This window comes from Homo sapiens, chromosome 8, assembly GCF_000001405.40.
Source record: "Homo sapiens chromosome 8, GRCh38.p14 Primary Assembly".
Taxonomy (NCBI): domain Eukaryota; kingdom Metazoa; phylum Chordata; class Mammalia; order Primates; family Hominidae; genus Homo; species Homo sapiens.
Window position 1 is genome coordinate 142,173,009 of NC_000008.11, and position 271,279 is coordinate 142,444,287.

General features: G+C 56.2%; 1 protein-coding gene, 2 long non-coding RNA genes, 1 other non-coding gene and 1 pseudogene across 51 annotated transcripts, besides 32 other annotated features; 2 read left to right on the forward strand and 3 right to left on the reverse strand.

The window, feature by feature from the left end:
- Window positions 913-1,456: an enhancer, noted in NCBI's record as "H3K27ac-H3K4me1 hESC enhancer chr8:143255282-143255825 (GRCh37/hg19 assembly coordinates)". NCBI's record gives its function as "activates a minimal SCP1, AML or CMV promoter by ChIP-STARR-seq in naive H9 embryonic stem cells {active_cell/tissue: H9 hESC(naive)}" and the evidence as "EXISTENCE:reporter gene assay evidence [ECO:0000049][PMID:30033119]".
- Window positions 1,457-1,999: an enhancer, noted in NCBI's record as "H3K27ac-H3K4me1 hESC enhancer chr8:143255826-143256368 (GRCh37/hg19 assembly coordinates)". NCBI's record gives its function as "activates a minimal SCP1, AML or CMV promoter by ChIP-STARR-seq in naive H9 embryonic stem cells {active_cell/tissue: H9 hESC(naive)}" and the evidence as "EXISTENCE:reporter gene assay evidence [ECO:0000049][PMID:30033119]".
- MIR4472-1 (microRNA 4472-1) lies at window positions 3,331-3,410 on the forward strand. Its single transcript, NR_039682.1, has one exon. It is a non-coding gene; the product is annotated as a microRNA 4472-1 (primary transcript).
- Window positions 3,411-12,136: 8,726 nt separating this feature from the next.
- LOC105375792 (uncharacterized) lies at window positions 12,137-24,521 on the reverse strand. Its single transcript, XR_007061194.1, has 4 exons — window positions 21,803-24,521; window positions 21,513-21,678; window positions 16,496-16,552; window positions 12,137-12,532 (listed from the first exon to the last, which is right to left on the reverse strand). It is a non-coding gene; the product is annotated as an uncharacterized LOC105375792 (long non-coding RNA).
- Window positions 25,100-25,394: an enhancer, noted in NCBI's record as "tiled region #1162; HepG2 Activating DNase unmatched - State 10:DNaseD, and K562 Activating DNase unmatched - State 8:EnhW". NCBI's record gives its function as "activates a minimal TATA promoter and a strong SV40 promoter by Sharpr-MPRA in HepG2 and K562 cells {active_cell/tissue: HepG2 | K562}" and the evidence as "EXISTENCE:reporter gene assay evidence [ECO:0000049][PMID:27701403]".
- On the forward strand, window positions 25,348-35,995 carry LINC00051 (long intergenic non-protein coding RNA 51). The gene is made up of 3 exons (NR_024378.1): window positions 25,348-25,448; window positions 33,677-33,867; window positions 35,242-35,995. It is a non-coding gene; the product is annotated as a long intergenic non-protein coding RNA 51 (long non-coding RNA).
- Window positions 28,793-29,513: an enhancer, noted in NCBI's record as "H3K4me1 hESC enhancer chr8:143283162-143283882 (GRCh37/hg19 assembly coordinates)". NCBI's record gives its function as "activates a minimal SCP1, AML or CMV promoter by ChIP-STARR-seq in primed H9 embryonic stem cells {active_cell/tissue: H9 hESC(primed)}" and the evidence as "EXISTENCE:reporter gene assay evidence [ECO:0000049][PMID:30033119]".
- Window positions 30,234-30,953: an enhancer, noted in NCBI's record as "H3K4me1 hESC enhancer chr8:143284603-143285322 (GRCh37/hg19 assembly coordinates)". NCBI's record gives its function as "activates a minimal SCP1, AML or CMV promoter by ChIP-STARR-seq in primed H9 embryonic stem cells {active_cell/tissue: H9 hESC(primed)}" and the evidence as "EXISTENCE:reporter gene assay evidence [ECO:0000049][PMID:30033119]".
- A 3,076-nt stretch (window positions 35,996-39,071) lies between the features above and the next one.
- On the reverse strand, window positions 39,072-234,021 carry TSNARE1 (t-SNARE domain containing 1). Of its 48 annotated transcripts, XR_007060718.1 has the most exons (15): window positions 230,096-230,174; window positions 181,629-181,755; window positions 172,735-172,884; window positions 170,958-171,464; window positions 158,746-158,823; window positions 157,893-157,962; window positions 145,536-145,626; window positions 141,995-142,081; window positions 141,376-141,432; window positions 127,478-127,636; window positions 111,405-111,477; window positions 106,852-107,316; window positions 101,773-101,855; window positions 100,049-100,579; window positions 96,447-98,683 (listed from the first exon to the last, which is right to left on the reverse strand). XR_007060718.1 is itself a non-coding variant. In NM_001366901.1 (14 exons), exons 2-13 carry the CDS (start codon window positions 181,714-181,716, stop codon window positions 56,476-56,478), a joined length of 1,539 nt encoding a protein of 512 aa, NP_001353830.1. In that variant the 5' UTR covers window positions 181,717-181,755; window positions 230,096-230,174; the 3' UTR covers window positions 39,072-39,305; window positions 56,465-56,475. The 48 variants fall into 48 exon arrangements, 46 of the variants coding, with proteins under 46 accessions (NP_001353830.1, NP_659440.2, NP_001350669.1 ...); NM_001366901.1 differs by lacking the exons at window positions 96,447-98,683; window positions 100,049-100,579; window positions 106,852-107,316 and adding exons at window positions 39,072-39,305; window positions 56,465-56,571; NM_145003.5 differs by lacking the exons at window positions 96,447-98,683; window positions 100,049-100,579; window positions 106,852-107,316 and adding exons at window positions 39,072-39,305; window positions 56,465-56,571 and having other exon boundaries at window positions 141,995-142,084.
- Window positions 46,315-47,203: an enhancer, noted in NCBI's record as "H3K4me1 hESC enhancer chr8:143300684-143301572 (GRCh37/hg19 assembly coordinates)". NCBI's record gives its function as "activates a minimal SCP1, AML or CMV promoter by ChIP-STARR-seq in primed H9 embryonic stem cells {active_cell/tissue: H9 hESC(primed)}" and the evidence as "EXISTENCE:reporter gene assay evidence [ECO:0000049][PMID:30033119]".
- Window positions 74,577-74,858, reverse strand: RN7SL260P (RNA, 7SL, cytoplasmic 260, pseudogene; annotated as a pseudogene).
- Window positions 87,039-87,539: an enhancer, noted in NCBI's record as "H3K4me1 hESC enhancer chr8:143341408-143341908 (GRCh37/hg19 assembly coordinates)". NCBI's record gives its function as "activates a minimal SCP1, AML or CMV promoter by ChIP-STARR-seq in naive H9 embryonic stem cells {active_cell/tissue: H9 hESC(naive)}" and the evidence as "EXISTENCE:reporter gene assay evidence [ECO:0000049][PMID:30033119]".
- Window positions 121,030-121,531: an enhancer, noted in NCBI's record as "H3K4me1 hESC enhancer chr8:143375399-143375900 (GRCh37/hg19 assembly coordinates)". NCBI's record gives its function as "activates a minimal SCP1, AML or CMV promoter by ChIP-STARR-seq in naive H9 embryonic stem cells {active_cell/tissue: H9 hESC(naive)}" and the evidence as "EXISTENCE:reporter gene assay evidence [ECO:0000049][PMID:30033119]".
- Window positions 131,444-131,533: an enhancer, noted in NCBI's record as "active region_28057". NCBI's record gives its function as "activates an Ori minimal core promoter by ATAC-STARR-seq in GM12878 lymphoblastoid cells {active_cell/tissue: GM12878}" and the evidence as "EXISTENCE:reporter gene assay evidence [ECO:0000049][PMID:35858748]".
- Window positions 152,961-153,160: an enhancer, noted in NCBI's record as "active region_28058". NCBI's record gives its function as "activates an Ori minimal core promoter by ATAC-STARR-seq in GM12878 lymphoblastoid cells {active_cell/tissue: GM12878}" and the evidence as "EXISTENCE:reporter gene assay evidence [ECO:0000049][PMID:35858748]".
- Window positions 153,471-153,610: an enhancer, noted in NCBI's record as "active region_28059". NCBI's record gives its function as "activates an Ori minimal core promoter by ATAC-STARR-seq in GM12878 lymphoblastoid cells {active_cell/tissue: GM12878}" and the evidence as "EXISTENCE:reporter gene assay evidence [ECO:0000049][PMID:35858748]".
- Window positions 165,001-165,703: an enhancer, noted in NCBI's record as "H3K4me1 hESC enhancer chr8:143419370-143420072 (GRCh37/hg19 assembly coordinates)". NCBI's record gives its function as "activates a minimal SCP1, AML or CMV promoter by ChIP-STARR-seq in naive H9 embryonic stem cells {active_cell/tissue: H9 hESC(naive)}" and the evidence as "EXISTENCE:reporter gene assay evidence [ECO:0000049][PMID:30033119]".
- Window positions 170,564-171,080: an enhancer, noted in NCBI's record as "H3K27ac-H3K4me1 hESC enhancer chr8:143424933-143425449 (GRCh37/hg19 assembly coordinates)". NCBI's record gives its function as "activates a minimal SCP1, AML or CMV promoter by ChIP-STARR-seq in primed H9 embryonic stem cells {active_cell/tissue: H9 hESC(primed)}" and the evidence as "EXISTENCE:reporter gene assay evidence [ECO:0000049][PMID:30033119]".
- Window positions 171,081-171,596: an enhancer, noted in NCBI's record as "H3K27ac-H3K4me1 hESC enhancer chr8:143425450-143425965 (GRCh37/hg19 assembly coordinates)". NCBI's record gives its function as "activates a minimal SCP1, AML or CMV promoter by ChIP-STARR-seq in primed H9 embryonic stem cells {active_cell/tissue: H9 hESC(primed)}" and the evidence as "EXISTENCE:reporter gene assay evidence [ECO:0000049][PMID:30033119]".
- Window positions 182,270-183,037: an enhancer, noted in NCBI's record as "H3K27ac-H3K4me1 hESC enhancer chr8:143436639-143437406 (GRCh37/hg19 assembly coordinates)". NCBI's record gives its function as "activates a minimal SCP1, AML or CMV promoter by ChIP-STARR-seq in naive and primed H9 embryonic stem cells {active_cell/tissue: H9 hESC(naive and primed)}" and the evidence as "EXISTENCE:reporter gene assay evidence [ECO:0000049][PMID:30033119]".
- Window positions 186,789-187,289: an enhancer, noted in NCBI's record as "H3K4me1 hESC enhancer chr8:143441158-143441658 (GRCh37/hg19 assembly coordinates)". NCBI's record gives its function as "activates a minimal SCP1, AML or CMV promoter by ChIP-STARR-seq in primed H9 embryonic stem cells {active_cell/tissue: H9 hESC(primed)}" and the evidence as "EXISTENCE:reporter gene assay evidence [ECO:0000049][PMID:30033119]".
- Window positions 195,443-195,562: an enhancer, noted in NCBI's record as "active region_28060". NCBI's record gives its function as "activates an Ori minimal core promoter by ATAC-STARR-seq in GM12878 lymphoblastoid cells {active_cell/tissue: GM12878}" and the evidence as "EXISTENCE:reporter gene assay evidence [ECO:0000049][PMID:35858748]".
- Window positions 195,593-195,702: an enhancer, noted in NCBI's record as "active region_28061". NCBI's record gives its function as "activates an Ori minimal core promoter by ATAC-STARR-seq in GM12878 lymphoblastoid cells {active_cell/tissue: GM12878}" and the evidence as "EXISTENCE:reporter gene assay evidence [ECO:0000049][PMID:35858748]".
- Window positions 203,181-203,230: an enhancer, noted in NCBI's record as "active region_28062". NCBI's record gives its function as "activates an Ori minimal core promoter by ATAC-STARR-seq in GM12878 lymphoblastoid cells {active_cell/tissue: GM12878}" and the evidence as "EXISTENCE:reporter gene assay evidence [ECO:0000049][PMID:35858748]".
- Window positions 203,293-203,868: an enhancer, noted in NCBI's record as "H3K27ac-H3K4me1 hESC enhancer chr8:143457662-143458237 (GRCh37/hg19 assembly coordinates)". NCBI's record gives its function as "activates a minimal SCP1, AML or CMV promoter by ChIP-STARR-seq in naive H9 embryonic stem cells {active_cell/tissue: H9 hESC(naive)}" and the evidence as "EXISTENCE:reporter gene assay evidence [ECO:0000049][PMID:30033119]".
- Window positions 203,869-204,443: an enhancer, noted in NCBI's record as "H3K27ac-H3K4me1 hESC enhancer chr8:143458238-143458812 (GRCh37/hg19 assembly coordinates)". NCBI's record gives its function as "activates a minimal SCP1, AML or CMV promoter by ChIP-STARR-seq in naive H9 embryonic stem cells {active_cell/tissue: H9 hESC(naive)}" and the evidence as "EXISTENCE:reporter gene assay evidence [ECO:0000049][PMID:30033119]".
- Window positions 223,604-224,105: an enhancer, noted in NCBI's record as "H3K4me1 hESC enhancer chr8:143477973-143478474 (GRCh37/hg19 assembly coordinates)". NCBI's record gives its function as "activates a minimal SCP1, AML or CMV promoter by ChIP-STARR-seq in primed H9 embryonic stem cells {active_cell/tissue: H9 hESC(primed)}" and the evidence as "EXISTENCE:reporter gene assay evidence [ECO:0000049][PMID:30033119]".
- Window positions 229,733-229,872: a silencer, noted in NCBI's record as "silent region_19594". NCBI's record gives its function as "represses an Ori minimal core promoter by ATAC-STARR-seq in GM12878 lymphoblastoid cells {active_cell/tissue: GM12878}" and the evidence as "EXISTENCE:reporter gene assay evidence [ECO:0000049][PMID:35858748]".
- Window positions 230,013-230,582: a silencer, noted in NCBI's record as "silent region_19595". NCBI's record gives its function as "represses an Ori minimal core promoter by ATAC-STARR-seq in GM12878 lymphoblastoid cells {active_cell/tissue: GM12878}" and the evidence as "EXISTENCE:reporter gene assay evidence [ECO:0000049][PMID:35858748]".
- Window positions 230,013-231,079: a biological region, named in NCBI's record as "H3K27ac-H3K4me1 hESC enhancer GRCh37_chr8:143484673-143485448".
- Window positions 230,304-231,079: an enhancer, noted in NCBI's record as "H3K27ac-H3K4me1 hESC enhancer chr8:143484673-143485448 (GRCh37/hg19 assembly coordinates)". NCBI's record gives its function as "activates a minimal SCP1, AML or CMV promoter by ChIP-STARR-seq in naive H9 embryonic stem cells {active_cell/tissue: H9 hESC(naive)}" and the evidence as "EXISTENCE:reporter gene assay evidence [ECO:0000049][PMID:30033119]".
- Window positions 231,023-231,072: a silencer, noted in NCBI's record as "silent region_19596". NCBI's record gives its function as "represses an Ori minimal core promoter by ATAC-STARR-seq in GM12878 lymphoblastoid cells {active_cell/tissue: GM12878}" and the evidence as "EXISTENCE:reporter gene assay evidence [ECO:0000049][PMID:35858748]".
- Window positions 236,828-237,506: an enhancer, noted in NCBI's record as "H3K4me1 hESC enhancer chr8:143491197-143491875 (GRCh37/hg19 assembly coordinates)". NCBI's record gives its function as "activates a minimal SCP1, AML or CMV promoter by ChIP-STARR-seq in naive H9 embryonic stem cells {active_cell/tissue: H9 hESC(naive)}" and the evidence as "EXISTENCE:reporter gene assay evidence [ECO:0000049][PMID:30033119]".
- Window positions 242,838-243,829: an enhancer, noted in NCBI's record as "H3K27ac-H3K4me1 hESC enhancer chr8:143497207-143498198 (GRCh37/hg19 assembly coordinates)". NCBI's record gives its function as "activates a minimal SCP1, AML or CMV promoter by ChIP-STARR-seq in naive H9 embryonic stem cells {active_cell/tissue: H9 hESC(naive)}" and the evidence as "EXISTENCE:reporter gene assay evidence [ECO:0000049][PMID:30033119]".
- Window positions 243,830-244,819: an enhancer, noted in NCBI's record as "H3K27ac-H3K4me1 hESC enhancer chr8:143498199-143499188 (GRCh37/hg19 assembly coordinates)". NCBI's record gives its function as "activates a minimal SCP1, AML or CMV promoter by ChIP-STARR-seq in naive and primed H9 embryonic stem cells {active_cell/tissue: H9 hESC(naive and primed)}" and the evidence as "EXISTENCE:reporter gene assay evidence [ECO:0000049][PMID:30033119]".
- Window positions 254,157-254,931: an enhancer, noted in NCBI's record as "H3K4me1 hESC enhancer chr8:143508526-143509300 (GRCh37/hg19 assembly coordinates)". NCBI's record gives its function as "activates a minimal SCP1, AML or CMV promoter by ChIP-STARR-seq in naive H9 embryonic stem cells {active_cell/tissue: H9 hESC(naive)}" and the evidence as "EXISTENCE:reporter gene assay evidence [ECO:0000049][PMID:30033119]".
- Window positions 260,800-261,300: an enhancer, noted in NCBI's record as "H3K4me1 hESC enhancer chr8:143515169-143515669 (GRCh37/hg19 assembly coordinates)". NCBI's record gives its function as "activates a minimal SCP1, AML or CMV promoter by ChIP-STARR-seq in primed H9 embryonic stem cells {active_cell/tissue: H9 hESC(primed)}" and the evidence as "EXISTENCE:reporter gene assay evidence [ECO:0000049][PMID:30033119]".

The window sequence follows — 271,279 nt, forward strand, 5'->3', positions numbered from 1 at the left end:
AGGGCCCTGAGAAGCATGTTGCTGCTGTGTAAGCCGCCCGGGCGGTGTTACTGTGTACACAGCCCAATAGCGGCGACTCACACAAGGCCTCACCTCACGGGGCCGCAGCTGGTATTGAAGGAAATGACAAAAGACAAGGCCCCGGGCCGGAGCAGGCTCACGAGGAGAAGGATGGCACCAGGGTACAAACCCAGCTTCCCAGCCATCTCTTCTGTTACTGAATTTAAAATGAATTAATTTCCATGTCAACTGAAGTGTTCACGTGTGCTAGTGGCCGGCTCCCTGGACGGTGAGGTCTTACCGGGTCCCCGGTAGCTCTTTGGAGGATGGCTCAGGGGGAAGGAGATGGTGCTAGGCGACCAGCTGGGACCCGCTTGTGATGGTGATGGGCGAGGCTCCACCCAACAAGGCTGTAAAGGAGACTCACACACCAACCTGGAGGCTGGGCCTCCGTGGACACAGACAGCTGTCCTCACAACAAGAGCTCGGTCCAGCCTCACCCACCTGAGTCTGCCATCTTGCATCCCAGGAATTTCAGGGTTGTGAGCCCCGGGCCAGCCCCGGACAGCAGAGAAAGACCCTCCTGACGCCATCAGTTAGGAAGACCCTCTTATTTGCTGCACAATGTCAGCTGGCTGTCTGCTGCTTGGGAACCCCCAAAACTGGGCGACGAGAGCAGAAACTATGGGAAGGACAGAGGAGAAAGGACTTCAGGGGCTGGAATCACCTTGATCCCAGACAGAAGAGGCCACCTCTCTCTGCAGCTGACAACCCTGCCAGCAGCTGTAATTAATATGGAGCCGATGACATCTAAATAATATAACAGTTATCATAAATAATATGCGGCCATGATGAAGATCGAGTTATTTATAAAAGAATTAATAATCGCGACGCTGGTGAGTGTTCAGCATTGGGACACTGTCCAAATCCCTGCTCTGAATTTCGATGGGGAATAATGAGTGTCCTTAAGAAGACAAAGACCTTGAAGTTTCCTCCGCTGTTTACAAACTAATTCCTGGTAATGAGGAAATTAACGTGGAAAGTCAGACTTGGAGCTCCGGCGAGGAAGGCAGGAGAGGCGTCTGGCCCTGGCATCCCGGCTAGGACCACAAAGAACTTGTCAGGTCTTCTGCAGCGGTGATTAACTAAATGAGCTGTTAAACCGAAAGGTCAAACTCCATCTTGAGAATACAAATGCACAAATAACTCGGAGACAAGGGATCGATGGGCCCTTTGCTGCAGGGGCCTGGGCACTCCCAAACTAGAGAGGCGGAGCTGACCAGGCTGTGAGAAGTGCGCTGCTGCTGTGCAACCCCCGGCCCGTGTTACTCTGCAGGCAGCCCAGTGGCTGCGACTCCCACAATGACTCATCAGGATCCTTTGTTGGGGGTCGTGTGTGCCCTAAGGGAGGAGCCCGAGTGCCCGGAAGCCTGGACTCTGTGGGTGCTGCCCCCTCCCTCGACCCTGCAGCCAACAGTGCAGCCTGGCTTGGCCCCTCTGCTGCCTGCTTCTCAGGGCTGGCCCTAGGCCAGGGGTGCCCAGACCAAAAACCTTCCTGCTGGAAGTGCCTGCTTTCCCACTCCCCTGCTGGGAAGCTGTCCCTCGGTCCCTGCCCACCCGGACCCCCGGGCTTGCACACCTGGCTGCCTTCGTCTCCTGGGGCCGTTGTAATAAAGTGGCCCACAATGGGAAGCTCAGGCAACAAAGCTGATTGTCTCCCAACCTGGGGGCTGGAAGTCCAAGAACGAGGCATAAGCAGGGGTTAGCCGCTTCCTTTGGGGCCATGAGGGACACTGTCCCAGGCCCCCCACTCCGGCTTCTGGGCCTTGCAGGCCATCTTTGTCACTCGGTAGCTCGTGGAAGCCTCACCCCTACCTCTGCCTCCATCTTCCCATGGCATCTCTCTACATACATGCCTGTCCCCAAATTGCCCTTTTTTATAAGAACACAGTCACACTAGGTTAGAGCCCACCCTAGTGACCTCATCCGAACTCATTACATCTGTAATGACCCTATTTCCAAATAACATCCCATTCTGAGTTAGGGGGAGCTATGACTTCAACATGTGAACTTGGGGAACACAATTCAGTCCATGACATCCCCCATGGCCATCGTCCCCTGAACTCACAGGCCCAGCTACCCGACCACTGGAAAAGAACAGAAACAGCCCCAGCCTGGTGCTGGGGCCCTGTGGTATCAGACAGACCACCTGGCTAGGGGGAGCTGGGGTGGCTACGGGTGGAGAAACCATCCGCAGGGGTCAGGGTGGAGGGTGCATCTTATTTGTTTGTCCTTTTGCATCATGCCTGGAGAAGCTGAGTCTCAGGACAGAGAGGGATTCTTGACATGACCTGGCCCAGAGTGCCACCTGGGCAGTGCTTCTGTCCCCTCCAACAGCAGAGTGCCACCCAAGCAGTGCTTCTGTCCTCTCGGGCAGCAGAGTGCCACCCAGCACCTGCAGGGATGCCTGGACACAGGGAGCTCGCTCTGCAGGGCGAGGCTATGGGTGATCCCTGCACCTGCTCTGGCTCTGGTGCTTCCAGGGGCCCCTAGCTACTCCCATGTTACAGGCCCAGGCCCAGAGAGGCCAGGGGAGGTCCCCAGGATCTCACAGCCAGCTGGATAGAGTGGAACGTGTGTGGCCCCCGATTCCCGGCAGGCACTTGTCCTCCAGCCAGACCCACTGCCTGGCACTCACCGGATGCTCTTTCTCACCGAGGATCAACTCTCCCTCCCTGAAGGGCGCCGGACCCTGAGCCTGCCATCTGTGAAATGGGATAGCAGTGCCTGCGTCTCTGGTACTCACGGGACCCTCCATCCTTGGAGATTTAAGAGATGTGGTCAATATCACCCCACACAGTTCCTGGCACGTGGTTGACAGCCAGGGACCACCAGCTCCCGCACCCTCAGAACAGCCTTTCCGAAATCCCAAACCTTCCCTGAGAGCCGCCAAGAATACCCTACCCATCTCCCTGTGGGGAGCATTCAGCACTCCAGGAGCGTTTATGGAGCACCGACTGAATCCCAGAGTCTTCCCAGGCTGCAGGCCCAGCCCTTCCTGCACTGCGGCTCAGGAATTTGCAGAGTGTCAGGCGAGACGCCCCCGTTCCCAATCACTTCTCTCATTGTGGGGCTTCATTTCTGTTCCCTTTGGTTGGGGCTGCCTGCTCAGCTCCCAGCGTTCTATTTCGGCTCACAACATTTATAAAAATGCATCCGAAAACCCTGGCGCTGCAATCTGGAACTAACCTGCTTCAAGTCCTCAGACAAAAGCTCCTGAATACTAATTGAAAAGTGATTAATTACATTCACGGAGCCCCATCTCCTCACTGGCAGACCCTTGCTCTCTCACTCTCCCTAATGGGGCTGAAGACAGCTCAGGGGCAGGGTGGGGGGTGTTGTTTTTGTTTTTTTAAGGCTGAGTTGGTTTAAATCTCATTTAATTTTCACAAGGGAGAGCCTTGAGCCTCAACTCAGATCTTAACTCGGGTCAGATCTGTCCCTGATCTGGACAAATCCCGGCCCTTCTCGGATTCTCATTTCCTTCTTTGGAAGGTGGGGCTGCGGCACCTGGGGGATTTTGGAAGGCGACCGTCCAGAATTCCAATCCCGGCTGCTCATAATTGCTGCGGTGGAGCCCTGGTCAGGCCCCAACACGGGCTCCCTGCCCCCGTCCTTTTCCCCACTCCCTGCACACCCATAAACATTCTACCCACAGTCCCTGTGGTCTTCCAGGACTCTGCTCAGAGCTCACCTCCTCCAGGCAGCCTGCCGGGCCCTCTTCTCTGCTCCACGAACACCCTAGAACCCTGGGCTCCTCCCTGACTTCTATCCCCACAGGGTGTTATGGCAGCCGGTCATCCACTCTAGACCATGAGCCCCTCGAGATTGAGGCTAGCATCCAGCCACCCCCAAACCACAAAACTCACCACAGCCCCTGAACGAGCTGGAGGAAGACCGCAAGCTCCACACCTGAGCCCCGGGACAGAGCCAGACTCCAACGATGAACCAGAGCAGAAGAACCTTGCACACAGTAGGCATTCAGTCAGTGACCTTCCACCCTGCCCAGCCTCTGAGTGTCCTTGGACCAGTACCTGAAGCCCCTCTGGGCCTCCATTTTCTCCCCTGTAAGATGGGTTGACTAGGAGCCACGCCCAAGACTGAGGGATTAATGAGACGATGCGTGCCAAACACAGGGCAGCATGCAGTAAGCGCTAAATAGATGTCCACATCCCTTTCCCGGCCTGCCCCTTCCCATTCCCGGCCCCCAGGGTTTCCGGAGCTGGGTCTCCATGCCCCTCCAAGGCTGCCCCTGGGCCTGGGGAGAACAGGCTGCTGCAGGTAGGGGGCCCGACCCTCTGACCCTGAAGAGACAGCCGCTGTCACTGGAGGGACAGGGGCCCGGGGCGCTGGCGACCGCTCCGGAGCAGGGTGGGAGGGGCTCCAGAATTCAGGTCCGCCAAGCAGAGGCCATGGCCAAAGGCTGCGCACAGGTGGGCCCCTCTAGCAGGGCTGCCTAGAGAGACCCCAAGGGGGGTCTGGAGGGGTCAGGGAGGGGCAAGTGATGGGCAGGGTCTGAGGGGACTGCGTGGCCAGCCCCCTCCATCAGACCCCCACTTCCGCTCCAGAGCTCAGAGGGGCAGCTCAGCCGCAGACCGGAGGCTGGGGTCACGGTGGCACCGAGAGGAAGCAGAGGCAGCTGAGGGCCCCGCCTGCCGGCGCCAGCCCTCCCTTCGCTGTGGGGTCGGTCCCTCCTCGCTGCACCCTTAATTACAAGTGTCCTGAAATCCTGCCAGAACACACTCTCTGAGACGGTTTCCCTCATTTAAATTCTTCCCTGACATTTGTACCACAGTGAACAAGAACGAAACTCCTGGGAGGAGGCACGGCCTGGCGCTGCGGAGTCTCCCTGTTGGAGGAGGAAGGAGGAGGAGGAAGGCAGGACCCTGGGCCTGGCCTCCAGAGAGGAGGTGCACGCAGAGAAGACAGCGTGGGCAGCCACCACGACCACCGCTCCGGGCCCAGGTCTCCCTCGTCCTTCCAACAGCCCCGTTTTACAGGGAGGGAAACTGAGGCTGAAATGGGAGAAGTGACTGGAAAGGCACGTGGTGGGGAGCCTCTCAATTTGTTCTGGATAAAAACATTCTCTCACAGGGTCCGCAATTCTACAGGAGCACTCACGGCTGATTCAATAGGAGAATTCCCCTTGGCCAAGGAACAGCCACTCCCAAAGTGTGAAGGCCTGGGCGGCCGCTCACCTGAGGGCCCTGAGCTGGCCGGGCCAGTGCATCCCTTCATCTGAGTACCCCCCAGCACCAGCCAGTTCATCCCCTCACCTGAGTCCCACTGTGGCCAGTGCATCTCCTCACCTGGGCACCCCACCACCAGCCAGTGCATCCCCTCACCTGGGCACCCCCCCACCAGCCAGTGTATCCCCTCACCTGAGTCCCCCCCAGCCCCGCGGCCATTGCATCCAGACTCTACTTCCATGCAGACAGCAGTTGACACTGCACCCCTTTACAGAGGAAAGAACCAGACTTCATGTCCAAGGGTGGGATGATCCCACCCCAGCTCTGCCACTTGCCAGCCGTGAGGCCTTGGGGCAATTCTCACTCCCAAGCCTCAGTTTCCCCACTTGTTAAAGCAGGATGAGCAGCTCTGAGGTGCTGAGTTGCTCTGGAAGCAACTCCACTGGGCCAGGTAGAGAAAACCCTGCACAGGCCTCCTGCAGACGGGCGGCCACCTGTTCTATGTGGGACCCGCATGCCATGGGGGCCTTCAGGAGCTGTCCTCACCAAGAGGTGTGTCTGAGGGTGAAGCTTCGGGTACTGAAGCAGATCCCGGTGAGGCCTCAGCCAGCAGCACACAGCTGGTGCCAGCGACGCCTCCTGCCTCAACCCACCACAACCCACCATGGCAATGAGCTTGTGTCTCTCATGGGCGTCTTTGGGTTTGGGGTTCTGTGTAAGACAAGGCAACAAGTGTCGCCAGAAGCAGGAGCATTCCCCGGGATCAGCAACCCGGGGAAGGTACGAGACCTTGCCAGACACCAGGGGAGGGAGGGGTCTCTGCCTTTGCCTCCTGCTAGGGGCCAGGCCTGGGTCTTGAGGAGGAGACAGAAGCCTGGGGAGGCTCCTCTGTGGGTCCACACTCCACTTGGGGCAGGCCTGGGGGTTGGCCGCAGCTCACCAGCCAGGCCACAGGCCCACGGCCCCGAGCCCAAGCTGCGATGGAAAAGCACGAGGTGACCCCCGAGCCTCCGGCCCCGGACTTGCTCCCAGAGGGGCTGCCTCTGTGGCTTGGGGGTGAGGCCTGGCCCTGGGGTTTGTCAAAGCTGCAGGAACCAGAACCTTCCCCCGGAATCAGGAGCACCCACCACCTCAGCTCTCAAGAATCCCAGGATCCTTCATTGTGAGCTGGGCCCCCGTGCTTTGTCCTGGGCATGGAAGGCCTGGAGTGGGGCCGGGGGACGGGCATTCAACACATGTCCCTGGGTCCCTGGGAACACTGGCACTGGCTACCTGAGGGCCTCACTGGGAGATACAGACCCGGCCCTGGTCCATGTTCAGTGCGGCCATTTCCCTGCTGTCGCCCCTGAGGCCCCCATGCTCAGCCTGGATTCATTGGTGCTTTGAGTAGTAACAGAAGGTTCCGGACCCTCTCTGAAGCCAGCAGGCCCCTGGTGACACATCCTCAGAACCCAGTCAGGGACTGCTGAATGAGTGCCAGGGCCATGGCGCTCAGGCGAGAGGCTGGGAAAGGGGCGTCTCAGTGCCAAATGTGGGCAGCCTGGATGGGGCTTCACCGAGAAAGGAGGCAGTGCCTCCACCCCAGCGCCCCCTTGGCCCTGCTCCTGTGAGAAGGTGTGGGCCTCCCCAGAGCAGGCCCCCCACTCAGACGCCAGGACTTCCTGGACCTCAGCCTCCCAGAGTGCACCTGACTCCAAGAGCAAGTCTCTCCCAGCCTGGGCCACAGGTGGCCCCAGGGGCAGCTTGCAGGATTTCAGCGGGGAAGGGGACAGAGGGTCTGAGATGGGCACGTGGGAGACCTGGGGCTGCTGTGGGCCAGAAGGAGCCGGGGAGCTGGTGGAGATGAGAGCCGGGAATGGGCCTGGGACTCGGGCAGCAGGAGGTCAGCAGTGCTCTTAGGATGTCCCCATGGATCAAACACCTGGCCAGGTGGGTTCAGGGGTGAGAGGGAGGAGGGGCAGGGCAGACGGGAGGGGACAGCTCGGTGAGGAGCAGGACCCGGGCGGTGACAGGGGAGCCCAGGCCTCCTGTCACGGGTGGTCCAGAGCAGGCCAAGTGATGCTCCTGCTGGGGCTGGGGACTGCGGAGCCTCTGGAGCTCAGAGCTAACTCCAAGCCCCGTACTCTCTGGGGGCCCTGGGCGGGCGGTGGGCAGGGCGAGGGCCAGCAAGTCTGAGAGAGCAGTGGCCGCGGCTCTCCTAAAACTTCCTCTGCAAAGCTTATTCCCCGACCCGTATAGCGCACTGAGCATCTACTTGTTTTTCTCCCCTTCCTTCAATACAATTATAGATTAATTAATTCTCACCGAGCAATATTTGACCTACATCAGCGCCTCTGTAAGACGGCAGAGCCAGAAGAAAGAATCATTGGGCTATATAAAGACAAGCAATCTATTTTAAAAGAAGGGCTGTGTGCGGGCGCCAGCTGCTCCAGCATCCCTGTTACATAAGGCTCACTTACAGGCAGCACACACCGGCTCATCGAGATTCACGGCTCGGTAGTGCTGAACACGGGTTAATCATCCCATTGCGTCTGGGCTCACCGGAGGGGCTCTGACAGGAGGATGCCCACCTGGGGGCCCCCGGGCACATGCGATGCTGCTCCCTGCTGCGGGACGCCTCCCCTTTGCCTCCCCCACATCAAAGCACCTGCCACGCCCCACTTTAATTGTGGGATTCTCCAGGTCAGGGGCCACATCTCATTCATCTGAGTGTCCCTCAACACCAGAGAGAGAGCCTGGGATATGGGAGGCATCGACATTGAGGAATTAAGCTGTGATTCAGCAGGAGGAGGCACACACAGGAGGAGCTGGTTCTCACACTCGCTGAGCCGCGAGCGCTGGGAGGCTGGGCACTGAGCCGCAGATTCTCATTTCTCAAGGCCACTCTGCGTAGTAGGGCGCTGCTGCCGCCACAGTGGGTACCTTAGGGGTGGCCCCCAGTGCTCATAGCCAGCGCAGTCCCCTGTCCCTGATGTGGGCTGGACTGCGTGACTCAGGACTGGATTCTAGGGATGGAAGGAGCAGAGAAGATGCGATGTGGCTCCTGAGATCCGGTTGCAAAGCCTGTGGCTCCAACGTGGTCATGCTGTCTGGTTCTCTCTGGAATCCTGGGTGGTGCCAGCTGCTGCACTGGGGGGAAGCCCTGTGGACAAGCCCAGGTGTCGAGGAGCTAAGTCGACAGCCCTGCGAGTGAGTTTGGGAGCAAATCCCCCAAGCTGAGCCTTCGGATAAGCCCAAGGCTCCAGTCCCACGGCTCTGCCCAGCCCACGAGAGACAGTGATCCACAGCCACCTCAGAGCTGGACTCCTGCTCCACACTCGCTGCCTGTTTCGAACCATGAGCTTTGGGATAACTTGCGACGCCGTGATAGAGAACGGATGTTCTGCCTCATTGTAGAGGTGGGAAAACTGAGGCTCTGAGGAGCTGAGTGACTTGGCTCTGGTCACCCAGCACAGATGCAAGCCCAGGCCCACCTGACTGCACATGGCACACGGATCTAGAAGGGACAGGCCAAGCCCTGGCCGAGCTGGCTGCAGCCTCCACAGACCACAGCAGATGAGAGGCCTGTCCCTCCCGTCCCAGAGCTCTCGGAGGGCCCGTGGCCGCCCCTCCACCGTGGTCCCCACGCTCCTCTCCCTGGCTCTGCCATCCTGCCTCTATCCAGGACTGCCCAGCTCTCAGGGGCAGGATCTGCCACCAGGAGCCCTCACACACTTCGTCGAGGAGGTGGGCCTGGAATACAGGGCACCCAGGGTGAGGGGCCTGCCACTGCCCCAGGGACCTGGAATCTTCCTGCAGAAGCCACGTCTGACCTTGACATTGAGATATGCAGCCAGGCAGTTGGGGGCCACCATCAGCCCTGATCTCTGCCTCCCATCTTCCATGGACCCCTGTTCTCAGGACCCCAGCTTTGCCCTCAGCCCACCCCGCTCCAGTGTGGGACATGAGCTAAGCCATTTCTTCACCTCCCCTGGCCTCAGTCTCCCCATCTGGAAAGTGGGAAGAGAGTGCAGCTGGGCCTGGCGTCTGCTTCAGCAAACTCATAAGGCCCCAGACCACAGCCTGAAAGGTCAGGGCCTGGGCCTGGGGGTGGCAGGGGTGTGGACGCCCTGCAGGTAGAAGGCAGGGGAACGCACACTGGCTGGGCTCACTAGCTGCCACCTGGGGCCCGGTGGCCATGCTGTGGCTGTGGACGGTGAGAGGGAGGAACCCGAGAGCCGCATGCCTCCCCTCCCCACCGCCGGCCGTGGCTCGGGGGCTGGCCCTGGGTCCGCTGTGGGGCAGGCAGGGGCAGGTGCCTTCCTGTTTCTCCCCCACCTGCCCTGCAGTCTGGGCCTGAACTCACCTCTGTAGCCCCAGAGTTCACCGTGGGCCCCTGTCTCCTGCTTTAGAGGCCACCGTGGGGAGGGCACCGGGAAAGGCCTGGTGTGAGTCATAGCAGGGGAGTGTGGGGCAAGGGTGGGGGTACAGAGGCACTCTTGGCTGGCAGGGCTGGGCCTTTTCTGAACCTGGCAGGAGTGGACGCAGGCTTTCCACCAGGTGGGCGGGACCCTGCCAGGTCCCTGAGTAACCTGAATGACTGCTCAGCCTCATCCAAGAGGGAGTCCCTTTCTGGGCTTCTCCCCTCCAGCTGGGAGGCTTCAGAGGCCAAAGCCCCAGGCCAGAATGAAGTAAGCTGGTTTGTTTTCACCGGGTTTCGTTTTACTGTTTCCTTCTATTTATGGGAAAAATAAATAAATAAGAAATAGGAGCCTTTTCATTTGCAGTCAGGATACAGGCACTCAAAGTAGAATCAAACCCTGTTAGGGACAATGTGACATTGTCATGTCTGCAATGACAGTGGGGTGCTGGTGAGGGGAAGGGGCTTGCGGGGAGGTCAGAGGGGGCTTTCATTGGAGCTGCTGGAACCCTAGAGTGGACTTGCAGATGGGCCCCCTTCTCTGGGTTCCCTCCTGAGCCCACGTCAGGCAGCTCCTGGCTGGAAGCCCCCCAGTGACCCTGACTGCCATGACACGAGGGGGCTGGTGACTGAGCGGGGCGGCCTGCCACCCTCCCAGACCCTGTCCAGGCACCAAGGCAGATCCTGCCAGACTCTCGGGGCAGAGGCCCTCTCCCCTGGGAGCCCCCCTAAGGCAGCCCCGAGAACCAGCTCTCATCTCCCTGCCTCGCGGTTACATCCCCAGGGACTCCTTATTCTCCTCCCACCACCTGTGGCTCAGGCATCACTGTGACTCGGCTTAGCTGTTACTGTTCTATAGTATTAGGTAATATTATACGTCAGTATCACATACGCCACGCAGATGAGAAAAAGACGGTTCAGGCAGGTTAATTACCTTGCCCTGGGACACACAGCAAGAAAAAGACAACCAAAATACGAACCCAGAGCTCTACTGCCCCGGCCCCCACTCTCCTTTCACGCCCCCTCCAAGACAAATCTGTTCTCCGGCTCCCAGAACCTTCAGACTGCACATCTTAGCAGCTTGACACCAATGGCTTTAGAAACTACAAGCTCTCCTGTCTAAAGTGGCAAAGAATCCAGAAAAACTGTGTTAGTTGGTGGGTCCTTCATCGGACTCACCACTCAGTGTGGTCTGAGGACCGGCAGAGCCAGCACCACCTGGGCGGGCATTAGATTGCAGCATCCCAGGCCCGCCTGCCCTGCTGAGTGAGAAGCTGCCCATTTACAAGACCCTCAGACGCTTCTGAACGCCGAGGTTAGGAGGCAGCTGCGCAGGGCCATGCTGAATCCCCTACTGTCCACAGCCCTGCCCCCAAATCCAGGAATGGTGAAGAGTCGGGCCCTGGCAGGAAAGAGGTTTGAGCATTCAGTGGGGGCTGCCGGTGTCAGCTGGTGTCACGCCCCACCGCTGGCTGCCTGCCTCTACTCACCTGTAATGCTGGCCTCTGGGAGCCCAGAGCCTCAGGCCAGATGTGCTCTGCCCGGACCTGGATTCTCTGGAAACCTGGCCCCAAGACCAAGCCAAGCTGTTTATAGATTCTGGGCTCCTGGCCAGATATCATTTCTGGCTTTGATGCCATTTAATGTTCCTTTAATGTATTATTCATTTCCGTGAATTGCAGTGCTAACTCCTCAAAGCTCCTGAGCACACGTGCCCTCCTCCTCATCCTGCACTCAGCCCAGGCTGGTCTCCAGCCTCTCCCGCTCCCCAGCATGCCTGACCCCCGCCCACCTGCCACACTTCTCCCCAGCTCCTCTTCCCTGTACTCAGCCAGAATGAGCCAGGACTGGACTTGCCAAGGCCTGGACCCCATGCTGATGTTGCTGTGTTGGCCACGGAGAAGCCACTTTGTTTCTCTGGAACAGACCCTAAAACTCCAAAACCCTAAAAGCTCAAAGCTAGAAAGCACCTTGGGCATCTCCCAGGTCACCAACCACAGCACCTCGTCCAGGAGACCACCCGTGGGACTCCGGAATACCTCCAGGGATAAGGGGCCTACTGCCTGCACAAAACCAGAGCCCAGGCACCAATAACCAAGCTCCAATAACCAGGCTCCAGTAATCAGGCTCCAGTAACGAGGCTCCAATAACCAGGCTCTAGTAACCAGGCTCCAATAACCAGGCTCTAGTAACCAGGCTCCAATAACCAGGCTCTAGTAACCAGGCTCCAGTAACCAGGCTCCAACAACCAGGCTCTAGTAACCAGGCTCCCAGCTACATCACTTGTGCTTCTGAGGTTCTCTCCCTCCTCCCCTCACCCTCTGCCCACAGCAATATTCCAGCATTGGTGCAGTGCCAAAATACCAAATAAAATCAGGATGATAGGTAAGGGATAAGAGAATTGTTGATTGGATTTCTTATCCTTTTTTTTCTTTCTGACACTTCAATTATTTCAGTTATGACTTTTTCATATAACAGTTCATAGATTGCAGGGGAACAACTAACCTTTAAATCTCCCATTTAGCACATTACAATAATTTCCTTGGAAATCACAGGTGCTCACGCTATATGACCTACTGCAGGCGCTTCATCAGCAAATTAATGTCGACGTTAATTCAAACTTTGGTGAAAGTGCAAACTTGACAAAGATGAATCCAGCCATTTGCAGTAATGATCAGGGCAGCAGCACAGGCAGGATAGCAGAAGGGGCATCTCTGGGAGAACACCCCGGAAGGCATGGCAGTCCTCTGTATTTTGTCAGAAGTTTCTGTTGACAGCAGGTGTTCCAAGATCAGCCTCCCTGGCTTCAAATTCTGACTCCAACACTAACAGCCACATGGCCTTGGGCAAGCGACTGCCCCTCTTTGGGACTCAGTCTCCTAATCTGTAAAATGAGTAAATATTAGCATCTATCTCATTGTGGGGATTAAATGAGTTGATACATAACAAAGTATTTGGCACAGAGCTGCCATTTATTTAAGGTCAATAAATAGCTTCTACCACTGCAATGATTACCACTGCATTTGCCATTATACCCACTACCACCACCACTATCATCATCATCATCACCCACATAATCTTCACCATCATCACCACCCTCACCACCAGCATCACTATCAACACCACCATTCCCACCAGCACTATCATCACTATTATCATCACCATTAATGTCATCACCACCACCATAACATCACCATCAATACTACCTCATCACCATCATTACCATCACCATCACTATCATCATCTTCATCCATTATTACCACCACTATCGTTACCATCAACACCTCCACTATCACCAGCACCATGATCATGACCCCCACAGGTGTTCCCAGAGCCTCCATCTCATTGCAACTTTCCAGCCCACCAGATCCTAACGTGCCTGGACTCAGGACTCAGCTTAAATGTCTCCTCCTCCGAGAGGCTTCCCCTGACCTCCAATGACACCAGCCAGCCTCTAACCCTTCCAGCATATTCACAGGACGCTGATGGCCTATGCATTGCCCATCTTCTTTCTTTTCTCTCCCAGTTGAGGGAGAATCCTCAAGATCTAGAACACTGTGCCACATATAGAAAATTCTCAATAAACCTTAATGAATGATTGAAAGATCAAAGGAAGATACAAACAAGAAATCCCATTGCCACTACCAGGCTGAAGTTCTGTTCTTTCCTACCTGAATGGGGGACTGGCCATGCCCCCAGCAGGAGCATGGGGGCCCCAGACACAGGCACCTTCAGCTGCCCATGCAGGCCCTCCCTGCTTTGCCCTGGCTGCAAAGCAGTCCGCAGAGCTGTTGTCAACATTAGCCCACGTTAGAGATGAGGAGAGTGGGGCTACTGAGGGGGCTGGGGCTCAGGTCCCATCAGGGCCAGGCCCCTGCTCCTGTCCGCCCAACCCAGACCTTCCCTGGCCTCTCTGAACGTTCCCCTGGGCTCTCAGGAGCCCAGCCCCTCCTCCATGGCCTCTGCCGAAAGGAAGGGCTCCTCTGTGGCCCCACCTCCTCCCCAGGCCAGCCCTACTTAGGCTGTTCCCAGGAGGGGCGGGAAGGGGTGAGAGTGTGATTCTGCCCACCTGGGTTAGGCATTGGTCCACCTCCTGCCACCTGGCTCCCTACCCACCTCCTGCGCCTCCAGCCCTGCGACCTTCCACCTGTGTAGGCTCTGGGAGGAAGAGCTGCACCGTGGGTTGTCACCCAGCATAGGGTCTGCACCCAGTAGGTACACACAATTGAAGCTCAGAGGGGCTCTCTGAATCCCCCTCAGGGCAGGCAAGGTGAAGGATGGACATCAGGTGGAACCCCAGGGCGAGGGCTGCACGGAGGCACAGCCAGGGCGAGGGCTGCACGGAGGCACAGGTGGAGGCACAGATCGTGGTCTGCTTCTGTTCTTGCACTTGCCCTGGGCCAGGGTGTGGCCGGGCTGTCAGGGAGTGGGCCAGGGTGCCAATACCCAGGATCCTGGCAGAGGGAGGGAACCCGACCAGGAGAAGTATCAGGAAGACCTGGGAGAGACCCACAGGAGGGGAGCCCACTCCAGCCAGGCCTACAGAGTTCAAGAGCCCACCTGGGCTCCCCACTGACAAGGGACTCAGCCCTAGCAGCGTTCACCTCCCATCCGGCCATGGGGAGCCCATTGCCACGACATTCCCCAGAGGCAAGAGTGGGAAGTCTCCACTGGGGACACAGGGCAAGGGGCTTCTGGGGCTCCCTGCACCCTGAGATTATGACCATCTGTTTCTCTGACAGTTGCCAACTGGGCTGTAAGGGGCAAGAGCCCCCCAAACTTTAAGGTGCCCTTGGGTCCTGTACACCCCATCGCAGACAGTGCAGGCTGGGATGCGGTGGGTCTGGGCAGGCCCAGGTTCCCAGGGGTGCCGCTGCTGCTGGGCCCTGGACTGCACAGGGTGGCACAGCCTGCTCCTCTGGGGGCCGGGGCACCTGGGCCCTAGCACACTGCGGCACTCGGCAGAGCAAACTGCATAGGATTAGGATTCAGCTTAGGGGCCACCTGGGGAACAGAGCTGGGCTCCCCTTAAGGACTGCTTGTCTGAAGGGGCTCCTGGGACTCTGCAGAAGTCCCAGGGCATCCCCACGAGGGCATCATCCTCATGGGCCAGGATTAGCAGCACAGGCTGCCTGACTGGGCAGTTCTGAGAGTTAGTCCCATCATGAGGAGGTTTTAACAACATCCTGCCGTGATTTGCGGGGAATGGAACGTGGATAGGAGGTTGGGCTGGCACCCGTGCACACGCCCTCCCACACCTGGGCTCCTACCACAACTGGCTATGGAGGCCAGGTGAGCCTGCCTAAGTCCCAGAGTGTTGGGGCCTCCTCACAGCCCTGCCTGACTGACCTCCCAGCTGTGCTTTCCACCAAGGCCACTGCCTCTCCCCACGGTGGCTGCAGGTTCGAGCTCTGCTGGGAGGTGAAGGCAGCTTGTTCACCAGAGCCTCCTCAGGGGCCTGCAGGAGGAAGAGCTCTTAGCAGGTAAATAATGTAATTTATGGGAAACAATACGAAGCTTGTGATGGAGACCCCGGGAACCAGAAGTATCCAGGCTTAGTGCCCAGAAAGGCAGCCAGACCCTCAGGGCAGCTGCGTCCGGCTTCTCCAAGGAAGCATCTCCAAACAGGTGGTGAGGCCTGGAGCTCAGCTACAAGCCCAGGACAGGGCCTTGCTGGGTGGGAACAAGGTAGCCAGGAGCATCCCGTAGCACACACCTGCACATGGCACATGCCTGCATGGCACACTCCTATATGGACTTGTCTGCACACAGCACACACCGGCACAACACATGCCTGTACATGGCACACACCTATGTGTGACACTCACCTACACAGCACACGCCTACAGGGCACACGCCTATAAGGCACATGCCTGCACATGGCACACACCTGTACATGGCACACTCCTATATGGCACACGCCTGCACATGGGACACACCTGCACAGCACGTGCCTGCACAGCACATGCCTATATGGCACACACCTGCACAGCACACGCCTATATGCCACACGCCTGCACATGGCACACACCTGTACACGGCACACTCCTATATGCCACACGCCTGCACATGGGACACACCTGCACAGCACGTGCCTATATGGCACATACCTGCACATGGCACACACCTGTACATGGCACACACCTGTACATGGCACACGCCTGCACAGCACATGCCTATATGGCACACGTCTGCAGGGCACATGCCTATATGACACACGCCTGCACATGGATTCCCACAGTCACCTGCTCATTCATTCACCAAAGTCATCCTGCAGTGGATTAATTCAGTGAAACAATCATTTCCTCAATCATTCATTCAACAACTATTTGATGCCTATTTACTATTGGGAAACATGGTAGGACAGACCGCTCTTAGCCAGGGGGCAGCAAAGGACCCAGGAATGCTCAGACCCCGGGCCTCCCCCATGAAGGCCCATAAGGGAGACACACGCCTTGAGAGCGAATGTCCATGCATCCTCGGCTGGGCTTAAGCCTGGGCCTCCAGTTCAGGTTGTGCAGCTGCTCACTGGGTCCCAGCTGGAGATCTAGAGGCCGTCCCTAAGTCCCAACCAAAAATATGGAGTCTTGACAAACGCCACCTGCCTCAAGAGAGGTCAGGCACCCGACAGACTCCGAGAAGAGCAGTCCCTCCCCAGGCAGTGACTCTACCCACTAGCAAATGAGGCTCCTCGTGGTCCTGGAACCAGAACAAGTCAAGCTCGAATTCCTCTTTGGATTGGAGGCTGCGGGAGGGGTGAGATGGGGACACCTAAGAGCTTGCCCCTCCACCAGAGACCTGCAGTGACCTTGAGTTCTAAGCCCCTGTGAGAAGCCGCAGCACCCACCTGCAGGATCCGGCCCTTCCATTTGAAAGGGATGCTCCAAGTTCTTGTGAAGTTCAGCTGTGCGAGAGCAGAGGAAGGAAAAGATTTGTCAGGAGCCATGAGCAGGGAGTGGCTATCTCAGATGAGGGCGTTAGGGCCAGCTGCCTGGAATGAGAGTGCTTCAGCTGGGCTTTAAGGATGACCAGGGTTTGTGCAGATTTGTGTGAGCTGAAACCTGCTCCAGGAAGAGGGCCTGCTGCATGTGGAAGACCGGGCCGGGAGGCACCAGGCAGACCAGCCGCTGGAGACTCACAGGCTCCGCAGGGAGGCAGCAATGCCAGCAGGAGCTAGATTGTCAAGTCCTGCGTGGGGGGTGGCAGAATGGCTGGTTGTCCCCTTGATTTCCGTTCTCTCCTCTTTCTATAGAAACACAGTTTCCTCTGAGCAATGTCTGCCCAGCCAAAGACCACATTTCCCAGCCTCCTTTACAGCCACATGTGACCGTGGGGGCTGTCCAGGCAGGGTAAAGACAGCCTTGTCCTAGACACGGCTCCTGGGTGCAAGGGATGGAAACTCCAACCAACCTATGCGAGGCCCAAAGGGGAACTGACGGGCTCATCAGGCAGCTTCAGGCACCGGCTGGGCCCTGCAGGCCCCGCTGCTGTCTCTCTCTATCCTGTCTCCTCACCTGAGGCCGCTGAGTGCCGACTTCCTGCTCCTGATGGGGCCTGTCCACAAGGTGGGTACACACACACATTCACACACGTGCAGGTGCCCCACACGTACACACATGCACACGCAAACACCTGTATGGCCCCATGCTCCCCCACACATATGTGCACATGCATGCACACCCACACACTCATTCATGCACACACACACGTATGTATATGCGCACTCACACATGTGCACAAAGGCATGACAAACATGCACACACACATCAATGAACCTAGGCAGACATATACAGGCCCACATATGTGTACACCTGTGCACACGGGCAGTTCGTGCATGCAGAGATACGTGTGCACACACATGCATTATCAGGGGGAACAGCAATGAGTTCAAAGCACAGGCTCCGAGGCCATGCAGACCCCATGCACGCAATTCCTGAGCTGCGGCCAGTCGCCGGACCTCCACCCTCACACCTAGAGAATGGTGACTACGGCATCCACCTCCTGGGGTTCCAATAACAGTCGAAGAAACAATGCATGGAAACCACTCCCAAAACCTGGTGCCTAAATGGCTAACAAGGCCACTCTGCTCTCTCCCCATGCGCTGTGCTCTGCTCTTCCCGGCTCCGGCTCTCTCTGTCTCTGTCATTCTGTCTCTGTCTCTCCCTGTCTCTATCTCTCCCTGTCTCTGTCTCTCCCTGTCTCTGTATCTCCCTGGCTCTGGCTCTCTGTGGCTCTCCCTGTCTCTGTCTCTCCCTAACTCTGACTCTGTCTGTCTCTGGCTCTCCCTGTCTCTGTCTTTCTCTGTCTCTGGCTCTCTCTGTCTCTGTTTCTCCCTGTCTCTGTCTCTCTCTGTTCTCTCTGTCTCTGGCTCTCCCTGTCTCTGGCTCTCTCTGTCTCTGGCTCTCCCTATCTCTGTCTCTGGCTCTCCCTGTATCTGTCTCTCTCTGGTTATGTCTCTCCCTCTCTCTGGCTCTCTCTGGCTCTGTCTCTTTCTGGCTCTGTCTCTCCCTGTCTCTGGCTCTCCCTGTCTCTGTCTCTCTCTGGCTCTGGCTCTGTCTGTCTCTGTCTCTGGCTCTCCCTGTATCTGTCTCTGGCTCTCCCTGTATCTGTCTCTCTCTGGCTCTGTCTCTCTCTGTCTCTGGCTCTGTCTGTCTCTGACTCTCCCTAGCTGTCTCTCTCTCTATATCTCTCCCTGTCTCTGTCTCTCTCTGGCTCTGTCTCTCCCTCTCTCTGGCTCTCCCTGCCACTGTCTCTCCCTGTCTCTGTCTCTCTCATCCCTGGGCTGTCCAGGGCCCTGTGATGACAGCCATTGGGACAAACACTCAGTCTCATTCATCTCAGGTCTTTGTTGGTCCAGGCTCCCGCTTTCTTCCCTTTTGCATCTTTCAGGAGAGTCACACCTGTCACAAGACGCCCAACAAATCCTCGATGATTAAGTGGAAGATCAGCTAGGGATGGGATTGAAAGAGAGTGTCTTTCTTGAGCAGCTACTGAGTATCCAGGCCTGTGATGGACTCTGTCATGTAGAGACAGGGAAGGGGGGCCCTGGAGGGCCTGGGTGTGTCCTGGAAAGGGCAGTGCACAGCGCTGGCCAGTCGGGGGTGATCCACACATGGGATGATCCGGTGAGGTCTGTGGCTCGGCTGCGCTCAGCACATGTGTTAAACGTGAGCTCTGGACCCGGGTCTGCACCGGAGGTGGTGAATGTAGGGATGAGTAGGTCACAGCCCCTCACTTCAGGATGAAGCTTGGTGGGAGAGAAAGAAGGCCAAAGAGTGATAATAGCAGCCAGGTGCAAGGTAACAAGGGGCAGAGGCGGGGAGCCCAGTCCTCTAACCAGGTTCCTGAATGAGGCGGCCTGGCAACAGGGTTTTGAAGGGTAAGTAGGAGTCCTTGAAAAGAGTGTCTTGTGGGATAAAGCCTCTGTGTACACAGACAGGCTGATGATTCACTTCTCACAGAGGCTGAGTCGTCGCCCAAGCTTACACCACTCTTAAATGGCAGAGCCAGGACTCAAACCCAGGTCTTTCCAGTTGAAACATCCATACTCTGAACATGCCACTAGCTAGGACATCCCTTTGTAACTTCCACAAACCTGTCCTTGTATAAGGGATCCCAGTGATCCCCTCCCCCGCACTCTAGAGCCACTTTCCTTGGGTGAAGGGGGCTGCAGTCTGTGGGGAACCTCCAGGTTTAACGTGAGGGGCTGTGGCCACTGCTGTCTCTTCCCACCAGCCCCCTTTCCTGGGTGGACCTAGCTCCCAACCTGGGTCCCAACAGTCCTCTGCTCTCCAGCTCCCAGGTCAGGAGAGAACCCTTCCTCACACCTGGCTCGTGCTGGGCCCTGTCCCTGAGCGGGGTCTACAGGGGACACACTCGGGGGCAAACCACCAGGGGTCCCCATGAAGGCAGCCTCAGCACTGGCACCATCTGTTTCACAGTGAGGACTCAGCCCAGGGATGGAACTACAGCCAAAGCCATGAAAGGAAGATGAAGAGCAGGAAGGAGGGAAGGAGGAGGGAGAGGGAGGGAGGAGCAGGAGGGAGGGAAGGAAGAGGGAGAGAGAAGAGTGAGAGGGAGGGAGGAGCAGGGAGGGGGAGGAGCAGGGAGGAGGGAGGAGCATAGAACAGGGAGGAGCAGAAGGGAGGGAGGAGCAGGGAGGAGAAACGAGCAGGAGGGAGGGGAGAGCAGGGATGAAGAGGGAGTGGGAGGGAGGAGCAGGGACGGGGAGGAGCAGGGAGGGGGAGGAGCAGGGAGGAGGGAGGAGCAGAAAGGAGGGAGGAGCATAGAACAGGGAGGAGCAGGAGGAAGGGAGGAGTAGGTAGGAGAAACGAGCAGGAGCGAGGGGAGGGCAGGGATGAAGGAGAGTGGGAGGGAGGAGCAGGGAGGGGGGAGGAGCAGAAGGGAGGAGAGAGCAGGGAGGAAAAAGGAGCAGGAGGGAGGGGAGAGCAGGGAGGAGGAAGGAACAGGAGAGAGGAGAGAGCAGGGAGAAGGGAGGAGCGGGAGGGAGGAGAGAGCAGGGAGGGAGGAGTGGGGGACTGGGCTCACTGGTGCAAAACGGAGCCACTCTGTGGGAGCCAGTAAACTAAGCCCAAGCAGAGAGCTGGGCACCCCGCCTTTCCCTCCCACCCTCAGCCACCCCCCACTGCCATGCACCCTGACCCAGTTGGAAGCGCGCTGGGAGGTGCCTTTGTCATCAGGAGCCCAGCCCAGCCCACAGCAGCAGACAACAGAGGCCTCCTGACCCACAGTTAACCCCACCCGGGCCTCGGGGACCCAATCTGCTCTGTGCCAGCTTCAGGCCCACCTGGCCTCCGGCTCCAGACTCTGCCGGCTGTCAAAATGCCCACCATTAGCAAGAGTGTCTCCCCCACTCAGAGGTCAAAGAGACGACGGATGCCCCAGACTCATGCATCGCATGGGCCACACCGGCTCACGTCTTCATTTTACAGAAACCAAGAAACGCACATCCAGATGGTGGCCCGCCTCCCGCCAGCCTGGATCCTGGATCACAGCCTACACACGGGACCAGCCGCCCCGCCACCCTGCAAGGCAACACCACACTCCCAGAAACTCGATGACCTCAGGCTCTGAGAGGCCCGTCTCCTGCCCTAGGTCACACAGCTGGCCAGGGCAGCCAGGATCTGAACAGGAACCACAAGCTCTCCCCAGGGGGCAGCCAGATAAGGAGGGTATTGGCCATGGTCATGCCCCAGCCTCCTGGTATCGGTCCCCGTCCCTTCCTCACCAATGTCCTCAGCCCAGGACCCAAGGAGGGCCTTCAGGGGGAGGGCAGCAGGTCAGCATTGGGGCCCGTGAGGGTCTCCAGGACACAGCCACTTTGGGACCACGGACAGGACCTGCTAAGTGTAACGGAATGCAGGGCCCTTGGGCCCTCTGTGGTCTGGTCTCTACTGACTGCGCCCCAAAGCAGGGCACCTCCCACATGCAGGCGCAGCCCCTCCCTCTGCATCCGCTCACCCTGACCCACGGACGGAATCCCACCATTCCTCCCCACACCTTGGCCCCTCCTCCCAGCTCTGAGCTCCTGCCTGTCTGGCAGTACAAGGTGCCCTTTTGGCTTTGAGAGAGGACACACATAAAGTGTGCTCAGTAATAGCACTTGTCAGCTCCCTGATGGGAGATTTCACAGAGGAGGGGGGCTTCAAGTCGGGTTTTGAAGAATGTGTAGGAGTTCACCAGGGGGTTCAGAGAGCAGGTGAGGGGCATTTTGAGTAGAAACAAAGAGGCAGGAAATATTCAAGGAAGGGAGAGGAATGAGACAGGCTTGTGCAGAGGGCCTGGCATGGGGGTGTGGAAGGTGACAGCCTCTTCGGCCTCCGAGTGTCAGGCCAAGGACTCACCAGTGTGAGCGTCAGAGGGGCCTCGGAAGGTCAGAGGAGGTTGGCGGTGGAGGGTCAGGCTCGCCATTCCAAGGGGGACCGGGCCACTGCTGTGTGACGGGGCTTGGGCTGGATCCATCCGGAGGTGCAGCCAGGGCCATGACGGGGAGGATGATGGACAGGAGGGCTGTTCAGGGGGCAAAAATAAATGGAATGCCTTTTTCTCGTGCCTTTGATGGATCCAAAGTCACTTTGTTAACATAAGAACATAAAAACGTATAATGCGTGGCTTGATTTGTACATAAAATTACCATGTTTGGTCTATTTGGAGAAAGAAGGCCTGCCAGGGGCAGGAGCCGCACGGGAGGGGCACTGCTTCTCCCCGAGGGTTTCTTTTGCTTCTTTTTCAGGTCTCTGCTGCACAGGTGCCTTGTTCATGTGGGGTGCTCCAGCCCGTCAGGGGTCAGAGGTTGGAGGTCAGCCCAGCCGCCGGGCAAGAGGCCCCCTCTTCCCTGTGGGGTGCCCCTCCTTGCTCATGGCCTGACCAGTGTGGGGAAGGAGAGGGGGCCCCTCAGAAGCAGGACTGGGGTAGATGGATGACAGCTTTATCCACACTCGACGCCGGGGTCGCTCCACCCTCTCCCCAGCTGTCCCCAAGGGCAGGGGCCTTGGTGCCTGGTCAGGTGTTCCCTTGGCCTCCCACCCTCCAGGGCTCCCTGACCCCCACCCCACCCCCTGCTTTGAGGTCCATCCCGGCACCAGCCCCCTAAGGTTTTCGTCTGATCCCAACTCAGAAGCCTGGGGTCACCGCATTCCCGTTGCCCCGCGCCCTGCCTGGAGCAAAGATGCCTGCTGCACACACGCCAGGCCCTGCCAGCGCCCGCACGAAACAGCTCGGCTCCTCCTCCTCAGCAGAGCTCAGGAGGCAGATGAGACTCTTATGCCCCCTCAAAAGACAAGGCACCCAGAGGCAAGGCCACTCCCATGAGGGCACCCCGCTAACGAGGGCAGGGCTGGAGCTCCATCCAGGGCCACCTGCCCTGCAGAGCTACGCTGACCCTGTCCCACCTGCGAGGGCGTCCAGGGCTTGGGGCCGGGCCCTGCTCTGCCCCTGCTTCTCTAGTTCGTCCTCACCCTGCCCAGCTGGCACAGCATCTGCAGGGTGGAAACTCACACTCCTGGGCACCACGGGATGCAGCCCAAGCCCAGCCTGGTGGTGACACCCTTGAGGTGTTTGGGGTCGGCGATGTGACATTGCTGGCTCTGTAGGTCAAAACTGTGAAATGCTGGCGGGTTCACGTGATTCGTCCTGAAGTCCGGTAGGGGACCTGAGAGCCTCTGCCTCGCCCCGCACTGTCCCCATCATCTTCTGACCCCCCGCAGGGCTGGCCACCCTCCAGGAGTCACACCTCTGTGCTCTGGAACCAGCAGTGAACCTCCAGGAGTGCCATCCCTCAGTGCAAAGACACTGCCCTGATATCCAGAGATCCCCCAGGTCCCCTCCCATGGCCGTGCTGCCCTCAGCTCCCATACCTGGGCCCAACCCCCCACTGCATGCCCTCGGCTCCCCAGCGCCCTCAGAGCCCCAGCACATGGCGGGTGCCCCAGGAGTCCCTGGAGGGCAATGGAAGGCCTCCTAACCCAGGCTGCTGACCCAGTCAGGGTCCAAAGCCAAACCCAAGGATGAAGGTGTCGGAGAGCTGGCAGCCAGGAGCAGGTGGAAAGGCCAGGGTGGCAGAGCCTGAGAGACAGAGGGAGACAGGGCTGCCGGGCTCATGGAACAGGCCCAGCCCCTGAGTAGCAGCCTCGAGCAGCTGAGCCCAGAGAAAGATGTTGAAAGTCAGCCCGTAGCAGGCAGGGCAAGGGCCTGGGAGGAGAGGGGCCAGACCCCTGCCTGGGTGGGACCTCTTCCCAGAGCCAACGGCACTGCTGCCCCTCGGTGTGGCCTCTGAGCCCCGCTGTAAAGCAAGTGACACCCACCTGGTAAGGACTGGTCAGCGCCGAGCAGGGTGGCCCGGAAGCTCATGGTGCACATCCACGCAGCCACCACATCCCATCCTGTCCCAGGAAGTCACAGGTATTTCCCATTCTGTGGACGGCAGCCGAGGCTGGAGGAGGAGAGACCCGGCAGGCTCCAGGCCCCGCCTGCCAAGCACCATGCTGTACTGCCCACAGTGGCCAGCGTCCCTCAGTGTCCAGCAGCTGCAGGAGACCTGTGGAAGCCCCAGGAAGAGGCCTCAGGGCGTGCCTGGCTGGGCCCTCTCTATCTGAGTCCACTGCATCTTGCATGAAGGTTCCTTGGGAATCCTGGGGAGACCTGGGAAGTTCATTGGGAGCTCTGGATGCTGAAGGCCAGGAGCTTGGGCCGGGTGGGGAGGGCGGTGCAGGGGCTGGGGGGCTTGCCAGGGTCTCCTAGCACAAGCCACCCAGCTCCCGGCAGGTGGAGTCAAATAGACGTGTCTCCTCCACCGCCTCCACCCTCCCAGCCGAGGGCCCAGACCCCATATTGGCTCTCTCAGGGCCTCGGCCTCCTCTTGCCCTCCTAGAAAAGGCCCTGAAGAGGGAATTCTCATGGCTCCCTGGCTCTCCTCAGCGACTCCCTCCCACAGCAAGCAGGCCTGGAGCACCAGCACCTGACCCTCTGGGAAGCAAGCAGGTGGGAGCAGGGAGGGCGAGGCTCCCAGCCACCCCGCTGCTGGTGGAAAGCCTGGGTCTGAACCCACATCTTCCACAGTATGAAGGAGGCTCGATCAATTCCGGAAGATGCTAGACTTCTTCCAGAAATTCCAGCCCCAGATCCTGCCTCTTGCCTCCTCCCCAGAGCCTTGTTTCACAACATGATTGAACCGCCCCATTATTTAATAAAACTGTCAGAACAACTGATTTGTGCGATGTACATGGTTCCCTTTTTTTGCTCTTCTTTCTTTCCAGATTCAATAAACCCTGAAGTTGTTCCAAGAAGACAGGCGAGTGATGGGAAGCATCAATTTCCTGAGGACCAGCCCGGCTGCACAGGACAAGCCGCACTGAACCCAGTGGGGAGCCACCCCTAGAAAGGCCAGGGCAGCTGCTTATAGGGAGGCAACAACCACCCCTGCATGTGGAGGGTAGGAGAGGAGGTGGCAGGGAGTGAGTGCAACCAGGGAAAGCTTCCTGGAGGAGGAGACATCAGGATTCTGTCTTGACGCACTAACAGGAGTTTGCCGATGGAATAGAGGTGCAAGAGAATTGCATACAGAAGGAAAATTGAGTTTGCAAGGACATCTGCAGGACAGCAGGGGCTGGGGGAGAACGCTTAGGGTGACAGAGTGCGTGGCCCCGGGGGGGTAGAGCGCTCAGACTTTGAAGTCAGAGCTCATACCAGGCCTGGGTGCCAAGGTAAGGTCCTTGATCTCCAGGCTGGGGTCACTCAAGGGCTGCAGGATTCTCAGGGAGGACTGTAGGTCCCACAGGCACTGGGCTCGGGAAGGGGCAGTGTCCCCAACCCACAACAGAGCTGGTGTAGCCGGGAGCCTCGCCCCTTCCCAGTGCAGGGAGAAGGCAGCCCACAGCCTCCATCACCCAAAGGAGTCGACTTTCGCACGCGCAGGGCTGTCAGGCTGACTGTGCACCCAGAACAATGCAGCCTCATCGCTACCGGGTCCTGTTGACTGTCAGGCCCTGGGACTCAGCTGCTTCAGCTCCTAAACTGGGCACCTCTTTCTGACTCGCTTGTTGGGAGAAAGGCTCCGCCCCTCTCCAGACCCCGCCCCCAGGGAGGAGGGGCAAGACCTCTCATTGGAGGGCTCTGTGGGAAGGCGGGCTCTGAGCACCAGCTCTGCCCCTAGCAGCTGCTGGGCTGGGGCAGGAAGGGGGAGAGTCCCCATGGCCCCAGCAGCAAGCCCCTGCCTCTCTCCTGTCCGGCTGCTGCCCCACTCTGAGGCCCAGGTTCTCTTCTCCCAAGAGCGAGTGCGTTGGGTAAGTCAGCGCCAGGGACCAGCCCCCAGGTTCCCCAGCTCCCAGGTGAGTGCAGAGAGAGGGGCGGCAGCTACAGCCCACTTAGCTCAGGCCACCTGGTCCCAGCGCCACGAGGCCGGAAGCTGCCTTCTCCCGAGGGCCCTCAGACCCCTCCACCCCTGCCCAGCCCAGCCTCCAGCTGCCCACTGCCCTCAGCCCTCACGCCCTCACTCACTTCACAGGCAGCAGAAGTGGGCTGGAGTTCCAGCCGTGTGGCTGGGGTGAGCAGAGGGAGGGTTTTCGCTGAGACGTGGGTGAGGCTGCTCCCTCCATAGACTGTGAGAATCGGAGGGTGTCCCTCCCGTACACCTGGAAACTCCCAGACACCCCAGGACACTCCCTGAAGGGTCCTTGGAAAGGCCTGACAAGGAAGGGGGGGCACTCTGCCAGACACTCTGTCAGAGAACATTCTAGACTCACCTCCCACCTGCCCCCTCACTAACAGCCTGCCCTCTCGGCCCGTCCTGGACGCCTCCCTCACTAACAACAGCTAAGTGTAGCAGAGCCTGCGATTTTTTCCCCCAGTTTTGGAGGGCTTCTGGCTGTCTGGCTAAAGACTCTGTTTTCCAGCCACCCTTCAGCAGGGGTAGTCCTGGGACCAACATATGGCCAGTAGGATGGAGGGATGGGACGAGGGAAGCCTCTGGGCTAAGTTGCTAACAGGAAGGAGCCGGCCACCCTGGTCCATTCTCCCCTCCCTGCTGGCCAGAGGATAGATGTGATGGCCGGAGCAAGAGCAGCCACCTTGGCCACAGATGGAAGCTGTGTGTCGAGGACAGCAGAGAAACAGGAGGAAAGGAGCCTGGGCTTCACTGTGGTGCTGCCACAACCCCCCTGGGCTGCCTGACCCCCCTGGGTTGCCACAAACCCCCTGGGCTGCCCACACTTCCATGGGGTCACCTGCCCTCTGTCCACTGCTCTTATTTCTGGCAGTGGCCTGAGCCCACAGCCCAACTCACCCCCACAGCATTTCTCATCCTGCTGGGCCTGTGGCTCTGGGCAGGTCCCTGCCTGGGGATTCCTGGCATCTGCCCTCTCATGGGTCTTTCAGTCTAATTGGCAAAACATTTGAAGAGCTCCTGCACTCACAGAGTGAAACCCCAGGAAACGGAGCCCGCGAGGGATGCCAAGCTCTCCTAATAACAACACCTTTGTTTATTGTGGGATGTGGGCTGCTGTTGTGATGCAGGATCCAGACCTCGAGTAACCCTGTGCGATGGCAGGCCTTCACCCTGGGACTGGCCAAGGGCCCTAGCCCCTTCATCAGAGGTAAAAGGGTATCCCCATTCCCACCCGCCTCCCACAGGGCTCCAGCCTGACACCACTCGAAACATCTCATCAGGCCTATTCTCCCGACTCCAGGTCACCCATGACTCTCCCGCCCTCATCCGTTTCTGCACATTCCTCGCCATGCCCATCTCCCTCCTGCCCATCCCGGAGCCCACCGGACTGCACAGCCAGCATCAGCACAGCCTGTCCTGCTGAGTGGGGCTGCCTGCAGTCCATGGCACGAGATAGAGGCAGAACCTGGAGGCAGGCCGAGGTCGCCGCTACTCCTGGCCACTTCCAGACCACCCTGCCACCATCCTCCCTTCAGTCCACGGTCCAGACTTCCTGGAAGGCACCTTGCAGCCTTCGTTTGCCGAATTGTGAGATGCGTTTGCTCACCGGCCTCCTCCCGCTGAGCGTCCCTGGTGTCTGACCCACCTCTGTTTCCTTCTGTATGCACAGGTGTTTGTTGCATGACTGAACGACATTGAGGAGGGGACACGGCTCAGTAGAAACTTCCTTTAAGATGCATACAAGCTGCGGCAAAGCAAAGTGTGTTTACAAGGAGTTCCTGTGTGGGCTGGGCAGGGGCATCAGCTGCTCTTACTGGGGGAGGATGGTAGTGATGCAAACACAAGAGGTAGGGTTGGCAGCCGCACCCCTTGCAACTATCAGGGCAGCCTTGGGGCTTTCACAGGCGTGGTGAGGACCTGTCCTTGCGTGTTTCCCTCTTACCATGTTACCATGGAAACACACCATGCATGGACCTTACCCTGCGGATATGCCCCCTACGTGGCAAAAGGGATGTGCGGATGTGAAGGACCAGGAGATGTGTGACAATCCTGGGGGACCCAGGTGGGTCCTAAATGTCACTTCAAGGGTCCTTTTAAGAGGAAGGCAGGTGGCCAGGCTTATGCCTATAATCCCAGCACTTTGGGAGACCGAGGTGAGAGGGTCACTTGAGGCCAAGGCCAGCCTGGGCAAAATAGCAAGACCTCGTCTCTACAGAAAAAAATTAAAAATTAGCCGGGCATAGTGGCGTGCCCCTGTAGTCTCAGCTACCCGGGAGGCTGAAGCAGGAGGATCACCTGAGCCCAGGAGATGGGGGCTGCAGTGAAGCATGATGGCACCACTGCACTCCAGCCCTGCATTCAAGCGCGGGTGACAAAGCGAGACCCAATCTCAAAAAAGAAAAAGAGAGGGAGGCAGGAGACAGGTGTGAGGAGGGGAAGGGCTGCGAGACAGAGGCTTCGAGGAAAGCAGAAGGTCTCCAGAAGCCTGCAGAGGCCAGGAGGGAGCCTCCCATGGGGCCTCTGGGAGGAGCCTGCTCTGCCGACGCCTAGATGGAGCCCCTAACTCTCCTTCTGGATTTCTGACTCTGGAGCTGTGAGAAACGAACTTCTGTTGGTTGAAGTCACGGGTTGGTGGTTAGTTATTACAACAGAAACAGGAAACCGGTATGTCGGGTCGCTCCCAGCCTCAAGCCCCAGCTCTATTTTCCCATAAAAGCTAAGTTCTCACCATGAGGTGCTCTAGCTGCCAGGGTGGAGGAGGGGGTGTCACCCCACACTGATTTGTGGGCCCAGGGGTGAGGACACCTCACCTGCCACCCAGAACCGGGCCCACATCTCCCGGCGAGGCCTCCGTGGCTGCATTGCCGGCAATGACTAGGTGTTTTATGCTGAACGTTGAAGATATTTTCCACTGGAGATTTAACACGGAACATCAAGAACCATTGAAATCACTCATATCAATTGAAGATACAATAATTGAACCCCATAAAGATTACTGAGAAGCTGGTGGAGCTATAAGGAGAGGCATAAATAGAGATAAATTGGGCCCCCTCCACCCCCCCAGCCTCCCCCTGGAAGGAGCTCATTAGAGATGCTCACGGGGCCACTCAGTGACAGAGACCCACAGCAGGGAGAGGGGGGCCGGGGGGTTCCCACCACAGAGGGGCCTGAGCAGATCCAGAAGCTTCTGTGCATCCGTTAATGGTCTTGATCGGGTCCTTGGTGAAAGCGTGGAGCGAAGGGACCCAGGGGATGACAGCTCTGTTCTCCAGCGGCCTAGGCATCTCCTTTCCTCTAAGGGCCGCACCCCGAGCCCTGATCTGGGCCGCACACGGAGCCCCGATCATAGCCATACACTGAGTCCTAACCCAGGTCATAATCCAAGCCTCATCCTAGGCAAAGTCTAAGCCATGATTCTGGCCCCAAACTGAGCCCTGCTCTGGTCACAGTCTGAGCTCTGACCAAGGTCACATACTGAAGGCGGACTGTGACTGGAGGCTGAGTCCTGAGCCCTGGTGTCTCATCTCAGGCGGGTCCAAGCTCCAGGACTGTGGGTGCTCCCAGATGTCCACCACATCCGCTCACGCTGCCCTCTCTCTGAGCTTCTCACAGGCCGGGCCCTGGCTGGGCTCTGCATATGGAAAGAAAGGCCCCCTGTCCTCAGGGCATTTGACTCCCCGCAGGGAGGCAACACCTGAACAGTGATATCAGCCAAGTACTGTGGATGACGGGAGTCCCCAGCCCGGCTCTCCCTGCCCTCCCATGCCCAGGCCTCCAGCTCTGACCCTGAGAGCCCTCCAGCCGCCGTCTCCGCCCTCTGCCAGGCAGATCAGAGCACTGCTCCCACCTCTGAGCGGGGCCCCTGTCCTGGTCTGCTGTGTGTAGAGGCTGAGGTCGAACAGGCTGAGCACCGGGGGCCTGGGGTGCACTCCCTGAGTGGCAGGGCAGGGCCCCCTCCATGGGGCCTCACTCCTGCTTGTCATGGTTCAGAAGAGCTGAACGGGGAAGCAAAAGGCACAAAGTCAGCCTGTCTGGCTTTGCAATCTTGGCCTCCCCTCGGCTGCATGGCACAGAGAGGTTTCTTGCCATCTCAGAGCTTGGCCTGCCTAGCTGCAAGGGGATGATGACGGCATCTGACTCCTGGGCTGTGAGTGTCATCGGAGGGGACCCAGGCAATCACTGACAAGTTCCCGGGGCATGAAGCCCTCATGAAAGGGAACACAACCATGATCAGGTCCTAGGAGCGCCACACTGCCCTGGACTCCAGACCCGTGATCCTCCCATGCTGCCCCCAGGGTCTCTCAAGGGCCCACAGCCTCCCTGCCCTGCTCTGTGCCCCCTTCCTGGGCCCTCCCGCCTGTGGACCCTTCTCCGTGCTGTTCCCTCCTCCTCTCCCAGATCAACTCTCTATTTCCCGGCTCCCTGGGCACAGGTGTGAGGCTAGCAGCTGTGACTGTGCAGGGTGAACGGCTGATGCCCCAGCCACCCTCCCAGGCTCGTAAATCTGCCCTATTTCCCTCAAGCCGATACTCAGCCAGGCCGCCTGCACAATCCAATATATTTCAGTTACAAGCTGGTCTATTACCTGATTCATAACCGATCTGTCAACCTGAGAAATCAATGCATCCGTGGGATGCCACATACATAACACCTGGTGCATAATTGAATTCAGGCTCCCTGGCATCTCAGTGCATGGCAGGTGCTGCTGGGAACCTCAGCCCCCTCCCCTGGGACAGGGGTAGGGGCAGGGAGAACGTGCCTCCTGGCTGCGGCACCGGGGTGCAGCTCCGGAAGGACGTCTGCAGTTCTAGGCGTGGCTGGGTGATTCGGATCCTGGGCATCCTTGCCATTCTGTCTCAACTCTATTTGAAGAGACCTCAGAGCCTTTTCACCCAGCCTCCCACACCTGAGCAGTGGGCCCCCTCTCTGCCTGCACACTCACTGCCTCTGAGCGGCCCAGCCCCCACTCTCTGCCTGCACACTCACTGCCTCTGAGCGGCCCAGCCCCCACTCTCTGCCTGCACACTCACTGCCTCTGAGCGGCCCAGCCCATTGCAGACAGTACAGACCCACAGAGCCAAAAGTGCTGCATTTACCAGGCCCCTCCCTAAGATATCAAAATGCCAGCTACTCAGAACCTTCGGGGGAAGGTATTATTGGCTCATTGTATAAATGAGGAGTCTGAAGTCAAGGAAACGACCTTCCTAAGTTTGAACCACCAAGCTTGATTTGAAACCAGAGTCAGAACCCAGACCCACGACCTCTCGTGCATCTGAGATGAAGCCCAAGGGGCTGCTCCAGGGTGGTCAGCAGGGGCGGGGCCAGGGTGGTCAGCAGGGGCGGGGCCAGGGGCGGGGACTCCACAAACAGGAGCTTTCGGGGTCTACAGGGTCTGCATGTGCAGGGGGCGCTGTCTCCCTCTGGTTGGTGTATTTGTGGGGCAGAAACTCAAGTGATTGGGCAAGACCCTGCCCGTGTCCAGCTGCCACGTGGCCTTGGGAGGTCTCCTGTCCCCTCCAGTCCACAAGGTCATCTGAGCTCCTGGTTCCTGTGGCTGGACATCCTCGCTGACCTCACCTCTGGCGGATTCAGAGAGGCCAGGAGGTGCAGGCTGGGTGCCCTTGGCAGCCAAACCTTTCTGGAAGCCCAGGGCTGACTTCAGCTGGGTGCCCTTGGCACCTGGACCTTCTAGAAGCCTGGGGGCTGACTCCAGCTGGGTGCCCTCGGCACCTGGACCTTTCTGGAAGCCTGGGGGCTGACTCCGGCACCAGACACAGCTGGGGCTCCCCTCCCTCATCCCGCCTCGCACCCTGTCATTGATTCTCCTTTTCATGATCGTGGCACCCACGATGGAAATGGCATCTCAGCTCCTGCAAGGATCTATACCCCAAAATAGCAAAATAATTCCCATGGTGCGAGAATGCTTCAGACAGAGGCATGCGGGCTGGGGTTATTGGGGCCATGTTTCCACATGCACCTAATGTATGGACACATCTATTCCTGGGGCCGCCAAATCAATCCATGTGGAAGCCTGGGGAGCTGTGCGTCTCCCATGTGTCAGAGCGTGGAGGGAGCGCCGGGGGTGGGGGGCAGGGGCAGAGGCCCAGATGCTGGGTCCACCATGGAGGCTGCCAGGTGCTGAGGGGGGTCATTAAATACACCCCCCACACCCCTCACTTGTGTGAAGGTCAGAGGACAAAGGACGGACAAAGGCATCTGGTCACCTCTAAAGGGCCACACAGATGCCTCTCACCCTCACCCCACATCACAAATGAGAAACTGAGGCCCGGTCAGGAAGGCATCAGGTGGACAGGGGCCAGGACCCCATTGCTTCAGGCTCTGTGAGTGGCTCCCTCGTGCCAACACATGCACACATATGCACACACAGAGACACACATGGACACACACACGTGCACAGACATATGCACACACACACAAACACGCATATACACAGACATATGGAGACACATGGACACACACACGTGAACACACATGCACACACACAAACACGCATATACACAGACACACACGGAGACACATGGACACACACACAGGCACATATGTGCACAGAGACACACATGGACACACAGGTACACACAGACACCACAATGCAGATATATGCACATGCGCAAGGAACACGTGCATGCACACATACACATGCTCACACACATATGCACACACATGCACACACATGCTCACACATGCTCACATACATATGCACACACACATGCTCACATACATATACACACACACATGCTCACACCGAAGCAAGACACACACAAACACACACAGGCACTTACACACCGGGAAGCACTTCTCAGGGGGTTGTGGCATCTCTGCCTCTGGTGGCCTCTCCTGCAGGGGTCTCCACTTGGTGGTGTTGGGGGCCCCACCTGAGCCCTGGCGAGACCTCGCCTCCCCTCTCCCGGCTACAGGACATGCCAGGGCAGGGTGTGGCTTGTTCACCGAAGCAAGCCCCAGGGTGGATGCAGGGCTCAGGGAAGCCTCTCCCAAGGGAGCACAGGCAAGCGCCCTCAGTGGGGCACAGCTGGAGCAGCGCCTCCATGGCCACATGGCTCTGGGGTGAAGCCCGGCTCTTGGGCTGAAGGCCCCTGGTACCTGAGGGCCTCCCATATTCCCATCTGGAAAGTGGGGTTGGCAATGATGCCCATCTGCACAGCCAAGCCAGTCCAACACCTGGTGCCAAGCTGGCACCAGGCACACGGGCACACAGACCCCAGAGTGGACGGTGGGATGTGAGGGGAAGGGGGAAGGACAGGTGACAGCAGAGGCAGGCTCTGAGCCAGAGTCATGCAGGACGCACTGCCCAGCACTCCTTTCCCCGAGCCCTAAACAGACTCACAGAAGGTCTCAGCCAAAGGGGCTCTAGAGACCGGGGGGCCCATCTCACAGATGGGGAAACCAAGGCCCAGGGAGAAGAGGTTCATTCAGGAATACGCAGCAGATCACAGACCCTCAGAACTCGACGGGCCTCCAGGCTGCTCCCTGCCAGATGGGAACTCGCAGAGCAGCCACGAGACAGCGGAAGGGGCAGGGGCAGGGGCAGGGGCAGGGTCTGCCGTCTTCCTCTGGGACTCGCCCCATCTTGAGCCGAACAGATGAAACCGTTGACAGTGAAGCCTCGCCTGGGAGGACTTCAGCTCACAGCACGTGGGCCGGCCTGAAAGGGAGGACCCAGGGAAGGGGTGCTGGGAGGGCTGGGGACCCGGCAGCTCCTGGCCGGCATCCTCTATGAACTGCAGCAATTCATTATCCTTCCTCCAGCTGATGAGGATGATCAGGAGGACAATTAGTCTTGGAATTACCGCGGAGGAGACCGTTAAGAGAAAAATAAATTAAAAAGAAATCCATTCGAGGTGTAATTGTAATACAGTGTATCATAGTCAATTGAATCACAAATACAAGCTGGTCCCTTGTCGATTGATTTCAGCAAGTAAACAATTTGGGTATCTAAATTGGAAACTCGCCGGGAAAAGGAGCAATGATTTGGTTAAAGGGAGAACTGAAAACGTCAGGCCAAAAATTGGTTCTAGGTGTCTGGCTGCTACAGGACTGTGCAGGTGACCCTAGATGGGAGGGAGGTCACCAGCTCCTCCCTGCCTGCAGGTCAAGGTCACCCCATCTGGAAGCTACCTAGACCCCAGCAATGTTACCTGACCTGTGACACCTTTGTTCCTGTGTCCTCCTCTGTGCCGCCCATGGTGAATGTGGCTTCTCTGTCTACATGGATGCACTCCCACCACACTGGGAGCTTCTGGGGCACAGGAGTCCTGCTTTACTTCCTATGTTGAGCCCAGGTAGGTGGGGTGGGGGTGCTTAGAAGGCAGCTGTCCAGAGAGCAAATGAATGAATGGGTGGATATGTGGGGGACAGGTGGCGAAATGAATGAATGAATGCATAGATAGGGGATGGATGGATGGATGAGTGGGTTGGTGGATGGGTGGATAGATGGGTGGGTGGATGGATGGGAGCTGGATAGGGAATGGATGGGTGGATGGTAGATGAATGGGGGAATTGGATGAATAGATGGATGGGTGAATGGGGGAAAGATGGGCAAATGTCTGGGGAATGGATGGGTGAATGGATGGATGGGTGGGTAGGGGATGGATAGATGGATGCATAGATGGGGGATGGATGGGGATGGATGAGTGGATGGATAGATGGGGCTTGGAGAGATAGATGGACAGGTAGGTGGGTGGGTGAGTGGATGGATGGGGAATGGATGGATAAATGGGAGATGGAGGGATAGATGGATAAATGGCTAGATGGGGAGGAATGGATGGATACGTGGATGGATAGGCATTGGAGGGATAGATGGGTGGGTGGATGGGTGGGTGGGTGGGTGGATGGATGGGGAATGGGTGAATAGATAGGGGATGGAAGAATAGATGGCTGAATGGATGGATAGGTGGATGGATGGGGGTTAGAGGGATAGATGGGTGGGTGGGTGGATTGATGGGGAATGGATGAATGGATGGAAGGATAGATGGATAAATTGATGATGGGGAAGAATGGATGGACAGGTGGATGGATGGATGGATGGAGGTTAGAGGGATAGATGGGTGGGTGGATGGATGGGGGTATGGGTAGATGGATGGGTAGATGGATGGGGAATGGATGAATAGATGGGGGATGGAAGGATAGATGGATAAATGGATGGATGGGGAGGAATGGATAGATAGGTGGATGGATGGATGGGGGTTAGAGGGATAAATGGATGCATGGATGGATGGGGAATGGGAGGATGGATGGGGGATGGAGAGATGCTTAAACAGACTTAAAAGACTAAGGTATTGACAGCAGGTAGCCATTTCTCCCCCTCTGCAAGAACTTTGGACCTGAGATTCCAGAGCCCTTTTTAAATCTTCCAACAAGGAAACTATTTTGTAGCAAAAAAAAAAAAAAAAAAAAAGCAGAGTCACACCTGAGGCCTCCAGAATTCCCTGGCTTCCTCCATCACCCTGAAGCAGGTGGCCTCCTGTGCAATGAAGAGGGTGCCTGAAGACCCCAGTTAGAAACAATGCCCCATGCGGAGGGGGTGCTGTCCTACAGGATGGGGTGTGTGCTGAGAACGAGGGACTTATATCTGGAGCTCCTTCTCCCCCAGGCAGAACCTATGGGGTGGTGTCTCTCATGGTTACATTCTCCACCAGTTCACATTCCCCTTCTAGGGACTGCCCAAGATAATGCCCAGTGCAGGAATGTTTCCACCAGGGGTCACAGGAATGGCTCTGCTGCCCTGGGGGCTGAGTTGGCCACCTGTCTGGTGCCACCAAGTTAACAAGCAAAGCAGCATGAAGGCAGTGGCTGGGGAATCAACCCTGATTATCAAGGATAGGAGGCCTGAAGAACCACATGAAGAGAGTGCCCACAACCCAGAGGATCTCCTGGATACAGCTGTGTTACCATGATGTCCAGTGGAAGACACCACAACCCCATTCAGGAGGGACCTCCAAGCCTGAAAGCCTCAGAGTGATGGTTTGACTCACACCACCAGTAAAATAACTTCCAACAAGCTGAGCAAGAAGAAAAGGGGAATTGTGGCAAATTGCATTTTCCGAAAATGGTCACCTTACCACTATTCCATCAAGAGGTGGTGCTATGGTTTGAATGTGTCCCCCAAAGTTCATGCGCTGAAAACTTTACGTAAACACAAATGCAATAGTGTTGAATGGTGGGACCTTTCAACACTATCGCAAGGGTGATTAGGTGCTGATGGCTCTGCCCTCATGAATGGATTGTCATTGTTGAGGGAGTGGGTTCCTGATGAGAGAATGGGTACAGCCTTTCCCTCTTTCTCACATGTGCTCTTGTCCTTCTGCCATAAGATCATGGAGCAAGAAGGCTCTTGAAAGATGCCGGTCCCTGGACCTTGGACTTCCCAGCCTCCAGAACTGTAAGAAATAAATCTCTGTTCGATATGAAGTATTCAGTCTTGGGTATTTGGTTATAGTAGCACAAGCAGACTAAGACAAGCAGAGTCTCCTTCCCCTCCTCTGGAACCTAGGGAGCTTGTGACTGCTCCAACCAAGAGAATGTGATGGAGGTGATGCCATGTGACTTCTGAGGAGAAGTCATAAAAAGGATGCAGTTTCTGCCTGGCTCACTCTCTTGAAATGCTCCCCCAGGAGCCAGCTGCCATCTTGTAAGGAAGCCCAATCCACATGGAGAGGAAAAGTGTGGGTGTTGGATCCTCAGCCCCAGCTTAGGTCCCAGCAGACAGCCAGCATCAACCAGGAAGCATGTGACTGAGTGAGGCTTCAGGTGATTCCAGCCCCAAGCCTTTGAGCCAAACCTGGGGGGCAGGAGGCTGGCAGGGTGAGTAAGACTAGGGATATGTAGGGCCAAAGGGAAGAGAGGACCCATGTTCCTGCCCTGGTCCAGGCCCTGCATTTTCATTTTGCACTGGGACCCCCAAATCCTGTGGCTGCTGCTGAGCGGAAGGGACTTCTCCAGTGAGCTCCCTCGGCAGATCCATGGCTCAGAGCTCAAGGGGCCCAGCAGTGTCCTGGGGCCCTAAGGCCAGCAGCCGGGAAGTTCCTGGGCAGTGGGTTCCCCAAGGCACGGTCCCCACAGCTCCCACATGAGGAGGGTGCCAGGTCCAACCCTCCCACAGCAGCCTGAGCCTCCACGCCCTGCAAGCTTGTCCATGTCACCCTCCCGGGCAGGATTTGAGGCAGAGGTGTGTGATCCATGCTGTCTCCATCGTACCAGAGACAGCCAGCAAGGAGGGCAGGAGAGAGAGGGCCACAGACTCCTGAGCCCTGGCCTGGCACATGATACCCACTGGACAGACACCTCTGGTCCACTGACTATGCACCAACGTCATGTTCTTTCCATCACCTATCAGGGGAACTTTCCCCAGAAGTTCAACAATTCTGACCTTTGGGTTCCCATAAATTGTGTCCAGCCTGGGAACCAGAAGACCCATTTTCATTCGAGCTCTGCCATGGAGGTGCTGTACGACTTTGGGGAAGCCCAGTCTCTCTCTGGGCCTTGGCCTCTCAAGAAGGAGGGGGCTAGTGAAGGTGCACAGACGCCCTCCCTCAGTGGCCTGCTGCCTCCCGAGGTGCTACCGTGGCACTGCCCTCCCGTCCACCCCTTCTCCTATCCTGTCCTGTCCTGGCACCAGATGGACACCTGCCAGGTGGGCCTGTCTGGCTGCGGCTGCTTGGCTGGGACAGCGGGCAGGGCTCTCAGCCTCCTGCTGCTCCAGACAGGGGACCTGAAGGTGACTGTGACCCTTCAGTCCTGAGTGGGGAGGCCGCGTCTGGCCAGGTGGTAGCAGCTGCTGCCAAGGCAGCACTGTCCTGGCTTCCCCTCCTGCTGGCTCTCAGACTGAACTCCTCACCCCAGAACACCTGCTCCCACCCAGGGCCCACCCCGGGGAAGTGCTGACGGGGCAGGGGCTCAGGGCAGCCAGTCACAGGGCTGCATTCCACAGTGGGCTGACCTCCCACATAGCCTCCAAGGTCACGCAGCTCACAGAGAGCGAAGGCAGAGCCCCCAGCCTGGTCCTCCCTCCCTGGCAGCCTGGCTCAGGCATCTCCCTGCAGGCAAGCCCCTCCTCTCCCGGCTCCATTTCCTCATCTGTAAACTGTGCACGTGACCCCGGCCCACGGGCTGTCTCCCAGCTGCGTAGGAGACAATTGGGTGGTGAGCACCTGGCCCCTCCACCATCAATTCTCGGCCTGCCCTGCCCCCAGAGCCTCCTCCCTCAGCCTCATCATGAGCCTCCCAGCAAATGCGGCCTGCCTGGACTGAGTCTGGGCTCCTCAGCCTCTGGAGCCCTCACACCTGCAGCCAGGAGGTGCCAAATCCAATTTGCTCCCTGACACCTCCTCGGACATCCTGGGGCCCGCCTGCTGCAGCAGCAAATCTGAGAAGGTGGCAGCAGCTCGGGGGCGGACCGTCTGCCCAGCTCCCCTACCTATCACTGAGCCCAGCAGTGCTGCCTCAGTGGTGTGTTTCTCAGGCCCCTGGGAAGAAAATTGTTGAGAAATAGCTTCACAGAATCTCTAAAACCCTGAAGCACCATGTGTGGTGCTGGCTTTGTGGGGGTTTCAGGCCTTGGCGGAGGGCGTGGGGCAGGGAGAGGCTGGGGCCATCTCCTCCCTCTGCCTGAGCAGGAACCAGCATCTGCAGACCTAGCTGGATGCGCGTGGAAGGGGGCGCACTGTCTCCTGGGGGGGTCACAGACTCTGCCTGCCCTGCAGGGTCTGTTGTGGGCCCCCACCCTCAGTCCTTGGCTGAGGAGGGTGCTAGGGACGCCTCAGTGCTGGCCGCTGTGCTGACGCAGCCTGGGGCAGCTGGTGAGACGCTTTGCCCTCAGTGCACTGCCCACCTGGTGCCCTCTGTGCCACGGTGGGCGGAGCAGCCACTCTGCATGGACCCTCCTGTTCTTGGGGGTCCTACTCCCTACTCCTGGGGGAACAGGTGCAGAGAAGAGGAGCCTGGGATTGCCATAGAGCAGGCTGTACCCTGCCAGGGACCCCCTTCATGCCCCCAACGTGGAGCTGGGTGGCAAGCAGCAGAGAGGCCACAGCCTGGGAGCAGCCAGGGCCAAAGCCAGCCCTTTGCTTTCGGAGTGGGAAGCTGAGGTCTCAGGAGGGGCAAGGGCTTGTCCTAGGCCCTCAGGGAGGAAGACAAACGACCTCCGCCCATCAAGGGCTCAGTGTGGCATTCCAGGCCACTCAGGCAGCCTCCTCCTCGGGGAAGCCCCTCTTGGTGGGGGCTGGGACAGCCCCAGGCAAGGAGCAGTGCCCTGGCTCCACGCAGCACCAAGCCAGCTTCCCACCCCTCCACCACAGCAAAGCCCCCAGCATGCCCCTCCCCAGCTGTGAGCACAGGTTCATGTTCATACACAAGCTCACACACAGCCACACTCACTCCCCAGCAAGCCCCAGCCTGCCGCCTGCAGTCCTGTTGGCCTCCATTCCCATCCACATCCCACCCAGGCTTCATCTCAGGGGTCCCTGACAGGTGAAGACAGGCACGTGGCTGGATAAGCCACAGCGGTTTATTCGGGTGCTCAGCTGGGGCCGACACAGGGGCGAGTGGGGTCAGTGCAGGGGAGGACAGCAGGCAGCTGTGAAGCTCTCGGGTCCATTGCAGGCCAAGTGACGGCATCAGCTGACAACGCAGCGGACTCCATCAGCTCCCAGCTCCGGGCCAGGAGGGGTGCTCGGGGCTGGAGAGCCCACACCACAGCCAGCTGACGGTTCAGCGGCCGATGCTGCAGATGAGAAAGTGGAGGCTCAGTCAGGGCCCTGACCAGGTGACAGGGAGAGCTCAGAGTGCCAGAGGGTGGGGTGGGAAGCACCTGGGCCTGGTCTGGGGGCTGACAGTGTCCATGGAGGTAGGGCCCTGAGAGGGGAGTGGCCACCTGCAGCTGCAGGGGCCAGACCAGACTCTCCTGGCCCTGGTCAGGCTCCACGCAGGCCTCGGTCACCCATCCCCACGCTCAGCACCATCCCCTGCCCTGCACTCCATCCCTGCCCAGTCCATCCTTCCTGGCCGCATCCATGTGCCCAGGCTGCGGACTCCTGCAGCTAGAGCCTTCCCGAGTCCACCGGAGCTCCCCAGGCCCAGTACAGCAGGCCCTGCCTGGCGCACCCACCGGCCCTCCCTCTCCTGGGCACGCTTCCACCTGACTTCCAAGCCCACGAGACGACCCTACCTCTTCCCTGGCCCCTCCCTCTCCCCTCCTCCTCCTTCTCTCCAATCCTTCCCCCCCCTGTCCCTCCCTCTCCTGTCCCCTCTCCTTCTCTTCCCTCCCTCCCCGCCTTTCTCCAATCCTTCCTCCCCTTCCCTCTCTCCTGCCCGGTCCCTCTCTTCCCTCCCTCCCCCTCCCTCTCTCCCATCCTTTCTCCTCCCTCTCTCCTCTCCCTCCCCCTCTGCTCCTTCTCTCCAATCCTTCCTCCTCCCCCTCCCTCCTCCTCCCTCTCTCTAATCCTTCCTCCTCCCCCTCCCTTCCCCCTCCACCTTCCTGTCTCCCCTCCCTCACTCTCCCTCTCTTTTCCCTCCCTCCCCCTCCCCACCTTCTCTCCAATCCTTCCTTTTCCCCCTCCCTTCCTCTCCCCTCCCTCTCTCCCCTCCCTCCCCTCTTCCTCTCCCCCTTCCCTACCCCCTCCGCCTCCCTCTCTCCCCTCCGACTCTGCCCTCCCTCCCCTCCTCTCTAATCCTTCCCTGCCAGGGAAATCCTGTGCGGACTCCGGGGCTGGGGAGAATGCCCCTCCTCCAGCCCCTCTCCTGGGGAGCAGGCCACTTGCTCCTGAGGCCCCATCACGTGCCCCTCTAGCCTTGGGCAGATGGCAAGGGGGCAGTTGCTGCTTCTCTGTACTTTTCCATGATGACTTTTTTGCAGCAAGCATGTATCATTTTTGCACAACCAATAAATCTACTTTCAAAACAAAAAACTGAAAACCCCTATAAAAGTCCAATAAGGACAAACGCCAGTTGCCTGGCCGTGGGCAGAGGCAGCTGGAGACAGGGCTGTGGGCGGCAAACTCCCTGCGGCCAGGAGCAAAAGGCCAGGGCCTTCTGGAGGAGCAGAGGAAGGAGGCAGCTGGGGAGGGGGCCCCTCAGGACTTGGTGGCACACTCACTGCTGGCTCCCCGAAATCCAATTACCACAGGAAGCAGGGAGGCGAGGGGAGGGTGAGGCTGTGGGCCTGGGCCAGTGAGGGGCCTCTTGGGTGCTGAGCCAGGTGCCCAGCAGGTGGCCCACGTGATGTGCAGGCGGCTCCTGCAGGGCGGAGCTGAGCCAAGGCACCTGGTGCTGTGGGGCTCCCCATCAGAGCCCAGCCCCCCAGGAAGCCCTGGCCTTTCCAGGATTCTCCCCAAAAGGCACCCGGTGCTGTGGGGCTCCCCATCAGAGCCAGCCCCCCCGGGAAGCCCTGGCCTTTCCAGGATTGTCCCCAAAATGCCAGTCCCTGGAGACACCTGTCCTGCCCCCAAGGCTTTCCATAGCTGGTATGAGGGGGTCCTCAGGGCTGGCAAGAGGCATGGCCAGGGTCTGAGGGCCTCAGGGCTCAGGGACTGGCCGACTCTGACATAGCCAAGGTCCAGGGAGCAGGCGATGACGCTGGGTGCGGCCCGCCTGGCCCTGGGAACCCAGAAAGGAGGATGGGCGGCCACTGCAGGGCTGCAGCTGGAGTCAGGGCAGACCCCGCTCCCCACCCACAGCTCCAGCCTGGCCCCATCCACACCACAGGGCCTCCCTGGACCCTTCATTCCGCCATGGGGCTCGGCCTTGGCACATCCAGAATCCCCTTGGGGCTGCCCCACCCCTGCCACCTCCTCTCCCCGCCACCCCGGATTTGGGATGGTGCCCGTCTGTGCCCCACTGCACCCAGTCCCTGGATCCCTCGGGATAGTTCTCCAGTCATCCCCAAAACTTGGCCCCTCACTTCCTGCCCAGAACTCTGGGCTCTGCCAGGCCCAAGGTCTACCTTGCGCTGGGCCTGGGCTGTTCCCTCTGCTGGAATGATTTTCCCTGCACCCCACTCTCGGTGAGGCCTGTTTAAAATCACAACCAGCCTCATTCCAGCCCCTGCTACGGTCTGAGTGCTTGTGTTCCTCCAAAACTCAAAGGCGAAAATAACCCCCAGGGTGATGCTGTGAAGGGTGGGGCCTCTGGGAAGTGCCGTGGTCCTGAGGGTGCAGCCTCCTGGTGGGATCCAGGCCCCAAGAGCTCCCGCCCTCCCTCCGCCACGTGAGGATGTAGGAGAGGTCACCCTCAGCAGCCCAGAAGGGCCCTATCAGAACCCAGCCCTGGCGGCACCCTGATCTGGGACTTCCAGCCTCCAGGGCAAAGAGCAGTTTCTTCTGTGGTAGAAGCCGCCTGTGGTGCTTGGTTACAGCAGCTGAGCTGATAAGGACCCCTCACCGACAAGGGCTCCCTCCCCCAGCGCTTCCCACCTCAGGGGCTTCACCTCTGGCCTCATCACACTCTGTCCATGCTCCTAGCCAGACAGTTGCACCTGCAGGCAGAGACCTGTCCTGTCCATGGAGGTGTCCACAGAGGTGTCCCCGGGCCCAGGCCAGGGCCCGCACGGACACCATGAATGCGTATTGATCGAGTGAACAAATCTGTGATGTGCACGGCTGTTTCCAACTCCCAGGCACTGCACTGCTCTGGCAGAGTGACTGCCAGACCAGGATCCAGCTGTGTTCGGAGGCACCCCCCACTTCCTAGCTGCCTGGGGATGAGGGTGGGGGCGCCCCAAGGATGGTGGTGCTCAGCGTGCCCCTCAACACAACGCAGTGTCCTGGTGTCAGTGGACAGGGTCTAATGCGAGGTGGCAGCAATGGTGGTCAGGGAGCAGCCTTGCAGTGCCTGATGCCCCCATCTTCTGGCCAGAACTGCCCCTCCCATCCCCACATGTGTCCCCCAAGATTGGGAACTGGGTCTCATCCATTGCCCTTGTCCACCACCACCCCTCAGCCTCCCCACACACACTCTGTCCAAGCCAGGGCAGCAGGGCCCAGCCTCGAACCTGAGAACCCCCAGGAGAGCTGTCCCCCGTGACCTACCAGGGAGTCCTCCCTGCCCTCACACCTGGAGGGCAGACTGAGCCGAGAGAGGGGAAGGGCAGGCCAAGGGGGCAGCAGCCTGGGAGGGAAGTCCCTGCCCCACCCAGTACACACCTGTGAGAGGCCAGCTGGCAGTGGCAGCCCCATGTGGGCACCTTTGCTGAGGCTGCCAGCTCAGCCCCACCCAGCTGGGCCTGGACACGCCCTTCAGCATCTAGTGCAGGCCACATTCCCCTGAGCTCTGGAGGCTTGAAGGTCAATGGGCCAACCCTCCGCCTGCACCCCAGGCTGGCTTTGTGGTGCCATGGAATTCGGGGTGAGGCCTGGCTGGGGATACAGGGATGGATGGCCCTCGGGCCCTGTGCAAATTCAGCCCAGCCTCTGCCTGCCTCAGCAGATGGCATGTGGCATCTGCCGGCTGAGTGGCCCTGTGATGGGGCAGATCTGAGGGGGAAAGGTTCCCATGGCATCCTCTAGGCCCAAGCCATGAGCCTTCCCCACTCCCTGCCGCCCCTCAGCCCCAGCTCCTCCAGACCCCTAGCTGGGTCTCTTCACCCCCAGGGCCCGGTGTAGAAGAAGCTCCCACCTCTGCCATGGTGCCCCCGCCCCTCCTCTGAGGGCTGAGCCTCAGCCATATGGCACTGAAATGAATGCTGCTGGGGAGATCTTTGGATTGGAACAGATGGGCGGACGCTGGTGCAGTGCAGAGAGGCAGGGGCTGGGGGTGTGGGGCTGGGAAGGATGAGGCCTGGGCTCTCCCTGATCAGCTGAGTAGCACAGGTATAATCACTGGGACTTGAGGAGCTGCCTGGGCTCTGGCGTCCTCTGGCCACACGCTCGGGGGCCCAAGAGGGGTCTCCAGGAAGATGCTACTGCAGGGTTATGGAAATTGGCTCTCAGGGAGATGAGGCTGGAGGGTGTCGGCCTCCCGGCCTGGCACAGCAGCATAGCACCCCCTGTCCCACCCCACCCCTCCCCGCACTGGTCAGCAGCCTGGGCACGGGGCACAGGGCTCTGCCTCACTCCATCCTCTCCCTCCTGCCTGAGAGGAGCAAAGCCTGGGGTGGGGGACGAGCAGAGGCACAGACTCAGGCCGGCCCAAAGTCCTTGGCAAGGATCAACCCCTCTGAGCTGTCCTCATATCTGTAAAATGGGCAGATACTTGGCACCGACCCTGCCTGGTTGTTTATCCTCCTCTCAGTCGACAAATCTGCCTCGGACATCCCTGGGCCCCACACTGGGCTGGACACCAGACAGCAGGGGAACCGGGGTTTCAGCCCCCATCAGAGGGGAGATGAAACAGGGAGAGGAGACGGTAGGTGAACAGTCGTGGAGAAACTGCCTAAGGACCGGGCGCGGTGGCTCACACCTGTAATCCCAGCACTTTGGGAGGCCGAGGCAGGCAGATCACGAGGTCAGGAGATCAAGACTATCCTGGCTAACACAGTGAAACCTTGACTCTACTAAAAATACAAAAAATTAGCAAGGCATGGTGGCACATGCCTGTAATCCCAGCTACTCAGGAGGCTGAGGCAAGAGAATCACTTGAACCCTGGGAGGTGGAGGTTGCAGTGAGCCGAGATAGGGCCACTGCACTCCAACCTGGGCAACAGAGCAAGACTCTGTCTCAAAAATAAAATAATAAAATAAAATAAAATAATAAAATAAAAAGAAGAAAGAAAGAAAGAAAAAGAAAGAAAGAAAGAAAGAAAGAAAGAAAGAAAGAAAGAAAGAAAGAAAGAAAGAAAGAAAGAAAGAAAAAAGGGAAAGAAAGAAAAAGCAAGCAAGCAACGGCGTAAGGAATGGCTGACCCCACAAGAGGCTTGGGCCCCTCTGCTGCTGTCCATGGTGCTGAGATCTTGAATGCTGGCCAGAGGCGAGAGCCAGCAGGCAGGCAGGGGCAGGTGGTCATGGGCAGGGGTGAGCCCTTGAACTGGGTTTATCACCTAAAAGGTGACTCTGACCTACTCACTTCAGCTACGTCAGCATCAACTTTTTGCTCCAGGGAAACAGTGTGCATGCACCATGCTTTCTGGCCTCATCAATGAAGGGTCAGGGCTAGTCCATAGCCAGGTTTAGGTTCAGCCTGTGACCAAGGTCAGGGCTCAAAATGTAACTAGAATTAGGGTCAGTGTGTGACCAGGATCAGAGCTTAGTTTGTGACCAGGATCAGCGTTCAGGGTGTGGCCAGGATCAGCGTTCAGGGTGTGAGCAGGATCAGGGCTCAGTGTGTGAGCAGGATCAGGGCTCAGTGTGTGGCCAGGATCAGGGCTCAGTGTGTGACCAGGATCAGGGCTCAGAGTGTGAACAGGATCAGGGCTCAGAGTATGAGCAGGATCAGGGCTCAGTGTGTGACCAGGATCAGGGCTCAGAGTATGAGCAGGATCAGGGCTCAGTGTGTGGCCAGGATCAGGGCCCAGTATGTGACCAGGATCAGGGCTCAGAGTGTGAGCAGGATCAGGGTTCAGAGAGTGGCCAGGTCAGGGCTCAGTGTGTGACCAGGATCAGGGCTCCGTGTGACCAGGATCAGGCTCAGTGTGTGGCCAGGGTCAGGCCTCAGTGTGACCAGGATCAGGACTCAGAGTGTGACCAGAGTCAGGGCTTAACGTGTGACCAAGATCTGGGTTCAGTGTGACCGGGATCAGGCTCAGGGTGTGGCCAGGGTCAGGGCTCAGGGTGTGGCCAGGGTCAGGGCTCAGCGTGTGACCAGGTCATATCCAGTGTCCACCCTGGAGAGCTGCCTGTTGAGGCACCACGAGGGCCAGACCACTTTGTGGGCTCCCTGGAGCTTCACTGTGTGGGTTTCTAGGCCTTCTTGGAGCACAGACCACTCAGAGCCTGGTCTGGTTGGGAACAGTGCCCATCCCTCAGCTCACTGCCAATGTCCCTCAGACATGTCCCCCTCTCATCCCACTCACCACTCTGCCAAATAGCATGGGCCACCCCTCGATGAAGAGCCTCAGCTGCCAGGGAGCTGTGAGCCCAGCCCAAGCAGGCATCTGCCCCTGTTGACTGCCTGAGGCCAGACCCACAGGCCGACACCCGACACACTCAGGGTCCAAATGCCTGGCTGCCAGCCCCCTGTGAGAAGCTGGGCATGTGTGGCCCTGAGCCCTCCCCGCCCCACCCTGGGTGGCCCTGGAGCCTTGAGGCCCTTCTCTGCTTGGGCAACTGGAGCACCCAGCACATTCACATTCCACTGCTGACACTTTCCAAATAGCTTATTAGAAATTAATATTTAACTCTCTTCTGTGGATTTAACTTAATTATTCAATTTATTATTGCAATTACTGAAAAGCACCCGGAAGCAAAATTGCTTGCTTTGAGCAGAGGAGACAGTCAAGGAGGCAGGAGTCTTGCCAAGCCCATCTCAATTTCAGAACGAGCTTTGCAGCCTTCACCCCTGGGGATTCCTCCTTGTGTCCCACTGAAGTCTCTCTTGCTGCGGTTAGAAAACAAAACTTCTTTTCCCTGTCAGGGCTGGCTGAAGATGCTTTCTGTTCCCTGAGTGTCACCTCCTGGGTGGTGCTTCCCTGGGGTGGGGCCAGAATCCCTGTTTCTGCTAAGAGGGGAACCCTGAAGGCAGCACCCCCATTTCTTCCTTCCATATCATGCTGGGGTCCACTGCCCAGACAGGCAGGAGGAAGGAGGGAGAGACGAGGAAGGAGAAGGAAAGCTTAGGGAGAGAAGGATGGCAGGAGATGACGAGGAGGGAGGGGAGGAGGAAGGGAGAGGAGTGGGGGCCTTGTTTTCACTACCACCCCCAGGCACAGCTTCTAATCCGGCCCTGCAGGTCGGGTCCCGGTATCTGCAGCCTTGCCCTCAGGGAGAGGCTGTCGCCCTTTACAGATTCTGGTACCAAAGCTCCAGGAAATGTGGTGATCTGTCCCTGGGCACCCAGGTGGACCCGGCCAGGTGGGGACTCAAACCCAGGGCCATGGGCCACAGGGATGAGGTCTCCTGACCGACACGTGGCCCTGCTACTGGAAAGGTCGCAGCTGCCCACAGTTAAGCCCCAGGGCCCCCTCCCCTCACCTGCCTTCCTGCCTGTCCATTTCCTGGGGGAAGAGCAGAGGTCCTGGGGGAATGGGGAGGCAGGACTGGATGCCCGGGATGACCCTGAGCCCTGCCTATGAGGATGGCTCTGCCCTTCCCCCCTGCCCCTCCAGGCCTCAGCCGTCCTTCTGGCTCCCGGCCTCCCAGCCTCCTTCACCCCGAAGGCCCGCTGCCCAGGACAACCCATGGGCTGCTGTGTGTTTGCTCCAGCCCACTGTGGATGGGTGCCAGCCCAGAGCTGAGAGTCACATGCCAGCTGGGAACAGCAGGAGGTGAGGAAGAGACGGAGGGGAAAGGTGGGGTCAGGGGTCCACTGGGGCCAGCCACTCTGCCCCAGTGTCCTGCTGGCCCGAGGGCCATGTGGGAGCCCCAGAAAGAAACCGCCGCTGTGTCCCGCCTTGGGTCTCAGGTCCGCAAAGCAGAGTGCCTGCAGGGTAACAGTAACGCAGCCCGCAAGAGTAGTAGAGACGGGCAGTGAGCTCCACGGCCATGACTGAGTGAGGCTAGACACCGGGTGGGCTGCAGGCCTTCATCCCTAATGCTCAGTGGCCCTGCAAGGTAGCACGCATGTCCCATTTCACAGATGAGGAAACTGAGGCTCAGAGAGGGGAAGCCCCATGCAGAGGCCCCACGGTGAGGAGGCCTCTGCTGCACAGCACCCTCTGCTGCCCAGCTCTGCCTCCAGCCCACTTGCCAGATTCTGCCCTCAGCGGTGGTCCTCAGGGCAAACTCCATCTGCCTGGAGCTCAGGGAGGCTGGGTCTGGGTCCCAGGGGAGAGATCTTGATGGAGAAGCCTCTAGAGAGCCACAGGAGACCTCGGGGAGCCTCTCACACCCTGAGGGCAGGGTCAGGCCCGGGTGGCCTCCAGGTTAGGCCAGGGAGGGAGGGCCTCCAGATTCCGACCTGGAACCAGGGAACCAGGCCCTCTCGGGCTTCTGATCCGCTCAGCACAGAGGGGCATCTACGTTATCTCTCAGGCTTCTGAGTGAAAGGCGCCACTATGGTCACGCCCCAAAGGCAGCAGGCACTGAACTGTCCTGGGCCACCAAAAGGCAAACAGACCCTCGCACAGCGCCCCAGCCGGCAGGCAGTGCAGCCCACCAGGTCTCAGGGTCACCAGACCCAAGCTAAAAACCTGGCCTGGCACCCGCTAGCTGTGCAACCTCGGGCTGAATACTGTACCTCCTGGCCAGCAGTTTCCCTGGCAGTACCACAGAAGATTCTGTGAAATGAAGGACTGAGGACAGAATCCGTGTAAAGTACTCACTCCCTGCTGGCATACAGCAAGCACTCAATAAATGGCAGCTATGAATGTGGTGCATTGTCACGTCCCGTAAATGCCTGGTGTGTGAACGCTGCACTCCTGTGCCTCAGCCCCAGATGGAGTGGTCAGTGAGAGAGAGATCCTGCCTCACTCCACCGTGCCTGGCTTCTGAGCAAATCCTCTCATCTCTGCACCTCGGTTTTCTCATCTGAGAAATGGGGACCTCACAGCACCTTCTTTGTGGCGCTGTGGCGAGGAGTCAGTGAGAGAATGCCCATTAAAGCACCTACTAAGTGCTTGGCAGACAGAAGATAACATGGAGGAACCACAGTTGTCCCCACCCTTCTGGGATAGCCAGCGCAAGTCTGCCACATGCAAGTATGTGCACACACACGCAGGCACATAACACAAAGGCCATGCCAGGAAGCACGCAAAGGTCCCGCCACACACTTCCCAAATGGAAATCAATGGCTTTGAGGCTGATATCTCACAGCTTTCAGAAAACATTAAAACCCTGACCTGCTATGCTCCTCCACTTAGCCCCTTAAATGTTTTGTGCTTATGAAAAATACTTGATTGATCGTTGCCTGGATACTGTAATTTTCTATTTACTGAGGCCCAGCCTTGTGGCTCCAGGAGCCAGGAGCCCTCAGACAGGGATTTGCTCCCTGGGGCCCTCACTCACTCATTCACAAACTCATTGACTCGTTCATTCATCCACTCACTCACTCACTCATCCACTCATCCACTCACTCACTCATCCACTCACTCATCCACTCACTCACTCATTCACTCACTCATTCACTCACTCACTCACTCATTCACTCACTCACTCACTCATTCACTCACTCATCCACTCATTCACTCACTCATCCACTCACTCATTCACTCACTCACTCATCCACTCATTCACTCACTCATCCACTCACTCATTCACTCACTCACTCATCCACTCATTCACTCACTCATCCACTCACTCATTCACTCACTCATCCACTCATTCACTCACTCACTCATCCACTCACTCATCCACTCATCCACTCACTCACTCATTCACTCACTCACTGATTCACTCACTCACTCACTCATCCACTCACTCATCCACTCATCCACTCACTCACTCACTGATTCACTCACTCACTCACTCCTTCACTCACTCATCCACTCCACTCACTCATCCACTCATTCACTCACTCATCCACTCATTCACTCACTCACTCATCCACTCATCCACTCACTCACTCATCCACTCACTCATTCACTCACTCACTCATCCGCTCATTCACTCACTCATCCACTCATTCACTCACTCACTCATCCACTCATCCACTCACTCACTCATCCACTCATTCACTCTCACTCATTCACTCACTCACTCATCCACTAATTCACTCACTCGCTCACTCATCCACTCACTCACTCACTCATCCACTAATTCACTCACTCACTCAGTCATCCACTCACTCATTCACTCACTCACTCATTCACTCACTCACTCATCCACTAATTCACTCACTCACTCACTCATCCACTCATCCACTCACTCACTCACTCATCCACTCACTCATCCACTCACTCACTCACTCATCCACTCACTCACTCACTCATTCACTCACTCACTCACTCATTCACTCACTCAGCCACTCATTCACTCACTCATTCATCCACTCACTCATTCATCCACTCACTCATCCACTCACTCATTCACTTACTCATCCACTCATTCACTCACTCACTCATCCACTCATCCACTCACTCACTCATCCACTCACTCACTCATCCACTCACTCACTCATCCACTCACTCACTCACTCATCCACTCACTCACTCATTCACTCATCCACTCACTCACTCACTCATCCACTCACTCACTCATTCACTCACTCACTCACTCATTCACTCACTCATTCATCCACTCACTCATCCACTCACTCATTCACTTACTCATCCACTCACTCATTCACTTACTCATCCACTCATTCACTCATTCACTCATCCACTCATTCACTCACTCATCCACTCACTCACTCATTCACTCACTCACTCATTCACTCACTCTCTCATTCACTCATTTACTCACTCACTCAGCCACTCACTCATTCACTCACTCACTCATTCACTCATTCACTTACTCGCTCATACTCATTCACTCATTCATCCACTCATTCACTCACTCGTTCACTCATTCACTCATTCACTCATTCACTCATCCACTCACTCATTCACTCACTCACTCAAGTATTCACTCATTCACTCGTTCACTCACTCATACTCATTCACTCATTCATCCACTCACTCATTCATCCACTCACTCACTCATTCACTCACTCACTCATTCAGTCACTCACTCATACTCACTCAACCACTCACTCATTCACTCACTCATTCACTCACTCGTTCACTCATTCACTCATTCACTCACTCACTCATCCACTCATTCACTCACTCAAGTATTCACTCATTCACTCGTTCACTCACTCACTCATACTCATTCACTCACTCACTAATTCACTCATTCGCTCATTCACTCATTCACTAACTCATCCACTCACTCATTCACTCACTCACTCATTTATCCACTCACTCACTCACTCATTCACTCATTCACTCACTCATTCACTCACTCACTCATTCACTAACTCATCCACTCACTCATTCACTCACTCACTCATTTATCCACTCACTCACTCACTCATTCACTCATTCTCTCACTCATTCACTCTCACTCACTCATTCACTCACTCATTCCATCCTTTCCTGCAGAGAGATCACATCCCCAGGAGTTCACAGACAAGTCAACAGCTACCAAAGACCAATGTGGAAGGTGCTTCTGCAGGTGCAGGGGCTTGGGTCCTGGGATCCAGAGTGGGGAGATCATGGATAAGGAGAGAGGAGGTGCCCAAAACCCAGATCCCAAGGGCTCACCTCGCTTCTACAAGGTCCCACCAGCTCATTTCTGCAACAGCCACATCTGAGAAACCTGGACAATGCCACGTCCTGGCCACCCAGGGGAGGGCTTTCTGCCAAGGGAGCCCAGGCAGGGCTTTCTGAAGAGACTGCTCGGGGCCATTTCATCCTCTGAGAGCTATCGGTGCAGTCCTGGGGGATGCACCACCACCAAAGCATCCTCCTCATCCTGGTGTGCAGGGTCTCTGTCCCCATTACGCTGAGCCCGGCCCAGATCCTTCATCTACAGCAAGAGGCCTCCTCACCAAGCAATGGGGCCTGGAGAGGCTTCTGGAAACACTGGCACAGGCCTGGGCGGGGTGGCTGGTGGGAAAAGGGGAGGCTCCAATACAGAGACCAGAGCTGGGACCCGGAATGGCTCCATCGAGTGCGGCAGGCGGGCTTTGCCCTAATGCCTGTCATGACTGAGGATGCCCCAAGCCTGACTATGGACCCTGGCCACACACTGACCTCTGACCCTGATCACATATGGAGCCCTGACCCTCACCATATGCTGACCTCTGACCCTAGCCACATGCTGACTTCTGACCCTCACCACAGGCTGGGCCCTGCCCCTGATGCCAGACAAGCCTTCACATTAGTTGTGAATTGGGTCCTGGGACCTGCAGATGAGTGAGGCTGGCTGGGTGCGGTCCCTCCTCACCGTGGAGACTCACAGCACTTGCCAGGGCCTACTTGGTGCAGCCACTGCTCCCTTGTCAAAGGAGGTCCCTGTCTTGATTGCTTCCAGGCTCCTGTGAGGGCCAGGCAGGAGGTGGACTTCCAAGATCCTGGCAGAGCTGAGCCCAAGCTGGGTTGTGGCTGTCAGAGCCAGGGAGGGGTGCTCTGGGGGCTGGCCTCTTGGAGCTCCCAGGCTGGCATGGCCTCACCCGCCACTCTGAATGGGATGTGTCCAGACCAGGTGCCTGTGGTTTCATTCACCACAGTCTTGGTGGGTCTGGGCAGAGCAGTCAGGATGCTGATGAGGCTGAGCCCGCGGGGAGTGGGGCAGAGGGCGGGGCTGGGTAGCCCTGATTGATCCCTAGCAGAGGAGTGAAGGCGGGGCCAGCAAATCCCTTCCCCACCTGAGCCTGCAGGCTGGGAGCTGCTCCCACTCCAGCAACAGAGCCAAGGGAGGCGTGGCTGCAGGCCTGTTCGCCTCCCTTCAGCCTACATCCAAACTGCCAGGAGTTCCCCTGCTTGGCCCCAAGGCCCACTGTGCCCCTCCAACCTCTCCCTGCTGTCAGCCCCCGATGGTTGCCCTGCCTCCCCCCTCCCCCCAGACCCTCCTCACCCATGCAGATGTGGACACGGCTTGCCCTCACTCCCACCCTCCACGGCTTCGCCTGCCCTTGGAATACTCCACACTCTGAATCTCCAGCGAGACCCCAGGGCTCTCCTGGTCTGGCTTCTGCTGCTGCCTAACCACCTTCTCTGCTCCTTGGCCCTGGCCCTGCTGGGACCTCTCCACTCACACAGCATCAGGGCTGCAGTGCTCCCTGCCCCTGGCTCAGCCACCTCCCCTGCCTCTCCTAACCCTCCCCTCCCTCCCCTAACCCTCCCCTGCCAGGTGCTCACATGCGGGCTGTACCTTAACTGTCCATTTCCATCTATCTCTCCTGCTGGGAGGTCGGGCACTCCTGGGCCCTCTGCAGTCCCGCTGCTGGCTCCTCCCCTCTGCCTTCTGACCACAGGGCATGGGTGCAGCTGGGCCGCCACACCTCAGAGCAGCTCCATACCTCCTTGCAAGTGACTACAGGCAAACCATGTGCTGCCTAGGCCCATCTCCTCTGCAGTCTGGGACAGTGGTACCAGTGATGCCTGCCCCATGGCCCGTGATGAGGCCAACACAGGTAACGTATGCAAACCACAACCTGTCACTCAGATGTACTGGCTTCCTATGGCTGCTACAACCAAGTACCGTATGCGGGCGGTGCTCTAAACAACAGCCATGTGTTCTCTCATAGCCCGGGAGGTGAAGTCTGGGATGGAGGAGTTGGCAGGGCCGTGCATGCCAGGGTGGGTCCTTCCTTGCCCTGTCCAGCTTCTGGTGGTGCCAGGTGTTTCTAGGCTGGTGGCTGCATCACCTCATTCCTGCTCCCTCTCCACTTGGCCTTCTCCTCTGGGTGCTTCTGTGTCCTCTCTTCCTCTCAGGACACCAGCTGTCTGATTTAGGGCCCACCATAACCCGTTAAGACCTTATCTTAACTCATTACATCTGCAAAGACCCTGTTCCCAAATAAGGCCATGTTCACAGGTGCTGGGGTGGAGACCCTGATTTAGAGGGACTAAGTCAGCTCTGTACAGGGGTCATCACCATCGCCACAGTAACTATTACTATTACCAGGGCTGGTTTCCGGCTGGCTTGGGGCTGCACCAGTGTGGGCGAGAGGGGTGGGCACTGCTCAGAGTGTGGCCGGGCACACGCATGGGCTTGCGCATACATGCAGCCTGCGTCACAGAGGCGACACTGGCAGCAGGCGGGGGTCCTCTCTGCAGCCCGGCTCCTGCAATCGAGCTACGGTTGGCGCCTCCCGCCCACCTCTCAGCCCACGCTGTCCTGCTTGCGTCTGCCCCTATTGCTTGTTCTTCCGTGGATCCTCTCCCAGAGAACCTTTGCTACGAGGACTCAGAGCTGGGAGGGGGACCCTGGTGGCCCCCAGAGACAGGATTCTGTCCAGACTCCACACTCAGAGCCCCCTCAGGCAACCCACTCTGCTCAGCCCCACTCCTCTGGCTAAAGAGCACTGGCTCTGGAGTCCTGGGGGGCTGGAGGAATGGGGTCACTGCCCCAAGCCCAGGCTTAATAGAGGCAGAAGACTGGGCTCCCCAGGGCAGGACCTCCAGACAGAGCCTGGCAAGACCACAGCAGTTCCCGGCATAAGGAAGCAGCAGGGGTCAAGAAGGGCTCCCCATGGCAGGGCCCTTCCTAGGGCTCAAAGGCCCCTTCCCTTCCTGTGGGCCCTGCCCCACCTCACCTGCTCCCTGGGCAAGCTGCTGAGCCTCATCTGGAAAATGGACACAATAACAAGTCCCCCACTGCACCCACAACCCCAGTGACAGCCAGGACCACCACTGCACCCACACGGCAGTGACAGCAAGGCCCCCCACTGCACCCACACAGCAGTGACAGCCAAGCCCCCCACTGCACCCACACAGCAGTGACAGCCAGGCCCCCCACTGCACCCACACAGCAGTGACAGCCAGGAACCCCACTGCACCCACACAATAGTGACAGCCAGAACCCCCACTGCACCCACACCCCAGTGACAGCCAGGACCTCCACTGTGCCCACACCCCAGTGACAGTGAGGACCTCCACTGCATCCACAACCCTAGTGACAGCCAGGCCCTACATCCTGCCCACAATCACAGTGACAGCCAGGACCTCCACTGCACCCACACAACAGTGACAGCCAGGACCCCCTTCCTGCCCACAACTCCAGTGATAGCCAGGACCCCCATCCTGCCCATAGCCCCAGTGACAGCCAGGACCCCCATCCTGCCAATAGCCCCAGTGACAGCCAGGAGCCCCAACCTGCCCACAACCCCAGTGGCAGCCAGGACCTCCACTGCACCCACAACCACAATGGCAGCCAGGCCCCCATTCCTGCCCATAACCCCAGTGACAGCCAGGCCCCCCATTCTGCCCACAACCCCAACACCAGCAGCTCTGGATACCAGGAGTTCTCTTTGCCATCCAGGATTTTAGTAGCAAGACCTCGGCTGACCCAAATGAGGTAAGGCCACCTGGGGTCTTCACATGCCCTGCCTAATGTGAACACACAGAAGCCCTGCTGTTGCGGGACGAGCTGACTGGGGAGACCCCAGGGATGCGAAACAACATCTGGAAGGTTCACAGTGTGTCTTCACACAAATCCAAGACCTGTTCAGTCCATGCTGTCCTGGCCATGCTGGCCCTGAAGGCTGGGCTCTGCCTCCGCATTCCTCAGGAGGCTACAGGATAAATTTAGATAATGGATGTACAACACATGGCCTGGCACACAGTAGACCAACCATGGGAGTCTCCAGTGCTCAGTAAGACTCAAGTAGGGCAGCCTTGAGTGAGCAGCCGAGTACTGCAGAACTGAGCAAGGGTGGCATCCACCCTGTTCCCTTGCCAGCCTTCCCGGAGTTTACATGGAGAGGCACTGAGCCTCCATTCCACCAGCAACCAGCACCAGTGTCAGCCACACGCAGATCCAGCTTTGAATGGATCCTTCAGCCGCAGTTGAGTCTTCAGATGATGCAGCAATGGCCAACATCTACCTACAGTCTCACAAGAGACCCAGAGCCAGAGCCACCCAGCTAAGCCGCTTCCAAATCTTGACTCACAGAAACTGTGAGATAACAAACATTGATTTGGTTTCAGCCACTAAGCTTTAAGCTAACTTGGCATGCAGTACCAGTAATGGATATACCTGCTTAACATGTTTCAGAGGCTCCACGGACACTAAGGGCCTTCCCATGTTCTGTCCCAGCCCTGCCCGGCTGCAGCCCAGGGCCCTGTGCCCTGGGGACAGCCATGCTCCAGTGCCAGCCATGTGTCTCAGTACCCATTCCTCCCTGCCTACAGGAGCTGGTGAAGCTTCCTGATGAGCTCTCCTCACTGACGCCTCATTCCTCTCCTCTCCGGTCCGAATGCACACTCACCACATGGCCCAACATGTTCTGTGCACTGACTGCTAGCCCCAGAGAAATTGCCAGTCATAAACTTCTGGAGGTCAGTGCCTAGGAAAAGAGAGGCTTCAGGGTGGCCTTGCCCCAGTGGCTCTGAGTTGCAAGAACACAGGGCACCCCTCTGCCATGTGCACCACTGGGTCCCTAGAGCCCATCCCATGCCTAACACAAAGGAGATGCTCAACAAACACATAGAGGATGATGAAGGAAGGAAGAATGAATGGATGCAAGGAAGGAAGGATGGAAAGATGGATGATGGGTGGATAGGTGATAGATGAATGGATGGGTGGAAGGATGAATGGTGGATGGGTGGATAATGGACGAACAGATGGTGTACAGGTGCATGGGTGGATGGTAGCTAGGTGGATGTGTGAACAGATTGTGGATGGATGGATAGATGGGTGATGAATGGAAGGTAGATGGATGGACAGATGGTGGATAGATGGGTGGATGAGTTGATGGATGGATGGATGGATGGGTGGATGAGTGGATAGATGGATAAATGGTGGGTGGGTGGATGGATGGATGAATGGATGGATGGATGGAAGGATGGATGGATAAATGGATGGTGGGTGGATAGATGGGTGGAAGGTGGATGGATGAATGGAGGGTGGATGGATGGACAGATGGTGAATGGGTGGATAGAAGGGTGGATGGTGGGTGGATGGATGGATGATGGATGGATGAATGGATGGATGGTGGATGGGTGGATGGATGGATGGCAGATGGATAGATGGATGGATGGATGGTGGATGGGTAGATGGATGGACAGATGGACGGTAGACAGGTGGATAAATGGGTGGATGGATAGATGGATGGATGGTGGATGGTTAGATGGATGGTGGATAGGTGAATGAATGGATGGTGGATGTGCAGATGAATGGATGGTGTACGGGTAGGTGGGGTACTCACCACGGGTAGCATCACTTTCGGACAGAGGTGGCGATGATGATGATGATGACAAGCAGGGCAGTGACTCCAGCTGATAGGAAGCAGCACTTGATCTTGTGTCTCTGGAGCTGGGAGAGAGAGAGAGGTTGTTTCCATATCCTGGTCCTCCAACCTCCCATCCTCAGGGGCATTTGGCTTGTGCATACTTTGGGCTGTGGCATGCAGGGGCTGAGTCCACCCTGGGGCAGGGTCCAGAGAGAACCTGTGTCTTTCAAGGGGCTCTGTCCTGAGCTAGCATGACTGTTTATTGAATAACTGCTCTGGGCTGGCTCTGGAGCCAGGTTCAAAGGGAGAGAGGCAGGAGACTCAACTTAAGCTCCAGAGTCAGCCAGGCATGGGTGTGATTCATGCTTTGTCCATCTTGAGCTGAGGGATCTCGGCTGTTTCTCTTCTTGGTACCTTAAATTATTTTGTAAGGATAAGATGATGCCATGGACTCCATGGAGATATTTGAAAGCCTTAAAATTAAGGTGATGCCTGGAAACTACATAGCCTGGGGCCTGGCGAATGCCAGACATATAGTCTTCACCAGATAGTCTTACTTGTATATTCTTGTGGCTATTACTAATTTAAAAAATTCTGGACCCACCATCAAAGGTCTCATGGAAGAGAAAGACATTGATCTGTGCTAAGGGACTGATTAGATAGGGATTTGAAGGCTTCATGTAGAAGGCTATACCTCATTCAGGTCCTGAATGTGGGGTGGGAAACCCCTCGGCAGACCAGGGGGTGAGAGGCAAGGGATTAAGGGAGAACCCAGAGAAAAACGGGAGCTTAAATGAAATGGTAAGTACCAAGTATCCAAAGGAGGGAGCAGGGAGCAAGGGACAGGGAATGGGAAGGGAGACAGATTGGGATGAGACAGTCCTGCAAATTATGAAGGAGTTTAGACACCACCCCTAGACAGCAGGGAAGACAGGAGTTTAGAGCAGGAGAGTGACATGTTTAGCAGTGTGTTGTTGGAGAGAGCACTCAGGAAGCCAGACAAGAGGATGGGTAGAAAAGAGATCTGAGACAAGGATGCCAGACAGGCGGAAGACTAACGTGTCCATGAAAGATGGGCAGGGGCCTAGGGGAGGGTAGAGAAGGGAGGGTAAGATGGAACAGAGTCAAAACCAGAAGGTGGAATCCTCAGAACCTAGGAGTAACTGGATAGGGGAGAGGAGGGAAGTATAAAGGACAAGCCAAGGATGAGTCCCCTCGGTTACCCCTCTGGGTCATCAGTTAAATGTTGGGATGAAAATCCATTAATGCAACCATCCATCCATCCATCCATCCATCCATCCATCCATCCACCCACTCATCCATCCATCCACCCACCTATCCATCCACCCATCTACCCATCAATTCATCTATCCATCCATCCATCCATGAGCCCACTCATCCATCCATCCATCCACCTATCCATCTGTCCATCCATCCATCCGTCCACCTATCCACCCATCATCCAACCATCCATCCATCCATCCATCCATTCAACCATCCATCCATCTACCCACCTCTCCATCCATCCATCTACCCACCTATCCATCCATCCATCCAAACATACACCCATTCATCTACCCACCCATCTATCCACCCATCCTTCTACCCAGCTGTCCATCAAGATGACCAGCCCCCAGCTCAGCTCCCTCAACTGTCTCAATGTCATTGCACCTTAAGAGGGACCCACATACTGGCCTGAAAATGACCAATTGCTGAAACAGCACCACTTCCCAGCCTTGGGAAACACATTGCTACCTGTGTTCTTGGCCAGGACACTGAAGCTCAAAAAGGTAAAGAGACCTTCCCAGGCTTCACAGTGTGTGGCAGATCTGAGGTCCAGGTCTCTCTCCCTCTAGGTGTTGTCACAAAGTCATGTTGCTGCCTGGACATCCTAGGATGTGGGCAGGGTAATAAGGGGTTGGGGGGTGGCCAGAAGGGGACAGAAGGCCAAGAGTGAATCAGACAAAGCCCTCAGCTTACTGGTTGGCGGGGGGGCAGTCAACCCTCCTGGCAGGGACAGGGCTCTGCATCAGTGCACAGGACAAGGCGCACTGAATTAAGGACAACTTCAGGACACATGACAGCGCCCATGGCTTAGGATACTGGGGTTTGTGGGTGGCCAGTGTCTCTCAGGTCCATGGTCCCCTCACCAGCATCGTCCCAGTCAGTAGTACAGCTGCCCTTTCCCAAGCATCATCCCCCACCACGGCACAGAGGTGGGTCCCACCAACACCCCCAGTCTACAGAAGAGGAGATGGCTCAGAAAGGTGATGTGGCCTGCCCAAAGCCACCAGCCTGAGATCTGCAAAGCCAGGATTGGAGCTGGGCACCCAGCCACAGAGCCTGCTGCTGACTCCACACCCTGCCCCATAAGCCCCGTGCACTTGGAGTTACCTGTGCCCTGTATGTGCCATAAGAGTGCAAGGTGGATTTTCCTGTGCCAGCCCTACTCCCACACTCCTGAGACGGAGCCTGAGGAACCATGCGTGGGGGTCTCCCAGGTACCTGAGGGGAGCAAAGGGCATGGAAAAGAAACAGGAGCTGAGGTCAGGCAGTTCCACTTCCAGGCCTGTGCTCCACATCACTGCCAGACCGTGGCCTTGAGCACAGTGCTGGGCCTCTCGGCAGCAGCAGTTCCCGGCCTTTGACTTGGGGTGCCATGCCCTGGTCTGCAGGCCGAGGTGCATGCTGGAGGAGCTGGTGCATGGGAAGAACTTGGTAGCCATTGCTGGAAGCACTCCCCTGGGCCTCTATCCACACACCCAGCTCCAGACCCCAGGCAGCTGACAGGCCCGGCCTGGCCTCATACTCCTCTTCAGTTGGGTGTTGTGCCCATGCCCTGCCCAGACTGGGCCCTCGGCCACTTCCTGTGGCCCTGAAGTTGGCCAACCGAGGGCCTCCTTACGTGGTCCCAGGTCAGGCCTGTCTCCCTGCGCTACGTCTCTACCCTCCATCCCCCAACCCGCTGGGTTCAACAAATGAGGGGAGGGCGGCCGCAGGGAGGCAAGGAAGCTGGAACCACAGAAACGGACAGGCCAAAGGGGCGGACCCGGATGTAGCAAAGGATGTGCCCCAGAGGAGCCCGAGGGAGCACCTGCGGAAGAAAGGCAGGGAAAGGACGCCCAGGGACACTCTGCAGCTCCAGCCAGCTGCTGCCAAGCCCGGCCCTTCCACAGCCTCCTCTCTACCCATCACCAAGCCACCGCTCCGTATCTGGACACCGACTTCAAGGGAAGAGGCGGGCGCAGGCGATGACAGGCAGGGCCCAGGGATGCCAGATGCTGGGGCTGAGACAGTTGGCAGAGGCAGAGGCAGAGGCAGGCCTTTGAAGAGGGCTCTGCAGCCCCAGACTTGTCCAGCTCCCCTCCCCGACCCCAACTTCCGCATCAGCTGCTGCGGCCCAGCAACATCCCTGGAAGGGAGGAGCTGCCTGGCCGGAGGGGCTGAGCTCCTGCTGTGGCCAACCTTGACCTGGGGCTCACTGCAGCCCCCTGGGCCTTTCCTCACTCCAGCAGGCACCCAGACAGCCACCCTGCAGATGAGAAGCCACCCTCCCCAAGCTGAGGGAGGGGACAGCCGGCCAGGCACACAGCCCCCACTCATAGGGCTGACCTTTCTGGCTCCCCAGTGAAAATGTTTTGACCACATCCATGACCTGAGTAGACTGCAGAGGGACCTTCCTTAACGAGGCGAGATGAATTTTCCTGTTAAATATCACTGTGTCTGGAGGATGGGCAGGACAGGCCCGTGAGGCACGAAGAGCTGGCACAGCTTTCCTGGGGCTCAGGCCCCTTTTACAGATGGGAGGGCCTAGGACCCAAGCGGGGTTTTTGGACGGGTGATGGTCAAGGCCGAGAAGCCCACCTAGAGCCCCCACTCTTCGTGCTGGGGAAGCCTGGCCTCATCCACATCAAGCCTTGAGAACTGCCTGGGGCACGGTTCTACCCTGCCTCAGTGTCAGAGGGAAAGGAGGCTGGGGGATGCCAGGATGCCAACCCGGGAGACCTCCCTGCATCATGGGATCACAGCTGACAACATCTCAGCAACGGGGCCAGGAGGGGCCGGTGTGCTTGTGTTTAATTAACTCATTGTGTGGGCAGGGCTGGTGACCAGGCCCAGACCAGGCCCACAGACACAAGCTCACCTCCTCAGGAGGCTGAGCCCCTCCCCTGTCTGCTCTGCCTCTTGCCCCCAGCGGGAACCAGTGCCTAGGTTATGGTTTTGGAAGGCGGCTTGCTCCCTGCAGGGCGTACGCAAGGGCTCTTCCCTCTGCCTGCTGGCTCTTCATCACCATCTTCAGCCCCACCACCTCCAGGATGCCTTCCCAGATGTCCCAAGTCATGCTGAGTCGCTAGGGTCCAGAGCCTTGGCTTCCGCCTGTACAGAACCAGCCACTGCACCCTCCCAGCTTCCCCCTGCACAGAATCGACCACTGCACCCTCCCAGCTCAAATCTCACCTCCTTCCCCAGTGGAGCTGTGGGGGGCGGATGAGGTGTGGCCACCCTAGCCATCCTGAATGTGGCAGGTGCTCAGTGGAAACATGGTAACCAAGAAGAGAGAGGAGAAAACAAGTGACCCCAATCATGGAGGCCGGGGAAGGCTCCAAGATGGCTCCATGACCCCAACCATGCATTCAGGGAAGGTTCCAAGATGGTGCCATGACCACCACCATGGGTTCAGGGAAGGTTCCAAGATGGCGCCATGACCACCACCATGGGTTCAGGGAAAGTTCCAGGATGGCGCCATGACCCCAACCACGGGTTCAGGGAAAGCTCCAAGATGGCTCCATGACCCCAACCACAGGTTCAGGGAAAGCTCCAAGATGGCGCCATGACCCCAACCATGGGTTCAGGGAAGGTTCCAAGATGGCGCCATGACCACCACCATGGGTTCAGGGAAGGTTCCAAGATGGCACCATGACCACAACCACGGGTTCAGGGAAGGTTCCAGGATGGCGCCATGACCCCAACCATGGGTTCAGGGAAAGCTCCAAGATAGCTCCATGACCCCAACCATGGGTTCAGGGAAAGCTCAAGATGGCGCCATGACCCCAACCACAAGTTCAGGGAAGGCTCCATTAGTTCTCTGTAGATGTTGCCCAGAGGGCAGCCCAGCCCTGCTGTGTGACCAGGGCAGTCCCTCCAGCCTCTGCAGCTCCCTGTCCAGGTGAGGAAGGAGGAATGCTGGGCTGTCAGTCAGGTGGGGCACACAGATAGGCACCCCATCCACCTGCTCCCTCATCCCATTAACATGAGGGTCCACAGTGCACCCCAGACATGGAGAGGGGGAGACGCCCAAGCCTAGAGAGGGCTACACATCTGGGGAGGCTCACCCTGGCTCCACCTCCTGAAGTCCCCTCGTCCCCCCACAACATCCTCACCCCAACTCCACCTCCTAAAGTCCCCTTGTCCCCCGCAACACCTTCCCACCAGTGTGTGAGTGCCCCAGTCTAAATACAAGCAGAAAACTAGGGACCCCAGATGGCTGAGGAGTGCCCCCAGCAAAAGAATGGAAGCAGAACAAACGGAAAGAAATTCACAGAAACGGAGCAGGAGAAAACAGCCGCCAGCACAGCCCACAGGGAGGGCAGGCATTCGGGCACAGACTTGGGGCTGGAGGGACCAAGGGGAACCTGCCTGCACTGAGCGCCCTGGGTGCTGGTGCCCGTGGTCCAGAGAAGGACGTGACTCACCCAGGATACCCGCAGGCCCCAGAGAAGGACGTGACTCACCCAGGATACCCGCAGGCCCCAGAGAAGGACGTGACTCACCCAGGATACCCACAGGCAGGGTCCGGCAGGTGGCTGGATGCTGGATGTCTAACGCGGGCCCCAGCGCCCTCGTCGGGCCATGAGGCCTCCTCGTCCCCACCTGGTTTGCTCCTCCCTCTGCCCCTCCACCCCCACCCCTACCCCCGGCCCCTTCCTCCTGACCCCCCTGCACCCTGGCCCCCCATTCCTCAGGAACCGCTTCCCATGCAAATGCATTCAGAACACATGACGTTTCAGAAACATCTATTTGTATATATTTAGACTCCATTTCAAAAGAATTATTCAAAATCGGAGCCATTTGGATAGATGGGTGTGGAACGGATTGTTTCTTAAATGTTCACATCAAAAATACCATGTTTTCTAAGTGGATTACAAATGCTGTAATTATTGAAATGGGCGCATTCTGCTGGGGAAAATTACAGAATTATGACTTGGATCTCAGGAATGCTGTGTCCTTGGGCACTCACTTTAGGCCAAAGGCGGCAGCGGGTGAGAGCACATGGCGTTGGGTCCACTGTCCTGAAAGGGAAGCGGCCCTGAGCGTTTCCTCTGTGCCAGGGCCTGCCAGGGGCACGGGAGTCCTGTCTTTTAGGGAGGGCTTCATGCAGGGTGGGGGATGGACAAGTTGAGGAGCATGGCGGGGCAGGAGGAGGTGGGCACGCAGGAGGGGCTTCACCTGGCGAGGTGGGGGCACAGAAGGCTGCAAGTCCCCCAGGGGAGACGGGCTCACCTCTCCCAATTAGCCCCAGGCTGTGCAGGATGCTGGAGCTTCAGGGCAAGGACTCCGCAGCCAGGCTCCAGCCACAGCCTCACCGCGTGGCCATGAGGCTCTGCCCATTCGAGGCTTCAGTTTCCCCGGTCAGTTTCCTCTGGAGGTGGGATCCTGGGGTGCTTTCTTTTGCTTTGACTTCTGTTACAACGAGCCTCCCTCATGAAGACAAAAATGCAAAGAGGGAAGCCTTTTAAAGAGGCTTCTGCTCCTCAGACCCACCCCCGAGATACATGCCACGGGTTCAGGGCAGGGCAGGTTCAGAGGCGGGCAGACAGAGGCAGGAGGTGGGGAGCCTGGCAGGGGCAGGTGGGGCAGGAAGAGCCTGGCCAGGGCTGAGCCCAGGACTGGGACTCTCACCCGAGGTGGCGTGACCGTCCCCACCCTCCTTCCTGCACCAAGTATCCGCTGGGCACCCTCCCTATGCTAAGCAACCTCCCGGGCTCCTCAGGCATGAGAAATCCCCCAAGTTGGCCCCCCTCCCCTGTTTCTGTGACTGAAGTCCCAGGCTGATCCCCATGTCCCCAGGCCTCCTTACACTGGAGGCTGAATAAATGAATGAATTAATTAATTAAAAAAATTCAGAAATCCCCAAAGACACCAGGCTCCCCTAGACCCCACCTCCACACAGATGAGCTCATCCCTGACCCTCCAGACCACCACCTCTTCCCACCCTCCCTGAGCAGAGCTGACAACCACACCTGTCTGCCCCAGTCCCTCTCCTCATGTTGCGTATCAATTAGTTAATCGGTGCATATTCATTGCCTATGTGCAGGGGCTGTCCTAGGTGCTGGGGATGTCAGGGAAGGAAACAAAGACCCCGCCCTGGCGCAGACACAGGAAGCAGGCGCAGAGGAAATGCACCCTGCGGCGGTCATGATGAGGAAAATGGGCAGGGGCTGGTCAGCAAAGGCGTCACTGCCAAGGTGACTTCTGAGTCCAGACCTGAAGGCAGGAAGGGAAGAGCCCATGGTTATGAGGGGGGAGCTTTTTAGGCAATCAAAAGCCCGGAGCCAGGGGCCTGAGGTTCCAGAACGGCGGGGTGGGCGGGTAGCCTGGGCTCGCTGTTCCCTCTGCCCAGTTCTTCCCCAGAGCCCACCTCCTGCTCAGCCTCCCCTCCTGCGGCCCGACTCACCTGCCGCCTGCAGTCACACGCCTGCCACCCCTCCTGCTTCTCCCTGCGTGGACCACTCTCTCCCTGGAGGGGCTGAGGCTTCCTCTGCCTGCTGTTCCTTGACTGCTCCGCCCACCAGTGTGTGGCTCCATGAGGGCAGGAGTCTTGGCCTGTTCAGGCCTGTGTCCCCAGCCCTAAGCTGGGGTCAATGACTGGCACACGGGCGGCTCGTGGTTTTGTGGACCTCCCTGCTGAATATCCCCACCAAGTGAAGCCACAGGGCCTTTCATGGCCTCTCCACCCAAAGGGCCTGGCACAAAGGGGCCCCCGTGAGTGCACAGGCCCTGGCTCTCTCCACCGTGTGCCAGCGGAACCACCCGGGCCCTCCCCTGAGCCTCCGTTTCCTTATCAATCGAACATTTTGACAAGGAAGTCCTCCTGAGGATGGCAGAGATGACTGCACGTTTGGTCCGTGGCCGCATGCTGTGAGTGCACAGGCATACTCTCCTTCCTGCAGACAGCCCCTTCCCAGAGCTCGGACGGGCCATGCTTGGACACTGTCACTCCAAGGATGGAGTCATGCGGTCCCACCAGCAGGCCCCGGGTGGATGCGGAGGGAGGGCCCATGAGCTGGATCTCTCCTGGACCTCTCTCTCCCGAACCATGCTTGCAGTGGCTGCTCGTGAGTCCTGTCCACCAGCCCCGCAGGGTGGCTTACAGCTTTTTAATGCGTCTGACTTAGAGAAGCGTCGGGTTGGGGGAAGGCAAGTCTACCAGAGACAAGGATCTCCTGTACCTCCCGTTTCCCTGCTGGCCCACGCCACCCGCCTGCCCACGCCACCCGCCCAGGTCTCCATGCATCTGACTTAGGGAGGCAGCGGCTCCCTCACCCGACCCAGGAAGCACATCCGCTTCACCTAATGCTGTGACTGTCAGGCATCCTGGTGACTGCGTTACCCGCCCCCCCTCCACCCTGCACCCCTGTTGGCCTCTTTCTGGGGAGAAGGAGTGCCGTCTGTCTCCCTGGGTCTCCAGGACCCCGGCCTACATTCCCCACCCTCCCAGGTTGCTCAGAATGTGCAGGGCCTCGACTGGGCCTGGCCCCTCTGCAGGCAGCAACCCAGGGCTCCTAGCGGCTCACATCCTCCTGGCTCCTGGGCCACCACCTGTCACCTCCATATCTGGCAATCCTGTTCCCCCTCCTTTCCTGCCTCCTTTCCACACCATTAACTGAACTCTTGCCACAAGTCAGGAGCTAGGGACACGGAAGGAATAAAACCCTGCCGCTGAGCCCAGTCAGCAGGGAGACACATTCGACAGACAGATGCTGGTAGCCAGAAGCAAATGCCGGAATCTGAGGAGATGGAGCCCCACACCTGCTCCACCCCACACCGTGGTACCTCTCCTGCCACCATCTGCCAGCTGCTCCCCAGAGCCCCATTTCTCCCCTCCACGCCATTCTCCAGCCAGAACCATGCTCAAGGCTCCAAGCCACACTCCTCCTGCCTCACCTCCCCAGCCCCTCCCCTGCACACTCCTGCTGCTCACTTGCACATGCACACCTGCCCCTGCACACCCGCCCCTGCACGCCCGCCCCTGCACGCCCACCCCTGCACGCCCGCCCCTGCACACCTGCCCCTGTACACCCACCCCTGCACACCTGCCTCTGCCAAACACCTGTCTCCCCTTCCTCACCTGGCTCCTGCCTACTCAGTCTCCCAACCTCAGCTCAGGTGGCATCTCCTCCAGGAAGCCTCTCAGACTTCTGCTCACCAGCCAGGGGAGGTGTTGCTAGCACGGCTTCCACAGAATCCCACCGGGGCAGGGGTGGTGTCTGGCTCGTCCCTGGCACTGCAGACTCCATGACACTTGGTAAACAAATGTGCAGATGCACCAGCTGGGCCTAGGGGTGGGATGTGGGAGCCAGAGGGCAGGCAGGAAAGGCCCCCAGGAAGGGGGACTGGTTTGGGTGAAGGCCTACAGGAGAGAAAGTTCTAGGGCTCAGGGGAAGCTTGGCACAGCCAGAAAACTGAGTTCAAGGTCCCACTGAGCCTCCGCTGCCATCAGCAGCCAAACCTTAGCCAGGTGGGCTTCCCAGAGCAGACACCCCTCCTTTCTGCAGAAGAAGGTGGCCGGGGGCAGCCACGCCCTTTCCACAAGGAGCCTTAAAGCCCCTTGGGTAAGAGCCAAGACAGGCCTGGAGAGTGTGAACTAAAAATAACCGGTAACAATAGCATGGAAGTTGGAAGGGAGTAATCAGAGCTCAAGCGTTTAAAGGTCCATGCATTATTCAGGAAGGGGCTAGGACGATGTCTAACCTGAGACTTCATTTCAGTAGAATGACCTGGCAACATTTCAAGGGAAACAAATACAAGATTGAAATAAAGTGTAGAAGAAGTTTTAAAAATAGAGTAAGGAAAAAGTGAACTAACTTTTTAAAACTCCATTGATTCAGGAGGCGTGGAAAGTGAATGCACCAGGTGCATCTGAATTCCATCCTGGACTTAACAGGAAGCGTTAATGGAGTAATCAGGAAAACCCGAGTGGGGCCTGTGATTAGCGAGTCACGTTAAATACGTGGTTAGCGCCAACTCACCACTTCTGAGGGTGTGTGGGAGAGAATGTCGGCTCCTCCTGATGCTACTCAAGGGCTGGGGATTGGAGCATCCTGATAAGGAAGCATTAACAATGGTGGATGGGACCCAAAGAGGCTGGGCTTGGTGTCCTATTTCTGCGACTGTTATGTACATTTGAAATATTTTCAAAGTAAAAAGTTTAAAACTCTAGCAATAAAAAATAAAGAAGCTTTCAGACATCAAGATAAATACAGATCAAAAAGTAAGAAGGGAGAAACAAGTCCCCATATATCAATAATGGATTAAACTCGCCAATGAAAAGACAGGGATTGACACATGGGATTTTTTTAAATCCAGCTATCTGCTATTTACAAGAGGCATATCAAAAGCACAGAGGCATAGAAGTACTGAAAATGAAAAATAACAGGAAAATATATGATGAAAACATTAATCAAAAGAAAGCTGGGATAGTCCTGTTAAGAGCAGACAACATGGATTTAAGATAAAAAGCATTATGTGGCATCAGAAAGGTCACTTTATAATGCTGAAAGGTTCACTTCACCAAGATGATACATTCCAAACTTGTATACAATCTTAACGAAATAGCCACGGAATACATAAAGCAAACAGTTATAAAGCTACTGGGAGAAATTTCCAAATCCACCAGTGGGGTAGGAGATTTCAACATATTCCTCTCAATTTATGATAGGTCACACAGACCAAAAAGAGGTAAAAATACCGAGATCTGAACTACAAAGTTAACAAGCTTGATTTGAGGGACACTAATATAACTTTCCATGCACTAATTAAAGAATGCACATTCTTCTCAGGCACAAATGGAACATTTACAGAGATGGAAAGTTCTAGGCTATAAAGCAAGTCTTGGCAAATTTCAAAGAAGCAGTGTTGGACATAAAAGAAATTCTCTGAGCAAAATGCAATTGTTAGAAGGTAATTAAAAAAACAGTAAATTAAAAATCCCCATGCATTTAGAAATTTTATAATCTCCTTAAGTAATGGGTCAAAGAAAAATGATAATAGACATATACAGTTTCTAAACTGAACAATAATGGAAATATTATGTATCAAAACACAGGATGCAGTATAAACAGACCTTTACAGGAAGATTTATAGGCTCTAGATGCTTATGTTAGAAAATAAGAAAGGCTGAAAACTCGTGGGCCAAGCGTCCAACTTTAGAGGAAAGAACTTTTCTTCCAAGATCAGGAACAAGACAAGGGTGCCGGCTATCATCACTTCTACTCAACACAGCACTGAAAGTCCTCGCCAGTGTAATTAGGCAAGACGAAGAAGTAAAAGGCATCCAAATTGGAAAGGAAGAAGTTAAATTGTCTCTCTGTTTGCAGACGACATGGTCTTACTGATAGAAAACCCCAAGGACTCCACACAAAACCTGTCAGAAGTAACAAACGAATTCAGGAAAGTTGCAGGATACAAAATCCACATTCAAAAATCAGTCACGTTTCTATACACTAACAATGAACTATCCACAAAAGAAGTCAAGAAAACAACCCCATTTACAATAGTATAAAAAATTACTTAGGAGTACATTTAAGGAAGGGGTGAAAGATATATACAATGAAAATTACAAAACCTTAATGAAGAAATTGAAGAAGACACAAATAAATGGAAAGATATACTGTGTTCATGGATTGGAAGAATTTATACTGTTATAATGCCTATACTATGCAAGGCAATATACAGATCGAACAGAATCCTATCAAAATTCCAACATTTTTTCACAGAAATAGAAAAAAAATCTAAAATTTGTATGGAACCACAAAAGACCTCAAATAACCAAAGCAATCCTAAGCAAACAGATGAAAGCTGGAGAGGTCACATTAAATAATCTCAAAATCCACAAAGCTATGGTAACCAAAACAGCAGGGTACTGGCACAAAAACAGACGTACAGACCAATGAAACAGAAGAGAAGGCCCAGAAACAAATCCATGCATTTGCAGTTAACTAATCTTTGGCAAAGTTGTCACCAATACGTCATGGGGATATGACAGTCTCTGCAACAAATGGTGCTGGGAAAACCGGGTATCTACACACAGAAGAGTAAAAACGGATCTCCATCTCACGCCGTATACAACAATCAACTCAAAATGGATGGAAGACCGACATGTGAGACCTAAAACTCTAAACCTACGATCTCCATCTCACGCCATATACAACAATCAACTCAAAATGGCTGGAAGACCAACATGTGAGATCTAAAACTCTAAAACTACAGTCTCCATCTCATGCCGTATACAACAATCAACTCAAAATGGATGGAAGACCGACATGTGAGACCTAAAACTCTAAAACTACAATCTCCATCTCATGCCGTATACAACAATCAACTCAAAATGGATGGAAGACCGACATGTGAGACCTAAAACTCTAAACCTACGATCTCCATCTCATGCCATATACAACAATCAACTCAAAATGGATGGAAGACCGACATGTGAGACCTAAAACTCTAAAACTACAATCTCCATCTCATGCCGTATACAACAATCAACTCAAAATGGATGGAAGACTTACATGTGAGACCTAAAACTGTAAAACTACTAGAAGAAAACATAGGGAGAACTTTTCTTAACACTGGTCTTGGTAAAGATTTGTTAGATATGACCCCAACAGCATGAGCTACAAAAGCAAAAATAAACAAAACAGATTGCATCAAACTAAAAAGCTTCTGTCCAGCAAGGGGAGCAGTCAGCAGAGTGAAGAGATGACCTGCAGAATGGGAGGAAATATGTCCAAACCATACACCTGATAAGTGGTTAAAATTTAAAATCTATCAGGAACCCAAACAACTCAATAGCAAGAAGACAAATAACCTGATTTTTAAAATAGGCAGAGGACCTGATGATTTTTAAAATGGGCAGAGGACCTGAATAGACATTTCTTGAAAGAGACATACAAAAAGCTAACAGGGCCGGGCACGGTGGTTCATGCCTGTAATCCCAGCACTTCGGGAGGCCAAGGCGGGTGGATCACCTGAGGTCAGGAGTTCAAGACCAGCCTGGCCAACATGGTGAAACCCTGTCTCTACTAAAAATACTAAAATTAACTGGGCGTGGTGGTGGGCACCTGTAATCCCAGCTACTCAGGAGGCTGAAGCAGGAGAATTGCTTGAACCCGGGAGGTGGAGGTTGCAGTGAGCTGAGATCAGCCTGGGCAACAAGAGTGAAACTCTGTCTCAAAAAAAAAAAAAAAAAAAAAAAGCTAACAGATATATGACAAGGTGCTCAACAGCACTATTCATCAGGAAAGTGCAAATTAAAACCAAAATGAAGTATCGCCTCACACCTGTTAGAATGGCTTTTCTGTACACATGCACATATACATATAAGATCAATGTTGGTGAGGGCGTGGGGAAAAGGGAACCCTTGCGCACTGTTGGTGGGAATGTAAATTAGCGCAGCCATCATGGAAAACAGTACAGAGGTTCCTCAAAATATTAAAACTAGAACTATCATATGTTCCAGCAATCCCACTACTCGGTATACATCCGAAGGAAATGAAACCGGTATGTCAAAGGGGACACTGGCACGCCCATGTTTATCGCTGCCCTATTCACAATAGCCAGGACGTGGAATCGGCCTAAGTGTCCCCCCAAAGTCGGATAAAGAAAGTGTGGTACATATACACCAGGAAATACGATTCAGCTTCTTAAAGAAGGAAATCCTCTCATTCGTGACAACGTGGAGGCACCTGGAAGACATCATGCTTAAGTGAAGTAAGCCAGGCACACAGAGACAAATGCTGCGTTATCTCACTTATACGTAAAATCTAAAAAAAACCTGAACTCACAGAAGCAGAGAGGGGGATGGTGGTTAGCAGGGGCCGGGGGAGCAGGGGAGGAGGTGGGGAGATCTGGGTTAAACGGTACAAGGTTTCAATCAGACAAGAGCAATACGTTCTGGTGCTCTAACGTACAGCATGGTAACTCTAGTGAATAATAATGTATAGTAGACTTAAACATTGCTAAGAGAATGTATTTAAAATGTTCTCATCACAAAATAAGTATGTGGAGGGATGGGTATGTGAATTCGCTTGATTTAATTTTTCCACAATAATACATATGTCAAAACATTATATTGTATACCATAAATATATGCAATTTGGCATTTGTCAATTTAAAAATATACAAAAAAGAAGCCGGGCATGGTGGCTCATGCCTGTAATCCCAGCAATTTGGGAGGCCGAGGCAGGCGGATCACGAGGTCAGGAGATCGAGACCATCTGGCTAACACGGTGAAACCCCATCTCTACTAAAAGTACAAAAAATTAGCCGGGCGTGGTGGCAGGCGCCTGTGGTCCCAGCTACTCAGGAAGCTGAGGCAGGAGAATGGTGTGAACCCGGGAGGCGGAGCTTGCAGTGAGCCGAGATCGCGCCACTGCACTCTAGCCTGGGCGACAGAGCGAGACTCCGACATTAAACTGTCATGATTGGTAATAACAGAATTATCATCACAGGAAACCTAAAAAATTCTTAGGCAAATTATTAGAGATAATGAGAAATGAACACTTGGCTGACTATACACTCAATTTACAAAGATCACACACATTTCTATATATCAGCCACATCCAATTAGAAAATGTGGTTTTAAAATGAGACATCATTTATAGAAACAAACAAAATATATGTTTAGGAATAAGTCAAAAAAGAAAGATATATAAAGAAAATCATCACTTACATGTATTTTAAAACATTAAAGAGGGCGTCAGTAAACAGAGTGATATACTATGTTCACAGACAAGAAGACTCACCATCGTGAGGATAAGACTGACCACATTGATCCACAGATTCCATGCAATGCCAATAAGAATGCTAACAGGGTTATCTATGGAACTTGACAAGGTGATTCTAAAATACGTATGGAAGAGCGAGGGCCAACGTCCCCAAGACACTCCTAGAACGAATCCGGGAGGTGGAGGCCAGCCCAACCAGGTCTCATCGTTCCATACGGAAGAGTAGCAACTAAGACAGTGAGCGGGGACGCAGGGAGAGAGACGCTTACCGCAGCCCACAGAGCGGAAAGGGAGGCTGGCACAGAACCTGCCACTCGCAGGGGAGCAGAGGGAGCAGGGCAGACCGGCAAGGGGCCTTCCTGCACCTGCAGCGGAAGGCATCGGCCAGAGAGGACATTTGCAACACGTGTAGACTCAGAGAGTGTTGGCTTTGAGGTCGGAGCCCACGCACCTGTGTGCAGACGCTGCACCATCATTACGACGGAAAAAAACCAACAATCCAATTTTGAAAATGGGCAAGAGGCATGAACAGACTTTTCGCAGTGAACAAAACACAAATACAAACACATGAAAAATTCCAGCCTCGTTAGTAATCAGGGAAATGCAAATGGAGACCACACTTAGTTACTATTTTACACCCAGCAGACTGGCAAAAATCGAGGAGTCTGACAATATCGAATACAAGATAGCCAGTGAGCGGATTGAGAGGAGCTCGTCTACTGCTGGTGAAAATGCAATAACCACATGGCTGGAAAGCAATTCAGTCTCAGCTGACAGAGGGGAAGCAACTGCGTCCCTGAGACCCAGGGATCACACTTTAGTAGAGAGCTGGAGACATGCTCGTCAGAGCAGCAGCCGACACAAGTGTGCTCAGAGCAGTGCTGGTTTTTCACCAAAAACTGCAAACACTCTACGCATCCATTGAGAGGAGAATGGATATAAATCATGCTAGGGTCACACAATGTCATCTTCTGCATCAGCGAAAATTATGAACTGTAGCTATGCATAAGCACATGGATGAGTCTTCAAAACAAAGCTGGATGACAAAAGGCCAGTCTCAGAAGAATACTAATAGTATGGCTCAATTTTTAGGAGCTAAAAAATAAGCAAAACCAAACAATACATTGTTTAGTAGTGAATACATCTTACCAACATTTCCTGCATAAAATAAGACAAAACCATTTAAAACTACATAAGAGCAATGGAATAACAGACACGCAATTTGGGGACAAGATTAGGTTGGGGTGAGGGCAGAGGGTGCGATGAGGCAGGGCTGCTCCCAGGAGCAAGCAGTGGTCCTGTTGGTTCTGGGTTAGGAGGTGGTTCATAGACACTATCCTTTATATCCTAAATACACGCTACACACAACCTGGTGTGGCTGTTGAATAACAGATCAGGAAAAGCTCATGCAACAACAATACTGAGACAAGCTAGGGGTTTGTACAGACTTTACCTCTAACCCTTACAGGTAACCTTCTCCACAATTCCAAAATTCCACTGCTGTAAGATCCAAACATGCTAATTCCGCAATTCCAATTATCCAAAGACACGGCACAGCAGAGCTTGGAGCTAAGGACTTCCCAGCAGGAGAGTTCCCCACTCTTCGGTTCCACAGCCCCCGTCCCATAAGGGTCCCAAAGAGGGTGTCCACTTGCCAAGGGCACCCAGGGCCTGTCCTCAGTGGCCAGCCCTGGGAGGGCAGAGCAGCACCTTGTAGCCACCCCTACCCCCATGAAGGCAGGGCTGGGGGACCCCCAGGAGATGGCAGGGCTGGGCTGAGGGTCCTCTTGAGGGCTCCACACTGTGCTGGTGGGCCAGGTCCCCTCTTCCAAGTTACACAAGGGCCCATTTCTTGGGCAGAGCCACAGGTCCTCCTGCTGCTGGCTGTCCCTGCCCCCCACCATCCAGCCTGCCCCCATCTGAGGAGTCAGGAGCCAGCCTCCACACCTCTGCCCACCCCCTCCCTGGCATGCCCCCTCCTCCCCTGGACACAACCCCAGCTTCATTCATTCATTCATCCCTGGAGGAGGAGGCAGCCTGGACTGCTTAAAAGGTTGGGTCTTGGACTTAGGGTCAAGCAGACGGGGTGCAAACCTGGCTCTGCCCCTCGAGTGTAGCTTTGGGGAAGCCTCTTGGCTTCCCTGAGCCCTGGGCCCCTCGTCTTCCCCGTGGAGGCTGGCAGAACGGAGGGATGACCGAGGACCTGGGAAGTGAGATGCGCAGACACGGGAGAACCGTTCAAGGCCGCAGAGGCTGGCCTGAGCCCAAACGCCTGCTGTGCCTCTGCCTTCTGAGTGGCCAGACACACTCCTCCTTCCAGTCATCCCCACCAACCTGTGTTAGCACCTGCTACACATCAGCACCACCCTGAGAATGTGCGAGGCAGCGATGAGCAAAGACCATCATGAAGGCTGCCATCTGAAAGTGACCACAGCACGCCCTCAGTCATTCCTTAGTCTCTCCAATCCTTCCCCTTCTCAATGAACACACATCTGTGCCTGCCAGGTGCTGCGACCAGCTATGGCCAGACGATGTCCTGTACATGCAGCTCTCTCCTCCTGGAGAAACCCCGATGCCAGTCCTGAGCCAAAGGTGTCAGCAGAGCCCTGAGCCTGGGCAGGTGTGGGAAGCAGGGAGGGAGCAGCAGATGGGTGCCCACCGCCGAGACTCCAGACCTATAGATCCACCAGCCCTGGAGAGTTGCAGGCACGAAACTTCAGCCCATGAGAACGGCTGCCTGGACTGAGCCCAGCAAAGCTCTGGGGGCGCTACTGCCCGAGGCTCGGGGTCCAGCCCCCACCCTGGTGCGTCTAGAAGGTGGGACATGGAGTCAAAGAGATTATTCTCAAGGCTTCAGATGTAATGTTGTCTGTCTGTTGGGTTTTGGACTCTTACTTGGGACCAGTGACCCCTTTCTTCTTTCCTGTTTCTCTCATTCAAAGTAGAAATGTCTGTCCTATGCCTGTCTCACCCTTGTATTTTGGAAGTGAATAACTTGTTTGATTTCACAGCTCATAGTGGGGGGTGGGGGCAATTGGCCTCAGGACAAAACATGTCTTGAGTCTCGCCCATGTGATGTTTTAAGAGATGGGATCTCACTGTGTTGCCCAGGCTGGAGTGGGGTGGCTATTCGCAGGTGCAATCCCACTACTGATCAGCACGAGAGCTCTGACCTGCTCTGTTTCCCACCTGGGCTGGTTCATCCCGCTTTAGGCAACCTGGTGGTCCCCCGCTCCCAGGAGATCACCATATAGATCCGAACTTAGTGTGGACACCTGAGGGGCCCAGACTTCCTGCACTCAAGCGATCCTCCTGCCTCAGCCTCCCAAGTAGCTGGGATTACAGGCACCACCGCCATGCCCAGCACCCTTGTGGTGTCTGGATGAGACTTTAGACTTAAAGGCCAGTGCTGGAACGAGCTCGCATGGGGGATACTGGGATGGAATGATGCTCTTTTGCATGTGGGAAGGACATGAATTTTGGGGGCTAGGTACAGAATGCAAAGGTGTGAATGGCCCCTCCAAAACCCAGGTGTTACCACCGTGACGGTATCGAGAGGTGATGAGGCCTGGCGGCTGCTCCCTCATGACGGGGACCAAGGCCCTTACAAGGCTTCACGCAGCATCCTCCACCTCGCCCTCTGCCTTCTGCCACCTGAGGACGCAGCTGGGAGACCCTGCCCGGACAAGATGTGGCACCTGGACCTTGGACTCCCAGCCTCCAGTGCTGTGAGAAGTAAATCTCTGCTCTTTAGAAAGGACCCAGTCTCAGGTGTTCTGTTTCGCAGCACAAATGGATGAAGACACCCAAGTTCAGAAGAGGGCTCTGAGAGCACCAACATGGCAGCTCCAGGATGCCCGCACAGCTCCCCAGAGGAGTTAAAGGGATTGAGTAACGGGACAAAGAGCCCCAGCCAGAAACTCAGCACCCACGGGGCTCCTGGTGTTCTCTCTCTCTCAGACTCATAAAGATTGCTCTTGCCTCACTGATCTCTGTCTAGCTCCCAGGCTGAGAACGCGGCCCCCAGACGGCAGGAAGTGCTTCCCAAATGCTGCCCTGTGGGGCCGGCTCTGGGCAGAGTAGGTTCCTGGCACTGCAGATGGTCTGGAAACTGGGGACTCGTGGCGCTGAGAGTGGACTCCCTAGGAGCAGATCTGGGCTGGGGTCTGGGTCTGGTTTACGGAGGTGGAGCTACTGAGAAGCCCGGAGGGAGGGGAAGCAGGGCATCCTGGGCTCAGACAGTGTCTGCCCTGAGCCTGGCCCACGGGGGCTCCACGTCTCCCACCTGGAGGAACAGAGGCCAGCCTCCTGCTGCCCTGTATCACTCGGTTGCAGGCTCCTGCCAGTCACGGATGGTTCTCGGGAGCAGGGGGCAGCTGAGGGCCTCGCTCACAGGGCTGGGTACTCAGCAGGGAGGGCACTGCTGCGCCCACTACCCACGCCTCCTCCACTTCTAGAAGGGCCACGCCTTTGGAGGTAGCCAGCCCTGTGGCCTTGGGCAGGACATCCACCTCTCAAAGCCTGAGTCTCCATCAGTAATGCTACCTCCCCAACAGGAACTAAACTGAGGCAGACACCGGGCCCCCGCCAGACCGCACACAGCAGGCGCCCAATGCCCCTTCCTCACGGGGCCACGCTACGACTCTGCCATTGGCTTGACCCCAATTTATAACATGAGGAAGGGGCTGAAGACCAGAAGCCTAGATATGCTCTACAAACCCCAGGGACGTCATCCGGACGGGGTGAGGGCGGTGGACCCAGGCCTGTGCCAGGCGGCTTCTCTCCCTGGAGGAGAACTGTGGGCAGAGGGTGGGCTGGGCAGCCGGCAAGGAACAGGAAGGGCCACCGGGAAGGCTGCCGAGGCCAGCGTGTGTGAGAGGTGGGCCTGGGGCCCAGCCCTGACCCAGCAGGAGGTGGCTACTAGGAAGGGGGACAGCCGACCTGGAAAGGGGGGTTTGGGTGGCAATTCCCAAGATCCCCGAGGAGGGCAGGTCCTGGGCAGAGGCTAAAGGAAGTGGGGAGGATGGGAGCCAAAACAGAGAGGACTTGACTGGGGCGGAGGCAGCGGTTTCAAGCACGCAGTGGGTTGCATAATTGTTCATAAGCCTGTGCTGCCTTCTCACGGCACCTCTCCCTCCTCCGCCCAGGGTGCTGCAGCAGGCAGGCCGTCCGCGTCAGGACCGGCTCATGAGAAATGCTCTGGTCAATGCCGTGGAGCAGCAGTGACATGTGCTGTTTCCAAGCAGATCCCTTCAGGGAGACCGTGGCACTCCTCCTCCCTCTCCCTCACTACCTAGAGCCCATGATGTCTTCGAGAGAGCTGGGGTCCCAGAGTGGGAAGCATGGCAGCAAAGCCACAGCCAGACCGGCCCATGGTGGCCTCGCAGCTCCAGCACCAATCACACCCGCAACCTGGGGGCAATTGTGACTGCAGCTTAATAGCCTGGGCTGATGGCTACGAGAGCTCTGAGCTTGGGGAGTGGGGGCCGGGGGATGCCGAGCTCTGCCGCAAACCTGCTGAGGGGTCCTGGGCAGCTCCAGAGACCTCTCTGGGCCTCCCATGCCCTTCTTCAGAGTGCGCCGCATGAGACCTGCTGGAGCCAGGCCGGCAGCGCAGCAGTGTGCTGGAGTCATTAATGCAGGCAGGCCCTGAGCTAATGAAATCCACATGGCAGCCACTCACACTTCCAGCCATGTGCTCCTCTCGGATTTTTACAGCCATTCTCCTGCCAGCGGCAAGAGCATTTTGAGGGAAAAATGCAAATTTGGGGGACATGGGGGAGCTCTTCACCAGGCTAAAAATGGCGCTCTAATGAGGCCTCCTCCCCTGGAGTAGGAGCGAGTTAGAGCTCCTTGGGGTGCGAGGTTGGAGCAGTGGGTGCCAAGGCATAATCCCTGCTTCTGCATAATCCCGGATCCCTTTCCAAGCAGCGGCGTGGGGGCTGAGCCAGGGGAGAGGGAAAACAGCCATCAGCGTCGCGGGCTCCTTGGTGAGGCGGACACTCACCCGCCAGTGAAGGCATCTGGAGCAGGTTCCAGGCCCGATCGCAGTAGCCTGCTGCCGCTTGTTTTCCTTCGGAGCGTTCTCATCTGTCTTGTTGATGGCAGCGTTAATGAGCCCTTGCTGGATGCACCTGAAGCAGCAGCTAGGCAACAGGCGCTGGGGAGCATGGAGCTGCAGCCCCAGGCGCTTGCAGACGTGGGGAAGGCAACACCGAGGGCATGGCAGCACAGGCAGCTGACCCCAAGGCTGGCCAGCCCTGCTTCCCTGACCTGCAGTCAAGGCTGCCTGCTCCAAGGAGCTGCCGTGGTGATGGACGTAGTCCACGTGCAGACTGCCTTGAACGCAGGAGCCGACGGACGAGGGGCTAGCCTTTCCCTGCCTGTGCCTCTCGGAGAGGGATGAGCATGAATCACCACTGTCCAGGCCCGAGGCCTGACCCAGTAAAGGAAGGCCAAGGAAACCCCCGTAAGGGCGGCTCAGCCTCCAGGGAGCAGCGGGCTGTCATGGGAGCTGCCCATGGTGCTGGAGCTCAGAGCTCTGGTGCAGCTCGCCAGGCAGAGGGTTTGCTGGGGATCATGTGCCCATTTAAAAGACGAAAATGCTGAGGCCCAGAGTCACCGGGCAGGCAAGTGAGGAGTTCCAGCCCAGTGCATTTGGGATCAGAGCCAGACTCTCCCTACAGGCCCCCACCGCCTTCCACCAGATTCCCAGTCTCCAGACCCCGGCCCCCCTGCACACCGCAGCCTGCCCCCCATGCCACACACTGCTGGCTCAGGCAGTGTCGGAGTTTGAGATTCCGGTCAGCTAGGGCTGAGAACCCCGCCCCCCTCCCCCCACAAAAGCCACAATCAAGAAAAGAGACTTGGTTCATCCTTCTGAGGGAAGTTGAGAGAAAGGGCTGCAAAGCGTGGCCCTGCTGCTCATGCCCCTCCTGCAGCATCCCGACACCTCCCATAAGCAGTGGGCCCACGAGCAGCTCAGGGCAGAGGTTGTCCTCCCAGTTAGGGTGCGGCAGGCTCCTGTCCGTCCGAGCAGCACTGCTCTGGCACCCTCTGTATTCTGAGAGCACACATCAGGCCCTGGTCACATTCCTGCCTGGAGACAGGGCCCGGCTTATGAGAGGAGCCTTCGACACCCTTCACTGAGTGCCTCTTGCCAGGGCCTGGGCACCATATACCCACCGCCCGCGTTCTCTATCTGCAGGGCCCGGGCACCATGTACCCGCCACCCGCGATCTCTGTCTGCAGGGCCCGGGCACCATGTACCCGCCGCCCACGTTCTCTGTCTTCAGGGCCCGGGCACCATGTACCCGCCACCCGCGTTCTCTATCTGCAGGGCCCGGGCACCATGTACCCGCCGCCCGCATTCTCTGTCTTCAGGGCCCGGGCACCATGTACCTGCCGCCCGCGTTCTCTGTCTGCAGGGCCCGGGCACCATGTACCCGCCGCCCATGTTCTCTGTCTTCAGGGCCCGGGCACCATGTACCCGCCACTCGCGTTCTCTATCTGCAGGGCCCGGGCACCATGTACCCGCCGCCCACGTTCTCTATCTGCAGGGCCCGGGCACCATGTACCCACCGCTCGCGTTCTCTATCTGCAGGGCCCGGGCACCATGTACCCGCCGCCCGCGTTCTCTGTCTGCAGGGCACGCACGTTGAGAGAGAGCTTGTTTGATATCTGGGCGGTTTGTTTGGTTTAATTTTGTTGTTTTCCCTTTCTGCTGTCAAGAGGTAAACAGACGGCTGCTTCATCTTCTTAAGCAGGCCTACATTCGTAATGCATGGGTTGCGGGTGGGAGGAGGAAGGGCCGGGCCCCCCCGGTACCAGGGCACTGGCTCTGTCCTGGCTGTGCCCCCCACTGGCTGTGTGTCTCAGGCCAAGCCTTGGAACCTCTCTGAGCCTCTCTTTCCCGCGTCTGTAAATGAGGCTGGTTTCCCCGTCCTGCCCTGAGGTTTGAGGTGGTGCTGCCGGCGACAGTGGTCAGGGGAAGAAGCGGCAGCCGCCTGTGCCCAGCGCCCCAGCAGGAGCTACCTGCATGGTGTCGCTCAATCTTCCTAAAGCTCCAGGCGAGGAAGAAATGGCTCAGAGACAACACGATTTGTCAAAAGTCACACAGCAAGCAAGTAACACAGCCAGGACCCAGGTCAGGGCACTTCCAAGCATTTATCCTTCCCTGGAAGTGCCAATAGCACTGCGAGGGCCGTTGTTTACTTCCAGCCACCCCTGCTGTCTCCATTCTTGTGTGCAACAGTTTGGAAGCATGCTGCCGTGGTGACCTCAGCCCCGAGCCCCCATCCTGGCTCCCCTGTGGACCTGGCAGGTCCTCCCCTCCCCACCCCTCAGCCATTTCCTCTGCACAATGGGACACTGCTTCCTGGCCACTGCCCTAGTGGGGCAGGTATGAGGCTTGGCTGAGTCAAAGCACAGACACGCCTGCTCTGCGTCCACTCCGGCCCAGGTGTGGGGATGCTCAGAGCAGGACACAAGGTCCAGCCTCTGCCCTGCCCTGCCCACGTCCCCTCCCCAGGCCTGCAGGAGGGCATCTGCCTGTTCACAGACTGGATGTGCCCACTCCCGGGTGCAGTATCTGGGATAGAGACCGGACGGGCAGCCTGGCAAGGAGACTGGGCTCTGCCACGGGTGAGAGTGCGGAGGTGGACAGGCTGGCGACAGCCCAGGCTGGCACTACGGGTACGGGAGGAGGGCCGGTAGCCGTGGAGTCACAGCAGTGGTGACGGCGGTGCCTGCAGAAGCAGGGCCGCTGGGCCACCTCCCGAGCACAAGCAACAAGCGAGGCACAGGCCAGCGTGCGTGCCGCGTCTGCACAGGGTCAGAGGGCCCAGTCCAGGAAAGGCACAGACAAGGTTCCGGGCATGAGGCCTTCCTGATTGCCACCCTGAGGGTGCAGTCACCCCCGAGTCACCACCCCCAGTGGCCATTCTGGGCAGGGACCCATTGCAGGTAGGGCGGTCACCCCCCAGTCACCAGCTCCAGTGGCCATTCTGGGCATAGACCCACTGCAGTAGGGCGGTCACCCCCCAGTCACCAGCTCCAGTGGCCATTCTGGGCATAGACCCACTGCAGTAGGGCGGTCACCCCCTAGTCACCAGCTGGGCTCTGTGTTTGCCCCTGCCTCGAGGTCACTCTGCCCTGACATCACCAACTTCCTTGCAAGGCCTCAGGCAGGATGGGTGACCTCGCTGAATCTCCATCACTTCATCCCCAAGTGGCAATGGTGACCCCTCCCGCAGGACCCTGCGGCTGGTCAGTGGGAACGCGTAGCCAGCCTTTTCCCAGGGGCCCGGCACGTGGCCCATGTTGTGTGTCGCCACCCTCATGGACTCCCGAGCCCGGAACAGGACAGTGGGTGAGGGAGGTGGGAGGTGGAGCCCTCAGGTTCCCCCGACCCAGGGCTGCCCACTGATCCCTCCAGACCCTGTCAGACCCAAGACTGGACTAGGAGGAAGGCAGGGCTGAGAGAAGACGCCAAGCCTTTTCCAGAAGACAGAAATCAATTCCACGCAGAGATATTCTTGGCTTTTCGTTTAGAGAGCAATAAAATGCTCTGTGCCTCCCTTCCACCTTCTTCTTGGCAGAAGGCACCAGACAGCCGTGGGCTCTGGCCCCGGGAGCCCGGCCGGCTGGAAGCCTGGCAGTGTGTTAAGGCTTTTTAATGAAACCGATCTATATCTGTTTGCAGGAGGCAGGGTACAGCCAACTGAGTTCTGCTGTGGTTTCCAGGAGTCAGAGGCTGCAACTGGCTTCCCCAGTGCCCCGTGGGGCCATGCTTCCTGGCACGGAGGCCCTCCCCATGCCCCGGCCTCTCCCTGCTGCCTGCTGCTGCTGTCTGCAGAAGACATCCCATCTACCAGCTCAGAGGAAGGACCCAAGCCCACCTGGCCAACACTCCAAACCACCTGGAGCCTGCAGATGGACAGAAATGCTTCCTGAGTTCCCAGAAAGCGATGGGCCTTTAAGCAGCGCCTCTGTACACAGCAGTGGCAGGGGATCCCCGTGGGACCCATCTTGCTTCACCTCTCATGTTCTTCCCTGAGCGGCCCCTTCTCTGGCTCATCCCCCTCCCTCCAGCACCCCCTGGCAGAACACGCTTCCTCCCCCACCATGCTGGCTGTGGGAGAGGTGTTCCGGCATATGGGGAAGGCGGGGCATCAGAGAGGCCTGGACTCGAACCCTGGCCTCACCACCTGCCAGCTGCATGATGGGGGCAAGTCCCAGCCCCACCCCAGTTTCAGTCTCACATCCACAGAATGAGGACAACACAAGACAGTGCTGCAGGCGGCTGCTGGGCTGAGGACGGCCAAGGGGAGGAGAGTCTCTCGCAGGGGTGGTGCTGCACCCGGGGCTCTGGTGCTGAAGCTGCACGCCCCATGCCCTCCCCTGCCTGCCACTCCCTGGGCCAGGCCCCTCCAACAGGTCCTGGACACTCACTCTGAGCCCAGCCTTGTGCTGACTGCCTGGGTGGTTTGGGGGGATAGACTTGAGCCACCTTTGAGGATCTTGAGGCCAGGTGGGGAAGGCAGATCCCTGTCCCATAACAGAGAACAGCAGGGGGCAAGAGGAGAGCTCTCAGATACAGAGGCCCCCAGCGGCTGAAGGGGAGTGAGGCAGGTGGGGACTCTGTCCCCAGCCCCATGAACCTGTCAGTAAGAACTCAGCACCGTAAGACAGAGGTCACTTTCTTTATCCCATTCTCCCAGTGCCCTATGCAGTGCCTAGTATGGAGGACTCAACACCATCACCCTAATACCTACCATCACCAAGTGTCACCACCACCACCATCCCTACCAGACCAGCCACATCATTATCACCACCATCACCACCACCACAGCACCATCACCATCACCATCATCATGGCTGTTACCACCACCATTACCATCACCACCACCATCACCATCACCACCACCACCACTGTCACCATCACCACCACCATCACCATCACCATCACCACCACCATCACCATCATCATCACCACCACCACCACTGTCACCATCACCACCACCACCACCACCATCACCATCACCACCACCATCACCATCACCACCATCACCATCACCACCACCACCACCACTGTCACCATCACCACCACCATCACCATCACCACCACCATCACCACCATCATCACCATCACCACCACCACCACTGTCACCACCACCACCACCATCACCATCACCACCACCATCACCACCATCATCACCATCACCACCACCACCACCACTGTCACCATCACCACCACCATCACCATCACCACCACCATCACCACCATCATCACCATCACCACCACCACCACTGTCACCATCACCACCACCACCACCACCACCATCACCACCACCATCACCATCACCACCATCATCACCATCACCACCACCACCACCACTGTCACCATCACCACCACCATCACCATCACCATCACCATCACCACCATCATCACCATCACCACCACCATCACCATCACCACCACCACCACCGTCACCATCACCACCACCATCACCATCACCACCACCACTGTCACCGTCACCACCACCGTCACCATCACCACCACCATCACCATCACCACCACCACCACCACTGTCAGCATCACCACCACCATCACCATCACCACCATCATCACCGTCACCACCACCACCACTGTCACCATCACCACCACCATCACCATCACCACCACCATCATCACCACCACCACTGTCACCATCACCATCACTATCACCACCACCACCATCACCATCACCATCATCACCATCACCATCACCACCACCATTACCATCATCACCACACCCACCACCACCATCATCACCACCATCACCATCTTTGCCACCATCATCATCACCATCATTATCACCACCATCATCACCACCATCATCATCACCAATACCACCAGCAGCAACCACCATCATTATCACCACCATCATCATGGCTATCACCACTACCATTACCATAACCACCAACACCATCACTATCACCACCACCATCACCATCACTGTAACCATCACCACCACCACAACCATCACCATCACCATCACCACCATCACCATCACCACCATCACCATCACCATCATCACCACCATCACCATCACTATCATCACCATCATCACCACCACCACCACCACCACAATCAGCAGAAGTAACTGTGCCACATGCTTTCACAGGCAATCCTGAGGCATTCCTGGTATTATATTTTACAGGAGAGCGCAATGAGGAGCAGAGATTAAGCAATATGCTCGAAGTTGCACACAACTCGTCACTGGCAGAGCTGGGATTAGAACCGGGTTCTGCCTGACTCTGGGGACAATCCTCATTTGTTAAGCAAACAATGGCAGCCACTGCTACTCAGCACAATTTCTGAAGCAGGGGCTTTTCTTGGTGAATGAGGACCAGGGTCAGGGGCTGCCTCAGGGGTCCTGGGGAACACTGTTGCTCTGAGCCACAGGTATTGGAGGGAAAACAGGCTCATTTGCATGCCATTTGCATACAGTTGCTAAAAGGAGCCACAATTCCCCACCACTTCCAAACTGCTTTGTTCTGCCTTGAAAGGGACCTTCCCACGCACACATACCCATCCCCCAATCACCATAGACACAGACACCCTGACGTGGGGCGGTGTCCCTCATCACCTCTCTCCGAGGGAGGCAAGTCTCCACTTTCAGCACAGTGCCCACTTCGGGGGTGACCTTGGACAGGGAACCTCCTCTCTCTGACTGCAGCCCACCCAACTGGAGCAGCCCGGGGTTCCCAGGCCCTCCTAGCTGAGCATGCAAAGATGGAGGGGCAGATTGGACAGGACAAGGTCCTCTGCAGGGCCGGTGCTCAGGAGGGGCCTGCGGAGGGCAGGAGCTCCCCGCAAGCCCGAGGCATACTGGACAGCTGGCCGTGGACAGCCAGAACACCTGGACTGGACAGGATGTCAGGTGCTGCCTCCTGGAGACCCCCAGGCAGGTGCCTTGCCCAGCCAGGAGACTCTGGGAGCCTCCTCCCCTGTAGGCCACCACATTCCACCCACCACTCCCCTCTGCTTCCCTGGCAGCTGCTTGGCTCCGGGACACTGGGCAGCTCCCCTGCCGCTGCAGGGGTCCAGGCTGACAGGCTGGGAGGAAGCAGTTTGGGAAGGTGCTTCAAGCTGGCCTCCCAGGTTACAACTCCAGGGGCCTGATAGGCAGGGTCTCAGGTCCCTCTAAAGATCCCCGCGATGACCCAGGGGTGGGAGGCCTGGCCCTGGGGGTGCTACTCTTCCTCTACCCACCCTGGCCAGGCCACCCCTGCCAGACACTCACTGCTTCATGGAGATCCAGCCGCCTCCGGGAGAAGCCCTTTCTGCCCACTCTGCTGGCCCCACAGCCAGAAAGTGAGGCACTCTCACCTTGGTGCTCCCACCCACTGCCCCTGGGTGAGCATAAGAGCTTGAGCACGCATACGCACACAACACCCAAGCTCACACACACACACACCACCCGTGCTGTCTCACAGACACAACACTCAAGCTCACACACACACACCTGTGCTTATACACACATGCACACATGCACTTGTGCTCACACATGCACACACAAAACCTATGCTCATGCACACACGTACACACCTGCATGCAACATGCCTATGCACGAAGGCACACGCGAAGGCACACATGGATACACATGTACACACGCTGTATGCACACACAGATGCCTGTGTGCACACACAGTACACGAGTGCATAAGCTGTGCACATATACAGGAATGCACACTGGTACATGAAGGCACGCGTGTGCACACTGCACACATGCACACAAATGCACACACACACGGATGCATGCATGCAGGCATATGTAAATGCACGCACCCGCCCACTGCTGCCCCGAGTGCACACCTACGCTGTAGGTGGAACTCAGGGAGTGCTTACTGTATCTTGGACAAGTCTTCTCTTCGCCCCCTGGGCCTTCTGCCTTCCCTCAGTTGGGACCCAGTCAGCTGCAGAACTTGTGCTTTTTTTTTTTTTTTTTTTTTTGAGACAGTGTCTCACTCTGTTGCCCAGGCTGGAGTGCCGTGGCGTGATCTAGGCTCACTGCAACCTCTGCCTCCTGGGTTCAAGCCATTCTCATGCCTCAGCCACCCAAGTAGCTGGGATCACGGGCATGTACCACCACACCTGGCTAATTTTTTTTGTAGTTGTATTAGAGACAGGGTTTTGCTTTTTTATCATATTTTTAGTAGAGACAGAGTTTTGCCATGTTGGGCCAGGCTGGTCTCAAACTCCTGACCTCAAGTGATCCACCCACCTTGGCCTCCCAAAGTGCTGGGATTACAAGCGTGAACCACCACGCCCAGCCAGAACGCATGCCTTTCTGTTGCTCACCTCAGAGACCCCAGAACCCACCCAGCTCAGAGTCTGGAAGAGCCCCAGATGCAGGGCACGGTGCCAGAACAGAGGGGTGTCCAAGGTGTGTGTGGGTGCAGCATCACCGGGGCCCTACTCCCACCGCCAGCCCAAGGGGCCCCTGAGCCACCGCTTTGCACGGTCCGGCAAGCTCAGGCGAGATACATCCAGCCACAGTCACGCTGCAGCTGAGGCGTGGCACAGCCCACCTTGAACCCAGGTCTGTCTGACTCTGAAGTTGCTCCTGAGTCACCAAGGACACTCCCAGGTGAGGTGAGGAGGATGGGCACGTTGTCTGAGGACGGGGCCGAGGGGCAGAAGGGCGACAGCACCCCAACTCCCGTGACTGCTGTCTCTACCCTTCCCTCAGCTGTGAGCCTGGTATTTATTAGACGCAGCAGATTGATTTAAATCTTTGCCTAGGGTTATTTTTCTGTTCAGCATTCTCCCAGAGAAGGACTGGTCAAGTGGGCACGGCCAGAGCTTCTGTAGACAGGAAAGGGCACGGTTTCTGGGGTCCCAGGCCTGAGAGGGCCGAGTTCAGACTGGGTCACCCTCCCTGCCCCCCATACCCCTACAGGCTGTCCTTTACAGCACCTGGAAACACAATTCACATTTACATTTCTCAGCAGACTGGGGGAAGAATCTATAACAATCTGATCACGAAAATGAGATTCTCCAGTGTTCTCTGTACCCGCGGACACTGCAGGCAGCTCAGGCCTCAGCAAAATCCAATTGCTGTTTATTTAACCTGCTTGGCCTCCCAATTAAAAGGCAGCCTCCTTCGCCCCGGACACAGGCCCACGTCCCCCACAAGCAGCCTCTTACAGGGCTGCCACCCCAGCACCGGCGCAGGCCCCTTCCCCTACCGTTCTGCTACTTCCCTGCCTGCAACGTGGCTGCTCCCAGCTCTCAGGATTAGAATACCGAGTTGCTAAGAATGCAACTAAGGGGTTCTGGAAGGAGACTTGGTGGCACGCCTTCCCCCGGGGGCACCTAGGGGATGCCTCGTAGCAAACCCTGAAGGCTGTTGTGGCGAGGAAATTTGGCCCTCAGGAACAGGGCAGTGGTTCAGGGCCTGGTGCACCTTCCCAAACTGGCCCCACCCTGCCCAGGTGCCCTCGGGCCGCAGAGGCCCAGGACTCACCCTCTGCACTCCCCCAGCCCGCCTCTGCTTGGGCCTGGCTTCCAGGCACAGTTAAGTGTCTCTTCCTCCAGGAAGCCTCCCTTGATTCCCTAGAGCCAATGGCTAACTCCTTCCTCCGGTCTCCACAGCCCCGAACCCAGAGCCTGCCACCTGGAAGCCACCTCAGAAAAGCGTGCAACGTCTTACCCTGGGGCAGGCCCCTAATTTTACAGGGAAGAAAGTAGAAAAAGTCAAATCATGATTTCAGCACAACTAGCTCAGAGCCTGAGAGCCACAGAAGCACAACTGTTTAGAGATGGAAAGAGAGAAGGGAAGGAGGGAAGAAAAGCGAGTCGGGAAGTTGAGGGCCAGATGAGCAAGCATGGGCACTGGGGCCGGGTCTGGCAGCCCACTCTCAAGGGACTCAGCCCTCCCTGGCCAGGCGTCCTCTGTCCTCCCTTGGGGCATAAACTGGCCGGGGCCCACGGCCAGGGAGGCTGGGTGGGTTATCAGCTAACCTTGCCCTTTGTTGGCCTTGGATTAACTCAGAAGCCCAAACTCTTTAGCCACCATCTGACCCAGCCTCACTTCTCAGAACCTTGAGCCCCGTTCCCCTGGAAAGCTTCGATGTGGCCAGAGACCTCTCTGCATGTCTTCATCTCACCCCAGCAGTCGGCTGAGTCCCCCGGGAAAGATCCTGACGCCCCAGCCTCACCAGTTCCTGGGGGAAGCACAGAGGGCACATGCACTCTGTGATCTGCCTTTACTGAGCACCTACTGCATGCAGAGCTCTGCCTCAGGCACTAAAGCCCTGCCCCAGAGCTAATGTTCCACAGGGAGGGAGACCACAGGGCAGAGCCTCTGCAGCTGGGTCAGGGAGGGAAGGGAAGGTGAGGGCAGATCTTCTGATAAGCACATATCTGAGACCTAAGGGGAAGCAGCAAGGCAGGATGCAGAGAGGACAAAGCAGTCAGGGAGGGAGGGAGGGAGGAGAGAGGGAGGGGGGTGGGGAGGGAGGAGAGGAGACAGGGAGGAGAGAAAGAGGAGGGAGGAAGGAAAGAGGGAAGCAGGAGGGAGGAGAGAGGAAAGGAGGAAGGAGGGAAGAGAGGGGGAGCAGGGAAGGAGAGAGAGAGGAGGGAGGGAAGGAGGAAAGAGGTAGAAGGGAGGGAGGAGAGAGGGAAGGATGTGGGAGGAAGGAGAGAGGAAGGGAGGGGAGAGGGAGGAGGGAGAGAAGGGAAGAGGGAGAGAAGGAGAGAGGGAGGAGGGAAGGAAGGAGAGAGAGAGGATAGAGGGAGGGAGGAGGGAAGGAGAGAGGAAGGAGGGATGGAGGAGAGAGGGAGGAGGGAGGGAGGGAGAGTGGGAGGATGAGGGAGGAGGGATGGAGGAGAGAGGGGGGAGGGAGGGATAGTGGGAGGAGAGAGGAAGGAGGGATGAAGGAGAGAGGGAGGACCGGGGAGGGAGAGTGGTGAACACCTGCTGGGAACTCAGCACATGCTGGGATGCTGGCACTCCCTGCTTTCTGTAGTTATTTGAAGACTATAGCCGCTCCCACTGCACAGGCGCTGTGATGCCTCAATGCATTGACCCATGTGAGCCCCAGGATGTTCCTGGCGGAGGAAAGATCTGTGAAGGCAGCATTTCTCCTTGCTCCTCATCCTGGCCACGGCCCCGGGGTGGGGGTGCAGGGGGTTATTATTCTCCTTTAACGATTGCGTTTTCCCGGCCTTCCTGCCAAACCACGAGCTCCGACAAGGCAGCTCACGGGCATAGAGGGGTCTGAGGCTGCCCTCGCTATACCCAGCAGAGCCTCCTCCAACATGCTACGAGTCTGTCCTTCAGACCTGCCCTGGGGGCACAGGTCACAGTGCCAGATGCCAGCCAAGTCCAACCTGGGCAGCAGGGCTTATGCCCAGGAGAGTCCTGCCGGCCACAGCTGCCCAGGGCATCTCCCCAACAGCCACTCCTTCCATCCCACGGCGGGGCCAGCCTGCTCCCAGCCCCATCAACTCTTGCCTGGTGTCCCTCTCACAGGCTCATGAAGCTGCTCACGCCAACCTGCTCATGGTAACAAGACAAGGCCCAGCCCTCCAGCAGACACCGAAGTCCCCTTCAGGCCTGCGGCGACTCCGTGGTGGGACAGCAGTCTCTCTACCTCGTCCTTCTTCTTCCAGGTGGCATGGCTGTTTTTAGGCCTTCGTTTGCTCACAAACTTTATAATCAGCCTGCCAAACTCCTTGAAAAACACTATCAGAATTTTGATTGGAATTGCATTGAGCCTATAGATTTGGGAATTGGCAGCTTTACAAAACCCACTCTTCCTATCCATGAACGTGTGTGTGTGTGTGTGTGTGTGTCCATTTATTTAGAATTTTTTATGTATTGTAATAAAGCTTTATAATTTTCTCCACAAATATTGTCCTCATATTTTGTTATTTTACACATGGTATTTTTGCTGGTATTATAAATGGTATGTTTTTCAATGCAGCTTACTTATTAATATGGTTTGGATGTGTGTACCCGCCCAAATCTCATGTCCAACTGTAATCTTCAGTGTTGGAGGCCTGGTGGGAGGTGCCTGGATCATGAGGGCCGGTTTCTCACGGTTTAATGCCATCCCCCTAGTGCTGTCATGGCGATAGTGAGTTCTCACAAGATCTGGTTGTTTAAAAGTGTGTGGCACCTCCCCCACCTCTCTTGCTCCTGCTCCAGGCATGTAAGACGTGCCTACTTCCCCTTCGCCTTCCACCATGATTGTAAGTTCCCTGAGGCCTCCCCAGAAGCAGAAGCCGCTATGCTTCCCGTACAGCCTGCAGAACCGTGAGCCAATCACGCCTCTTTTCTTTATAAATTACCCAGTCTCAGGTATTTCTCTACAGCAAAGCAAGAATGGACTAACACACTTATTGACTATGTACGGAAACGCCTTTGATTGTAATAACATGTGGACTTTAGACGAGCCACTTCACAAACTCTCTTATAAATTCTACTAATTTGTCCAGGAGTTCTTTTTATGAATAAAGACAGTTGTGTTTCCTCTTTTCCAGTCTTTACATATGATTGGGTGTCCTTTCTAACTGAGCCCAGCTAGCACCCTCGACTTTCTCTGTTTTTAAAGGAGGGCTCCTCATATCTCACCGTGAATGTTCGCTGTTGAGGTTTTGGTAGATAATCCTGGTCAGTTAAGAAAATTCTTGCCTTTCTATTTTGATGAGTCTTAAAAATATGAATGGGTATTCAATTGTAACAAATACTTTCTCAGGACGTCTGGAAATGGCAATCATCTGCTTTTTCTTATTTCTTCTATTCCAGTGGGGTGAATTCTATTTATAGGTTTCCTGTTGATTAAATGAATAAATAAGCAGTGTTAAATCCACTTCCAGCGTAAATCCAACCTGGCGAGGATGCCGTATCTCCAAACACTTCTGGTTGCAGTTTGCTAGTGTTTTCTTTGGGATCACCACGGTTTAGTTCAAGGGGTGGACTGGCCTCAAACATCCCCTTCTCGTGTGCTTGTTCCTCATCCTATGCGTTTAGGAATTTCCCCTCTTTTTATTTTTCTTTGGAAGGTTTGTGTAAGACTGGATTTCTTCCTTGAAAGTGGGGTAGAATACGCTTTAAAAATCATCTGGGTTTAGTGTCTTCACCATGGAAAGAATTTTTCCTACTGATTCAATTTCTTTAAAGAATGACTGAGGCTATTTAGAGTTGATGTTGGCAAAGTGGACTTTTCTAGGAATCTGTCTATTTTTTAGCTGAGTTTCCCCATGTGTTGGCATGAGATTATCCATGGACTCCTCTTGTTATTTTGAAATGTCTGCTCTTTCTCTCCTGGACTGCTGTTGCTAGTAGTTCAACTATTTAAATGGTCCTTCCTAAGAACTGGCTTTGGACTTTGTAGCGCCTTCCATTAAAATTTTAACAAGTTAAAGTTAAAGTTAACTCTGCTCCTGTCTTTACAAGTTTCTTCCTTCTATTTCTTTGGGTTCATTCTGTTGTTCCTTTACTTAAAAAAAGTCTTTTTAATGTCTATTTTAATTTTCAGCTTTCTTTGGTAGTATAAGCATTGAAGGCTACTAAGTTTCATTGAAGTCTCCCACAAATTTTGATATGCAGTATTTTCAATAGTATCCAATCATGTCTTTGTACCTAGCTATTAACTTCATATCCCTTAATGATTTCTTCTTTGACCTCTGAGTTATGTAGAACTGTTTTAAAATTTCCAAACATACAATGACCTTTTTATTTTTTGCCACCAATATCTAATGGCTGCATTTTTCTAACTGCATTTTCTAGTGATTGAAGTGTTCTACACATTACTGATCTTTTGAAATGTTTTGACTCTTGCTTTATGACCTAGTCCATGGTCAAAATCTGGAAATATTCCGGTTGTACCTGAGAAAATGAGTGCCCTCTATTTGTGTAGCAGAGGGTTCTGTAAGCATCCGTGAAGTTCAGCGCTGGTGTTCAAATTTTTAGGTTTCCTGCTGACACTCCCCATCAATCTCTAAAACAACGTGCTGAAACCTTCCGCTGTCCTGATAGATTCATTGATTTCCTTCTGTAATTCTACCCACTTTTGCTTTATGTATTTTATTAAGTGTAGAAGGGTTTAGGATTTTTCATCCTCCCGATGAGCTGAACCCATTCTGGAGTGACTCCAGTGTATCCTTAATATATACTTTTTGTCTTAAAGTCCATTTTGTCTAAAATTAACATTGCTACTTAAGCTCTCTTTTGCATAGCTTTTGACTGGCAAATCTTCACACCTTTCCTTCCAATGCCCCTTTGGTCCTATGTTGGAGTGCCTCTCTTGTCAATAGTAAAGGTGTTATTTTTTCCTCCAATCTGACAGTCCTTAACTCTGATGAGCCCTTTTAATCTGTCTGCATTTATTTTGCTCACTGGACAGTTCCAAATGCTTCTTTGTGTTCTCGCCCTGTCCTGCATTTTTCTTCTGTGTTATCTGCTTCTCCTTTTCTTTTTGTTGCATTTTTTGCCTTCTCCTTTCTATTCAACATAGGTTTTTGTTTAATTGTATTCTTATTCCATTTTTACTGATTTGGAAGTTATATACTCTAATACTCTTAGGTTACCTTAGTCTTCAGTTTCTTATTAACTTTCTACTCAGTTTGTGTGTGTGTGTAGTTCTATGAAATTTTATCACATATGTAGATTCATGTCACCAGCACCATGTTCAAAATACAAAACTGTCCCACCACCACAAGGCTCTCCTGCAGCCTTTTACAACTGCACCCTACCCCACTCCACTTCCCTAACCCTTGACAACCAGCCACCGCTCTGCCCTCCATCCCTGTGATCTCGCCCTTTTGAGAATGTTACAGAAATGGAGTCACAAAGCATGGCCTTTTCGAGACTGGCTTTTTCATTAAGCACAATGCCTTAAGAACCGTCTGAGTTGCTGGCATTTCCGAGTGGGCTCCTTTTGTTCCTGGGTAGAACTCCACTGTGTGGCCGTGGCAGTCTGTTCACCTGCTCACCTGCAGAGGCACAGCAGGGCTTTTCCACTTTGGGGCCATGGCAGATAAAGACACGATGAACATCTGTGTGCAAGTGTTGGTGTGAACATGAGTTTTTCTTTCTCTAGGATAAATGCCCAGGAGTGAAACTGTTGTGTTGTATAGTAAGTGTTATGTTTACATGTTGAAGAAACTACAAAACTGTTTTTCAGAGTGGCTGTAACATTTGACATGCCCAACAGCAGTGCATGAGCGAGCCATTTCTCCTCACCCCCGTGCCTCTTGGTCACTTCAGCGGCAGGCAGTGGCATCGCGGTGTGGGCTTAATGTGTATTTCCCTCATGGCTACTGCTGTGGGGCATCTTTTCATGAGCCTACTTGCTACCCATATATCTACTTTGGTGAGTGTCGGATCAAATTGTTGTGCACTTTCTGATGGAATTGTTTTCTTTCAGTTGAAATTAGAGAGCTTTTTATATATTCTGGATACATCCTTCATCAGACATGTGATTTGCAAATATATTCTACTAGTCACTGGCTTCTCTTTTCATTCCCTTAACAGGATCTCTTGCAGAACAGAAGTTTCCAATTTTGATGAAGGAACCCTTGAGCTTTTTTATGATGTACAGTTACTAGCACAGGCTAAAATTAATCAATATTTAACTCCCCTGCAAATACAAGGATCTCAGAATATTTGGACAATTCTTCACCTTTAATATACTATCATTGTCCAGTAGTTCCATCCTTTGTAAAAAATCTATTCCACAAATTAGACATTCTAGTAATTATGGACTTTTTAAAACCTTAATGAGGATTTGGATTTACTTACACATTTACCAATTTCTTGGTTCACTATTCTTCTTGCATTACACATACTCTTTCTGGGATTCCAGTCCTTCACCTTGAAGTCCATTTTTTGGAAACCCCTTTTCATGAAGGCCTGTTGGTGGTAAGCCCTCGCAGTTTTTATTTGGATAGAATGTCTGTATTTTGCCTTTAATCTTGAAAGGTAGTCTTGTCAGTTGCAGAATTCTAAGTTGACAGCGACTTTCTCTCAATACTTTGTAGATACTACCATTTTCTGGCTTCCTCTGCTGCCAATGTAATGTGAAATGTCGGCAAATTTGTCATCACTTCTCCCTTCTTTCAAATTGCTTGAGGCTTTCCCTTTCTCTGTGCTGTTCCACAGTTCACCCATGATGTGCCCAGGAAGGTATTTCATGTATGTGTTCAGTATGCTCGTGCTTCCTGTGTCTGTGGAATCACACATCACATCAACGACCTCTTCACACACTGCTTTCCTCCATTTCACTGATCCTCCTCTTCCGGGACTCCAAGACGACATATGTTGCATCTCTGGTTCTACTCTCCCCATCTCTTCATCTGTCGTAGTTTCTATTTTCTTACCTCTCTTTGCAACATTATTTCTTTAGAAATCTTCGAGTTTGCTATTACTAACTTCATCTATGTCCAGTATGTTGCTTAACCCATCCACAAAGTTCTTCATTTCTAAAAGCCATACTGATATTTCACAGATCGGCCTAATCACTTTTTAGAATCTTATTGCTCATTTTTGTGATTTCATCTTTTTATTTTTAAAAATATTTCACAGAAATCATATTATATGTCTGATTAATTGCAACAGCTAAAATCTTTTGGGGTCTAAACTTGATATTTTTGCTCTTGTTGGATATTCCTCCTGGTTTTCCCTCAACGGCTTTCCCCATTACAGACCAAGTGATTTCCAACTGGAGGCCCAAAAGATTCTTCTTATTTTGTGGGTATCCCAAAGGCCTGACTAGGGGATCTTTTCTCCAGAACCTTCTTCTTGGATCCAGGATCCACAGGTGGACCTGGTGCTTATTCAGGCTCAGGGCAAGAACCTTCCTCATTTCCTGAGATCCTCTAGGGTGGGCAAGCTGGCCGTGCTCATTTGAGCCAGATGGATGAGGCACCTGAAAACTGTCCTCACTCACCTGGAATGCAGCACTGCGTAGGGAAAGGGCATGAACTTGGAATCCAGACACCTGGTTCAAGGCCTGCCTCTAGCACTCTCTGTGAACCTGGACATGACCCTGCAGCTTCAACACCACCCCTCCAATACCACCCTGGGCTCTCAGTCTGTCTGTAAAATGGGGGACCTAGTGAGGGGACCCGGGCTCTCTAGCTCTGACAGGAACCATCCCTGCCACTCCCCCCGGCCTCTTTCTAAAACACACCTTGGAAGGCCCTGCAGGCAAGCTCCGCCACAGAATGCCACATCCTATTTCTCATCACAGACCCACCATCCTCCTAATCTCTCCTGGTAAACATTTGGGCTGCCTGGGGGATGGAATGCAAGAAGCACAGTGTCCAAGGTGAGCAGTGTGGATACGAATCCCACTGAAATCCCATCTGGGATAGGTCGGCAACCCTCAAGGTCTTCCCGGGTGCCTCTCTCACACGCTTGCTAAGAGCATTCCTTCCTCAAAAGCTCTGATCCTGACAGGTTCCTGGTGAAGCCAAGACCACAGTCTCCTTCCTGGCGAACCTCAGGCCACCCCTGGCCCACATCCAAGAGAAGGGGTTTCCAGGCCCAGATCTGAGGGCAACACTCCTGGACCCTCCTGGTTCTCCTTTCATCCAGAAACACCCTTGCCCTCAGGGCCAGGCATGGCCTCTGCCCTCCCTGCGTGCCACCTGCCATTCCATGCCCCCACTGGATGATGGAGCTTCATGGACAGCCATCTGCTGTCCTGGCCATGCTCCTGCCTGGCCTCTCGGCATCTGAGCAGCTCTCAGGAAACTGTCCTAGAGTGCAAAGGGCACGTGTGCACTGTGGAGACACATGGACCAGGACTTACCCATTCTGCCCCTAAGTTCTCGAGTCCCTGCTCCTCAGCCACAATGCAGAGGTGAAGCCGGCTCTCCTAGCTTGGCCCTTGGTCTTCTCTGCCTGAGGTACTTCTGGATCTTCCTGCCCCTCGCTGGCTGCAGTGATTACTGCCAAATCGCCTTGGAGGCCTCTGCTGTCCGTCCTGCAGGGAAGCCCCCGACACTCTAGACTGTGCAATCCCAGCTCTGTCAACGCCCCAGCTTGGCAGATTGCACGCTGCCTACCCCAGCATCCAGTCCCTTCCGTCTTAGTAACAAAATCCTGATTTGGGGCTGAAGCCGTGTTTTCCAGCTTCTAATGCAACGAAATGTGGGCATCTGACTAACTCCCAGTCAGTGGGCTGAGATGCAGGCAGAGATCTCCTTCAAGGGAGGGTGTGTGACCTTCCTCCATTCCTTCCCTACACCCTGCTACCTGAAACACAAGCGTGATGGGGGGAGGCCTGCAGCCATCCTGGGCCATGAGGACCACGGCAGAGAAGGGAGCAGAAAGACACCTGGACCTCTGAGGACTGTGGCCCTGCCTTGCCAGCTCCAGGTCATCAATGTCGGTGACGTAGGGGCCATGACGCCTATCTACTCTAAGACACCCTATTCTCTGTTTCCTACCAAATGCAGTTACACTGATTTTTAACTGATACACAAAATAACTTTCATCAAATATGTACTGACTTGCTTAGTATACGTTTTCTGTAGCACACGCTAAGCTCTGGAAGAAGAGGCCTCAAGTTTGCCTTGGTTGTTTCTGTATCCTCAGCACTTAGTAAGGGCTCAGCCCAGAGGATACTCCCAGAAGATGCCTGGACTGACCAGGGTCAGGGCTGGGGCCAGAGCTTAGTGTGTAACTAGGATCAGGCTCAGTGTGTGATCAGAATCAGGGCCAAGTCTGTCACCAGGATCAGGGCTAAGTCAGTGACCAGGATCAATGCTCCATGTGTAACTGGGGTCAGGACATAGTGCAGGAGCAGGATCAGGGCTCAGGGTCAAGGCTCAATGTGCAACTGCAGTCAGGACACAGTGTGGGGTGAAGGTTGGGGCTCAGCTAGCACCAGAGTAGAGGCTGTGTCCAGGTTAAGACTGTAACGCAAGACAGAAAACACACACAGCCATACGAGGCCACTGTCAGCCGTGCTGGGTATCTTTATTTATTAAGCTTTATTTTCTGTAGAAGCAAGGTTTTGCTATGCTGTCCAGGCTGGTCTCGAACTCCTGGCCTCAAGTGATCTTCCTGCCTCAGCCTCCCAAAGTGCTGTGATTACAGGCATGAGCCACTGTGCCCAGGCCATGGTGGGTATTTTTAATGGACAAGAACCCAGAATGAAGATCTACAGAGGCTTCCTGGAGGTGGTGGGACTGAGGTCATCTGGTTTGGCAGGATGGAAGGCCAGCTTTCCCAGGGTGGAACCATCAGAGTGGAGGCCCCGCCCAGAACCAACAGCAGCACCATGCGCACCCATAGAAGGGGTAGCCTGGAGGGAGGCCAGGCGTGCGCAGAAGGCAGCTGGACATGTGGCTACACCTCAGGTTCTTTCATAGACAAGTTACTGACACATTGCTGGCTCCAGGGGAAAACGCAAAACGAGGAAAAGGCCCCTCTCCCTGCTCTCAGGGATGCTGTAGTCTTTTGACTCTCGGCTGTGCCAGAGCTTCCCCGGAAGCTCCTGGGACCAGCATGCCTCCCACTCAAGCCAGTCAGCCAGCATCTTGCTCCTGGGACAGGCTTTGGGCCATGGGAGCCAGGCAGAGGCCCCAGACTAGCCAAGGCCCGGGCTGGTCCCACCTCCCGCTCCTGCTCGCTCCCGACGGCTGCCTAGGCTGGGGGGCTGCAGACTGTGCCCTGCCGCGCAGGGACTGGAGATGTGGCAGCCCCGCCAAGGGATCTCCCAAGAGTCAAAGGAGGTAATGGAGGAAGAAGGATCTGAAGACGCAGGGAAGTGCCCAGGCCCCCGCAGGGAGGCTGAAAGCAGCGGTGCCTGCCACGCCCGAGAAGCAGGCTCCAACTCACGTGCTCGTCAGCAGCCGCACTGCTGCCTGCTTTGTCATTTTATGCTTATGTAAAAAAATACTTTTTGCAAGAAAAATCTACAGGTACAAAATGTCATCCCAGCCCCATACAGTACCAAGTAATATATAGGCATATATATATATATATATATATTTATGTATTTATAACAGAAAATTGGATAGAAATTATTCCAGGCATATGGGATGTGGTTCCCCTGGGCCAGAACCACGTAGGGCAGAGGAGCCCTGCCCTCCAAGTGTGCATGCCCACCAAAGGGACAGGGGCTTTCAGGAGTCACACCAGATCACGCTTGGGACCTTTTTAGAGCCTGGCTGAGCCACCCTTTCCAGAGTTCCAGTGAGCAGGGGGCCCCTCAGTGCATCTTCCCCACCTCCCCTGCTTCCAGGGACGCTGGGCTGCAGACTTCGCAGCTGCTGCCACATGGGGTTGGAGCCTCCAACAGCATCATCCCTGAGTAGACCTGGTCCACTGAGTCCCACAGGTCGGCTCTCTGCAGCCTTTCCCTGCAGGTCACCACCCTCTACAGGCAATGGCAAGGACGCGACATCACAGGTAGACAGCCCACATCCTCTCATCCTTCCGGTCTCCTGGACTGGAGTTGTCCCGGTGCCCTGGAGACCCAGTCACTGCCACCTCTCCCCTGCCTGGACTCAGCAGGGGAAAGACTGGAGGCCCTGCTCCTGCCCTTTGGCTCTGCCAGCACCCCCGACCAGCCCTATATCTCCTCCTCCACCTTCAAGATCATCCCTGAGAAGACCTCGAGCCCCGAGTGGGTGCCCTTGGGGCTGTCCTGGGAGCCTCCAGCAGGCCCCTGGGCCACTCCACTGGCAGGACTACCGTCCTGGAGTGAGGGTGAGGCTTCCCGGGTAGGGCGTGCTTCCACCAGCCTCTCGAGGGTCCGGTTGAGGGCCTCCACGCCATCGGCCAGACGCTGGCTCTGCTCGGCCAGCCGCTGCAGCAGCAGGTTTTGCTGGGCCATGAGTGTGCTCTGCTGCTGGGCCCAGGAGGACAGCAGGGCGCCCTGCTGCCGGTGGGAGTCCAGCAGCTGCTGCTCAAATGCGGACGTTTCAGATGCTGCCGCTGGGGTCCTCCTGGAGGGCAAGGGAGGTGCTGGCGCCGAAGAGGGCGGGGAAGGCTGGAAGGCCCCCATGAGTGTGGTTGCTGGTGGGGTGGAGGCTGGGGAAGCAGGTGGGGAGGGTGAGGAGGTGGGTGCGTGGAAGACTCCTCGTAAGTCCAGGGGGTCAGGTTCAGGCAGGCTGGGCCCTTCCAGGGACCTCAGGGGCAGCCACAAGCAGCTGGGGGTCTCGTCCTCCTCATCAGCTAACAGAGGGAGACAGGAAAATGTCAGCCTGCACACCCAAAACCCAGTGATCTGGAGGGTGAGCAGGGTGCAGGGAGAGTGCCCATGTGAGGCCTCTGCACCTGGAGCTGTATGGGTCTCACGATGCTCCGTCTGCAGTGGGAGTTGCACCCGTTTGAGAGATGAGGAAACAGACCCAGAGAGGTGGGCACATTTACTCTAGTAGTGCTGGGACTGAAGCCACAGCCTGTCCAAATGCAAAGCCTGCGTGCCCACTCATCACAGCACCACTTGTATTCATCCTCCCACCGACTCCCCTGTGCTCCATCCGCTCGTCCGCCTGCCCTCTGGTCTACCCGCCATCCTGCTACCCAAGTGTCTATTCCTCCACATAGACACGCCCACCACATCCACTCATCTGTCCACCTGTCTGTTCATCACTGTCCAGCCAACCCCTTCCAACCTCCTCTTCCTTCTATTCATCCATCCATCCGTCTACTCACCCATTTATCCATGCTGTCTGTCCATCCACCCAGCCACTCACCCATCTACTCCTTCCTCCTTCCATCTACCCATCCACCTGCCCGTCTACACCTTCCTCCTTCCACCTAGCCACCCGCCCATCTACACCTTCCTCCATCTACCCATCCACCCGCCCGTCTACACCTTCCTCTTTCCATCCACCCACCCGTCTACACCTTCCTCCTTCCATCCATCCACCCGCCCATCTACACCTTCCTCCTTCCATCCACCTATCCACCCGCCTGTCTACACCTTCCTCCTTCCATCCACCCATCCAACTGCCCGTCTACACCTTCCTTCTTCCATCCATCCACCACCCGTCTACAGCTTCCTCCTTCCATCTACCCACCTGTCTACACCTTCCTTCCATCCACCCACCCGTCTACACCTTCCTCCTTCCATCCACCCACCCATCTACACCTTCCTCCTTCCATCCATCCACCCGCCCATCTAGAGGCCCCTCGCAAGCGGGAGCAGGACATTCTATGCAGAGGCGACTTCACAGAGGCCTCATCCCTCCTGACACACCGTGGGGAGGGCCCCTTGCAGGTAGGAGCAGGACATTCTACGCAGAGGCGACTTCACAGACACCTGGTCCCTCCTGACACACCGTGGGGAGGGCCCCTCGCAGGCGGGAACAGGACATTCTATGCAGAGGCAACTTCACAGATGCCTCAACCCTCCTGACACCGTGGGGAAGGCCCCTCGCAGGCAGGTGGGAGCAGGACATTCTATGCAGAGGCAACTTCACAGATGCCTCATCCCTCCCTGATACTCCCTGGTGGACCCCCTCGGGAACAGGAGTGGGACAGTCTATGCAGAGGTGACTTCACGGCCGCCTCCTGGGCCTGAGCCTTGCCCACCTCCTCTGCAGTGTGTCGGGGGGGCGGTGCCTGCTCTGCCAGGACTGAGCCCACAGGCTCACTGGGAATGCGGCACGGCGTCCATGGCACAGGTGGCTGGCCCAGTTGCCACTGCCCTCCTTTCCTCCTCCTCCTTCACCTCCTCCTCTTCCTCACTGTCCCATCGTCCTCCTGCCGTCCCAGGCATCAGCGCTGCTTCTGACCAGGTGATCCCAGGGTGCTCAGGAGGGGTCATCTTGCTGGCTGGCTTTCCTCTTGAAACAAGGCCTTCTGCGTGGTGTGGCCCTGAGTTTCCAGCGAGTCCACCTTGCCCGTCACCAGGCGTCACCTTCTGCCCATCACCTTCTGCCTCCTGGAGGCCCCTGGGCCTAGCTGCCCTCAGCGACTAGAGGTGCTGGGCCAAGGGCTGAGGCCAAACAGCCCAGAGCTGGCGCCAGGAGACCCAGCCCCAGCCTTGCCTCTGACCTCATCCTGCAGGTGACCTTGGCACAGCCTCTCCCAGGTCTTGTCTCCCGGCCTGGCGTTCACCAGCTGTCAACAGGGACTGACCCTTGGTGACCTGAACCTTCTGAGTCTCATGGCCCCCGACAGAAATGGGGAGGCCCAAACTGGGATCAGCCTCCCCGTTACCACACACTCCCACAGTGGGGGTGCCCGGGCTGGGTCCCACTGGGGAAGCTCAAGGCAGCCCTGGCCTTTCCCTCATTCTCCACCCAGTCAGGCCCCTGCGTGGTTCCAGCTGCGGCCCCCTTTTCCTCTTGCACCCCTGAGGCAACTGAGGACCCTCTGCGGGCACAGCTGTGATATCCCAGCGTCCTGGGGATGTGGCTCCTCTCTCGTCACACCTGCCTGTGATGTCCTGGGCTCGTCTGGCTGCTCCTGGACCCTGGCCTCACACCCACTGCACCATCTCGTCTGCCAATACTGCCCCTGCTCCGCCCTCAAGAGTGTGTGCTCTCCTGGCCCCAGCTGGCCCAGGGGCTTCTTCTGCGCTCCCACCGTGGCCCATGCCACCCTCACCTTGCTGGACTTAATGTCCAGCCTGCCTGGCCCCTGGGACTCCTTGAGGAACAGGCTCTGGTCATCTCTGCCCGTCAGGGCCAGTGGGGAGCACCAGGCCACAATGGGGACAGAGCCAGTGAGGGGAAGACAGCGGCTGGGCCTCCATCTCAGCTGGGCCACAGTCTCCAGCCAGCCTGACCTGTCAGGTCTTCTTGTGGTGACCACAAGTCAGCAACAAGGCCCAGTGAGTGGCTAGTCCTCAAGGTAGCTCCAAGTCCCACTTCAAGAAAATAAAGGCCTGAGCTTTCTTGTTCCCTCTGAGCCACTGACCTGCCCCAACCACAAAGTCCCCTCTGCAGTTCCCCGCCCCAGTATGGACACTGAGCTGCATGTCAGCATCTGGCACAGGAGGTGGAGCGGGAAGGCCCCAAGGGCCCTCCCCTCGGCTGCACCCCGGATCCATGGGAGAGGGCGGCGTGGTGCATACAAGAGAGGAGACGGTGCCGACCGCTGTGGGCACCACGCAGACCACTGCTGCCGCAACCCCGCCACTCCCAGAGCCCTAGGGCACGGGCAGCAGACTGGTTCAGAGGAGGCCTGTGGGCATGCCCCTCCCAGGCACAGGGCAGGGCCTGGGCCCCTCCAGACAGACGGAGGGAGGGTTGGAGGATAGGGGACGGAGGCCGGGCCGGCCGGGCACTGTGGCCCTCACACGGACTTACTTGGTGCCGGCTGGCTCCAGCCAGGAGCTGGCGGGCTGCCTCCGCATGCGAGGACGCAGCCTCAAGGCTGGCTTCAATACTATCTGCAAATCAAGACAACAGAAGGCAATTACAGATGGAGGCCCAGCCGCCCCCGCCCTGAGGACACCCCCCAAAGGCAAGCCCAGGGAGCCTGAGCCCAGGGCCTGCAGAGGAGCAGAGGCTGCAGGGATGGGCGCTGGGCTGCCAGACGTGCCGAGGGCTCCGCGTGGTGTGGGCAGTGGGCAGCAATGACATTAGAACGGAGGCCTGGAGGTGGCCCAGGGAAGGGGACTCCTCAGTGCCCACACCAGGTGGGGCAGGAAGAGTCCACTCAGGAAAGGGTGGGAGTGGCAGGCGGAGGTGAGGGCTGGGGTCAAGTCCTGCTCTGTCATGACCTTGCCTGGGCCAGCCCCTCCACTCTGTGGCCACGGCCCCCTCTGAAGGGGCAAAGCCCCTGCCTTAACGTCTGTGGAGTTGCGACGCGGCTGATGGAGACCGGGTCTGCAAGCACAGGGCTCTGGTTTGCCACACGCACTGGCCCTCGACTCAAGCACAGGGAGCTGATCAGAAAGTTGTGCTGCCGTGCGGGGATCACGGGAGATGGTACCTGGGAAAAGCCGGGCTCGGTGGCTGCAGCAGTGCCACCCAGGGAAGCCACATCAGCAGGGCCCACGGGAGACACCAGACCAGGGCCGGGGCAGCCCCAGGGATCCGGAAGATTCCATGCTCAGCATTGTCTTCCACCCAAAGGAAGGACACATGCCACCTGGGCACCAGGAGCGCAGGCACAGCCGGGGTCCTCAACAGAGCCACATGCAAACACGAGCAAACACGAGCACGGGCAAGCCTTCTTCCCGGAGGGAGGTTCCTTGCAAGGCCTGCCTCCAATCAGGCAACTGGAGAAGAGCTTGGGAGGCAGGAGTATCTAAACAAACTGTGCACCTGCAGTGCCTACCAGGGCACAGACCTGAGCTGACTTGAGCCTCAGGGGTCTTAAGGCCTGGGATAGAGAGGCCATTACAACCACAGGGACTGCTGCCAGGCACAGCCTGGCACGACTGGCTCTGAGGGAGGAGGGTCCTCAGAAAGACAAGGCCACTCCCCACCGTCCCAGCAAGGACTCCCTACTCTCATCAGGGAACTGTGGCCCCATCTCTGCAAGCCCCCTGGGCAGGAGGTGGAACCCATGAGCCCTGCCTTCAGAAGCCCCCACCCAGGCCTCACAGGGATCCTTGAACCCTTGGTCACCAGCTCCACCCCACCCTTGCCCCCAGCGCAGGGCCCTAGTGGAGCCGCAGGCACTCGCAGACACACCCTGATCGCCGCATCTGGGGGCTCCTGCCCTAGCCAGGGAGGGGAGAGCCAGGCTCCTGCACAAGGAGCCAAAGCCCAGAGAGCGGGTATGGGTGACGGCCTCGGCCGCTCCTGGAGCAAAGCACCCCTTTGCTCACTTGCAGACAGCCCCCAACTGAACTCTGCTCTCTATGTCCTGCCACATTAGGGTCACGACCCTCTGAGCCAATGGAGGAGGAGAGGGAAGGAAGATGGGGCCAGAGGTGTGACGGATCCCCCCACAATTGCCACTCAGGAGGGACCAGCCTGCCAGGGAGGAGGCGCTAGCCTGGGCCCGGGCAATGCCCCGCTCACGTGCAAAGGAGCCACCTTACACCTGCAGTGGTAACAGCCTGGCCTCGCTTCTGTTGCTGAGAGGTGAATGTGGACAGTGGAGAGCATTTGCCAGCAGAGACAGGAAGGCCATGGTGGTCTGGGCTAACACAGGTGGTGCTGGACAGGCCATGTGCCCTGGCTGGACACTTTCTCTGCCCCGTGACCACACGCAGCCTCAGCCAAGCCCTGGACCCCACCCTTGGACTCAGCCTGTGCCCAATCCTGCTCTACACCTAGCCCTGGCCCTGGGGACTCTGATCGTAGTGTGTGACCTGGAGGCCCACCCTCAGAATGGGGACTGATGTCCTGCTGCTCCAGGGCTGCATGCACCGGCCACAGACCCAGGGCGGTCCCAGGGGCATTCTTAGCCAGCATGGCACTGCCCACATTCAAGACACCTCACACAACCACTGCCCAGCTCCGCAGCCAGCAACATCTCCCTCAGCGCCCAGGCTGCCAGGTGGGCACGCCATGTCCTGCCCCGGCGCAGTGCACAGAGATGCACAAGGGGAGGGGGGCTGCTCCCGGTGCTGTGCGGCCGCGTGTTGCTCGTGGGGTGAGGACAGGTTTGGTGCGTGGGACCTGTGGTACTGAGCGACACTCCAATACCTCATCAGCCATCAGCCCTGGGCCCAGTGGCTTTGTCAGGTCTTGGAGGCCCCCAGTCTGTGAGGTGAGCCCTGCAGAGCCACAGGCCCTGGGCACCTGCTCCTCCCAACACAGGGGGTGCTCCACGGGGGCCCCTTGCACATCCCCTGACTCCAGGAGTCCAAGGGATACCCAAGCACTAGGCCAGAGGCCTCCAGGGGCCAGAGAGAGCAGCCTTTGGGACCGCCCTCCCCAGACACTCGCAGAGCAGCACACACACCTCAAAGGAAACTGCCTGCCCAGTGCCCTCAGGGCACAGGGACCCCTGTGGGAGACCCCCCTGCACTGGGTCAACTCGCTGCCCCCAGCCCCACAGCCGTGACCAGCCCTGCAGGCCTGGCCCTGCCCAAACCCCAGGCAGTGCCGCTGCAGAGCGGAAAGCATGGCCGGCTCGGGGCAACTGGGCCTGCAGCTGGGATGCCCCCACCCTGTCCTCAGGCTTGGCAGCCACTTTCCTACTTCCTGCCTCTGCGCCCACAAGAGGAAGTCTGGCCCTGTCCTAAGCACTCTCGCTTGGGAATTCAACACGTCAGTTGCTGTCAGCAGCAGGGCAGGCCACTCAAAGCAGCTCACAGGCACCAAAGACTCCCGTGCTGCAGGGGAGCCCAGCGGCCTGGGGACCTGGAGTGGCTGATCCACCAGGGGTCACAGAAGTCGAGGCTGGGTCTCAGTCTAGGGCAGGGAACCACAGGGTGAGCAAACCTGAGTTCCTGCAGCCTCCAGGGCTGAGGACTTGCAGAAAAGGACTAAGCACCTGGGCCACACCAGTGCCACCCCTGCCAGGCCCCTCCTTCTCAGCCCCACACCACATGTCTATCCTTGCCATGAAGCACCCCCAAACCAGGTCTGCCTCTGCCCATAGGACCCTTGGCTGCAAGAATCTGCCCTTCAGGAGACAATGTGGCCTCAATGGGGGTGGATCCAGCCATCCCTGGCCTGCACAGGCCTGAGAGGACCCAGATCCTCCTCCAGCCCCACCCCATCAGGAGGCCCACTGACCAGGCCCATCCCCCAAGCCCCACCACAAGGCCTAGTGCCCAGGCCCATCGCCCAAGGCCCACAGCCCAGGCCCCTTGTCCAAGCCCAGCCACAGGGTTGGCTGGGTCTACATGCGTCTCCCAACCAGTCCGGCCCACTCTGCCCATGGGTCCCAGCCTCATGCACCGCTGTGAGCAGGAGCAGCTGAGGATGCCCCAGCGCTCCAAGTTCTGCCATGGCTGCCACTGGGGGCGTTTGAGGCCAGCCCCTGCCTGTCCTGTGAGGCTGGGTCCTTCTGTCCACTCTGTGGCCCTCAAGGAGCTGGTCCTGCTTCCGGGGCTTCGTTCCCAAAGTCCTTCCAGCAGCTCCCAGGAAGGGGAGGGTCCAGCGGGGCTCTGCTTCGAAGGGTGTGCCACCATATGCGGAGGACGGCGAAGGAGCTCCTGGCACGGTGTCTTGAGGAGGAGAGGAGGTGCGGTGGGAGGAGGCACGGAGGCGGCAGGAGGAAGCACGGAGCCAGCATCACCCTCAGAGCCAGCGTCACCCTTGGAGCCAGTGGCAGCTGCGGGCTGCAGACGAGGCCTGACCAGACAGAAACGCCTGGCTTCCGGTGGTCCCTGGAGTGGGCCCGTGGGCTCGGAAGGGGGCACAGCGTGCCTGACAGGCTGAGAGTCACCGGACAGCACCACGTGTGGGGCTTCCAAGTGGGCCCAGAGGGAGGGGCCTGCAGAAGGAGGGGGAGGCCACTGCAGGCCAGAGTGAGGCACAGCGTGGGGCGGGGAAGAGTCAAGCTGGGGCCCAGGCTCCTCCCTGGCTCTGCCCAAACTCCTCAACGTGACCAATGAATGGACAGGTCACCTGCTGCTCCCTGGGAGCTATGTCAAGGGCCAGCTGGCTGGAGGTGCATATGGGCTGAGGCTCCTCCCACCTGCTGGCTGGCCTTGCCTTCTCATGGTAGCTGTACGCTGGGGCTCTGGGGCTGGGGGAGAGCGGAGGGAAGCCCTCCTTCTTCCCAGACACCCCTGTCTTCAGACCCTGGGGCCAGCTGGGCCCTGCTGCCCTGCATGGGAAAGTAGGGACTTCTCCCTGCTGGGACCCACTGGTTTGGAAGACCTGGCTGCCTAAGGACAGCCGTGCTCACCGCTGGACTGCATCTGGAAGGGGAGGGCTGCCCGTGGAGAGGAAGGCCAGGCCGGGACCCGGGGCCAAACAGGCCTCCGGCCACACGACACCAGGCGGGAACGGCAGAGGCCAAGATGGGGGCCTTGGAGGGCACCAGGGCACCCTGGGCTGCACCCGCTGCTGCTGCACGTCGGGGAGCTCAGGCCTTGTCTCTGCCCCTCACCAGGCACTGGTCCCAGAGGCCACCTTGTGACCGCCTCCCCACGGTAGCGCTCACCTCTCTACAGTGACTAGGACCCAGCATCCCATCTGGACACCCGGTGGGCACGGCTTGAGGTGGCGTATATGGTCGAGCCCCTTGATGGCACAATGCTTGGCAATGCAGGGAGGACCCTGAGCTGGAACCGCAGCCCTTCCACTACCGAGACAGGCAGAACCCTCCCTGGCCCCGACCCTTGGTTTCCCCACCTAAAAGAAGAGATGGGCCAGGAGGGTGGCGGGCCATCTCCATGGGCCTCTGGGTCTCCCTCGGAGGGTCTCCCTCTTGGGAGCTGGTGCAGAAGGCTCAAGCCCACTCGCCGGCCCTGCTTGCCCCAGGGCAGTGTGGTCCGGGGGGGCGGGCTGTGGGGAAGGCCCACTTACTTGGCAGGGGCTCCGTGGTCTGGCCCTCGCCTTGGGGACCGTGGGCAGAAAAGGTCTCTGCCACCATGCGCTCCACAGGTGTGAGGAGGAGGCCGGGGGCGGGGCCGCCCTCCGCCAGCTTCTTGCGCACAGCACCTCGCAGGTCCCGCCACTTGTGCTTGAGGTCCCCCAGGTCGCGGCGGCAGTAGCCCAGCGCGTTCACTGCCTGCAGGATGCGGCTCCACACGCGGTGCTTTCGGGCAGGTGTGCCCCGCAGCGCCCCGAACAGCAGCGGGTAGTGGCGCCGCACCCTCTGCACCAGCACCTCCGTCTCCTGGGGGCTGAAGTTGGGCTTGCGTGTCTTGGTGCGGGAGTGGGGGCCCGGCCGCAGGGGTGTGGAGCCCGGCCCGGCACCCAGCAGCAGGGCTGCCGCGGCCGGCTCGGGGCTGCAGCTCTGCTGGCAGATGGCTTTGCTGCTGCTGGACCCTGGAAAGGCACCAGAGGCTGAGCAGGGGGCAGAGACCCTGGGGAGAGCAGCCAGGTTCGGGGTCACAGGTCATCACAGGCCCTGCATCTGTGCACAGCGGCCAGGCCTCGCATCGGCACCCAGCATAGGCAGCCTACATCCACTATACAGGGGCCCTTCTGTCTCAGCTACTCTCTGGGCCTCCCGCCTGTCCACCCGGCAGGTGCCCTCTGCCCTCCCCGGAGCCCTGACCACGTGTGGTGGGTCAGCCCTGGTTTGTCCCCCTCCCCACGACTGCTCCCTTCCCTGAACTGCTGGCATGAGTGCCCCTCGTGATCAGTCCTTCACTGGGACTGATCAATCTGTCACTGGGACTGGGTGGGCACCTGAAGTGGACAAAGCGCTCCACAGACTCAGCACATCCCAGCCCGCGACAGGTGGCCAGGGGCAGAAATGGCTACAGCCACCTCTGGAAGCTGACAGTGGGGAGAAGGGGGGAGGACAGAGCGATAGGAGGGGTCCTGGGGAGAGGAGGTGGTAAGGGAGTGATGGGGCAGCCCAGCAGGCCCTGTATGGGGCCACAGAGCAGCTGGAGGGGGCCACAGAGCAGCTTGAAGCCCAGGCTCCGAGGGGATTGAGGGGCCGGCCTGGCCCAGCCCCGCCCCAGGGAGCAGCAGGGTGCTTGAGCCGCAGTCACTCTTCTCCTGGGGACACAGCACAGTACCCGGGAAGAGGACGCCAGCTGCCTGAGGGTCTCCGGACACACTGCCAGTTGTCAGAGCAGGAGGGACCAGGAGGCTGTTCTCGGCACAGGCCCCAAGGTGAGGCCACAGCTCAGTCAGGGCATGGAGGGAGAATGAGTGGGTGGGGTGGAGCCTGAGAGTGCTGGTGGGCAGCTGAGCGCTTTAACCAAAGGCCCGTGGGCACCAGGGGCAGCCTGGCTCTTCCTCAACTGAGGAAAAGAGACACCCAGCCAGAGCCAGGAGCCTCTGCCCCACTGGCCTGGGAGCCAGGGCTCCTGGCAGCAGCAGGTATAGACAGGGCGGGATGAATGGGTCAGAGCCCTCCAGTGGGAGCGGGAAAGACACCAAAACACAGCAGGGATGGGGTCCCTGTGGGAGGGGGGCAAGGTCAGCATCCCCTCAAAAGCCCCCTGCAAACCTGGAGCCCCACCATGGTTGGGGGCCGCACAGGCAGGCCAGGGCTGCTGTGTGACTACAGTGGGAAGAGGACATGAGAGACTCTGGCTCTCCACAAGCAGAGGAGGCCACAGCGCATGGAGTCAGAACTGGACACAGTCACCCCAGGGTTAGGGTCAGGGTTAAGGGGACCCAGAGCTTTTAGACCTCATGGTGAGGACCTCTCTAGGGAAGCCAAGGGCAACCCCATAGAGGAAGGGCTGTGGCCCAGGGTGGGTGAGCAACCAAGGCGGGTGGGGGCGCTGGGGAGTCGGTGGGCCTGGGCGGGGTCACTGGGCACTGTGACCTCTGTCCCATCTGGGAAGGCCCCTCCCTTGCCCCAGGTGAGGTTTCCTGAACGGAGCCTCCAGCCTCCCTGGCTCCAAGCTCAGCCCCTTCATCCTGACCTCTCGCCTGTCAGGTCCTTGATGGGTGGCCTCCAGCAGCAAAAGGGTAGGGCTTCTCCTGGGGACTCAGAGGCAAGGGACAAGACTGTGGGCCTCCCACTTCCTGCCCCCACATACAGCCTGGCGCTAAGGTAGGACCTGACTCTAGGCACCCGGGCACCCCTGCTGCTTCACTTCCTTTTCCAGAGGAACGCAGAGCTGAGGGCCCACGGTGCTGGCTGGGAGGTGCCCTGGCTTGCGGTGCAGCCCCTCTTCTCGTGGATGCAGGGACTTCAGGACACCATGCCCTGGCCAGGCCTGCACGTTCCCATGCCGCTCTCCCTACACCCCCCCAGCACGGGTACATCCATAGCAGAACCAGAGCTCCAGCCTCTACATCTCTGCAACCTCACAACCCTATCCACCCCAGAACAGCCTCACTGTGGGGAATCTCTGGGCAGAGGCCCAGGATGAAGGCGTGGAGGCTAGTATCTGTCAACGAGCGGAGCAGGGACCAGCGTCTGTCAATGATCAGGGTGGGGCCAGTGTCTATTAATGAGCGGAGCAGGGGCCAGTGTCTATCAATGAGCAAAGGGGAGGCCACTGTCTGTCAAAGAGCAAAGGCGGGGTCAGTGTCTGCCAACGAGCAGAGGCGGGGTCAGTGTCTGCCAATGAGCAGAGGCGGGACCAGTGTCTGTCAATGAGCGGAGGTGGGGCCAGTGTCTATCAATGAGCAGAGGGGAGGCCACTGTCTGTCAATGAGCAGAGGCGGGGCCAGTGTCTGTCAATGAGCGGAGGTGGGGCCACTGTCTGTCAATGAGCAGAGGCGGGGCCAGTGTCTGTCAATGAGCGGAGGGGAGGCCACTGTCTGTCTAAGGGCAAAGGCGGGGTCAGTGTCTGCCAATGAGCAGAGGCGGGGTCAGTGTCTGCCAATGAGCAGAGGCGGGACCAGTGTCTGTCAATGAGTGGAGGTGGGGCCAGTGTCTATCAATGAGCAGAGGGGAGGCCACTGTCTGTCAATGAGCAGAGGCGGGGCCAGTGTCTGTCAATGAGCGGAGGTGGGGCCACTGTCTGTCAATGAGCAGAGGGGAGGCCACTGTCTGTCTAAGGGCAAAGGCGGGGTCAGTGTCTGCCAATGAGCAGAGGCGGGGTCAGTGTCTGCCAATGAGCAGAGGCGGGACCAGTGTCTGTCAGTGAGCGGAGGTGGGGCCAGTGTCTATCAATGAGCAGAGGGGAGGCCACTGTCTGTCAATGAGCAGAGGCGGGGCCAGTGTCTGTCAATGAGCAGAGGTGGGGCCAGTGTCTGTCAATGAGCGGAGGTGGGGCCACTGTCTGTCTAAGGGCAAAAGCGGGATCAGTGTCTGCCAATGAGCAGAGGCGGGGTCAGTGTCTGCCAATGAGCAGAGGCGGGGCCAGTGTCTGCCAATGAGCAGAGGCGGGGCCAGTGTCTGCCAATGAGCAGAGGCGGGGCCAGTGTCTGTCAATGAGCGGAGGTGGGGCCAGTGTCTGTCAATGAGCAGAGGCGGGGTTAGTGTCTATCAATGAGCAGAGGCGGGGTTAGTGTCTGTCAACGAGCAGAGGCAGGGACAGTGTCAATGAACAGAGGCGGGGCCAGTGTCTGTCAATGAGCGGAGGCGGGACCAGTGTCTGTCAATGAGCAGAGGCGGGGCCAGTGTCTGTCAATGAGCAGAGGCGGAGTTAGTGTCTGTCAATGAGCAGAGGCGGGGTTAGTGTCTGTCAACGAGCAGAGGCAGGGACAGTGTCAATGAACAGAGGCAGGGCCAGTGTCTGTCAATGAGCGGAGGTGGGACCAGTGTCTGTCAATGAGCAGAGGCGGGGCCAGTGTCTGTCAATGAGCAGAGGCGGGGTTAGTGTCTGTCAACGAGCAGAGGCAGGGACAGCGTCAATGAACAGAGGCGGGGCCAGTGTCTGTCAATGAGCGGAGGTGGGGCCAGTGTCTGTCAATGAGCAGAGGCAGGGTTAGTGTCTGTCAACGAGCAGAGGCAGGGACAGTGTCAATGAACAGAGGCGGGGCCAGTGTCTGTCAGTGAGGGGAGCAGGGACCAGGTTCTGTCAATGAGCAGGGTGGGGGCCAGTGTCTGTCAAAGAGCAGAGTATGGAGCCAGTGTCTGTCGATGAGCAGGGTGAAGGCTAGTGTCTATCAATGAGCGGGTACCAGTGTCTGCCAATGAGCAGAGTGGGGGCTAGTGTCTGCCAATGAGCAGAGGCGGGGCCAGTGTCTGTCAATGAGGAGAGGCAGGGCCAGTGTCTGTCAATGAGCAGAGTGGGGGCCAGTGTCTGTCAATGAGCAGAGCAGGGACCAGTGTCAATGAGCGGAGCAGGGACTAGTGGCAACGAGCGGAGCAGGGCTGGAGGAAGACAGGGCAGGAGGGGAGGGAGCAGATGCTCAGACCTGGACCCCAGCCTGGGCCTGGCTCCTCTTAGAGGCCCCTTCACCCACCCTTAGGTGAAGGGGTGAGGGCTGGGGGCTGGCAGGCAGGCCCTCGGGGCAGCAGGTGGCCCGAGGCTGGGGCGGGTACCCACCAACAGCTTCTCCTTGCTCTGACACCATGGAGGCCAAGTCCTTGATGATCTGATTCACATCCAGCAAGTTGCTCTGTGGAAACAACATAGAACCACATCAGGAGCAGGGCTGTGGGGCAGACACCAAGGGCACCTGAAAGTTTCCCATGGAACCTGGGGCGGGCCCAGGTGGCACCTGCAGAATCAGGAACCAGAGAACAGCTGGGGACCGGCTGGTCTGTCCACTTCCTGTGACAGAAGGCATGACTGGGTCCAGAAAGGGCCAGGGGTGAGCCCAGGGTCACCCCAAAAGTCAGAGACAGGGCAGGGATCTGAGTGCTCCATCTCCTGACTCTGAAGCCAAACCCCAACCTCTCCAGGTGTCCTAGGGGCTGTGAGCTGCTTCCCTGAGTACAGAGGTCCCAGGGTCTGTCCCCAGGATTTGCAGTCTAGTGAAGGACAGCATCCCCAGCACTGTAAAGGCCTGACTGCAAGAGAGCAGAGAATGTCTAGGGCAGATATACCATCCCCACTTGCCTGGGTGCTCCTGCACAGAAGGGTCTACCTTTCCCTCTCTGTGTAACAGCACTGAGCATGGGCCAGCACACAGGCACTGCTCAGCAAATCCTAAAGAAGTGGGATAGATGGACGAACGGGTTCAGGGGAGTGGACAAAAGGGTGGATGGGTAGATGAAAGGATGATGGACAGATGCGTGAATAGGTGGGTGGACAAATGGAATGGTGGATGGGTGGGTGGATGGATGAATAGATGGGTGAGTGGATGGATGGGTGGGTGATGGGTGGATGGGCGAGTGGATGGACAGATGAATGGGTGGATGGATGGATGGGTAGATGGATGGATGCGTAGGTGGATGGATGGATGGGTAGGTGGATGGATGGATGGGTAGGTGGATGGATGGATGGGTAGGTGGATAGGTGGTTGGACAGATGGGTGAGTAGATGGATGGGTGGGTGGGTAGATGTATGGATGGGTGAATGGATGGATGGGTGGGTGGGTGGATGGATGGATGGATGGATGGATAGATGTGTGGGTGGGTGGGGTAGGTGGATGGATGGGTGCATGGGTGGGTAGATGGGTGGATAGGTGGGTGGGTGGGTAGATGATGGATGGATGGATGAGGGATAGATGGATGATGGGGGGATAGATGAGTGGGTGAATGGATGGAAGAGTGAATGGACGGTATGTGGATGGATGATGGACAGGTGGGTGGGTGGGTTGGTCAATGAGCGGCTAAGTGGATGGTTGCTCCACTGCTATCCAAGGACTGAGTGGCTCCATGAAGCTAGTGAACAGAGTAAGGAACAGAAACGTGGGCCAGGAGGACTTCGGGTACCCCTCCACCCCGGCATACTGTGCTGGCCTCTTCCATCTTCCATGCTGTCTACCTTTACCCTAACTCCTTTTTCCCAGTTAAGTGGCTCTGATGATCCTAAGAGACGTGGCCACGCCACTCTCAGAGCACACACCTGGGCTGTGCTTCAGGCAAGGCACATACCATCCCCTTCACACCTGGCACCCACCCAGGGGCATCCTAGCACCCATCTAACAGAGCAGGGATTGGGGGCTCAAGTGGTCCCATGACCTCCAGGGCCTCTCGGAAAGGGGAAGAGTTGGGATTCAGACCCCTGCCCACCGACCAGATGCCCACTCCTTCCCTGACTGCCACGCTGCACCTAGGACGGCTCCTCCGCTGGCCAGATGCATGGCCCTGGGCAAGCCTGGCCACCTCAAGCCAGGTTTGCTCACTTATCACCCGAACAAAAGCAACCCTCCTCACATAGCGCCTGGCACATGGCTGGGTTCCAGCCAAGTCCAGGGGAAGATCCTTCAGGCCTGCCGTGACCCCTGCCCTGGCACACCCGTCCAGTCAGCAGCTCATTCCAGAGCTGGGACTGACTTCCATGAGGGTCATTTCACCCCACTGCAAAATGTTACAAGGGAATTCATTTTCTCTTTAGGAGTATTCTGGGAAATGAAGCAATTAGCATGATCTTAAACTGACACGTAGTATCAATTGCAATTCAATTATCAGGCTTAAATGTGATGCAGAGGCAGGCGGTCCCTCTGCAGGAACTGGGCAGTGGCTGGGAAGGTAGCGAGAAGGTGGGGCCCAGGGGTCATGGCTTCAGTGTGCATCTGTGGCATGGCTATGGGGGCAACAGTGAACGAAAGGATGGGTGCGGGTTGGCCCGGGCCGGTTTCTGGTCTCCTCGTCACCACCACCTTCTGCCAGAGTGAGGTCACGGGTTCTGGAGACCAAGCCTAGGCTCCATCCTACAATGGGGACATCAAGGTCACGAAGTATGGCTCAGCCAGGTGGGTCCCCACCTCCACGGGCTTCCCAGTTATAGACGTGATCCCGTCAGAAGCCAGGCATGACCTCACCACCAACTTCGACCCTGGCCACTGAGCATACCCAGGCCTGGTGCACCCTGAGCCTGGTCTTGGTGGCTCATGGCCTCAGGGACTTGCAGGGGCCTTCCCAAGGGCTTCACAGGCAGAAGCATCTCCTCATGCGGCATGTGACTCACCTGTTATTGCTGCATTTGACAGGGAAGACGGAACCTGAGTCACTGAGAGGGTTAGTGACTGCCCAATGACACACAGCTGGAAAATGCTGGAATCCGCATCCAACCCACATTTAGACAGACTCCAACCCAGGTCACTACCACCATCAACGCGGGGTGGCACCCAAGGCCACCCTCCAGGATGTGGAACCCAGGACCCCGGCCAGATCTCAGGGACAGTGGGCCGCCCTCCAGGTCGTGGAACCCAGGACCCCGGCCAGATCTCAGGGACAGTGGGCCGCCCTCCAGGTCGTGGAACCCAGGACCCCGGCCAGATCTCAGGGACAGTGGGCCGCCCTCCAGGATGTGGAACCCAGGACCCCGGCCAGATCTCAGGGACAGTGGGCCGCCCTCCAGGTCGTGGAACCCAGGACCTCGGCCAGATCTCAGGGACAGTGGGCCACCCTCCAGGATGTGGAACCCAGGACCCCGGCCAGATCTCAGGGACAGTGGGCCGCCCTCCAGGTCGTGGAACCCAGGACCTCGGCCAGATCTCAGGGACAGTGGGCCACCCTCCAGGATGTGGAACCCAGGACCCCGGCCAGATCTCGGGGATGGTGGGGCTCCCTCCAGGATGTGGAACCCAGGACCCCGGCCAGATCTCAGGGACAGTGGGCCGCCCTCCAGGTCGTGGAACCCAGGACCCCGGCCAGATCTCAGGGACAGTGGGCTGCCCTCCAGGTCGTGGAACCCAGGACCCCGGCCAGATCTCAGGGACAGTGGAACCCAGGACCCCAGCCAGATCTCAGGGACAGTGGGCCGCCCTCCAGGTCGTGAAACCCAGGACCCCGGCCAGATCTCAGGGACAGTGGGCCACCCTCCAGGATGTGGAACCCAGGACCCCAGCCAGATCTCAGGGACAGTGGGCCGCCCTCCAGGTCGTGGAACCCAGGACCTCGGCCAGATCTCAGGGACAGTGGGCCGCCCTCCAGGTCGTGGAACCCAGGACCTCGGTCAGATCTCGGGGATCGTGGGGCTCCCTTCAGGACGTCCCGTGCTGCAGCCACCAGCATGGGATGGGCCTTACGTGTGTGCACCCATCAATCTGCTTCCCATGAGCAGGGGCAGAGAAAGGCCACACTGGCATGATGCTGCTGTGTCCCTGGGGGGAAGCATGGCTCCGAGCCCCTGCCCAGCCTGTGGGGATGCAGCTTTGGTGAGAGATGCCAGGGAGGGGTGTGGCTGAGCAAGGCCGGGTCCAGTGCCTTTCAGGGGCCTGGGACGCCCAGCGGCTGGGGCGGGGTGGAAGAGGGGCAGCTGCGAGTCCCTGAGGCTCGGCCTCAGTGTTCCAGGCACGCCTCTGTGCACACACGGCCACTGCACTGGGCGTTCCCTGCTGACATCAGAGTCAACTTCCACAACCCCAAAAGCGCGGGCTGGGACACGGTGTTCCCAAGACAGGCAGAGACCCTGTGGTGCCCCCAGGGCACAGATGGCCTGCATTCTAGGTTTTGGGGGAGGCCCCCGGAGGCAGTGGCAGAAGTGATTTTCCATCTCATCGCCGACACTCACTACCACTGCCTGGCTTCACAGATAGCTTGCTCCTCCAAGGCCCCGGGTCCTCCTGGGCAGAAGGGTTTTGTAGTCAGTGCTGGTGCCGAGGATGCGGCTGACAGGAGCCGGCACTCGCGGAGCCACCTGCTATCCACGCCAACCTCACCAGCAACATGTCAGGCCCGCAGACAGAGGAGCTGGTGGGGGGTGGGGGCATGTTCTCTGGGCTGGGGCTGCTGCCGGGGCTCCCGCCCACTCACTGCTAGACTCAGCAGAGAAGCAGCAGGAGCAGTGATAACTGCCCATTGGGATGAGCTAAGACACAAAATGTTAATTTGCACCACAGCCAGCGCGGGGGACACACAGACTCCAAGCCTTCAGTGCAGTGGCTGTGCCTCCTGTGAGAGGGGACCATGGCTCCTAGCACCATGGGCTCATGCGTCCCAGCTTCAAGAGGCTCGGCCAGCAGGGCTGGCAGGTCCTCAGGGCTGCATGCCGAGAGGTTCCCACTCCCTGACCTCTTTCGAGCGAACGCAGCATTTGTGTGAAGCCTGCTCTTCCTCATTTTAGGCGCCCCTCTCTTTAAGACGCCTGGCACTCAAACATCGGCCTGGTCCCACTTCCCTGCAGAAGGGTGAGCTGCCAGCTGGCCCAGCCCACTCGGAGGCACCCCCTGCCGAGGCGCTCACTGATAAGTGAACATCATTCACCTCAAACAAAGCGGGAGGCAAAGCCTGAACAGCAGCTCGGGCTCCAGGCAAGCAGCCACAGTTAAGAAACCCCTGAGCCTTCTTTTCTGGAAAATGGCTCACCACAGAGAACCACTTCCCACAGGCCCTGGGCACGGCCAGCTGGACCCAGTCCTTGGGGAGCACTCTCTGTATAGAAGGGAAAGGACGCTGAACTCAGATAGCAAGCCTGGGGCCCCTCCCTGCTCCCCAGCCTGAGGCTGGAGGCCAGGGCCCCACTATCCCTCCTGGCGACCGAGCTGGGGATCTCACGGAACCAACTGAGAGGGCTGCTCAGGGCACAGGCAGCCCCAGAAACCCAGGTCCTGCCACATCAGCCACACGAGCTGCAGGCTACGAACACACCACTGTGCTGTCTCAGGATGGGGCAGGGTGCACCCTGGCCCTGAGGCCTGCACTAGAGGCCCCAGATGCAAAGGGATGGGCCACTTCTACCAGGCAGCCCCAAGCCCTCTGCATAGGAGCTTCCTGAAGGGAGCAGGGAGCCTGAGGCACTGCCTGCCTTTGTGTCTCTTCCTCCATCATGGGAGGCCGCCGGGACTTACTGGGGATTCTCCTTCGTCCTGGCCCAGTGCTGGTCCCAGAACAAACAGAGGACTAAAGAGCTGAACATACCCTGCGGCTGCGAGAGAGCCGGGCAGGCGCAGTGGGGCTGGGACCTGCAGCTGGGCCTGTCGCTGATGGTGCAGGCAGATCCCAAGGATGGGCCCAGAGAGGGCCCACCACAAGAGACAGAAGAGGGCCTCTCAGGCAGGCAGCTAGCATGGGTGGGTCCCCCCAGGCACTGTGGGCCCTGGGCCCTGTGCACCTGGGCAGGCCTCGGCTCCTGAGGAGGAAGCTCGGGGCAGGCGCAGCTCCACTCCCAGGCACACCTAGGAGACTTGCCAGAGATTTGGGCTCCCCCACGGGCCTAGGTGGGAGCCTAGTTCCAGGCAGAAGCCCCGTCCTCAGTCCTGGGGCGACAGAGAGGCCAAGGCCAGGCCTGAGAAGGGTGGGGCCTGCTCGAGGGGCTGGGACTGCCCCGGATGGAGCCCTCCAGGGCAGCAGCAGTTCTGGTGCTGTTCTCGGGGGACACGCAGGCCATACCCTGGCACGGCAGCCAGAGGGCGGGAGAGCGGGGAAGACCCAGAACTTAGTAGATGGTTAAATCATGCAATTATTTTTCAGACTGCTTCTAAAACTAGAACTCATTAAAAGCGCTCATGGAATTTTCTTTCTCTTCTTTCACTGGCACAGCGGAAAAAGCCCCTTGCACGAGACATAATAAAACCTTGGTGTGTGTGTGCCTGTGTGTTCCCTTCACTTTCCAGAACGAGAAGTCAAAACATCACTGCATTTTTCTCTATCACACCATCTCTTCTTATAATTAGGATCTTGGCAACCATCCACCTACAAAGACGACTATTCCAGTTAATGGAGCCACCAAACCGTATGCATTTATTTGTCCACTCGCCCATTTATAGCTAGAGATCAGCCAGGTCAGGCACCTTCAGGCTGTGCAATGCCAACCACAGGGCAGGTCTGCTGGGCTCTGCCTGGGGCCTTGGAGCCCCGCCTGGGCCATCTCCGCATCCCATCCTCCGCCCTCCCGGGCCTGCCAGGTAGCCATGGCAACAGAGCAGGTGGCGTATTCTGAGCTCTGTACCTGGGTCAGGTGATGCCCACTCAGGAGCTCCAGCAGGTGAGATGGGCTTGGCGAGGGAAGCCCAGTGCAGACACAGAGGGGCAGGTAGGCAGTGCTGGCAGAAAGCAGACACCAGCTCTGGACCAGTGCCCCGGTGAGCCTGCTGCACGCTGGCAGTGGACTGAAGGGCACGCGCCTGTTCCCTCCAACCTCTCCTGCCCAGGGAGATGAATTGCTGCTCGCCACCCGCTGCTCAGGACTGGTGTCCTCAGCTGGGGATTAAGTCACTGGCTCCTGGGGCGCTGGCTCTTTCCATGCCTGGCTCTGGACCTGCGGGTGGCCTTGGAGACAAATCCCACCACCCTCATCTCAGAAAGGCCAAGCAAAAGTCGGCTCTCCAGCATCGCGGTGAGGATGGCCTTGTGCTGGAGTAGGGCACCTGGGCTCGAATCCCAGCTCCATGGCGTGTGAGCTGTGTGACCCTGGGCAAGCGATGGGCCTGCTCCAAGCCACCGTCATCTCTGACAAAATCAGAACGTAGGAGTGTTCACTCTCACAGAGCTCTGGTGTGGGCTGAGACACATATAAATAATGTCAGCAGGGCCTTGTCGTTAAACACAGAGCCTCCATGGAGTCCCAGGATAGAAACACACTCACCCAGCCCCCGACCCAGCCCTCCTCCACCCACCCCACCCAGCACTGCCACCCACCCATTTGTTCATTCAGCAGCCACTGGGTGCCAGGCAGCGTCAGGCCGGTGAGCTGCTGCGAACGCAGACGTGACGGGAACAGGCAACGCCGTTGCCTCCGCGGGCTTACGCTCGAGTGGCGAGAGATGAATCCTAACGAGAACCCAACAGTGTGTGGGGGGCGAGCGTGGGAGCGGCAGGGGTTAGAGGACACCCCTGGAGTCAGGGCCTGCCAGTGAAAGGGAGCCAGCGGCTCAGGCGTCAGGCATAGGGTGCTCTGGGCCTCGGGCAATAGGAACCAGGAGCAGGGGTGGCCGGGCCTGCCCAGGGAACTGTGAGGTGTGGGGTGAGGAATGAGGGAGAGGACAGTCCATTGGGAGTACGGGGTCAGCTGCCTCTCCCGTGGACGGTCACAGCAACGCACGCCCCCCCCGGCCCCCCACCTGTTTCAAGCAGAATGTGATAGAAGGGACACTGTAGGGTTTCTGAGGCTCGGCTTCCTTCTGGCTCTGCCGGGGTCCTGGCAGCATCCTCCAGGGCCCAGCCTCCATGCCAGGAGGAAACCAGGCCATGGGAGAGGCCAAGCGTGGAGCTCCAGCCGAGATCCCAGCCTACATCCCAGCCAGTAGCCAGAACACCAACACGAGACAGGGGCAGACAAGCCTTCCCGAGAGTCTCCACCCTTGGCTCTCCGAGCTAGTGGACAGGGAAAGCAGTCTCAGCTTTGCCCCGTTGGAAGTTCTGACCCACAGAACCCACGAGCTTCCCCCGTGGAAGCGAGGCGAGGGCCGGAGAGGAATGGAGGAGTGCCGAGAACCAGTGGTGGGAAGGCAGGTGCGGCACCCTTTCTCATGGGAATTTTGAAGATGGGCATGACTGCAATGTGCTTGCTGATGGGCAGAATTGGACGAGGGAGACGTGAGGGTCCAAGATGGGCCTGTGGAGGTGGTGGGTGGCGGGCACAGACAGGGCGGGAGCCACAGGCTAGCTGTGGTGCAAGCAGCTCACCCACCGCCCCTGGAGAAGAGGCCGGCCAGACCCCAGGAGGCTGTCGATGAGCTCTTCTAAGGGCTTATTTCCCCTTGGAATGAGAAGCAAGGTCAAGGTCAAGGTCACCAGTGGGGTGAGGACAGGGAAGGAGAGCAGACATGAAACAAATCACAGGAAGACTGTCCCGAGCCCCCAGAACGCCACCTAAGCCCCAAAGCGCATTGAGCATGGAGCCCTACTCCAGGCTGCACCAGACCCACCAAGGGCCTTTCAGAGCCCCAAACAGTTCCCAGCCCTATCCCAGACCAACGCGGGCAGAACACATTTCACCAGGTGCCCCGCCAGTGTGGATCTACAGCCCCGCACCACCACAAAAGCACAACCCTGTCAGTCGGGCTCTTCACGGGGTGGCAAGCTCCACCTCCCCCACACTCAGCACATAGAAAGTGGGGGGGCCACGTGTCAGACCACGGCTCGCCTTTCCTGCCCCAGAAAGCTCCAGGACCCCACATGAAGAAATCCCAGGACTCCGGAACCTCCTAGGCTTGAGTGCTTTCCTTCCTCAGGAGTCCCCAAGAAAACGCAAACCCCTCCCTCGAGCAGCCGCACCGCAGGCCATCAGCAGCATCTGCTGCCGTTCTCAGTGGCACCGACACCCCAGCTGGCAGCAGTGCAAGGCTAACCCCTTAGCGTACAGTGAGCTGCTGAGCCAACAGCAAAGCCCAGGGTTCACCTGCTCACCCCAGAGCTTGGCCGCATTCCCGAGGCAGAGGGCCGGGACGCTTGAAGGAGGGAGGGGCAGGTGGAGATCCCAGCGTGGCAGGAGGGTGGGTGTGGGGCACGTGGACAGCCACGGCCACACCTCCTGGCGCGGGTTCTTCCCAGGCCTGAGTTCTCGCCAGGCAGTTACACTCCACCGTGGCACTTTCACCCTGAGGCCAGCAGAGGCTGGTGTCATTGTGCCCATTTTACAGATAAGTAAACCGAGGCTCCAGGAGAGACCTGCCCAGGGTCACATGGCCCAGTGGTATGGCTGTGCCTGAGCCTGGGATCCTGGACCAGCACCTACTTCTCCTTGTCTAGAAGACACCTGAGGCCTGCAGGCTTCCCTCCGCAGGGGACAAGGAAGCTTCCTGGAGACCTGGCTGTCATCCCTCCCACCAGCCTGGCTGCCAGACAGCTCTGGCCACCTCGGATCGAGGGTCATCTCCTGCTAACTGGGTGCTATTGGTGTTCAGACGCCACCTGTTGGCTCTGCCCTGGAGCATCTGCATCTACCCACACACTGCAGGGATGCATTTCAGCCCCATGGGGCCCTCAGCAAGCAGGAAGTGGGGCTGCAGTGGGGGCGGGAGAGGAGGGGCCACACTGGCCCAGCCTTGGCACTAAGCTTCCCCTGGCCACCACAGCCACCCTATTCTTTATCTTGGTCAAATAAAAAAGGTTACCTAGGCCCCACCTGGAGGGGCAGGGACAGGGGCAGGGGCAGCTGGGACAGGGGCAGGGGCAGCCCACCCAGGGGCCACGAGGAGAGGGAGTAAGGGAGCCCAGGGAGGGGAGGAAAGAGCAAACTGCTTCAGGGTCTGCAGAGGGCTGGGACCCCCTGCGGACCTCAGAGGATGCAGAGTGGCCAGAGGGAAGGTGGAGGGCGGTGTGAGGAAGGGCACCAGAGGTGAGACGCAGCAAAGGCCAAGAGGGTGCCCAGGGCCCCTGGGAGAATCGAAGGGCATGAGTTTGCAGGGACGAGGCAGGGATCAATCACCTCGCTAACACCTGGGGAAACAGCAAGGGCCCAAACACCAGGCTGAGGGCTGTCCTTTGTCCTTCACGCCCTCACCCACAGCATCACTCGGACTAGTTTGCAAAGCACTTTGCAGTCACTATCTCAAGGGCCTTCTCATTCCCAACCATCTGGCAGGAGTCGGAGACCAGGGCTCAGAGAGTGACCTGGGAGGCACCGGGCATGGTTCTGGCCTGGGCTCCTGGCGGCAGCTGGCGGCCCTGCTGTGTGGCCGTGGGCACCCTGCCTCCTCTGGGATTCCCACAGCTCAGTGCAGAGGGTGGAGGCAGCTGTCCTGGAAGCCAGCTCTCTCCTGGCCAAGGCCAAGAGGAGATGGGGCCGGTCAGCAGGGTCCATACAGGGCCGGCACAGCTGCAGGAGCTCGGAGGGCCTGGCTGGACAGGCAGACAGCTGAGAGTCAGCAGACAGCCCTACAGAGGAGCTGCTGCTGCAGGGACGGGCAGTGGCTCCTGGACACGACCTAATTAGATGCTCAGACACCTCCTCGCCCATGCCAGGGCTCGCACTGCTGCTCAGACACAATTGAAGCTCACACTCCCGGTGATGAGATGGGAATGGCCTCTCCATCTTCTCCCCCATCCAGACAGAGCCACTGGCCAGGAGGCTGCCAGCCGCCAGCACTCACCTCCGCGGCACCTGGATACCCAACACCCGGAGTCCTGGGAGGCTCGGGGCTCCAGCCCGGACCAGCACCAGGGGCTACCCAAGGCTGGAAGGCCAGAGACAGGCTACCTCTCAGCTCAGGCAGGGAGGGGAGCCCCAGGGAGGGGAGTGAGTACACAGTGGAGACAGGCAATGTTCCGGGACCCCTCGAGCCTTCTCCCACCCGAGCAACCCATAAGCAGACTCAGCTCCCACATGTGACTGGCACAACCCCTCCCGCTACGACCCTCCTCTGGGAGATGGTGGGCAGCCCCAGGTGAAAAGTTCAAATTCCAGGGCTGCCAGACCCTGCACCCTCCAGAGACAGATGGCACTTGGGTCGGAGTCAGACTGCCTGGGTTCCAGCCCTGTGGCCTCCCCCACTGGGAAGTGGGCATGGTGTCCTCCCTGGAGGGAGCTTGTGCACTGAGCCGGCCCCAGGTCCTGCTCACTCTTGGGTGGCCGCTCTGCTCCTCTAACACCCCTGTGTATGCAGCTGGAGCGGGCCTGTCTGGCGGAGAGTCCCAGCACCATGGAGAGGGCCAGGGCCCCATGCAGGCCAAAGACGGCTGCCCTGCGGCCAGTGAACAGGCCACAGAACACATAGGGGGCAGGCCCCCGTCACTGGCAGCCCTCAGCCTCCACTGGCCGCTGGGTGGCTCCACTTCTGCTCTCAGAGGAACTTTAGTGTATTTATCAACTCCATTCCTGCACAGCAGAGAAAAAGGAAGATGCCCAACATAAACCAGTAAAGAGAAACGTGGCCTGGTGTGCTTCCAGCTGGGCCGTCCATTGCCCAGACTCAGGCTGGGAATGCTCTGGGGCTGGCCTAGCCTCTGCCTGCACCTCCAACCCCCTGCACTCACCACACAGCCCTGCAGCATGGCTCTGCAGGACACCCTGTGCGCAGGGATGAGATGCTACCTGTGGGACCTGCGTCCATCCTGGGTGCCGGCAGTGAGGGCTCAGGACAGGCCTAGCACTGGGGGCTGGCTATCATCAGGGATGGGCCGGCCACTGTCATGGGAGGGGGGAGGTCACTCATGGGAGAGAGGCAGTCACTGTCACGGGGGAGGGGGTGATGACTGTCATGGGGGAAGGGTGGTCATTGTGGGGGAGGGGGTGGTCACTCATGGGGGAGGGGGTGGTCACTGTGGAAGAGGAAGGTGGTCACTGTCATGGGGGGGTGGTCACTACCATGGGAGAGGGGGTGGTGATGGTCATGGGGGAGGGAGTGGTCACTGTCACGGGGGAGGGGGCAGTGATGGTCATGGGGGAGGGGGTGGTCACCGTCATGGGGGAGGGGGCAGTGATGGTCATGGGGGAGGGGGTGGTGACTGTCATGGGGGAGGGGGTGGTGACTGTCATGGGGGAGGCGGTGGTCACTCATGGGGGAAGGGTGGTCACTGTCATGGGGGAGGGGTGGTCACTGTCATGGAGGAGAGGTGGTCACTGTCATGGGGGAGGGGCGGTCACTGTCATGGGGGAGAGGTGGTCACTGTGGGGGAAGGGCAGTCACTGTCTTTGGGGGCACTGGCCAGTTTGACACGTCGGTTCCACAAGTACTGGCAAGTCGCTGTGGAGCCCACTACTCCAGGCTCTGGGGATGGGGCTGACCCCAGGCAAGCAAGGGCCGCTCACCTTCTGTCAGGGCAGGGACCAACCAGAGACTCCCCGTGGGAGGCGGACAGGGGGCTAGGGCAGTCGAGGGCAGTGGGGAGGGCCTCCCTGAGGAGGGCACGCCGTGGAAGCAGCAATGCTCAGATCAGGGCAGGGTGCTCAGGGGCACATGGAAGCCAGCAGGGGTCCTCAGGGTGGGTCTCGGCGGTCCCCACAGGCTCCCCAGGACGGGGCAGGACACCCTCCCTCAGAATCCGACTGCACCAGGCCTGGGCGGGGGCAAGGTCACTGCCCAGAACGGAGGCTGGCCTGCTCTCCACTGTCTCCCGTGGGTGGCCTCTCAAGCCAGCCTCATGGCACCCCCTGGGTCCTCTGACAGGCTGTCACTTCCACACGGCCCGCTACACTCTGCCTACGGCCACACGGGCTGTCCCAGCTGGCAAGTCCCTGAGGACAGAGAGCGACCTTCCACCTGCCCACTTCACAGATGAAATGAATGAGGCAAATCGGGGTTCAAGGTCACCCAACCAGTGAGCGGACACGGGCCTAAAGCCAGGACAGCATGTCCCCAGCCTGGCCCTTTGTTTTGTCCCAAGGATGATGCTGGGAAGGAGGACAAAGGAAAGGGATGCTGGGCGTGGCCATCTGTCCCAGTGGACAGGAGCCCCCAACACAACCCCGATCTGCACCCTGCCTGACAGCAGCCACGGACACTCGAGGAGACCAAGAGCAAGGCGGAAAGTGGGCACCAGGAATCGCGCAACACTGGCCCACTACTGTGATACTGCTTCCCCTCCCTGGGCCTCAGCTGGCCCGTGTGTTCACACCCCACTAGCCACCTAGTAAGTCATTGAAGGCTGGCCACAAAGGGGGCTCTCTCTCAGACCTCAAGTCTGCCCTAGGGGACTTCTGAACCTACAAAATCTTGCAAATCCCAAAGCCCCCAGTGAATGTGGGAGGAGAGATGAGGGGATGAGGGTGCCGGCTCCACAGGAAAGGGCTACAGCCAGCCGAGGTGCGTAACACAGCTCCACAAAACCCTGCCGCCCACCCCCCGAGCCCTGCGCAGGCTGCAAAGATGGCTGCAGAGCAATCGGGCCAGCAGGGCCTGGCACGTGCGACCTCCGCTGCGTCACAGCCTCTCATGCGTCACGCTGGAGTTACTGTCACCGGGACCTGCTGCAGACCGTGGGGAGGGCTTCCTAAAGGCTAATGACAATTTGCGTTTTGTTTTTCCCGTTTTCAGAGACCAAAGGGAGGGAGTGATGCAGTGAGGTGTACAGACGCCTTCCAAGAACGACTCCCACCCCGCCGCCCTCCGTCCCGCGCCTGCTGTTGCTGGCATGAAGATCCACATCCTCTGCGTCACCCCCATGCTGCAGACAAAGAAAGTGAGGCTAGAAGGGCCAGGCTGGCCATGGGGCCTGCCCACTCTGCACCACTCCCAGCCCCCCTGCTACCCCCCGTCCGCACAGTGCTGAGCTGTGAGGGTCCCCGAGGGCCACAGGCAGAGCCCAGGCCACCTGGGTCCTCTGGTCTAGATGCAAGCCCAGGCCCGAGTGAGTTCAGTTCAGCCCAGAGCCCCAGCTTTCCTCCCGCCCTGGCCCAGGCCTCTCCATCTCTGAGCTGGACGACTGCAGTGGCCTCCACGTGGGGCGCCCTTGCCCTGGGAAAGGCCGCTGCTCAGCCCACACTCACCACACAGAGTGCCAGAGGGAACCCGGGGCCAGGACTGCCGGTTGGAGAGGCCCTCACACAGAGGATCGCGGACGGGGCAGCCAGCCCCAGCCTCCACTCCTCTGAACCCCATCCTGGGGTGGCTGCACCGGGCACGAGCCCTCACCAGGCCCTGGGAGCAGGACTCCCAGGCCAGGACAGTGAGAAGCCAGCCCCTCAGGTGAAGGTGCCACGCCGGAACCCCGAGACCCGTGCCACAGATGCTGCTGAGTGAGCGCCAGGAGGCTGGAGGTGGGCCAGGAGCCAAGCCTCTCCCTGGACGCTGCCCTCTAACGGCCTCCTCATGCCCGCAGCCCTCTGTGGGGGTTTGGGCTTTTTGGCAGAATGAGCTTCTGTGAGCGACCTCCACTCCTTGGACTTAATCAATAAGCAGCGCCTCCTCTCTCCTCACGACACTCTATGCCCCACAGGGAGGGCTGAGCCTGAGCCGCCCGAGGGGCTGTGACTGGACCTTCCCAGGAGGATCTCAATTCCAGCACAAAGGGGAAGCGGTCCGTCTGCCTCTCTAGCTGTGAAGCCTTCAGGGCAGTGCTCCTGGAGGAGCTCACGAGCACCCGTTTCTCCACTCCTCTGGGAACAGTGGGCCTCGTGCACCAGCAGGAAGGGATGGAAACCATCTCTGTGCTTCGGGTGGTTCTCTGGAGCATCTCAGCAGCAGCAAAGGGCTCGTTCAGCCCCAGAGAGAAGCCCCCGAAGCAGCCTCCAGCCAGGGCCACAGGCCCAGAGCTGGTGCCTTCCTCTCCAGGGAGCCCGAGGACAGGAAAGGGTGAAGGGGATGACACCTCACAGAGGAGGCGGGGGCCCCAAACACAGGTCTTGAGAAATGGGCGCTCCTCCACCAGGTCAAAGTAGGGGGTTGCCACAGCAGAGGCAGGGAGGTGGGGGCCACAGAACTAAGGGGCAAGGGAGAAGGGGCTGAGCCCCAGCACTGTGGGGTATTCCCTTCCTTCGAGAGTGGAAGACCTGCTCCCTGGGAGAGCAGAACCAGCCACAGGTACTAACCCAGTGACTTAGCTGAATTACTGCCAGGCCTCTGCTTTTCTAGAAGAGTCAGCTCTTAGCAGACATTTGCTCTGGAAACCCAGCCTCTGGGAGCTTCAGAGTGGGCAGGCCCTAGCGCCTTCTGCAGATGAGGTGGCCAGAGGAAGGGAAGGACGTTCAAGGTCACACGCAGAGGCTCGGATCCCACCGCCAACAGAGCGTGTCCCCCCCACGCTGCCTGATTGATGTGTTCTATGTACACTCAGGCATCAAGAGAGAAGAGGCTCACTCACATATGCATGCACTTACACATGCATGCACACACACGCACTCACGCACGCACGCATACTTGCATGCACACACGCACTCACATGCATCACACGCATGCACACACACGCACTCACGCACGCACTCACATGCACGCACACACGTGCACACACACATGCATACGTGCATGCACTCACACACACATACATACACACATGCTCAGACTCAGGTGCCTCTTGGGATACTCTGTTTTAGCAACTGTCTTAAGAGATTAACCATAGGCTAGAGACACATTTGGCAGCAGGTATTATACATGTGTAAACTTTAAAGAAATGAAAAATAAGCATTATACATGTGTAAAAAATAAGTATTATACATGTGTAAACTTTAAAGAAACGAAAAATAAGCAGCATCCAATGCCCACACTCTACAGTTGTACCCCGACAGCTCACCCCACCACCTGCTGGTAGCACCACCAAATTGCAGGTTCGGTTCTGAGCAATTTATTCAACCTTTCAAAAAAAAGTTACTGGGAACTGCATTAAGCACCAAATCATCTTCATTAGAGCTAAACAGCCTCCTGGAAGTCTAACCACACAGCAAATGAAATGGCCATGGTGACTGAGAGGCTACCCCAGCATAGACCCCAGCTCCTGGCCAGAGGGCTGTGCCCTATTAGGGAAACCCAGGAAGGAGGGGATGGGGATGGGGCTCCCAGACTCCCGTCTCTCCCTTATTGGACCAGATGGCCAGAGAGAGGTGGTTAGAATGGGCAAGGCCATGGAGGCCTAGTTCCAGCCCCTCCAGGTCAAGGGCAAGCAATGGTGCAGCAGGCTGGCACCTGGGCTCCTCTGGTTCCCAGCCTCATGTGGAGTGTGGAGAGTGAGCACGCTTGCCCACGCCAGCCTCACCTCCATCTGCAGGATGGCCTCCTCCCGCAGCCGGATGGCCTCCAGGTCCTCTTCAGTGATGTCCGGGAGCAGCGCCTGCTCCTGGCCCTGCCACATGTTGTCACTCCCGTTAAAGACCTTCTCATCATCAGCCAGCTCGGCAAACGGGGCCTGGGGACTCTGCTGATGACAGACAGATCTTGTTAGCACTGACCCCTCCCATTACCACCACAACCCAGGCCCAGAAATTCAACAAAATGGTGCTTTTCCCTTCACTATCCCCATCTGCTCTCTGAGGGGACGATCTGGGTCTGAGGCGGGGGCCTTCTGCGGCCACGAGCCTGTCACTGGGCATCAATCTGGGCCTCCCAGGCGCCGGTCACCTGGGAAAGACCACAGACGTCAGTCCCCAGTGTCATCAGCCCCCCCGCATCAGGTCCCAAGTGGGGGTGTAGGGGCCCGGGAGCACCCAGCAGAGGGGAGGGTGGGCAGGAGGCAGGAAGGGTCCATGCTGCGGCCGCCCCCTCCAGGTGCACACGTTCATACCGAACTGAAAACGCGACAACAGCGGTGATCCCACCCCACAGCCCTTCCTCCCCTCCCGTCAGGAGCCCGGCCACAGTGCCCCCCACCTTCCCTGCCCATGCCAGCAGGCCTTCCTTCACCTCCCGCCAGGAGCCTGGCCACAGTGCCCCCCACTTGCCCTGCCCATGCCAGCGGGCCTTCCTTCCCCTCCCGTCAGGAGCCCGGCCACAGTGCCCCCCACCTGCCCTGCCCATGCCAGCGGGCCTTCCTTCCCCTCCCGTCAGGAGCCCGCAGTGCCCCCACCTGCCCTGCCCATGCCAGCGGGCCTTCCTTCCCCTCCCGTCAGGAGCCCGCAGTGCCCCCACCTGCCCTGCCCATGCCAGCAGGCCTTCCTTCCCCTCCCGTCAGGAGCCCGGCCACAGTGCCCCCCACCTGCCCTGCCCATGCCAGCGGGCCTTCCTTCCCCTCCCGTCAGGAGCCCACAGTGCCCCCACCTGCCCTGCCCATGCCAGCGGGCCTTCCTTCCCCTCCCGTCAGGAGCCCGGCCACAGTGCCCCCCACCTGCCCTGCCCATGCCAGCGGGCCTTCCTTCACCTTAGGAAGGTGTGTGTGGTTATGCATGTGTGACTGTGAGTGCCTGTGTGGTTGTGGGATGTGTGACCATGTGACATTGTGTGTGTGTGAGGGAAAAAGGGAGACAGGAAAAGGCACCGAGAATGGGCAGAGCAGAAAACTGAGGTGGCGGCCTGGCCAGGACCGGCCTCACCAGGAGCACCTGCTCCACTCAGCCGTGCCCCCGATCTTCCTGAAAACCCTGCAGGGAGGAGCCAGGGCCTCCACAACAGCCGAGGACACTGAGGCAGAGCGAGGTGGGGCTGGCACCATGCTAAATCAGGGCGAGCCCGTGGGGCTCTGCAGCAGCGCCTGCCCTCAGACACACATCAAGGTTCGGTGAGTGCAAGGACAAGGCGACAGCGGTGGGGATGGCTGACAACGAACAGTGCCACGTGTGCCAGGCCCACTGATGCCACGCCGGCCACTGCTACCTTTACTTGCTCCTCATGCTCCTGGGGCACCGTAATGACCCCCCACCCACCATATGGGAGACTCAGGGAGTTCACAGCCACCCAAGCCACTCTGCAGTGAACGTGCAATTCAGCAAACCTGGCCAGGCTGCTGCTCCTGCAGCCCTCAGGAGCAGACCCATGGCGCCCTCAGCCCTGCCCCCAGATCCAGCTTCCCCTCAGCTTCACTCATGCTATGCCCACACACACCCCCTGACACAAATCCTCAGACCACCCTGCCTGCCCAGGCAGGTGCTCTCCCAGCTGACTCGTCCGGCCACTGGTCTTGGCCCAGTAGGTGTCACCACGTCTGGACAGGAGGATCTGACAGAGGTGGGGGCTGTGCCGGTCCCGATGCCTCGGGGCCTTCTGTGGCAGTGGGGCAGGAGGCACAGTTGCTGGGCCTGGATCAGAGCCCCTGCTGGGACAGGACTCTCAGGATGGGGGCTGCCCAGCTCACACCATAGCCAGGGACTCAGCCACAGGCCCCCTCCCTTGCTGTCCCCACCCCCGTCTCCCCAGCCCTCTGCGGGGAACATAATCAACGTCCTCTCCCAGGTCTGGGAAAGGCCCCGCAAAGCACGGGGTCCCAGCCAGCTTTGCGCCTCTGCTCATCAGGGCCCTCAGGCAGTGTGGACAGCTTTGCCAGGTCCTAGCCTCTGAGGGCACAGGGCCCTGCCTAGGTGTCGCCCTAGGCATGAGATCTGGGTGCAATGTGTGGAACTGACTGGGAATGGAAATCCAGGCTAGACCTGGGGTGCAGGCAACCTCTCTGCCTCATCTCTCCCCACTGGACCCTGCTGGCCTCCGCTGTGCCTAGGGACAGCACTGTCCACCAAGAGCAGCTGGCCATGCAGGCCAGGAGGCAAGGCACAGTGAAGGATCCTCCGTCAGCACTAAGCATGGAGGCACTAGGGGTACAGCTGCCACCCCAACCCATCCCACTCACGTCCAGAGCTCTTGCCATGCCCCTCCCGTGTGTGTGGGCATCTGGGGACATGGGCTGCAGGGCAGCCTGGCTCACAGGACCTGCTCTGCCGGCTCCCCCAGCGCTCGGGGACTATAACCTCAGTCGCCCTGCAAAGAAGCTGTAGAGGCTGCAACTTGCTCATCTTCTGCCCTTTCCCAAACTGAAAGCTGCCTCACCATGCCATGTAGCTCAGGGTGGGCACGTGCAGAGACCCCAGGCCAGAGGAAGCTCTGTGAGCGCTCCTGGGGAGGCCTCCCGGGGTAGCAGGGGGATCACCTCCCCTGGAGCAGTCACTGGCCCTGCCTGGCTTCCCAGCAGGTGCTGCTCCCAAAAACCGCCCAGCCTGGGTCCCGTTTATGCCCAGGGCCCAGCGAGGTGCCCCGCCTCCTGAGGCCCGAGAACCCTCTCTTGGCCAAGGTGGGGAGAGGACTGCGCCTTGGCCGCTGGAAGGAAGACCCCAGACACCACACAGGAGACGGAGGGCTCCGCCCCGTCTCACATGCTTTTCTTTCCAGGAACACCCATGGGGGGCCCATGGTACCCACCCTACGCCAGGCACTGGGACTGGAGCAGATGGACAGGTGACAACCAAATACAGACAGATGAACCCCGGCTGGACACCGAACCAGTGGATCTACAAACAAGCACTTCATTGCGTTTCTGGCAGAAGCCACCCCAGGCAGGTGCGAGGCTAGGAGGGCTGTATGCTGGTATGACTGCATCCAGGATGGGGCGACCTCACTAGTCCCCACAGTCTGCCGAGACGGCTGGTGACAACAGGACCAACAGCCACAGCAACCTTAGAGGGACGTGGCATGAGGCTGGAGACAACAGGACCAACAGCCACAGCACCGGCCACCCCAGGAGGGATGCAGCACGAGGCTAGGTGCTACTTCCTTTCTCCCATTTCCTCAGGCCCCTCGGCAGGGGCACGGCCACCCTCGTCTAAAGGGCACCTTGCCCAGGTCCTGCAGGTGGGATGGTGAGGCTGCCCTAGCCAGGTTCTCCTTCCCAAGCCAGCTTCTTCCTACACACCACCCTGACACGGGTAGAAGCTAGCAGAAGCCTTTAAATAAATAAATATGTGGATAGATGAATATAAAATAAAAGATCTAAAAAATCTGTTGACAAGCGCAACTCGTCCAAGGTGGTAATTATCACCTCCCCTTCCTGGAGTGGGCGGGAGGAAGTGAGCAGTGCCTGGCGGTGGGAGCCCAGGGAGGCGCTGGCCTCGCGCCAAGCCCAGCAACCCCAACGCCTCCTTCCTACGGCTCCAGCCCCTAGGCTTCCGGGGCTCTTGCAGAAAGAGCCTGGGCTCAGGTTCCGGCCCAGCAGTGGTGCCGGCTGTGAGGCCCCAGGCATGCCACGCCCTTCTCTGGGCCTCACTGTCCTCATCTGTAGAATGGGAGCAGCGGCACTCACAGCCCCGTGGTCTATGCCCCTCAAGCTCCACCCACACGGTCTGACCCCTCATGTCTGCAGAGCACAGCAGCTGTGCACCTCACTCCACCAGGAACCCGAGCACGAGGCTCTCCTAAGGTGTGAGGGCTCAGGAACACTGCCCTTCACTTCCTGTGTGGGCCTGGGGAGGGTCCTCAGCTTCCCTGAGCCTCCAGCTTTCACTTCCAGGGGATGGAGCTGACCTCAGCACGTCCTAGTGTCGCCTGGAGAGCTCGAGCTGAGGCATGCAAGGCTGCAGCATACAGCAGAGATGCCATGAGATGCCACCTTCCGGACTCAGGTGGGAAACCAGGTTGAGCTGTGCTTTTCCCAACGCTGTGAGCTACGGGGTAGAGACGTTCCTCCCAGGGGGGACATGGCCATACACGCCCCTGGAGAGCGGCATGACGGTTGAGCACAGCCTCCTCCTGCCAGCGGTGACAGGCCCTACAACAGCCCCACTGACTGGGGTCCCGTGGCCTGGGTAAAGTCAAAGCCCCCAGGTAAACATAACAAACTTTTGAGGTAAGAGGTCCCCGGGGCAGCCCGGCTGGTGTGCCCGAGGACGGAGATGTAGGAGCCTGCCCTCGGCCCTGACAGCAAACAGCCACAGGCGAGGGGGCTGGAGGAAATGTGCTCCCTCCCACGATGAAATCCTCCAGGGCAGCTAATGCGGGCGAGTGAGATGGCCAGGTGGAGAAGGCACCACAGGACGTTCTGTGCGATGTTCCCTGGACTTGGGGGTTTCAGTGACAGCTCCCCAGGAGCTGTGGGCAGAGGGTGCCAGGCACCCATGGAGACCTGCCTCGGATCTGTGCCTTGGGATTGATGCCACCTCCTGCATGTGGAGAAGGGGAAGCTCAGGAGGATAGGGGAGGGCGCAGGGGTGGGAGGGGGGTGCAAACGGGGTTCCGTGTGGACGCCCAGGAAAGCGGCCAGGCTGGGGTGCGGGCTGTGTGGACACCCAGGAAGGCAGTCACACTGGGATGCGAGCCGTGTGGACACCCAGGAAGGCGGCAGGGCTGGGGTGCGGGCCAGAGGAGACCCCGCAGGTGCTCGGTCTCCCTCACCTCCACAGCGGGAGGATCGGGGGCCTGGTGCCGCTCTCCCCAGCAGTGCAGGACAAAAGCCAGGGGAGGAAGAGATGGCTTAGACGCCCGGGTCCCTCCGCGGCCTCCTCCTGAAAGGCTCACAAAGCGCTCCTTTATTCTCCCCACAAAGGCCCAATTTGGGTCTTGAGCTCCGAGGCTGGGATTAGGGATTTGCTGGCAAGGTGCTGGGGCAAGCGCAGAGGGGACGGCCCTGTGATAGTTTTCCAGCTCAAGAGGCAGACAGACAAAGGCGGCTTTCTCCTCCCCACAGGGCTCAGGGCCTGGGTCCCTGTTCCGACACGTAGGGAAGAGACATGCTCTAACGTGAGTGCTGGAGACAGGGCACACACGGTTTCCCGTGGGAAGAGACTCCGCTCTGCCAGGCATTCAGAAAGCAGGGACCCGAGGCCGGCGCTCAGGGCTCTCCAAGGCTCTGGGAAGGAGACCACTTTCTCATGCACTCCGACCCGAGGGAGGGCAGGGGCCAGGGCAAGAGGCGCTCACACAGGGAGTGGTGGTGTCTTTTCAGGAGCCCCAGATAGCTCACTGTTTCCTCCAAGCAGCAACAGACTCTATTTATTCACTGGTGGAGTCTCTGGAGGCAAAGCCCAGAACATCAGGACGGACACGGCTGTGGCAATGCTTCCCCCAGCCCCACGTTAAATCAAAGGGAAATGGACCCAGAGACAAGGGGCGACCTCCAGCCCTGTGCCTCAAACATGGAGGCGTGTCTAGGCAATTTCCAGCCAGCCCGTGAGAGTGAAGCAGGTCTTCACTTCTGCAGCCCGGCTGGGGACACACGAAGTCCTGGTGGAAATGTAGGCTGAGGTGGCCAGTGACGGCAGAGACAGAGCATGACCTGCCACTGGGGCCATTGCCCTGATGCTGCCCCAGGGACTGGGATGCTGCTCACTGGCTGAGCCCAAGCTGGGTCTGAGACTGACCCTCGACCCAGCTGAAAACTACGGACCACAGCCAGGATCGCCAACTCCACACAGGCTGAGCTGCTCACCCCACACCCAGGGGAGACAGGCAAGAGACGGGGAAGGCAGCAAGTGCCCCTCGCACCTGCCAGGGCTGCCCGGCCTGTGAGTAGCAGCCCCCCAGTCCCCCCACATCAGCCTAGCATCAACTTGGCAACAGTCCTTTTGTTGAACAGGGTTGCATATCATCTCATCATTTATAGTTTGCAAATTCCTAGAAATAATCTAACCTTCCATGATTTCTCAGAAGCACTACTGGCCACTCCCCACCTTTTTAAAAGAAAATTCTACCGAAAGGCAATACATCTGTGTTTCAATGCCAGGTGCAAAGGATATAGCTCTATGACTGCTCACAAAGGAAACACATCCCAGCCAAGACACAGGACACTGGTCAGGACCCCCGGGGCCTCCCTCCAGCACCTGTCATCCCAGGCCCCCAACAGAGGAGAACCCAGTTCCAACTTCTAACACTGTCCACCAGTGGGGCCTGGTTCTGAATACTACAGAAATGGAATCCCACAGTCTATCCCCTTGGGTCTCAGGCTTCTTGGACTCAGCGTTATGTCCGAGGCATCACTGGTGGGGCCACTGATCATACAGTAGCCACAGCTCACTCTTTTGGCTGCTGTAGAGTCCCCAGTGGCATGAATTCAGCTTGGACTCAGCGTTATGTCCGAGACATCACCAGTGGGCGTGGTGGCCACAGCTCACTCTTTTGGCTGCTGTGGAGTCCCCCGTGGCATGAATTCAGCAGGTGCTGCTTTTCTGTGCTGGTCAGACTGGGCGGTGTTCCAGGTTGTGTCACTGCGTGGGGGCTGCTATGAGCATTCTCCCATGTGACTTCTGTCAACACACAGTTGTCCTGTCTCCACGGGGGAGTGGCCGAGGACTTCCACAGATACCAGAATCTGTGGGTGCGCAAGTCCCTGATATAAAATGACTTGGTATTTTCATACAACCTACGCACATCCTCCCATATATTTAAATCACCTCTAGGTTGCCTATAATATTTAATATGATGTAAATGCTATGTAGTAAATAGCATAGTTGTTCTGCCGTATTGTTTTGGAAATGATGACAAGAAAAGAAGAGGCTGTCCATGTTCAGAACAGCTGCCATCTTTTAAAAATATTTTCAGTCTGAGTGGTGGAATCCATGGATGTGAAACTCATGGATACGAAGGGCCAACTGAATATGCATGTCTGTTGGGCAGAACTGCAAGATCCTAGGTCAGAAAATGCTGAACTTGATATTCTCGAACAGTGTTCCAAAGTGGTGATGCAAAGGCACACCCCACCAGTAAAGGCATGAGAGTGCAACCGCCTGCACGCAGCCCACGCCCGGCTTTTGCAGAGGTTTTCACTCATGTTTGCTCTAGTTATTTGTGTGGGTGTGGTGTGTGGTGATTTACCATCATGGGTTTCTTTGCCATTTTTCTGATAACTCGTGTTGCCAAGTACACAATCACAGGCTTATGAGCCAACCGGAATCCTCTTCTGTGAGGTGCCTGTGGAAAGCTGCTGTCCTTTCATTGTTTTTCAATAGAGTTGTCTGCCCTTTCCTTGTTGATTTGTAAGATATCTTTATATATTAAGGATGTAAGTCCTTTTCACACGTGTTGTACAAACGCCCTGTCTTGTGCTGTGGGCTGCACTCTCTTCCTGGGGTATAATTTTAACAAAGTGTGTCGACCTTCTCCTTTGCGGTTGGCACTTGTGCGTCTGTGTAAGAAATACTTGTCCACCGTGAAGGCGTCGGGGAGCCTCCCATGGTGCCTTCTGGATGTGCTACTGCCTTATCTTTCGCACGTGGGTCTGTAGTCCGGCTGGAAGTGCTTTCTGCACAGGGTGAGCTGACGTTTGCAAAGGGTCCTTTTTTTCCAGTTCAAACATCCGAGTGATCCGTATCAAGCTCTGAATGAATCACCCACCTCCCGTGGCAGGGCAGTCCACCTCGGCCACAAACCCAGCCGCCACGTACGTGTGGTCCGTGTCCAGTCTCCACCCTGTCCCATGCGTTGGTGTGTCCATAGGCTGGTGTGTCCACGGCTTGGTGTGTCCGTGGGCTGGTGTGTCCACGGGCTGGTGTGTCTAGCCTCACACAAACACCACACTGTTTTCATTTCTGTGCTTTATAGTGTGTTCCAATACCTGATAGTATAAATCCCTTTCGTTCTTCTTCAAAATTGCCTTTGCTATCTTGGGTCTTTCATATTTCCATATACATTTTGGAATCAGCTTGACAGTTCACACACACACACACTGAAAACCTGCTGGAACCTTATTGGGATTGTATTGAGCCTACAGATTCACTGGGTGAGAGCTGACATCTCCATACACACGGTATCCCCTCCATGGTTTAGATCATCCACTGGGTGAGAGCTGACATCTCCATAAGCACAGCAACCCCTCCGTGGTTTAGGTCATCTGTCATTTCTCTTAGTAATGTGGCATGTTTTTTAATGTAGAGGCCTTAAACCGCTCTTCATAGAATTTTTTGAAGAAATTTATCTATTGTAATAAATTTATTATATCAGTCTTTAAATTTCCTCTCCAAACTGTCTTTTGCCAGCATACACAATGTCTTCTTGTCTAGTGACCTGTCCTGCCGCATTCACTGATGAATTCTGACAGCACGCTACAGGTGCGTTCGGATTTTCCATGGACATAATCACACTGTCTATGAAACACAGTTTCTTCTCAATCCTACTCTTTTTTTTCATGCCATACTGCGTTGGATACAACTTCTGGCACAATGGGGAACAGAAACCACAGTACTAGATGCCCTAGTTTTATCTTCTATCTTAGGAGAAAAGACTTTAACATCCCTCAGTAAGCCTAACGTTAACTGTAGGGTTTTTGAAGATACCTTCTGGCAGATTAAAGGCACTCCTATCTATTCCTAGTTTGCCAAGAGTTTTTTAGCCTCCTTGAGTGCTGAATTTTATCGAGTGCTTTTTTCTATCTGTTGAAATGACCTGTACACATTTCCTCACTTATTCTATATTACATGGTGAATCACACACAGACTCTGAATGCAAATCAATCCTGCATCCCTACAATAAAGCCCACTTTATAATGATGGATCATCCTTTCACAGATTGCTAGATTGAAGTTACTAATATTTAGGACTTTTGTGTCTATGTTCATAACAGAGACAGGCATGTTATTTTCCTTCCTGGGAACCTCGTAAGAATCTGGAATCAAGGTACTGGGGCCTCATGAGGCAGGCAAGGTGTGCTTCCTCCTGCCGTATTCTCTGTAACAGCATGTGTAAACTGCTGCTAGCTACTGCTCAAATATGGGACTGAATTCACCCATACAGCTATTGAGGTCTAGAGTTTTCTTTGTGGGATATTTTTAAATTATGGATTTAATTTTTTAATAAATATTAAACTCCCAGATTTTCTGTACCTCTTGGTAAATTGTTTTCTAAAAAAAAAGTCTCCTCTAAGTTGTCAAATTTATTGATGTTTATAACATCCCTGCGTTTTTCTTTTTTTAATGTGTAGGACTGGTAATGATCTATCCATTTTCATTCTGACAACTGGTAATCTGTATTTTCTTTTTCTATCTTGATTAATCTTGTAGGGGTTTAACAACCCTTTCAAAGAGCCAATTATTTTGGCTTTGCTAACTTGCCTACTGAACGTGTTTTATATTTCGTTAATTTCTGCCTTAGTAATTGCATATATTACTACATAACACTTACTCAGTCTGCCCTCGATGTGTATGTTACTTCTCTGATGATGCGAGGACGTCATGACACTTTAACACTATTTGCCTCCCCTCTGTCTTCTGGGCCATTTTGTCAATAGCACACACCTGACCATAATCTGAAGCCCGCCAGTCCTCATCATCACCGTTCCACCGTCGACGTTAACCTGGGCGCAGCCACATCAACTGTTTCCATTGTCCCTTACTCCCTCCTCCGGGACACGCTTCCCTCTGAGATCACTCCTTTTCCACGTGGAGGGGGTTCTGTTGATGAGGAGTTCTCTCATTTTTGTGCCTCTAAAACTGTTTTCACTTCACCTTTATTTCTGAAGCATGTCTTCCCCAAGGTGCAGCTGGAGATTAGTTATTTTTCTCATGCGTTTTGAAGGCACATTTCCACTGTCTTCTGGATTCCATCGTTTCTTCTAAGAAAGTCAGGTGTCAGTCTTGTCCCTTTAAAAATCATGTGACTTTTTTCTCTGACTTTAATGTGCTCTTAACATTTTTTTTCTAGTTTGAATCTGCTTTTCTAAGATTTTATTTTTGCCTTTGGTTTTCAAATTTTTATCATGCTATGACCAAGGGTGTTTTTGCTTGTTTTTGTTTTTTCTTTTTTGAGACAGTTTTGCTCCGTCCCCCAGGCTGGAATGAAATGGCATGCTCTCAGCTCACTGCAACCTCCATCACCCAGGTTCAAGCAATTCTCGGCCTCAGCCTCCTGAGTAGCTGGGATTACAGGCACCTGCCACCACACCCGACAAAAATTATGTATTTTTAGTAGAGACGGGGTTTCACCATGTTGGTCAGGCTGGACTCAAACTCCTGACCTCAAGTGATCCACCTGCCTCGGCCTCCCAAAGTGCTGGGATTACAGGCGTGAGCCACTGCACCCAGCCAAGGGTGGTTGTTTTTTTTTTTTTAATTATTTGAGACGGAGTTTCGCTCTTGTTGCCCAGACTGGAGTGCAATGGCAATCTTGGCTCACTGCAACCTGCGCCTCCCAGATTCAAGCGATTCTCCTGCCTCAGCCTCTCTAGTTTTTTTTTTTTTTTTTTTTTTTTGAGATGGAGTTTTGCTCTTGTTGCCCAGGCTGGAGTGCAATGGCACAATCTCGGCTCACCACAGCCTCTGCCTCCCGGGTTCAAGTGGTTCTCCTGCTTCAGCCTCCCGAGTAGGTGGAATTACAGGCATGTGCCACCACACCCGGCTAATTTTGTATTTTTAGTAGAGACAGGGTTTCTCCATGTTGGTCAGGCTGGTCTCGAACTCCCAACCTCAGGTGATCCACCCACCTCGGCCTCCCAAAGTGCTGGGATACAAGCATGAGCCACCACGCCTGGCAAGGGTGGTTTTTTAAAAGGAGAAATTTATCTATTCATAGAGCTTCTTGAATCTGTGACTTGAAGTATTTGGACAGTTTTGGAAAACTCTCAATCGTTACCTCTTCAAATATTATTTCTATCCATTTTCTCTCTCTCCTGTTCATCTAGGACTCTATATTCTTTAGATTTTCTATCATTTTTTCTTTTGCATTTCAATATAAGTTTTCTTATACCCAGCCTTCTAATTCACCAATCCTTTTTTCTGCTTTGTCTATGTGGAGATTTAGCTAACCCACTAAATTCTTAATTTTAATTATATTGTTCAATACCAGAACTCCCTTTTTAAAATAAAATGTAAGTTCTCTGGTAAAAGTCTATACCATTTACTATTTCCTTTCACATGTTAATAACACAGATTGAATATCCCTCATCCAGAATGCTTGGGACCAGAAGTGTTTCAGATTTTGAACTTGTTTTCAGATTTTGGATTTTATTTTCAGATTTTGGAATATCTGCATTGTACTTATTGGATGAACATTCCTCATCAAAAATCCAAAAACCTAAATGTTCCAATGAGCATTTCCTTTGTGCGTCAGGTTGGCTCAACAAGTTTCAGATTTTGGAGCATTTTGGATTTTGGAGTTTTAACTTAGGGATGCTCAACCTATAAGCTGAGTGTCCAACCAACTATTTGAATATCTGCATCACCTGTTGGTCAGTTTCTACTTCCTGTTTTTCCTTGGCTTTAGTAATTGGATCCTGTTACCTATGATGCCTGATGACTTTGGCTTAAATCCCAAACACTGTATGAAAAATTGCAGAGATTCTAGATGATGGGATTGTCCTCTGTCTTTGGAGAGACAACATAGACATGATTCCAGGCTATACTTTAGGTTTGGTTGGTCAGGGCTGGTCTACTTCTGGTTTACCTTCATCTCTCATGGTCTCAAGCAGAACTTGTGTTTACAAGAGTCCCTCCTCCTGGGTGGGCCTTAAAATCCAACTTTCGTCTTCTTAGTACTCTGAGGGTACTCCAATTTCTGTTCAGCTTTTCCTGTAAAGTACTTGTTGCTTGACTTCTTAGACTCTCACATCACGCACACACCAGCGAATATGGATCAGCAAAAGCCTGCCTCAAGGGGAAAACGGACCGAGTGCTGCAATCCCCTTGTGCTCTAGGGTTTTATTCCTAAGGGTCCTGAACTCTAATTTTTGCCTCTCCAGCCCAGTAAGACCACTAAAGCTATAAGCCACCACTGCTGTTCAGTCTCAATAAGCTGAGACACAAGCTGGCAAATGTCCTGGGGGTGAGAAGGCAGTGATGATGAGCCTGAGTGATCTGGGAATGCGTGCCTCTCTAGGCTTGGCTCCCAGCTGCTCCGATGTTTCCCCCATGTTGGATCCATGTGTGTCTGCATGTCTGCATCTATCTGTGTGTCTCTGGGTGTCTATCTGCATGTGTCTACATGTCTGTGTTTATCTGCATGTGTCTGTGTGTCTGTGTTTATCTGCATCTCTTCATGTCTGCGTGACTGTTTATCCGTGTGTCTGCATTTATCTGCATGTGTGTCTGCATGTCTATCTGTGTCTCTGTGTGTTTATCTGCATGTCTACATGTCTGTGTTTATCTGCACGTGTCTGCGTGTCTGTGTTTATCTGCATGTGTCTAGATGTCTGTGTTTATCTGCATTGGTCTGCATGTCTGTTTATCTGCATGTGTCTGTGTTTATCTGTGTCTGCATGTCTGTGTCTCTGTGTGTTTATCTGTGTGTCTCTACATGTCTCTTTATCTGTATGTGTCTGCATGTCTATGTGTCTGCGTGTCTGTGTTTATGTGTCTGTGTGTTTATCTGCATGTTGTCTACATGTCTGTTTATCTGCATGTGTCTGCATGTCTGTGTTTATCTGTGTCTCTGTGTGTTTATCTGCATGTGTCTACATGTCTGTGTTTATCTGCATGGGTCTGCATGTCTGTTTACCTGCATGTGTCTGCGCATCTGTGTTTATCTGCATGTGTCTCTATGTGTGTTTATCTGTATGTCTCTGTGTATCTGTGTGTCTCTAGCTCTGTCTCTGCAAGTCTCTGTGTGTCTGTGTCTCTGTGTGTTTATCTCTGTGCATCTGTGTTTATCTGTGTGTCTGCATGTCTGTGTGCATCTATGTGTGCATTTTTCTGTATGCATGTGCCTGTGTTTTTTGTTTTTGTTTTTGTTTTTGAGACAGAATCTCACTCTGTCGCCCAGGCTGGAATGCAGTGGCGTGATCTCGGCTCACTGGAACCTCGGCCCTGCCTCCTGGATTCAAGCAATTCTCCTGCCTCAGCCTCCCATGTAGCTGGGATGACAGGTGCTCGCCACCACGCCTAGCTAATTTTTGTATTTTTAGTAGAGATGGGTTGTCTCCATGTTGGCCAGGCTGATCTTGAACCCCTGACCTCAGGTGATCCGCCCACCTCGGCCTCCCACAGTGCTGGGACTCCAGGCGTGAGCCACCGCGCCCGGCCACGTGTGTGTGTGTGTTTTCACCCAGGTTTCACAGTGGCTCTCAGCAGGAGAGCTGGTCTGACCTGTGAGTCCTGCCCAGCACATGGCACCGTCCGCAGTCATTCTTTGGGAGCTGAGCCCTTGTCAGGCACTGTGCCAGGGCCCAAAGGTCAAAATGCCCACGTTTTCAAGGCTGTGCCTCAGGGCGCCCCTCAGATGACACCCCTGCCCTTGGCCCTCCCCGCCCTTCCATGGAGCACAGATGGCAGCGGATTCTGGGCTGTCCCCTAACAGCCACTGACCATGGTCAGTACTCGGCACCCACCTGTTTACTGCCCCTCTGCGCCATGGGAAGCAGCGCTCTGGACTTTTCTGCAATTTTCTGTTGAAAAAAGGACAAGAGAAGAAAGACAGGAAGAGCAAAAAGGGTGGGGAAGGGAGAAGAAATGGTCAGCTGAGTGCAGGGCTCTGGACGACGGTGCAGCAAAACACGCCTGCCACTCCCAGAAGAGGCTGCCGGGGCCGGGGCTGAGCTCTGCCAGCGACTCGCTGGATGGCCTCTGTCCATGCCACTCCCAGAAGAGGCTGCCAGGGCCGGGGCTGAGCTCTGCCAGCGAGTCGCTGGATGGCCTCTGTCCACGCGTGGGAGCTCTCTGGGCCCCAGTTTCCTCACCTGTCAGAGCAGGGTGAGACTTGTTCTTCCTGCTTCCCCAGAGCTACTGTGGGTCAGCTCTTGAAGGTAAATGTCCTCTAGGACACATGCCCTGAGGCACAGTCTGGATCCTGGCTGCCTAGAGACTGTCTGCAAGAACAACCCTCTTCTCTGCCTTTGGGGATGGGGCTGCACCAGGCCCACAGGGACAAGACAGCCATGACAGTGCTCCGGGAACCGAGGCCGACCCCACCTGGCCTGCAGACCCCCACTGCCCCCACCAGCACCTCACCTTCTGCACCACTCCATAGCACTGAATGGCATCTGAGAGCTGGGTTTTCAGCCGGTCCAGCTGAGGACGCTCCTGCTGCAGACGCTCCTGCTGCAGAGAAGGTACAGCTGGCACGGCATGGGAGGCTTGGCCCTGCCCCAGCAGCCCCCACCACCCACACCTCCTCCCGTACCGATGTCCCACCTTCCCACACTCAGAATGGGGCTCGCCATCAACTACTTCCCCTCCGTGTCACCGTCGTCTCCACAGGCACACCCAGGGTCCCCAGGGACACCATCACCACAAAATCCGGTGCAGGGGTCAACACCACCTGCCGGAGCCAGGAGCTACCCAAGGCACATAAACCCGGCCCCACACCACCTCCGCGAGCAGCACTGTGACTCCTCTTCCACAGCGCAGGACGTCGTGGCCCTGAGTCCCGAGTGACTTGTCTGTGGTCACATAGGTGGTGGGGCCACTGCCAGAACCATCCCCCTCCCCAGCATCTCGCCTGTATCTGGGCTCCCCGTGGCCTCCAGGGTCCACCAACCCCAGTTCCTTCCTGCTGGGATGTTCGCCACCACACCTCAGTGCCCACCAGGCACCTGCTTCAGAGCTGGAGCTGGAGAAGCACGGAGCCGGGGTGGGGCTGGACACGCACGGAGCCGGGGTGGGGCTGGACACGCAGCCCTGGGGCCCGCCTCATTGCTCTGGCTCACCGTGGACACCACCCACCAGCAGCAGCACCAAGGAGCCCACAGCTTCCTCCCAGCACCCACCCCATGGCTATCGGAGGATTGGAGAGAGCCAAGGCTAAGGCGGGCTGGTCTGGGGTAAACCTCTGACAGCCGAGGGGCACTGGGAGCAGCCTACCACAGCCTTGACCTCTTCCCACAATCGAAGGCACTACATCTCATCAAAGCGTCCACGGCCCACAGAGTCAAAGACGTGGTAGGCACTGACCGTGCACCCACCAAGCCGCGTGAAGGAGCCATTCGCTTCACGAGGAAACTGCCTGCACGGACCACCCAACTCTGCTCTCACCCCACAGAAACGCCTCTCAGAATCGCAACCCTCCACCATGTGGGGCCTTGCTCAGCACCTCACGTAAGCGCAGCGCCTCCCGTAAGAGGGACCCAGCGTGTATTCTTGGATGAAGGAGTAAATGAATAAGTGACTCAGGCACACCTGAGTCAGAGAATGGAGAACAAAGCTACAGAGGAAGAGGTCAGACACAGGCGTCGATGCTGGTCATGACGCTGCTGACATCACTGCCCGAGGGCACAGGCCAGGGCAGCACCTGGTCCCCACAGAGTGGTCCCCGCAGGGCAGCCATGGCTATGAGGAGTGACCCATGCATGGAAAGGCTCCAGGCCGCTCAGCACAAAGCTCCCAGTGTTCCTGTCATCTGCCTTTAGGGAGACTCTGGCCACCCCATCACTGGACAGGGGACTGCTGCCTCTGTTACAGTTTTTTAGTGTAACTAACTTTTGAACTGACTCTACTTTTTTAAGTACAAGTTTTATTACTGTCTAATTTAGATCTGATAAAATCTACCCGCTTTAAGTGTAGAGTTCAGTAACTCTTAGTTGTACAGCCATCCCCACAACCCAGTTTTAGAACATGCCCATCACCCCAGAAAGGGCCCTGCGCCTTGCCTGCAGGCACCCCAAAACCAAGCCCTGCTCCCAACCCTGACAACTGCTCATCGACTTCTGGTCTCCACAGATTGCATTTTCTGGATGTTTCACACAAACAGAACCATACACTGTGCGTTTTCTTGCGTGGGGGCATGCAGTCTTCCAGCCTCACCACATTGTGGCCTGCCTAACTCTCCGCTCCTCACTGCTGACCACACCCAACACGGCACTGGCCACGTCACATGTATTTTCCACAGGGAGGGCGGCATGCATTTCCCCTGTAGGACTGGCTGAGCCACGCTGCTGGCTCTGCAGCAGGCCGAACTTGCAACCCCAGCCCTCCCAAGGCAGTGAGAGCAACTATGGGCAGCACCTACGGCAGGGACAGATTGGCGTCTCGCTCACACTGTGCACGTGAAGCAGGTGCGGCCAGCAGCTCACACTGCACACATGAAGCGGGTATGGCCAGCGGCTCACACTGCACGCGTGAAGTGGGTACGACCAGTGGCTCACACTGTACGCATGAAGCGGGTATGGCCAGCGGCTCACACTGTACGCATGAAGCGGGTATGGCCAGCGGCTCACACTGCACGCGTGAAGCGGGTACGACCAGCGGCTCACACTGTACGCGTGAAGCGGGTATGGCCAGCGGCTCACACTGTACGCGTGAAGCGGGTATGGCCAGCGGCTCACACTGTACGTGTGAAGCGGGTATGGCCAGCGGCTCACACTGTACGCGTGAAGCGGGTATGGCCAGCGGCTCACACTGTACGCGTGAAGCGGGTATGGCCAGCGGCTCACACTGTACACATCAAGCGGGTGTGGGCAAGCGGCTCACACTGTATACATGAAGCAGGTACAGCCAGAGTCTCACACTGTGCTTATGAAGCGGGTTCGGGCCAGCAGGCTGCAGCTTGCTGACTCCTGCCCTGTAAAATCTTAGGGTTCAGCAGTATTTAATCTTTTGTCACAAGTACCCTCCAATCTTCAGCAACTGGGCACTGACCTGGTGTGGTGGAGCGGAGGGTGTGGGGACAGTCAGAAGTGGGGACAGGGCCAGGCGTGGTGGCTCATGCCTGTAATCCCAGCACTTTGGGAGGCAGAGGTGGGAGGATCACTTGAGGCCGGGAGTTTGAGACCAGCCTGAGCAACATGGTGAAACCCCACCTCTACTAAAAACACAAAAATTAGCTGGGCATGGTGACGGGCGCCTGTAATCTCAGGTACTCAGGAGGCTGAGGCATGAGAATCACTTGAACCCTGGGGGCAGAAGCTGCAGTGAGCCAAGATCATGCCACTGCACTTCAGCCTGGGAGACAGAGCAAGACTCCGTCTCAAAAACACAAAAAAAAATTGCGGACAGGGTGGAAATGAGGGAACAGCCCTGGGGCAGCTGAGCCGGAACGGTAGTGATGGCTGTGGCAGTGGGTATGCTGATGGCCACTGCCACGGCCATATGTCTGGCTTGAGGCCCATGCGTCTGATAAGGCGCCAAGGTAGGTGAGGGGATAGGGAGGGTGCACGTGCAGGTGGCCTTGGGTGGCGGATGCAGCAGAGGGGCAGGGGATGCACAGCAGGGGAGAGGATGGTGAAACAAACAATGGCGGGCCATCAGCTTCCAGTAAGGCCTTGCCAGGAAGACCCAGGGTGCTCTTGTCCCCACTACTGCATAAGCCAAGGACAGCAAGAGTTCAGGTGGCCACACCAGCTCCCGGCACGTGGTCAGCACACGGCTGCTGCCTGAATGGCTGCACACAGGTTCTGAGCCATGGAGCCATGGGAGGCTGGGTGCCAGGCCAGTCTGTGTCCATCCACACACGTCAGCCTCCCTGTATCCTGCCTCGTGTGACATCCCTGCTCCCATCACAGGCAGAGGGGTCCATTCCTCTCCTCCCTCCCAGCCCCAGACCCCAGGAACATACCGGGCAGGAGCTGCGCAGCAGCTCGGCCATCTGCTTCACGGAGCTGGCGCTGGCTGCAATGGTCTTGTTGGTCTCCTGCTGTGCCGTGTGCCTGGGGGCCGAGAAGGAGCCAGGAGCGAAGGCAGGGGAGGAAGGCAGCAGAGAGCAAGGGCCCAGAAGGACGGAGCAAGCAGGGACGCACGGGCCGAGTGGGGGAGACAGAGACAGATGGATGGACAGGCGGAGAGAGGGCCGAGAGACACACAGAGACAGAGAAAACAGCAGAGAGGAAAACAAGAGTAGGGAAAGGGTAGCAAACAGAAAGAGGCAAAGACTCAGAGAAAGAGAGAAGGGAACAGAGACAAGAGCAGCGATGATTCCCACAGAGAAAGAGGAGGGGGCCCAAGAGCCAGGACAGGGAGAGACAGGCAGACACCCAGCAAGAGACGGGGGAGACGGGCAGACACCCAGCAAGAGACGGGGGAGACGGGCAGACACACAGCAAGAGGCAGTGGGGGCAGAAAGGCAGGCAGAGAGAGACGGCGCAGGTAAGCTCTGGCTGGGGTGGGTGGCCCAGCCAGAACAGTGGCAGCCGGGCCCCACCAATCGGCCACTGCGAGGACCACCTTGCTCCGCCGCAACCACCCCCAAATACCCCACAGACAGGAGGCTGAGCCACGAGCCCTCCCTGCAGAAAGGCCCGTCTCGGGGTCAGCTCCCCTCGGAAAGCCAGCAGGAGAATCAGGGCAAGAGCGCCATGGCCCAGGGAGGCCAGCAGTCCCCACCCCCCTGCACACCTCTGAGGGGTGCACACCTCTGAGGGGCCCCGGGTGAGACGGTTCTCACACCCAGACCCAGGGAGACACAAGGAGGCCAGGACAGTCCCAGGTTACAGTTCCAAGCATGACCTCGAAAGCAACTGGGAAGACCAGCCCGTCTCCCGCTTGGGGTTCGCCACCCCCATCCCTGGAGAGAGGAGCACCAGGGCAACGGTACCCCAGCCCGGCTGCAGGCACACACACCAAGTGCAGGGAGGACCCTGGCCTGCTGGAAACTGGGGAGCCTCAGTGACCCTTTCAAGTACAGCCCAAAAGGCCCCTGCAGGCCCCTCAGGCATCACCCAGGACCTGCACCAAGCAGGCCTTGGGGCCGACACGTGGGAGCGAGCCTGGCACCACCACTGCAGGCCAAGCCTACAGGAGCGGGGCCCACCTCCTGATACCCACCCTGGGCGGGCAGAGCCTGTGGCACACAGAGGAGTAAGACTGCCCCCCCAGAACAGGCACCCAGCAGGCTAGAGAGGGTGTGGGCCAAGGAGGGCAAGGAGCCATAAGGTTACTACAGACTAGGCGGGAAGCGCGGGGACAGGAGCTTTCTTCCCCGGGGCCTTGGTCAGGGCCGCCTCCTCCTGCAGCTGGCGTCTGAGGCTTTGGAGAGCCTCCAGTGCCTCCAGCTCCCAAACACGCCTCTTCGGCCAACCACTGGCTTAACACTGTGAGAAGGATGCAGAAGCAGAGTGCCCCTCACCCCCGCTCCCACCAGTCCCCTCCTCACCCTGGGCTGCCACGCAGCCTCCTGTCCCTCTCCCTGGGCTGCCACTCGGCCTCCCGTCCCCGGCCCACTCACCACTGCATCCCCTCACATTCTGTGCACAGCAGGCCTGAGCGATTCTGCTAAAGACAGTTCAGATCTTGCCAGTCCAAACCTCAGAGCTCACCAACAGTTCCACATCTCATTCCGGTCAAAGCCAAAGTCCCTCTAGCGCTGCTCTAAGCCCACGCGGGTGGCCTCCCGCATCTGCAACTTCACCTCCCCACACCACCCTCCTGCACCTCTGACTTCACCTCCCCACACCGCCCTCCTGCACCTGCAACTTCACCTCCCCACACCACCCTCCTGTACCTCCGACTTCACTTCCCCACACTGCCCTCCTGCACCTCCGACCACTTCCCCACACTGCCCTCCTGCACCTCCAACTTCACCTCCCCACACCACCCCTAGGTTCTAGGCCCACGTGGGTGGCCTCCTGTACCTGCAACTTCACCTCCCCACACCACCCCTGGGTTCACTTCACTCCTGGCCCATGAGTCTCTGCTGCTCCTGAATGAGCCGGACAAATCCCTGCCTTAACACTTTCCTAGGCCAGATGCAGACAACCAAGCCCTAGTTGCTGACCCAGGAGCAGCTGTCTGTGGTCACGCTGCCACCGTGGGCAACGCCCCCAGCACCAACACCTGCCCAGACAGCTCCCCTGGGAGGGTCAGGCAGGTCACGACTCACACTTTTCTCTGCTCCGCGCTGACCTCTCCACTCCTCTAGACTCCCATGTGGCAGGGGCTCTCACTCATGCCCCCACTGAAACATCCTCATGGAGCCATTAGTGCTGGAACGAAGGCAGCCCGTTTCCTGTAGGCAGTGGGTCAGGCTTTTCTCTTTCCAGGCAGGATCTCGTCTCATTTGTGCCTCCCTCACAAACTGTTAGCACCATGCAGGATCAAAGTGAACAAGGCCTCCTTACCCAACCTGGCAATACCCCAGGCATCAGATCACCCTGCCAAGTCCATCGTGGGAACAGGAGGTTGCCAACCAGAAAACCCAAGACATGATGAAGGGAGTAGGGAATGAGAGCCACCAGTCAAGGAAGGGCAGCAGGCGGAATGGCACTACAGAGGGGCCACCTTCCATGATGCTCGTCCCAATAAAAGGCCCAGAGGAGACCTCCACTTACAGCCATGGTACCAGGCAGTACCTCCTACCTCAAACAAGCAGAAAATACATTTTAAACAAACACACACACAAAGCTAAGGGATGCAGCTAAAACAGTACTTACAAGGAAATTACTGCTTTAAATTCTTATATTAGAAAAGAGAAAAGAATAAAATCAGTGTCCAGAAAGTCCACCTAAAGAAGCCAGCAAATTAAACACAAAGGAAGTAGAACAGAGATAATAAAGGTAAGTTCAATAATTAATAAAATAGCAAACAGACCAATAATAGAAACAATAAAATAAAAAAGCATTCAAAACATTACACAACTCTGCCTAGACAGGTCAAGAGGGAAAAAAACCACACTTGCAAATTACCAAGATCAAGAATGAAAGAGTGAGCCTGACTACAGATCCAACATTAAAAGAACATTACGGAAACACAAATCATATCAGGCCCATAAATTTGACAACTAAGATGAAATAGAAAAATTCCTTAAAAGACATGAATTATATCAAAACTGACTCAAAAAGAAATAGAAAACCTAAATAGCTCTATATGTATGGCAGAAGTAAATTTGTGCTTAAAAACATTGCTGCAAATACACAGGCACAACAGGCTTCAATATCAATATCATGCAATCCCCTAGAAAACAGAGAGGAGACACACATTGTATGAGGCTCACACCACCCTGATAACAAAACCCAAACAGAGAATCTAAAGGAAAGAAACCCATATATCACTCACAAACCCAGCAGCAAAAATCTTCAATACAATTTTAGAAAAACGAATTCAACAATATATGAAAGAGATAGTATACCATGACCAAGAGGCATTTACCCACAGGGTACAAGGTTGGTTCAACATTCAAACATCAGTGAGTGTAATTCTCATATCAACAGAGCAAATTTAACAAGGAGAAAAACATCTTAATAAATTATGCAGAAAAAGCATGTGACAAAATTCAACACTCATTTTAGACTAAAACTTCCTTTAGTTTAGTTCCTAGTTTCCTTAACTAGAAAAAAGAAGGGGACTCCCTCAACCTGATACAGAGAGGCTGTTAAATAAAAAACAAAACAAACATCTAAGATACTTAGAGCAGAAGATGGAATGCTTCCCCGTAAGATGGGGAACAAGGCAGGTATGTGTGCTTTCACTACTTTTACTCTTCATACTATAAGTTTACCTAGGAATAAGGGGGAAAGAACTAAGAAGCATAAAGATTGAAAATGAAGAGTAAAACTGTCTTCAGTCATAGAGACATGTACATCTATATAGAAAATCCCAAGGAATCCACAAAGAAGCTCCAGGAACTAATCAGCGAGTGAATCTATGCAGGTCACAGGATACAAGGAAGTACACAGAAGTCTCTTATATTTCTATGGAGTTGCAGCCAATGAGAGGAGAGGAACACAAATAAGAGAAAGGCCAGCCTGTGTCCGTGGGCTGGACGATGACATTGTTATGGAAGTCCAGCTTGGCCGTGCCTGTGGGCTGGGCGACGATGTTGTTATGAAAGGCTGGCCTGGCTGTGTCCATGGGCTGGATGATATTGTTATGAAAGGCCGGCCTTACCGTGTCTGTGGGTTGGACAACGATACTATTACGAAAGGCCGGCCTGGCCGTGTCTGTGGGCTGATGACGATATTGTTATGAAAGGCCAGCCTGGACGTGTCCATGGGCTGGATGATATTGTTATGAAAGGCCGGCCTTACCGTGTCCGTGGGTTGGACAACGATACTATTATGAAAGGCCGGTCTGGCCGTGTCTGTGGGCTGGATGATATTGTTATGAAAGGCCGGCCTGGACATGTCTGTGGGCTGGATGACAATACTGTTATGAAAGGCCGGCCTGGCTGCATCCGTGGGCTGATGACGATATTGTTATTAAAGGCCAGCCTAGCCATGTCTGTGGGCTGGATGACGATATTGTTATGATGCCAGTTCTTTAATTTATCCACAGATTCAAGGTAATCCCAAAAAATTATAGAAAGCTTTTTTTTAAAGAAATAATAATTGACAAACTGATTCTAAAATGTATACTGAGCTACAAAGGGGTATGAGAGGAGGAGATGCGTTTGGGCAGCACGGGGGGCAGCACCAGCATGGCTGGCTGAACACTGTGGCATGGGGCAGGCGAGGCGAGGAACAGCTCGTGGCCACCTCCTGGGTCTCCAGAGTGGACAGTGAGCCATCGGGGACTCTCTGGAACTTCTGCCTGTCGCCAAAGTATGAGAGACATCCTAAAGACGCACTTTTAGGCAGACTCCTGCTGGCAAGGGGAGGCCTCGTGAGGGGCAACGGGGCAGCAAGGCCAAGTGTGGGTCCCACTGGAGGGGGCTCCTCCGGGAAATGGCGACTCCAATCTGAGGCTGGACACTGCTCCAAAGGCCGAGGTGCCTCAGCAAGGGCAACAGAGCAACCCAGGACCAGCAGGGCACTTGGCCCAAGGACACGGGAGCTCACACTGTCAGAGCCAGGGAGTCACCATCCTCACTAGAAAATGGACTGATGATGTCAGCATTCCCACTCGCCATCACGAGGCAGTTGCCACAACAACAAATAGAGTGCCCCTCCCGCTTGTGTCTCACTTCCCCATCCATCCTCACGGCCACCGAGGGAGGGGTCCCACTCCATCACCATAGCATGCATGGCTTGGGGAACAGCAGTGGATCCAGTGCAGGGAGATGGATGAGACTGCACCTGTCTTATGACCCCAACACCAGCGAGGCCCATGTCAGTGAACCTGTGACCCTCACCCGCCCTGGACTGCTTCAGCCAGGAGCCAAGTGAGGCAGAGAAGGCTGGAAACGCTAGCTGTACATTGAGAGAGCGGGCCCATCTCTCCACATTCAATGTGGGATACAGATGCAATGCCCGGAACCATAAGACCCATTTGTCACCTCAAGAGAAGCTGGCCTGAGATTGAATCTGATGCATCAGCAGAGCCAAAAGAAACCAAGTGAACTGGAGCCTTCATCAAACTGCACCTGAAGCCCCACGACCGCTTTACAAAACCCATGTATCCCCACAAAGCCAGCTCTGCACAGTTTTGGTGAAAGGCCAGGCAGGCGGCTACAGGGTCCAGGAAACCTGACCCAAGCATCCCTCTCCCAGCACTCCTGTGCGAGGTCTGCACAGCTGCCAGCTCGGCGGCTCCTGTACTACCAGCCAGGTGGTGCCGTTGCTGCCAGCAGTCAGGTGACTGAGGAGTCTGCGAGGCCTGCCTGGGGGGTGTGTCACCTGAGGCCCATTTGCCCTAGCGCCCTGCCCTAGTCTGCCGGGGCCAGAACCGACCTGAGTACGGAGGCTCTCGCATTTGCTTGTCATTACTTAAGATGCCGTTTAGAAGCACCTCATGTCCCGCGTATCTCATACCTGCTCATTTACTCCCATGACCACCTGTGTTTTACAGACGAAGACACAAGGCCCTGAGTCACAAAAGCACCTGCAGGCTGGAGCTGGTGAGCTGGAGTGGGCAGAGGTAGGGTCAGGACCAGCCCAGGCTCCCTGGCACCGGGTCCCGAGCTCTCCCAGCCTCCATGCCAGCTTCCAGGTGACACACTCGCCCTGGAAGGCACCCTGCTGCCCACTCCAGACTCGAGTGGTTAATCGGCGCTCCCGCCCCTCTGTCCGTGTTCCTAGTGACTGCGACGCCCCTGCCGGTCCCTCGGCTGAGGGGGCTGTGGGAAGAGCCTGTGGCTGGGCTGGTTTGATTTCCTGGTTCCTGCCCTTTCCCAGTAGGTACACTGCCCCGTCCTAGACCTGGCAACACCCCAGGAGTGACTCCATGTAGACCACGGCCCAGTTTCATGAGCAGGTGATGCCCAAGTCAACACAACGCAGTGGTGTTGGTGCACAGACCCAGGGACCGCCCACGGTGGAGGAGGTGGCCAGGGCGAGTGGGCCGGCAAGGCCTGGACTGAGCGGGCCTGGAAGTGAGGCCGGCAGAGGGCAGCGCGGGCAGAAGCCTGAGGCCGTGGGACTGGAGGGGGTGGTGTGGCCCATGAGACAGGTCTACAGTTGTCAGGGTCATGCTGGGCGGACCTGAAAGGCCACAACACAGACTCTGGGTTTTACTTTACAGGGAGGGAGGCCAGTGGAACATCCTGAGCAGGAACTGATGTGATCAGATCCACATTTTTAAAGATCGCTTTGAGCTCTGCATGGACAATCCACCGTCGGGGGCAAGACTAGGGGTGGGGAGGCCAAGAGGAGACAGTGCAGGAGCCCAGGGGCCAAGGCCGGGCCTGGACCAGGAGGTGGAGAGGAGGTGAGAAGTGCGTGGACACGGGGCAGCTCAAGAGGAGTGGACAGGCCAGCCCACGACCGGTGAGGGCAGGGTGGCGTGGGGTCCTGGAGGTCCCTTCCTTGGCCTGGGACTAACAGGGAGACCCCAGGTCAGTCCAGAAGGACCCTAAGTTAGCAGGAGAGAAGGTGGCAGGGCTGGAGGGACACCTGGGGTTCTGGGGCCCCACTGAGGAGGGATTCCGAGCTGCGGGATATGCAACACCACCAAGGGAGGGGAGGAGGTCAGAGAGGAAAAGAGGCTGGAGTAGATGGATGACGAACCAGCACCAACGAAGACCAGGGCCCTGGAGAGCATGAGAGGGATGAGGAACCAGCACCAGTGAAGGGGAGGGGCCCCAGAGAGCACGAGACGGATGACGAACCAGCACCAGCGAAGGGGAGGGCCCCGGAGAGCACGAGACGGATGACGAACCAGCACCAGCGAAGGGGAGGGCCCCGGAGGGCATGAGACAGATGAGGAACCAGCACCAGCGAAGGGGAGGGCCCTGGAGAGCATGAGACGGATGACGAACCAGCACCAGTGAAGGCCCCGGAGAGCACGAGACGGATGACGAACCAGCACCAGCGAAGGGGAGGGCCCCGGAGACCACGAGACAGATGAGGAACCAGCACCAGCTAAGGGGAGGGCCCCGGAGAGCACGAGACGGATGAGGAACCAGCACCAGCGAAGGGGAGGGCCCTGGAGAGCATGAGACGGATGAGGAACCAGCACCAGCGAAGGGGAGGGCCCCGGAGACCACGAGACGGATGACGAACCAGCACCAACGAAGGGGAGGGCCCCAGAGACCACGAGACAGATGAGGAACCAGCATCAGCGAAGGGGAGGGCCCCAGAGAGCACGAGACGGATGAGGAACCAGCACCAGCGAAGGGGAGGGCCCCGGAGACCATGAGACGGATGACGAACCAGCACCAGCGAAGGGGAGGGCCCCGGAGGGCATGAGACAGATGAGGAACCAGCACCAGCGAAGGGGAGGGCCCCGGAGAGCACGAGACAGATGAGGAACCAGCACCAGCGAAGGGGAGGGCCCCGGAGAGCACGAGACAGATGAGGAACCAGCACCAGCGAAGGGGAGGGGCCCCGGAGAGCATGAGACGGATGAGGAACCAGCACCAGCGAAGGGGAGGGCCCCAGAGAGCACGAGACGGATGAGGAACCAGCACCAGTAAAGGCCCTGGAGAGCATGGGCTGCACAGCAGGAGGAAACTTCTAGAAGGAATCAACTCAACAGTAAAAAGAAAAATACCCGATCAGGACATGGGCAAAGGATCTGAATAGACATTCCTTCCAAGAAGATATACAAATGGCTAACAAGCAGATGAAAAGATGCTTGAAGCCTTCAATTACCAGGAAAATACAAATGAGATCACCACAAGACCCCACTTCGCACCCACTAGGATAGCCACATCCAAAAGACATATAACAACAAGTGCTGGCAGTGAGGTGGGGAGACAGGAACCCTCCAACACTGCTGGCGGGGGTGTAAAATGGGGCAGCTGCTTTGGAAAGTCTGGCAGTTCCTCAAAGGATTACACAAAGAGCCACCGTATAACCCAGCAAGTCCAGTCCTGGGGATATATCCAAGACAGGTGAAAATCTACACCCACGCAAACACCTACCGCAAACATTCACCGCAGCTTTATTCATCATGGTCAAAATGAAGTCACCCAAATGCCCACCAGCTGGTGAATGGGTCTGTCCTTACAGTGAGACAGAGGGGTGCAGTTCTGCACAAGCTGGTGAATAGGTCTGTCCTCACAGTGGGACAGAGAGGGGGCGGTTCTATATCAGCTGGCGAATGGGTCCGTCCTTACAGTGGGAGAGGGGCACAGCTCTGTACCAGCCGGCGAATGGGTGTGTCCTCACAGTGGGACTGAGGGGCACGGTTCTGCACAAGCTGGTGAATGGGTCCATCCTTACAGAGGGACAGAGGGGTGCAATTCTGCACCAGCTGGCAAATGGGTCTGTCCCTACATATGGAGGGTACTGTGAGCCCTCTCTGGCCCCCTCACAGAGCCCTCCATCGGGCACTCCGGGAGGTCAGCTCTTCACACCCTGCTGGCCACCCCTCTGCCACAGGGACTTGCCTTCAATCAAGTGGGATGGGATGAACCGCACACATGGATCATGGTCCTGCCCTGCTTAAGCTCTCACTGCAGGAGGCGGGGCTGTTAGGACTACGCCCATGAAAGAGCTGCCAAGCGAGGGCCCACGGTGCTCAACAATCGTCATCCAAGGCTCCTTGAGCCCTTCTGGTGCTGATTCTGACACGCAAGTCCCGGGCCAGGAAGGAGAGCACACCTCACGCGGAGCAGCAGCCCAGCTCACCCAGACCCCACTGCCATCGCTGCATGCTGGGCAGTGGGCCAGCAGCCTCTCAGCAGCCACCTCTAATGCATCCCCACCAGGGCCACCCAACCTACACCCTCACCACACTGGGGAGGTGAGAGGGAGGCATCGCTGCATGCCCCAGGCAGATCAGAGAACACAGCCCATGGGAACAAGTCCAAAAGCCCCAAGGGGAGCGGGTCCTCTGTGCCACTGTGGAAAGTAAAAAATGTCCTCTTCAAAGTTTCCCTTCTTACTAAAGAATATATCATAGGTGTTAGAAATAATAGTTTTTTAAAAAAAAAAACTAACTTCCTTCAAGCCTCCTTGCTTTTATACTAATAACTCTTTGTTAAGCCCTATCCTATGTAGCTGTTAGATATAAGGGAGTAAGTACATCCTATGTCCTTGTACTTTAATCAAGGTATTTGTTCTAAACATGCTCAAGCATGTCCCAGCTCACAGCCTACGTGCCCTCCTTATTTGGAAATGTCATTACTTTTCTAAGTTCTTTCGCAAGCAACTTCCTCTTTTCCTTTTGTTCTCCATTACCTTTACCTGTTCAGGAAAGTTTTAAGTTGTTAGCCAATCAGGTCTAAAGGACCCAATGCGTAAGGGATAAATATTCTTGCCTTTCTTTGTTCAATTGTGCTCTCGTGGCAGGAGTGCTAACAGGCAGCACCCCTTCTGCAGAAAGTAAAATTGCCTTGCTGAGAAAATTATTTGAGCGCTAGTTCTTCTTTTCGGCATCAAGGAATGAGCATTTCTGACAGCCACACACCAGGGGTGCGCCAGCCCACACACCATCTCCAGATCGTGACGGCCCCCAGGGTGGAAGGGAATAGAGCCCAGACAGAAGTGCGTGAGCTGAGCTGCCACTGAGCCCCGCCCATGGGATCGCAACGTGGCCACTGGACTCCAGCGTGGGGGTCTGTGACAGGGAGGCCTTTGGGGGGGGGGAGGGTTCCGCACACAGGTGACAGAAATGACCTGGCCACACTGGCCTTGCATGGGATCAGAGAAATGGGCCCCACCTGGTGAGGTTTTTCTGAAGCTGAATGTATTCGGGTGGAAGGACCACCCTTCCTCCTGAGACTGGGTCCCTCCTACACTGCAGGGCTGGAAAGCCTTTTCCCTGACGAAATGATGGCGGCCGTGGATGAAGGTATATTCTTTAAATGTCCTTAGTTGGCAACTTCGTCAATGTGGAGGAAATATAGAACTGGCAACCACGTTGGTCTCAAAAGTTATTTTTAAATGTTAACAGTCCATGATATGGGAGCATCAGAGGGGCCACAGAAGGCTCTAGATAAGCCATGCCAAGCAGGCTAGACCCACAGCTGGCCATGCAGGGAGGGTCAGAAAAGCACTAAGGCGAGTTTCCAGACCTAAGAGCTAAGGCCGGCCCAGGGGAGAGCCAAGGTGCCGGGATACTCGGTCCTCAGACCAGGACAGTCTCCTACTCCACGCTGGGGTCCCCTCTCCTCTCCGAGGCCCACAGCGGGTGGTGTCGGTCTTCAGCTAACCAGGCCGGGCGGCCCAGGATGCGCACATGAGGGCCAGGGTCCGGACGTGCCCATCCCACCTGGCCCTCGTGACCTAACCCAGGAGTGGGCCAGTGGCACTAAGATCTAAGCACAGCAGCTTCACTGGGAACCTGCCCACCACACTGAAGAGACGGGAGAGCCACAGACCCGGCCCAGAGTTACACAAGTTATCTGCATCAACAGGGCCCTCTGAGAGGCCACACGTTTCCTGAGCCCGAGCACCCCAGAGCCCAGGTGTGACCAGCAGGTCCACAGTCCCTCACTGAGGTCTGACCGTGCAAATACGCGTGGGTGTGAGGAAGGCTGGAGGGAACACCGACATGCTAACAGCAGCTCCCAGGCATCCTGCGTCCAAATTCCCTATCATGAGCCTACGTCACTGTCACATCAGAAAACACTTAAGTTTCAGTTTTATAAAAGAGCTTAAAAAAAAAGGCTAAGAATAGAACTGCCCTGAACATCTGCAAAGGGTGCTCCGCAGCTGGTGCGTGAGGCTGTGTGGCAGGCGCCTGCGGATTTTGAACGGAGCCGCCGTGAGGAGGAGCAGAGACTCCAGCACCCTCCACCCTTGTGGGAGCCGTGGCCCTCCCGGCCTCCTCAGTTCTGGCCCTTTCAGGGTGCAAGGCTGGTGTGGCCACCAGTTCTGCACAGGGGAGTGCGAGGACAACGTCCCAGTGCAGTGGCCTGGGGCTGGCTGGGGTCCTTGGAGCTGCGGGCATCCCGCTCACTGCAGGGCGGGACACAGGCCAGCACAGGAGGTCACAGCAGCAAGTGCAGTGGGGGCCAGCTGGAGGGGAAAAGTATAGACTGCTAGCGTCCCCTCAGACCCCAGAGTGCCACTCTAACCACACCCAGGGCAGGTGCTCCCTTCCCCCCGCTCCCCAGCCCAGCCAGGGCTCAGACTTAGCAGACAGCACCCGAGGCACCTCTCCCCATCCCAGACCAGCCCAACCCAGGGCAGGCCACTGGGCACCCCTCAAGGAAAGTCCAGTGGGAGCCCGCCAAGGCTCAACTCCCCGAAAGGGCAGAAGCAAGATCGGACGCCCCACTCCAACCTAGCCCATGGCTGTGCAAATGGTACATCTGTGTCACCTCCTGTGTCCATAGCTGAGCAGGCCCCAACAGGGAGCCTTCAGACATGACAAAGACACATTTGGAGCATGTTGGCAGGGAAAAGCGTGTGCCAGCAGGCATGCACCCCCTGACCTTAGCACACAGGTGCACCTGGGCTTCTACGTCGGGGCGGGGTGCACCTGTGTGCCCTGTGGAGGGCACCTGCAGGCTGAGGGCCCAGTCTCAGGTTCACAGCACTGACTAGGCTTATCCGCAGGCGTGTGTGCATATGTGCGCACATGTGTGTCCAGGCAGCTGTGCGCAAGCAGCTGTGTGGACAAAGCCCGTGTGCACAGGAGGACCACACTCCCGCCCCTGCCCCCCAATGTGCACCACGCCCAGGCAAAGAGATACCATGGCCCACACACTCACAGGCTGTCCCGAAGCTCCTGCGTGTCACTCGGTGTCCCTAAGGACTGAAGGCTCCGCTCCAAGGAGGTCACTGCCCGAGAGAAGAGGGACAGGGTGAGGGCAGAAGGAGCTTCCCTGCCCCCTGCTACTCCATATGGGTGGCCCCACTGCAGCCCGGGCAGGGTGAGCAGAGCCCAGGGACCAGTGCTTGAGCCAGGGCAGACCACCTAAGTGGCCTGGAGGCCAGGGTCCACACTGCCTCAGCATAAGGTCACGCCCGCCAGAACCCCTCCCCAGCTGGCCTGCAACAGGTGCTCAGGCCCACATGCAGCTCAGGGGCTCTGAGGAGCTGCCTCCAGCAGTCTTGCCCTGGCTCTGGGGACAGCTTCTCTCCACCCTGCTCCCCTCACCCCATCCGTTGCCCCTCCCCTGGCCGTGGCTCTCATCCCTGCTCTCAGTCTCAGTGACCTCTGGTCTGCACGTCTGAGAGGCCCTGGGATGCTCCTTCCTCCACTGGGCTCCATCCAGATCACACAAAAGGTGTCAAGAAGGAGCAGCATGGGGTCAGGGAGAGGAGCCAGCAGCGGGCAGGGGGCAGCAGGCAGGAGCAGCCAGCGGGAGCGGTACCCGGCCCTGACCCAGCCCTTGCTCCTTCCCACCCATGAAACCCGGGACTGCACTGCAGGACGGCCTGACGGGGGAAGCCATCCAGCACCCTCGCATCCAACGTCGCATCAGTGGACCCACGAAACCCGGGACTGCACCGCAGGATGGCCTGAGGGGGGAAGCCATCCAGCACCCTCGCCTCCAATGTCGCATCAGTGGTCCAGGGTGCCTGGATGGAGGGGCAGGCCCAGGCCAGACGCACACTCACCACTGGAGTTGATTCGGAAGACGTTGGCCGACATCTCCTGGAACAGCTCCTGGAGGTTGCACGGATCGACCTGGGTGGCTGGGAGAAGACAGGGAGGAGGAAAGAACACAGGCTAAGGGTGAAGCCTGCAGGCCCAGCTCTGCTAACCGCTCTGGGCAGCCCCCAGGGGCAGGGACCCGACAGGCAGCAGAGTGGCCCTGAACCCCCTCACTGCCTTTGCGGCTTGGCCACCCTGGAGTCAGTGCTGGACACCCGCACCTGCCTTCACAGTACCTTCAAGCTGGAAGGAAGGAGAGACGAAGGCAGGGGGTGGTCCCTCAGAAAGGCAGCACCCTGAGTTTCCATACACCGCAGCAGCTGGCGTGTGTGCCCGGAAGCTACGAGCACCTGCACGTGGAGGCTCAGAGCAGCATCACTAAGAGTCAAAGCACAGCCCCGCTGATGAAGCAACAGAAACAAGGTCCAGCTCTGCACCGGCAGCTCAGCATTGGAAACAGAAACACTGGTTTCCGCACAATGCAGGTGAGCCCTGAGCACAGCACGCACAGAGATGAAAGCCAGCAGGAAAAGGCCACACGCCGCACGGTTCCACACATCTACCATGTCAGAACAGACCAATCCTAGGACAGAGCCAGGGCAGGGGCAGTGAGAGGGAGGAATGGGCATGACTGCTGATGGGTACGGGGGTGCTTTTGGGGGTGATGGAAACATTTTAGAATTAGTGGTGATTATAGAATGCTGAATATTCTAACAGACACTGAGCTATATGCTTTAATATGGATAAGATGGTGAATTCTGAGTGACTAAGTTTTATCTCAATTTTTAAAAATCTACAGAACACTATGAGGACAGCAAGTCCTCATGAGGACATGGTGGATGGAACGCTCGCCCGCTGCATGGTGAGGATAAACGGCACGGCCACCATGGGAAGGGTCTGCAGGCTGCACACACTCGCCCTCTGTCCACCCCTCAGTCAGCATCTTGGGCATTTACACAGAGGAGCAGAGCACACATCAAAGCACATGGAAACACTCGCTGCCTGCCCGCCCTCCAGCCAGCAGTCCCAGGGTTTACACAGAGGAGCAGAGCGCACATCCAGAGAAGCTCCTGAAGAGCACTCCCAGCTCCCAGCAGCTTGATTGCTACCAGCCCACACCCGGAGAGAGGGCTGGTGTCCAAGAGATACCGGGGAAGGGACAGCCACACGGGGCCTGTGTGCAAGGAAACTCCAGGCACGCAACACAGTGAATCTCAGAAACACTGTTCAGAAACCAGAGCGAACGGGGCGAAGGTCGAGAACGACCAAGGCAATCCCCGGGGCCTCTGGGCCAGGCTGGGGAACTGGGGCAGGGCCGGAGGGACCCTCCTGGGTGAGGGCCTGCCCTGTGCCTGGACAGAGCTGTGGGTTACACATCTGTCACAACGCCCAGGATGGCACACTTAGGAGCTGTGCAGTTCACTGTACATAAATGAAAGAAAAGTGAACGGCAAGTAAAGCAGCGTTCAGAAGGAAGCACGGGGGGCCGAGCTCGCTCCGAAACGCATGCAGGTGGAGGCACTAAAGGTCGATTAAACCAGGTAGAGACTCCAGGCTCGCATTCAGGTGGCAGCTACGTGGGTGTCGGTGCAGTTCTTTCAACTTTCTCTGCAAGTTTACAATTTTCCATATTAAAATTTTTAAATAAAAGAACGTGGTTTGAGGTCTACAAACAGGTGTGAGGGCTAGAAGATGCTAGGGGTGCCGAGGGGACCCTCCCAACACCAATCCTGTCTGGGCTGCCCTGAGGTGGCCCGGCATGAAGGGACACAGCACCCCTGGCTGGATATCTGGGTTTCCACCAGGACAAGGCCCAAGCCCAGCTCTGCTTGGGGTTTCTGAGCTGCCTGGCCAGGGCAGAGCTGACCCTGGCACTCCATCTGGGTGCACACAGGCCTGTCCACGTATGCTCTGTGCACCCCTGGCTCCCCAGCAAGTCCTGGCCCCCTGCACACTTTCCGTCCAGCTACCTCCACCTTGCCCCAGTCCCAGGCCTCCCGGTCCAGCAGCCGCACTCATGGCAAGGCCTGGAGAAAGGAGGAACTGCCAGGCGGCCTCCAGGAAGGCAAGGCCTGAGGGACGGCCCCCCATCACCCAGCACCCACCACCCCTCGATGTCACCATGGCCCAGCCTAGCAAGGTCAAGCCAGGGCCTCAGTTGCATTAGTAGAACAACGAGAATGAGGATGAGTTAAATCAAGTTTAGCCTAAAGGCGCCTCCTTACATATTTTCAGTTCAGCCTAAAGGTTTATCTGTACATCTTGAGCTATGACAACAGGGAGTGTAAATGGACCATGGTCTATACTTGTGCCAATCACTGAATTTTGGCCAAACAAAGCCAACTGCTGGAACTGTGTTCAAATAAGGCAAATGCCAAGCTGTAACTGATCTGTTTCCATGCCTCACTACCATTTTCTGTATGTCACTTTCCTTTTGCTGTCCAAAATCTTCTACCCCATGGCTGTGCTGGAGTCTCTGAGCCTACTCTGGTTCGGGAGGCTGCCCAATTCATGAATTGTTCACTGCTTAACTAAACTCCTTTAAATTTATTTCAGCTCAAGTTTTTCTTTTATCATGGAACAAGCTCTGACAGGAGCACAAGAACCTATCCCAGGGCCCAGGATCACTCTCCCCATTCACAGGTGGGCAGGTGACCTGCTCAAGGTCACAGGCCAGTAAGTGGCACACACAGGGTGGGGGGGCAGCAGGGGGGACGGGACACAAAACAAACAAAAAGAATTGCCAGAAATAATGACCAAAAGTACCCAAATTTTATGAAACTATAAACTCGGAGATTCAAAAATTTCACCAATCCACAAGCAGAATAAATACATATTTTTTAAATCCAAGGTACATTATAGGCAAACTGCAGAAAAACAGTGATAAAGAAACCTGAAAAGTGGCCCGGAGAAAAAACTGCACATTTCATGAGGAAGAAAAAACATAAGAAGGACTTGATCCTTTCGTCAGAAACTGTGGAAGCTGAAAGACAATGGAAGGATGTCTTTAAAGTGCTGGACGGAAAAACCTGCAACTAGAATTCTACACCCACTGGAAACAGATTTCAAACACAGGGGCAGATTTTGACAAGCAAAAGTGAAAAGGATCGGTTCCAACCAGATGTGAAGTACAGGAAATGTTAGAAGCAGCTAGTTAGGGTGAAAGTAACAGCAAGAAACCTGGATCTCCCTGAAGAATTAAAGAACGCCAGAATGGTAAATAGAAAAAAGATACGTTCATTTATTTAAAACACTATCGATTGTAAAAGCAAAATCCGTAACTATGTGCCGGGGTCATCATGTGTTATAAATGACGTGTGGTCCTGAATGTACTGAAACCACATCAACGAGGCAGGGTTATCATGTGTTATAAATGACATGTGATCTTCAATGTACTGAAACCACCTCAACGAGGCGGGGTCATCAGATGTTATAAATGACATGTGATCCTGAATGTACTGAAACCATGTCAACGAGGCAGGGTCATCATGTTATAAATGACCCGTGGTCCTGAATGTATTGAAACCACGTCAACAAGGTGGGGTCACCATGTGTTATAAATGACGTGTGGTCCTGAATGTACTGAAACCACATCAATGAGGCGGGCGTGGGACACAGAAGTGCATTCCTGTGTGGCCGATCCACCACACAGGACATGATACGGTGCTACTTGAAGGCGGGCTGCGGAAAGTTAAAGATCTATGCTGTAAACTCTAAAGCAACCACTAAAAAAAGAAACAAACAGGAATCTCTCATAAGCCCTTAGTGGAGATAAAATGGAATGCTAAATAGCACTCAATTCTACTCCAAAAAAAAAGGAAGGAAGAGAAAGAAAATAAAAAGGGGGAAAAAAAGGAAATATAGAAAGCAAACATCAAGACAGTAGAGTTAAAGCCAACATGAAGGCCTTACACTTAATGATGCATGAGCCGAAGACGGCTCGTCCACTCCAGTAGCCATCAACCCCTTGCGGCAATTTAAATGTAGATTTTAATTAATTAAAATTAAATAAAATGGTAAACTCGGTTGCTTCCTGCACTAGCCACATTTCAAGTGCCCAGGAGCCCCATGTGGCAAATGGCTGTCACGATGAAGAATGCAGATGACAGGGCCTTTCATCATTACCAAAAATCCTACTGGACAGAGGCACTGCTTTCACCATTCCCACCAAAAAGCAGAGCTTCTCCGATGAGAGTAAAAGCAAGATTCCGGCCAGGCGTGGCGGCTCATGCCTGTAATCCCAACACTTTCCGAGGCTAAGATAGGAGGATCACTTGAGCCTAGAAGTTCAAGATCAGCCTGGGCCACACAGTGAGATCTCTTTCTATAAAAAAATAAAAATTGGCCAGCTGTGGTGATGTACACCTGCAGTCTCAGCTACTTGAAATGCTGAGGTGGGAAGACTGCCTGAACCTGGGAGATCGAGGCTGCAGTGAGCCTTGATCACACCGCTACATTTTAGCATGGACAACAGAGCAAGAGACCCTGTCTCAAAAAAAAAAAAAAAAAAAAAAAAGGCAAGATCTTGCTCTACAGTATATACAAGAAGCCCACTTCATATATAAAATCAGATGAAATTATAAGTAAAAATTAGAAAAATATATCATGTAAACAGTAATCATAAGAAAGCTGGAATGGCTACACTAATATCAGAGTAGAATTCAGAACCACAAATATAATAGAAATAAAAGAAGGACACTTTCAAAACAGATGGTCAACTGACTAAGATAAAACAATTCTAAGTATGTATGCACCTAATGTCACAGCTTGAAAATACGTGAAGCAAAAACTGATAGAACTGGAAAGAAACACACAAATCCACAGTTACAGGCAGCGCGGTCAGCAGAGCAAGCAGACACAAGAGCATAGAGGCCACAGAAACTCCAACACCATCAACCAGCCTAACCCACGCAACAGGAGAATACACATTCCTGCCAAACGCACGTGGAACATTCACTAAGACAGACTCTATTTTAGGCCATAAAGCAAGTCTTGACATAGTTATAATCGCTGAAATCATACAAAATACATTCTCTGAAAAGAGAACTAGAAATCAGTAACAGAAAGTTATCTGTGAATGACATAATCATCTGAAATTACACAACACACTTCTAAATAATCATGTGTAACAGAAGAAATCAAAGAGAAATTAGGAAATAACTGAATGAAATAAAAACACAAGATATTAAAATGTGTATCAGTAAAGCAATGCATAGAGGGAAGTGTATAGCAATAAATACTTAGAAAAAAAAAGATCTCAAGTCAATAATCTGACAAAAGCATTAACCCAAAGTAAGCAGGAGAAAGAAATAATAAAGGTGAGCAGAAACCAATTAAATCAACATCAAATCAATAGAGAAAACTAATGATATCAACATCTGGACCTTTCAAATGATTAATAAAATCAATCGATTTACATGGGAATAATACTGAGATGATAAAATTATTCAGATCAAGATTAATTGATCTTGATCTTAATTAATTGGGCATATCTTTAAAAGTCACACCAACCCTACGGCCAGCAATTCAACTTGCAGGTAATAATCCCCCCACAACAAAATGCAAACATTTGTCCGTACAAAGATCCTACAGAAATGCTCACAGCCTCTTTCCGCCTAACAGCCAAAAGCTGGAGAACGCGAAAGCATCCATCGATAAGTGGAAACGCAGGCTGTGCTATGTCCAAAGACATGCCTGCCGCCCAGCAATAAAGCCAGGACTCGGCGCAACCGTGCTTTCTAGAAACGGCTGTTGAGTCACAGCATAACCTCAAGACTGAGGGAGCCGCGGGGAGTGCCGTCCTGTCACCAGGCAGGCTGTGGGGCCTCCTCCAAGCACTGCCTCTGCTACTGCTGGGGGTCCACGGTTACGAGGCAGGGGCTGCCTCATCCCACACCACCACGGCACTCCTGCGACACCGCAGCCCCACCAACCACAGCACAGGCCTCCTGCCGCTTCCAGCCCCGACTGGGCCAACTCATCACTACATGCAGGACGCCACATCCTGGTCTCAGGAAGCGCCCATTCCCACATATCCCACGGCTGCCGCTGGAGCACAGGTTTGTTGGGTCCGGGAACCCTCAGAGGGACGGCCACCCAGCTGAAGACCCTGGCTTCACAGGCCGTTAGCAACAATCCCATGACTCTGGCCGGGGACCTAAGGGAGGTCCAGAGAGGGCCCCCCTCATTCCCAGTCCTGTCCCCAACACCCATTCCCAGGAGAAGGAAGAAAAATTCATTTCCCAGATTCCATCTTCACACCATCTGAGCAACTTCACTAACACTCCATAAAACAAAACGAAACGTCAGCAGCGCTTATCAGGACTTCTCTCTGCCGTCCCCATCCCCACCCTCCAGTTCTGCTGTGAACAGGGATAACGGGACACCCTAAAACGCCAAAAGGCGGCAGGCACGCTCCCCACCAGTGCTGCGTCCCCCCACGTCTCACTGCAGGCCCCACTTACCTGCCCGCTGCAGACGAAGGCCTCTGATGAACACTCGGCCGTGTGTGGGATTACAAGGGTCTGGGTCCCCACCTGCTCTTCACTGAACCAGGTCTCAAGGCAATGCAGCCCCAGCACGAGGGGGTCCCCAGGGCAGGAGCTTGAGGAGGGCACCCACACAGCCACTCCACAGTGAGCACCGAGCCACCCTGGACACCCAACACCCACCACAAGCCTGCCTGGCTGCCTGGACCACTGGGCAAGCTGACAGGCTGCCTCGACCACTGGGCAAGCTGACAGGCTGCCTGGACCACTGGGCAAGCTGACAGGCTGCCTCGACCACTGGGCAAGCTGACAGGCTGCCTGGACCACTGGGCAAGCTGACAGGCTGCCAGGCTCTGCTGCCACCAGGCATGACACTGGCCAGGCAGTTCCCCAGTTGCCGGAGGGGATGAGCTGAAGGATGTGGCCCCGGCTCAGGTTCAGGCAGGAAAAAGCCCAGTCAAGACAGTGTGCAGCCTGACTTGGCTTGAGCTAGCGCTGGGTGCCTCACATGCAATGCTAACCCCGTCCCACGGCTGCAGACAGGGCATGGTGTGTGCCCGAGTCCATATGCAGTGGCCCCAGGGAAGGGAAGAATAGCCCAGGGCCGGCCCTCCCTCTGCCATCTGGGAGCCACCATACACTGGCCCTGCGGTGAGATGCCTTGGCCCTGCTACCCTGCACGTGAGCTGCTGCCAGATTCTGCTACCGTGACCTGGGCAGGGCACAAGTGGCCAGCCCACCTCCCACCCTGGGAGGACCCTTCTTGCCCACTCATCTGGTGATGGACAGACGTGAGGAAAGAGGTAGTAGGGACAGAGGTCTGAAGCCCCACTCTGGGCCTCTGCACATCCATGATGGTGCTTCAAAATCCACAGAGCACCACTAGGGGTCCTCAAGGAGAAACGGAGTACCCCAAAACCTTAGTGTGTGACTGACAAGGCTGATGATCACTTCCCCAGCTGGCCCTGGGCCAGCCCATGCCGAAGGAGCGAAGAATCGGATGCGGCTCAAAGCGAAGTTGACGTTGACTAAGCTGGGCAGCTACGTGATGTGTGACGGCTCTTGTTACACTGGCCCAGGCGACCACAGAGATGGGTCTCTGCAGGCCAGGGAGAATCACAGGCCCGTGGACCTATACCGTGGATGAGGCAGGGGAAGCCAGGGCGGGCAGGCAGGGGGTGTGGGCCAGGGCACCATGGCCAGGAGGGGCAGCTCAGAGTGGATAGAGCAAATGCTGTTTGGCTCCCACAGGGCGCTAAGAAACCAGACTCAAGCACTGGCAAGGTTCACCCCAGGGAGACAGGGTCACCTCTGAGGGCCTCATGGAGAGGACGTGACTAAACCCCAAGCTGCCATGCCAGCAAAGCTGAGAGCTAGGCTTTGTGCCAGCAGCCATGAGGCAGTCGGGGAAGCATAGGGCAGCTCCTGCCCACCTGGACAACCACTCCCGAGGGAGGTCTGCGGGAAAGGCAGGTGGCAGATGGACACATCAAAGACAAGGCTCGCTCCCCACACCTGCTGAGTCTGGGCCCTCGCCAGCGGAGAGCAGCGGCCCTGCCGTACAGCGCCCTCCTCCTCTGCAACCAGCCCTCCTCTGGACAGCTGCGCCGGGGGTGTCTCCAACACACATGGCAACAGTCCTGCAGCATGCAGGCAACTCCGCAGAGGACTGAGAGGGCTAGAGGCACTTCCCAACAGGGGCTGATGATGCAGCCGGAGAGCTGGGGAGGGAACCAGCTCATTCTGGGGCAGGGTCGGGGCCAGACTGGCCAGCACAGGGCTGGGTTTGTGGCCAGGGTCGGGGCCTCATGCTCCAGGAAGGCGGACGGCATCAGGAAGGAGGCGTCCATGAAGGCTGGGGCGCAGGGGTGGTGCTCAGGCCTTGGAAGATGGAGACAGGCGAGCACCAGTCCAAAAAGAACACGGGGCCACATAAGAGAAGTGAGGCTTGCCGGGGCCTCCTGTGCACCAGCCCTGGCCGAGGCATGTCCCGTGTTTCCTCGTGATGGCAGGAACCCTACTTTATAGAGGAGGAAGCGGAGGCTCCAAGGATCACAGAGCAGACAGAGGCACATGGGGCATGGCTCCACTCACAGGAAACGTCCAGAACAGGCAAAGCCGCAGGCAGACCGCAGACTAGAGCTGCCAGGGCTGGGGGAGCTGAGGGTGGGGTGACTGCCTAGGGCCAGGGCTCCCTTTTGGGAGGTGGAAACGCTCTGGAATTGAGACAGTGGCGGTGGCTGCACAGCACTGGGAATGAACTAGCATCACCAGGTTGAAGACTTTAAAAGGGTGAAACGACAAACTTTGATGTGTGACTATTATGTCAATAAAGAAAGAAAATAATAAGGCTGTGGCACTCACCAAAGGCCCCAGAGCTGGGAAAGGCAGGGCCTGGTGGGTTTGTTCCAGCTCAGTCCCAAGGGTGCCATCCCCTCTCGACCTCAGCCTTCCCACCACTGTCTGGATCTCAAAGGACCTCTCTAGCCCTTTGCCTCAGACCCCAGGGCCACATGACCCAGCCCACACGCAGGCAGGGCCTGCAGTCTGCTCGGACTTCACACCCCACGGATGACACCACGTGCCTAGACACCTCCCTGGGCCCAGAGGGGAAGCCACAGCACAGCATGGGGCTGGTGTCAGAGAAGGGGCAGTGTGTACTGGCTTCTGTTGGCTTTTTAAGTTCTTAATACACTTTAGGGAGCCTGTTTCAAAGTCAAAGACGAGGTATGCAATTAGAGAAATGCCCCTCAAGGCCCTAACTGCAGAGCCCGCCTGGGTCGGAAAAGGAGGTGCTCACAAAACACTCTCACACTCCCCCAGACCCCTCCCCTGTCCCCCGACGCCTCCCATCTGTCCACAAGTGGCTCCACCCTCTCAGATGCAGAGCCTGACATTGGGGAGGGAGTTGAAGTGGCACAGTGGGGACTGAGAGAGGACAAGGACATTGAGAGTGCCCTCAAGTGCCCCCTTCCCAGCCTCCCTGCACCCACCCCCCCAGGCCTGGCCAGGCAGTCTTCTTCGGAGTAACAATCCAGGCCCACATCTCCTGCCAAGGCAAGGGCAAAGGGACTCCTGTTCACAGGAAATAAAGGCTCATCCTTGATGAGCATGGAGAGGAGTAAAGCGCAGGCAGTGGTGGAGAGGCCCCTTGGGGCTGCAGGCACATCCCAGGAGGGCCCTGGCAGGCTAGCAGGCAGGCCGGCAAGGGGCCCCGGGGCCTGACCCCAGCCTCCAACCCGAAGCAGAGTGCGCACCTGGGGCGCATCCAGACACACGGCTGGGGCCAGAGGTCTTGGACACAGGCTAGGACAGCACAAGGTAGAAGAGGATATGAAGCCATCCCACCACCTCCCACCCGGGACCACCTCCTCTTCTTCCACACCAGCGAGGTCACCCCCGTCAGTGTCACTGTCCATCAGCCACTCACTGCCCGGCAGGCTGCAATGAGCCCTCCTGCAGCCCAGGCCTTTTGCGGAGTACCACAGACTGTGTCTCTAACTTTGCCACCTCCTCCACCATCCCGTTAATTACCCAGTGCCCAGCACAACCACCGGCTCACTCAGCACCCCCAGCCCTGACAGCACCAGGAAACCCACTCGAACCCTGTGAGGAGGGCAGGAGGACTTCTTCATGTAAAAGCCAGAGACAAGCAGCCCACAGCCCATGACAGCAGTGCTCTGTGTCACCCCAGTCCCAGGCCCTGCCGGCCACCTACAATAGGGGCTGACCCCACTGCTGGGGCGACTGAGCCACTACAGCGGCTGCCAGAGAGCAGAGGCCCTGTCCTCGGACACAGCAAAGGGGAGGCCCTGGGGCCAGCTATCCCACTGACGGCCAAAGAGGGGCTCCCCCACGGCCCCCAACTGTGCCAAGAGGAAGGGCTGCCCCATAAAGACCTCCCTCAAGCTGAAACAGTCCCGAGGAAGTTCCGGCAGCAAGGCCAAGTGACTCGGGGCCGGGACTGCCACTGCCTGCTACCTCATCCTGCAGCTGAGCAGGAGGCCTCAGCGCCCGTGACCAGAGATGCCTACTTAGGTCTGCCCCGTCCAGGTGGGGCTGGGAGCACTTGCTCAGATCCTCTTCCAGACACTGTCAGCTCCACCACAGCCAGCACTGCGGTCCTCGCCACACACTGGGCTCAGGTATGGGGGCAGATCCCAGCCAATGTCTTGAGGGGAACCTTGGCCCACTGCAGCCCAGTGCTCTAGGGACCCATCCAGTCCCGGGGCAGGGCATGTCCAGGCAGCTTCCACACCAGGACGGAGGCCTCATCGCCCACAGCTGGAATCCAGTGCAGGAACCAGGCTGCCGCCCTCCTCTTCCAGATCTCCTATAGCACGGCCTCGTTCAACAGTCAAGAGGCCTGAGTGCACGCCATGTCTATGCCCAGCACCTGTCCCAGCACCTGTCCAGGCCACCACAGCAAGAGCTCAGACGCCATGCCTACGCCCTGCACCTGTCCAGGCAACTGTCCCAGCACCTGTCTGGGCCCACCACAGCAGGAGCTCAGACGCCATGCCTACGCCCAGCACCTGTCCAGGCAACTGTCCGGACACCTGTTCCAGCACCTGTCCAGGCAACTTCCGGACACCTGTCCCAGCACCTGCCCGGGCCCACCACATCAGGAGCTCAGACGCCGTGCCTACACCCAGCACCTGTCCCAGCACTTGTCCAGACCCACCACAGCAAGAGCTCAGCATGCCATGCCTACGCCCTGCACCTGTCCCAGCACCTGCCCGGGCCCACCACAGCAGGAGCTCAGACACTGGGCCCACGCTGACCTCCTGCAGACCTCCCTGACCCATCAGACACCAATAAAGCGATGCTCTCCCTGGGAAAAGGGACTCTGCCTGAGCCTCAGCCTCAGGGTCTGCAGAAGGCCCACTGCAGCTCTGAGCAGATGCTGCCTCCCAGGTCTCAACCTGCCCACCCTGACACCACAGGGCGGCGCCAGCCTGTAGGAAGGCCTCTTCTGGGTGTTAAAAACAGTAACAGAGCAGCATGTTTCAAACCACGGCGCTGAAACCCAGGTCAGAAAACCAGTTTAGTAAGTTGCAATCAGCTTTTTCTTTCATGAGTAGCACAAGACGCAGCAGGAGGAACATGAGCACGCGTGGCCATGGGGAGCGTCGGCACGGCTAGAAATGCCTGATTCTCGGTGTGTGTGTCTACCCCAGGCAGCAACGGCAAATGCCCTTCTCGCCACGGCCGTGGTCCCAGTGTGTGACTGGGTGATGGTGACGGGAGAACTCTGTCCTGCCTGTCTGCATGCTCAGCTCCGCTCTAGGACGCGGTGAGGGACAGGCCAAGTCAAACGCCAAGCAGGGAGACAAAATTTACTAATGCTCCCTTTATAGGTAATAGATATTGGCTGAATGCACAGACGGGTGGATGCACAGATGAGTGAAGAGTGAACGGGGCAGAGGATGAATGAACAAGAACACTCCAGATGAGACAGTGGTGATGGGGAGTGGGGGGAGGAGGGGAGAAGAGGAGGAGGAGGAGGAGGAGGAGGGGGAGGAGGAGGAGGAGGGGAGAGGAGGAGGGGAGAGGGGAAGGGGAGGAAGAGGAGGAGGAGGAAAGTCACTGTGGAGGAAGATGCAGGGCAACATGGCCAAGATGGGCCCCCCCCTCCTGCTGGACAGAGTGGCACCCTAGCAAGGTGAGCTGAGCAAGGAACTCACCTCTGGGCGGCTCCAGACTGAAGCCCTCGGAGGGCAGGGCCTGGCAAGAGAAGGTCTTGGCCACCACCTGCTCCACGGGCGTGAGAGCCAGGGCCTGGGGCTTGCCGGAACCAGGGCTGGGGCCATGGGCCGCCTTCCGGAGGTCGCCCAGCTTGCGCCGCACGACGGCTCGTAGGTCCCGCCACTTGTGCTTCAGGTCCACAACGTCGCGGCGACAGTAGCCCAGCGCATTCACGGCCTGCAGGATGCGGCTCCACACGCGGTACCTGCGAGTGGGCTCGGCCTTCAGCAGCCCCGTGCCAAACAGCAGCTGGTGGTGCTTGCTCACCTTGGACACCAGCACCTCGGTCTCCTGCGGGCAGAAGTTGGGCTTCCTCTTCTTGGCCCGGGTAGTGCTGGGCCCCGCCATCCGGCCATGGGGCCCAGCAGCCGAGTCCTTCCTCGGGCCAATGGTGGGTGATGAGGTGGGCTCCGGCATCCGGCTGCCTTCAGGGGCAACCCCAGGCCCTGGAAAGGCACCAAAAGGCGGATGTTTAAGGCCCTGGGCCTGTGGAGGCAGCGGCCCCGGCGGCAGCTCCCTACGGCGCCTCCTCTCTGGTTTCTGCTTCAGGACACGGCTGCCTGGTCCTGGCCACCACCCCTCCCTGCTGGGTGTCCAGAGACCTGGGCCCACGATCCCCTAGCCCTGACACTGCCTCACCAGGTGCCATCAGCAAGCACGTAGCTTCTGGGTCACAGTGCCCCATCTCCAAGACAGCACACCACTAGCCCTGCCTGCCCCTGCAGCCACCACAGAGGTGCAGGAGCCGAGCAGGCTAGGTTGCGGCCCTGGACCCTCTCCAGGGTTTCCTGCCCTCAGGCCAGGGCTGGGCTGCTCCCGGGATCAGCCCTCGCCTGGGGACAGCCTTGCCAGCTGACATTTTGGAAGGCTCCTGCCTACCTGCCCACAGCACAACTAAGAGCCCTCTGAGCACAGGCCTCGGCTTCCCTCCCACACTTGGGCCAGGGCCGGTGGGGACACGGTGGCCAGCCTCGACTTCCCCTCCCGCACTTGGGCTGAGGCCGGTGGGGACGTGGTGGCCTGGTCGGCAGCCTCACCCCCCTACCATCCTGTGCCTCCACAGCCCTCCATCCTGCAAGGGAACAGGGCTGCACTGGCAACAGTGGCAAAGTCTCTGCGTCTTTGCTCACAGACGAGCTTTTTCACTAACCGGACCAGCTTCCTGAAGGCAGGGACAGTGCCCGACACTGCAGGTTCCCTGGTGCTGCATGTCTGAGCCCCCAAGGAGAAGCACTCAAGTACAGGCCTCTCCCTGGGGGCCTGGTGTCCCAGAAGGACCTGGAAGGGGCCCCTCCACCAGGAGGGAAGCCCACCAGGATACCTGCAGAGGTCACCGCACCTGTTCCTCCCCAAACCACAGCAAGCACTCTGCCACCCCTCACCGGCCCACTGCACAAGGACAGTCGGGCTTGAGGGTGAGGGGCCACAAGAGCAGGTCCAGAGCCCCCAGCGGGAGCACCCCTGCTCAGTCCTGAGCCTACAGGGTTGGCCAGCTCTGGCCACCACACAGCTTCCATCCTGTGGCCTGTATGGGCCGGCTGCACCCTTGACCCTACTCAGGGGAAGGCCTGGCAGGGGGCAGGGGATGCAGGTCCCTTGCCTCCTGGTCCCAGCCTCCTCCCTGCAGCTCCCACCTGCTGACCCTGCCCTCCTCAGCACCTGCATCTCCAAGCCGCCTTCCCAGGACCCCTGAGACCCAGCGTCTGAGTGAAGTACCTCGCTTCCTGGCCCTTGGGACAATAGGCGTGCCTGCTGGCCCCAGATCACCTTCCCCGTCCTTCCCCACACAGCGGTTCTGCAGCTTGCTCTCTGGCGACGGGCAGGGGAAATGGCGGATTCCATACTCGGTCCAACATCTAGCGCACTCTACGGACAGCAAGGGACAGTCACGATTACTCTCAGCTCAGGGCGCTCCTGGCAGTGCCAGGCCCCCATGCACGGACAGCAGACACCCAGGACCCGAGATGCTCCACTCAGGGCTCCTCCTCCAGGAAGCCCTCCCTGCCTGCTATATCCTCTGGATCATCCCCCTTCTGCTGAATGCCAGCAAGGAGTTCAGAACTTTAGGTGTTCCGGACTTTTCTCTGAACCAGTTCTGAAATGTGACTGCAAACTAGCAAACAACCCCCAGGGCTTGCAGGGGTAGCCACAGATTAATCCCTGGACAGCTATTACCAGTCAGCAACAAAGTACAAAATGGGAAGTGCGGCTCCAGCATCGTTTAAGGCAATTTGAAACTGCTGCGACCTCCACGCTCAGAATCATTCTACTGCATTTTATAAAAGTGCCACTCCGTAGCGTATGGGAGATGAAAAGCAAAGCCACACTGCTGTCCCCACTCGGCTTTGCGGAGGCAGAGACGCGTGCTCCCCATCTCCCGGCTCCCAGCCCCCGCACGGAACGCATCGTAATTTTCTCTAATTATTTCCATTTGTTCACAAAACATTTCTGGACACATTTCATTGAAATTCATTGATCCTCAGATGCACCTTATAAAAGCCTTTTAAAATCTCCAGAACCACGATGTGCCTTTCGATCCACGGCACCCCAGAGTCACAGACACGCCGTGTGCGCCAGGCTGAGGCCTCCGAAGCCAGACCCCGCGTGCCTGTCTGCAACCTGTTCTTCCCGGGACGTGTCCTGGTAGGTCACAAGGATGCTGCTGGCTTGGAAGCGCTTTCCAGCCACATCCGCGGCCTCCAGGGCCAGGTCGGCACAGTGGGTCCCAGGGCTGCATCCTTGAGCCAAGCGCCTGAAGCAGCAGCTCTTGGAAAAGGCCCTTCATACAACCCTCAGAGAAGTGACACTAGGGGCCGCCCTGGTGAGCTCCCTCTCAGGATCCGTCTAGGGGGACCCTACAGCCCAACGTGACAGGGAGGGAAGGACTTTCCCAAAGCCTCTCATCGGACCCCCACGAGGTGGGCGAGGGCCCAAAGGCTACCTGGTCCATCCTCCTGCCCCCAGACAGCACTGCCCAAACCACACAGGCAGAGACAGGCCTACGGCCACACAGACTCAGGAAAGGGCCTCCAGTGCCCAGCTCACTGCTCTGGACTGGGGCACGCTCACCCTCCAGCTCTGGGCCCTGGTGGGGGGAAGAGGGAGAAGCCTGCAGAAGGACGGGAGGGCAGCTGCCTGGCTCATTTCGGGGCGGAGGTTTCCGCAGGGCAGAGAAGTGCAGCAAAGTAGATCAGAGTCAGAAGACAACCCTCTGGAGGGGATGGAGAGGGAGCAGCCGCAGCCTGGAGACAGACACTGCCCTGGGAAAACCAGGCACCCACGAAGAGGCACTGACCAAGGCCCGGAGGGGGCCCAAGTCACAGAGGGAGGGATCCCAAGTCACAGACGCCTCTCAGTGTTTGATGAAGTGAGCCTCCAGCATGGGTCCCCCTCCCAAGAGGGCAGGGCCTGTCCCTCCAGCTCCCGGCAGGCCCTTCTCCCCTGGCATCCACACCATCCTCTCTCTGCACAGAGACACACTCTCCAAGCTGGAAACCCCGGACAATGGCCTGTGAGGGGATCCAGGCACTTGGTGACTGAGCTCAGCCTCTGCTCAGAAATGGGGTCCCACAGGCCCCCAGAGAGACCACAGGCCCTGCTGTCACTCAAGGACACGCCATCACCTCGCCACACTGCATCCGCTCACCCAAGTCCAGAAGGACACGCCATCACCTCGCCACACTGCATCCGCTCACCCAAGTCCAGAAGGACACGCCATCACCTCGCCACACTGCATCCGCTCACCCAAGTCCAGAAGGACACGCCATCACCTCGCCACACTGCATCCGCTCACCCAAGTCCAGAAGGACACGCCATCACCTCGCCACACTGCATCCGTTCACCCAAGTCCAGAAGGACATGTCATCACCTCACCACACTGCATCCACTCACCCAAGTCCAGGTCCTGCCCACTGCACCAACGTTATTCCACGCTGCTCCCCACGCCCCTCGAGGGGCCAGTATGCTCTGCCCACCTGAGCCACGTGAACCTAGAACATGGCAGGGACAGGCCTGGGACATTTGCTGTTTGCTTTTGAATAGAATAATACCCACAAATTACAGAAAAAATGTAAATGCAGACAGTTATAAATAAAAAAATAAAGATCACAACATCCAGAGATAAACATTAACCCTGGAGGTGGGCGGCTGTCTCCCACAAGCAAATGCTGCACGTATGGCTTTGCTTCTTCCACGCACCACATTCGCCACAAATCACAGAACGTGCGCGGGTCACTAGAGAGCCTTCGACGATGTGATTTTAATGCCTGCGTCAAATTCTATCCCAGCTGTAACACATCGTCTCCCTAAAGCCAGATGCTTACAGTATTTCTGAGTCAGCACTCGCACAAATCACATGTGGTGAACACCTCTGCCCGTGTGTCTATCTCCTAAGACAGAGTCCAAGAGGAAGCACGGCTGGGCTAAGAGAAGGAACACTCCCGGCCGCCCCAAGCTGGCTGCTCCCGGCACCCCATGCCCACCCTCCCCTGGCCCCCGCTCCCGCCCCAGGCTGCCCCGAAGCTGGCTGCTCCCGGCACCCCATGCCCACCCTCCCCTGGCCCCCGCTCCCGCCCCAGGCTGCCCCAAAGCTGGCTGCTCCCGGCACCCCATGCCCACCCTCCCCTGGCCCCCGCTCCCGCCCCAGGCTGCCAAGGGCGTGTCGACATTTTCTTTTCCTGCCAGGTTATCGTGAGGCTGACCGCTGCTGGTGCGCTGAGGAGACAGCTACATGTCCTAGCTGTCCACAGAGCTGGCCCGTGTGCATGGAGCTCTGGGGAGCTTTCTTCTGTGTATCTGAGTTATTTATGAGTTGACGACTCACTAGCTGGCTTTTTGCTGCCTCTGTCCAGAGAACGTTATAGTGACACGACGGCCCTAAGGTGCTGCACAGTTAGGGTGGCAGGACTTTGGCACACAGCAGGGACTGGGCACATGCAGCTGACCCTACACCCATGGGGAATTTGTCCAGGCCCCACCAGCCTGCCTGGAAGGCCTTGCCCAGCTCTGAGGGTCCTCGAAGGCCCCGCCCACACAGAAGGCCAAGAGCTGAGGGGAGCAAAGGAGGCACTGAGCCAGGCTCGCCCCCATGCCCCAGAAGCAGCCCCAGCGCGACGATTTTCAACAAACCGGGACAACACTGGTGCTTTTCTTTCAGATGTGTGTTCGGGTTTGAAATCACTTTAAAAAGACAACTGGAAAAAAGTACATCTGAAAATGATGAAGTAAACTTCCAAGTAATTCCTAAACAAAGAAATCATAATGGAAAGTTAAAGATATTTAGAACTGAAAAAAAATTTAAAATACTATACATTTCAAAATGTGTGATATTCAACTAAAGCAGTTTCTAGGGAAATTTCTAATTTCCAATGCTTTTATTAGAAATGAATATTTACCATATTCATGGTGAATGTGGTAAATATTCAATCTGGGAGTCAGAAAAATAAAATAGCATCAACTTAAAGAAAGGAGGGAAATGATGAAACTATGAGCAGAAATCAATCACAATTTAAAACTCGCACGCACAGAAGGGGGAAGCCAGGGGCCATATCTCTGCAGAGACCTGTGGAACTGCCAGGTCTCTGTCGATACTGACTATAAAAGAAGACAGAGAAGGTACAAATACAGAATATCAGGAATGAGAAAGGGGACGTGGTTGAGATGCTGTGGCTGTGAAAGCAGCAGCAGCCACCACTGGCCCTCAGCGGCCCTGCCCGAGCTTCACGGGTGTCGACACATCCATCTGCATGACCACCAGGCCGGAGGTCTCTTCTCACCTCCCCTTCCCAACCCTGAGTTCACAAAGCTCATGAGCAGCAGGGTGGGCAGGGCTGAGACCAAGGCAGGCAGGGTGGGTAGACAGGGCAAGGCAGACAGGGCAGGGACCAAGCAGGCAGGGCTGGCACGCTGGGACAAAGACTAGCAGGGCTGGGACCAGGGCAGGCAGGGCAGGCAAGGCTGGGACCAGGGCAGGCAGGGCGGGCAAGGCTGGGACCAGGGCAGGCAGGGCGGGCAGGGCTGGGACCAGGGCAGGCAGGGCTGGGACCAGGGCAGGCAGGGCAGGCAGGGCAGGCAGGGCAGGCAGGGCAGGCAAGGCTGGGACCAGGGCAGGCAGGGCGGGCAGGGCTGGGATCAGGGCAGGCAGGGTGGGCAGGGCTGGGACCTCGGCAGGCAGGGCTGGGACCAGGGCAGGCAGGGCGGGCAGGGCTGGGACCAGGGCAGGCCGGCTTCTGCATCTGCATCTTAACCATTACATGAGGGTGCCCCAGTGTCACAACTGACAGCGAAAGGCTATTGTGTACAATTTCATTTCAGTAAGTTGAACATTTAGATAAAACAGTCGAATTTCCAGAAAAATGCAACTTAACAAAACTGACCCAAGAAGAAACAGAAAGCCTGAATAACGTTTGACAACTAGAGGAATTAACTGGTAGTCAGAAAATCTTTCCACAAAGGAAAACACTAGACCCACATAGTTTTACAGCAAAAACCCAGAAACATTCAAGGAATACATAATCCTGTTCTTCCACAAACTCACCAAGAATAGAACCACCATCTCCATTCAACACTGCAGTAGAGGTTCCAGCCAGGAAAAGAAACACATAATAGGTGAAAGCACTGGAAAAGGAGCGAAAACACTGTCATTATGCACAAACACCACCATCTACAGGGAAAGCTCAACAGATTCCACAGACAAATAATTACAATAAAAAGGGTTTAGCAACATGGCTGGACACAAACCAGTACACAAAAATCAATTACACCACACAGGAAAACCCTGGTTTCTTCAACAAATAAACTTGGAGGGAAATAAAGAGATGGAGGGAAGCCAGAGACAGAGACACACTCGAAGGAGGAGCATAGGTCAGCTGTAACACGGGATCTCGGGAGGCTCCACGTTAAACGGCATCTCTGAAACAGACACTCCTAGAGGCCGTCGGCCACTTCAACTGCAGGTCGGGTATGGCAGCCAAACGTGCTGTCACAGTGGAAATCTGGTCACACATAAAAGGAGTCCTTCTCTTTTAGAGACACGCTGAAATATTACCAGATGAGATGATCTGCTATCTGGGATTTACTCCGGAATGACACAGCAGGGAAGCAGTTTGGGGGCACATGTACCGCCACACTGGCCACGAGCAGTGAGGGGAAGCCAAGGTACACCAGGGGCTGTGACGCGTCTGAGTCTACTTTGATGTGTTTGAAAGTTTCCACATTTAGAAAATTAAAACATAAAATATTCAAAAATTAAATACAATATCTGGACTTTGTTCTTAGAAAAAGCCAATTACATGCACACACCAGCAAGACGCATTTGGAAAATGTAATATTCAGAATGGTACCACTTACAACAGCAGGAAAGAAAGTTTTTACTTTCTTGAAATGAATTTAAGAAAAGATATGTAAGATCTTTACAGAGAAAGTTAAATGACTTCATTGCAAGACATTAAAGAAAACCCCATAAATATAAAGACGTGTGCTTGTTCACGGACTGGAAGGCTCAGAACGATAAAGAAATCACTTCTCCCCACACAGATGCAGGGACGCCAGGCAAACCCAGTCAAAGCTCCAGAGTGCGACAGGTGATCCTAAACCTTATGGTCAACATCAAACCGCCAAACATACCCGAGACACTTCTGTAGAAAAATAAGAAGGGCACTTTGTTCTAAAAAGTATTGAGAATTATAGCAAAACTATAGAAATTAAGGTGGATTTTGGCACAGGAAAAGCAAACTTGACCAGAGAATCCACATGAAAACTTTATCACAGAGCTGTCACTGCAGGTCTACAGAAGAAAGGCAATTCAACAGTCCACACAATTTGTTCTTCAAACAGAGAAAAACAACATCACAGCTTCCCCTCCACACTCACCCCACCTCACACCGTAAACAAAAATCAAAGGTCAATTACAGTCTTAAATATGAAAAACAAATTGTTCAATCTTTAGAGGGAAGTAAAAGATGGCAGCATTATCATCTTGTGATGGAAGTTACTAAAGAGAAAAGTGCGAGTCCCGAAGGGAATGATGGATCAACTCAACGCTGCCCTGGCTGAGAACTTCTGCTTCCCAGCAGGCCTCCCAGTGAGAAGCCGGCCCGGCCTGGATTGGGCTGTGTAAACCCACCTGATGAGGCTTTCATCTCCAGAGCACAGGAGGGAAGCCTGTGAACCCATAAGCACAAGGCAAACCCAAGAGAAAAGCAGACAAACAGTGCTCACTGGCAGGAAGACCCACATGCCCAATAAACACGAAAAGGGGATCCACCCCATTCATTATCAGAGAAACATCCTTCCAACCAGAGAGGACAAGCCACACCCACCAGGCTGGCAAGACATCACCGTCCGACACCCCTGGGTGCTGACAAGGACATGGAGCAAAGAGGGCTCTGGGTGGGGCCCGCATCAGCTCGGCTGCAGGTGGCCCAGCCCAGGAACGCCACGCCCCGTGTACCTGCAGAGGCCCTGGCCATGGGCACAGGCTGTGAGGGACGACACAGGAGCCAGCCTTAGCATCCCTGAGATGCGGAACACGCACAGACGCCGCGGTGTGCTCACAGAACCCAACGTGATGCAGCGCGGAATCGAAGGAGCCACAGCCACGCGCAACGTGGAGGCTCTCAGAACACGATGCGTAAAAGCAGCACGACACGGAGCAACGCAAATCGTCTGAGCCCAGGGAAGTTCAAAACCTGCACAGCTCAGCAACATACGGCTCAGGGATATGCACACGCATAAGCAAAACCGTGAAGAACCAGCAAGATGCGGCACATACACAGTTCAGAGCAAGGACGAAGGAGGCAGGAGGGTAAAGGAGCAGGGGCCTGGGGGTCAGGCGCACCACCTCCGAACCGTTAGATCTGAACCTGTGTCTACACCCCACGCACACGTGTGCACATGCACACACACGTACAATCCTGTGTCTACTCAGCGTCCCTTGGAACACATTTTTAAACATAAAATAGATCAAGCAGCTGACACCGTGCCCTGCCTAAGGCCCTGCAGGCTTCCCTGGCCCATGGAAGGAACCTCCATCCACACCGGCCCGTCTCCCAGGACACTCTCATTCAGGTCTCCCGGGGCTGCCTTCTCCAGGGTCCCCCTCTACTCTCCACTAAGCACCCCCTCCCCGAGGGCCCTCCTTCACCTCCTCAGTTCATGCAGTCCACCCCTCTGGGCTGGCAGTCCTAGTCCCTGCTGGGTCATTTCCTTCCTAGCACTCAAGAAAGAGGATCTCAGAACCATCCCAGTCAGAACACAGGCCCCCTAAGGGCACAGGACTCACTTGTCTCTCTGCCTCCTGCCCAACTCCTGGCACACAGCAGACGCTGTATCAATGGTCTCGGCGGGAAGGAGGAAAGGGAGGCAGAAGTGGGAGGAGACCAGGCCAGCCCGGCACTCCCAGTGGGCAGGAAGGATGAGGGCATCCTAGAGGACCTGGCCTGTGAGGCGCTAAGTGGTGATGGCAAGATGAGGAGGGGCACTTGGTGATATCACCAATGGCCATCTGCACCCGTCCTCCCTGCTGCCATCCTATCCCAGCAGGGCTGAGGCAGGCAGCCGCCCTCTCGAGCACATGCTGCTCCCTCTCTGCAGGGCTGGGGGTGGGAAACAAATCCAGGGCACTGGGGGCTGCCAAGGAGCCAGCGAGGGCCCCTCAGCCGGCCTCATTCCCTGAACAGGCCCCCTGGGGACCAGAGCCCCGGCAAGAGCCAAGCAGAGCTGCAAGGGAGGAACCACCCCAGCAGAGAAGGGCCCCAGGGTGAGGGAGACCTGCCCGCACAGCTGGGAGGACGCTCACTCCCCAGCAGAGAAGGGCCCCACGGCGAGGGAGCCCCTGCCTGCACAGCTGTTAGGCTGAGCCCGAGGCCTGGCACTGGGTGGAGAGAGGTACGCAAAGAGCTTGAGGCCCCAAATTCAGTCCTCTTCCCCACACCCAGACAACCCTCATGGCGGCTGCCCTGACCCAGACATCACCTACATGACCCAGGCCTGCCCACGTGAAGGGCCGGATGTGCAGGCCAAGCTGACAGCAGAGCAGGAGCGGGGGGTTACCATGGCAGTCAGGTACCATGAGGACCTAAGTGGGGCCAGCCTGCAGGGTGGGGGTGGATGAGGTGAAATGGAAGAGCAGCGGCTCGACGCTCTGAAACACCTAGAAATAAACCCCAGCTCTGCCCTGCACCAGCTGCGCGGCCCTGGGATGAGGTTTGAGAGCCCCAGGGGCCTCAGCTTCCTCCTCTGTACAGAGTGCAAAGTGCCACCTGCTCCACACCGTCATTAGGAAGGCCAGGTGAGATCCTGCATCCCCTCAGCCACTCTCCAAACACCCCGAGCACCACCCACCAGCAGCTTGGTGCTCTAAGTGCCAGCTCCATGCCCAGCATGAACTGGGACACCCAGGTCTGCCCACACCCAGGACAGCCACTCCTGATGCTTCCTTTCCAGGGGCCTGAATGGGCTGAGCTCAGGAATCACACCCCATCTCAGGACACAGGCCACTTTCCTCAAAAGAACAGAACTGGTTTCCAGCCATCAGCATGACACAGTGAGGATCCTACCCTACCCACTACCATCCCCTCCTCCCCGCCCCCACTTCCAGCTACTATCATTACCTAGGGGCTGACAGCCTTGTCTCGAAGGTCCCCCGAAAGGGCCACGGCTCCCCAGGCCACCTCCACGGGCGATGGATCCGTATGACATCTTCTTACAGATGGCAGGGCCAGCAGCCTCCACACTGAGCTGGAGGAAACACGAAAAGCAGGGGGAAGAGGGGGAAGACATGGGGATTAAAGCTCCAATTCAGGGTGCACAGGGGCCGCCGGCCCCTCCCCAGCCCCAAGACCCTGGCTCCATTGTACCCATTCCCTAGGCTACTCCAGGCTTCTCACCAGCCCCCAAACAGCAACCCCCCCACAGAGCCCCTTCAAGGTGGCCTCTTGGTCCACTGGTCCCTGCAGGAACACAGAAACACAGCCTGAGGAAGGTGTGCCCCCTCCCCTCCCAAGAGGGACCCCCAGCAAGGTGAGCCCTCTGGCCGGCTCTTAAAGACCAACCCCCACCGCCAGCCTCCCAGGTGGCTTCTGGGAGCGCTGGGCCCCCGCCATGCAGGCAGGGCAGCATCCACTGCATGTGAGTCAGGCCCAGGCCGGGCTGAGAACCCGGCACCCATGCAGCCTGCCGGCATCTCTAGCTCCATCGTCTTGAGCCGCACTCCACGGTAGTGGGGCTGGGTCAGGCCCGGGGTTGGCTCTGCCCTGGCTGAATGAAACCTGTGCAGCTGGCAAGAGCCATGGGGCCTCTCTGGGCCTCAGTTTCCTCATCTGTGAAGTAAGGGGAAGAAGAGGACCTGCGTCTTAGGGCTGTTGTGAGATGCAATCAGACACACATTATGGTTGGCAAACAGTAAGCACTCAACACATAACTCATGGGAGTGGCGCCACCCTTGGGGCACCGGCCGTCCCTGGAATGGGGAGCTGGGCATCCCGCCCAAACCTCTCCTCCCGTGGGCTGCAGCTCCAGGGACTCAGAGCAAATGACCAGAGGATAACGGGAGCTCTCCTGCCCAGACACTGCCAGAGCGTCCTCCCTGTGTGCAGGGGTCCCTGTGCGGGCAGCTTCTGACTGGCCTACACCCTAATGCTATCACTACGGAACCTGCTGGCCAGGCCACACCTTAAGTTCTAAACACCTCAGGGCAAGGGCTCCACCCGCCCACACAAACACCTGAAGTGCGAAGGCAGGTTTCAGAGCAAAGTGAGCCTCACGCCAGCTGAGTACAGACCCAAGTCCCTAGGGCCGGGGAAGGCGGTGTGACCCCACGTTCCCTCTGAGCAAGACACCCGCCTGTGCCATCCAGCCCTGCCCAGAGCAGGGCAGCACCAGGACACCATCGACCCAGTGGGCCCCACTGCCCTGCTCAGAACAATCGGGACCCAAACAGCTCTGGTTGCTGCGGATCGCACCTACTAACATCCACTGCATTAGAAACTCAAACGGAGGCTTCTGAAATAGTAGTAACTCATTTTAAATAACAAAGCTCTTACTGTGAACACAGATAACATCTTTATTAAAAACCACTGCATTTTCCAAAACAAAACCCCTCAGAGACAGCGGTGCCGTCCTACAGTCGTGGCACCCTCCGGGCAGGCCCAGCAGGACAGCTGGACTCACACCTGCTGCTGGCGCAGGCCTTGTTCTGCCCAGGGCGCACGAAAACACCCGGCCCCACGCAGAGAGGCAGCAGGGAGAGTGGTCCTCAGCCCCTCTCTCCACAGGTCTCAGGCCTCGCATCCCAGGTACCTGCCCAGTCGCCATGGCCTCCCTCCCCTCTCTGCACGCTGCCTGGAATGGGGAGGTGGGCAGGAAGTTAGGTCTCAGTAGGAGGCAGGAGATGTCTGCTGCCCCAGGGGAGAGTGGGCTCTGAGAGCGGGTGGGATTCCAGGAGCCCCGAGTGAGAGGCAGGTCTCAACGCAGCGAGCAGAGAGCTCTGCACATGTGCCGGGGCCTCATCGGGAAAAGCTCAGATGTGGAAGACAGCCCAAGACACATGGGGGAAACACAGCGTGGAGGAAACAGACACTATCCAGAGAGAAAACTTTAACACGTAACAGCATAGCAGCTAGCACTTCCTTAACACTTGGCGCGTGACGACAATCACAGAGGCGCTTTACTACACGCGCAGATTCATCCTCACAACCCTCTAAGCTGGGGCCACAAGCATCTTTACCTTGCAGCTGAGGAAACTGAGGCATGGAGAGGTGAGGTAACTTGCCCAAGGTCCCCCAGCTGCTAAGTGGTGGAGAAGGTTTCAGGCTCGGGCAGTCTGGTTCCAACACCTGAGTTCTCTGTACTGCCCTCAAAGGAACGAGCTCAGATAACAAAGGCTGTGTTAACAGCCCCAGGACAGGAAGGGGGGACGCCAAGAAAGGGACTTTCAGAGAACACAGAGGAGCACCGAGAAGCCAACATTGGGAGCAGCAGCAAAGAGCTCCAGAGAAGGGGCAGGCAGAGCGGGGGCCTCCAGAAACCAGAGCACGAAGACACCGCAGAGTCAGAGGAAACCACCAGCCCTGCACAGGCACTTCTCCATCCGAGGAAGGAGAGTTCCAGAAAGAAGGACAGGAGGGCCAGGGGAAGAGAATCGTCAGGAACAGCATTCACACTGATCCCAGCCAGAGCTCACTCGAGCTGGTTAGGGGCCCCTCACGCCCCGTGAGACCTCAAGAGCACAAGCCGTCTTGGGTGAGGGCTGCTGCACAGGCTTTCAGAGAACTCGGGGAGGGGCACTCAAACCCCAGGTGGGGAGGGTCCAGCAGTCCCAAGGAAGCGGCTCAAGGGGGCTCTGAGCACAGGGCACTACTTGCCATCACCTCAAATGATGGTGGGGCGCTGGTGGGGCCAGCCAGGCCTGACACAAGACTTGTGTTTGGGGAGCTCCCTCTACTTCAGGATTGGGAGCAAGCTGCTGGGGGCACGTGAGGGGCTGGCAGGGCAGTGAGCAGGTGGCGGCAGGAACCAGGGCCCGGGAGGGAGGAGGGTGGAGCTAGGGATTGGCACGGAACCCAGGGAGAGTCAAGGACAAGTCCTAAGTTCTGGCCCAGAAGGCACACGGACAGTGCTTTGACTTCCTCGTGCCAGAAAGTGAGGGGAGCCGTGTGCAGGGATGAGCCCAGAGGGGCTGGCACAGGCAGGCAGATACCCAAAGCCCTGGAGGTGGGGCTACATGCAGAACGCGAGTCCACTGTGTAGGGACAGTTGTTAAGGAAGAGAACTCCCAGGGAGAGAAGCCACCACGGAGAGAGGAGAGGGCCCCACAGACAACACAGGAGATGGGGACGAGTCAGGGGGATGTTAACCAGAGGCCACGAAAGCCACGGCGGAGGCTCCATGAGAGGAGGGGGCGGCCAGCGGCCATCACTGCAAAGGGCGGCGGGGTCTGCTGGGTTTCAGGACAAGGGGAGCAGCCAGCGGCCATCACTGCAAAGGGCGGCGGGGTCTGCTGGGTTTCAGGACAAGGGGAGCAGCCAGCGGCCATCACTGCAAAGGGCGGCGGGGTCTGCTGGGTTTCAGGACAAGGGGAACAGCCAGCGGCCATCACTGCAAAGGGCGGCAGGGTCTGCTGGGTTTCAGGACAAGGGGAACAGCCAGCGGCCATCACTGCAAAGGGCGGCGGGGTCTGCTGGGTTTCAGGACAAGGGGAGCAGCCAGCGGCCATCACTGCAAAGGGCGGCGGGGTCTGCTGGGTTTCAGGACAAGGGGAGCAGCCAGCGGCCATCACTGCAAAGGGCGGCAGGGTCTGCTAGGTTTCAGGACAAGGAGGAGCACAGGAAGCTTGAGGAGGGCTCATGAGAGGTAGGAACGCTCATGGGAGGAGGGAAGGGATTCAAGTCTGAAAGAGCTGAGCTGAATCAGAGCTGGGGCCCCTGGGGGGACTGGAAGGCTGCCCAACTCCCCTCTGCTCCGGCCAGGCACATGGAGGGGAGTGAAGATTTGTGAGCTGCTCCACCGCCACCAAAGAGACCACCTGACCAAACTCACAATTTCATTTCGCTGCATATGGAAACATGAAACACCTCTGTGTTTGCTCAGCCAGCTCAGGGACAAAGGCTAACCCACGGTCAGGGCCACCGAGTCACCGCAGGCAGAGGAGGCCAGTCTGGAAACACGAAATGGCAGCACATGTCTTCTGCCTATTCACGGCCCCGCCCAGCAAGCCACTCTGGGCCCCTGGGGACACCTGGAATCCAGTGGGTGCAACCCCCCCATCGCTGGGAGACCACAAGGGGCCATGGGGTACTGAGCTGTACCAACCCAAACCCCCCAGGTGCCCCACGCTTCCACTTCCCTCCAGTGTCCGACTCAACCCCCATCCTGCGCTGGCCCAGCCCTCTCCAGTCCTGCCCCAGCCCACAGTGGCCCCTGTGCCCACACCGGCACCCAAGGTCTCTGGGAGCTGGGCCCTGTCCTGCCCCAGCCTCAGCTCTTGCTGCGCCCCTGCCCCACACCCTTGCTCACTGGGGGTTCTGCCTGTTTCACCCAGGCTGCCTCCCACCTCTGTGCCTTCACCCAGGCTGTTACTCGGCTTCCCCCATGCTGCCCCTGCTCCTCCACCCCGCAACCAGCTCATGCCCCCACTTCTCAACCCAGCTGTCCCACCGGGCCAGCCAGGTGCTCCCATCCTGACCTTCCTGCCCACACCTGACCTCAGAGCCCGATGCTTACCACACGTCAGGCCGAGCAACGCCATGCTCCATAAGATGCAGATGCCCACCTGTTCCCTGCCTGAGGGAGGCTGCACGCCCGCTGGAGCCGTCCTCACCCACGCTGGCCCGGTCCAGTGCATCATCACCCCAGCCCTGCCCTGACCTCAGCACATCCCAGCAGGCCAGATCGGAAACCCTGTCTCCTGTCCCTAATCAAGAACCCCCACAGGATTGGTCCACCCTTCACTGAGGGAGGAAAGAACAAGAAGCCCAGCCCTCACAGGTGCTGAGCCAGTGTCCTTAGACACGGCACCGCTCACGTCGCTGGATGCCACACAAGTCCATGAGGAGGTTCTCTCATGCAACCCATTCACGGGGGAGCCAGGGAAATCTCCAAAAGAGAATCTGACTGGCCCCAGGCCACCCAGAGCCCGCCTGCCTCACCTGCACCTGCTCAGCAGGCACTGGCCAGGTGCCTCACCTGTGTGAGCAATGCTGATCCTCACGACACTTGTGAGGCAGGACTTATAACCCCATTCAAGAAGAGGACACTAAGGCCCGGGGTCAGCCAGCCGTCAGTGCAGGGCATGAAACATGCCAGAAGGCCTCAGACACCCTGGCCACAGCATGCCACTCCTGTCCCAGCAGGAGCACACTGCCAATCACAGCTGGCATAGCTGCCCTGCCAGGAGGAGGGGTCAGCACCCAGGCATGCTGGCTCGCTCGGATGGGACTTCACCCGGACACCATGAGAGCCTCTCAGAAGTGAGCTGGGTGCAGGGAAGGGCTGTGCCACAGAAGCCAGGAAGGCAGCCGGGCACTGTGGGGTGCGGCCTTGAAGGCCTGGGCACAGCAAGAGAGGGAGCCAGGCCTTCCCAACCAAAGCACTCTGCTGAGTTCAGGACGCGGTGGCGCCCCCAAGAACTCCAGGAGAAGGCAGGCCAGCATAAGGGGCTGCACATGGGCAGGGGACCCAGCCAAGGCTAGCACTCAGAGGAGGGAGGGCTGGGCAGGCAGAGGCATGGCCAGGAGGGGATGTGGCAGAGGACAGGGACGAGGCATGAGGGGGACACGGAGTCCCTTGGGGGAGTGTGGCAAGGGCAGAGCGGGCACTGGCTGAGCCACATGTGGCTGAGGGCCTGGGCCAGGGCCGCAGAAGCCATTCGCAGCCCCGCTGAGCGGAAGCTGGCAGCGGGGCCAGGACGGAGGGGTGGGCAGAGGCTGCCAGGCTGTTTTGCCCAAGAATAGCCCGAGCTCCAGGGCTGCCTCAATGAGGCCGGACGGAGGCCAGGGACAATGCCCCACTTGCTCCCAAGGAGGCTTCCTACCGAGCTGCTTCCGTGCCCGCCGAGGCCAGCCACCAGCCCCTCAGGCTGGCGCCGGCCCTCCCCAGGGCCCCCGCCCCCCACCAGCCTGAAGGGAGCCGTCTGTCCTTGCACTGCCCAGATCCTGTTTGCAGGGCGCCGGGGGAAGCGGCGGTGCCAGGGAACACCCACCTCAGGCGTGCCACCACCCTGGCAACTCAGCCTGCCCCTGGGACAAAGCGCCCCGGCCCAGGAGGAGGGAGGCCTGGCAGCAGGCCACACCCACTGCCCACCGGGCTCCCGGCTCCAGCTCTGGGGCTCAGTCCCCAACTCCTGGGCTGTGGGGCCAGTGTGGGGGTCTTGAGCCCTTCAGTCAGACTCCCCAGTAGGGCCTCTGAGGCAGGGGGCCAGGCCCCCACACAGGCAGAGGACACCCAGGCTGGGCCACCCTTCCCCCAGCAGATGGGAACAGCGTTCCCCGGGCCGGGGCTTCCAGAACAGCTCCAGCCCCTCAGCCTGGCTTGAGAGCAGGTCGCCCACAGGGCCAGGCCCCACACAGGTCGCACCAGCTCTCCCGCCCCTGGTTTTCTCATCTGTCAAATGGACAGCAGTCCCTCCCTCACCTTCGGGCACGCGTTCTCTGTACCTCTGACCCGGGCACCGTGGTGGGGACACAGCAGCTCCAGACAGGCCTGGCCTGCTCTCGGAGACTCTGTGCTCCAGATGGGGACAGACGGGAAAGCGGCATCGTGCTTGTCCCATGGGGGAGGAAACGACAAGGGCAGCTGATTGGATGTGCCGGGTCAGTGAGGGCACCAGAGGCCCCGACAACTTGGGCTGCAGGACATGAGCGCAGGGACGGGCTCCTCGGGCGAGCCCAGGGCTGAGCCGCCAACCAGGACACACGGCAGCAGAGGCAATGGCAAGAAGCGGCGCTGCCTCCCAGGAGCGAGGGCACAGAAAGCAGCCCAGGGCCCACACCCAGACGAGGGGCCAGGGCACGGGCGACCTGTGGCCTCCACGGTGCCCACCTGCGGACCCAGTGTGGCTGAGCTCACGCATGGGCTTTCTGCAGCCCCCAGCCTCCCCTGTCCCCTGGGGAAAAACATGGTGACCGAGGTGGAGCTGAACTCACTCCCAGGGAGCTCAGGCTCAGGCTTGCCCTTGGCCAGTGGAACACATGCTACCTTCACACTCCCTAAATGAACCTCAGGCGAGCTCCACAGGCAAGGCCGGAAAAGACAGAGGGAGCTGTCAGTTCACAGGGACGGGTGCACACACACAGGGAGCAGAGGCCTAGATCAGTGGCCAGACCACAGCCAGACCCCGCTGCAGACCGCCGGGAGCCCTCAGCCGCGCCCCACCACAGGGAGAAACCACAACACAAATTTCTGCTCTCCAAAGCCTACCCTTTGGGGGAAACCAGTTTCCAGGGCAAAATGAAACTGCAAAGTTCAAGAGGAGAAACTGAATGATGGATGAGGCGCCCCGATGGCCTGCAGCAGGAGGGCTTGCTGTCAGCAGGGCAGCTGCCCACCAGGAGCCCCCATGGATGGCCACGCTGCAGCTCCTCTGCCGGGTGCGCAGCTTTCACCACACCCCTAACACAGCCTCTCCACAGGCAGGAATCAGACAGCGGCACAGGAAGGGGCAGTCCCAGGAAAAGTGAGCACCTTGTCTGGCATCCTACTCCCAGGCGGGAAGAGACAGAACCAGGACCCCAGCGGAGCTGTGGCCTCAGGGGTTGCTGCTGGAGCTGTCTTCCCACCGTGAATTAGCTGACTCCCTTACCTGGCCTCAACAGACCCACGTTGACAGCAGTAGGTCACCTCCCTGCCCTGGACATTATCGGCCTCTTTAGACTTCTCTGTATAATCCCTAAAAGCATTCAGCGTAAGGCAGAGAACACAGTCTGAGCCCACTTTCTGCTGCTGTAACAGAATGTCACTCACAGGGGAGTCTGTAAGGAAAGAGATTTCCTCAGCTCGTGGTTCTGGGGGCTGGGAAGTCCAAGACAGAGGGGCCTCCGGTGGAAGAGCATACAAGCACACTAGGCCGAGATCAAGTGGGGGCCAGCGCTTCCTCTCATCAGGAGATCACCCCCAGATACGGCAGTGACCACGACCCAATCACCTCTCACGGGTCCCACTCTTCATACCGTCACAATGGTGACTGGATTTCAATGAGTTTTGGAGGGGACATTCACACCACAGCACAGTCCCAGTCCAGGAGCAGAAGACCTGGCAAAGTCCCAGCTCAACCTCTAGCTGGATCTCTCTCTAGCCTGCTGTGTCCCAGCAAGTCCTGGCCCTTGAATCTGTTTCTTTCTCTGTAACATGGGACCAAGAAGGGAAATCTCAGAGGGTGGGTGTGAAGACCAGTGAGATGAAACATGTGAGCCACACTTAGGTCCAGGCAGGAGCTCAAAGCCCAACTTCCAAATCCCTGGACGCTCGGGTCCTGGCCCCATCCTAACTCATAGACATCTAGAAGGGTTCCTGACCCCCCAGAAGCCCACAGCCACCATGCTACACTCAAACAGACCAGTCTCCAAGCCGCCAGCACGGAAGAGGATCTTCTGTCATCTCCCCACGTGGCTGTGTGAGGGCTGTGGCTGCCTGTGCACTGGTATCTACTGGGGATGGCCCTACGGGTAGAGCCATCCCAAGACCATGTGGCCCAGAGGAAGCAGCAGGGCCTGGTGAGGAAAGCGGGGAGCCTCTGGATCCTGTTTCCTGGTTCCTCTAGCTCAGTATGGAGGCTGCTGGCCCTGCCCTCTGTAAGAAAATGTCATACAGATCCATCACCGGTGGAGGTGGCCTGGGGAGACGTGGCCTTTTCAGTGGGAACCAGGGGGAGAGGGAGAAGAGATGTGGGTTAAAGCCCCGATTCAAGGTGCACAGGGGCCTCGTGCCCCTCCCCAGCCCCATGAGCCTGGCTCCACTGCACCCATTCCCTAGGCCACCCGGGGCTTCTCACCAGCCCCCACAGAGCCCCTTCAAGGTGGCCTCTTGGTCCACTGGTCCCTGCAGGAACACAAAAACACAACCTGAAGACGGCGTTCCCAGGGAATCCTGAGCTGCCCAGCCTGCCACTCACCCTGAGGGCCAGACAGACACCACGAACTGGTCCCCACAGGAGCCTTCAAGCTGTGACTGATGTCCCCTGGACCACCCTCCCCTCTACTGCCCACTGCCCACAGAACCCACCAAAACGGCTCCCACCCATGAATGTGCCCTCAGGGTGCTTTGGAAGTCAACCGACCCAGAGATCTCAGGGTGAAGACCACGCACGCCCTCGCAAGAGACCGGGATACCCAATAGATGGTGCCTTGCGTCTGGTCACACCTGCTCACAAGACCATAGTCTCATGTGGAGATGTGTAGGACCTGTCTGGGGGTCAAAGGGGATGATGAGTGACGGCAGACAGCATGGTTCCAGGTGAGGAAGAAGAGTCACCTGTACCAGGAATTCTCTAACTGAAACCTCAATTTTTAAAAGGAGAAAACAAAACCTGGGGAGGGAAAATCACTTATCAAGGTCACAGGGACACAGCGGATCTAGAATAAGGTACCTGGCGCCCCATGGCTGCAGTGCCTTCTACCTGCCCCAGCTTCCACACTCAGGGTTCCTCGGCGCTCTCCCTGCACTGGCACTAAGGCCTGAGGTCTGCCCTCATGGCAGTCTCCCTGCTGGACCATGAGCTACGGAGGAAGAGAAGCATGTCCTCGTCATCCTACCCGCCACACTAAGCACTCCCGCGCTCACTCACCAAGCAGTGGTACTCGATTAGAACTTGGAGGAGTCAGCGTGAATTCATAGTTTTTAAGATGCACAGAGAAATACAGATATAGATGTGTGTGGGTATATATAATCACACAGGCACACTCATTTACATAGCTGAGTGTGTACATGACAGACATCTACTCCCTAGCTTTGTCCACTGAGAGGGCTGAGACACTACACACCCCCACAGCAATGGGCACACCCAGCACAGAGCTCTTGCTTCCTAAATACCACTCTTCACCGAAAGCAAGCAAGAGATATTAACATGTCTTAGAGAAATGGCTGATTCCAGGACTATACCCAGGAAAGTAAAAGATAAGTCTGGATCATGGAGCATGCTGTTATGCAAAAGAGTACGGAAGAGCTCAAATAAAGGTGGGGCATCTAAAAAGGACACAAGAACCAGCTTGAAAAGGCTGTCCCTGGCCAAATCTGGACAATCTGAGCATGAAAATAAATAATGATAAGAATTGTGTAATTCATTGAATAAAATAAAAATTTATGAGTCCACACTGTTATAGATGAATAAGTAGAAAAAAACAAGAAGAGCTTTTCTTTAGAGTAGAAAGCCAGCTAATAACTGTGGAAGGAATGATGGAACCAGCAACCAACAGGATAATCATTCATTCTGGTAAGAATGTCCAACAGATGTTAAAGCTAGTGTGTGAAGGCTTGATGAATAACAGGATATTTACATAATTGCAAAGGATCTTCCCTGAGATACTTATAAATTAAAAATGTAAGAAAATAACTTTACATAAGAGAAGTCTGGTAGGCATCATCTTAATCAAATGATCTAAGTCAGCATCATCAGCCATGGGACAAGCCAGCACCACATACCCCTCTGACACGATGCACAGAGAAGAACACCACTTCCATGATCTCCCTGCCCAAAGTGTGTGACTGTGAGAAACAGCAGAGACACTCAGACTGAGAAGAACTCACCGGCCATCTTCAAAATGTCAATGTTATCAAAGACAGGCAGACTGAGGTGTTGTCTGAAATAAAAGGAGGCTAAAGAGACAATCACTAAAACCAACACAGGATCTGGGATTTCATGTTACTAAAAAGGACGTTTTGCTAAAAAGAACACAACTCAAAAGGTCTGTCCTGTGAATATGAACACAACCTTTAGAATGGAGAAGCTATTGTATCCATGTCAATGTCCTGATCTTGATCACTGTGGTGTAGCTATACACATTGTGTATTTGGGGATCAAGGAGCATCACATCTGCAACTCACTATCAAGTAGTTCTGAGAAAAACCATCCATAAACACATGCACACGCACACACACACACACACACACACACACACACAGAGAGAGAGAGGGGAACAAAGAATAAACCAAATGAGGGGACATGTTAACATTTGGGATATTTGGGCAAAATATACACAACAAGTTTTCCTGTTAATCTGGCAACTTTTCTTTAAAACTAAAATTATGTCCAAAAGTCCTAAATTAAACCTAAAATAAAAACTCACTGGAAATTATTTTTTAATCATAGGAATAAATTGTAAAAGGTGCAAGCACTGAAAAGTGCAAAACATTACTAAAAGAAAGTGAAGAACATGTAAATGAGTGAAGAGACCTACCATGTTCATGGACAGGAACACTCAAGACTGTGCAGCTACAGCAGCTGATGGTTTTGTAGAGGAATTTGGCTGAACATTTCCAATGTGCCAAAAATTGTCCCAGGACACTGAAAATGAAGGATTTTTCTGATTGCTTTTTTTTCTTTTTTTTTTGAGAAGGCTGTTGACCAGGCTGGAGTGCAGTGGCACAATCTCAGCTCACTGTAAGCTCCGCCTCCCAGGTTCATGCCACTCTCCAGCCTCAGCCTCCCGAGTAGCTGGGACTACAGGCACCCACCACCACGCCCGGCTAATTTTTTGTATTTTTAGTAGAGATGGGGTTTCACCATGTTAGCCAAGATGGTCTCGATCTCCTGACCTCATGATCTGCCTGTCTCGGCCTCCCAATCTGATTGCTTTTATGAAGCATGTATAACCATGTCACCAAAACCTAATAAACCTAGTCTAAAAACAAGAAAAAGAAAAAATTACAAATGAATGTTATAAATATTGATGCAAAAATACTAAATAAAACACTAATAAATAAAATCCAAAACCCCCTCTGCTTGTTTTTCCCAGGAATGCAAGGCTAGCTCAACACGAGGACACTCACCAGTGCACTACACCATATTAACCTAAGAGACCTACAGGGAAAAGCTGGTGAGTTTCTCTACAGATGTTAAAAACAGCATCAACAGAGTTGAACGCTCATTCCTGATGAAAACACAAGAAGCTGTCTTATAATGATAAAATAAAGAACCTTTCATCCTAAACGAGCACCTTATTTAATAAATCACACTAGGAACAATTCCCGAAGATCAAGAAGAAAACAAAGGTGCCAGCTATCTCCAGTCCTATTCAACACTGTTATGGTGGTGTCAGCCAATGCAGTTAAAACAAGAAATCAACAAGACATTAAAAACAAAAAAAGAAATGAAACAAAATTCTCTCTCCTTGTAAATGATATGACAGTATACTTGGAAAACCCTAGCAAAACAATGTTAAAATCTGAACAATAAAAGACTCTGGTAAAGTATCAGGATATAAAATTAACATACAGAAATCCACAGCCTTCACATATACAGAAACCAGTCTGAGGCTGCCATGGTAGGAAAAAACCCATTTACAATAGCAACGAAAAATATAGTATACCTAGGAATAAATTTAACATGAAATGGGAAAAATCTCTACAAGGGGACTTTAAAGTATTTTAAAGTTCACAAAACTAGAAGTGATCAAACAGAAAGCTATCCCTTGTTCTTGAATAGAATGACTGTATCACAAAGACGTCAGTTTTCCTATCGCAATAAAAATACCATCATGCGTTTTTATGGAGCTGGACAAGTTGGCAGACAGTTCATATGGGAAAACAACAGGCAGTTCATCTAAGAAAACAAAGACACAAGAATAACTGGGAAAACGCTAAACAAAATGGGCTCGCACTTGCAGACTTTCAGAACCCTAGAGAGTGAAGTCCTGATGTGCGTTACAACAGGGACGGATCCTGAAAGCACCGTGCTAGGAGAGAGGAGCCAGACACCAAAGACCACACATGTTTGATTCCACTGTCATGAGAGGTCCGCAAGACGCAAATCTACAGAAACAGAAAGCAGACAGATGGACGCCGGGGCGGGGGAGGGGGAGGGGGACTAGGGAGTGACTGCTAATATATGTGGGCTTTCTTTTCAGGGTGATGGAGATATTCTGGCATTTGATAGTAATGAATGTACAACACTGTAAGTAGACTAAAATTCACTTAATTATACACTTCAAAACGGTGAACTTTAGGATATGTGAATTACAATGCTATTATAAAAATGCTAGAAAGCCTCTATAACTACAACTGTGCATGAAAATATAAATAGACCAATGGAATGAGGAAGAAAGTCTAAAAATAGAGCCACGTACACATGGAAATTTAGTCTATGATAAATGCGGCATCACAAATCAAAGAAGGACTTGTTCATAAATGGTGCTGAGACACCTGCTTAGACATTTGGAAAAAAATTGGTTCATACCTCACATAATAAAAAGAATACACTCCAAATGGATCATGGCTATCAATACAAAAAAGATAAAACAATCAAAGTATGTGCAGAAAAAATGAATTCCCCTTTAACCTCTATGTAGGGAAAAGTTTCCCAAGCAGGACTCAAAATCAAAATACTATAAAAGGGAAGACTGACACATGTCACAGCTTTTATAAAAGCAAGTGAACAAACAAAAAAAACTTCTGCATGGTTAAAAAAAAAAAGTACCCTAAGCAACGCAGAAAGACAACAGACAAGCAGGGAGAAAAGATTTGCAACATATGCCAAAGGACGAATATTATCCTTAACATATAAAGAGCTCATAAAAACTACAGGGAAACAAACAAAAAAAACAGGCAAAAGACACAAACAGAAAATTTACACACACAGGATATAAAACTGGTGCTTAAACATGTGAAAAGATTGTTCAAGCTGACTCATAACTAGAGAAGTGAAATTTATACTGGTTCGGAGAGTTCCCCTTCTGCCCATGACTAGGAAGCTGGAGAGAGTGCTGCCCGAACCTAACAATACGAAAAGGCCTGTCTCATCAGACAGCTGAAGCGTCAGGGCCATGGAGTAGCCTGAAACCTAAAGAAAGACAAGAGAGTCCCAGGAGAGAAGATGGGAGCACTGGTCTCTGCAGCAGAGAAAGGACGGGAGACCCCAGGGGCCACCCAGGCAGACAAGAAGAATGAAGCCACCTGGGCGGCCACATCCACTCACAAGCTCTTCTCCATGGGCTCAAGAGAAAGCCTAGCACAGGACAAGCCAGGACCCCTGGGGTGCAGGTGCCAGCAGACGGCAGACGGGCGGCCCTGCAGCTCAAAGACAGGAAGCCCCTCTCCCCTGAAGAATAAAAGTCCAAGCCTATGGGATAAGGGCCGCAATGGCTGAGTGCTGTGGCCCCAGGGCATTTGTGAACACCCACAGTGGCTAAGGAAGGGTCAAAAAACACCTTATGTCTCTGGAAAAGGGGCAGAGCACCTTCCTGGGCCCACTGCAGGAGTGCAAGAGAGGCAGAAAACACTCTCCTCTAAAGAGCAGCAAAGGACTCAAGCAGAGTTTGACTGTCGCAGGGAGAGGGAAGGGTCACTGTGAAACCCCCGCTCCCCAGACCAGGCCTGCCTGAGACTGAGGCTGCAATGAGACAACCGCCACCCGGCTGCCAGGCTTCCAACAGCCAGCAGACGCAGCTACTGCTGCAGGAGGGGAAACAGTGTGGGGAGAGACCACCTCTGTATCTGCAGCATGAGCACAGGAGGAAGCCCAACACTGCCGGGGGTAGGGCAGGAACACCCACCCACCTTGAACCCAAAGTAGCTCCAGAGGAATCTGCAGCCAGGTCATATACTGAGGGTAAAAACAGCAGCAACAAAACCCGAATCCAGGGCAACCCCTGACCAGCTGGACTCAACCCCACATAAATGGCCTAGCATAAGGGGCATGCCCATTTCTGAGCATAAATATTATTTATCTCAGTCTGCAGTCCTATAATTGAAGTCAAAATCAATCAAATCAATCAAAAAGTACAAGACACACAAGAACATTAGAAAAAGCAAACCACTGTCAAGTAACAAGACAATCAGCAGAGCCAGACTGAGGAGAGGTCAGAACCATCAAGGAATTTAAAATAACTATGGCTTCTATGTGAAAGGTCCCAGTAGAAAAGATGGACAAAATGCATGAGCAGTGGGGAAGCTCAGCAGAGAAATGGAAACTAACAGGAGGTCGCAGGGAAATGCCAACAATTAGAAACACCAGATGGAAATGAAGAAGCTTCTGGAGCTCTGCCATACACTCAACACAGCCAGGAGGGAAAAGTCAGTCAACCTGAAATTACCCAAACCAAAACACAGAGAAAAAAGTGAAAAAAGAAAACAAAAGACAAGCACCTACCAGACGTTATCAAACGTCCCAGCAAATGTTTAACTGGAATCCCAGAAGGTGAAGAGAGAGAGAACAGTGGCAGAGAATTTTCCAGAAAGAATGAAAGGCATTCACTCTAGACTGAATGTGTTTTCCAAGGTTGGAATCTAACCCCCAACATGATGGTGTTAGGAGGAGGGCCTTTTAGGAGGTAATGAGATCATGGAGGTGGAGCGCTCATGAATTGGATCAGTGCCCTTATAAATAAGACCCCAGAAAGACCCTTCACCCTTCTGCCACGTGAGGACACAGATAGAAGGCCCCATCTAGGAACTAGGACATAGGCCATCACAGGACACCAAATCTGCTGGCACCTTGATCCTGGACTTGCAGCCTTGAGAACTGTGAGAAATACATTTCTGCCATCTATGGTATTCTGCTATAGCAGCCTCAACAAACTGAGACAGTATCATCCCACAGACCCAAAAGGCCCAGAGAGGCCAGGTATGGTGGCTCATGCCTGTAATCCCAGCACTTTGGAAGGCCAAGGCAGGAACATCACTTGAGGCCAGAAGTTCAAGACCAGCCTGGCCAACAAAGTGAGACTCCATCTCTACAAAAAATAAAAAATAAATTTAAACATTCGTTGGGCACAATGATATGTGCCCAGCTACTCGGCAGGCTGAGGTGGGAGGATCACTTGCGCCCAGGAGTTTGAGATCACAGTGAGCCAAGCACCACCGCACTCCAGCCTGGGGGACAGAGTGAGATCCTGTCTCAAAAACAACAGCAACAACAAAACCCAACAACAACAAAAAGCTCAGAGAACACTACAGAAAATAAATACTAAATAAAAAAGAAGGTGAAAAGCACATAGAAATATCATACTCAACCTGATGAAAACCAAAGGTTAAAAAATCTTGAAGCTGACAAAGAAAGAATACAGACTGCATGCAAAGAAATGAAGAAAAGAATTACAGCTGACTTTCCTTCAGAAATCATGCAAGCCAGAAGACAATGGAGTGACATCTTTAAAGTGCTGGGAGGGAAAACAAAAAACAAAAAAAAAAAAACCTGCAAGCCAGAATTCTATACCCAGTGAAAATATCTTCAAAAATGAAGTAGAGAAAAAAAGCTGCTGACCTAACTACCTTCGGAAAACAGCATTCTGACTGGAAATGTCAGACTAAAGCAAAAGGGACTGTATAAAAACACTACACTTCAGCTGCCAAGGCTGTTTCTCACAGGTACAAGAGGACATCATTTCAGATCCTACAGACATTCAAAGAATAAGGAGGGAATATTACTAACAACTTTATGCCCATAAATTCAACAACCTAGATGAAATCAACAAATTCCTTGAAGGACGCAACCCTGAACAGCCTTGTATCTATTAAATACACATTGAACTGATAGTTAAAAACCTTCCATTAACAAAAACTCCAGGCCTAGAGGCTTCAGAGCAAATTCTATCAAACATTTAAAGAATACCAAATACATAAACTCTTCCATGAAGGGGGAAAAAAAACCCTGCAGGAAGCAAAGTCGGGTGAATGGCTGCCAGGGGCTAGGGGTCGGCCATAGGGATGGACTGCAGGGGGCAGGAGAAAACATCCTGGGCGGTGAAAATGTCCGGTGTCTTGACGACAGTGGTGATGCACGACTGTACAAATTCATCAAAATTCACTGCACACTTAAAAGAGTAAATTTTATTGTATATAAATTATACTTCAATAAGGCTGACATCACAAAAACAACCAGACAACACTCATTAATCATGACAGCAACCAGGATCACAGTCACCCTTGTGAGGAGGTATCGGGCTGTAAAGGAGCACAAAGGCAACTTGCAGGCGTTGGAAACACTCTGTTTCTGTATCGAGGTGGTGGTTCCAGGGGTGGATACACCTGCAACAATTTGTCAGGCTGTATACTTAAGGTATGTGTCTCTTACCATACGTGAGCTAAACGCCAACTCTTAAAAAAAAGAGTATGAATACAAATTTTTAGCCTAAGCTGAGGGTTGGCAAACAACAACCCACAGGCACTCTGCCTCATCTGCAGTAAAGCTTTGCTGGCACACAGCCACGCCCATTCATCCATGAGTTGTCTATGGGCTGCTTTTGTACCATGGGGCAGAGCTGGGTAGCTGCAACAGACACTCTAAAGCCGGAGAACACCAACATATTTACAGTCTGGCCCTTTCCAGGAAATGTGTGGTGATTCTGGTTTAAGCAAATGGAAGAACAGGGTTGCCATCAACCAAGGAGACGAAGGCTGTGAGAGGAGGTGGTGGATTCTGAATTCTGCTTGGCAGACATTAACCTTGAGAAGCCACCTCACTGAAAACACAGTATGGGCAACTGAACACAGGATCTGATCTCAGGGGAGAGGCTAGGACTGAAAGACCCACCACGGGAGCCTGACCCCGCAGGTCCGCAGCACGACAGACAGAGGATGGGCCCTGGGCATGTTCACTGCAGCCTCAGCTCCTGGGACCTGGCATCTGGCAGCAGAGTGGGAGGAGCCCCACAACCATTTGCTGAAAGAATGAGAGAAAACCAGCGAAGGATGAGTGGGAGGGAGAAGGGAAGGGAAGAGCTGGAGAGGCTGGGACACGGAGTACAACCATGAATGTCAGCCTTACAGCAGCCACAGGATGGACCCCCTCTTTAAGAGTGGGCACACTGGCTTTGGAAGGATGAGAAGAGAAACTGGGCCCCAGGGACAGACAGAGGCTGCGGGGTGGAGCGGGGGTGCTGGCTTCCCTCACCCCTCATGTGAGCAGCAGGGGCAAAGGGGCTCCTGCCTGGGGGCACCCCTGGCACATTCCCGAGCCTCTGTGCCCCTCCTCCATGAAATGGTCTTAGCAATGCTGGAGGATGAGCTGAGCTCACATACGCAGAAGGACCCGGAACATCCCCAAGGGCCTCCTCCTGAGAAGGCCACCCCACCAGTGCCATTTCCTTCCCTGCTGTGCCTCTCCCAGCAGACTCCCCCAGGCCTCCTCTTGAGAAGGTCACCCCACCAGTGTTGTTTCCTTCCCTGCTGTGCCTCTCCCAGCAGACTCCCCCAGGCCTCCTCCTGAGAAGGCCACCCCACCAGTGCTGTTTCCTTCCCTGCTGTGCCTCTCCCAGCAGACTCCCACAGGCCTCCTCTGTGGCCTCTTGGCCAAGCCCCTGCCCCTGATTTCTGGACGCTTTTTCTTGCTCCACTCCCTCCCTCTGTCCCTCCATCCTACCCCTCAGCCTGTCCTAGGCCTCCCCCGTCACCTGTCTGCTGAGACCCCTGAGTGGGTCTCTCTCTCGGACTGTGTCTGTGTCTCCCTCAGCCTCTGTCTCTGGGTGTCATGAGAAGAAAGAGAGGAAGGGAGGCCTCACAGGACCAGGCAGCAGGCATGTGAGCCCAGCCTGGAGCTGGGCACAACTCCCTTAGGAAGAAAACCATCTGGTCTGTGAAGGTACTGCAGGGTGCAACCTGGGCTACGGCCATGGGAGTGGGTTCAGGCCCGGCCATGCTGCCACCCTCAAAGGACAGCTGGGTGATCTCAAAGGTCCAGCCAGGTCTCACCCTGACTGGCGGCTGGGAGAGAGGAGGCTGGGAAAACACCCACAGGGAAGGCCAGCAGCGGGATGGCAGGGCCAATCCAGACTCCCGCCAATACCCCACCTGGCCCAAGAAACCAGGACACAGGCATCAAAGACAACATCAAGAGGGGTTCACTGCCATCCTTCAGGAAGAAAGCCCGGCAGGCCCACGAGCTCCATGGGACCCTGAGACCACACCACCATCCTACAGCTGATGGACGCTGGCCCCTGCTCTCTGTGACGCCCCCACCCCCACCCCTCCTTCTACCTCTGACACAGGGACCTGCCACAGGAGAGAGAAAGTGAGTCAGGCAAGGAAGGGCCGAGCACAGAAAACCACCAGAGACCTGCCTGCTGCCCATCAGGGCGAGACCTAGACCTCCGGGATCCAAGAAGACAGCCTTACCCACTCCAGGCAGAGGCAAGCAGGCACACACAGGAGAGGGAGCTAGGCAGGGGAGCGGGGAAGCGGGGAGAGGGACGGCCAGGGAGGAAGGGCTCAGAGCACAGCCAGCGGCACACCCAGGGGATTAAAACATCAACAAGAAGAAACACCTCAGGCTCCAGGTAATACACTGTGTGTGTGGAGCAAAGGGGAAGTCTCCAGGAGGCGTCAGTGAGGAAAAAAATTAAAAGACTAAAGTTCAGGCCAGGCGACATGGCTCATGCCTGTAATCTCAGCACTTTGAGAGGCTGAAGCAGCCAGATCACTTGAGGTCAGGAGTTCGAGACCAGCCTGGGCAACATGGTGAAACCCCGTCTCTACTAAAAATACAAAAGTTAGCCAGGCGTGGTGGCCCACACCTGTAATCCCAGCTACTGGGGAGGCTGAGGCAGGAGAATCGCTTGAACCCAGGGAGGCGGAGGTTGCAGTGAGCCGAGATTATGCCATTGCACTACAGCATGGGAGACAGAGCGAGACCTAGTCTCAAAAAAACAAAAGAAAAAGAAAAAAAAAAAGACTTCAGTTCACTCACTGGGGACTTGGCTTCCAGGCAAATCACTTTAGAAGTGGGAAATGCGGCTGGGTGCGGTGGCTCACGCCTGTAATCCCAGCACTTTGGGAGGCCGAGGTAGGCGGATCACGAGGTCAGGAGATTGACACCATCCTGGCTAACATGGTGAAACCCCGTCTCTACTAAAAATACAAAAAAATTAGCCAGGCGTGATGGCGGGCGCCTGTAGTCCCAGGCTACTCGGGAAGCTGAGTTAGGAGAATGGCATGAAACCCAGAGGCGGAGGTTGCAGTGAGCCAAGATTGGGCCACTGCATTCCAGCCTGGGCGACAGAGTGAGACGCTGTCTCAAAAAAAAAAAAAAAAAAAGTGGGAAATGCATGAATTATGGCCCCTGGAGAGTTTTCTCAAACAAAGACCATCTGAAAAGGGGAAGGAGGCTCTGAGAAGGCTCTGGAAACTAGTGGGGGCAGGGAGGGGCTGGGGCGGAGGAAGGAGAGACTCAGCTCAGCCTGGGGAACAGGCGCTGGCCTCGGGCTGCCCTGGGAAGACCCCACACACATCCAACTGCTGCTACCAAACCAATCCACATTTGACAGAACCCGCCAGGGACCCGGCGCCAGGCAGGTGCCCAAGCACCATTAGTTCCTGTCCCCTTTCCCCAGGGAGGAGACAGGCTTGCTGGAAAGACCCAAATTTAGGGTCACCACACCTCAACCACAGTACTCGACCACAGTACCCAACCAGAAGAAACAGAAGTGGGTCTCACACAGGGGTGGCCCCATTGGTCACAGTACACTCCAAGCCTGCCACGTGCCGGTCCTGTCCTAAACACTGGGGTACAGCAAGGGACAAGCCACACATCTGCTTCTGGGTGCCCGTGAGAATGGGGCAGTCTCCCAGCTGCTCCCGGCACCCACAGCGGACAACTGCATGTGGCCCCTTGAGGACAGGGGTGCACACCCAGGGCCTGGCCTGTGCTGGACAGAGAGCAGCAGTGGAGCGGTGCCCCGGGGGAGGGCGGGTAGCAGGTGAGGAGCGCCACACGTGGTGGTCAGAGCAGTGCGGGTGTGTCCCTAAGTCTCTGCAGGGAAAGGAAGCTGGGCTGGCAGAGGATGGCGCAGGCCCTGGCAGGGCAGGCACTGGCAGGACATGCCCTGGGGCTGGGCGCCAGCTTCCTCGGCTCCAAGGGGACCCGCCAGGCAGGCCTGGCAGCAGCTTCCTGAATGCTCAGCCCACTGGGCAGCCTTCGGTGCACCTCCCGGTGAAGTCCGCCATCCAGCTCACCACAGTGCACACTGCATGCTCTCTCAAAGGTCTGACCCTTCAATTAGCAAAGCAAGTGGTTCAATGAAAATGAAATCCTGCCTGTGATGCCACCAGCACTCAGCTGCTGGGCCAAACTCCCCGCACAGAGACCCCCAGTCATGGCAACTGAGGCCCAGAAGATGCGGCTTCCTAGCAGCAAGAGCCTGCTTGCTCCCAGGCCTGGCTGGCTCCCATGAGGCTCCAGCTTCCAGCACAGGCCCAGGCTGGGGTTCCAACTGATAGAGATGTGTGGACGCCTGCAGGGTGTAAGGAGAGAGGAAGAGGGTGGGCAAAAGCAGCGGGCAGGGCCTCCTAGATCTGGCTGCCCCTCCAGGTCCATGGGTACAACAGAGGCCCCTGTGCTGGACACTTCACAAGTCGGACCAGCCGCTATAAACATACGGAAAACATGGTCCCAGCAGAGTCGGTGGACACTGCAGACTGCAGAGTCCGCGCCTCCCTGACCTGCGTGCAACCTTCAGAGAATCGCTCCATCTCTCTGAGTCTATCCACATAATCCAAAGTGCAGGAGCAATTTGCACCCCGCAGGGCTACTGAACGGGTGAGAAAGGGACAAGGGTGTGTCTCACGCAGTGAGACTCCACATGTGTCTTGGTGCCCTGTTTTCCCCTGAGGGGAACTTGAGAACCGCAAGGGCGACCCTGGGGCCCAGTGAACCCTGCTGTGGTCTGAATGTTCGTGTCCTCTGCAAGTTCCCACTTTGAAATCCTGCCTCTAAGGCGATGGCGTTAGCAGGTGAGGCATTTGGGTGGTGAACAGGTCATGAGACAAAGCCCTCATCAGTGGGATGAGTGCCCTTGTCAAATGGACCCCTGAGAGAGCTCCGGCCGTCTTTCCACCATGTGTGGGCACAGCAAGACGTCAGCGGCCTGCAACCCAGAAGAGGGCCCCCCAGAACCACCCCTGCTGGCACTCTGATCTCAGACTTGTAGCCTTCAGAGTGATGGGAAATGAGTGTCTGTCACCAGCCAGTTCATGGTATTTGTTCACCAGCCTGAATGGACTGAGAAGCTCCATGGCCTGGAGAAGGTGTCAGGCAGAGAGACAAGGCCAGCTGGAGAGCCCACCCAGACACGGGACTCCCAGGGCCCGGGCATGGGGGCTGTAACCCCGAGTGGCAGACCCGGGGCCTGGAGTGCCAGGGAAGCGTGTGCCGAGCCATCAGTGGACACCCCGCAGAGAGGCCAGCCCTTCCTTGCCCTTCCCCTAGGCCAACAGCTTCAGGCTGATCAGCAGAACCTGGGCAGAGCAGGGAGAGCCACACAGGACCCTGGGCTCAGGAAGAGAGGGAAGCACTCCTGAGTCACACAGGAAGCAGAGGGCAGCTACTGGCAGAGCCCCACACCTCAGGCCTGCCCTCCTGTCCCATCTCTCTGCTGTGCCCACCCTGCCACCTCCCCCCGTCAACGGGGGACATGGCAGCACCCTCAGAGCCCATCCCTCCAAGAGCACGTCCCCTCATGTTCTCCGCAGACACTCCTCATCCAGCAGCCCAGAAACCAGCAGGTGACTTGGGACAAAACATACTCCAGCTCTTCATCTCATCAATTACCCAAGATCTATCCCAGATAGACTAAAGGGCTACATCACTTACAAATCAAAAGTAAAACATTAAGACAGCCCCAAAGAAAACATCTACCAAATACAAAAGCAACGTTATCCACACACACGAACACAGACTTGGCAGCATACTAAAAAAAAAAAAGCTTCTATAAGTTAAAATGCAACATAGGCAAAATTAAAAGGCAAAAGATAAAGTGACAACATATTTGCAACAAACATGACAAAGGCTGCTACCCTCAATAAATAAGGCCCTCCTACAAATTCATTTTTAAAACATTCAGACATAACATGAACTAAGTCAGGGCAGCGTGCAGGAAGGCAGGCGAGCGCCCCAGCAGCATGACAAATAACCCAAGAATCGCAGGAAGGCTGCTCCCAGCCAGAGGATGCCAGCACCTGCCATCGGGTTAGTGCTGGTGCATAACTGGGGGAACGGCAGGGACCCCAGCCTCAGACACAGCTTGTGGGGGTGCGAAGCAGCACAGGCCCCTGCAAAATGATCATGCAGAGGGACCCCTCTTCACTGCACCCCCAGAGCTCTGCTCCAAGGAATCCAGACAGAAACTACCAGAAGCTGGAAGCACTGGAAACAAAAATCAAGTAGCTGGAAACGTCCTAAAGACTCAGTAATAAATAAATAACAAACCATGCTACTCATTTATATAATATGCAGCATCTCTAACCAGGGTCTATACACGTGTCTTTAGTGATGTGGGTAAGTGCTCAGAGATGCCGAAGTGGATGGGCTGCATGTGCATGCGTCACACAGCCATCCCACACAGGGATCCGCGCGGTGAACTATGCGGTCCTTTCTGATATCAAGACGCAGCAGTCCCTGATCCAGCCACTGACACCCCCAAGCACTTACATGCTGGAAAGGCGCAGCCCCAAGACCCCGTACACCATGGTCAGAGCAGCCTTGTGCCGATTGCCCCAAACAGCCCAGGACACAGGACAAACCCTGGTCTGTCCACACACGGGAACACCGCTCAGCATCACAAGGGAGAAGGCGCGGACGCCACACCCACAGTTCAGGAAAGCAAAAGCAGCCAGGCCAAAGAGAGTCATGCTGTGTGATACCATTTACAGAAAATTCTAGAACAGGCAAAAGTCGCATGTGGTGACAGAACTCAGAAAGGCATGGGAGGGGCACAAGGGACTCTCTTGGGGTGGAAGATCACCTTCGTGGCACGAGCAAAGACAGCCATCAAAACTCATCACACGGAACACTGGGGAGCTGTGTGTCCTACTGTGTGTTAATTATACACGCTTGAAGTTTGCGCACTTGCACAGCAAAAAGACCAGAAGGAGATCTATTACAAAGCCGAGAGTAAAGTTCTCCCAGATGTGACAGCAGGCATGAGCCTTGAATCCACCGCTCAGGGTAAGAAGCCAGTCCCAAAGCACCACGTGTCATCCAAGGTCATTTACAGGAAACGCTCAGAACCCACAAATCCACAGAGCCAGAAGATAGATTAGGGGTTGCCCAGAGGTAACAAGGAGACAACCTCAGTAGCTGCTCCTGGTGGGCCTCAGGGAGCCAGTAAGCTACCGCCCAGAGGTCCTTCAAGGCGCACGGGCGTGTTAGGTGCTCCAACGGGCACGGGTGTGTTGCCAACAGCCCACCGCAGGCCCAGCACCCTTGGTTCCACGGCAGCCTCTGAGTGTGAGCTCCTCTGAGGCCCCGGGTGGCGCACCCTTCAACACCCAGGGCTGGCCCAGGCAGACACCCTTCCCACCAGCAGGCTCTGTGGTCGCCAAGCTCACAGGGCACTCTCATAGCTCCCTGGATGCGGCTATCATGCCAGCCTTGGGAGGACTAGGCTAGCAGCATCCCTTTGCAGAGGACTCTCAGAGCAGAGGACCAAGCCCGCAGCAGATCAGCACGGATCAGAGCAGCTCACACATGTCCTCCCACCCCACGTCAGCGCCTCAGCAGCAGATGCGGCCTCAAATGCGTCAGTCTCCTCATCTGTATAGTGGGCATGCCTCAGCGGGCCGCTGCCAGCAAGGACAGACCGTCCGTCACGGAGTAGGCACCACACCTCTGAGTAAGCCTCCAGGGGCTGCCTCTCCTCCTAACCCCCAGACTCAAATGCCCCCAACCTCGCCCTCCCAGTGAGCAGCAGCTCTGCACTCGTGCTGCGCTCATGTCTGGGGCCAGCCAGCAGGGGGATGAGCCGCACGCTGGCCGAGGGGCTACGCTTGCCCAGAGGTGCTTGTCTGGGAAAAGGGAGAGTGGTTTCACAACTTCTAAAACAAACACGGCCAACACCACTCCTGCCAGGGGCACGATGGGGAACGGGGCGGGGAGGCCCACTTGTCCTTACACCTTCGTTTCCTAATTCAGTTTTCAGGGTTCAACGTGCCACAGGTACTTCCACACCCTTGAAAGCCCTTCTCTGCCTGACGGGGAGGCGCGAGACCACACAAAGGAGAAGAGAGACCCCACCAGACAGACGCAGCCCCCAGTGCTCCGCCCAAGCCCCCAAGTCAGGTGTAGGGCCCCAGCTCAGGGCTCCAGCTTTACGGGTGGGGCCAGGGCTGCCTCAGCCTCCAGGGCTCCAGGCTGCTGACATAGGCCTGGCAGGGCCAGGGGATGCCCCAGTGCCACCCACCCAAATCTGCCTAGATCTACAGCCTTCAGCAGGCTCTTATCCCAAGCAGGGTTCTGTGGTCCCTGAGGGAAAGGAAGCATCTAATCCCCCTCTCCCCAGGGTCTGAAGGGCCTTCTTGTGCCGCTGCCCCCAGCAGAGGAGAGAACTGACACTGGAGGGAGAGGGCAGGAGAACATGTGGGTCTCGCACACTCCCCACTGCCAAATCTGCGCTGGGAGTTCCAGGTCACAACAACAACAATAAGAGTGGGGAGGTGGGTGGACACCAAGGCCAAGCTTTGTCCAGGGCGTACCACGTCACCAGGCACTGTCCTAAGCACTGAACTCATTCCCACCTCCCAACAACTCCACAGGACAGAAACGGAGACACAGATGAAAGAACAAGGAGAGCCTGCAGCACGTCCATGGGGAGGCCGGGCCTTGCCCTCCGCAGATGGATGCAGAGCCCGGGGTCCCACCCATGGCCAACGGCCCCTTCCTCCTTCCGGGCACCACCGGACACAGCAGCAGCAGGCCACAGAGCAGGGAGGACGCAGCTGGGACACTCACCTGGGGCTCTGTGGGCCCAGGACAGGCTCATGGCATCGTGGAGCCTCCTGCGGGCTGAACTGCATGGAGGGCAGAGGGGACAGACCCTGAGGCAATGTGCCCCTATCACGCTGCATCCTGACCCCGCCCCCACCCCTGCACTCATCTAGCCCAGGCCACCCCACTTCTCACAGCAGCCCCTCCATGGGGCTCCCCAGCCAGACTGTAGGCTCCCTGCAGAGCCCCTCCCTCTGTCCCCTGCCCAGAGGACAGTCCTGCCTCCCTCACGGGGAAACAGCAAGTGTGGAAACAAGCTGTGTGGTGAGGCTGAAAGTTGGTAAAATACCCGTAACGGAAAAAAGACTGCAAGGAGAAAACGCTCCAGGAAAGTCTGAGTGGCCACCAGGGACGGCCCACGGCGGATGCCACCGACACCACCTGCTGACAGGCGTGGTCTGAGTTTTCTACAAGGAACGAGTACTATCTTAGGAAAGTGAGATAAAGTCCTTTTAAGAAATAATAAAGGGGGGGGAATGCTGCAAAATCTTCCATTGCCCTTCTCTCCTCGCCCTCACCCCCCACACACACATGCACCTGCACACACACCTGCACAGCTGGCCTCCCAGCATCACCCACAGCAAGTCCCTGGCTCCAGCCTCAGTCCCAGCACTGCAGACTCAAAGCAGGCACACAGCTTCCCAGGCCTCAGCAGCCAATCAGGGCCGTCAGGGCCTTGCCCTGGCCCAACTGCTGGGCTCCAAATCATCTTCAGAATCAGTGCCAGAAGCTGCTCCCCTGGGAATCCTGCCCACCCTTGTCCCTTGACCTTGGAGCACCAGGGAAACTCCTGTCTCCACAGCATCCACCCAGCCCAGGTCCCTGTCGGGCCATGGGCAGCCCAAGGCCATGTCTCAGCCACCTCCATATGGCCAGCACCTGCCCACTCTGTGATGGTCCCAGGATGAATGGCTAAACCCCACGGCCGGGCAGCAGGTGTCCAGGGAAGTGAGCTGCCCAACGCACTCCTGTCAGTGCTGGGGGAGCCTCCGGCCTCCCCCTTCCAGCACCCAATGGGCTCTCCCCTTGCTAAAACCTATCAGCGCCCCCCCCCACCCCACCAAGCACAAGGGTGGAGGTCAGGGTGGGCTCAGGGACGGTGGCACAGGCAGGAGTGTGTCTTGGAGCTCAGCGCCCTTTCTGGGAGACCCCAGAAGCAGAGGCAGGCGCCCAGCAGTGCTGAGGGGTCTGGAGTGAGGCAGGAGAAGGGCAGCACCCAGGGGAGCCACACACCTAAACGAGGAGGAGCCACGTGGGGCAAACCACAGAGTCTTCCAGTTTCCTTCAGTGGGAGTGTCAGCCCCAGGCTGTAAGCAAGTCCCCAACCCCAGATGACCTGGGCAAGCATCGTCACCTCCCCGCAGCTCGGCGTCCTGGGCCAGCCCCTAATGGAGCAGAAGACAAGCCCTGCCTGCCTTGGCATTGGGAACAGGCAGCGCCCGCGGGTGCCGCAGCTCATCCTGCGTGTGGGAGACACTGAGTCACAGCCACGGCTCATGCCCGCACCCACTCTCAGACGCTGCCCAGTCCTCCCCTCGGTGAGCAGGCCGCCACCTCCTCCTCTGACGGGTACCTGACACCCCCCCTACACACAGGCCAGATGCTCGGTGGAGGAGGCCTGGCCGTTCCCAGGCCCACGCGCCCCTGCCAGCATCAGCCCTGTGCAGCCTCCGTGTGGAATGGGGCCCCTGCGCATGGGCATCCGAGTGGCATGTGTGAGCGTGTGTGCTCATGTGTGCGACAGAGAGCCAGAGGAGGAGGAGGGCCCAGCTGGGGAGCTGCAGTTACATGAATCAGTGTTGTTATAGCAACTTCAACTCCACGTCAAGCAGAATGCCAGCCGGGCACCCCCAGGCACCTCGTAGACCACGCCCAGAATCAGCGGTGGAGAAGCACCGATCGCTAACGGCACAAATGGGCGGTCAGAACACCAGCAACACACATCCTCTTTCTCCCTCCCAACCTCCATCATTCCCCGGGAGGCCGGCCTCTGCCCACTGACCAGCTGCCGGCACTGCCCGCCAGTCCCTTCTGCTCGGGATGGCAGCAACAAACAGCAAGATGCCAGCGCCTGAGTCATGCGGGCAGGGGGCAGGGAGCACCCCTGCACGCAGCTGCACACAGCCCAAGAGTCATGCTGTGCCCTCAGGCAGGGACCTCCTGGCAGAGAGAAGGTCTGGCCATGGGGTGGCCAGGAGAAGCAGAGCCACCCACTGTCACCTTCAGGCCATAAGGAGGAGGGGACCCATGGGCCCCATCCACTCAGGCACATTTCACTCCAGAGGAAAGCTGTTCACTTCACCAGAGGCCAGCTTTCCAGGAGAGAAGGGGCCCGGTAGGCCCTGCCTAGGGCCAGTGGCCGTCACTTCAGTGAGCTCCCAGGTCTGTGCGGAAGGCACTTTTCTGTCCTTCCACAGATCACAGAGTTGGAGATCAACCACGGAGTGGGCCCGGCCCTCGTCCAGGGTGGAGGCAGCAGGCAGCAGGCGGTGAGGGCCCGAAGTGCAGGCTCTTCACCACTGTGCTGGAAGCACAGCCCCAGCCGAGCAGGGTCTGGGGGGAAAGGAGGGCAGGGGGGCAGGAAAGGGGCCTCAAGAGAAGGTGGGGACCCTCTCTGGAGAAGGGCACAGGGACCCACAACAGGACAGGGAAAGGCTGGCCCTAGCCCTGCCTGGGACCAAGAAGAGCCCCGTCATGCAGGTGGTTTTCCTACAGGCAGCCTCAGAAACAGGGGTGGAGTCATAGGCCACAGGACCTAAGGGAGGGGAGACAGGAGAACCAGGGGTCAGTGTGCGTGGAGAACAACCCAGGGTCAGGCTGGTCAGCAGCAGCTGAGAGAGAGCTGGAGAAAGACAGGCCAGGGCAGGGCACAGAGGCTGGGTAAGACGTGTGGTCAGAGAACAGGATGCTGCCACTTCAGGGCCCAGAGACAAGGCACCACCCAGTACAGAGTGCAAATGCCAGACAGCCATCCTCTGTGGGAGGCCCCAAGCACACCCAGGACAGAGTGCAAATGCCAGACAGCCATCCTCTGTGGGAGGCCCCAAGCACAGCTGGCCAGGCGCTGTCCGTGGTGCTGAGAGCCACAGACGGCAAGCTGCCCCCACCAGCCTAGTCCACACCCACTAAAGCCTCATGGGGTCTTCCCTCTCCCAGCCTCAAGCTCAGCACCTGCCAGAGCTGGAGGCCCTACTGTCACGGCAGGGGGCAGGAGTGTGGACACGTATTTGCTAAGTGCCTACTGTGTGCAGCCACCAAAAGAGGCACTGGAACATTTCCTTTTTCAATGTTCACAACCCTAGGAGGTTATCAAGGTGAGGAAACTGACCTCGAGTGTTAAGTATGGCTACGTACATATTTTTCCTATTTCCTTCTAGAACTCACCTTAAAACAACAAGGAGAATGCCCCCACCACTGCTACCAAATTAACAAAAAGTTTGAAAATCCAAGCTTCACGTTTAGAAAAAACAGGAAATAAATACAATCTATAGGCCCTAAAGCACAAGTGAGGGCTATGACCAAGAACAGAGAGGGCAGGCAGGGCCCACACAGGAGGGAGTGAAGCAGCACTGGCGGTAGAAGGGGTGCAGTGCAGCACCTGCAGAAACATGTTCCCTGAGCATGGCCACTGACCCAGAACTCAAACGCCTTTCTTTGTCACACCACCAGCAACAGAACCGGGTGAGAAGGGCTGGCGTCAGGAGCCTCCTGAACAGTCGACAGACCCAAGCAGCAGAGTAGGGACCATACACGGAGTCACTAAGAGAGCCACATGTGCAGTCTGCCTCCGTGGCAGGGCTGCAGGAGAAGGAAAGGGCCTCTGGAAAGCTACTGTATCCCCTACATCCCCATCCCCTGCCTCTCTGAGAAGGAAGCTGCAAGGACTCTTACAAGAAGCTGGCCCAGAAAAAAACTAACACATTCTAAAATGAAATAAAACCCAATAGCCAAAATAATCTTGAAAAAGAAAAATTTGGAGGCCACATTCTTCCTGATTTCAAAACACGCTACAAAGCTACAGTAATCAAAACAGTATGGTAGGGCATGAAATCAGATATATAGACCCAAAGAATAGAATAAAGAGCCCAGAAATAAGCCCTGGTGTATACATGGTGATATGATCATCAACAAGCATGCTAAGACTATTCAGTGAGAAAAGGATCATCTTTTCAACAAATGGTGCTGGAAAGACTGGATAGCCCCACGCAAAAGAATGAAGTTGGATCCTCACCTTAAACCACACACAAAAATTATCGTGAAATGTATCAAAAGCCTAAAAGTAAAAGCTAAAATTATTAAAACTCTTACAAGAAAACATAAAGGAAAACATGCATGATGTTGGATTTGGCAATGATTTCTTAGCTATGACAGACACCAAAAGCACAGACAAGAAAAGAAAAAAATAGATGGGATTTTATCAAAATTAAAAACTTTTGTACATGAAAGTACACTATCAACAGACTGCAAAGGCCACTCACAACATGGGAGAAAATATGTGCCAGTCACGTGTCTCTTGAGGGATTAACATCCACAATAAGTAAAGAATTCCTACAACTCAACAACAACAAAAAATCTGATTTTAAAAGTATCACACATGATAGAGACAAGAAAAGCGAATTAAATGAGGTGAGAGAAAAGCGAATGAAATGAGGTGAGAGAAAGAGAGAGAGAGAAAGGAAGGAAGAGAGGGAGGGAGGGAGGAAGGCAGGCAGGCAGGCACTTATAAAGGGAGGAAAAACCAGCCAGGCCACAGATTCCTCTGAAACAACACTCGAGGTCAAAAGACAATACAGTGACACCTCCAAGACCCTGAAAGGATGGCAGCCCAAACCAAGGGCTCCAGCAACATTCAAACCACCCCGCAAGCCAAGAAGCCACAGCTTTGAATATGCAGCACTTAGGGACTGTTCCCACCCACCATTCTGAAAAAAACACCTTCAAAACAAACCTCAGCCAATCAAAAGCTGACAGAGGAGATGCCGTCAAAACGACTGTCAATGAGCATGAACTATTAATATATTTACCAGTAGATTTAAGACTAAAACAAATGTGAGCTTGGGGTGACAGAACAGAATGCAGATAAGCCCTGACTATGGAGTAATGACTCAACTGATGACACCTGGGAGGGGAATACGACAAGAGGGAGTGAGGTAGAACAATTAGCTCCTCACCTTATTAGTAAGAACTGGAGTCAAAGGATATCATTTAAAGCTGACATTTCAGTAACAGAAATACAAGTAGATTTAATAGTATAAAGGCAAACACTGAGAAAGGTACTATTGTCATCAAAAATTGGTGATGGGAGGAAGAAAACAAAATACATTCATTTTGTAATTACTCATAGAAGGTGTACTAGTTTCCAATGACTGCCATATCAAATCACCACAAATGTAGCTGCTTAAAACAGACAAATTTGCTCTTTCACAGCTTCTGTAGGTCAGAAGTCCAGCTGGGCCATGTTCCTACTTGGAGACTGGGAAAATAACTCGGATTGCAGGAAGAATCCAGGTCCCTGTGGCTACAGGACTGAGGCCCTGTTTCCTTCCTGGCAGGGGACCACTCTTAGCCCCTAGAGTCCTTGCATCTAGGGGCCAGCAAATCCTTCTCACTCTTGGGACCTCTCTAACATCCTCCTTCACCACATAGCTCTCATTTCTTGCCAGAGAATGCTCTCTGCTTTTCAGGACTCAGATAATTCAGCCTTCCCAGGTAATCCAGGATAATCAATCTACTTTGAGATCCATACCCTTTAATCACATCTGCAAAGACCCTTTTGCCATGTAACATGACATGATCACAGGTGTTAGGGATTAGAGTGTGGCTATCTGGGGAAATGGGAGAACATTATTCTGGCTATCACAGAAGGTACTTAATAAATGGTCCCTCTCAACATGAAGTATTAGAGGCATTTATGAATTACATAAGATACTATAATATCTCATATAGACAAAAGTATAGACTCTCTTCAATATAAGAACTCTTTAAAATTTTTAAAAAGGAAAGAAAATGGACCACAGAGTAAAAGACTTAACAATACATGCACACACAAAGCACACCACCACTCAGGTCAAATGTAGGTTACCTATCAATAAATGTACATTAGTTTAACTTCACTAGGCAAGAAAAAAAAAAGATTCCCCAATTGAATTACAAGGCAAAATCTAACTTCACATGGTATAAGAGACACATTTAAAATAATTCGGTAGAGTTAAAATTTTGTAATGGGCAAAGGTATGCCAAGCAGATACAAACTCAAGAAAGCACTAGTTATGACCTTATAGTCAGACAAGTAGAAATGAGACAAAGAAGGGCACTTTGATCCTAATGAATGCACTTGAGAATAAAAATGTAATAGTTATAAATAGCTACGCAACAAATCACATAGCAGCCAACACTCACAGGAGCCACAAGGAGAAACAGACAGAAACATATCAATGGTAGACATTAATTCACTCCTCTCAGTCCACAACAGAGCAAGAGACAGAAACTAAGTAAGGATTATACATGACCTAAATAACACAACTAAGGCGGTAAAAGTGATTGATATACACATCAAACTTCCGTAACCCAAAACAAAAACTCAATCCTCTTTTCCAGCCTCAGTGGAACAATGATGAAAACTGACTCCAAATTAGGAACATAAGAAACCTCCCGAAACCCAGAAGTTCAAGAGGGAATAGTCAATATTCTCTCACCAAAATGCAATTAAAACTGGAATAGTAACAAAATCAGGAAATTAAAAGACTTGTTACTTGGAAATTTTAAAACTTGCTCCTGAAAAACTCTCGAACCAAAAAGAAAATACAAACCAAAATTGCAGAACTTCTAAACAGCAATGATAAGGAAAATATGTCTCATCAAAACTTAGGCATCAGCCCTCGAATACAAAATAAGTTTGAAAAGAATAATAAAAAATGAATCAAGCATTCACACCAGACATTTAGAAAAACGATAAGATAAACTGAGGAAAATCAGAAGGGATTATTATTAGCAAAAACAAGGGAGTTTAAAAAGCAGAGAAATAAGGCAATTAATTTAATTTAAAAATTCAAAAGCTGAATCTTGGAAGAAAAAATAAAACAATAAAATGGAAACTATTCACTAACCTAACCAAGAAAAACAAGAGAAGCAACCGAGACGGAAATAACCGCAGAAACCAAAGATATTAAAAGAGTCACAGAAGATCATTTTACTCAAGCCTACATGAATAAATTTGACAAACAGGATGAAATTGATAATCATTTGGGAAAATATTTACAAAACTGATCCCAGAAAGTTCAAACAGAGTAATTTCCATAGGGAAAATAATAAAGACAAAATCATAAAAGAACTTTCATCCTCAAAACGAAAACAAAACAAAAAAGCACCAGGTCCCAACAATTTCACAAAGGAATCTAACCACTCTTTAGAGACCAGGCAATTCAGTGCTATTAAACTATTCCAGAGAATGGCATAAGAAATATAACTTCTATATTATGTTTATGAAGCAACTATAATGTTGATATCACAACCAAAAACAGTGTACATACAAAAGAAAACTACAGACCAACCTTAATTATGAAGAGCAATACATAAAAATCAATTAAATATCAGCAAAAAGTACATTCACCAGCACCTTAAAAGAATTATGTATCAGAGCAAGTGAAGTATAATCAAGGAATTTAAGAATCTTTCATTATTAGCAACTTCGTTTGTATAATTCACTATATTAATATGTCTTAAGAAAAAAATCATATGATCACCCCATAGATGATTTTTTAAAAAAGCAACTGACAAAATTCAATAATGATTCTTGATTTTTTAAAAAAGAAAACATGAAATAAAATAGAAAGTACAGGTTTTTCATTAACATACCTTTCTCAATCCAAAGCCATACTCTGCTTTATGGAGTTAACAGCAGAGACATTCCTAATAGGTGTCTACTAAAAACACCATTAGCTACCATCATGCTGAAGGATCTAGTCCACAAAAATAGGTAAGAGAAAGAAACTAGAGTATAAAATTGGAAAGGATAAGGTTAACCATCACTATTTGCAGTTCACATGAATGGATACCTTGAAAACCCAAGATAATGAACTAAAAAAAAAAAAAAAAGAAGAAATCAGTAAGTTAGCAAAAAACAAAATCTTTTTTTTTTTTTTTTTTTTTTTTTGAGACAGAGTCTCGCTCTGTCACCCAAGCTGGAATGCAGTGGGAGGATCTCAGCTCACTGCAACCTCCACCTCGCAGGTTCAAATCATTCTCTTGACTCAGCCTCCTGAGTAGCTGGGATTACAGGCACACGCCACCATGCCCAGCTAGTTTTTGTATTTTTAGTAGAGACGGGGTTTTGCCATGTTGGCCAGGCTGGTCTCAAACTCCTGGTCTCAAACGCCTGACCTCAGCCAGGTGATCTGTCTGCCCCGGCCTCCCAAAGTGCTGGGATTACAGGCATGAGCCACTGTGCCTGGCCCAAAATTAATATTTAGAATGCAATAGTATTCACACACATATGTGATAAATAAAGAAGAAAATATTCCTTGGAACAACAATAAAAGGGATAAAATTTCTGAGGATAAAGAACACCTGACTCAAAACATACCACAAAGCTACAGTAATCAAAACAGCATGGTGATGACATAAAAACAGACAAACAGCCTAACGAAACAGGATAGAGAGCCCAGAAATAAATCCACTCATTCATGGTCAAATGATTTTAGACAATGGTTCCAAGAATTCACAATGAGAAAAGGACAGTCTCTCAATAAATGATGCTGGGAAAACTGCTTCTCTAGATACAGAAGAATAACAGTGGACACATCTCACACCATATACAAGAATCAACTCAAAATGGATTAAAGACAACCATTTAGTCCTAAAACCATAAAACAACTAGAAGAAAAGGGAGCAAAAGCTCCACAACGTCAGTCTGGGCAATGATTTTTTTAATATGACCCCAAAAGCAAAGGCAATAAAAGTGGAAATAAATGGGGTTACAGGATAATTTGGCAATGTACATCAAAATTACAAAAGTGTGTACCCTTATTGACCCAGCACTTGTTCTGAACATTTATCCTGCACATATATCACACTTAAACATGTGCAAAGCAGCATATGAACTAGACCACCCATTTTGTAATAGGAAAAGATCGAAAGTCACCTAAATGTCCAGCCCCAAAGGCCTATGAAATCAGTCTGAGCATATCCACACCATGGAATCCTCTGTGACTGTCAGAGACAAGAAAGGAACCCTGGACTGATTCCAAAAGATCTCCACATCACTTACCATATTAACACTTCGTCAAGGGAGGGAGGGATCCAAGGTGCAGGAATGTGTCATATCATGACTTGTGAAAGAAAAAGCAAAAAAGAAATGTTTATGTTTGCTTGGAATGTATAATGAAGCTCTGGAAGGACAAACAGTCATTCTTTGCTTAACCATAGGGATACAATCTGAGGACTGTATCATTAGATGATTTCCTCACTGTGCAAACATCACAGAGTATATCTTCACACACCAAATGCTGGAGCCCAATACACACCCAGGCCATGTGGTAAAATCTATTGCTCCAGGCTATAAACCTGGACAGCAGGCAAATGTACTAAATGCTGTAGGCAACTGTAACAGAGTGGTAAGAATCTGCATATCTATACATATCTAAACATAGAAAAGGTACGGCAGAAATACAGTTTTAAGGATTTTTTTAAATGATACAACTGTATAGGGCACTTACCATGAACGGGGCTTGCAGGACTAGAAGTTGCCTGCGTGCGTCAGGGAGTGAGTGGCAAGTGAATGTGAAGGCCTGGGACATTACTGTACACTTTGGGGGACTTTATAACAGACGCTGTACACTGCTGGGGACTCCGTAACAGACGCTGTACACTGCGGGGGACTCCGTAACAGACGCTGTACACTGCGGGGGACTCCGTAACAGACGCTGTACACTGCGGGGGACTCCGTAACAGAAGCTGTACACTGCGGGGGACTCCGTAACAGACGCTGTACACTGCGGGGGACTCCGTAACAGAAGCTGTACACTGCGGGGGACTCCGTAACAGACGCTGTACACTGCGGGGGACTCCGTAACAGACGCTGTACACTGCTGGGGACTCTGTAACAGACGCTGTACACTGCTGGGGACTCTGTAACAGACGCTGTACACTGCAGGGGACTCTATAGCAGACGCTGTACACTGCTGGGGACTCCATAGCAGACGCTGTACACTGCGGGGGACTCTGTAACAGAAGCTGTACACTGCGGGGGACTCCGTAACAGACGCTGTACACTGCGGGGGACTCCGTAACAGAAGCTGTACACTGCGGGGGACTCCGTAACAGACGCTGTACACTGCGGGGGACTCCGTAACAGACGCTGTACACTGCGGGGGACTCCGTAACAGACGCTGTACACTGCGGGGGACTCCGTAACAGACGCTGTACACTGCGGGGGACTCCGTAACAGACGCTGTACACTGCTGGGGACTCTGTAACAGACGCTGTACACTGCTGGGGACTCTGTAACAGACGCTGTACACTGCAGGGGACTCTATAGCAGACGCTGTACACTGCTGGGGACTCTATAGCAGACGCTGTACACTGCGGGGGACTCTGTAACAGACGCTGTACACTGCGGGGGACTCTGTAACAGACGCTGTACACTGCGGGGGACTCTAACAGACGCTGTACACTGCTGGGGACTCTAACAGACGCTGTACACTGCTGGGGACTCTGTAACAGACGCTGTACACTGCTGGGGACTCTGTAACAGACGCTGTACACTGCTGGGGACTCTGTAACAGACGCTGTACACTGCAGGGGACTCTATAGCAGACGCTGTACACTGCTGGGGACTCTATAACAGACGCTGTACACTGCTGGGGACTCTGTAACAGACGCTGTACACTGCTGGAGACTCTGTAACAGACGCTGTACACTGCTGGGGACTCTGTAACAGACGCTGTACACTGCGGGAGACTCTGTAACAGATGCTGTACACTGCTGGGGACTCTGTAACAGACGCTGTACACTGCTGGGGACTTTAAAATAGACACGGTCCCCACTTGCAACATTGCAGGTGACAAGAAGGAAGGAAGAGCTGCAGCTCTTCAGCTCTTCAGCAAGCCCAGACCTAGAAACTCCTTGAGCCAGGGCTCTGGCACCCTCTTTGGGGCTCTGCGGTTCCTGGCGCCTCCAAGCTTCTAGCGCCACCACGTTCCCCTCATCCAGACGCGGGTGCTCACAGTGGAAGCCGTGTGCAGTACATCTGGTCCAGCCGCAGCCTTGCATGGAGCCAGCACCTGTGCCAGCACCTAGGGCTGCCCGCCCTGCCGCAGCAGCCGGCATGCCTGGCTGTGCACAGTGGCCAGACCCATGTTCGCTCACCCACACGCCCCTCACTGCTCCATGCCTGGCTCACCCTTGGCATGTGTGGGATCTGGGCTGGTAGCACGAGCTGAGCACAGCCTACTGGGCTGAGTGGGCGGAACAAGCCTAGCGGGTGTAAGCACCACTCAGGCAGAGGCACCGCCAGCCACAGAGGTTTCCAACGGTCTAAGTGACACCCCAGGGATCCCGTGACAACACCTCCTGAAGGCCCTGCCTGAGGCTGTTTTGCAGTTCATTTTTTTCTTTTTTTGAGACGGAGTTTTGCTCTTGTTGCCCAAGTTGGAGTGCAATGGTGCGATCTCAGTTTACTGCAACCTCCGTCTCCCAGGTTCAAGTGATTATCCTGCTTCAGCCTCCCGAGTGGCTGGGATTACAGGGGCGCACCACCATGCCCGGCTAATTTTTGCATTTGTAGTACACAGGGTTTCACCATGTCGGCCAGACTGGTCTCAAACTCCTGACCTCAGGTGATCCACCCACCTCGGCCTCCCAAAGTGCTGGGATTACAGGCGTGAGCCACCACACCCAGCCAACTTTTTTTTAATAAGTAAAAGGAGTACACTCTAAAATAACGATAAAAAGTATAGTATACACAGAACGGTAACATAGTGTTCATTATCAAGTCTTACGTAGCGTATGTGCTGAACTGTTAGATGACGGGCAGTGTAGCAGGTCTGCTTGCACCAGCTCTCCACACACACGTGAGTGATACCCTGCACTACATCATGACCATCAGGACATCACCAGGTGACGGGAATTTTTCGGCGCCAGTATAATCTTACAGGTCCACCCTCGTCTATGCCATCCATCATTGACCAAAACGTCCTTATGCTTCACGTGACTGTGTGAGAAACTCACAAGAGGCCAGGCATGGTGGCTCACACCTGTAATCCCAGCACTTCAGGAGGCCGAGGTGGGCGGATCACCTGAGGTCGGGAGTTTGAGTTTGAGACCACGCGGGCCAACATGGCGAAACCCCGTCTCTACTAAAAATACAAAATTAGCCGGGCATGGTGACACATGCCTGTAATCCCAGCTACTAAAGAGGCTGAGGCAGGAGAATTGCTTGAACCTGGGAGGTGGAGGTTGCGGTGAGCCGAGATTGCACCACTGCACTCCAGCCTGAGCGAAACTCCGTCTCAAAAAAGGAGAAAAAGAAAAAAAAAAAAAAAGAAAGAAAGAAACTCACAAGAGTGGCTGCTGTGGAGATGACGGCTGGGCCGGCCAGGGATAGGGATACTTTCTACTGGATGCTTCCTGCCATGTTTTAATTGTCAAACTACCTAAACTATTCAAAATAGTAAAGTAAAAGGTCATTAGAATAACCTGTGGGCCATCCACACCGTGGAACAGGCCTCTCAGCAACAGGAAGAAACCACTCCTGGCCCCTGCAGCAGCCCTGAGAACCATCCGGGGAACGATGGCGAATAGAAAAAGCCAATCCCCGGCCACACACTGCAAGATTCCATTTCTACGACTCGCTTCAACTGACGACATTACGGAGATGGAGAGCAGACTGGTGGCTCCCAGGAGTTAAGGAAGGGTTCATGGCAGAAGCAAGGTAGGCTTCGCTGAAACGGGCACCGACACAGGGCTCCTCTGAGTGATGACGGAAACCTCTGGCATGGCGGCCGCGTCGGCCAATCCGCTGGCTGTGCTACTGTCCTCGTTCTGCACAAAGCTACCACGGGGAAAACTGGGTGAAGAGTGCACAGGATCTGTGTATTATTTCTCACAACTGTATGTGAATTTACAATGGTCACAATAGTTTAATTTACAAAAAGATCCTGAGATGCCAAACGCCACGCCCGAAGGTGCTGAGAGAGCAGAGGCCACATTCTCCCTGGTCTGACTCCCCGAGCACCTGCCCCGTCCACTCCACCACCTCCTGGAGCAGAGGCCTAGAGGGAGGTGAAGTGTCACACAGCCCACCCTCTCCTACTGCAGATAGGGAAGCCCAGGAGGAAAATCGAGGGAAAGCCTGGGCAGCAAAGGTGGCCGGTTCACAGCACAAGCTGCCTGGCTACGTGCTGGTGTGGCATCCCTCGTGCTGCTCAACCGAGACTTCCAGTTCTCCTCCCTCGGGGAGTGTGGGGCACTTCCTGGCCTCTTGTGGTTGCAGCCGTGTGGTTCCTCCTGGCCAATGAACTGTGAATCCCCAATGAACACACACCTTTGTTGCTTCAGGCTACTAAAACCTGAGGGATGTTCATTACGAAAGCAAAACCATACAGGTTACATTCTCCACCCGTCCAATCACAGCTCTGCCCACGCTGGCTGCCCGTCTTCACTCCTTGCTGGGCTGGGAGGCCCTCCTGCCCTGGCTAAGGCAGAAGCCTGCAGGCTGCCCGTGGGCCCCACGCTTATGCCTGCGGCCTCCAGTGGCCTCCATACCCTCTCACACCGGTTAAGGTGTCAAGATAACAGCTTTGGGGGCAGATACGCAGAAAGACGGGAGGTGCTCTGCCCATCGGACCACCCTGCCAGACTGAAGGAACCAGGGTGTGGGCACCCCACAGCAGCAGGGCGGGTGGACCGGACAGCTCGGACCTCTTACTCCCCATCTGTAAACTGGGGAGTGAAAGCAGTAGCTACAGAATCTTTTCTCCAAACACAACCGTACTCAGAAAACACCAAGTGAAACAGATCACATCAGAGCTGCTCTGGGTAAAGGGAGGGACGATGATGGCAGCAGGTCTAAGACTAGAACCTCCGGGGTTCCAAGGCACAAATCGACTCACCTGGAAGTGCCCCACAGTCCTGGGCCCATTTCCCATGGCGCAGTGTGGGAATGACAGGCCACAGTTTCTACGGCCAGACCCCACGGGATTCCTCCCACAGCTCTGCTCTGTGCTTGCTTCATGGTCTTGGGAAACTACATCACCTCTCAGGTTGGACAGAAAACAACTCCCACCTCCCTGCTCCAACCAGGGGCAGCAGGGCCACCATGCCATTGAGCTCTAAGCTGTGGGATGGTCCGCAGGGTCACCGCAGCACTCCCCACGCCCCAGCTGCCAGCGTGCCTGTCCACGTCCCTGTGTGCCCTGCCAAGTCTCCTCTGCTGGCAGCATCCCAGGCTGTGCCTGCGCCCTGGGGACAGTGAGGTGCGCTAAGGGTGCAGGGCCCTAGAAGCCAAGTCTCCATAAGGAGAGATGCAAGCAGGTGACCCGGTCTCCCTTCCGTAAGATAGGGTGATGGTGTCACCTTGGAGGCTGCTCTGGGAATTCAGGACCTGCCCGCCTGCAGGAAGCATCGCTGTTCCTGTCCCCCACCACTTCCTGCTCCTGGCAGGGAAGGGGGGCGGCCCCGTGCATCAAAGGCTGAGCGGCCTAAAGGTGAGGCTCAGCTCCTCCCATGGTTATCTTGTGCCCACTGTGGGCATTTTCCTGTGCTGGGACCACAGAGACAGAAAAGACAAGGTCCTGGCCCTGGAGGAGGAAAGCTAATGACTGCAATGCAACAAGGCCCAAGCCACGCAGAGCCACTTCCCAAAATCTGCAGCCCTCTCTCTACCTTGCCCTCCCCGGGAGGCACCAGGCCCTCAGGATGAGGGGATGGGGCTGACTCCTGACGGCGTCCCCCAGCGGAGACTTCAACAGCCCAGGAGGTCACCAGTCGGGGCCACTCCAGGCAGAGGGGCGGCCCCAGCAAAGACACGGGGGGCAGGCTGCAGGCAGCCTGCGGAGTCAGCGCAGCAGGTTTCCCAGGGGCTGGAAAGCCCATGGAGCACCGCAGATGCCAAGTGACAGTGAGGCTGGAGCTGCCAGGAAGATCTGTCGCCAGGGGGCGGCACCGCCGGATCTACCCCTCAGCAAGATGCAGAATTAAGGGGCCCAGGCTGGAGGCTGTGACCGGCGAAAACGCCCAGGTACCACGAAGCAGCAGAAGCAACGGTTCTCCCCACTTGCAATTCCGCCTCCTGCGCCCACTCCCAGCACACCACGCTCATCAGCACCTTCCCACAAGTGAGCAGCAGCGGGAAGGAGGTCAGACTCCCAGCAAGGAATCCAGCTCCTCATTAGCACCGAGGGCAGCCAGCCCAGGAAGGAGGCTGCTGTGTTGTGTTGCTTCTTTCTAATGTTGGGAGAGACTGATTCTGGGCTCTGGTTTAAAAACATGTCCCCTTCCAAATACTTCGCTAGAATGGATCATGGGTCCAGATGGAGGGCAGCCAAGGTGGCCCGCTCTGTCCAGGGCAGACGCCTGTGGCTCTCTTTGTCCGTGGCTCTGTCCAGGGCAGACGCCTGTGGCTCTCTTTGTCCGTGGCTCTCTGACAGGACCCTTGATGACCCATGCCCTCAGAACACTGGCCCTCATCTTCCCCAGACCATGCCACACTCAACTCCTTCACCATCACCCCTCCAATGCCCAGCTTCCCATTGGTACAGGTTCAGTGTGCACCCCTCAGATGACACCCAGGGTCAGGCTCAGGCGATAAACACAAACACACACACACACACGCACACACCCGCGCACCTGGCCCCAAAGCCCTGGAAACGCTTGACTCAGCTAGACACCATCCACAGGCAACCACAGCCTCTGGGGGCTCACACCACCCCGACCTCCTAGCCTCAAGCCTTATGGGAACAAGAATCTTGAGCTCCGCCCACCTCCCCTCTCCATCAGAAATCTCAACCTCCATACCTGGATTCCTTCAAGCCTGTGAACCCCTGCCACACTCTGCTCTGGAACATCATCTCAAGATGGAAGGGAGGGACAGGATTAGGTCTTTATTAGTGCAGTAATTGCCATTATTAATAACATCCTCTAACTCAACAGGGAATTTTTGTTTGTAAAGCTGCTTCCAGCCTGGTCCCCCTGGAGAGCAGCAGGGCAGGATCGCCAGGTGGGCCGGGCAGCAGAACGGTGAGCAATGCCTCTGATTTCTGCCTCTGATCAGAATCCTGGTGAGAACACCAGGGCTCAAGTCATGGCTGGGCATTTACCACCCCCGTGACTTCAGGTAAGTTTCCCAAGGCTGGGAAGTTTCCTGATCTGAGGAGCAGGAAGAGCCTAGCAGGTGCCTGACAGATGCCCTGTGGTCAAAAGCAGGAGGTGTTGTTATAATCAGAATCCAAGACAGCCTGACGCTCAGGTCTACTGTGCGAGCTGGCCGTGCCATGGCTGACCAGGTAGAGCAAGCTCTGTGATGTGTGTAGCAGTGGCGAGGCAGCCCGAGGGTCTCACAGGAGAGAGGCAGCTCCACCTGCCCTGGGGCTGCACTCCCTGACCTTCCACAGCCCCTATGTGTGGCAGTGGCGAGGCAGCCCGAGGGTCTCACAGGAGAGAGGCAGCTCCGCCTGCCCTGGGGCTGCACTCCCTGACCTTCCACAGCCCCTATGTGTGGCAGTGGCGAGGCAGCCCGAGGGTCTCACAGGAGAGAGGCAGCTCCGCCTGCCCTGGGGCTGCACTCCCTGACCTTCCACAGCCCCTCTGTGTGGCAGTGGCGAGGCAGCCCGAGGGTCTCACAGGAGAGAGGCAGCTCCGCCTACCCTGGGGCTGCACTCCCTGACCTTCCACAGCCCCTCTGTGCACCTTGGGAATTCTTCCCTACACCCCTCAGGTGATGTCCCCCAAGACGCCCGGAGATTCCAAGTCTCTGGGACAGACACAATGCTGCCCACCTCCCAGGAGGCTGCAGGATCAGACTAATGACATGGAAAGGCAGGGCTCCTGGAGGGGCCAAGTGACATGGCCAGGGTCCCACGGCTAAGATGTGGCAATGCTGTGTCCCTACCTGGATGTTACGTAAGTCAGGGCTGGGTTGTAGCCCTCCCCACAGGGCAAATCAGAGGGAGAAAACGAGGCAATCTTCCACTGTGGAAGAAAACAACAGTTGATCTGGCCACAGCACTGGGCCAGAGGCTCCCAGGCCAGCGTGAGTGCCTGGCTCTGCTCACTGGCTTCCATGCTGGGGAGGGCTCGAGCCTGCAGCCTGAAGCCCAGGGTTGCCAGGACAATGAGCAGCAGCTGCTGCCAGTCCACTCAGCTGCGTGGCTAGCCCACCAATCCATCGAGGGGGCCCACAGCGCAGCCACCACAAGGCACCCAGCACACAGTGCCAAGGCATGGAGCCTGGCCCCTGCAGGCTCCAGACACAGGCCCTCGGTGTGGCACTGCTCCACCCAGCCCTGTCTCCAGACCTCTTCGGCAAACCTCAGCCTGGGCCCCGGGTTCCCTGCTCAGCACCAACAGCCATCAGAAAAGCCCAGGCCTCACCCTGCCTCCCAAGACCCTCACAGGCTGACCCGAGTCAGACCTGCCTACTAGGAGTCCAGCACTGCTGTGCCTTCCCTTGGGCCTCCCGCTGCCTGGAGTAGCTGCCTCTCCTGCCCTCCCCAGCTAAGGCCACTCAGCTCTCCAGACACAGCTCAGGCCTCACCAGCATCCAGGATTCTTCCCAGGTATCTACCCAGCCCTGCCCAAAACGCACCCCCAAACCCTCCCAAAGCGCACCCCCAGCCCTGCCCAAAACACACCCCTAGCCCTGCCCAAAACATGTCCCCAGCCCTGCCCAAAACACACCCCCAGCCCTGCCCAAAACACACCCCTAGCCCTGCCCAAAACATGCCCCCGGCCCTACCCAAAACACACCTCCAGCCCCAAAATATGCCCCCAAACCCTCCCAAAGCACATCCCCAGCCCTGCCAAAGCACAACCCCAGCAGAGTCAGCTCCCCTCTCCACCTCCTCACTCCACCGCCTCAACCTTGCTCTGTAAGGTGCCCTCTCCACCTCCTCACTCCACCGCCTCAACCTTGCTCTGTAAGGTGCCCTCTCCACCTCCTCACTCCACTGCCTCGACCTTGCTCTGTAAGGTGCACAGCAGTGTCCGGAGCAAGGCCAGGACAGCCTGATCCTGCTTGCCACTGTGTCCATCCCAAGACTCATGCCAGGCATGGCCTTAGCATAGTCTCACAGAACATTACACATCTCAGACAGCAGCCCTGATGGCAGGGGCAGGGGCTGGGGACTTGCCAATGACCCTGTCCAGGCAGGAACACCCAGTAGACTGTCCTGCTTGCCTGCAGTGGCCCCCAAGTGGGTTCACATCCTAACAGGACCTACCCAAGGACAAAAAAGGAAGGGCCCTGTGCAGCACAGTCCGGATTTGAAGCCCACACGGAGCCACCTTCACCCCCATCCCAGACTCAGCAAGCCGCAAGTTGACGAGAGAATCTCATAGCCTGGATAAGGCCAGGCAGGACAGCCACAGCTGGCTTCTGAGGACAGCCCTGGATGGCAAGCAGGACACCCCGAAGCAAGGCCCCTGCAGGAGACACCGCCCAACTGGGCTCCGTAGGTGAGGACACCCCGCCCATAAGGCATCTTCAGAAACCTATTCAAGGCACCTGGCTTGTCATTGTTGGTAGTGCCCTTCTTCTCTGCCAGGGAACTCAGACCAAGAAAACTCTTCCTATGGAAGCTTCCAGATGGCTCCACCATGCAGCACTAACAGGAAGGATAGTGGAATAAGAACAGCACAGGCTCAAGATCAGCTGTGAAACAACCCCTCACGTCTTCAGCAAATCCCCATCGGGCATTCACTGGGCCCCAGGCCCTGGGCCACAGCTGGATGGACGTTCAGAGACGCACAGCTCCCCGCGGGTGGGGTGGCAGACAGGGAGGTGTGGAAAGGTACAGAGTCCACCACTGGCGCTGGGGACCGTGGGGGCAGGAGGAATGATGATCTTCCCCAGCTGCCTCAATGCGCCCAAGAGGGAGAGGATGAGGATGCCCTCAGTACAGAGAGCAGAGCCAAACATAAGCATCCACACTGAACAACTGACTGTCACCTCTGGAGGGACAGCGCCGGCCATGAGCTCTCCAACTCTCTCACTCACTCCTTCTTGCCTTTAGTCTTTTGGTCACCACTGCTCCACACACAGATGCCACAAATGTTTAGACAGGGCTGAGCATCCCAGCAGAAAGCAGAGGAATCTGAGAGGAGGGCTGCTCAGGAGTCTGCTACTATGGACGATGCACAAATCAGACTTTAAAGAACACAATGAATGACAGCTGGACTGGGCCACAAGGTCAAAGTCTACTTGTAGCAAGTAACACCATCCAAACAAACCCAGTAGCCACAGAAACGCCCGTGTGCATTAAAACAAAAAGCCTGGAGCCAGACGCCATGACTCACGCTGGGAATCCCAGCACTCCGGGAGGCTGAGGCCAGAGGATGGCTTAAGGCCAGGAGTTCAAGACCAGCCTGGGCAACTGGGCAACACAGTGAGACACGCCTATCTCAAAAAAAAAAAAAGAGGTGGCTGGGCACGGTGGCTCACACCTGGGATTACAGTGTGTGGCTCAGGCAGGTTGATCACCTGAAGGTCAGGAGCTTGAGTCTAGCCTGGCCAAAAAGAAGAAGTGGCTGGGCACAGTGGCTCACGCCTGTAATCCCAGCACTTTGGGAGGCTGAGGCAGGTTGATCACCTAAAGGTCAGTAGTTTGAGTCCAGCCTAGCCAACATGGTGAAACCCCGTCTCTATTTAAAATACAAAACATTAGCCAGGCGTGGTGGCAGGCCCCTGTAATCCCAGCTACTCGGAAGGCTGAGGCAGGAAAATCACTTGAACCCAGGAGGCAGAGGTTGCAGTGAACCAAGATTGCACCAACGCCCTCCAGCCTGGGCAACAAGAGGGAAGCTTCTCAAAAAAAATTAAAAGGGCCGGGCACGGTGGCTCATGCCTGTAATCCCAGCACTTTGGGAGGCCGAGGTGGGTGGATCACAAGGTCAAGAAATCAAGACCATCCTGGCCAACATGATGAAACCCCGTCTCTACTAAAAATACAAAAAATTAGCCAGGTGTGGTGGCAGGCACCTGTAGTCCCAGCTACTTGGGAGGCTGAGGCAGGACTCCGTGTCAAAAAATAAAAATAAGAAGAAGACAGCCTAACCCCTAGCCAACTGTTCTTATGGCCAAACACCACTCAGAGGGATAAAACGCCCAACAACCTCGGAAGAAATGTGTCTGTCTGGGCTGAACAAATGACGTCCTAGAACCCGACAGTTGAGGGACTCACGGCAAGATCACCATTCTGTGTCTCAGTCTCTCCATCTGGGAAATGGGGACAACAGACCCTCCTCCCAGGGTGACTGTGAGAGTAAACTGAGTAATGAACACAGTTCCCTGGTCACCTGGCACCAGGAGGTGCTGTGACCAGTATCATTAGTGTCACCACCTGCAGACACTCACCACCCCTTTTCAGGACCGTGGAAGGATGCACCCACGCCGTGTCGCGAATGGCTTGGTACAGCCATGGTCGAGGCATGTTTGTCTTTCCTCCCCACCTGGAAGGTGACTCCCCAACTCCGCCCACCTGGAAGGTGACTCCCTGATTCCATCTCAAGCTCCAGCATCGTGACCTAGCTGTACTTCTCACCACATTCTCCTCAAAGTCTTACGTGTCCAGTGTATTTATTCATCAAAACCTGCTAGGTGCTTATCCTACTCTCGGTGCTGGGTGGGGTGCTCAGGACACAAGGGTGACACAGCAGAGGTCTATGCCACAGAGGCTCCCAGGCACACAGGAGAGACAAACACGGGAGTGCCAGGGCATTCCAAGCAGAAGGCTCTGCATCGACAGGCACACCAGTGAGAAAAGCCACAGACTATGCAGGAAAAATGACTGCACTGTCAGGGACATAAAGCAGGGACTGAAGATGTGGCAGGAGCTGCTGGCAGGAGCCAAACCCAGGACCTCGCTCTGCAGGCCATGAGGAGCTGTGGAAGAGACTTAGGGACACCTGGCTGCCCATGAGCCCCTAGACTGAGTGCCTAGGTCTAGGCTCTTGACCCAGCATCTACAGAAGGCCAGACTCAGGGGAAGTGTCCAGGGAAGGTTCCTGGATAGAGTCAGAGCAGCCAGAGGCTGCCAGATGTTCATGGGGCCAGGCCAGCAGAGGAGGAGAGAAACAGAGGTGACCCAGCCAAAACTCAACCTCCTCCAGGAAGTCGTCTTGGATTTGCCAGCCTCCCACAGCCACCTGCATTCACGGCCTGTGCTGCTGTGTCCAAACATTTGTTCTACCAGATTTCTGCTGCGGTCCTGTGATGTATGGGGTCGAACGGTATGAAAGCAGCGGTTCAGTCGGGGGAAGCACTCCAGTACTAACAAACTTCAGCTTTCTTTCAACTCAATACTGTGTCCACACTGGGAGTATCCTAAGCAACAATCCCCACCCCTGTCTCACAGGCACTAAAGATAAAACAGAAAACAAGCAGATGAGTGACAATGACAAACAAGAAATACTGTAGGGAGAGCGGTCAGAAAGGTGAGCTCAGACATACCGGAAGCGGAGCTGCCCCCAAGCCAGGAGCGAGCCAGGAACTAAAAGAAGAGGCAAGTGTGCAGCAGAGGAAAGAAAGGGCGCCAGGTGTGGCTGGAAAGGCACCTGGCAGGATGAGGGGCGGAGAAGCACCGGCGGAGCAGCACGCGCGAGGCCCATTTTGAGCCGCACCACACCGCTCACAGAACTTCCTGTGATAAGCAGTGTTCCCTACCCGCGCTGCCCCACACAGCCGCCACCAGACACGTGTGGCTACTGAGTGTCGGACATGTGACCACTGGCACGGAGGACCTGAATCCTTCACGTTAAGGACAATGTAAACAGCCACACATGCCTAGGGGCTACCACACTGGACATGGCAGAGCTTCCAGAGCAGGAGGAGTGCGCCATGAGGCAACAAACACGAGGTCCCTGGAGAGTTTCTGCGGGGGCAGCACAGATCAACATCACCTGAAAGTCCCTGGTGGGGATGTCGCAGGCCCCAGTACCCAGGAAGCACCTTCTTACAACTTGGAGAAGGGACAGAAAGGCATGGAGAGGCAAGCACACAGGAACGGGGTCCCCAGCTCAGGCTCGAAGGCGGGCTCCGCTCGTTGAGCTGCAGGGCACCAACCCTTGCACCCAGCAAGTAGGCGCTGGGGCGCTCCCCGGGACGGCACTGACCTCCAGGCGCAGGCACCGGCTGCCCGGCCCAGAGCCCACCGACCTGGGGTCTGAACAGCGCGCGAGGACCCGCCGAGGGGCTCATGTGCCCGCGGGCCGGTCCCCGAAATGCGGCGCTCTCGCGGGGCTGCGGCTCAGGGTCCCTGGCGCCCCTGGGGTCCACCCCCGGCACGGTCCCGCCCCCTCCCCTCCCCACCGGCGCGGCCCCGCCCCCCGCCCGGCCTCCCGCAAGCCCCATACCACGCCACGCCGCGGCCCCCGCCGGGCTCCGGGCCCCGCGCTGGTCCCCGGCCGCCTCGCCCTCGCCGCCCCACGCCCGGCCCCGGCCAGGCCCCAGCCCCACCGCCGCCGCCTCACCTGGGCCTCGGTGGCTCGCGGACCGCTCCGGGCGCTCACGGCGGGCGAGGCGGGCGGGGCGGGCACCCAAACATCACGTGACGGCCCCTCCCGCCGCCGGCGTGCGCGCCCCCTCCCGCACCAGCCAATGGCCGCCGGTCCCGGACGCGCGCGGGGACTACCCGCCCCAGAGGCCCCGGCGCGGAGCCGGAAGCGGCGCGGACGGCGGTCGGCTGGGCCAAGAGGCCTCTGCGGGTGCGCGCGCGAGTCGGCTGTCCTCACTTGCCTGGTGGTGGGCCTCCGTTTCCCCGTTTCCCCGTTTTGCATATGGGGATGACGGCGAAGGTGGAGGTCACGTGGAGGGCGGCGGCCCGGCGCTGAGGCGCTTCGGGAGCGGGCTCCGCCCAGCCCAGGCCGAGCCCGGACCTCACACGGGCCAAAGCTGGAGCTTCTGCGGGGCTGCGCAGGCGGCGGGTCTCGGCCAGGGCAGGGCCGGGCACCTGCGCGTCTCGCGCTGCGGGGACGGGCGTTGGGCCCCAAGTCAGGCTGCACGGGCTCCGCGTGGGGCCGTGCTCGGCCGGGGGCTGGCAGGCCCCGCGGGGACTCCGGACTCCCAGTGTCACCAACGAGGAAACTGAGTCTCAAGACATCTGAGGGACCTTTGCCCGAGGTCGCAGCCCCTCCCTGGAGGAGCTGAAGTGCAGAGTAGGGAGCCCCTTGCGGAGACCCTCCTGGGACCTCCTTCCGCAGGGGCCTGGGGCGCCTCCCTTTCCCTGCTCTGCCTGCGGGCACTGAGCTCCCGAAAGACTCCAGCCCCTCGCTCTCCCGGTGACCTGCTGGAGAAGACACCTGGGAGGAACCTGCGGACAATGGGTGTGTGTCCTTGGGCCGCCAGGGTCACCTTTCAGCCTGTTTCCCCAGAGGTGAACCAAGAGTCACACCCAAGGCAGGAGAGCAAGAGTGATGAGTCCGCTGCACCTTCTCCGGCAAGCGGAGGTTCTCCCGCCGCCCTCACTCTGTGATGCTTGCTGTGCTTGCGAGGCCTACGCCAAAGCCCTGCGGGCAGCCCTGGGCTCCCGCGGACAGCCTTGCTGAGCTCCTGGGAAGGAGGCGTGCCCTCCCCTTCCCCCACCGCCCCGCTGGCTGGGGTTCTCTGCAGCCCAGGACTGTGCATGTGTGCGCACACGGGTTCTGTGAACACGAACACAAAAGTGTGCTCGTGGACACTGCGTGGTACTGTGTGCACACAGCGCACGTCTGTGAGCTGAGGGAGTGTTCCTGGACACCAGGTGCAAGTGCACAAGTGTGTGTATGCTGGCACAAGTGTGTGCCCAGGCGCAAACATGGGAACGGTAGTATATGGCACAAATGTGTGCACACATGGGTGGGAGGGAAGAGGGGCACATGCCCACCAGCATTCCTGGGCTGGTGCTCAGGCCGGCCTGTCCTGGGCCCACCCACGCTCCTTGCCTTGGTGTATTTCAGTCTCCCCTGGGCTCCCAGGAGGCAGTAGTGTGTGCCTGTCTTGCAGCCTCGCCATGATTTGGACAGGGCTTCACTCTTCGGCTAGGACAGCTAGAGTGCAGGGAAGCCGGCTCCTAACCAGGGAGGATGCCCATGACTGCTGACCCCCCAGCTTCCACTTGAAGGGGAAGGTTCGCCAGGACCAATGCCTGTCTGAGAGCTGTCAGTCTGGACTGAGGATGCCGGGTGCCTGGCACGGTGCCCACCTCCCCTTCCGTGGCTGGCGCTGTCTGTCTGGCCGCCACCTCACTCAGCCTCCTCTGACAGCTCCGTGTTCAGGTGTGCAAAGGAGGGGAAAGTGAAGCCCTTTCCTCCCAGGGCAGACCACCTCCAGGAGCCGCTTTCTTGACCATACAAGGCGTATATGGGGCTGTTTCTGTGCCTGGACACTGCAGGGGGAATGGTCTAGCGTGGGTAGGAACCACCAGAGGAGGGGCTCCGTACCTGTTGGCTCCTCCGAAATCTGGGATGAGCCCGCCTGAGTGCCCCACAGCAAGTCAGGGAAGGTAAACCTCTCCGTGGAAGAGCCAGGAGCCCACTCCCTCAGGCTGAGCCGATGGGGAGGGGGAGGAGGATGCTAAGGGGTCCTCAGGAAGGGATGAGGGAAATAGCCAATAGCTGCCTGGGCCTAGGGCCGGGGCTCCCCTCCCTTCCCTCATCTCTGCCCCTCCCTGGAAGAGGTCATCACATGACCTCGGGCAGCTCTGGGCTCCCTCCTTCCTCCAGAGAAGCAGGACTCCCTGGGAAGAACTCTGGTCCCACCCCTTGGCCAACCAGTGAGACCAACAGGGTGAATAAGTGGGATTGGCCCCAGGACGCTGAGTTCTGTTACCTAAGGGGGTGGGGGTTGCCTGGTCCTCAGCTGGCACCCCCCAAATTGGATCTACCATTCCAGGTCCCAGAGGGAATGTGGGCAACAAGGTTAGGGGGTGGTTCCAAGGCCTTCGGAAGGAACGTTGAGGCAGCACCCACTAAAGCCAACCTCAGAAATGCTCCCTCTCTGAATAGTAGCATGGACTTCTCAGGGTTTAAGCTGAATTTCCAGGTCAGTGTCAACCTATGGCTTTGTCGTGAGTTTCCCCACCCTCCCACCCTTCCTCTCTACCCTCTGCTGCCTGGCTTCAATGTCACCTGCTCAGGAGACCATCCCTTGCTCCCCTGCAGCCCCTGCCTGGACAGGAGAAGGCCTGTGCACCTCCTGCTCTGCTCCCAGCACAGCTTCTGCTCCAGCAAAGCCCACGGGCACTCAGTCCTTGATTCCTGCACCCACCAACCCCGCCGAGCCGCCCTCACTATTACCCAGGCCTCCTTTGTCCCTTAGCAACAGAACCCCAGTTTTGTTCAAGGCATCAATGTAGCCAGCCTCACCAGCAGCTGGGCCAGCTGTGACACTGTTTGCCCAGGGGATGACTGCAGGAGGCACAATCGAGCCTCCTGGTCCTTTGGAAGGGGCAGCTGTGGCCACCCACCTCACTGACAGTCTTCCTTTCTCCTGGCTCCAGCCTGAAGTGTGGGCACGGCATCCCGAGGACAGCAGCCATGTGGCCAGCAAGGGGCAGGGTCCCAAGCTGAGGATGTGAGCAGCTGCCTTGGTGCCCCAATGGCACCGTCAGACTCATCACCATGGGGAGAACAAGCCCCTGCTCCCTTTATGGGTCTGCCTCATTGGATTTCGTCAGGTTTTCTGTAACTGAAGCCAGTGCCACTTCCATTGTAGCTGATTTGGGCTCCTAAGCTCACGGGAGTGGGACATCGTTCTATTAGCTGCGTCCTGCCCCTCAACAACGATGGCTCCTTGCGGGCAGGCCCCAAGGGCGCGTCATGGCCCCACACACCTGGAACACACAGTGCCCCACACCTGGAACAGCCTGGAGGAGCTTGTGAGGCATGAGGGCGCGGGAGCCACACTCTCAGGTGCCTGTTTTCCACATGTCCCCATGCAGCCCGGGCTTCCAACCACATCTTAAAAAATAAAAAGACGAGGAGGAGAAGAAACTTTGGTCCTAACACCAGACTAAGCCCTGTCTTGCTGTGTGATGCTCAGCCTGAGGCACACCTTCTCTAGGCTTGTTCACCAAAGCCGCAATGCAGGGGCAGAGCGGTCATGAGGCCTGCCCAAGAGTGAGGTTGGTAAAGGGCTGGGCAGAACCAAGGGCATGGGGTGTGTGGGAGGGTGGCGGTCCATTCCCTTGTCACCCACGCAGAGGCAGTGTCATGAGGGGACACGTGGGAGTCTCTGGGAAGGGCCTGACACAGCCCCAGCACAGGACAGTGGTCTGACCATTCAAGACTCAGTCTGCGTCATCAGAGACCAGGCTCTTAGAAACCAACTCCATCCTGATGTGCATAACAGCCTCCCAAGGTGTTTAACATGGAGCAGGAGTGACAAAAAGAAAAATGAAGTAAAAGAATAGAAAATCCATCAACAAGCATGTGGAGTGCTGTTCTTGCTGATGCATCGTCCAGGAAAGGACACTTGCCACCCTTCCTGGGAATGCTTCCCACTCCCCGACCCCCTCCTGGCATCCATGAGCCTCAGATCAGCAGGTGGGGACGTGGGGACAGGAGGAGTCTCCGCCCTGCAAGGGTGCAGTCCCCCCAGATTCCACAGCCACTGCTAGGCCTGCTGCTGGGCACAGCTGCCCGTTTCTTTCCTGCCACAGTTCATCTCATCGGCAAAGCCTGTCTCCTCTTTCACTCATTGAACAAGCTTTACTTCCACGCCGCGCAACATGCTAGGATCTGGGGATAGCATCCAGTTTGATTTGGTTGCTGATGACAGAACAACCCAAATAACAGTGGCTTGATTGACGGTTGCTTTTAATGTGATATTTTTATGTCCAGGTAGGCAGTAGGACTGGAAAGGTGGCCTCACAATCATCAGGACCCCAGGCCCCCTTAGTCTGGTTGCCCCATCAATCCCCAAATAGGCCTTTTGCCTCACGGTACCAGACGGCTGTTGAAGCTCCAGCCATCATGTCTGCTTTCAGCCAGCAGGGAGGAAACATTGGCATACTCTTCCCAACCTTGCAACCCGTGCTTTTAGGGATGCTGCCTGGATTTTGCACACCTCACCTCTGCTTACAGCCCCCCTTGGCCACAGCTGGGTCTCGGGTACTTCGAGCTGCAGAGGAGGCTAGGACATGTTCCACCCCAGGGGCTGTGTTCTCAGCTAAGAGCTGGACTCTTGCACTGAGTAAAAAGGGAAGGTTGGGGTTACCTGGCAGTCTCTGCATCAGGACACAGCCCTGTGCACCACCTGGCAGGCAGGCCAATGTCGACAACCTGCAAATCACACACGTGTGTGCTGGGAACCTGTGCTGAGGCCCTGCAGGAGCGATCAGGGGCGTGGGGGCACCCGGGGGGATGGGGATCAGGGAAAGCCCATCAATGAGGAGACCAAAATGGGCAAGTCTTGAGGGGTAGCGTTTCTGGGGGGTGAGCTGTGAGTACCATGGCGAGAGAGGAGCCAGCAACGTCCACGTCCCACTCCCCTCTGTGGACACATCCTGACCCCTCCAGCTGCTTGGGGTCGGGAGGGTTCAGACGGCCCATCTCCTGGCTCCTCCTCATTCCACAGGTGAGAAACCTGGTAGGGGAGGGACACGTACAGGGTCTCAGACCAGCACCGGGCCACTCTGGGCCCAGCCCATGTCACCTCACCCCAGGCTTGGTCTCTGCCTCCTCGTCATGGCACCTCCCCTCTCCACACATTCAGCCTGTAACAGCCACGAAGTCATAGCCCTGTGGAGTAACCAGTGAGCCGAGGGGACTTTATTTTGTTCTGCTTCCATTTTTTTTTTTTTTTTTTTTAGACACAGGGTCTTGCTGTGTTGCCCAGCTGGAGTGCGGTGGTGCAATCAGCTCACTGCAGCCCTGACCTCCCAGGCTCAAGCAATCCTCTCATCTCATCCTCCCTAGTAGCTGGGACTACAGCTCATTTTGTTTGTATTTTGTGTTTTTTTATTTGAGACAGGGTTTCGCCATGTTGCCCAGGCTGGTCTCAAACTCCTGGACTCAAGCGATTCACCTGGCTCAGCTTTCCAAAGTGCTGGGATTATAGGCATGAGCCACTGCACCCAGCCTCTGAAGGGACTTTGAAAATGCTATCATTCACCACTTCTTTTACAGTCAACAGCACACGTTTTGGTTCTGAATGTGTGGTTCTTGTGTGTCCGCTGTTTGGATTTAGACCTGGTACCCAAATGAGACCAGGACACTTCACGCTGGGCAGTGAGCATCCTAGACATGCACGCTGGGCAGTGAGCATCCTAGACGTGCACGCTGGCACCTGGCTTCTTGGTGGACACCTTAGAAACCATCAGGAGCCACTGGTGAGTGGGGCTGAGGGCATGTACCCACGTGTGAGAGCCCGCGATGAGAGGCATAAGCATGAACACGATGGTGACTGTGGCGGCAGCTGCTCCCTGAATGCTCCCCTATTCTCCCCCTGATGCAGCCACACTTCCGACCCCTCTTGTCGTCTAAGGCCCATGTGGCTGGCCCCGTGCGGGAGTGGGTGCAGCACGCCCTGCCATCCTTCCCTGTACATCTGCCTGTGGCCAGGAGGCAGGGCCGCCCAGCAGCCTCGGAGCCACAAGAGGGAAGGAACAGGTCCCAAGGCTCTCGTTCTTGTCCTGGGAGTCACTGAGTTGAGTGGACAAGGGTTGAGTGAAAAGAGAAGGAGAGAGGGGAAGGGGCCGCCTGCTGCAGGCCCTCAGCCTCCCCTTCCTGCATTCTAGACGTCCACTTGGGGCGCTTGAGGAAGGGGCATCGTGTCCCAGGAGAGAGGCCTCATCCTATTGCGGAGAGGGGGATGAATGGGGAGCTTGTGCATGGATGAGGAAGACGAGCAAATGACAGGGGGATCATTTGAGTGTCAGGGAGGGAGAAGGCGGCCACCTCTGCCACCTCGAGTGGGCAGCCCTGGGCCTGTGGAGGAACAAGACATGCCCTCATCCCCCAGGCTGGGGGCAGAAAGAGCAGAAGACTGCGCCCTGACCTTTGGGTTCCCCTGGGGGAGACCTGGTGAGCGCTCAGGGCAGGGCCGAGGGCAAGCGCTCTCCCTCCTGGCCCTGCCTCTGCAGCTCTTCAAGGAGCTGAGCCAAGCCGTCCCTTGAGGGGCAGGGGCTGAAGAAGCCCCATGCTGGGACGCATTTCACTGACACAGCCCACCTGTTATCCTATGAGCTGCTCTGCAAAGGCACGTATTATTCTCTCGGTAATGAGGGTCGGTTTAGGGACAGACGCACTTCATATCCCTCCTCCCTGCTCTGTGCTCCCTCCAGCTGAGCCACCAGAAGCTCCAGCCTCCCAGACAATCCCTGGGGCCCTTTCAGCCTGGAGGCAGGGAGTGTGGTTTGACCCCTGGCTCCACCGTGTGCCTGCTGGGTGGCCCAGCGCATCAGCCTCCTCATCGGTGCTATGCACACCAAAAAGTTCCCAGCTCCGTGGAGCCAACCTGAGGCTTGAGTGAGTCGATGCAAGAGAAACCTGGAACAGTGCTGAGCACAGGGCCTGGCCCTCTGGAAGCCCTGGAACATGCGAGCTCATGCATTGTGTGTGGGTGAGCATTTGCCATTGACATCTTGCATGGATGCCCAAGCACCAAAGCCAGGCATGGGAGCTAAGGAACACAGCATGATGCCCTCAGGGTATCTCGGAAGTTGAAGAGGTGGCAGACCAGCCAAAGGGGTCACCGCTGGACCATGAGACTGTTGTTAGAAGGTGATATGAGGAAACACTACGTTCTGTCCAGGATGTTGGAGAGGTTTCCCAGAGAAGGAGCATTTGGGCTGGGTGTTGAAGGATGAGTAGGAGTTTGCCAGGCAGGAGCAATGTGGCTCTAACATGGCTGCTGGAGAAGGTTGCCACATCCACCTCCTGCATCACTTTCTGCCCCAACTCCTATTCCAGACATGGCATGTAGGGACTTGCCCACACCTCCTCCCACCCTTGGCCCCCACCTCTCTTCACATCTGCACACAAATGCACTCCCAGATACTCACATACAGTCACAAACATTCTTATACTCACAGAAGCTGGAGTTGACTCCGCTGTGCTGAAATCAGCCTCCATGCCCACTCAGAAACCCAAAACACCCCGACTTCTGCACACAGGGAAACACGGTAATGAGATGCTAACGAGCTAAGGTAAAAATCAGGGAGAACAGCGTTTTGCAAAATCACAACAGTTTGTACTTCCAGGGGCTCCCTCCCCAGCAAGCGTGCTGCCAAAGCTCACGACAGTGCTGTGTGTGGGCTGAAAGCAACTGTGGGGGGTGGGGGGGGCACCTCCTAGGTTGTTGATGGAAGCAGAAGGGGTCCTCGAGGTTGCCGGGGTGTGCCCGGCCCCAGGCCCTGCCCAGCAGTGCCCCTCTCTGCTTGGCTTACACACCTGGTCTCCCTGGGAAACTGCCTGCTTGAGGCCTTCTGGCGCCATGCGTCATGCCAGGCTTACATCCAAGCACCTGCCCAGTGTCCCAGGCCTCTGACTACAGCAGCCAGAGCTCCTGGTTCTCCACACGCCTGCGTCCAACTCCTGTGTTGGCACAGCCTGGGCCTCTGCCTGGAGGGTAACCCGCTCATCCTTTAGGGTTGCACCTCTGCACACTCTCTACCACCTGCTCCAAGAAGCCTTCCTGACCCCTCGGCCCAGCTCTGGGGCCTCCTCTAAGCTCTGCAGGCCCAACCTTCCTGCCTGCTGGGTGCTGACTGTGTTGTCCCCCCACCCCCAAATGGAGGAACTCCTCCTTGCTGGCACCTGGCCATTACTGCTCTTCATTGTGTGTTTGTTGGATGAATGAATTAGATAGAAGGTGAATTAATGAATGATAGACTTAGAGTGACTGACCTGGAAGGGGTCTTGAGGATCATCTGGAATATTCTGGAGGAAACTGAGGCCTGGAGCAGGGAAGTGGCCCCCAAAGCTACCCAGCAGTGGGGGCAGAACTGAGTTCCTGGCTCCCCAGCCAGTGCGTTTCCCTCTCCACTGGATTGCGGGAAAATCTCCAGGGGCCTGAGCCCTGCCCTCATCAGGATGGCCTCTCCCCTGCCTTTGGGGTCCCCACCGCTCTCTGCAGCGCCATCATCCCTTTCTGAACCAGACACCCCAGCTTCCCCGTGGCTGAGAAATGGGCTCTGAAGAGCAGACGAGGTGCTGAGGGGAGGGCCAGACATTCTCCCCTGTGACCCGGGGCCTGTACCCCATCACTCTCCCCAGCTCCAAGGGGCCTGGGTGCAGTGCTGGGAGGGGCCCAGCACCAGGACAGACAAGTACCTCTGGTTCCTGGGAGGTCGTGGACGTCAAGAGAAAAGTCATCGTGGCTGGATCTCATCAGGGTGCTCCCTTGGGCTGCATGCCGAGAGCTCCCAGGGCCTCAGGGGCCATGGGATGGTGGCCTCCAGCCCACGGGGCAGCATTCCTGGGTGGAATCGTCCTGACCGCCCAGGCCTCTCTCTGTGTTTTCATCAAGGTTGCAGGGAGAGAACTCACCGGTATCATGAAGACAGATGAGCGGTGCGGACCCAACACAGCTCCCCTGTGCCACATGGGGAAGGGCCCAGGAAGGAGCTATCACCACCCTGGACAAGCATCCAGCCCCTGGCAGGGTGGCCATGCCCAGGTGATGCTCAGTGGCGACAGCAGGAGGCCAAGGGAGAGGCAGCCCAGCTGGGTCCAGACCAGCCCGGCAGGCGCGGCCCTGAGCAACATTGGTATTTTGCTGTTTCTCCCTTTTCCCATCTGGAAAATGAGTGCTGTGTCTTCAGTTCTGATTCTCAGTGTGGGGCACCATTCCCTGCGGGAGGACAGAACTGAGGCTTCTGGCAAGGGGGGCAAACCAGGTGGCCCCTCGCCCAGCCCACACTGCCCCTCGCCCAGCCCACACTGCCCCTTGCCCAGCCCACACTGCCCCTCAGAGAAGCAATGCCGTGTCGGGAAGGCTTCATTGCCTGCCCACCCAGGAGTCCGGGGCCCTGCTGCTGTTCCCCACTGGGTCCTGGCTCCAGACCCGCAGACTGAACCCACTGCACTGCCCCCACGAAGCCTGGGGCAGCCCTGGAGCATTACTGCCACCTCCCTGGACCTCACTTTCCCTGTAAGTGAAGCAGGGTAGCTGCGAGAGGCCCTTGAACCTGTCATGCATTCACCAGGCTCCCGTGCCGCCAGGTGCGGGGTGGGGGGCGCACCTGCTGCTTGGTGGGCCCTGGCCTGGAGCAGGGAGAAGCTCGGGGCCGAGCTCCCGGGAAAGGCAGCCAAGACAGTGCCAGGCATGACTCCAGTGCAGCAGGGGCTCCTGGCCTGGCCTGTGAGGGGTAGGGCGGGGAAAGGCAATTTAGATTCACCTTCTCTTTGATAACAAGTAGAAAAACATGGTCGGGAGGCGGGGGGCGTTAATCCATGAAGAAAGAATTCAGGTGCTAAGACCTTATAACATCGCGGGGGGTGCCTCAGGGGGAGGGCGGGGCTGGGGGGGACCTGTGGCTTCCTCCCAGCCTCCATCTCTCCATTGAGGCATAGGACACCTCCCCTTCCCCACGGCCATCTCCTGCCTTTCCTCCTCCATCCTGCCCCTCCTACCAAGCTGTCAGAGTATGCCCCCAAAACTCAAGGGTGTGATGGCCTTCTGGGGTGTTCACAAAGCTGTAGAGTGAGATTCCTACACTGCTAAGGTCCTCCCCTAAACACATCCACCCTGCCCCACATGCACACACACCACACATTCACACACACTCCTGCAATGCACACACGCAGACCCACACACACTCACACGCACACACACCACACATTCACACACACTCCTGCAATGCACACACGCAGACCCACACACACTCACACGCACACACACCACACATTCACACACACTCCTGCAATGCACACACGCAGACCCACACACACTCACACGCACACACACCACACATTCACACACTCCCGCAATGCACACATGCAGACCCACACACACACGTGCACACACCACACATTCACACACATTCCTGCAATGCACACACACAGACCCACACACACACTCTCACACACGCACACACACCACACAGTCACACACCCCTGCAATGCACACACGCACACACACATCTCACACAGCACACACACCACACAGTCACACACTCCTGAAATACACACAAGCAGACACACACGCACACACACCACACATTCACACACTCCTGAAATACACACACATGCACAGACACCCACATACGCACACGCACACACCACTCATTCACATTCTCTCACACACACATATGCACAGACATGCAGCATATGCACATACGTTCTCACACATACATGCACAGACATGTACACAGCACATGCAACACAGACACACACATTCTCATACACATGCACATGCTCCCTGAATAACACGTGCAGACACACAGTGCATGCACACACATATTTCTCACAGCCATGCACACACTCCCTTACACACATGCACAAATATCCCACACACAGCTCATGCACACATGCATGTTTTCACACAATGCACACACTCCCTCACATGCACATTCACACAGACACACGTTCCCACATGCATGTACACACTCCCCACACACATGAACACACCTCACAGAGTGCATGCACATGCACTCCCTTACATGCACAGACACGTGTGTTCACACATGCACACACTCCCTCACACAAGACATGCATGTTCTCACATACATGCACACACTCCCTCATATGCACAGAGATTCATGTTCACACACAGGCACACAATACCTCACACACAGACACGCACGTTCTCACACACATGCACACCCTCACACACACAGATATGCATGTTCTCACACACATGAAGACATTACCTCACATGCACAGGCATGCACATTATCACACATACACACACTCCCTCAAATACACAGACTCAAGTTCTGACACACACACACATGCACACACTCCCTCACACACACACATGTTCTCACACATATGCATACACCCCCTCACATTCACAGACATGTATATGTACACGTGCACACACTCCCTCACATGCACAGATACACATGTTCACACATGTGCGCACACCCCCTCACATGCAGAGCATGTTTACACATGCACACACACCCTCACATGCACAGACATGCAAGTTTACACATCCACACACTCTCTCACACACAGACACTCATGTTCTCACACATGCACACCGTCACGTACACAGACATGCATGTTTACACATGCACACACAGACATGCACGTTCTCACACATGCACATGCTCCATCACGTACACAGACATGCATGTTTACACATGCACACACACAGACACACATGTTCTCACACATGCACACACTGTCACATGTACATTCTCTCACACACACTCATGTTCTCACATGTGCACACACTCCATCACATGCACAGACACGCACATTCTCACACCCACGCATACACCCCCTCACACTGACAGACATGCATATTTACACATGCACACATTCCCTCACACACAGATGCTCATGTTCTCACACACATGCACATACTTTCTCACATGGACAGAGGAGAGGAAGGGGCCTGCCTGCAGCCCGCCTTTCAATCAAGGAAGAACCAGCTCCCAGCTGGATCTGTTAAGGAGGCTGGGGTGGGAGTGCTCCTGAGCCCTGGTGTGCTCAGGGAGGGGCCCTCCTGGGGCTGTGGGTGGCAGGACTGCCTTCAGGAGAGGAGGCACCTCTGCAGCTCCGTGTGACCCCATGATTCTCTGGCATGGAGGACTACCCCTCCCTTCTTCCCCCTAGTGTGTATGGAGCTCACGGTGACAGAGAGGGGCCTGGGGCAGGACTTCAGGCTGTGGGGACCCGGTGGACAGGGGCTAATGGGGGGCACCAGTGGCAGTGGTGGGGGACAGCAGCTGAGGGCCCTGAGCCTGTCTGAGTGGCTGGGCAGTGGCCTTCCCCACCGGCCTGGCCTCACCCAGGTGAGACTCAGATTCTGAAGGCACTAGGAGCTTCATCCCTGGGCGTGGACAAAAATCTCAGCAAGCTTGGGTTCAAACCTCAGCTCTCTCTTGCTGTGTGACCTTGAACAAGTCACTCTACCTCTCTGGGCCTCACTTTCTTGTCCAGGAAACGGGCACTTGAGACCAACCATGTGGAAATATGTCTGTGAAGCTTGGCACAGATTGGGGGCCATGTGTGTGGAATTTTGGGTTTCCAAGCCCCGACCTCAACCTGGGTGCCTCCCGTCCACCCTGCGAGGTTGGCCTCCAGGCCCCAGCTTCCATCCATGCCTTGACAGAGGTAAGGAGGCCTTCCCATCTGTGGTGGGGACAGGGACCATTCCTGTCTTGTCCAGTGGCTGCAGGGAGGTGAGGGGCAGCAGGTGCTCTGATGAGCACTGTGGCATCATCCCCACCCAGCCCCTCATCCCGGGCACGCGAGGCTGTGCTCTCAGGCCATCCATGCACTCGCTCAGTCCTTCACTCACCCCAAAAACATTCATCAAGGACCTTGACCCAGGCACTGGAGGGCAGCAGCGACCAACACCAGCAAAGCCCCTGCCCACCCCACCACCCGGAGCAGACACTGGGAGCCGACCGCACACAACCCACCCTGATTCTCACTCCTGTCTCAGACAGGAAAACAGACAGCCAGGTCCCCAGCAGAGGAAAATACACTATTCGTGCTTGGCACCAGAACTGAGAAGAAAGAAGGGGGATCCCAGACCATCCAGGCAAGGGGATGCGGGTCTGTCCTGGGGGAAGCCGGGGACCCGCCGCTCCGCCGTTTGGTGCCCCTGCTGTGTGGATGGGCCGCTCACTGGCCTCCCCCTGGTGACGGTGGGCCAGCGCCGGGGGCGGGAGGCGCTGGGAATATTGACTGTATTTGGTGATCATTGCTGTATTTATAGGGCTCGATGGAGATAAAAATAAAGTGAGGAGGAGCCGCGTGAGTCACTGCAGTGCTTCGCAGCGTGGTCTCTGCCTCCCAGCTGGGTACAAAGCCTGGGGTGGGATGGGTAAGGGGGCAGGGGCCAGGGACCCAGACAGGGCTGGGCCCAGGACAGCTGGACAGCTGGGTGTCAGTGGAGCCCTGTGCTCACTCCTGCGCTGGCAGCCAGCACCCCTCTGAGCTTGGAGCAGGGTCTCCCCCAGTGCGGCCTGTCTGCCTCCCATCCCCAGACCACCTGCATGGCCGGAGTCAGGTTCAGCAGGGTCCCGGGCCACCTGCGTGGCCGGAGTCAGGTTCAGCAGGGTCCCCGGCCACCTGCGTGACCGGAGTCAGGTTCAGCAGGGCCCCGAGGTAGGAGGAGCTTCCAGAATCCTGAAACCCCAGGCAGGATCTGTCCTCCAGCCCTCCTCTGGAATTTCCCCGGCTTTAACTCTCCCTTTCCGACATCCCACAGCGCGGGTCCCATGCACGTCACAGGGCTATTGTGAGGGCTTTGCACGCTGCCGAGGGCTGTGCTGATGTTAGGATGTGTGCGGTCCTCCCTGTGTGGGCTCCCCGCTCCCATGTCTTCCTGAGAGCCTGGCTCTTCCCCCGGCTGCGTTCCGTCCTCTATTTTTGCTTTGAGTTCAGCTGTTGTAAGTCAAGCCCACATGAGCCTCAGGCTTCAGGTGGGCAAGGGAGCCACAAACAGCCAATTGGACCCCCCGTGGAGAGCTGCCCAGGCTGGCAGAAGCCTCGGGAGTGCTTGCTTTCCGGCTCCAAGCCTGTCCCCTGCCCGGCCTTGGACTTGGAATGGCCTCCATGAAGACCCTGTTCCCACTGCTGAGAGTCACTTGCTGCCAGCTCCTAGCTGGGTCCCTCTCAGGGAATGGCCTTTGACTGGAAGCAATGTCCTCGCTGCCCCCACCCAAGGGCAGCCTAACCCCCGGGACTGGCTGACACAGTCCTGGACCTCTCGCCCCAGGTTGGCACAGCTCTGCAGGGGCATCCCAGCTCCAGGGGCCGTTATGGGGCTGGCCGAGGCCCCAGGACCACAGCACCCAGTCCATTCTCCCGCTCTGCCTCCTCACAGGAGCTGCCCCTACCAGCTTTCCCCAGTAAACATCCATCAGGCAAACGCCCACCTCAGAATCTGCTCCAGGCAGAAGCCTGCTTTCCCATGGGGACCCCAGTCTGTTTGAATTGGGTGGACGCTTCCTGATGCTCCCGAGGTCGGGGCCTCCCAGCCTTTTCTGACACTTTCGGCGGGGGCTACTGCATTGGTGAGCATGCATCTTGAAGGCCTGGTGCCACCAGCCTGCCTGCCAGCAGTGGGGAGCTCGTTGGAGAGCTGGGGAGCAAGATGGGACCCCAAGCCCCGCCCCCACAAGCTGCTGGATCCACCCAGACCTGCAGCTAGTTGTTTCAGGGAATGTACGGGGTCCTAGTTCCTTTTTTGCTTGAACAGGCTTGAGTTGGGCTCTGTTCCCCTCTGAGTGGAGATCTGCAGCTAACCCGGCTGTGGTGAGCTCTGGGAAGTGGGGCCTGCTTGGAAACTAAAGGGCTTCTTGGGCCCTGTGAGGCTGAACACTGCTCGGGGTGTGCAAGCCACAAAGAGGTTGGAGAGTAGCTGCCAAGGGCTGAGAGGTGCTTCTAGCCATCACAGCCCACCACCCCTGGCTCTAGGAAGCAGTGCTGGGGTCTCTGGCCATCAGCCAACCAGGGTCCCATGGCGAGGCTCTGTAGGAGGCCCTGAAGGAGGGATGAAGCCTGTAGGAGGGGACATGGCCATTGCCGGAGCTGCCGCGGCTCCCCTGGGTGGAGCGGGAGCCCCAGGAGGCCAGGTCTGCGCAGGGCAGAGGGGGCAGAGGGACACTGCCGAGGCACAGAGAGCAGGCTGAGCTTGGCCGGTGCATTGGCTACACCGTGGCGGGCCCCCTGTCCCATTTGCTCCTGTGGCAGGCCCTTTACCCCACACTGTGCCAGGCATGCAGAAGGAGTGTGACTCTGCTCCTACTTTGTTGAGTGACTGAATGAGAGAAATGGCACAGCCCAGGAGAGAAGCCAGAACCAGCTGTCCCTGGGGCTCCCCTGCCCCACCGCAGGCATGTGAATGCACTCCCAGGCAGCCCCTGAAGCTCCTGGTGGGCGGGCGGTGTCACTTCATTAGCATAAACCAGGGGAGGTCCCAGCTCCTCTCAAGCCCTGCAGCCAGACCTGCTCACCCCTCAGCCCCAGGCTCCCCCACCCTCCCCAGTGAACCTCTTTCTGCCTTGGGGCCCTGGGTGTCCTGCCCTGCCCGCCCAGGCAAAGTGGCCATGGCATTGAGGTAGGAGTTGGGTGACCCTGTCCTGCAATGCTGGGCAGAGTCCTCAGAAACTTGTAGTCCTGGTTCCCCATGTCTTATGGATGGGGAGACTGAGGCTGGAAGGGGCAAAGTGACCGAGCCCCACCATAGGCAGCCCAGGCCTCCCCAGAGGCCTCGAGACCCCTGGGTTAGGCTGCTCAGAGCCCAGGTCCTGGCTTTTCTGGGCCACAGCCTCTGCCAGCCCTCATGCTCTCCCTGCAGGGTTGGGGTGGGATGCCCTGGGGCAGGGGTATGGATAGCACAAAATGTCAAGGCTGGGCAGAGATGTGGCCGCACCTGGGAGGTGAGAGTGCAAGGCTAGGCAGAGGCGTGGCCACACCTGGGAGGTGAGAGTGCAAGGCTAGGCAGAGGCGTGGCCACACCTGGGAGGTGAGAGTGGGGCTGTGAAGCAGAGAAAGGAGGTGAGCCACATTGGAATGGAGTCAAGGAGACCTAGAAGTTGGGGGCTGAGAGGTCAGGAGGGCGTGGGGCAGGTCCAGGTGCAGCAGCAGGTGCAGCAGATGCAGCAGGTGCAGCAGGGGCCTTGGGGCTAGAGGGGGGTGCTGCGGGAGGAGACAGTGCAGAGCTCTGGTGTGCAGGTGGAGAAGGCTCTTCAGGCCAGGGATGTTGGCTCCTGGGCCTGAGTCCCAGAGCTAGGCCTGGAGCTAGGGATGTGCTCAGTGTCACCAGGACCCTTTGCTGTCCCTGCCCTTTGGTCCATCCCTCTCCATGAAGGCCCGTTCTCACTTCGCCTTCTCTGGTAGCCTCACCATGGCTCTTGGGGTCTGGAAGCCTCTCTGAGTCTCTGTCTTGCGGAGGGTGGGAGCACCCACTGGGGCACATCTGGGCCCTGCCTTCACCGCCATCCCAGCCGCCAAAGGGTTTTCTGGGTGGTGGAGCACACAGAGGCTAATCAGGCCAAAGGGTTTGTTTGTAGCAGTCTAGACGCAAGAGAAGCCCCAGGAGAAACAGAGCCCTTGTGTCCAGCTCCTGCCTGAACTGGAATCCTGGCGAGGTTGGCGGGCGCTGCCATGGCCTCCAGCCTCAAACTATCCACAGTTGGAGAATCTGTGGCTTTTCATTGTTTGGAAGATGGAAAAGGGATGGAGGGGACGAACCCTGCCCTCTTTTTCCTTTTCCTCCTGTTTGGGAACAGGCGGGAGCCCCTGGGCAGTGGAGGCAGTGGGGAGGGAGAGTCTGTGTAAAAGTACCCCGGGCTCTGGTTCTGGGTAAGGTGGAGCACACACACGCCAGCTTCCTCCCCCACAGAATGAGGCTATGAACCTGGACAGGCAGCAGCTGCCTGAGGACTCTCAAAAGTCAATGCTAGCGGGTGAACTGGGGAGGAAAATTTACATCTGAAGCAGCCCCAAGCCCATGGTAAGTCTCCTCCTTTCTCCCCACTGGTGTCCTCCAGCCTGGACTCAAGGTGGCCTGAGTCTGGAAGTGGGCATCAGCACCAACAGAGGAAGATGGAAGAAGCTCCTTCCAGCTCTGGCTCCTAACACGGAAAGAGTGGGGGAGAGATTTCCATTTCTTTTGTCCCTTTCTGTTATCTCACACCCCAGCCCCAGGCAACCCAAGTGCAGTGTCCTACAGGCAGGGCAGCAGGCGGGCCCCAGGCATTTACAGACCCCAGGAGGGAAACTTCCTCTCTAATCAGAGGATCTGAGCTCACAGGAAGATGGGGTGAGCCTGAATTTTTTGTTTTTCCCTCTATCCTCATCCCACTTGGCCCACACATGGGGAGTGCATGGAGCAGTGTCCTAATGGAAACCTTCCTTTTGGCCAGAAGACCACAAGAGGAAATCCCAGTGAACAGAGGTATAAGAGGGCACTGAGGAAGCTTGGGAAGGGGACATCATCAAGTTGTTTATGATTGTCTAGGACCAGTCCCAAGCTGAGCATGCGTGGACCCTAAACAGCATACCACACACTTGGAGAAACCATCTGTGGGGTAGACACTGCCCAAGTTGCAGAATGGCCATGGGGTATTCACACACAGGACAGATATGAATATCATAGAAATCACAGCCCATGAAAGACAGGTCAGAACTTGCAGCCAGGGCCAGGTGTGCTGGCTCATGCCATAATCCCAACACTTTGGGAGGCCAAGGCAGGAGAATCACTTGAAGTGAGGAATTTGAGATCAGCCTGGGTCTCAAACCCAGAGTGAGACTCAATCTCCATAAGAATTTTTAAAAATTTGCCAGGCATGGTGGTGCATACCTGTAGTCCTAGCTAATTGGGAGGCAGAGGTGAGAAGATTGTTTGAGCCCAGGAGATCAAGGTTACAGTGAGCTATGATCACAACACTGCACTCCAGACTGGGCTGGGCAACAGAGCAAGACTCTGTCTCAAGAAGAAGAAGGACAAGGAGGAGGAGAAGGAGGAGGAGAAAGAGAAGGAGAAGGCAACAGAGATGGAGAAGGAGAAGAACTACTTGCATCCAGGAAGCTGGGGAGATTGCCTGCTAAAACAAGAGTTATCTCCATCTCCACAGGATTTAGACCAGATCCAAGGCCTTATACAATAATATTCAAATTTTCCAGGATATGATCCAAAATGACTTGGCATATGAAGGACAGGAAAATGACAACTTGTGTTTTGCATGAAACAAAACAATAAACAGAAGCCAACTCAAGATGGCACAGTTGTTAGGATTCAAACAAAGACTTAAAAGCAACTATTATAAAAATGATCCAACAAGTAAAGGCAAACACTCTTGAAATAAATGGAAACATAGAAAACTCAGCAAGAGGGGGAGGGAGAGAAAGAAGAATCAAATAAAAACATTGGAACTGAAAATTGCCTAACCAAAACAAAAATACTTGTGGTACAAGCTCAATAGCAGGATGGGGATGACAGAAGAAATTAGTGAACATGAACATGGGTCAATAGAAAGTACCCAGTATAAACAACAGGGGATAAAAAGAGTGAAAGACCTGTGGGACCTGTGGAAGGATATCAAAGTCTAACATTCATACAATCAGGGCCCACAGGGAGAGGAGAAATATAATACAAAAACAAATATTTGAAGAAATAATGGTTGCAAACTTCTCAAATTTAGTAAAAACAAGCCTACAGATACAAAAGATCCGTGAACCCCAAGCAGTATAAATCCAAAGAGATTTATTTCCAGACACATCAAATCAATCTGCTAAAAACAAAAGACAAAGAAAAAATCTTGAAAGCAGAAAAAAGTAATGAATTATTTATAACAGGAAAAATTCTCCAAATGACTTTGGATGTCTCATCAGAAACCACAGAGGCTAGATGGAAGCAGAGGAAAATTTTCATGCTGAAAGGAAAGAACTACGGCCTAGAATTCTATACCCAGTAAAACAGTCTTCAGGAGTGAAGGTGAAATACAGACATTCTCAGATGAAGTGAAACTAAGTGAACTCTCTTTCTGTACTATTTTTACAACTTCCTGTGCATCTATCATTATTTTGAAATAAAAAGTTAAGGGGGAAAAAAGGGAAAAAGACCTCAACAAAGTTCAAGAAAGGGGATATTTGGATGGTAAATATGCACATGGAAAGATATTCTACATCATTCATCATTAAGGAAATACGAATTCAAACCACAAGGAGATGTTATTCCACACCTACTAGAATGGCTAAAATACGGGAGTGGTGGCTCACGCCTGTAATCCCAGCACTTTAGGAGGCCTAGGTGGGCAGATCACCTGAGGTCAGGAGTTCAAGACCAGCCTGGCCAACAAGGAGAAACCCCGTCGTCTTTACTAAAAATACAAAAATTAGCTGGGCATGGTGGTGCATGCCTGTAATCCCAGCTACTCAGGAGGCTGAGGCAGGAGAATCGCTTGAACACAGGAGGCTGAGGTTGCAGTGAGCTGAGATTACACCACTGCACTCCAGCCTGGGCGACAGAGCAAGACTCCACCTCAAAAAAAAAAAAAAAAGAATGGGGTTAAAAAAAAATACTAACCCTACTAAGTGTTGGCAAGAACTCAAGGCAACCGGAATTCAGTCACATTACAATGGAAATGCAAAATGGCTCAGCCACGCTGGAAGACAGGTTGGCAGTTTCTTAGCAAGTTAGACGTGCGTTTGCCACAGGGACCAGAAATCCCATTCGAGGTACTCACCTAAGTTAAGCAAAATCTTATATTCACAAAAACTTGTGCACAAATGTTCATAGCACCTTTATTTGTATTAGCCCTAAATCGGAAAGTACTCAAATCTTTCAACAGGTGAGCGACTTAACAAGTTGTGATCCATCCACACTGCAAGATAGAGCTCAGTGGTGAACAGAAACAGAAACGAACTTCTGGGATATGCAACAACATGGTGGTTGCCAATGGTGTTATGCTGAGTGAGAGAAGCCAGCCTCCACAGGAGGCGTACGTGCCACTCCACCCACATGACATTCTCAGGAAGGCAGATGTACAGCAATGGAGTTGCAGGGGGCAGGGGCAGGAGGAGGTGCAACTGCAGGCAGAAGGCACAGGGCAGGGGAAGAAACTGTTCTGTATCCTCATGGTGGTGATGGTTACATATAAACACAGGCCGGGCATGGGGCACACACCTGCGAGCCCAGCACTATAGGAGGCCAAGGCAGGAGGATCACTTGAAGCCAGAAGTTTGAGGCCAGCCTGAGCAACATAGCAAGACCCCATCTCTACAAAAAAATTGTACGTGTAAACTCATAGAACTCCACATGTGAATTAAATTTTTAAAATTGTCTTAGAAGAAAGGCCACAGAGCCAGAGAAGGACTGGAACCCATGGAAGGCCAAGCTTCTGGAACATTCCTCCAGGGAGCATTCAGGGCAGGGGCTCTGATGTCATCCTATGACATGACTGATGGTGACATTGGCCCGGTGGACTCAGCAGCCAGCCCTGAGCACCCCTGACACTAGCATTCCTCCTGGCCTCCACTTTCTGCCTTCTCACTCTGCTCTGTCTTTCCTATCTGGCTCTCTGACAGCAGGGCCACCCTCCCCTTAGACTGGAAGCTCTCCAAAGTAAATGAGGGATGGGATCTGGGGTTTACTGAGCATCTACTCTCCACTGGCCCCTGCCAGGTCCTGGAAAGGCACCTCATTTATCTGCACATGCTTGGGGCAGGGATGTTTGCCCCCACTTTACAGATGAGCGAGCCAGACTAGAGGCTGAGCCAGAGGGCAGGGGTGGGTCCAGGAGGGGCTGGGTTTGGATGCAGGGCCGCCTGCAGCCAGTGGTCACCCTCCCAGTGTGCAGCTCTGCCTTCAGACCAGTTCTTTACCAACACTGTGTACCATCTGCCTGCATCTGCGGTGCCCAGGGTGAGGACAGCCAGGGTGCCGGGTGGGAGCCTGAAATCGAAGCAGGAGCTCCTCAGGTTCTCTGCAGGCCCCTGCATGGGGGGCGTCTAGGGAGGGAACTGGCTTTGCACTAACAGACGTTCTGGGGCGGAGGCCAGGACTCAGGTGCCTGCCTGCCAAGTGCTCCTTGTGTAGCAGTCAAACTGGGTTGTGCTGAAAACTTGCTCCCCGCTGCCGCAGAGGACCTGTTAATTAATTAAATGACACTTCAGCTCCCTGCATGGCCGGTGAGTGAGAACGAGCACCCGTGGCTCTTAGGATCCGGGGCGAGGCAATGAGAGCAGGACACAGCAGCGTGGGCGAGGTCTGGCTGCCGGGGGCTGGCTGGGCAGGACAGGTGGGTGAGTGTGGAGGCTGGGGACACCAGCCTGTGGACACCGGGCAGGCGCTGGCCCCAGGACCCTGGGCTTTCCTGCCCGCTTTGTTCTCCCTCCTGTGTCCACGGCAGGCCAGCCACTCTGTCATCTGGACAGCCCGCATTGGGCTGCTGTCACAGCGACGCCGTCGGATGGTATGCGGAGCACAGACCCCATGCCCACCAGGGAGGTCTTCCCTGTCCTGGCCTGCCCTGCCTCCTTCCTGCCCGGAGTATCTGAAGAAGGGATCCCACAGCTCCCTCTGCATTTCTCCATCTCTGCGGCCACCCCCTGCCCTGGGTCCGAGGTTTGTCTCCCCCGACCAGACGGTGGGTTGACTGTGAGTAGGACAGTGTATGGGTCATCTCAGAGTCCACGGCCCCCAGGAGGCAGCCATGGGAAACGCTGACCACCAAGGGTGGGCCCTGTGCTGGGTGATCTGGCCTCTAATAGTCCAAACATTCCTAGGAGGTGGCATCTGTAGCATGAGCTGCCAGTGGCCCCTGGGGAATAGAATCCTGGGTCTTAAGCTGGGTGAGTAGTTGCCAGAATAAAGACTTCACTTCACAGCCTGACTAATTTCTGACCGATGGGATGCATAGGAAGTGATGTGTGCAACCTCCAGGAAGTACCCTTAAAGAGCAGTGTAGGCCGCTCTTCTCCTCTGCTCCTTCCTGATGGACAGAAGGTGAGTGTGACAGCTGGAGCTCCAGCAGTCACCTTGGACCATGAGGTATAAGACAGAGATGAGGAGGAACAGTGTGGGATGCAGTTGAGGGCCAGAGACGCTGACGTCATCCTGCTCCGTGGAGTGAGCCATCGTGAAGGCCAAGTCAACACGTCGGAAAGAAGCAAAGTATGGAGAGTCAGAGGAGCAGAGCTGCGGCCCCATCACGCTTCATCCAAAACCCGCAACAGCATCAGGTTTTCCATTTGCTTAGGCTAATCCACCATCCACCATCTGCTTGCATGTGGTTTCAGCCAGCTTGAGTTGGGTTTTCTGTTATGGGTTTTCTGTTACAGGCCACTGAAAACTTCCCAACACATACAGTGGGAGAGTCATGTGTTTCAGCTGGCCTGTGAGCCTGGGGAACCCAGGCAGACTTCCTAGAGGAGGAGCCCCACTGGGAGAAAGGAGGGAAGGGTGCTCCATACTGTGGGTGAGGGCATGGGGGACAGGTCCTCAGACCAGGAGGAGAGCTGGTACCCCCTGGACTGATAACCTGGCAGCCCCTGGGTCCCAACCCCAGGGCCCTTTGCCAGGCTCCATTTGGCCCAATTTAAAATTCTCAGGGAGCACCTCACACCTTCCCTGGAACTGTGGAAAGCATGGCATGGCCTCTCTGTACCCTTCAGATTTAGTTACCGCACCTCCCAGCTTTCCCAGGGCTGCCTTCCTCTGACCACATGCACACAGGATACACAAACATGTGCACTTGCATATACACATGGGCTCTGTGTGCACCTCTGTGTTTACATGCCGGTGCACATGCCTGCACCCCATGTGTGTATTCACATGCCCTGTACACCCATGTGTACACCATGTGCGTGTGGTGTACATGTGCACGTGCCCTTATGCTCATATCATGTCCACGCACACACACGTGTGCACTTGCATATGCATTCTGTATATACAAGTGGGTGCACACATGTACGCAGAGTGTCTGCATGTTGTATGCTCCTACACACACGAGGAGCATGCGCAAAGCTGCACGTGTACACTTGAACATGTGTGCACATGCATGTACCCACCCATGTATACACGTGGTGCACACATATACACATGAGGGTGTGCATACAGGCACACGCCAATATGCCCTACTCTCCATACAGATTTAGTGGAGGCAGAAGTGCAAGGGGCGTGGGGTGAGCCAGGGTCCAGCCAGACCTGAGGGAGACCAGCTGACACCACAAGAGAGGGCCATGCCCTCCTCGGCCATCCGTAGCAGAGCTTGCCAGGCCCCCGCCAGCCTTGGGTTTAGCTATGGCTGGGGGCAGAGGTCAGGAATCCAGCTCTGGGTCCCCCATGCCTCAGGCTGTGCAGGACTTGAACCAGTCCCCAGGCCAACCCAGCACCACACCCTTCCCCCTCTGCAGGATGGGCCTCCCCTTTTCACCCCTACCTGGATTCCCAACCAAAGACTAAAGACTTCAGTAGGCAGGGAGATTTGCACATCCTCAGGTGGTCAGGCTTCAGAGCTGGGGTTGGTGGGTAGGCGGGTAGAGGGGCTGGTGTGGCTGAAGCCCAGGGGAGTGCTGGGGAGGTGGTTGGCAAGCTCCAGATCTCTGCTCTGGGAGAGAGCAGGGGGCTCCTCCCTGGGGCCCAGCGGGACCTCAGTTTCACGGGAGTCTCAGAGAGCCAAGCCCCCTCCTCTCCCAGATTTCCTTTGTCCCACAATCCCAATGTCTGTGCCAACCAACCTGGTGCAGACCCTCGCTGCCGTTGGTGCTGGTGAGGTACCATGCTTGGGGGCACGTGGTGGCTGAAGGGAGGGAAGGTGTGGAATGTCTCAGATCAGCAAGTTCCAAGCACGGCTCACCGGCCTCCGCCCATGTGGCCTCCATTCCTCCAGGCCAGGGACAGGGATGGGGCAGGAGACAGCCTGTGTCTTTTATTCCTTTTATTTTTGGGAAAACAACCTTCTCCACCTCTTCAGGATTTGGGGAGCTGCTGTTCTTCACACCCTCTAAATCTGGGGCCAGCAAGTCACCAGCGACCTCTGGTACTACGGAGGTCAGCCCGGGGGGATGAGTTACAATGAGTTACACAAGCCCGTTCGTGACCCACATCGCCTGCCTGACACACTCCAGACACTGCAGGGAGTGCAGGCTGGGATGTGGCACTGGAGGGCGTGCACGTGGGCGTGTGCTGAGATTGCGTTCCTTACACACACAGAGTCTGTGTGTGTACGAGTACATCCTCATCATAGCCTTGGTGGCATGCCCTGGGCCCCCACAGATCCTGGCCAAGGATCTGGGCTCTGAGCTGTGGACCTACCCATGTTAGCGGCTGGATCCAACAGTGCCTTCTGCCCAGGCCCATGGCGAGCCTGGCCCTGTGGAGGGACGCCTCCTCCGTCATTACCTGCGTCGTCTGTCCTCTCTCAGCCACCTCCACCTGCGTCACTGCCAGCCTGCCTCAGCACGGAGCCTGCTTTCCCTCCCACCCCCAGGCCCTCGGTTCTTCCCACGTGGGATATTCTGGCTGTACGCGCGTGACCGTGACTGTGGGGACTGGCCCAGGGCTTGACTGTGGGGACTGGCCCAGGGCTTTTCAGGGTTGGAGCTGGGATTGGAGCCCGCCCTGCCTCGGGGAAGATCCTCGCTCCCTTTCTCCACGGCACCTCTGTGATTCTCGTCACCTGCCAACACCAGCACCAGGGCTGCCCCTCCTGACGGCCCCCTCGCCGTCTTTCTGGGCACACTCCATCGGCACAGCGTCTTCACTGTCCTCCTGACAAACCTCGTGCCACCCCCATCAGCTTCAGCACCACCTCCACAGCAGCCGTGGCCAGCACCGACGTCCTTTTCCGTCACCGTCAAGCCTCAAAACTGGGACCGTGGGTAATGGCGTCACCCCATCCGCCGTCTCTCTCTAGCTGCCAACGGCGCCTTCACCAGACACGCCCGGCACCACCTTCCAGGTCAGCAGTCCCAGCCCTGCGTATCGGAGGCCTGCTCTCCCACAGCGTCCACAGTCACTGGGCCAGGCTCGCACCTGTGAGGGGCCAGGACCCATACCGGAGCCCGGCGAGGCTCCCTCGGCCACCCTCTGGGTCCTCCTGTGCTCCTGGGGCACAGCCCATGTGGGCCCAGCCACCCAGGGCTGAGCGGGCTCTGCAGTCCCCAAGGCCGGGGCCCACTCCACTCCCCAGCGTTTCCCGTCTGCTAATTTCCTAAATGAACACTAATGCAAATGGCTCAGGCTGGCTGGGTTGGGTTTTTGTTGCCTGTTTATTTATTTTTTCCTCTTTGCTTCTAACTCCTTTTTCTACCCTCTAAATTGGTGCAGCGCGGGGAATTCACAATTCACCTCCTCACTCCCATTTCGGCACGCGCTCCTCTCTGCTTCCTTAATTATCTCATTTGTAATTCTTCATCTCCCCTCCCTTTCATCTCCTTCCAAACACCCCAACCAGTTAAAATAAATATATATTTTTAATGTTGAGGCGCCTAATTTAATCTGGCAGGCAGTGTTCTGCAGTCACCGGCAGGCATCTCAGGCTGAGTCACGTCGTGGGCCACAAGGCTTCCCAGCCCCCCGCCCGTCCTGCCAGTGGGCTGTGTGGGGAGATGGCTGGGGGCAGTGTGCCCTGGAGCCAGGCCTTGGACAGGGCACTAGGGAAAGCCTGAGGCACTCTCTCAACCGCCTTCCTCTCTGCAGGCTCTGTCTCAGGTACACAGGGAGCACCTGGGGAAGGGGAATGGCCTGAGGCTAGGCAGGGGGCAGACAGTTCACTGCCTCGCAGGTCATGCTGTGCTGATCCTGGGCTGCACCAGCTTATTTCTGACTTGCTCCTGATTCCCCTTTGCTGGGCTTGGTCATCAGGCAGACCCTTTGCACCACCCCAGGGACTGCTGCCACCACGTGTGTCCTCCACGGAGACCGCATCCCTCCCATTGGGACGCTCCTTCCAGCCCCACTGCAGCACCATCCTTGGACCTGACCTAGAGCCTTGACCAAGAGCACCACATGCGGGAGTCAAAGGGTGAGGGGCTGCACCTGGCCTGTCACCTGTCCTGCTTGGGGACAAGGAGAGCTGAGAGGACAGGGAGTCAAAAGCCCATCCCTGTGTGCCCTGGTCATCCTGAGACCTCATCCCCAAAACAGCTAACTGCCTGCCTCCTAAGAGAAGCTTTTCATGACTGGTCTGTTCATCCATCCATCCATCCATCCATGCATCCATCCATCCATCCACCCATCTATCCATTTATACATCTATCCATCCATCCATTCATCCATCCACCCATCTATCATCCATCCATCCATCCATCCATCCATCCACCCATCTATCCATCCATCCATCTATCCATCCATTCATCCATCCACCCATCTATCCATCCATCTATCCATCCATCTATCTATCCATCCATCCATCCACCCATCTATCCATCCATCCATCCATCCATCCATTCATCCATCTACCCATCTATCCATCCATCTATCCATCCATCCATCCATCCATCCATCCATCCCTTCAGTCATTCATTTACTCAGAGTTCACCTGGCTGAGAGAGGTGCTCTAGGGGTTCAGAAATGAGGCTTGTAAGAAGGGGGATTCCAACATCAGGAAGTCCCAGGGCGCTTGGGGCTGGAGGCAGGGGGATGGAGAAAAGCCCCAGGCCTCAGTGTGGCCATCTGTCCCACCGGCCATTGCAGCTGCCCTGACTGATGCTTCTAACATGGCCCCTGCACCTGGACTTGCACCAGACCAGGCCCCTCCTACACTGCCTCAGCGTCCCGCTGCCACTCCCAGTGCCTATGGGCCTCGGGGTCTACAGGCCCCACCAGGCCCTTTCCCAACCTTTGTCCCTGTCCCTCTCCATTTCCTTGGCCAATGGAATATCTGCCAACAGGAAATACAAATGAAAACTGCAACAAAATGCCCATCCACACCGCTGGGCAGGACTGGCTAAAATAACACGTGCGACGCATGCACCTGCTGATGGAGAATCCACGCCGGTAAACCTCAGGCTGGGCGTGGCCTCGGCCCGGTGCTTCTGTTCCCCCATAGACACCCTAGAGAGTGGTGCCCCGCATACTCAAGGAGGCCCCTGTGCAGCTTCCTCTAGGGAGACACAGCATGTGAGCCTGGCAGACACAGGCCGGGCCCTGCAACCTGTGTTTCCCCTGTGACAACCCACTTAATATACGGAACAGCTGGGGAAGTTGAAATCCTGGGAATGGCGTTCAGGGACAGAAGAGTAGTTGGAAGGACTGAGGCATGTGTAAGAGCTGGGAGGCACAGAGCTGCAGGCCTCACTGTGAATTAACCTCACACACAGCACTGAGCACAAAACACTAAGTACTGAAGGGAGTGTGACTTGGGGAGCCACTTACGAGTTTAGGAGCCAGGGGAGCCCCTCTGTGCACTATCTGAAAGACGTGTATGGAAGGGAGAGGTGAAGAAAGGGACTTGGGAACCAGAGGCTCCATTGCAGCAGGAAGAAGAGGGAGGCTTGTGGGTCACGGAAAGTCAGGTAGAAGACGGCAGCGTTTGGTTTTGTTCCCCTAAACCAGAAGAGATCAGAGGCAAACATGGCAGATGCTAAGAGGCATTGGAGCTGGGTACTGGGATGGCTGCCAGTTATGTTGTCCCCATACACTTCAGTGTAGTGGAAATATTACAGAAATGTTTAAAAGAAGAAAGATACCCAGTAACTAAGTACCACGGAGGTGTAAAATGCTGATAGCTCCTGGAGCCTTGCTTGCAGGGGTACAAATTACCCTAAAGTGGAGAGGGACTAATGGGGTGTCATGGGCTCCTTGCCCGTCCATTGGTAGAGCTGGGAGTGGACTATTCTTGGAATCCCTGCAAACATCCCAGGATGCTGGTTCCCAAGGCTCTCGTCTCTCCACGTGGAAGCCCTGCAGGAGGGAGCACGGGTCCCACCTTTCCTCTCCATGCAGCTCTGCCCCTCTGCCCACCACCAGGAAAGACTCAGCTGGCTGATTCTCAGGAACGGGTACCGGGCAGCCACAGCTCCCTCCTTGGAAGTACACAAGCTACGGCTGGGTGACATCCTTTGGGGTCCCTGCAGAGGCTTGCCTGGCATTCGAGGCCATGTAGGTGCATTGGGGTGAGCAGGATCATGGGATCAGGAGAAAATCCCCGCAGGCTGGATCTGCCTTGCCTGGCCATGTGATCCAGGGCCTTGTGTGCCAGTTTGTGTGCATATATGATTGTGAATATGTTTGCATTTGGTGTCTGTGTTTTCATGTGTTTGTGTGTATGTGCACCTATGCTTGTGCACCCATGCACACCTTGGGCTGAGACCCTCTGGGGGACAGAGACCCTGAGGGCCCCACAGAGCTGTCAGCTTCCTGGGCCTAGCTCCAGTTGAGGACAGAAGGGGAGCAGGAGGAGGTAGCTAGCGCTGGGTCATGTGCTGTGGAGGAGTGGGATGAGGGCTGTGGGGTGATGGTGGAGTCTTGAGGTATAAGGAGCTGCTCCACCTTGTCTGACTATCACCCCTATGTCTTGACCCATTCATACACCCACTCATCAAATAGTAGCTGAGTCAAGCAGCCCTGGGCCCAGCCGTGAGCTGGGACTGGGATAGATACAAAAATCCAAATACGCAGGCCATGCCACCGCATTCTGCTGGGAGAGAGACTGCACACCAGAAGGTGCTGCCTAGGAGAGGGGGCTGAATAGGATGCAGGGAGAGCTCAGAAGGGCCAGGACTCCCCCACCCTCCCAGAGCTTCAGACTGAAAAACATGGTGGGTTGACCACAGGAAGAATGGCATAAGCACTGAGCGAGCCAGTTGCCAGGCTCTGAAGACATCTTAGGAGAGAGCCATGAGGATTCTGGTTCCTGGCTCCATGGGCCATCCAGACCCTACAGGCCCGTTTGCTTCAACACCATTACAATTACTATCATCATTACCATCCCCTGAAGCACCACCACCACCACCACCACCACCTTCGCCATTAGTGCCAACACCATTATTACCACCTTCACTATGACCACCACCATCATCATCACCATCGCACCATTATCATCACTATCACCATCATCACAACTACCACCATTACTATCTCCACTACCATCACTACCAGCACCACCACCATCATTTTCCCCATCATCACCACCACCATCACTATCACCATCAACATCATCACAGCCATCATCACCACCACCATCACCATCGCTCCCATCACCACCACCACCACTGTCACTATCACTACCATTACTATCACCACCACCAATATCACCATCACCACCACCATCACCATCACCACCACCATCTTCCCAATTAGGCTATGAGCAGAGGACTGTGTAAACCCAGTTGAGGGCAGATGGTGAAATGACAAAGGCTACTGGGCAGTTTGGTATGGAAGAACAGGAGAAAGTTTGTCAGGTTACTTGCTTGCCGTGTGATCTTTTGCATCAGCTTGCTATTTTGGAGCCTCAGTTTCCCTACCTTTAAGAGGGGAATTATGCTTGCTAACCTCTCTGCTTTTCAATGTTTGAGAGTGAGATAATTTGAAGTATTTGAAGGTGTGTGTGCCTTGTAAAGTGCTGAGCAAATGTTACGCGTTATGATCACCGTGTGAAGCCCATTCCCAGTAGTGACCCCCTCCCCAGCCCTCCTCCCAGCAACCACACATTTGTCAGGTTTTGGGAGGGCAACAGTTCCAGGAACGGACCCCAGGAGCTGGAAGATTGATTCCACCTTTGACTGGAATGCAAACAATATGCAAATGAACATGCAAATTCCCTGTGTTCCTTTGGAAGATCCCAGCCTGGTTCTTTAGGGTGGGCTGCCCTGCCGCTGGCTTTGAACATGGGGAGGGACTGAGTTGGGGAAGTCAGAGGAGGAGGGAAAAGGCGTTGACAAATCAGTACCTGATTGAACTCAACTGGCCAATGCTGCTGCCCTGTCTCTGTTTTGCAGAGTATCAACTGTGTCTTTACAGAGGCCCAAGCCTCCCTCATTGTCTCCCCCATCAGCCTCTGACTCCCTCCTCCCCAACAGCTCCCAGCCACTCACTCCCCATCCTCTCTCCTCCTTCCCTTCATCCAGCTCTTCCTGGGCACTCTTGCAGGCTCTGGACGCACTCTCCTCCTATGGTGGGAACTCTGGTTTTGAGGAGAGACACAAGAGGAGATGATCCCCCCACTAGGGTCTCCCCATCATGGTCCCATCCCACGGGTCCAGGCCACAGACTGTCAATATGGAGAGTGACGTGAGGACACTGAGGCAGGGGTTGCCCTCACCTCGGGGAAACGGAGGTTTCTCCCTAGCACAATGTGGTCCAGGCAGCCCAAAGGGAGAGGGCGTCCTGGACAAAGGGCTCAGCAGAACAAGGACTAAGAGGACAAGAGAGAGCCTGGCAGGGGTGGTGACCAGCAGGGTTCGGGGATGAGGGAGGGGGGCTGGCAGCCAGGTAGACCAGGACAGGCCTCATGAGTGGGGAGGGGCTTGGGCTTCATGGGAGGAAAAGAAAGCCACCGAAGGCTCTGAAGCCCTGGAGTGGCAGGTCACAGCAGCCCTTAGGAAAGATAGCCTGGGGCAAGGTGCACTGGAGGTGAGGAGGCCAGCGGCCCCTTCACAGCCCTGAAGAGTTGACCCGCTTTTCCTGGAACCCACAGGAGTCTGGGGCAGACAATGGCTGGCTCACGCCCACATGTCACGGCTCCTGGGAGCCCTCCAGCGCGCTCTGCCCCTCACAGACTGAGGATCCCTCCCAGGGGCATGTGGGTGACCAGGCTGCCTCCTGGGGCTCATCCACAGAGTGATGGGTGAGAGGGTCCTCTGGGGCTTCCGAGAAGGGATTTAACAGTCCTGCTGCACCCTGGCTGTTCTGTGCCTTCAGGTGGGGCAGGGTTTGGTGTGCACATCCCTCTCGGGGAGACAGGGTTCCAGAGTCCAAGCCCAGGCCCTGTGCCCATCTCCAGGGCCCTCTCTGCTGGGGCTGGCACAAAAGCCAAGAGCCTGAAGCTGACCCCCACGTCACCTGGACCCCACGTAAAGGCTCCTGGTTGCTGTAGTGACAGCTGTGGCCAGCTGGGGGAACCCACCTTCTGCCTGTGCGTGGGGAACCTGGGCCAGAGACGTCCACCCATCAGGCAGCCAGGAGCTACCACAGTGCCTCGGACAGCCCCAAATGTCAGTCTGTGTGCAGAAGGCGCCCATCCATGAAGTCATCTGTGATGGAATCTGTGTCAAATCCCGTGTTCATCTTCCTTTTTTTAAAAAAAAAAATTAATCTGCATTCGAAGAAGCTGGTTGTGTTGAGGCCACCTGCAGGGCCACTGAGGTCCCTGTTCTAATAGGATGTTAGAGCCAAGTTTCTGCTGGTGCTGGGTGGGCGGGGCATGCAGGAGGGCTCAGGGACCCTCCCTTGGGCTACTGAGGCAGAGTAATGCTTGGGTACATGCAGTCCCGTGCACCCATCCTCACAGTGCACTTACATGTATGCTTACACTCCCACTCTCACACACACGTGCACTCACACTCATGCTCACACATCCACTCACATACATATGTGCATTCACACACGTACACTCATACACGTGCTCACACACACTCACACGTACACACGTGCTCACACATGCACTATCAGGCACACAGTGCACTCACGTCCTTACACATCCACTCACACTCACATGTGTATTCACACACGCTCACATATGCACCATCATGCACACACAGTGCACTCATACACACTCACACATCCATTCACACACACGTGCACCAACACATGCTCACATGTGTATTCACACAATGTGCATGCTCGTACACGTGCACTCTCGCACACACATGCACTTTCACACACACATGCACTGTCATGCACACACATGCACTCAGTCACATGCACACACTCTGGCACACACGTGTACACTCGCACACACGTGTACACTCGCACAAACACGCACTATCATGCACACACGTGCGCTCAGCCACTTGCACACACGTGTACACTCACACATGCACCATCATGCACAGACGTGCACTCACAGTCATGCACACACGCTTGCACACACGTACACTCGCACACACATATGCATTTTCACACACTCACATGTGCACTCACAGTCACATGCACACACTCTTGCACACATGTGTACACTCGCACACACATGCACTAATCATGCACACACATGCACTCACAGTCACATGCACACTCTTGCACACGTGTACACTCACACACATGCACTATTATGCACAGATGTGCACTCACAGTCACATGCACACACACTTGCACACATGTGTACACTCGCACACACATGCACTATCGTGCACACACGTGTGCTCAGTCACTTGCACACACGTGTACACTCACACACACGCACTATCATGCACAGACGTGCACTCACAGTCACATGCACACACTCTTGCACACACATGTACATTCACACACTCACACATGCACTTTCACACACACACTCACATGTGCACTCTTGCACATGCATTCCTCTCACTGCCTGCTCCAGAAATACCCCAGGCCTTTCTTTCGTCCCCAATCTTCTGTGTGAGTTGGAGCAGGCAGGCCAGGGCTGCTGTAGCAATAACACGGCAGATATGCAACAGCTTAAACTGCATAGATGTTTTCTGTTGCTCATCAGGGTCGTTGCGGTGGCAGGATAGTCTCTACCCCACAACAACCAGGATCCAGGCTCCTCATCTGTGACCCCACCAGCCCCCAGGCAGCAGGGGGTGCATGGAGCAGGTTGGGAATTTTCTGCAAGCTCAGCCTTCATGGCCCCACACTCCATCAGCTGGGACCAGTCATCTAAGCACAGGGGCACTGGAAAACAAGAGTGGCCTGTGTCCAGGAGACAGAGGGGGTCAAAGTGGTGTCACCTCCTCTCCTCCACCTTCCTGGGCACACAGTCTCTCAGGGTGACTTCATGCCCCCACCCTGATGCCTCCTCAACTCCTACCCCTGCCCAGACCCCTGTCCCAAGCACCCCAAAGATGCCCATGGCCCACCCCTGCCCAGCACCTGCCTCTTAGAGGGTCTCACTGCTTAGTGGTCTGTCGGATTGTGGATCTGACCATCCACTTCTCTACTTCAAGCCCTTTGGGGGCTCCCAGGCCTAGGATAAAGGCTGCACTCCCCAGCCAGGCACCCACACCTTCCAAGGCAGCCCCACCCTCCTCCTGCTCCCCTTTCGCCCGAGGCCTCTTCGCCAGCTAGTGCTGCCTTGCAGCAAGTCAGCCCGTGACCTCCAGCCTGAGAACACGGGGTTGCGGTGTCTGTGGAGTTTGTGGGTCAGGACTTCCAACAGGCCTGGGGGGACGGCTTGTCTCCGGGGCCTCAGCTGCGGCTAGTGACCAGTACGGCTAGTGACCAGCTGTGGCTAGTGACCAGTGTGGTCTCTCCAAGTGGCCTGGGCTTCCTCAACACATGGTGAGCTCTGGGCAGCACTTTGTTTCAATAGACTACATTTTAGAGCAGTGTTAGGCTTATTGTTGATCTGAAAATACGATACTCTCTCCCTCTCCCCACCCAGTTTCCCCCATTTTTTACAGCTTGTATTAGTGTGCTTCATTTGTTACAATTGACGAGCCAATAATACAACATGATCACTAAAGTCCACAGTTCACATCAGGCTTCATTCGGGGTATTGCACATTCTACGGGTTTTGACCAATGTGTGTGACACGTATCTACCTTTATACCAGCACCCAGAGGAGCTTCACTGCTTTAAAAACCCCTGCGCTCTGCCCATTCACCCCTCCCTTCCCACTACCCCAGCGACCACTGATGTGTTTACTGTCACCATAGTCTTCCATTTTCCGGAACGTCGTAGAGTTGGAGTCACGCGGTACATAGCCTTTTCAGAGCGGCTTCTTTCACTTAGTCATATGCATTGAAGATGCCTCCATGTGTTTTCATGGCTTGATAGCTCTTTTTTTTAGCAGTTAATATTCCCTTATGTGGATGTATCACAGTTCGCTCATCCACTCACCTATTGACAGGCGTGCTGATTGCTTCCAAGTTTCGGCAGCCATGAATAAGTCTGCTATGAACATCCACGTGGAGGGTTTCCTGTGGACCTCGCTTTTCAATTCATTTGGGTAAATTGCAAGGAGCATGATTGCCAGATTATAAGGTAAGAGCGCGTTTAGTTTTGTAAAAGACTGCCAAACTGTCTTCCCCAGTGGCTGGCTCAGTGTGCACTCCCACCAGCAATGAGCGAGAGTTCCTGATGCTCCACATCCTCGCCGGCATTTGGTGTTGTTGCTGTTCCAGGTTTTGGCCATCTGAATAGGTGTGTCATGGTATCTCATTGTGGTTTTAATTTGCATTTCCCTAATGACATATGCTATTGAATGTTTTTTCTTGCGCTTATGTGCTATCTTGTATCTTTGGTGAGGTGTCTTTTCAGATCTTCTGCCCATTTTTAAATTGGGTTGTTTGTTTTCTTATTGTTTAGTTGTAAGGATTCTTCGGATGTTTCCATTATGTCTTTTATTGGGTGTGTCTTTTGCAAATGTTTTCTCCCAGCTTGTGGCTTCTCTCTTGATTCTCTCAACACTGTCTTTTGCAGAGCAGTTTTTAATTTTAATAAAGTTGAGTTTTTACATGGCAGCTCTGGACTCCAAAAGTGAGTCCTCTAGCGACCAGGTGGGAGCTAAAGAACCTAGGCCAGGCAGCCTCACCTCCAGTCAGGCAGTCCCAAGACCACCCAGATTCATGGGAAGGAGAGGCAGACCCCGCCCCGGGTGGAGTAGTGTCAGCATCATGGGTGCTATCATTGCATTCATTTCTGAAAAGCCCAATCTGCCACATTTCCAGCTACCCAAACCCTGGACAACTCCTGCCCTTCTGACAAGCAACTTCTTGTCCCCTAGAGAAAAGGGTTTCAGGGTGCCCTGGTCTCCTGGCATGTGGGTGGTCTTTGGGAGTTGTCTGCATGCCATTGCCCCCTGAACCTGGCTGACTCTTCCAGCAGAGACCCCCCCGCCCCCGCATCCAGGGGATGAACCACGATTGATCTGGACCAGAGAAGCAACCCTGTTTCGTTTCCCGTGATTGGTCAGCTTGGAACATGTGATCCTTTTCTGACCAATGAGATGCAAGAGAGAGACTGGGTAGGGGGAGACCTGTTCCCTGCCTTGCTTTCCTAGAGCTGCTGTGGCTGAGTAGCAAGCTCAGAAATTCATCCCCATTCCTCTGGCAGCACTGAGCCCAAGACCCAGGTGTCAGCAGAGTTGGCTCCTTCTGGAGGCTCTGGGGAAGGATGTGTTCCCTGTCTTCTCACTTCTGGAGGTTGCTGGCAATCTTCTGTGATCTATGGCTTCAGATGCATCATTATAGCCTCTGCCTCCATCTCCACGTGGCCTCCCTGAGTGTCTGTCTCCACGTGGCCTCCCTGAGTTACCTGTCTCCGACTGTCTGTGTCTCCACGTGGCCTCCCTGAGTGTCTGTCTTTTCATGAGGGCTCACTGAGCATCTGTCTCTCCACATGGCCTCCCTGAGTGTCTATGTGTCCACGTGGCTTCCCTGAGTGTCTGTCTCTCCACGTGGCCCCCGAGTTACCTGTCTCTGAGTGTCTGTCTCTCCACATGGCCTCCCTGAGTGTCTGTCTCCATGTGGCCTCCCTGAGCATCTGTCTCTCCATGTGGCTTCCCTGAGTGTCTGTCACTCCGTGTGGCCTCCCTGAGGGTCTGTCTCTCTGTGTGGCCTCCCTAAGCGTCTGTCACTCCACATGGCCCCCTGATTACATATCTCTCCATGTGGCCTCCCTGAGTGTCTGTCACTCTGTGTGGCCTCCCTGAGTGTCTCTCCACGTGGCTTCACTGAGTGTCTGTCACTCCACATGGCCTCCCTGAGTTACCTGTCTCTGAGTGTCTGTGTCTCCACAAGGCCTCCCTGAGCATCTGTCTCTCTGTGTGGCCTCCCTGAGCATCTGTCTCTCTGCGTGGCCTCCCTGAGTGTCCATGTCTCTATGTGGCTTCCCTGAGTGTCTGTCACTCTGTGTGGCCTCCCTGAGTGTCTCTCCACGTGGCCTCCCTGAGTGTCTGTCTCTCCACATGATGTTCTTTTTATAAAGACATCAGTTGGCTGGGAGCAGTGGCTCAGGCCTGTAATCTTGGACCTTTGGAAGGCTGAGGCAGGCAGATTGCTTGAGACCAGGAGTTTAAGTCCAGCCTGGCCAACATGGCGAAACCCCCTCTCTACAAAAAATACAAAAAATCAGCCAGGCATGGTGGCACATGCCTGTGATCCCAGCTGCTTGAGGGGCTGAGGCAGGAGAACAGCTTGAGCCCAAGAGGTCAAGGCTGCAGTGAGCCAAGATTGCGCCACTGTACTCCAGCCAGGGTACTAGAATGAGACCCTGTCTCAAAAAAAAAAAAAAGATGGTCGCATTGCATTAGGGGCTTCCCCTACTCCAGCGTGACTCTATTTCCCATCTCAACTCTATTTCCAAATAGGGCCATGTTCTTAGGTACAGGGGTTGGGACTTCAACATATGCATCTTTGAGGGGCACAATTCACCCATAATCTCCCCTCTCGTGGGGTCCCCACACCTGCCCTTAGCTGGCCCAACGCTCATCCCAGCCACCCCAAGAAGTGGGAGACATGCAAGCGGAAGCCTCTTCGCCTCCTTTCTTCCCTCCCTGTTCTAGAGGTGGCCATGGGAAGATCTTTCCCTCCTTTCTTCCCTCCCTGTTCTAGAGGTGGCCGTGGGAAGATGTGATGCCCGGAGATTGGCAGCCATTTTGCCCCCACAGTGGCACCCACCTGAGGAAAGGGGGAGGACAGATGGAAGCCCCAGGGGCCCCATGATATAGAGGAGCCGAGCTCCTCCTGAGACTGCCTCCCTCTGAGTTTCTTGGGAAGGGAAAAAAGCACCCCAGGCCTCTGAGCTGAAGCCTTTCCTCCCTGACCTTCCGAAGAGGGTGCAGGGATGCCCAGGGCTCACGAGGTCTTGGGGACTTGGGCTTATGTCTAGGATTCTCCACTTGTGGCTATGTACCTTCAGGGAGGTCACCTCACTGCCCAGAGCCTCAGCTTCCTCCATGATGGGGCCCTCGTCTCTACCTCCAGGCTTCCAGGGTTCTGCAAAGCACACGGGTTAGCTGTGGGTCTTACACCACGGGTGGCTCATCAGGCACCACCTCCCCAGTGAACGTATGCATGGGGGCGGTGAACCCCTCTGTGGCAGGTGGGGAGGCAGGGGTCAGATGGGGGTGGGTGCAGAGTTCACCAGCTGGCTCCGGCACTTACAGCTGGAGAGGGCCAGCCTCGGCTCTCCTTTCTGTAAGAGGGACAGATGACGGCTCCGGTGTTGGTGCTGTCAACACACACGGGGCACAAAGTGTCACCACTGTTGACACAGTGAGGGGACCCAGTGAGGACACGGGACCACCTCCGCTGAGGCCCTGCTGGCACAGTGGATGGGAAGAGAGGGCTACAGCCCAGCAGGGTCGGGGACTGCCTTGGAGGCTCAGGGCATTAGGGGTGGGGGTTTTGGTCATGTGACCCGGGCCCAGCTCCATCCTCCCCTGAGTCACTCTCAGGCTTCAGGGCTATGAGGACCCCCAGAATGTCACTCCATGCCCCCCAGTGGGTCTGAGGCCTTCCTCTGAAATGCTCTGGCATAGGGTTGTGTGCCTCCTGCCCTCTGTCTACCCAGCTCCCAGGCTGGGCTGTGTCCTGGGGTACCCAGACCGGTCACCCCCCCCCCAGTGACCGCTGAAGCCCTGGTGGGGCTTGGATATCAAGGCCTGGGGTGTGGATACCCAAGAGGGGCCGAGGGCCTTCTTTGGATGCCCGGGGACTCTGTGCTGAGCGTGGCACAGGATGTTTTGTGGGGGAGTGCACGCTGTTGAGTGGTGGGCCTGAGACAGCTCGGGTTGGAAGAGAACATAGCCTGCCCTGACTTGCTGTCCATACCACTTGGAGCCTGACATGCACTGAGTGTGAGCAGGTGAGAGTGCAGAGCTGGTGAGCCCCACCTCCAGCCCCCACTCCTGTTGGCACCTCGATCTCTCTGATTGCATTGATTTTCACTGCAGTGTTTATTAAACGCTTAATCTCCCTCCACCGAGAGCTCCCAGAGCTGGCTTGGCATCCCCTATTCCTATGGCTCACTAAGTCCAGATGAGAGCCTGGAGGGGAAGCTGGGGCAGTGGCCTGCACAGGCCCTGAAGTCCACACAGCCTCTGCTTTGGAGCAAGGGCTATGGGGATGGGGTGAAGGATTGGCTGGTGTGGGCAGGGTGCCAAGCCTAAAAGAGGGGTATGATAAATACTGGATGAATGGTGGCAGTTGATGCCCATCCTCAGGGTTTGACCAGCATATCCAGAGGCTCAGGGCCCAATCTGTGATCAGGGATTGGGACCAGTATGTGCCCAGAGTCAGGGCTCAGTCAGTGATTAGGGATCAGGGCTCAGTCTGGGATCAGGGATCAGGACCAGTATGTGCCCAGAGTCAGGGCTCAGTCGGTGATCAGGGATCAGGACCAGTATGTGCCCAGAGTCAGAGCTCAGTCAGTGATCAGGGATCAGGATCAATATGTGCCCAGGACCAGGGCTCAGATGGTGATGAGAGATCAGAGGTTTCTAGGAACAGGGTCAGGCCTCAGCCAGGATGTTGTGGGGACTGGAAACAGGCTCTGGAGTGTTTTGTGCTGTTCCTGGCCCAGGAGGTTACATTCCCCAGGCAACACTCCCCCTCTTCTTCCCTTTCTGCCCGGTCAATCTTGAAGACTCTCCTCCAAGAACAAGTCCACAACTCGGGCCCTGCTGTGGTCAGAGTGCAAATGTTGGTGTCAATCCTGGTCCCTGGTCATGCATGACCTTGAGCAAGACACATGACCCCTCTGAGCCACGGTTCTTCCATGGAATGGGACCATGCCTGGCCACTTCTGGTAATGGCCATGAGGACAGATGGAGACAGGGAGCAAAGTCAGTTTGGTCAGCACAGCTGCTGAGGAAACATCAGGAGAATGCACACCCAGGTTTACCATTTGAAGGGGTCTTGAAGACCCCAAGGGAACCCTGCCTCAGGAGCCCTGTAGCCCTAGCAGCTGCCCAGCTGGTGCCACCTCGCCTCTCCCTGACCTGCATCTCTGCACAGTCCCCACAAGGTTGTTAGGAAAACCCGCCAATCATGCCTGGTTCTCACAAGGAGAGCTGTGAAAATGAGTGGTTGAAAATAGCCCGAAAATACCCCCAGCCCTGCCTCCTCCTCCTCTCCCAGAGAGGGCAGGGCTGGCAGAGAAGGGCACCTGCGGAGTGGGCCAGGCCACTTGGGTTACATAAGCTCAGCCTTGGCCTTGGGAGAAGGCTGAGGGATCAGCGTCAGTGCCAGGGCCAGGAGGAACCTGGGCATCACCTTGCCCCACAGCCAAGGGTCCTTGCCCGGAGTGGGCCTGGGCCTCGCAGACTTTCCAGGGGCAGAGAGGACAGGGCAAGGGAAGTCCCCAGCACGCTTGGCCTTGAGTGCCCCCACTACGTGCTGGGGAGATGCCTTTCCTTCCTTCCCTCCCCAGCTGCCTGTGCCGGGTCCGGGAGCCCAAGACCAAGACCTGCCTGCTTCATGGCCTTGGCCAGTGCCTGCAACTCTCTGCGCCTTTCCCAGAGAGCACAGGGAAATGGCCCTGCCCAGCATCAGTGGGGCAGCCACCATCCCAGGCGGGGCTTGGCAGAGTACAAAGCAGGCCTGGACGCTGGCTCCCACTAAACCCAACCCACCCCCGCCTTACCTCTGCCCCGTCCCAGCCTGCAGGAACCCTCAAGAGGCAAGCCCTGCCCTGGCATCCATCCCCCGGGGCCCCCACAGGAAACACACACCCTGCGTGGGCTGCAGGGACCTCAGCCTTTCCAGGCCTGCATCTCCTGAGTGGCTTCCTTAATCTGTGAGAGGAGGCAGCTGTCCCGAGATTTGGGGCAACAATGTCCCATGAGTTCCCACCTCTTCTGAGTAAGGCCCTGGAGAAGACTTTTCCAAATGTGCCTGGGCTGAGGCTGGAGCAGGAGGGCCAAGGGCAGGCGCAGGGAGGAGTGCTGGGGTGAGGGCTGGAACAGGCTGGAGTCTGGTGGGGACGCTGGATCCCTGCCCTTCCGGGGGAGCAGAGACTGGGGCATCCCTCAGCCAGCTAGCACAGGCTTCCCTCGGGGTTGGGTTGTACCAGGTGGGCCCATAGGGCTGTAGGGGGGTTAGGATGAGGGAGTGCACAGTGGATCCCTGGGAAATCGCAGTTCTGCAGCACTGGAGGCAGGTGGGGGTAGGGAGCTCAAGGTGCGGAGCAGAAGGGGGACCAGGTGTATGAGGTCAAGCCTCCACCTGTGCCTAGCATGCCTGCCAACCCAGAGGGAGGGAAGCAGGGCCGGGCTGAGTGAGTGCAGGCAGGAGAGCCAGAGCCGGGGGCGGGCCTGGGTGGGGAAGTGCACACGGAGGGCAGGCGGCCCCGGCTGCAGAGCGAGGACCACGGTCCAGACCAGGACAACAGGTGCTCGTTTAATCATGAGACAGACTACCTAGGTAGGTCCTGTTGCTGCCTCCTCTTTACAGGCAAAACAGAGAAGGTGCAGGCGGAGTGAGCCACTGGTCTGAAGTTCACAGCCGGAGCAGGGAGGGGCCAGCACCCAGCCATTCCTTCCAAGGTGCCCCCAGGGTCCCTGGTGTGGGGAGGGGTGCTGGGTGGCACGACCTGGAGCCACAGGAGGTGCACTTGCTGGAGTCCAGCCAGTGACGAGTGTCACACACCCCCTGCCTGGGAACCCCACCTTGGAGGAAGCCTCAGGACCTGGGTGGAGGCGGACCGGCTGGGATGACCACTCTCCAATACAGTAGCCACCAGCCACACGTAGCTATCTCACTGGAAATGGATTACAGTCAGTCAAATTAAAAATTCAGTTCCCCAGGCCACAAGCCACACTTCATGCCCTTGGTAGCCACTAAGGCCAGTGGTGGCCATGCTGGACGGCACAGACACAGAATGCTGCCACCATCACAGGCAGTTCCATGGACAGAGGCATCCAGAGATTGGCTCTGGACTCGGATGCCTGGGCCTAAGGGTTGGGCCTTCTCTGACCTTTGCTGGCCCCAGTCCAGGGGTGGGCTGTCCGGGACAGAGGCGAGGGGAGG

Coding starts and splice junctions, on each gene's coding strand:
- TSNARE1 (XM_047421458.1), bottom strand. CDS start 181,716: ATGTCATACGGATCCATCGCCCGTGGAGGTGGCCTGGGGAGCCGTGGC. Junction 171,465..172,734: donor CCCAAGGGCCAGGAAGCGAG/GTACTTCACTCA, acceptor GTGCCTTTCCAG/GGCCTGGGGTTGCCCCTGAA. Junction 105,670..106,851: donor GACCACGGAGCCCCTGCCAA/GTAAGTGGGCCT, acceptor CTGTCTGGTCAG/GCCTCGTCTGCAGCCCGCAG.